Here is a 247768-nt window from a genome sequence, read left to right on the forward strand (position 1 = left end):
TACTGTGGTAAGTGAAATCATTCATCCCAACTGTCTTTCAGTTTAATAAACAAGCATTTAATTAAATGATTCTCTCATTCAGACATACACAGAGTGCTTCTGAGTAATATCAAGGGATTTTTTTGAGTGTGTGTGTGTGTTCCAGCCTCTGCCAGAACACTTCTCATACTACTGATTTTTTTTCTTGTATAAACACATTGAACTAAAGAGATTTCAGTAAATAGTTTTCATCACAAGCCAAAAAACGTAACTCTGACCATTCTCACTTCATTCAAAATTGAGATATTCATTAACAGCATAACATAACATAATTCATCATAGCTACTGCTCACTAACAGACTGTTAAACGGCACAGATTTATGTACACATCTCAAATTATCTCCAATGTTTAATTTTGCTACGGGTCTCTCACTGCAAAGGGACATTGTGTAAAACACTCTACGTTGGTTGGAACAATTAATCAAACGTCATACAGAAAATTTTTGGATACTTAAAATTCGCTCTGTACTTTTTTGATGATATATGGACTTGTGGTTCTTTTGTTCATTACACATATAAAAGTAACAAGTGGGTCTCACACACCTTCCAGAGCATTTATAACGCTGATATGTTTTCTTTGACCAGTGCTATCATCGAAGCTGATTCTAATCTTTCAAACCTCTTCAGTATGCCCTGGTGTCTTTGTGTGTGTGTGGCTTTGTGCTTTGTGCATACAAGTGTACGCATATGTGCATGTGCGTGCACGCACATTTGCATTCCTGCTTTCAGTTTGTGCACAAGTGTGTGCACATGTTCGATGAGCGTCTCTCAGAGAGCCACAGTGGAAGTATAGCTGAGGGAACAGGAAGCTGTTGGTCGGCAGAGCGGTGACAATAAAAGGTGGCAGACCAGTCAAAACAAGCCCTGTTCTTCCAGGCTGGGCCAAAGTGCTGTTGAAGAGGTTCTTTTGAGGCACCCTTAATGTGGTAAAGTGATCTCCTCCACAATTGGGACACTTCACGAGGCCATCCCTGACAACCAGAGCAAAGTAAGCTCCCTCCCCTCTCCCTCAGCCTTGTCAATTTCCATCTAACCCCCTTGGCCCAGATCCTCTGAGTAGATATCCCCCAACACGGGGAACTTATACGTCCAGAGCACAAAAAAAAAAAAAAAAAAGAAGAATTCTATCAAAATAAAATATTAGACCAGCACTCTTCTTTATCTATATCTATATCTATATCTATATCTATATCTATATCTATATCTATATCTATATCTATATCTATATCTATATCTATATCTATATCTATCTAACTCTCCCCTGTCTGTTCATGGACTCATTTGCATAAATCCCTTTCAGAATTAACTGTATTGTTTCTGAATAACACGTACTTTGATAGTATTTTGTTGAGTAACACAGTTCAGTGATTTTCTGAATGGAGCTGAATCATTTTTTGTTGATTAACAACACATTTCTGTCACTTTTATTGTTACAATTGCCCTCAATATCTTTCTAGCTATTTCACCTGTGTTATTATTGTCTGTGGCGTGGATGTGACGGTGACTTTGTGACTGAGCCAGTTTACCATGGTAAACCCCTGTCAGCCCACATGAAAAGCTTCTGACTTTGTGGAGAAGCTGTCTGAATGAAACAGAGGCCTAGGTTGAGAAAAAGCCAGGCAGTGCCCAGAACACGACAGCAGAGCCCAGTTGGCCTCCTGACAATTTGGCTGACAATACCAGCAGACTTAGCACTCACTTTTTACAAGGGCTGCCTCAAATTGCTTCTCTCTTTCTCTCTCTGCGGCACTCACAAAAGAGAGAGTGGCAAATTGAAACCGAACTTTATTGGAGGCTGTAGCCAGACATAGTCCGTAATAAGTATGGTTGCCCTGATCCAAATAAATAATCACCATCAAAGGAAACTGTCTGAAACACAGATCTGACCATTCTGGCTAACTCTCCGTAAAGCTTCCAAAGTGGAATGGAACTTTGGGCTCAACTTAAATGAAAAGGGGATTTCTTTTCTTCTTCGCACCCTATTCTAACTCTTCCTCTTTTCTCTCTTTACTTCTTCTTCTTGTCTGTTGAAACATGTGGTCAGCTGTTATGCTTCCATGTGGTCAGATGATCAAAGCTGGGGAGCAGCAGTAATTGTCCCCCGCTGAAGCCCTGCCCCGGCTGGGATCAGGATCCCAGCAGGTGGGGGGGACAGCCATGAGAACGGAGGGAGAGGGTGGAGGAACGCAAGAGGCCCTGCCTGGCAGAAATAAAGACTTCCTAAGGGCTGCTCTCTGACAACAGAGCCCCAAAGGGAGAGTGAAAAATGAAGCCTCCACACATTCGGAGGGGTTTTTCACTCAGGGAAAGGGGCCGCCATTGGGGTGAACATTAGGGAGAGAGGGCAAGATGGAAAGCATAAGAGAATAGGATTATAATATTTGCTCAGAGCGAAGAGGAACAATTGTGCACCCATTTCACAGTGTCCTTAGAACTGGGCCTGTGTCGAATCCAAGAAGGTTTTTTTTTTTTTGATGGTTCATGAAATATGGATGCTGTTTATTTCACCTGCTAACCCTGACTTCTCTGGTCAAACATTTTCTATGGGCAAACACTATCGCTGGCAAAAAAAGAAGAAAAACTACAGAAATAAACTTGGCAACCTTTCTTGTGGAACACACAAACACATGAGCCACTGACATGGATGTATAAACACAAGAAAATCCACTCTTTCCTCTCACAAGCAAGCCAACAAACACATTATTACCATACACAAACAAAAACACACACACAAACACTGAGGTGGGGAAAGGCCACGCATACCTCTGCCGGTCAGTGTTTACCTGAAGACCAGAGGGAGCTGTGAAAGCTCACAAGTCGGGCTACTTTGCATGTACGTGGGAGCCCGCAAAACACTTCTCACTGCTGTCCGTCATTTTGATTGCCCAGCACGACTCCTCCGCCCCAAACCTCCCAACACCCCCACCTCACTACACCGCCCCCCCCCCCCAACCCTGGCCAGATGGCTTTTTTTTTTTTTTTTTTTTTTTTTTTTTTTTTAACTGTCTGTGGGCTCTTGCACCTCTGCTCTACCACACTAAATCCCTGAGATGGCTGGGTGGAGTGGAGGGTTTGGGAGCTCTGCGTGGACAAATGGTTCGGAGGTAGCAGAGCAAATAAAACGGATTAAGAGGAGTCTTTTCACAGATACTTCAAAACTATTTTGGCGCTGAGCCATGGATCCCCCCCAGTACTCCCCCTTGATAGGAAGAAAAATCAGACACCCACAAAGAAATTTTCAGAGCATACAGACCTTGTCTTTGACCGATCTGTGATGGATAGGCTGTGCATGTGTTGCATTATAGTGAGTTTAAAAATATTATTTAATCAAAGTCAGACAGCAATCCACTCATTACTATATATAAGGCTATACAGAGGTCCCTGTTTACATACTTTGATGCTCTAGCCCTTCAAAAGAGACAGTTTCTAAATATTGTGGTATTAAACTAACACAGAGTCGGGGTGAAGAATCTTGCATAGTGGTTGCTGCAAGAAGTGCTCCAGAATTTAATCCAATAATATGACCATGTCACAAGGCAACAACAGAAGATCCTCAGCCTCATAACTCAGCCCAACAGTCCTCTTACATTTTGCAGTATGGGGATAATTATGATGTATACATTTCTCTGACAAGGCACATGTTTTATGCTCTGTAAGTAAAAATATATAGCCAGTCATGACATAACTAAATGCACATTTCTGTAATGCAGAATGACTCATGCATGTTCATATATAAGGACTGTCATTTTCATAACAGCACCATGTTAACGCTCGCTGACATTGATTGAAAGCTTTAAAATTTCCTCACTGGAGTTTAAACTGTTTTTCTTCTTATTACATGAAAAAAAATTCTGTTACTTTAAACACTCATAAACCATTTGAACTGTAAAGTGCAATACAGCCACAGCCAGGACGTAGTGCATCAATAGAGGGTGATATGAAGGAAATCCAAATGTCACCTCTTGGCTCTATCCAGCCAAAGGTTAGATTCTTGACTCCCTGCTGTCTCCTGTCATTAGGTTGCTTAGCAACGGGCTACAAGCTATAATTAGCTTAGCAAAATTAAGATTTCCATTTTGTTAACACAAAAACACTTATGTGAAAAGTGTCACATGTTCAGTAAAAGAGATTCCAAAGGCATGCATTGAATTATGAGTGATTTTTTTTTCTTTCTTTTTTTTTTTTTTTTTTTTGAAGGCCTGGCATGCTATGACTGTCGCTACTGAGTGAGATGTACAAGTGCAGCTGTTATAGCATACTTAATGAAAAATCATAAGATGGGGCATGATATCACCCTGCGAGCATCTGTCAAGTGTTATTCTCATATGTTCGAAGCATACTAATTTCCAAACGGTCTAACAGTCCCTCCATCCCTTCATCCTCATCATTATGCCCGCATACCTGCAGCAAGGAAAATTCCTCAAAGAACAATAAATTGTTTATTTCTCCCTACACTTCTTATATGCACCCACCCACACTTTCATAAAGCCGCAATTGGAGTAGATGGATGTTTTTATTCACTGTGCCTTAAAGCGCCTGTGATTTAAATCAATTCGAGCTCTGTCAGCCCTGCAAGGAAACAAAGCAGAAATGGTAACAGCATCAATGCTGGGCCACTGAACTGCACTTAACCTTGCTTCCTGACTATGCTATAGCCAGTACATCAAGCCTTCATCTAGCATCTATCCTTCCATCACTTCATCCATCAGTGTACCAGTGCAAACCACAACCACTGCCCATCATAGAGCTAGATGTCTAGTTATGACTTTAAGTGGAGGGCAGCAGCACCAGCTCCTGTTGACGTGTTACCAGGCAGCGACGACAGGGTCACCAGGATCACTCAATTAGCAAGGGTGACAAAAGACCCAGCAGGATCCAGCCCAGCATCCCCCCAACCCTGACAGAACATCAGCCACCACAAGAAGGGGCCCGCCTGCTGCCACCAACCAGCATTTATGTGTTGTTAGTTATCATAGATGAAACTAAAACCAGTGCTTTTCCACTGAAGCCACTAGATGTTGATGTTGTGTGCCAGTATTAAATATACATTCATGCCAGTCAATCTAAAGATGTTTCCTTTATGAACGGTCTTGTCAGCTCTCACAGGTTTTGGAACATAATGGCAGAAAAAAGACTCAATTTAAATTTTGACAAATGAAAATATCTTAGGTTTTACAGCAAGATGACTCAGTCCATTAAATGGTATAGATCCACTAACTGGAACATTTCCAAAGCTTTCTCCTCAGCTTATAGCTTTCATCACTGGATGAAAATCACTGGAGACTAGCATTCACACCCTGAACCAGTGTGTGGTTAGGTTTAGGTAACAAAAGCACTTTGGGTATGGCTAGGGCACAATTGTAGATTCAGTCACAAGTTACAAATTTGACTTTAAACCTGTCACTAGCCTTAGTTAGCGCCAGTGCATTTATGTTTACTCATTATGTTGATTAAAAAAAAAGAAAAAAAACTTAATTTAGGCAGCATTACATTTCTTTCCAAATATAAAGTGAGAACTCTCTCTTACTATTATTGATTAATCTACCAATAATTAGTCTGATTAATAGTTAGTTGGTAAAATTTCATTTTTAAAAAAAATCTCACTGACAGTCAAAAATGCAAAAACAAAACCAGAACGGTAGCAAATTCTCACTTTTGAGAAGCAAATATTTGGGATTTTTCTGCTTTTATAACTGACAAATTGATTCAGAGCAGCTGTAATTTAAAAATTCATAGAAAAAAAACATCATTGCAAACTATTCAGATCCTGACCAGGGCATCATGTCAGAACTGGATATCGGTTTAATAAAAAGCCAATAGTGATCCAACATGCAGGTCTCAATCCTCAAGTGTATACATGTGAATGTAAAATCCTGTGAGGATTCGTCACAACACACAGCTGTGCTCACACTGGTGTGCAGGTATCTGCATGCATATGCATCCTGTACGTATGTGTCTTTGTGTCTGCCTCTTCGTTAGTCTACTTTTTTCTCATCCTCTGTCTGTCAGTCTGTCAAGGCCATCTGTGTGTATTTCCCCTTCGTGGCAATCTGCCTGCCTGCATTTCTCTCCCCCTCTTACTGTCCTCTTTGCAGCAAAATGACTCCTGTCTAGCTCAGTGTTCAGTATTTTCCTCACAGCAAAGAATAACACATAACCCTGTGTGTGTTTTGCACATTCCCTGTTGAATGGATGCTTTTGAGGTGAGGATGCTGGAAGTTGAAGAGATATTGCCAGAGCTAGAGGTGTCAGCGAGAATTGCAGGATTGTTAATTAGAACATTCCCCTTGATGGGTCTCTACCTCAGCACTGATATGTAGGGCAGTAGTAACATAAAATAGATGCCTTTGATTATAGAAGAATACTCTCACACACACACACACACACAGAGCACCATACTGAAACAGCAGTGGAAATAAAAAGATTTGCAGACTTAAAAAAGAAAGCAACTCTCCTGAGTCTTTCAAAGGTTTTTTCTGTGAGTGTGTATCTGTGTGCATGCATGTGTGTGAGGAGGTTTAAATCACATGACCATTTTTGTGTGTACATGTGTAGGGTTCTAGGCAATCCAGTGGAGGGGTTTGGGAGGATGATAGGGTGCTTTAAGGTTACGGCATCCTTGAACTTACTGTGGTTTCCCTCAATGATCACTGAATCCCACTGTCACTCACTTCCATTCATCCATTCAGGTAAAAATGTTTTATTTTTTTCTGGAACATTCAAACCACAATAACAACAACAACCACAACAACTGTGTTATCACACAGGAGGGCAAAGATTAACGAGTGGCAGCTGCCTGTTGCCAGGGAAAACAGATTTTTCAAGTCCGTCATTTCACCTCTCTCCTGACAGTTTTTTCTCTCCTCCTTTTCCAAGACGGGAGAAGTAGGAGTTAAAACAGTAAACAAATGAGTTGGCTGACTGATTGACTCACTGAATAATGAGACAGGAATGTTATTACAAAGTAAAAGAGAGAAAGTGAGCTGCACGCAAGCTGGTAGAGAAGAGAGGCTTCCACAGGAAAACACGGTATGTTAGCACAAATTGCAGTGGCATTTTATCCTTAAGCATGATGCATTTGACCTTGCAAATTCTGAAGACCCAAATGCAAGAAAAACAGTAGGTTAGTGCAGTGCAACAGCTGGCACGACACTTTACACACAAAGACCTCTTCAGTTGCTCTCATCCAGCAGATAAATACAATCATCAAAATAAACACGCCTCGGGGACCAATGAACTTTATGTCTCAATTCATTGCATTTGCATGGTGCAATTTAAATTCCAAGTTTGTTTTTCTTCTGAGTTCTCCTCCTCCAAGCCCCAATCACACACCAAGCAGGTATCGCAGGTTTACACGTCACTAACGGTTCCCTTTTGGTGTCCATTAATTGCCCAATGATTATCTTTACACTCCGCAAACAGCAACACAGTCACACGTCACCTTGTGCCACAACAAACTGGGCTGGGTTGAAAGGCTGGGTTGGAAGGTAGGGGCTGGTAAGAGCAGGGGGAGGTTATTAAAAAAAAAAAAATACTTGGCTTCAGTTGGTCAATAAAATAAAAATAACCCCAAAGATTGAAAATAGATTTTTTTTCCCACTCATTTTCCAAAGGCACAATTCCTATCATATAAATTTAGATTTAAAAAAGACTAGCTCAGCATTTTGAGAAATATGTTTTTTGTGCTTTCTTGTCAAGAGTAACATGAGAAGTTCTATATCACTCTGCCAGCAAGTTATGGTTTAATGGGAAGGTACATTATGTCTTATGTTACTTCTATATGGCTAAAAAAAAAGACAAGTCATTTATCATATGAAATCCACAATCTACCACTAACATTTTACATTTTGTTCCTTAATTGGACCATGATCAAGTTGTTCAGTCATCACAGAAACAGTGAATAAAAAGAGAGATGAAGATATAGCCTCCTTGGCAGAGAGGATTCAAGTAAAAGTAGGGTAAATGTTTAAAAATTCATCATACTGGAGCAGAATGTTTAAGATAAAAGAACAACTAAAAGTAGGAGGAGGAGGAGTGGCAAGGCAAAGGCAGGGGATGGGGGATGTATGACACCTCAGTCTGTTTACTCTACACGTGTGTAGTATTTAATTAGCTGTAATCCAATTGAGGGATACAGCTTCCTGTTAAGAGAGGTGCAAAGGGTCGAAATAAACAGCTTACAAAACACTAAAGATGCAGCCTACAGCCTATAGGAAGGCAAAACCCTGACCTTACTGACACACTGAGCATCAGTCCACTCCTCAGGTGTGAGCTGACCTCCAGGAGCCCCTTCATGTCTGTGCTGCTTTAGCTTTGTCAGATCAATGAGTTTTTTTCTCGCTATTAAAGCAGAGAAAATAGGAAGCGGGAGAGGAGGAAAATTGAAAGGATGAAAGACTGAAAGAGAAAGGACATGCAGGATCAGAATAAAGATTATTTTAGTTGAAAAAACGTGTCTTATCTTATCTAATTTTTATCGTATCTTGCCCAGGGGTGTGATTAAGGTAAGTTTTTTTGGAAAATGTCGTTTTCAAGGGAGATCAAAAGCTATGGCTAGCATGTGTTTCTAACTAGAACCCCTGCACACACATAGAACATAGAGTTATTAGGTTATTATGATAGTGATCTCTTTCTTTCATCAAAGCCTTCATTTCAAAATCACCCATGAGCCAAAGGTGTCAGCTTGTAAAGACTCTCTCTCCACAGCTCATCCAATCAGGCTTAAATCATCATCCAAGCCCCCTGTCCTGCAGATGAATGAAATTCAGTATATACATGATTCAGAACAATTGGTCTGAGGGGTACAACAGTTGGTTGATGCAGAAGGCATGGGCTTTTATAGGAATAAATAAAGCTGAGTGGTCAAAAAAAAAGGACTGATTGGAACATGGCTGGAAACCATGGCAACAGACTCCTCAGTAAACAGTTTATGGAAGCCCAGTAGGAAACTCGGCGGTTTGGATAAAGACAGCCTCGTGCTAATCAGTGCATACCAACACCTCCAGCGCCCAAACCTCCTTGAATCTCAGGAACAGATGTGTCAACTGTGCCGGCCCGTACATGCTGTGCCACTGCAGTGTCTAAGCCAATCAGAACAATATTACTCAAAGAGAATGCCTGCATAAATTATAATGTGTGCGTGGATGAATGTTTGCTTAGTGGCGTGTGGTATGTTTTAATGCAGAAATCCTATCAGAAGCAAAGGTTACTCCCCTTATTTTTCAGCTGCAACAAAAGCAGGACAGCTCTTGTTTTTTGCAGGTTGTGAAGCAAGTAAACTCTGCAACGGATTCAAGACGAGTCCTTTCTTGTCTTTGTGCGGGTGCCATCTGGAGACAAAGAGGTCAAACGCGCAAAAATTCAAAGAACTGCACTGTGTGCTCTGGTGTAACTCTTGAATTCAAACTACAAAAAAATACTAAATATTACATTAGATTCCTGCAGAAAATTCCACATCAAGAAGCTTCTTCTGTGTCTGACTAGACGAGAAAACACACAGGAAAATGTGAGAGGTACTTAAAACTATAAGTTCAAAGAAAACTGTAACAAGAAAAATGTCTCTTGACCTATCTACCTATAGTGAGGAGCCATGTCGTTAAATATAATGTTGCCACTCACTGTGCTGTGATCAATAAGCCAGAAGCACAGAGAACGAAGCAATCGTACAGTGCACACTGCTAACACAATTTATCTAATCATCTTCAAAGTTTCACAGGCCAACACAAAGCCTGAGACTCCAAACCAAAGGCTATCAACTATCACTCTCTGACAAGCAGGCAGACACAACACAACACACATGAGTCCATGTACGCACACACATATGCAGATGTGCACACATAGACATGTGCTCGCACATGCACACACTCCTCCCTGAGAAACTTTCAGCCGCACTCTCCCCACAGCTTGTTCTTCTCCCAATGTAACCATAATGTATAATTCACCCCTGTCATTTATCAATATAATCATCTGCTGGAACAAACGGAGAAGGTTGGCGGTGACACATCTGAGGTCAAGGGGACTTATCTTTCATCAGGGACTGCTCTGCACTGCAGATTGTTGCCAAGCCACAGCGCTGGATGGTGTGGTGGCCGTGGCAATGGTGGACGGAAAAGGAGGGTGGGGGGGGCGTGTATGGGGGGTGGGGGGCTGCCAGTGCAGATGCCCGCAGACAGATCGCCTTGCCTGAGAGACACGAGAGCTGCTGGAGCCTCAGACAGCTCTCTCCATCACCCCCTCCAACTCTCCCTCCCCTCCTGTTGCCATCTGTGAAGCACACACACACACGCACAAACACACACATGTAAAGAAACACGGCACCCACTAACTAAGAGGCCCAGAGACACTTAGCCACGTTAGCAGCCTTACGAAAACTGCTGCGCCGGGTAACTGCTGACACGCTTTAAAAAGACTAAGAGAGAGTGAGGGTTAGTAAAGAGGGAGAGAGGGAATCAGAGCTGCTGAGCCAGATGGTTGGTCTAAGCTAAGCTAAGCGCCGAAGAAGATTGAGATACCAGCCAGGTGAATTTTCCTCCCGATTTTTTTTTTTGACAGGTGGGCAGGGAAGAGCCGTCTGGGGTTGACAGTGCTGCCATGTTTTCAATAAGCAGTGCTGCGTATGTGTGTGTGTGTCCTACTGTGCGGCATGCGCAGCCATGCCGATGGTGCAACGTTTTTTTGTGTGTGAATATGTATGTGTGTCTGTTATCCTGTTTCTGCGTGTCCATATGGGCAGTATGTGTGAGTGTATGGTCACATTTTATTTATTTTTTTAAAGCATGTGAGTGGCTCATGTATGATGAGCATCAGTGGTTTAGCCCTGTGCTTTTGTTGTGCTGCTTAATGTTATTGACTTTACTTTTATGTTTGTGCCTTTGGACTCTTTTTCTCTTTTTTTTTGTTGCGCTGTCAAGCATAAAACCAAACTTTTCCCTTAAAAGTCCCAAAATGGAATCACCTGAACTCATCAACAATAAGATGAGTCCAGGTCTGTGCGCACAGATTGTGGGGTTGGCTTTTTAATAATTTCACTTCAGATTTCACACTGATGTTGTAAAGTAAAGTGGAATTTCATTTGGTGAAGGTATGATTGTCCTACTCCGTGAAATATAGTTTAAACAAAGGAGTACATTGTGACAACTCTTTCAGTCAAAAACAACAATGAGACATGAACAACGAACACGAGTAAGGGATAGTGCTTTTCACTCATACTCATCATCATCATCATCATCATTTTCTGAGTTTGGGAAATTAAAGCCAGCATGACCAGATTAAATTTTTGGATGGATTTCAAGATTCAAGTTTAAAATCCTGCATCAGTGCACCTGTTCTCATATTACAGTACCACCATCGACAATTTGTTCACAAAGCTCAAAGGTAGATGAGCTCACAACGTCTGCAGTAAATCATGTAGTAATTGTCTACCCTCATCATAAAGAATTTTCAGTAAAGTCTCACATTTTGATTGTTTGAAAATGTATTTAAGAGCAGCCTTAACAGTCTAATGGTGGGTAGCTACTGCATCGATCTGGGATGCCAAGTCAAATCTGCCGTTAATAATTAATGATTAGTCTGGGAGAGGCAAATGCATTTCGTGATCACCTCGGTGAATGGAGACAGTGCAGATTTGTTCATAGACGATAAAAGCGCTCTTGCACAGATGAGCTGTGTAGACACACAAAGTCACACACAGACACACACACAGACATCCGTGTGCACACAGTTGCATTGGCTCTGATCTGTAATGCATCCAATATGTGGAGCTATTGGCCAGAGCTCTGGGAGGCAAAGCTACATGGCACACACAGAAACCTGCACGCTAGTCTCCATATATCTATCCAATCAGCATCTTGTTTGGCTTCCGTGCCAGTGATGCCCACTCCCCACCCCCTCCAGAAATACACACATAGGCACATACACACCAATCCAGCTGTGATTCTTGGTCATAATCCAAGTTGCCTGTCTGGTGTGTATAGTGCAAGGTGACATCTCTGTGTATAAGTGTGTGAAAGAGATGATCTTTATGATAAAAAAAAGAAAAAAAAAAGGAAAGCATCATATCAGCGACCACTGCTGCCCAAACACAAAACAAAGGAGGCGAACACTGAACGAGCACAGGTCACTCAGCAAGAGAGCGAGTGAAAGAACAACAGACATACAGGTGAGAATTAGAGAACAACAGAGAGACAGCGAGCCAAGACGAGAAAACGTGACTGTGAGCTCCAGAAAAGCAGGCAGGCATTGAATCATTCTCACACACAGCGCTTTGGCCCAGATCAGCCAGAGAGATAAAGGAACAGGATTACACTCCGGCTGAAAGACTTGGAAGTCTCCTTTGACTCCCTGCCACTTCTACAAAGTCACCCCTGACAATGGAACTAACTGTTAGCAGAGCAATGGATCAAAAACACACAAGTACATTTGGAAAGTGCGCTGTAGTGATGTGGAGGTCATTCAAATGTCCCAAATCAAAGACATTTTAAAGAAGAGACCGATTAGCAGTGCTTGGTGAGCTGGCTAAGCACAAATCCAATGGGAAATTGGGAAACTGGGGTCATTGCTCCGTGATGTTGCGCTCTGTTTACAGTGCTCTGAAAGAAATGGGACTCACCAGTGGTATGGGTGGCTGGTTTGAGGCCATCCAGGACTGCAGGTGTTAGTCAGCTTCAGCCAGACCAGGGAGGCCACTGGGAAGACAAACAATCTTGTACAAGGGAATTGCACAAGGGAATATCAGCATTAGGTTCAGCTGAAAGGAAAATTCTGTTTAGCCAGAATATTTATACCACCTTATTTGAAGGTAAAACTGAAAGGGAGAGCTCCCAAAATGGCAGTAATGATTGCTCTTTGTACAGGAAAACTATAAAGTACACAAAAATACACCTGTTTTTTTCTCTTTTTTTAAAAAAGTTTAGCTAAGCTGGGTTGTTTAAAGCCTGTCTGGTCATCTGCTTGAGCTTCTTGCCCAGTTTGACTTTTTTTTTGCCATATTCTAAGATCTCAGCAATACCCTTGGTGGGTTCAGTGTTATTTTTACTGATAGAAACAATGGAACAATGAAACACAACAAAAATAAGACTAAAGTTGTGTGAAACTTGAATTTCCCCTCAACCCCCAGTCCCCTTTAACCACATATTGCACATGGCTAACACAGCTACTTTTAATGCACTGAAGTGGCTGTTTTGTTTGGTAATTGTTTGGTAAAGCCACTGAGGCCTTTTAGCAGTATTGTTTGGTCATATTTGTTGCATGTTGCTTGCATAACTGAATTGCCTTTTCTTTTTACAGGACAAATCACAAAGATTTGAGATATTTGAACATTAAATCTTCATATTTGATTTTCTTACCTGTGCTCTAGGCCACACTTGACCACACGCTGTTACACCCAGGAAGTGCCAAACCATTGGCAGACTATTTGGACTCCTTTTATGGATGTGTTCCTGGGGGAATGCACCAAATGTGGCACAGGTGGAGGGGTGGTTGTAATGTATTTTGAGGAAAGGCTACTTTTTGAGCAGTTATTGCTGTGTTTATTTTTAGCATGTTTAGTGTGATTGGGGACCATTAACATCTTTATCAACTGAGAGACAGATACATCACTTTAGTTATGGGCTAACTGATGATTGTTGATTGGTATTTCCTGAAGTAGGCCAGTCCTAGCTTAAAGGGTCTGTCCATTTTTTTTTTTTTTTTTGTGTGAGGTGTTCAAAAATGGTTTTGATCAACCATGTACTTTTCTTTTCTTTTCTTAAAACAATTTTATTCCTCCTGTAATTCTGTATTGAGATGGGAATGACTTGCAGCTTTTCTTGAGCTGTAGTTTATCTGCTCACAGTGGTCACAATTTCACTTTACCATTCATATCATTCATACTGCTTATTAGTACTAAACACCAAGTACAGCTGAGGCTGATGGGAATGTTGACAGTTTTACAGGCATTGGGTCATCTGTTGGTCACAGGCTGTATGCAGTTTTCTGCAAACCAATCCCAGTTGCACTGTTAAAGTACACAGAGGCACTTGTCCAGTGTGTTTTTATAATGTCCTGAATTAATGAGCTGCGAGTAAATGTTTGCATCTTTTCCAAGTCACTTCTTGAGGTGACAGTGAGAGTTAGTATGCGTTTGCTTCCTGCAGCAGCTGGATGACAGTGATACTGCTTTCTGATGACCTTAAATAGCTTATTGATTTCTGTAAAAGCAGGAACGGACAGACTGCAGGGTCTTTTTTTTTACTTCCCACCTCTTTTTGTGTTATTTTTTTTCTCTTCCAAGCCATTCGAATTATCAGGGTCAGCTTTATTGTGGCTTAAAAAAATTAGTTGTTTACTCACTCTGCCGTCTGCTGAAAAGAAGAACAAGAACATACACAAGAACACACATAAGGAGCCCGTGCTATGTTATGTGTGTGTTGTGTGTCTAAGGGCAGTTGTAGAGTAACTTATCCAAAAGGGTCAAAGGCATAATGGGTTATAATCTCCTTGTGGACAACCTTCCCACCCGACAACACTTCTCTTTCTAACAAAGACCTTGGCCTCAGCCCTCAGCTGTTGCTTCCCCTCCTTGCCTTCCACTGGCAGACCTCAGATGACTGGTCCATTGTCATACTGCCTATTGACTTGTTAGATGAATTCAAATTTCACATGTCAATTAAATGAGTGTTGCCCTGGTGATTAGCAGATCCCACTAATTGTCGCTCCCTCCTCCTCTTTCCTCCATTTTTTTTTGCCCCCTTCCCCTCCTCCTCTTGCTCTCCTGCCATTTTCCACATGGAGGAGCAGGGAATGGGGCTTTGTGCCGTCGGGCCCCATGCCCCATGTCAAAGATGGCTCCTCAGCCGCTTCTCTCAGCCATGCTCCTCCTCTGAGACTCCCAGATCCCCTTTCTCAACTCTAGGGTGTAAGGAAAAGATGGACATGTGTGTGTGTATGTGTGTGTGTTCAGGAGGGCACATATAGATCACACAAGCGTGAAGAAGTATATAGGGTTGAGCAGATATGCATTTCATCCTGTTTGGGGCCACAGCACCAAGACATCGGACAGGATACTAGCAAACATCCAGCACTACAATCCCATGTGCACCTAGCAGACATAAGCACAGAAACACACTCACTCTGACACACACTCCCACACGTGCACCCTAGCAGATAATTACCCCAACAGCCTCTGGAGAGCAGAACGCCCATGTGGGCCCCATAACCGCTTTAGACAAGGGCCATGGCACACCCAAGACCCTCCTTCTTTGTCTATCTCCCAAGCCATGTGTTTGTTTTGCTTGACTCAATGAACTTGATCTGTGGATCTTCACAGCGTTTTGCTCACTGTGCATCCCAGTGGTGTTGCAATTTACTAAATACAATCATGGAACTCTGCTGAAAATGTTATGTGCAAAAGCCACGTCCCTTAAAGTTGACATGACTTTCTATACTTGTGATATGGAAAGACACCCATGTTGTCAGCTCCAGGAAAATTATCTACCTTTACTTTTTTTTTTATTCTAAAGGAGCAGAAATTCACATTTTACCAAAGTAAATATCATAACACAATAGTTAAGTACAAGTACAATACAAGCATAGATTAGTGTGTAATCCAATCCACAACATTTTTTCTTGAAAAGTACACATTATCTAGCAATATTTCCATACTGCACTGCTTGAAGACGTTTCAATCGCTCATCAAATAAACTCTTAAGATCATGTTAACATAGTTTGTTTGCTTCCAGCTTCGCTTGCTCAAATTCTTGGAGTACAAAATCCTCATGAAATTACTGCATATTCTGTGAGTCACTCCTTTCATTTCCAACATAAGTAGTTACTGCAGGTGTTGGATGAATGCATTGAAGTAAAAACTGGGATATTTCCCGCATGCACATCAATACACCCACACACATATGCCCTGCTCTGATCACTTTGACAAGTGTGTCATGTTGGCGCAATCTGAGAACTCTACAATATTGGGATTTTGAAACCCTTGAAAGCACGCAAGACAGAAGACTCCTCCAGTCTTAAGCAGAGCTCTAATCATGCCTCCTCACAATTAAACACAGTGGACAGCAGCTCCAAACACTGGGTGACATCTTAAAACTGTATGAATGGTCCCTACCCCCAGACACCCCCCCCTTAACCTAATGTTCAACACTAACCAAGCATCACACAGACCTACATTCATAGGCCGAACTACAATGGAAAACACTGCAGCAGGCCAGTGCAGCCCAGACGGTTTCGTTTGCACTTTATCAGACCATACAAAACAGCAACGCCTCATTGAGCCACAATTTGCTGCTAGTTTCCTACAAGAAGCAAAACAAAGAATGGGGCGGCCTGGTCTTCCTTTTTGTGCCAAAGCAGCGGACCAGAGAGAGCACACACACACACACACACATTCAGACCGCAAGAGTAGGGGAAGTACAGACAGAGAGAGAAAAAGTGAGAGCAGCAGAAAAACACACTCCAGAGCACGTCTGTCATATCCTCCAGAGGACACAATGCTGAGCTGTACAGCCACTAAAAGTAAAAACAATGACATTGCACATCTGCAATACAAGTAACAAAAGACTTTGCATGTAAAAATATAAAAAAAATTTCACTTTAAACTTCTGCAACTTAGGAGCCTGTGTCCACTGGTTTTGCATGGGCAGCGTCTATTTTCTATACAAATCCTGTGAAGTTCAGCGTTGACAGCACTCAGAGCCCTCAGTGCAAAAACACCCTCAGTGTTCAGCTTGTTTTTCCCGCTCACAGCACTGTCAGTTGAAAATAGTTCAACTTTTGGAATACCGCCGAGCCCTGTCAATGTCACCTCTCTCTAACCAACCAATTAAAATCAAAAAGGGGGTGGGACTTACAATGTCAACAATGGCGGGGAGAAACCAATCCTGGCTGTCACTGACAACCCACTTATTTACAATCTAACTTTGAAGGGTTACCGTGATCAATATTTGAAATCAAGAGCGTGGAGAAATGTTGCTATGTCTGTCAGAATGTCAGGTGAGAGTCTTTTGTCACAATCGTATTTCTAATCGTTCACAACAAAGTTCTGCAGAAGTGCTAGAAGATGGTTTTTGTAACCTAGCAACAATAACCACTTGAGAGAAGTGCTTTGAAAATGAGATAACAGGGGCTTCCAGGGCAAAAACAGTTGCCTCTGTCCCTAAATTTCTTGTATCGGCCTTTCTACAGCAGCTTCAGGAGAGAACAATGGCTTGTCCTCATGACTGGGTCACATATATGTCAGTGTTTAAAAACCGCTTGGGGATAAAATATTTCTGTTGGGGCACTTCCTCTCGTCTTCCCTCCCTCTGCTGTCTCCCTCATTCTTCCTCTCTAGTTTTACTACCACGATAATTCCTGAGTGAGTAAGCAAGTGTGTTTTGTGTGCGTGAGCCAGTCAAGGCTAATGTCCTGTTTGTGCATTTGTGTAGTCATGCGAAAGTGTGTGTGACTGAGCGTGTTGCTCGTGGATGAGTGCTGCAGCAGTGAGTGGGCTGAGGGAGACAGAAGTCTGTAAAGAGAGATGGGCTTGCTTACAGTCAGGCTATCAAACGCACAAGAAGCCACAGTTAGGAAGATTTGGCTGAATCTGCCCCAGCACACACAGCACAGGCAAATAAGAAGAAACCTCACAACCACTGCAATTATCTTTGGAATGAGGGTAATGCAAATGACACATAAGTGACACAATAATGTCTGAAGGATAAAGGCTCCACATAAACCCATTTAAATAAACAAAGGCAAAGAGTTGCTTTACAATGCATACATAAGACCAGATTCATTAGCATACAAACTGAGATCAAAAGGCTTTCTCAAGTTCAGTACTTCATAGCCTTCTCCTCAAAGAATCCCTTATCAGAGTACAGTCAAGTGCACCCTGCCCCACCCCCACTTTCCCTTCACCCACCACCAACATTACATTGCAATTTCAAAAGGAGGAGAACAGCCCATCTGGGGGAGTAAATTACATCGCCATGACGACGCTGAAGAAGTTCAACTCCTGACAAGAAGGTGCAGATGATGTTCTGATTGCGTCGTGTGTGAAAGTGTGTGCTGGTTGAGATGGGCCTTCCTTTTCCCACCTTACCCCACACAAACTCTGCTATACCCTGTTCTAGCTGGCAGCTGTTGGTGGTGGTACAGGATGGGTGTGTGTTGTTTTGTCTGCCTGCGTGTGGATAAATAAATGATGAGAGTGTTGGACCTTTGGGAAAGGGCTACGCTGCTAATCTGGCACACTGCAGCTTTTCTGTCCTGCCAAAAAGGTGAAAAAGGGTCCGAGATGACCACTAATTGGAAGTGGCGAGGTGATCTGATGACACTGCAGGGATACTTTGGTTTGTCACAACGTGTAAAGGCCCAAACATTTCAAGGGTGGCTGCCTTCAAGTAGGAGTTAATCAATGCACGGCTTAACACAGACTGCTCAGGACAGAGCACAGTTGCTGGTCCTGGGGTAACTGAGGTTAAAATCAGCATGACGTTTCAGAAAGGCTCTCACTTACTCCAACACAGAAGCTATCACAACACAGAAACTGTACCTTCAGCAATACATCACACAAGAAAGTGTGCCAATGTATTATGTCAACACTGTCATCTAAAGTAGACACAGCAGCAGACAAGCTCATGATTTTGGTATCTTACCTCAGCCATAACTGGATAGCAGACAGCTCCACATTCTGCAGACAGCCATGATAGAGCGCCTGTAAAAGAGAAGATAAAAATGCATAAGCTGGGAGCATCAATCATAGTCAGAAAATAGTGATTCCATACGCAATCGATTTCCATAGTATCTTCCCTCCCTATGTTGCACATATGATACTATTTTTTCCCAACTAGTTTCTTCACACTCACAAAGACATTTGATATGGGGTACAGGAAGATGGATGAGAAAAAAACACGATGGATGTGGTGTGTCTGGGTACATGCCTATGCCCAAACATTTCATAGGTTCACATCCAATTCCTTTCTAAAGTGAAGAGCATGAGACATAATAGGCCACTTATGTCTAAACCTCTCTCCCCCTCGCTTTCTTTTTTGCCTATTCTCTCTCACTCACACACATGCACATTAACAGCCACCCTTTATGGTGGGCTGTACTTGTAAAGTTGTGATTTACACTTGTGTACTAAAAACAGCTTGAGACAAACAAACACATTAAAATCACAAATGCTGAGGTCTTCCAAAGTGTGCCAGCGGTTGGGCTAATTTATTGAAGTATCCTAAATGTAATATTGAAACAAAAATTAGTTGTCAAAAGTGTGTGTATCAAACAACAGTTTTTTTCACATTATGAAATTAAACTACAAGAAAATGTACAAATCTGAGAGTTAGATAAAGGTTTCGGTACATTTTTTTTTCTCTAGAACCTCAAGCATACATAAAACATGCATGTCATGTATGATCCAAGGCCACCTTTGGTGCTTCTCTGAGTGAAATTAAGACCCTTAGAAACCAATTTACATTGTAAACACACCATGCAAATCTTGTTTGCCATGTTGGGGGTCTGCAGGCATGGTGGTTGGTTGCAGGACTGAGGATGGAGATCTAGAGGATCTCCCCAGACCACCACGCACACATAAACACACACAGTACTCAACCCTGCACCCACTAACTGCGTGCCCCCCCGGGGGAGAGCGCCCACCTCCCAACCTCATCCAACAGGGGGGTCAAAGGGAATTTAACACGAAGGTCCCACATTCCTCTAAGGTGATAATTGCTGTAGCTGCTGGCAGGGGGCCATCAGGCACAGGGTAAACAAGCAATGACTCTCTATGCACCGCCCATTCCCACCCCGCTAAATAGTATGCATGGCTGTGACCTGGGTAAATTATGCCATCAAGCCTGGTGTGACAGCGTGTCACCCATCATAGTGCAGTGGGTCTGTTTGGTGTGTGAGCACCCAGGTGTTTCACTTAACTGTAACTAAACCATCAGCCAGACACGCCACTTCACAGATACTGCTCTCTACAAGCTGGAGGCTAAAGGCTAACTGCATTAGACGGTTAGCTAAGAACTAGGGGGATCCACACAGAAAATCTACCCTGTCACAAAAAAAATGAAAAATCTGTGCAGCCTGATCACACTTCTCCTTCTTCTCTGTAGCTCTACAAACCTGGGAGCAGGTAAGGAGAGAGTGATGGATGGAGGAAGGGAAACAGTGAGGTCTACTTAGCTTCATCTTCCAATCTGGACTCCTGTTCTCTGCTGCATGGGGCCTCACTCTCATCACGGTATCCACAGACCAATATGTTACTGTCTTATCAGGAGAGGCTGACTTTTCAAACAAAAATCGCACTGCTCAGGCACAAAAATCAAAGAAATCTTAAAGGATAAGGCTAGTGAATGTTATAAAAAGGAAAAAGAAATCAACAACAAATCGATTGTCCTGACAAATATTGTCTGTGCAGCCAAATCCAGATACAATATATCTTATGTCTCCCAATTTTTCTGCTCAAAGACTATTAAAGACACATCATTGAGTCACATTGTTGCACTTGAAAATTAATATTTAACAATACAGAAAAATATTATTCATTTAAAATTCTTAAGAACACGTATATGCACTGATGTCCTATGCATTGTTAGTGGTGGTTAGTTTAGATAAGGGGAGGGACTGGCAGTGCCATTATTTCCTGGTCTCTGCCCACATGTGGTTCCCCCCCAGCGACACACTAAGGCTTGGGAAGGTTATAAAAGCTGAGGGGGTGATTAAGAAGCAGGAATAATGGCCTCCACAAAACTAGGAATGCGTTTAACTGCTACAACGGCTCCGGAATTGTTCTAAATCAGACTGCCGCCATTAATATTGGGAATTATTCAGCTGCTCTTGAGCAGGGAACGTTACAGGGTTTTTAACATGATTTTCAAAGCAATTGGTCCTGGGAAAACATGAGAAGCGTGGGCAGGATGTACTGTAGGTTATGATTTATGTCTGAGGGTGACCCGGGAGGATTTAGTGTTGGGCATATCTAGAGCTGCGCTGACCTACCTACCAGTTCTTCATTGTTGGAGTTTGGTGGATCCTTATAAATCCAGGATTAGAAAAGTCAAATATACAAACACTTTCACCTCTCCTATCTTTCTCACATACAGACACACTAAGAAGAGGGAGAGGTATGAGGAGTTACTGTTGGCTGCTGCTGCCTACTAAGCATGCCCAAACCCCAAACCCTATCACTTTCCTCATTACTGGAGCTTCATGGCTTTTTAGGGCTCTGTGCTTTATCTGGGATTTCACATTTCCCAGCCTGCCACTTGACATGGCTCACCCAGCTGCCAGCAATCAAGTAGCAGAGGGCAGCAGCGGGGCCGACTGAGTCTTCAGGCTGCACCTTGATTTGAGAATTGCACATCACAGCCGCTGGCTCCGCTAAGCTTCGGTAATTACAGGCCACACATCCCATCGTGCTTCCAACCCTATTTCTACCCCACATCATGCACTGACCTGGCATAATGGGTGGAGGGGAAGGGGGGTGCATACAGAGAGCTAGAGATGGTCACGGGTCAAGGGTGGATTCTAGGGATGTGGATCTGTGCCTCAAAAGACATTAAGTGTGTGACAGAGTTGGAGAAAGAAGAGAGAATATGCTCCACTAAGCATCCATACTGTCAATCTTAGATTGTTGCATGCATGGAAGATCCTTGTATGTATTATTATGCATGTCTGTGAGCGTGCACAAGTGTGCACAGGCATCCACAGGACACACATTGTATGTGTATGTGCCTAATTGAGAGGTAAGCAAAAAAGTTGCCTTTAAAGATGCCAATAAATATCCTGCCAGTAATGTTAAACACCTGCCCGTAAAGCCCAGAGGAATGCTAAATGAAACCAAGTTGCAGAGCCTGTCTCCTGTCTGGGGTCTCAAGTCAAGACAGCAGGATTTGTAATGGCTGTAACCAGGATTATTGAGTTCAAGCAGAACAGCCAGGAAGCAAGAAAAAAACTTGACATGGTCGGCAACACTGCTTTTCCTCCATCTAACGGCCAGTCCAACGACCAATGTGTGTCCCCTTTACAGCGGAGAATATTTCAGATTATTACTCAGTTTAATTACACAATCAATGCTACAACTCTTGGCATCAAAAACATGTCAAAACGAAAAAAGGATTTTTTTTTTTGCCAGTGCTGTTACAGCTGAGTGATCAAAGCTCCTCATGGAGTGTTGTATAATACTAGTGGACACATGGGTGTTTAAACAAAAAAGTGTTCCCAATGTTCTCTGTGCGAGTGTGAGCTAGATAAAGTAAGACAGGACATTACCACAACTCAAAACATGCCCCTCTGATCTTCTCACCCCAGTGTCACACACCAATAACCGTCTCATACGCACACTCATTCGAGCACACATGCCTGAACACGCACAAAGATAACCATGCACACATGCACTAATGCACATACATTCACAAGATACAGTGTCAGGGCAGGAAGAGGCTCACACTCTGTTTTGGAGCCTCCAGGGGTGAAAGAGAGCATCTGACCCCAGAAGCCAGAGACGCTGTCGTTTGGCCTCATCTCTGGTTTCGATTCCCTAAACTCCTGACGCCTTCCTCCTGCTGCACCTGTCGAACGCCAATAGACCCCCCTCCCCAGACCCTTTCACCACAAAGAATATATGACCCTGCTCCCTGGCTCAGTCTGGCTAATTACTCCTGGCCTCAAAATGGCCTCAAACGCCACAACGGGACAAGGCATTTAGCTGCTGTTGCCACCCTGAGGCCCAGCTCAGCAAGTCCTTCCTCTCTCTGGTGCCCCTCCATTCCTCAACAAGGGCCAGATAAGGCTGACCGAGCACAAGCATTTACTTCCAGAGTCACAGGCTGCCCCATTCAACCCAGAGATTAAGCACTGCTGTCTACACGCAACCATGAATAATGAAGCTATCACTCCAGACAGGCAGGCAACAGCAGTGTGAGTTATATACACCACACTGTAAAAAAAAAACTGTAGTTTTTACGGAAAAAAACTGGCAGCTGTGGTTGCCAAAATATTTCTGTAAAAAATACAGTGAAAATGTAAACATGTTTACAGGACAATTAGTAAATTTTACAATAAAAAGTTGTTAAATTAGACCAAATAATTAACATTTAAAATTGGTAAATATCATAGCTATTTAGAGTAAAATTTACAGAAACAAACTGTTAAATTACCATCTTAAAATCAAACCTGTACAATTAAACAGTGCTGTTTGTTCGGTATTTTTCTGTGAAATTGAATGAGATTCAATGTAAAAAATACAGAAAATGCAAGTAAATCTTACTAAAAGAACTGGTATAATAACAGCAATGGCATAGTAAATCGAAGGATATTTTTTGTAAATCACATAAATTAAAACTGTAAAAAGTATCAGATGTCCTGTAAAGTTGTTTACATATTTACTGTAGTTTTTACAGAATTATTTTGGCAACCACAGCTGCCAGTATTTTTCCGTAAAAATAACAGAATTACCAAGCTAGAAACAAAGTTGCCAAATCTAATTATTTTCTAGTAAGTATTTTCTAGTTTTCAAGTAAGACTTTAACACCAAAATAATAACATATACTTTTAAAACATTTTTGCACAAAGTAGTAAAACGCATACAAATAACTTATTACTTTCCAAAAGTTTATTAAACAATTGGCATTTAAAACTGTTTTGCCAATTCTGCCTGTAAAAACACTCTCATTAAGGCATGTGGATAAACAATACATAACTGAAACCAAAATATTCATTATCCACATTGTGTGTACAAAGAATTACCAAGCTAGAAACAAAGTAGCCAAATCTTATCATTTCCTAGAATCCAGTTCAAGTAAAACTTTAACACCAGACCACTAACATATATTTTTAAAACCTTTTTGCTCAAAGTAGTAAAGAGCGTACAAATAACTTATGCCTTTCCAAAAGTTTAAACAATTGGCATTTAAAACCGTTTTGCCAATCCTGCCTGTAAAAACACTCAATAAGGCATGTGGATACACAATATATCACTGAAACCAAAATATTCAGTATCAACACATTTTGTGTGCGTTTGTGTGTACAAAGAACTGTTCTCTAACAGTACAAAGTAACAAATGTGAGGTCAAAAAGTTATTTGTCTCTTAAAATGAAAGAACTGAAACAACAATCTGAGTGAGACAAATATTACATGTCTTAAGTCTTACTGAGTTCAGTCCATTCAGACATCCCGCCACTCATGATCCGAAAGTTCCTGGATCAGCGTAAGGACTCTTGGGTTTACATGAAGACGAGACTTGCTTTTCTTCTCCACTTTGGTGCCCTTCTCTGGGTTAATGGAGAAGAAGCACCTAAGGGAAATAAAGACAAACATGACCATTAGTATTTTCTTTTTGAAAAAATGCAAAATCAAGTCACTATACAACTATATAATATTTTTAAACCTACTGATGAAATGAAATCTGAAGTCAAATTAATAGAACACCTATTTTGATGTATTCAGTTAATAAAGTAAAAATACAAATCCCAAAAGACACACCTCTGCAGAAACTCCAGGGTTGATGCCAGCTCCAGGGGATAGTGGATGTTGAAACAATAATAACTTCCAAACATCATGCAGAGCGCAGATAAGAAGGAGGAGATGTTTTCTTGCACAATAGTTCCATCCACACTCAGCATGAACCGTTTGGAGGAGAAGCAGGATTGTCCTAAAAACAATAAACAATAAGAGCAACAATAAAAACAAAATTCATAAACTCTTATGTTGTCTTGCCTTGAAATATAGCAAATATATTGCTAAAATTCAGGATGCCAACATGCTAATATGATGATTCTGCACCTTCTAAGAGCTTTTAATATAACATTATCCACCCAGAATGTATGTCAGGCAATGGTGTTAAACACAACAGTTTACACAATACCAATATAACAGATACAGCACTGATTTGATGTCAGGCAGGACATTACAGGAAAAGAATGAATGAAACTCAATACATAAGTCCAAAAGACAAAAGAAATTAAATGTTAACTTACCACACACAACAATGGTAGGCATCAAATGAACTTCATCAATCTGTATTTCCCCTGCCAGGGATGTGTCCTCCACATAACAGAACATCTTGTCTTCCCTCTCATCAAAGTAGGAAAGTAAAAGAAGGATCATCTCTATGACATCATCAGAGCAACCACTCTGTTCTCCTCGCATCAGTTTAACCTTTGTAACATCATGTAGGAACTTCATGCTCTTTTTGACACAGTAAGTGTTCATGTAGTTCAGGAGACGCTTGCCCTTCAGGTCCAAATTCCTGGTAAAAGTTTCTTTAAGGTCAATTCCGGTGAGTTCTTTGAAATGAACTGCCATGCCACATCCATCAAATAAAAACGGCCACTCTTCCATGAGATGTTTTATATTTTCCCCCTGGTTGACTTTCTTACGCTGTGAGTAGAAAGTGGACTTCATCAGATGTTTGATTTCTTCTGGATTTGCATCAGTTTCTTTAGTCATCATTTTCATCTTTTCTTTCTTCTCGTGCTGACTTTCTGCAGTCTCACCAAGTGGTAGGAATTTAACATCCCACTTAAGGCACCCATAAGTGTCTTGCATTTCTGCTCTTTGTTCTGGAGAGATCTCATCTGAGTCAGACTCATCAGTGCGAGCTTTTCGTTTTCTTATCTTTGGTGATGTGAATCGTCTCACATTCTCTATTCTATTTTGCAGTTGCTTGACAAGAGAGTGATAACCCGTTCCAATCACATCTCCCTCGATGACGTCCTGGAGAGATTTGGGATATTTTGCTACCATTTGCTTAGCAACTTCTGTAGAGTTCCTTTTACTCACATGAGAACTTTTTTGCATCATCTCGCTAACCACAATCCGGACCATTTCTCTTCTCAATCGTGGAGTGGGTCGTTTTTCTCTTTCCAGTGATTGCATTAGCTCTTCTGGAAATTTATCCCAGGGAATAATAAAAGTATCGATCCAATCTGGAGCAGAGCTTCGACAGCTGGAGGAGGAAGAGGAGCTTTTAGGTGACACAGACTTCAAAGATGCTTGGGGTCCTGGAGAAATGTCAACACAGGAGCTGCTGGTTTCGGGGCTCTGGCCTGCAAAACACATACAGAAGATAAAGAAAATACAATGAACATGTTTCTATTTTTACAAGTAACTGTTATGTAGGGTAATTTAAGCTAATAAATTAAATGTACTGCACTGTGAGACTCACATCTCAGTTTCCAAGCAGCAAGAGCTTTTCGGGCTTGAATCGGCCTTAATGCCACCAGCAAGTCAGCTTCCTCTATAAATGTAAAGTCCTCATGTGTCTCCACACCAAGGGACTGCAAATGTTCTTCTAAAATATCTTTAGTAACTTCTGAAAGGTCAGGCAAGACATCATTGATGGCAGTGCGTAGGAATGTCTGGTCCATGTTCCTCAATTCTGGAAGACTATGAAACAAACAAGACACAACAGACAGCAACACGTGACTCGACGTTTTTATACAATCTGCAGGTGGTATGGGTGCTTATTTGGAGAGTGCACTGTGTTTCAGTGGAATGAATTGATGCCCATTTACAAAATATGACTGTAATGGGTAAAAATCTACAATGTCATTAATGTTAAGGCATTGACACTTTGTGCCCTGCTTTGTCACAGAGTATAAGTGATATTCAGAATGATAGTCAGCTTTATGAATATCCATCACAAAATAAATGGCTGCATCATTCTGGATTAGAATAAGGAGAAGTTCTCCAAACTCCATAGACTCATCATTTTTTGAAACAATGAAATGCCCTTTTTTATAGGATGTACCTTTAAACTGTATATCGGTTGAAACTGTAGTATTATGTTCTGAAAAATCAAACTCTCTCAGTGCATGTGTAATTGCATCGCTGTAAAGACTCGGATAAAAAGTACAACTGTCTTTTACATGTAGAAGAGGACTGCAGCCTGGCCCAGCTGAGAGATAAGCCTGAAACATCTGATGTCTTTCAGATAAAGTTTTGCAGATGTTTTTAAAGTTTTTCAAATGTCTGGCACATCTCTTGAAGTAGCTATGCTTACTTTCAAAACGAATTGTCCAAACTCTGATCAAGGGCCCAAATTTTAAAATTAATGCTGGGTAATGTCGCAGAAAATGGTGCTTTGGTTTTAGTGGAGTTTCAGGAAATAAACTCTTTCTTGAGTCCAAATATTCCTGTACTAAGATATCGAGATAAGCTACCTGTGACAAAGAAATCTTCTGTGCACAAATCATATCAACAATGTCTTTAAGTTGAAGAGTTAACTGCCACACATCATCGTCAGGATTTTGCACTTTATCACCAATTAATACAGGCAGCAACCTTAAAAAATTCCAGTTTTGGATGGCTTGACCTGCAAGCTTTGTCCCATCAGAACTGACAGTGCACGGTTTTGTTAGAGCATCAGAGCCTTTGTACTTGAACTGCATGATGCGCCTGTTTAAAAGTGAATACGTAAACCATTTCTTTTTTTTAATAAAATATTTCAAATACAGTGCAACATCATAGGCTAAGACACCCTCAAACATGTCATGGCCTAAGCAAGGTGGAAGACCTGGCTGGCAAACATGGTAAGATTTCAGAGAATTGAAAACAGAGTTTACCTTAATGCCTTTACTGTCTTGTCTGTCTTGTCCGTCCTCTTGTAGATCAGGGACAACAGAGTCGTAGCTTTCTGGGGTGCGCTGTGGACCACAAACATTGGGATCACTGCCTTGAAACTCTTTCAGTGTAATTTCACAGTACCTGCAAAAATACTGAGAACGGCTAAAGTTTTCAGTAAACCCGCCTATGCTGTGTGACCCCAAATTATCACCAGCAATGCAATACAGACCTGCTTTGACTGTTTCACTGCCCACAGTTATGCCATTTTGCTCCAAATCTTTTAAATCCACTAACAACTCAGAGAAAACTGTGGCACTTCCAAATCTTTTGAAGTCATTCTCTGCACATAATAAGACAAGGGACATATGGTCGGTGTTGGACCGCACATGAGCTGGTAAATTTGCCACAGAAAGGTAGACAGCTACAACCTTGTGCTTTTTCTTTGCAGAGCCAAGAGGATTCACTATCTCAAAAGCATCTTGGTACAAAATTAACTTCAGGCAGCCTGGATTCTCTGTGAAGAACTGATTAGATTTAAAGTTTTGTCCATCACATGTATCACTGAAAATATTTGAGTCTTCATTTGGCTGTTGGGACACTGCATCCTTCCATAAATCAGATTCTATTAAGTTCTTCACTGTTTCTGTAATAGGAACGTAGTAAGCAAACCGCTGTGTCATATTTTCATCATTTCCTAATGCTACTTTTTTAGGCTCTGTGTATTTGAACATCTTTTTAAATGCCTGAGCTCTTGAATATGTTGTTCGTAATGGTCCCCGATGACAGACAGAGAACAGATCAGAATCTTTTACACAATCACAAATTTTGCCAATGGCATCATCTGTCAGACACATGTGATCTCTTAAAAAAGAACATAATTTATTTACAGTGTAATCCTGTCCCAATTCATGTACATTTTGCATCTCCTCAACTATCGTCTGAATTGTTGAAGCTGGAAGCAGGAGCTGCCCTTGCAATTTCAGATAGAATAAGGATAGGTTCCTCAGAAAAGTGTCATTGAAATCATGAGGCAAATCAATGCTTTCTTTTGCCATAGCACCTGCACTCTGAGTTGCATCTTCATATGCAATGGGGGCAGAGGAATGAGAAACAGCTTTCCTGTACATATCACTAACCTTATCCACTGAACAGGCTCTGTGTTTCCTGGACATATGAGCAGTGAATGATGATTTTACACTAAATGTATTTTTACAGCCAGTTATTGGACATGCCACAGTTCGCCCCTCCACTATGTGTTCTTTTAAGTGGGCTATAAGTTCCTTCACTGTGTGGAACTGACACTCACACATTGAAATGGCACATTTAAAATCAGAAACAATGGCTGAAGCTGTAACCGAGGGGGCAGCCATGTTGTGAACCCGATAGAAATGAGCTTTAAAAGCTGCATAAGAACTAAATGACCGCTTGCAGTCAGTGCCAACACATTTGAAAAAACAATCTGGTTCGTTTCTATGAATCCTACAATGTAGCACATAGCCCCTCAATGTCACTAACGTTTTGCTACAAAATCGGCAGGTAATCATTTTGTATAATAAACGTCTCTTTTTTGCTGCTGCGACAACACTGCCAAACTCACTGCAAATACAGCTGGGTGAAAAACGAATTGGGTTAGCTTACCACGGCTCCGAATATTGTCTGTTCTTGTTTAAGATGTGGCACACTACGCAACAAAGTGGCAGCTACAAAACGCGAGTAAATATAAAATGGTGCCTTTTTTCAAATTTTAACAGCACTACTCATTAACTCCAACAACGTGCATAAAACGTGATAGCATGTAGCGATTAGCATGCAACCCGTGTCAACACGTGTTATTAATATTTAACGACTGCAAACTATAACTTTACCTTGTATAACAAACACAGACTAAACCGTGTTTTCTATATCAACATATAGTCGTGTATTTAAAAGACATAAATTCTTAGCTTACCGAAACAACAAATCATCTTTCTGCGGGCAGTTTTCTTCAGGTGTTCTTCTCTTTCCTCGTCTCTCATTCCTCTCTTCACATGCGCGGTAAACCGCGAGCAGAGTCCAATGAAAAAGCACAACCAGGGGGTACTACTCACTGGTTGGACCATCAAGTTTGAAATTCAAATACATTCGCTTGTTTTTGCGGGAATGCATTTACAAGGATTAGGCTGAAATTTAGTTACAGTACAGTAATCCCATAACATTTTATAGGCCATTGTAATTATATCATATATCATATATTATATATTAGCCTATATATACAGACTATTATATTCTTATTTGTAGGTTATCATAACTTTCAATTTTATTTCAAATAAAAATAAATTTCAATTACTACATAGTAATAATGAATTACAGTATCAGAAGGGTTCTCATTTATTATATATACATGGACTTCCACAGTCCTCCTGTGGTGCTATGGAGGAAAAATGTTCAAAAAACATGGCACATAATGCCTATGCAATGCCGTCAGCCAGGGGCTATTCAGAATAGCAATAAAATAAGAAATTCTTGACAAATATGGATGTTTTTGTTTGTTTATAAACACTATTCATACAAATATGATTTTAGAGTTAAGGTCTGTAACGGTTTTTGCCTGTAAAATATACCATATGTGCTTCTTAAAAATAGTAGCCTGTAATCTGCCTTACCAAAACAGTCATTTAAACATCATTATTTTGTATTTTTAACACGACTATATAGTTTTTTGTATTACAGTTATTATTTGTTTAAAGTACAGCCATCTGCTAATTTTACAAACGGATTTGATTATTTAAACAGAATCTTACCATACAATTAACAGTTATGTTTGGTTTTATGTTTAACAGTATATTACTGTAAATTATACATAGTTCTATTGTATTCGTATTTACAGTTTTTTTATGTTTGGATTTTACATAATTTTGATGTAAAAACTACAGACATTTTTTACAGTGCAGTAATCCCATAGGCTGCTGCGCACACGTGCCAAACATATACAGTAGCAGCACCACCGTATAGCTCATACATTATTTCACAATGCAGAAGACTCACTCACAGCCAATTAAAGATCTCCAGTGGTCCAGACTTAGCGAGAGATCCTCAACTTGGCTTTACTATTAATTTACAATAGCACAATTCATTGATGTGAAAAGCCGAGAGGCCCAGGTGCAACTTAGTGTTATGTGGCCCCACTACACACTAATTTTGCACAAGTGCCTTTGGAAACTGCTTTAAGTAACAGCATGCTGTACACTCGCAGCCTCTACACACAGATATTTAGCTGCCACTATCCATTCAGACAGGAGTCAGCAGTGATGTGCAGTCAGTGAAATACAGCAAAGTTGTAGTGTAAGAAATCAAAACAATGCATCTATAGAAACATGTATATTATATATATGAATGTGTTGACATTTCAATAAAATCCAAAATGAGCTGAGGTAACATCTGGCAGTTTGCTGTTGGCTGGAAGCAGTGTCAATATTAATTTGACAGGAACTGATTACTAGGTATAGCTGAAGCTGTGTCTGCATAATATCATAAATAATTATTACTTGTAAGGCAAACTCTGACCTCTCTATGTCATGTCAGGCTAGGTGCTGGCAGTCAGGACAGCAGGTGGTGAGGTGATGGAAGCAGTCTGCATGTTCATCATCTTCAAAAAGTGTCCATCTGTCTGTCTTTCTTTGACAGGCATCTTTTCTGTGATGGGACATCTATGCTGGAATTATTTTATCAAGACTCTAAAGTGGGTTGCGCAGTGTAGGGTAGTTCAAGTTTAGAGTTGTACATTTGTCAATAAAAAATGCTGTGTACTTGGATTTTCAGTGATGATCTTATGAGACAAATATTAAATTGTTTATTTTTTAATCCCTCATTTATATATATAGATATATTATATAACTATAAATGCATCAATAGCCTATTATTATAGGAGTCTGTAATTATTTTTTTGTTCATTCTTATTTTCGCAACTCGCAATTTTCTGTAGTATTACTACTACATATTTCTTATCTTTAATTGAGGAACAAGACCCTCCCTCATACCGCCTGCACATAGCAGTAGGCTGTACCTGACGTGAGGGTGGATAATAAGAGACACCACGTGACTGCAGCACTTTCCGTCTGGACGCACGGCAGGGTTTGTCAGAGCCTCCCTGGTGAGGACGACACACACACGCACTGGACGGATAAAAATAGACGCCATTCATGTGTTGAGAGGACGCTTACAAAGCTACAGATTGCACATCCAACTTGGTAAACTTCACCACAACCGCTTGTTTTTATTGATGGTATCATTACAAATCCGTCTCAAAACAATTTGCCCAGTTTATTGTCAGTATGCGCAAAAGCGCACTGACCAACCCCGCACGGATTTATCTCCTCCCTCCCGCACTTGCCATTCAAGCCAAACAGAGGTGAATTTTGTTCCATCGCACCGCACTCCTCGCCCCCGTCTCACAAGAGCGACACCGACACAATTCGTTGATTCACACAGTATGTCTTATCGCCTCTGCTATGCGCTGCGTCACCGGCTTCAGAGAGGGGCAAAGTATGGCACCATATCTGAACTTGCATGAATGAAAGTGACGGCATTAAAGCACTCAGTCAGCAGGCGACTCACTCAGCCTCCAGTGCGTCTGTCTGTCTCGCCTGTGTGGCGCTCTCCTGCATCCTTCAGTGAGCATCACTTTGTGGAGCCGGTGCGAGGCATCCTCCTTTACAAACACCGGTCCTGGACATCCTAGACAGCCCGTCCTGCGACATATTTTTAGTTTGGACCCGTTGATGTCACTTCCTGCCTGGGTAATAGCCTGTACAAATGAGCCCAGGGATGTGGAGGGGTGTTCGGGGAGCCGTTACAGGGAATTTTCGAGGTCACGCGGAAGCCAAGTTCACAAGGTCATGGAAGAGCGTAATTTCCAGATGCAGTCAAGGAGCACGTTAGTCTTAAAATGACAACCATCATCCCATCTGGCTCATTCTAACTGTGCCCTATACTTTTATATAACCAGTCACATCCACATCATCCTACCCCCCTGTGATGCGCCGGCGAGTTTCATTTCCTGGTACGCTGTGCGCATTTACGGCCACGATTATGCAACGATGAAGGCGGCATCATCACTTTGGCGGGTTTGACAAATACTATGCGTCTCAGCCGCCGAGAATATGACACAGCACTTAAGGGACTCTGACAGCTGTAGTTTATCACTAAGTCTTGGGACACCTGTTGTTGCCAAATGAAAATAAAATCAGAAAAGATTCATCTGGCTCAAATCAGGTGTCCTCTTCTTATTCTGTTTAAAAGTGGATTGGATTTCATTACTTGTTGTTGTGTTTAAGCTTCAAGCCCCTCATTGTTTTAAGAAGTCTGTATGTCCTTTGACACACATTCAAAATAACTCAGAGGAGTCATAATTAGGGCATGCATACTTCTGGTTGCCTGGAGGAGACTGATTGCTCTTGTTTGATGAGGAGTTGGGGTAGGCAAACTGAGGTAATCTCCGAGATGGGTGATGGAAGTCAGAAGCCAAGAGCGCTATCCTCTTTCCTCACCCATGGTCTCTCCTCTTTACCTTTGAACCCAGGCCCAGCAGCCCATCTCTGATCTACAGAGGTTCTCCTCTTACCCCCGTCCCCTCGCAGGCCCCCTGTGATAGATGACCATCAGCATGCCAATACTGCACAATATTTCAATTTCCTGCACAGGAAGAGGAATTTAAGGGGTTGAGTGAAGTTCAGAGGCACAGTGTGGTGCCTCCAGCTCACAACCAGCCCCCAGCCTTGTGCCGAAAACCCGAGGTCCAAACATTCAGCTGAGAACATTCCAGAAACCAGGTCCTCTCTGTGTCAACAAAACAACCCCTACCGCCATCATCCTGCCTGACAGACAGCAGCGCAGAGGACACTGACGGGAGACCCAACAGCCTCTGTCAGTGCAACATTTCAAAGATAAAAGACTGTTTTATTCAAAAGCGGATATTCTCTCTACAGGGTCAGGCTGAAATGTGCCCGGTTTCGGTCTGTTCTGGTTCTCACTGCTGTTATGACTGGTTTCAAAGGCTTCTATACAGATAAGAATAAAATTGAGAATAAACAGTCTTTTATTTTTTGTTTTTGTTTTTTGTGTTTTGGTTTGTTTTTAAAAATTGTGAAATTCAAGCTACAAAATATTTTAACAAAATATTTTTGCTAACACAAATTTTAGTCATTTTTTGCTTAGACCTTCAAATTTCCACCCTACTATTGAACCTTCAAAGATTTTTGCCTTATGTGACAGATGTGAGTTACTCTGTTTGATTCACAAAATAAATGTTGTCATCTGATTTATTGAAACACCAGAAAAGGATCTGTATTTCTTGAGCTTCAAGTTCACTCTTGACCTCAAAAAAATAGTTTTAAAAAAAGAAAATCTTAACTCTGGGTCCTCTTACCTCCCTTTTCTGACATTTTTTTTCAACTGAGGTTTCTCAAAAAGTCATGACAAACACCCATTTCATTATAAAATCCTCACAAACCCTTAGAAAAAAGCTAAATGTTTAATTCTTTTCCAGGTATAGTGTGCACCTTATTGATCTAATATATTTTTTTATATTTTGTCAAAATATTATGAAAGAAAATTGTACATGTGCTGAATTACAAACACAAGGATAATGAAGCTGTGTTTGACTTTATGTGGATTAGTTATATTTATATGCCACAGTGATTCAAACAAATAGGATTATGTACATTGTATTAATGCAAGTCGGGCAGATATCCAGTATGTGTAGGACAGTACGGGTGCACAAGTATACGTGCATGTGTGTGGTGTAGTATTTTTTGATAGGATGATGCTCTCATGTGGCTCTGTTAAAAAGACCTTCCATTGGTTGGATCAGTCAGAGGGTTGTGGCAGGCAGGAGGAGAGGCTGCGAGGCAGGCAGTGCGACCTAGTGGCGGAAGAAGGGTGTGTGGTGCAGAGGGGAGTGCACTACAGATCACACAGATACACTCAAAAAATACACACTGTCTGTCTTGCTCATAGACGCACACCAATGCATAAATACGCTCACACAGTCATTACAATCAAACCCACGTTTTGTTAATTCGATGTATAAAAATTTATCTCCTTGAAACACATGCTCTTAACCTCTAACCCATGTATTTGATCTAATGTCCTCAATACCCAACACAGTGTTCCAGGTTTAAAAATAACACATAATTCCCCTCAAACCACCCACATACATGACTTAACGCTCTCTAACCAGGTTTGTATGCATTTGTAATGTCAACCCACCCTCCTAGCCCTTCCACCTTAAATCCCCCACCCCAACTTCCATCCTCCTGCAGCCAAGCCCTGCTCTTGAACCAAATGGTACTGATGGCAACTTCAAAGTCAGGAGCTCTCTGACTACCCAGCCTTCAAAAAGGAACATCCCTTTGCCTCTGCTATGGAATATTAGGGCAGTATAGCTCAACCAGCTGACAGACCAGTGGTGTCCACCTTTTGCCCATCAGCCCGCTGACACTTGGTCAGGCTGTTTTTGGAGATGTTCAGCTTAGAATCACAATTTGCCCTCCAACACCCTAAAAAAAAGGCAGATTACCCCACCTCTCCAGATGTGTTTTAGCAGTGACTGAGGGGGGCAGAAGGAGGAGCTTTGATAAAGAGGGGGCTGGGTATAGTTGGGTGGGTGGAGCTGGTCACCAATTTTGGGAGAAAGAGGAGTACAGCGTAGAGAAGCGAAGTCCCGAAAGCGGGATTTAGCGGGGGCCCAGCTCCACCAGAGCCACGGCCCATTTTGCCTTGAAGGGGATTAATAATGAATTAAGGCACTCCCACCCCCCCTTCTAAAAAGATATTCATGCATGCTAATGCATCCATTATTTATAGTGTGCATAGAGGTTGGCTAGTGGTGGCCACATGCAAGTGGGAGGGATGTAAGGATGAAGTAAGGAGGTGGGGGTCTCTTCCCCCCGAGTGAAGCTTCGAGGCTCTGGAAGCAACATCCGCCCATTGTGGTCGGGCTGGAGCTGGGTGGGGATGGGATGGGGACTGGATATGGACAAGTAGGAGGAGGCGGGGGGATGAGGGGGCCTCGCTGCCAGACAGGCAGCTCGTGCATAGGGAGAGGGCCGCCAAGTGTTGTGGGGGGAGGGGTGGATTAAACAAATAAATACATGATAAGAAATAATCATGCCAGGGAGGAAGGGCGTGATGGAGACAAAGAGGCTAAGAGGGAAGAGACAAGGGGGGGTTAGTTAAGTCAGACAGGATTTACTGTCTGGACCGACCCATTCTTGACCAAAAAATAATGTGGAGGGCATGACAACTTTTTTGCAGGTTCTTTTGACTTGACTGTCCGGTTTGATGGCTGACGGTTTTCTACTTTGCCAGATCTGAAATAAACTAGACACAACTATTTTAACTCTTCTTGTAATTTCAGTGCCAGGTCTAGCACATAATTTTAGGTAGCTGTGGATGATAATTTAATAAAGCATTACCAAAGTTGATGCAATGAAGGCAAAAGATAGAATGTACAAATGTGAAGAAAGAAGATAGAAGAAAAGTGTGAAGGCGAGAGATGGAGGAACGGTGAGAAGAAGCTGTGCTCCTTTAATATGCTCAGCATGCCAGGTATGTGGTGATGCAGTGCAGAAAGGAGCAGGGCAAGTAGAGTGATAAGATAAAGAAAAAGAACAAGCCAGATGAGCTTTCTACCCTACTGATCCCCATATTAGCATAGATACAGAGTCATCAACATGGCTGGGAACTGGTGTTATGGAGATGACACCAGGGCCATGACACCCCAACTCATCTCCATAGATATCACTGGAGCCATGCAGATAAATCATACATCAGGCTTATCTAAGATGCGTCTGCAGTGCATGACATTCTGCCAACAAGCAACCACCTTAAGTTTCAGTTATCTTTGTAAGTGATTCATCTCATTATACAGCTGTGGTTGTCCCAAAATGAATAAGTTAAACATAACCTAAAAAATAATGTGCTGGCAGAGGGATTGTTTTAAAAATGGTTGCACAGTCTTCATGGTGGCTGCTTCCACAAACTGCATAACAACAATAATTCTGGAGAGGCTGCTGAGAGTTCACTGTTTATTTCTTTGCTTCTCGCGTGCATGAACATAAATCTGTTCGCGACATAGTGATATCTGGGGTAAGAGGTTATCAGTATGGATTTGCAAAACCTGTTTCAATGGGACTCCCTTCCTATTTCAAAGTGTTGGCCTTGTGTTATACCCATGACATGCTTGTGAAGCAAATCCCCTTGTATGATGGAGTTATGGATGGTTGTACCATAAATGGATCAAATATTGTTACGTGAACTGTATGATGCAGGAACAATGCAGGTAACAGCAAGACACCCATTAATGGCAGACATGCAACATGTTTCTCAACAAGAAGCACTGGAGGCAAGACCTCCCAGAAGGGACAATCTGCATTGTGCAAACATTGCAACCTTTGTTCCCCCAACAAACACAAGGTGAGGCACTTAAGTGTTTTTTAATACCAAAACCCCAACCGCACACAGGAAAATCTATAAACATTGGAATGATGTCAAAACAACATTGTGGGGTTTGACGGTTTTAATTTTCCACTGCTCAAAGTAAAAATGGCTCCTGCAACATTTCCTGCACCCCCGGTGATTTTTATGACAAATACAACAGCAGCTTAATTATACATGCGACCACCGCAATAAAAGCAGAACCATTAACTACCATCTTGTTAACACAGACAACCTGCCTTGAAAGTGCTATAGTCGCATTTTAAAATCTTTTCACTCAGCGGCTGTCTGCTGTGGCACCATTTAGAGAAAAAAATAAAAATTAACGTGGCAGCACGTGCACACCTCTTGCATGAGTCTTTGAATGAACAAGACAGTGACCACTGAAGGTGATTTTGATGACCTATTCTTGATTCACTGGCTGAAACATAATGAAAAAAAAAGTTTGTCAAATATCATCTAGACACAGACATGTCCAGAGAGAAAAAAACCTGTGACACAGATATTTTCATTGACTTTGAGTTCATCCTACAGCTGCATGGACACAAGACAAAAGGTGGCTTCTGGTGTCCCTGACCTGCCACGGTGTGTCCGAGAGAGAAAGCTTTGGAGTCTCAAAATAAGAGTGAACTTCCAACCTTTTCCTGAAGAGGCTTTGGTTAAGTTTCAAAGGCTTCCTGGTTTTACATTACTGGCCAAACACACCCCAGCTGTACACAAAGTGGTCACTCTCAATGAGACCCTATGGAGGCAGAGGGAGATCAGACACCCCGTGACGTAACCAAACATCCCAGTTAAAAGCAAAGTGAGCAGAGGCGATGTCATTGATGTTATTGCTTGCTTAAACAGGTCAGTCTTCACTCATGGCAAGTGTGATATTACAGAAAGTAACATCATACTTGTGAGTAACAGAGGCCTCTACAAAGAGAATTCAAAGTTTGTGACTATTATGAAGAGGAGCGGTCATCTGAATATTTCATACTCTGTCCTTTAATCTACCTTATCCTGAAGACCTCCATATGGACTTCACAGAATGTGTCAGTCTCTTGAGTGATATAATGTAAAACCCACAAAACACCCCCCTAAAGGCAATCCCATCAAGCAGCATTCATTCAGAGATGTATAGCCCTATGTTAAGCAAATGGGCAGAGAAATGGTGACCCACTGAATCCATTATTTCTCCTCCTATGTCCATTGTCTTAAAGCCTGCCTTATGTGCCCAAAGTGTCTTTAAAGACATGTTAAGAGAAAAGAGCTTTCTGCCTTGGAATGAGCTAACTCAATTATCATAGCAACTGGCAGTGCTCTTTAACATGTCAATGGTACTTGGCCTGCATGCATAATTTTGCAGTGTTATTGTGGTGGCCTCTGTGTTTCTCACTGACAAAAACCCAAACCACAGGCACGGGGGCCTATTGTCATGGGCGCATCCATCTGGATCAAGGCCATTAGAGGATATTTGCACTTCCTCTGTGGCTCCTGGCTCTTTTTGACATGCGGCAGAAGGAGCAGGCATCACCCACCAACGTAGGGCCAATTGAGGTGCAGATTGACCAGAGGGACAGTGAAGAAGGGCAGCCAGCAGGGCAGCGCTCCTGTCAAACCCAGTGATGGACACCCACATGGGGGCTGGTAACTGGTCTGCAGTTTCTGGGGTCCTACAGCAATTGATGGGACATGATGAGGCAGGCGCCCTGGTTTCATTCTTTTGTCCCTGGGGATGTTGGAGGGTGTATCAGAATGTCAGAGGCTCTTGGCTACAGCACACTTCTGGTGTCAACTGCCTACGATATACAACTGCCTCTTGCCTGCCCACACATACTCCAACAGGAAAAGAGATATTCAGATAGCAGTGGCATACAAGAATACTGTGCCTTAGAAAAGAAAGAAACAGGTCATTTCTCTTTTTTTGTTCAACCTCAAAACATGAATAAAACATGAATGTATAGAACCTATACGCCAGGAATACAGCTTGCATGAGGCTAAGAGCACAAACAATCCGAACATAAATGCATAAATGGTGCCCTTTGAAGCGGTGGAAACATACTGATAAGATGCACAGATAGGCCTGATGTAGTTAACACCACAGCATTTACAGAGGCCTTGAATGTTCCCTCATATGTGTATGTTCGTGCATGTGAGTGTGTACACGGGTGGTGCGATTAATAGTAAAAGCACAGATCTCTATACACATATGGAAAAACAGCTCTCAGAGACATATCAAATAGAACCAATTCAGCTCCAACACATAAACACGTTAGCTGTCAATCCATATCTCCCCACATGTAACTTATATGCTTGTCGCTGCATACACAGACTCTCTGAGCTGTGCTGGAATGCTGACAGCACACAGATATGAATCTTGATTTGATTAAGAGTCAGAGTTGAGGGTCTAAGCCAATATCTGTTCAGGCGGGTGGGCAAGGAGACTGTTGCAAAGGAGGTGAGGTGGAGGGGAAGGGGCAGAGTGTGATGGCAAGGGGGGTTACCTGTGGCCCTGGCTCCAACTGGGAGTAATTTGGAACAGACTGCTCCCAATGTGTTCATTAGGTTGTGATTGGGCTGAGCGCAGGTGGGGAGGGCCTGCCCAGCCTGACGCTGAATAGTCCTGATTGTGCCCAGCATAAAACGCCATCTGTTTCAATGAGGGAATGAGGGAGAGAGAGAGAGAGAGAGAGGCAGGAGGAAGGAGGAGGGAGCTACCGGTGAAAAGTCATGTTTTATGATGTCTGGACAATTTTGTGTACTAACAAGGGGACAAAAATTAAGAGGGAGAAAAAGTAATGCACTGTGACATTTGAGACTCTTGTTGTCTTAAATTCACAAGTAGAATAAAAAACCTTGGTCATTCCACTCTATGTAAAAAAAAATATTGATGTCCATAAAACACATTAATGACTGTGTGAAATTTATTGCAATGTCAACAAACTTTGTTTAAAAGCATAAATAGGCCAAATGTGACCTGATCTAGACAAGAGGTAAAATGGCGTCCATTTCCAGTCTAAATGGCAGGTTTCAGTCTAGCTGTGGCTTGCCACTGTCAGCAGACAGCTGAAGAGACAAGGGGATTGGAGATGGGGCAGCAGAGTTTATTTATGGGCCGCCTGCTTTAAAGCTGGGATGTTTTTGGTTAATCCTGTACTCATACCAATAGCAGACATCCAAATGTTAATCTAGGTGTTTACACGCACATTTACACTGTCTGCTTTCCTGTAGACACAACATTACCCAAAATCACATGCATAGGTCTCATGCGGGCAAAAACACAGAAGACAAAAATTTCTTTTTACTCAGTCAGCCTCTCTTTCTGTCCCTTTTTTTCTCTCTCCCTCGCTGCAAGGCCCTGGGAAGAAAAAGAAGAGAGCAGAAGAGAAGAAGGCCACTGTTTGCTGCTCGACTTTTGAAGCGTCTTTATCGGGCTTGGCAGCGTGGTCCTGCGTGTCCAAGCCTCGTCGTGCTTTTCATCCTTTGTGCTGTCCAAGGTGTGTCCAATGCACTGGGGCTTTGTGTGGGGAGGGAGACGACACATCACATTCTGTCTTCTGTCCCGAGCTGGGGGGATGGGGGGATTGTGGGGGGCTGTACAACAGAGGGGGGACAAAAAGCAAACTTATAGAAGGCCGTGGGTCTTCAAAGCCGCGATGCACAAAGGCTTATAAAGCGTTACTTCATGCAGAGTTGTGCCAGATGTAATTCCGGGGTTCCTGGAGATAGAGAATCACATGCAATGCCGGGCTCCGCCCCTGACACCATGAAAGGGCTGTGGCTAAGAAGCTTCAACTGCAAAGGGGGGTGAGCAGAAAAGTTTGCTTCACTTTGATGTACAATAAACAAATGAGTAAATAAGCTATCTTAAACATCCTGGTACAGATCCACCACTTGCTGCTGCAGAAAGGGTGATTTCATGTGCAGAGCCTGACAAAATGCAGATGGACTGGCTGTCCCCATTAGAAATCAGGAAGGGTGGAAACGGCACAGAGCGACAAGTGATTCCCCTCCTCTTTATCACTCCACTACCAGCTTCATGGCATAGGCTCTTTCAAGTCTGAACACTGCTTTCTGCAGAAAATTGTGTTTATTCATTGTTAATAAGCCCAGAGGTTGGCAGTGGGAGAACACTGCATGGCAAGTATAGGTAGGCTGCAGCTTTCCTGATCAACCTGACTAGTCCTCATCTGTTTCCTGTGGCCTCCTGCTGAGATGGGACGGGTGTTGAGTGTGCATTGTTAAATATGTTCCAGGGCACAAACGCTGCCACTGTCAGGTAAATTTGCACAGCCTGCTCCCTGTTCAGCGTGTGCAGGTGGGTATGTGCGTGTGTGTGTTTAGCTCACTGACAGTGGATGGTGGTGGTGGGTGTGGAGGAAAGGGTGGTGCCATCACTTTAGGCCCACAGATGGGGTTCCCACAGGAGGGACACGCCCCGGTGTTTTCCAAGACAGAGACGAAGGCAAACATGGCGGCAGATCCATCTTTGCATCTTAAAGGTTCAGCAGACACTTTTATAGCCAGAGAACAGTAACTTCTTCTTGTCTCTTCATGTCTCGTGTCCAAAGGCCTCCTGCTAGGGATGTACAGACTACAATGTCTGTATCCACAAGGTCAAAGCTTAGATGTCTTGCACAAAAGATTTTCTTTAGCGAGCTTCATTTTATATTTGCAACAGAGAAAACTAAATCATGTAGAGCTTCATCAAGGTGACATAGTGTGAGCACAATAATAGCATATTAAATGTACCTCAGTGGTTCTCATCTTTGCATGATGGGTTTACTCAGGGACCTGTGTTTGTTTTACAGAATTCTTTCTGGCCACTATGGATCAGAATTCAAGTTTACTTTATATCTTCACTGCAGTAAAAGGGCCAGCGTTTGTTCTATACTAGCAGAATTGCAGTGGCTGTTCACAGCAGACTGAAATCTTGCCCGTGATTAGAGTGGAAATGAAGGATCTTGTGTATATCCAAGTGATATTAAATGGCACCTGGCAGAGCAGGGGCGCTAAAGCCTCACCCAGTGCTCCTTTGCATATCAATAAGTAGGTACTTGCATGAAATGGAATAATTCAACCACGGACTACAAGAATTATATCTGATGTAGAAGCCACATTTGGCATGTAAATCCAGCAAAGAAGAAATATATAAAATAATCATCAAAAAAGAAAATTAAATGCAAATAAAAGGGAGCATCCAAACTGTTGTCTCTCCTTATATTACAAAAGATGGAATTAACGCAGATTGCAGTGGATTAAATTAAACATTACATGGAAATTCAAAGAAACATACTGTACCAGCGTGCACCATGGCCACTACAAAGTGGACGTGCATAGGTGTACAAGTGAGCAGCAGTCATTTGGTGACTCATCACTGCAACCTGTGTCCAAATGAAACTTTCGGATTAGCTGCAAGCTGGCATGTATCTCTCCACATGCACACATCATTCTCAGGTCACAGAACAAAGCACAAGGGCCAGCGAGCAGGTGTCAGGGGTCACGGTATCCCAAGGGTACCTTGAGTCTCATCCCAAAACCTCTAACATTTTTCAAAGACCTCCTGCAGCCCAGGCCCTCATCAGCTAGTGCCCCCAATGGCCCCGCGCACATATGCACTACCCTACACTCTTCTCTGGTGGGTGAAGGGAGAGCTTGAGTGCATCACCTGGAGCCCTAAGTACGTGACGAACAGGCTCAGTCTGTCCAAAACCAGCCTGAGACCCGGTAGGGGGGGCAATAATGATGCCGCGGGGGCAGAAACACATACAGGGGGCAGATTTCATTTTCTTCATATTTCACGAAGGCTTTTCGCACATTCTTGTTGAACTCAAAGGCTAGCCAGAGAGGGTTTCACCCCATGAGAGATAATTAGTCATAACCCACATGGCCCTGTTAGCTTGGGTTCATATACACATTCACTCAAATTTAAAATGTTCTATCACCTTAGGTTTACTCAAGCCGAGCCGCAATAAGACATTTCAGTTTGCATGGAGTTAGAGAGTGATCTTCCCTTACACTTCCAACTTTTGATCACAGACAGTGACACAAAATAAGGCAAACTTTAACCACCACAAGCTTAGAAAAAGTTCCTACTGGGCCCTGATGAAGCGATGTGGTTAAAACCATTGACGCCCAGTCACCCATCTCCACTAGTGCAGGCAGATACAACAGCGGCCAAGCTCCACCTTGCTTAGGGAAAGAAACTCCACAGCCCACTATGTTACATGCAAGACGCTGAGAAAAATGAAGGTGTTCAAACTCTCTGCAGATTATACTTTATCCGAGATGAAGGGCTGAAATAGAACGAGTGCAGTTCAGTCAAACTAGCTAAACGGGTGAGAATTAAGATGTTGTAGCGTGGGATGAGGCAGTTATGCATACATAACATGTTGAGGCTGGGACCCCCTACTGGGGAGAGGCACGACAAAGCCTCTCTAACAGCAATACCTCTGGGACAGCTAATGATTAATTAGCTTGTGTCATTAAATGAGGCAAATGTCACCCGAGCTTCCTGGGGAAGCTGTCACACCATGTGTAGGCTACTCACAAGTTTCCCCCTCAGGTGCTGGGGAAGGGTGGGGGGGGTAGAGAGTAGTGCACTGTTACTAGTCAAATCCTGACATCTAGTGGTCAAATATAAAACTACATCAGTGTCCAGCTGTCACAAAAGCAGAAAACTTTGGTCCAGAAAACTTTTTAAAATCATTTTTCCTAAACAATGCATTGTCAAAATAGAGAAAAATGTAAATATATAGCTTATGTCTAACATCTCTAATAACAGGACTAAAACAAAGAGGCTATCCAGACTCAGCTTTGGGATTACTCCCTGCTCCCTGATCCATGATCACTAAATTAGGTGAGGTGACCTCTGACCTTTGAATGTCATTCACCTCATTGACCACGGCACTGATGTCAAAATTAAAGATCTGATACTTCCTCAAACCCAAGTTTCGCAGGAGGCATGAGCTAGCGTACAGGCATGCTTGGCACTATTGGCATTTTTTTTTTAATTCTAAGACCTGGCATCACACAGACATTTTAAACATAGCTTGCTTGGTGTTATAGTAATTTTCTTTTTTTAAAAAGTGAACAAAATGCAGAGTAATTTCTAACATAAAAGCAGACAATTTAAAATTTCTTACCAAAGATGCGAGATGCAGGCTGGGGTTGACGGCTTTCTTAAACAGTTTGGAACTAATCCAGACCAGAGAGACCGCTGAAATGGTAGTTAGAATCAAGTTACTTACTTTAATTATGCTACTTTCTTCATCAGCTACACACTGGCTTTTCACTATGCACATGCTCACACATTTTTCCTCTCTCTCTCTCTGTCTCAGGATCAGTTAGTCTGGGTCTTGTGGAGATCAGCACTGAATCCTGGCCTGCTATAAGACCAGATCAAGAAGAAGTGAGAAGGCCTCTCTCTTCATCAGGGAGTGGCAGCACAACGTGTGGAGGCTTAACACACACACACAAACGCACGCACACAGTTCATGTCTGTGTTTGTTCACGTCCACAAGCACACACGCAGACACACACACACACAATCTGCCTCACCCTCACATAGACATACGCATACAAAAGCACACCTGTCAGGGCCTTTCCACTGTGTGAGCAAAAGCAAAGAAGTCTGGCCCCCCCTCTGTCTCTCTGTATGTGGTATCCCATGTCTGTTATATTAAAGCAAATCCATTCAGTTCCCACTTTCTCATCTGAAATAATGGCATGAGCAATTTTCACATTTAGGCAAGCAAGGACACATGCAGTCTCTCTCTCTCTGTCTCTCCCTCTCTCTCTCTGCTTAATGAATGGAATCGGATCTGGGCCCCTGTGGCTGTGGTCTAATCTGCCTTTGAAGATTTCTACAATTTCCAGATAAAAAAAATAAACCCGAGCCTCCTTACACAGTTGTATTATTTTACTAAATACACCGCTAAGTAAGACATCCACTCATATCTCTTTATACATTTACTCATATCTACAAGTGCATGTGATTTCTGTGTTATTTACCTCAGCCAAAAGGGCCTGAGGCCTTGCCAGGAGGCTCCCGATTGTGCCAGTCCACTGGTGTGTGACGTTCATTTGAAGGGGGAATCTGTCAAATAGAATGATTGAATTAAAGTGCACTTTGGTCCGGAGTGCTCTCTCTTTGCCACTTTGCACCATAACATGTCTTGTCCTAAAATAATTAGAGTGAGGCCTTGGGTGGTGGAGTGGCCACATCCTCAATGGTCAAAAGAAGGAATGGTCTGGCTTTGAATGGAAGCCTCCAATCTTAAAAAACACTTTATTTCTTTACACTTGAGGTTTGTTGTCTTTTGTGACTATTATCCCCATTCACAATTTGCTTTCATGCAGCTGTGCCCCTCTTAAAAAAGTCTTTGTGCCAGGACCATGAATACAGGGAATGTGTCCATGGCAGGTAGCCCTTATTGCAAGTTAATCTCCTGAAAGAGCCTCATACAAGTACTTTTAAATTCTCCCCAAGCCACAGAGGGCTCATCATCAATCGAGCACTTCTCCCCTTTGTGGGGCTGATGAGTGTGGTGCGCGACCGGTGACAATGGCTGCCAAGTGTGGCAAAGTAATCACCTTCTGGGGAAAACACTAGTAATTACTTCTAAACTGTTTGGGCTTCGGAGACAACTGCTATTGTGCAATAAAATGAAAGGCTCCCTTTAGAGAGAAGTGCTGTGATGGTTGCTCTCAATCTGTTTGTTATCTGTTTGTTTACAGAGATTTCTCTTTGTAGTTGCCCGCTGCAAACATGTTTTATCATATATGTGTGGATGCACACACATGTCGTTCAGTTTGTGTGTGTGCTCATGCCTGGGCAGCTCTATTCCTGTATTCCTTACAAGAGAAAGGACATAACATGTATCATGCATATAAACAGACACTTCGCTGTGTATAAGCCATGATGTTAGGAAGAGTCTCTTCATTTTAATCAGACAATTAAACCATCTAATGTCCCCTCCATTCCAAAAGAGTATGTTAATTGAGCACATTCCTGCATTCAGCCAGACGTGTATTCATCCTCCACTGGGCTCTTAATAAGAGCATCGGAAGAATTACTATTTCCTAAGTTCCACTGATGAGATAATATAGTTTTTGTTGATTCAGTATAGGTTTTTGTTTTGTTTTTAACTCATCGTGTGGGAGCGCTACCACAGAACAGAGCAAGATAGAAAATATAGACAAAAAGGGGCTATGATGAATTCATACACAGGCTCCAGAATAACACATTTCAGAAGTATTTTTGCTGTGGAATATATTTTGATCCTTTTGTCTGAATTATCAAAATACTATGTTTTGTAGAAATACCTTCAAAAGAATATAGGATACAACTTTCTGATGGTATGACTTTCACTAACACTGTCGCTAAACTCTGTTGCAAGTGTAATGACTCTAATCACCTTAATCCTTACTTTAAACAGTCACGGTTAAGAGTGTTATTGTATTGCATCATATCCAGGAAAGTTGCTAATTTTATTTCACATGAGAGAGACAGGGAAATATTTATCTTAATACGTCTGGAGCTGATAGATTAGCAAAGCGGTTTAGATAAACTTCTGGTTTTACAATATTGCCAACAGAGAAAATTGCCACAGAATTAATGAATTAAGGTGCATGTAGTTCAGGGACTTGAAGAGTTTGGTTTGCTGGAACTGCCGTATTCTATAGCCAAAAATATACACTATACATACGCTATCCATAACACAAAACAGAAGGAATTGCAAAATCTGTTTATAAATAAGTATATTTACATAATTATATATTTGTGCCTACACATAAAAATGTATTTATGTGCAGGAACTTGAGAACCTTTGCCTTTGCCATAATATTTCTGTGAGATTCTTGGGGTAAACATTGATTTTTAGTAACACTGAAATGAGTTTGAGAAACTAAGACATAATCTACATCATTATGACAACAAGATTATGATTCTGATGTCACAAGGCCATTTGTTTACTCCAACCATCACATTATATTCATGTTTTATGTGTGTAAGTTAATAAAAATTCACAGTGTGAAAACCCCTCTTTTTTTTATTTCCCTTGCGGAATGCACCTGATCAGTAGATGGAGTGCTGTTGCTTTGTACAATAAATATAGAGATTCTCAATAAATAAATAAATAAATTCTCAATTAATACATAAATTACTAAATACGGACAAGAAATTGAATTTCAAAATTCTTTGTCTCAGGAAAGTAGCTTTCATTTCACTGTGGAAGGAAGACACATCCCATCAGTTATACTTACCTCAGCTTTATCTCATTGGTTCTACTGACTGGATAGTTGTGCAGGTCTTTTCATACTGTCAGAAGAAAAAGATATAGCTGTTAAACTCACCAATAATACGGCTGATACAGATTTTTCTTGGTGGTGGAATTTGGTCACAACTCTGGAAAGTTAAATATAAAACATGGTGTGGAAAAGTGATTGGCTGCCACAGAGGATGAGCAGTGTGTTTTTGCATTCCTGAACAACACTGATAGAGGAACATATCTTCCAAAAGTGTCTGGAATTCAAAGAGTGTACTGAAATGTGAGGAGCACTTCAACAATGGCTAATACTCATGCATACTAACAGAGTCAGACAGAGTTAAGGCTCTTTTACACCTGCAATAATGCTGGGCGTTATCTGGATATGTGGTAGTGGTTTTCCTGACTGTTTATGCCAACAGCTGCATTGCTGTATGCAGCAGAACAAAGGCAGTTAGGGGTTGTGGTAGTGAATAAGAGTCTCCTCCACTCTGTTTCTTCACTCAAGCTCAACTTGTCCTCAAACCCCCTAAGCTGCTCGAATCTAATTTTGGCCAGCAGAGGGCAGAAACCATCAAAACAAGCTGACAGATAACAAATCCCCACAATAAAAGACAGGGTGTTAGTACAGAAAGGGAGTATATCTAAAAATATGGAAGTTGAATATTTTTAAAATATTTGGCTCCTTAGCAGCTGGATTGCTGTGTTTACCATGCACTAATAACACTGCTGGGCAGGTAGCTAGCATGCTGTTTGTTACCTGGTTACTTTTTTCTGCTTTGCTTTTCAGAAATCAAGTTCTTATAAAATGCATTGCTTGTTCAATCAAACAACAGACTGACAACATTAATGAAGAAAGGAAGAGTATCTAGCAGGTGAAAGACAGATATTTTTCTCTGGAGCAGGCAATAGGCAGGTTTTGGCTAATATACCAGTCATAACACTTTCATGAGGCGCTATGTCAGGCTGTGTAACTGGCATCTTCCCCTACCTAGAGGTCAGAAATTGCCCAGTGCAATAATTCAAATGGCTAACATGCTAGCAAACAATTGCCTATAGTCAACCATCACATCACATTATTTGAAGTGTTGTTTCTGGCACTCGAATTTTGACAAATTCGAGTTCAACATTTACTCATTTCTTTAGCTCTGTTTGGTTCTCCTCCACCTCCATCTGAGAAAATATCTGGCTCTTTAGCTAATGGGTTTTATTTGGACTTTATGTGGCATTTAGTGCTGGGTACTGTTCTGTCAATCCATCAGTCTCTTGAACAGAAACATCTTTCTACCTTAGAGACCCAAAACGGATTGTAAAAAATATATAACAAGGTTCTTGTTTAAATTAATAAGGGACCTTAGATCCGTAATGTTTGTCTTTTTCTCTTCATCACATTAATAACAGTGTTAATGACTGAAAGATAAACTAAACTGAAAACAGAGAGTAACAGAGATAGATGGGTACAGAGAGAGGATAGTGAGCTTGCAGAGCTAGACCTTTCTGTTCATTGTGTGTTTGTTTTTGTTGGTCCATAGGTGTCACTGAGTGACAGTGAATGAGAGACAAACTGAAAGAGAGAGAGGTGGGCACCTGAAGCCACGGTGAACATTCATTCTGTATTACCAGTCTAATAATCCCATGAGGTAGCAGGCCTGTAGGTCTTCCTTTGAACCACAGTCCATTCAACATAGGAACAGGGAAACATCTCCCCACCCCTTTGCAGTCACCAGCATTTCATTTGCAATCTAAATCTAAAACACAGGGTGCTGGAGAGTCACATCAAAGGGCTTTTTGATAGCTCGGATAGAGCAAAGACTTGAAATAAAATGGCTAATTACGAGTGTTGATTAGTAGTCCTTGTAAGCTACAGACTAATTGGATTGCGCAATGTAGTACTGCTTTTGTTTTCTGTGCATTTTAATGAAGTCTTTTTTTCTAGAAATGCTGAAATGTTGAAGCATACTTTTGTGCTTCCAGGATTAAAAATGGTGGCTAATGCAAGTGTGCATATTGTACAAACATTCATAGAAGAACCTTCGGCTCTACGGTTGTGCTTATTTGATCAAAAACGGGGCAATCCACATATTCATAAACACTAAATGTGAAAGCTCTTTTGTGTCAGTGGAACCGTCAGAAGTTCCATGTAAATAAATTTTAGCTCAGTACAATGGGGTTCTATTTATCTATTCAGCCTGTTTCCAGCTTCATCCTGTCAGAGGTTTAGTAATGAAGCCTGAAAGAGTTGTAATAATGGAACACATGCAGTTCATTTCCTTTTTTTCATCTGTAAATGAAGATTTTAAAGTTAAAAGGAATTGCTAGAATAAAGCAATATATTTTTTTTTATTTCAATAAAGTAATAAATAAAATCAAATACATTCATGCCAAGTGCTTCTAAAAATGTTGTTCTTTTATCTACAAATAAATGTGACCAGAAAAAGTGTATACCTCTTCTATGTTCTGAAGTGGCAGTGGAGTTTTAGATAAAATATGTGCAGATTTATACTAAATCTAATACAAAATCTAACCTAATCTAACACAAAATCTAAAGCTCTGCATTTTAAGCCAACGTGGACAAGAGGTCATTAAAGTGCTCCCGGGGAAAAAAATGGAAATTAGAACACAGAACTCAGTGACAGCTGGGTAAGCTTTGTCTACTGAAGATCATGTGGCATGACTGAAAGCTCCAGAACAACTACTAACTGGAGCTTGAATTGTCGACAACTGTGATGTTTCCAAAAACCTGTGAATATGTGATTTATGCTGTCGTTCAGGACTAGAGGGAATAAGAAAACCTAAAAAAAACAAAAATATCCAGTTTTAATTAGAATTTTGATATTTTGCTTTCATGGTACCACACACAAAACATATTTCACCACATTACAGATGTACCAACCGGTACATGAAAACACTTGTAATTCCAAACCTAGTGCTTGCTGCTCTGCAGAGATGCCTGCAATGGAGGTTGATTTTAGACCTATTTTGTTCTCTGCACTCAGCCACCCTATTATGTGAAAATCACATAAGCAGCCATCTGATTGAATCACTTGTTGTTACTAAGGAGATGTGTGGGCCTCACTGAGATACTATAGGCTATGGCTAAATCAGGCGTTTTGTGGTAGGGAGAAAAAGATCTTGTTAACTGATTTTCTAAATTTGATCCATATTAAAAGGAGTATGGCTAAGATTGGTGAAAAGGACAAATAGTAATGTGTAATAGTAATTTTTTTTTTGGCAATTATCCAGTAAGTAAAATGACCGATTTAACACAATGGGGGAAAATGGGGATAACGTTTGTATTTTATGATTCCACCACGTACAAAAGGTGTGAGACAGGATCGTGAAACGCACTTACACGTTCACAACAAAAGGGGAAAACGGATGGAAGGAGGGGTGGCGGTGGTGGTGGGGTGGGGGAGGCTCGGTGACAAGCTCCAGGGGAGATTTCAGTGCAGGTGTCCTTGGTTTTTCCTGACAGCCCGGAGACAGGACCCGACCGTAAGTAGCCTAAGACTGCTGAGGAGGAATCAGAGCTGATAAAATAATAAATGTTTGATCTGCCATGAAATCCGGAAAGAGCAGCGAAGGAAAGATACGCTCGTCTGGATGAGAGACCCCCGCTGGGTGAAGACACGCAGCGTATGTGTTAGCTGAGCCGTGAAAGCTGGCTGCCATTGACTGGAGCTGAGGCTGAAATGGGAGCAAAAGGATGAAAACCGAGCGCAGGGGAGTGAGCATCCTCAAGCAAATTATCACATCACCGATCATCTCAAGGTATTACGCATCGTTTTCAGATTAGTAATCCGCGATATTTTTTTTGCCACTGTCTGGACATTCACAGTCGCTGCTGACGGCTGGTACGGTGGCATTTATCGTCGCCAGACAAATTCCATTTTTCATGCTGCAGATGTGGGCTGCAAGAGGGATAAGGCCTGCTCCTGTGGGTGAAACGTTCAGGGATTAATCACCGATCACGATGAACAGCGAGTCAGTATTGATAATCTCCGGCATTGCAGGTTGCTCACGGATGAGACTGCTTTACTGTTTCCACATGTTTGGGATGATATGCCACGTTAGGTGAGATGCGGTTGAAAATAATGTGAGATGCATGTTGAAATCCACTGAATAAGGAGCAGCGCCTACAACAGCCTATTGCTGTGACACACTGAAAAGCAAACAAAATCTGAGCTGGTTTTCTCTCCTGCCATTCTGCTGATCAGGATGGGACTAACCTGACTCTTATGTCAGCACCCTGCTGGATGTGAGGCACACATGCACTCCCTGTCCCTGGTGTTGAACGAACAATGCAGAGCTCTCAGGCGCCCGGCATGGGGACAAATTTCACTGATGTTCCCTGGGAGCCTGATTTCACCGATTCCAGTCAGGACCCAGCCTGGTCCTCCACTGCCAACTGTGTGGTAAAGATGGTGCTCATATCTCTCATTGTGTGTGTGTCCTTGTTTGGGAATGTGGTGGTTCTACTGGTGTTCCAGAGGAAGCCTCAGCTACTTCATGTGGCCAACCGCTTCGTCCTCAACCTCCTCTTGGCAGACCTGCTCCAGACCATATTAGTCATGCCATTTGCCATTGCAGCCACTGTGCCAGGTGTGTGGCCCCTAGACGCCCGACTGTGCCAGGCCCTGGTGGTGCTCATGCACCTTTTTGCATTTGCCGGGGTCAACACCATTATAGTTGTCTCCGTGGATCGATACCTGGCCATCATCCACCCCTTGTCCTATCCCACCCGCATGACTCCCCACCTGGGAACCAACCTGATCATCTGCACCTGGGTGCTCAGCTTTCTGCAGAGCACACCTCCTCTGTACGGCTGGGGTGTCATTGACTTTGACCGCCATCACAATGTGTGCTCAGTGGTGTGGTCCTCTAGTCTATCCTACTCTGCTGTGGTGTCCACCTTTTCTTTCTGGCTTCCTGTGCTCATCATGCTTGGATGTTACTGGATGGTGTTCAGAGCAGCTCGGAGGCAGAATGCTCTTGTGCACCCCATACAGACACAGTCCTACTCCCAGCCTTGCCCACAGGACTTCCAGGGACCTAGTAGTCCACAGCGGCAGCCCCAGCACCAGAATGCAAGTTCACCCGGCGGCCCCTACTCAGCCAGAGGATACCCCGTTCGAGTTAGGCACAGACGCTTCCACTACCACTGCAAGGCAGCTCGTGTAGTTTTTGTGATCATGGCCTCTTACATCCTCAGCATGGGGCCTTACAGCATACTGAATACTATATCTATGAGCACCAGAGCAGCCATACCCCCCTGGTTGTCCTCCCTTGCCCTTGTGCTCTTTTTTTTACAGTGCTGCCTACACCCCTACATTTATGGTTACATGCACCGTAGTGTGAGGAAGGAATTCCTGGCTTTGCTTTGTGGCCTGTTCTGCAAACAGGGCCGTCCCAGCCAAAGCTCTGCTGTAGAGAGCTGTTTCACTACTACAGAGGGACGTTCAGGTGCCCACCCTCACCTGCCCAGCCTGACTGCTCGAGTCCTCCCTCTGCGGACTTGGGAAGAATGCACAACATCCTCCACTCCCACTTTTGAGAGGAAGTCAAGGGACAGCCGTAAAGAGACCACCTCCACCAGCATCAGCTCTGAGAGGGAGCTCACAGTCCACAGCAAACAAAGCACATAAACTGCCTTGAAGATTTATCAGATAGACCATATTTGCTGTTGTCATACTGTGTGTTCATACATAAGCTAATATGCCTTCTTTACAACAGGGTTATTCATTCTGAAGTTGCTGACATTAGGAATAATGGTATACTTGACCACCAACATAACATCCCTTTACTATTTTCCCTTTTACTATTTTTTCATTACCCTGATTAAACAGTTAACGTGAGTTCAGATATAGCTCTTAGGAAAAAAAAAATTGGTATTTTAACTAGAGAAACACGTTGTGTTTTGAGGGGTTTATATGTAAAAGCAGTTTTAAGAGTTACCACATGGTTCACATAAATCCGAGTTTGTACAGCTGTTACTATGTTTTGTTTCTACAAACCGTCATTACTACTTTAAATGTATGCAATTATTGTACTAGCTACTGTTACATAAAATGGGCATTTAAATCAGTCTCAATTTAAAAAAAAAGACTATAGACTTAAAACCACAAACAACATTTCATTTGTATTTTATGTCTTTGCCCACAAGTCTGTTATGAACGCCACTGGGTTTTTAATTAACTTAGACTTGCTGTGTAGAGATAGAAATTGTTATGTTGGATCAAAGTGAACACTTTGCTTTAATTATGGGCCATAGATGTTTCTGATAAGGTATTGATCTGCAGTGTTTGCGCAACCACTCTATCTCTTTTAAACCTTTTGTGTGTTGTACTCTCTATGATCCTGTCGGATGGCAGAGGATGTACTGTCCTTGTGTTAGTGCAAGCAAGCGTCGCCTGCGCCTAATGAACTCAGGGTATGCTTGTGGAAAAATCTGTAGTGCTCTCTAATCTCTGTTCTTGAATCTTGTCGAGCAAGTGAACATACGTGTGTTTATGTCCTTGTCGCAGTAACTCCTCTTAGTCTCAAAGCGCCTTTTGAGTAAACGAGTAGGATAGTAATTCATTGTGCCTGTTAGTTACAAAACACACGAGAGTTGCTGACTCCCTTTCCCTGATGGAATGGCCACACAAACAAGTTTGTCTTAGCCTCTGTTTCCTTTAACTCTGGTTCAGCTGAGGTGGAACGTTAGCATCTTAATTAAGAGTGCCACTGTATATTAGGACTCAGTATTTCCTGCCTTTGTAATGTCAACCTTTCTTTGGGGAAGTGCAGTATTTTTGCAGAAAAATTACAGTGCATAGAGACAGGGTATGCTAAAAAGATAACTCCAGTGGCCTATTTAACATAGGCTGCGTTATGTATAATAGACTAATAGATATCAGATTTCTTATATTCCACTGAACACATGTAGATATGTAAAGATACTTTCTGATACAGTATTTTAGTGGAAAAACCTGTCTGCTTAAAGCCACAATTAGGATGAGTACTTATGTAAGTGTTATATGCCTGCCATGACTCATCTCGTGGAAAGGCAGTTCATAGAGTTGATTGGGTAGATGATGTGATGCCAAAGGATGTCATAGGTGCATGACAGTGTTATGTGCATTATTATAAAAGTGTGTCCAGTCATTCAGTCAAGTTTTTATTACCTTTAGGGAAATAGTAAAAAAATAATTTGGCAGAATGACCCAGGGTGCGCCTGTTTTATTATCATTATAATTATTATTGATGATGATGATAAAAATATTTGACTGTGATTCTTTTTTTTTTTTTTTTTTTTAAACAATTCAAACTTATCGGACTTGACTGAACTTGTGCAGATTTGAGCCTTGGCTTATTTAGCAGGTCACTGGAGATCCATACTACAGTATTATAACTGACAATCAAACTTGTGTAATAAGTAGGTCAGAGTATTTCTTTGTAATGGGAAAGGGGTACAGTATAGTGTGTAACAATCATAAAATAAGAGAAAACTATGTTTTTAAGTGCTTTAAAACAACATATTTTTGTGATTTCTAGTGCTTTTGTATTATTTCTGGTTTGATTATTCAACATCACATATCGTCCGTTGGTTAATAAAAGTGAATTAAATGTAATATGTGTAAAAGTGTTATATTAAATTTAACAGGTAAGTTTTTCATATCAACCAAATGCTCGAGACCTAAGTTGATAACAGATGTGCATATCATTGTGTCAGGTTCTACTTTCAACCAATGCCTGACTTCAGGTATGAGCAGGATGTTTAAAAACATACTTACACAGAGTCTGTGGAGTCAGGTCTTTGCATTTGACACCAGGTAAAACAATATTCTGTACAACCCACAGACATCCCGGGCACTGTAAAGAAATTATAGAAATCAAAATGAGACTAAATAAATGCACAAATGACAACTACATCAAATGATGTTAGGACCATTTTAGTTTTCAAATTCTCAGCTGTTAAAAAAAAATGACTGCACAGCACTTTCACAGAAGGTTCTTAATTAGAGGTTTTTGTGCATTTGTGGTAAACCTCAAACTTTTTAAAAGTTAGCACAATGAAGAAGTTTGTTAAGTTCCAAGAAATTCATGAACATGTTTCTGGAAATGTTTAACACTAAATCCTAGGACCTTATGTACAGACATAGAATGTAAGGAACACGGCTAAGCATGTATAAAATGGTCATGTGTGCATTGTAGTGGCTTGAAGAAAAGAACATGGCCTTCATTTGGAATTAACTGTATTTATTTGCAAAAATGTTATCACCTTGGGTGATGACTCCACACTGCTCAAAGCAAAAGGCAGCAGTGTTTTATGTAGTTACAGTTCAGTAAACCGCTTCCTAAAATTTAAAAGGGTGCATCTCAATGGTGCATATGTACTTAAATCAGTAAATTTATGGACCGTGTTATGATTAACTAGGTGAAAATATATTCTGCAGCCAAACAAGTTAGGCATGTCACTGAGAGATTTCCTCAACATGCAGCATACTGAAGCTGTAGCATATCCTTCTATGATACAGATGTGCTTCTTAACCAAGTGTAACCTTTGCTGCTATGCAAACTTAAGTGTAGTCATCAAATACAAGAGAAGGGACATGTATCATAGCAATGTCAGTGTTTTATATAATTTCTGAACTACAATATAAGCTAATATTTTAAGGATTTATAGCCCCATCATTACCTCAACAAAAAAGAAAAGAAGGTTCCATACATAATGGTGACAATCTTCAAGTAGCATTCTCTCACTCACTCACTCTGTACAGTATATGTACATGTTTTCATCATTACAGTAAATGTAATGAATGAAAAACAAAACATTTAGACATAATATAAAAGCAAAAATACAGAAAATTTTTCTGTTTTTAGAAACTTAAAAACATCAGAGTTTTTCCTGTTAAACCCACCAAAACAAACTGCTGACTATGACAACTAGATCATTGGAACCCACACTGATTTTCAAGGCGTCACTCAAAATATTACTGGTCAACAGTGAACACAAATTTTATATATTTTAAAAATGAAAACAATAGCAACATAGGCTTAAAGCACAAAAGGACGGGCTCTGCTCTTCAGGTCTTTTCAATGATAAGTGATGGTTTCAATTCAGGTCCATCCAGACCACTTTATCACACAGCCAGCACTGAGGAGGCCAGTGCTCCGACAGCAGGGAGTCGGTCTTTCCCTCAGTCCTCTAGTCCACCTTGACCACACTGTAGATCTTATTTACAAACCAGAAGCAGGCAAAGAAGCCAATTGTACCTGAGAAGAAAAGACAAGTTAGAGGAATGATTTAATAAATGTTAATACGATGGATAAAAATAACACAGTAACACAAATGTCAAGCAACCACATGTAGGACTAGCTGCCGTTGGGAGTCTGTTTGGGACAAATATAAGTAAAGCACAAAATCAATAAAAGACTCAAATGTCATGAAATGAATGTACTTTAGGCACATGGGCACAAAATTAACCTAAGTGGCAAATTGTACAGCCAGCTTGCTGTCACAGCAAAACCATACACTAAAAGCTTGAGACAGAACTTTTGACAGGGTTAGGACTGAAATCTCCACAAGACTGCAACCGCCCCCCCCCCCCCCAGAAACAGAACCTCATTTTGGAAGGGAGAGAGCATATTTGCCTGAGCTCCGCCAGATTGGTCAAAATCCTGGATCAATTCATCTGTGTATGAAAGTCCTATCTGACTGTTCAATGGGGGCGACGCAGCCCAGTCCCGAATTAAGTTGTGATCAAAGTTGGGATGATGTTTGGGGAAAAAAAAAAAAAAAAAAAAGAGACAACAAAATAAAAACTTAAAAATGGAAAATGAGAGCGATTAGGATTATTTAGATTAAAACTAGAAGCAAGGAAGGAAACTGATAATCTTTTCCTTGAATCCTTGGATTATTTCTTGGTGATAATCTTTTGACATCTCGTCCCCTTGCTACTTACAGCTCTGTCTTAAGATAATGTCAAAACAGTGAAGCAGCGACAAGCAGGGCTACAGGCTAACTTTTATCTGCCCTAATGACAGTGTAACACCAGGAGATATGTCATCATCTGACATCATGGCGAGCCTTATATTTCTGGGCGACACAGACTAGGCGCATATTTGCTGGTTATCTACTCCTATATATTATCCTCTCTCACACATAACCCTCGTCTCGTCTGAGTGGATGTGCAGGCTGAGAGCTAGACAGGGCTAGAGAGTGCTGTTACCATGTCAACATGTGTCAATCTTTGTGTCTTTTAACGTGGAGATGAAAGCGGCAACAATGTTCTTCATCCTAGCTTTGAGGTAATGTGTGTGGTACATAGATCTGCATGACCTTAGTCACACAGCTGGATTTTAGTGAAAGCACAGGGAAAAAAAACTGTTTAAACAGTGATGGTCAGGAATCCTGAGTGCATATGGACTTATTATCATCCATGGCAACAAGTGAATGTGGTGCCTATATCTTTTGATCTACAGAACAAAAACAAAATAAATAAATAACTGGGCTCTGGCTTGTCAAATAGCAAACTATAGACAGTAGAATTGACCCAAATAAGTCTGCAAAACTAGATCTGACCAAGAGGGACTTTGAACATTCTAGTCTCATTTCCCAAACTCTCTGATTTTCATTAAACTTCAAACAAACTTAAAAATGACAGTTCAAATGCAAATAAATGCTATTTAACTTCATTTGACACAGTGCTTTTGTACTGCCGGTATATAAATAAGAAGCCCAAGGCTTGGCTCTGACTAAATGACAAGCAAACAAATGTTGCACAATAGTGTGGATTCTTCCTGGGGATTTATGTCACTGGAGCAGGATGGAGATCCTGAATCTTCACACTACAGTTGAAATGACGTTACCTGGCACTTAAGCACTGAGTAAATAATACCATTCACACCTACAAACTACACACTCCTGTCTACCTCTGACTACAATAAGCTATTGGATGTTCTTCAGTGATCATTAAAAAAATAACATTACAGTGAAACCATTTTTCAACAAATAGATATAACACACACAGATGATCATCCGTGCTTTTTATACAAACTGAGCTCACATATAAAAGCAACTAATCACAGCATGATACCCAGGTATCGCTGCTATGTGTCAATAGACGCAGGAAATCACTGATTTAAGAGCTGGCAAGTGACTTAACTCAAGGCCTCACCTGTGAAGAGGAAAAAGATAAGGACCATAATCGTAGTGTATCCAAAGTAAAGGAAGGTGCTGGCTGCTCCAATTATTTGCAGCTTTGAGAAGAAGTAATGAACAGCATAGATGAACAGGTAGACTGCTGTGAAGCCACTGGTCAGGAAGGAACGCCACCACCAGTGGTAGTCCTGGACAGAACGCAAAGATGAAGTCAGGATCCAGGTTAACACACACAGATAAGCCTCAGTGATGCTGATACAGTTTTACGCTATGTACAGATACTAGTAGCTGTATTGTATTCTGCTGTATACTGCTCTACTGTCCTGTGAATGGAAAATGAGGGTATAAGGGCATGATATTTAGGACTATGATCAAGAAGAAGTTGATTCGCTTTGTGCTTCTTTGGGTTTTATGTTGAATGTTTGTTTACAGAAATGTGATTCTATTTTAAAAAATATAGTATGTTCCATAAACAGCAAATTTATCATTCATCCATGTAATTCATTGTTATAACCTAAGTTTGTTAAAAGAGACAAAATGCTCTGAATATTCAGGTACCTCGGCACATAGATGGAAGTAGCAGAGCAGAATTGTGGCCTCAGAGCAGGTGATGAGTAGAATAATGAAAACCAGGAACAGGAACCCAAACATGTAGTACATCTGATGAGACCTAAAAACACAAAGAACCTACATTAAGCTATAGGTGGTGATATGTAACAAAAGGCAAACCCTGCTATAAAGAGTGGCAGTCACGACAGGGAACAGGGATTCCTGACAATCAGGAAAAACAGCATTCCTGTCTTCTTACCAAATGCTGTTGAGTATGAAGAATAGCTGGATGAAGATGCAGCCAAAGGGCAGGATCCCACCCATTACAATACCAGGAATAGGCTTAGTAAAGAAAGACTGCTCAGGGATTTGACGTGGGATCTGGTTTGTTCGCACTGGTTGCTCAATTGCCTGCACAGGCACAGAAGAAAAGGTGAAATTATTACATTTCAAACACACACAGTTCATCTACGATCAAAAATTCCAAGCTAGCAAAATACATAAACTAGGAGGCCTAACTCACAGGTTTCTTGAATCCAAAGTAGGCTCCAACGAAGGTGAGGGGCACAGAGATTCCAAACCACAGGGCCAAAATGGCCACCAGAGTGCCAAAGGGGATTGCTGCTGAGGAACCCTCCACCCAAAGGATCAGATTCATCAGGAAGAAGTCAGCAAACACAATACTGGGGAAGAGAGGAGAGCGAAGACAATAGCACAGAGAAAGGTAATACATGTGAGAGGAATAATAGCAGCATGCAAGGCACATGAGAGGGCACATAAATATCACTCCATCACTCATGGGCAGAAATTAAGTACAAAAATGACACAAAAGAACAAAAGCATAGCAAATGTATGAAGTGAGCATACCCTGGGCACAAGAGTGCTGTCAGCAAGACGTTTGTCTTCCACTTTTCACCCCCAAAAGCTGAGAAGAGAAAGAGAACATCATGATAAGAAAGACCACACTGACTGCAACATTGTCTGTGTCAACTGTTAAGACTGACTTTAACTTTGCTATATGGTTTTCACTGGGCTCTTACTTTTGTAAAGGCGTGCAGACACATAGCCAGCAGGTGTTCCCAGCAGGACCCAGAGGACCACAGCACATGTCATGAGAGCCCCTCTGTTGGCTGGTGACAGGAAACCCAGACAGGCCAGGACTACAGTGGACAAACAATCATCAGTGTACTCAGTCAGACATACCCAGCACAAATGAAAATTAAGACAGCTTTTAATGCTAGCCCTGTTAGCCCAGTCGCACTGCTAGGCATTACTTGACACAGTGAAATCTCATACTAAAATATATCAAACTGACTTGAAAAAGTAGATACCTTTACAGGGCTGATTATATAAGTCAGTACATTTTAAAGGCTGACACAAATGGACCTGCAACCCCATTCACATGCCTATTTCAATTTAGTTTTCACATGAACTCTATTTTAACGTTCAATATACAAAACTGACTGCTATATATTCAACATCATCATGTTGGTTAACAATGGCAAGAAAACGTGACATATTACACATTGCAGCTTGATGTAAAATAGTCCTTACAGAGTGTGATGAAGGTCATGATGAAGATCTGGGTGCCCTGTCCAAGGAACACAGACAGCAACATGCCTTTTCTGGGGGGACGGAAAACATCCCCGTGCACCTGCTTCCACCCCGACTCCTCCTGTGCATCCTCCTAAGAAGGGAGACAGACATACAACAACAGTCACTGTCAATGAATTACCTGACATTTGAAAAGTTAAAGGTTAACCAGCCACCAAGGAGCGAATGCTACCTCACAACCTGTCACCTGCTAGCAAAGAATAAATAAATAAATAATGTGAAGAATGAGAAAACTTCATTCACCAAAAACTGCAAAAATTTGGTGTAAAAAAAAAAAAAAAAACTCTTCACTTAATAAAATCTCTTAATAAAATATCCACACCACATTTTGTTCTAATGCACCTGCCTGCTGCAATCACACACCCAAACACCTGATTTAATAACCATAAAAAGTTTTGCTCAAAACGGTTTTCCATAAGCTTACGTAGGGTAGAGAGGATTTTCCCTTGGTCGATGGAAGCTTTATCAAGTCTTCCTGTGAAATGTAACAAAGTTTATATAGTTTTGGTAATTCTGGGTAGTGTGCGCCTGGTGTGCTAGGTGGCATTTCACACTACAGAATTTAAACAATTCCCATGTGACTGTGATAAAAATGGCCAGTAAACACTCAGCCTCCAATATTTATGAGTTTCACCTAAAATCAAATCATTTCATCATCCACTGTGTGCAAAAAAAAAAAAAAACATTACAAGAAGGTAATAAATCCCAATAATATGAACTCAAGGCTGCACTTCAAAGTGGAAAGTTGTTTGCTTAGACTAGAGGGTTTTCAACAAAATGACACCAGCTACTTTAAATAGTTAATTTGCATGGTGACAACACAGTGTCCTAGAGTACACAAATAAGGCAAGAGCAAATGAGATTCAATATGTAACCTGTAATTTGTTTTTTTTTTTTTCTTTAGTTCAAACAAATGCATCTTAAGGAAGCCTTCATTTACACATCTGGATCAGCAAATGAGAGAAAGTTCACAAACGCCTTTACCTGGTCCACCTGGTTGTATCTGGCAATGTCCTTGTGCAGGGTTCTCAGCATGATCATGGCAACCATACCAGACAGGAAGAGGACAATGACCAAGGAGTTCATGATGCTGGAGAAACGCATACCGTAGCATCAGCTCACAAGCATCAAGAACCACAGAGTTTTAGGGAAAGAGTGTTTTTACGGTGCACAATGTGAAAAATGTCCTCATACCTAAACCACTGAATGTTGGTGTGAGGCATGGAGACCAGGATGTAGTCCCACCTAGAGGCCCACTTGATTGAATTGTTTTCCTGTTGAGGGATGAAAATGCATCAGTAAAAACACTGAACACAAAGTGATCTTTTCCTCATAGTTCCATAGAACGTGTTATGTATTAGTTACATATAGTTTGTTATAAAATACAATTAGTGATATAGATTTAGAGGCCTACCTCAAACGTCACTGAGTAGCTGTAAATTATCGTCACATCATTATCAAACTCCCCAGGGACCTCCATCGGGCTACCTCCTGCACAGCTTGGACTATTCTCATCAGCATGTTTGATACTGTTGTGCAAAAAAACATAAAATCCTTCAGGTCAGATTATTAATGGAGCTTAGTTTTCGAATGTGAGTTGTCAGTCAGTTGTAGCATGTTGAGGCAGATTTGTGATAAATCAAAAGATAGTGGTATCATATTTACTGTATCTACTACCATCTAACATTTACCTCTTTGGCTCAAGAGTGGCAGCGACCAGCCGAGCCCCTCTCCATCCTTCTGATTCTCCACTGTGGTAAATGATCTTGATGTCCACATGATTGAAGACGTAAAATGTGTTCTTCTTGTTGAACTCAGACTGTAAAAAAAATCGTTCTCAATGCCAACTTCTGATTTCACCTCTGTAATGCCTATGTCAGTTGTACTATTCTATACATGTAAAGCTGATCAATACTGATAATATCATACTTATAATTACATTTATGACTTTACCAAAAGATCATCAAAAACTGCTTGAGACTTTAAAAGGACAGTTAATTGCAAAATAAGACTACTTCTGTTTTAGAAAAACTAACACAACACTCCTATTTGTTCTATAAATACTCACACAAATAGGTAAAATTACATAGTATTAAAGCTCGACAGAGAAATCGAGTGAAATTGCTAAATTACTCTATCTTTCTGCAACACCTTTGACAAATTTGGGGATTCCAGGTAACTAAGTAAATGAAAATGAGAACCACTTTACAACAGATGACCACTTAGATAAAACCTGACATGTTAAGTGGAGAACAAACTCAAAGACAGAAATCACAACTCACATTGATGACACAAGCATCTTTAGCTCTGCCGTCTGAAGTAACAAGGCACCCAATGGGAAATCCTGGGTTGCAGTATTTCTGACTGTCTTCCACATCATAGCACCATGTCACGGGCATGTTGTCAATAATCCTGAAATAACAGAAGAAAGAAATAATTGGTTAACCCTGATCAGCTTCTTGATCTCTGTGTTGTCTATTTGCTGCTGTCATTCATCTTTTAAACAAAACGTCCATCCCACAAATACTTTAACTCCCAGTTAGCCTAAAGATTCACAGTACAATGCAGTGTATCATTTACTAACCAGTGGTGCTGGTAATTCAGCTGCATTCCCATCTTGAGAAAATCCAGTTTGGCTGCATCCTGCTGGTCGCCTTTCTTGTAGCTTTTTTTGCACACCGCCTTGCATTTAACATCTTGCTTAAAGTTGAACTGTAAAAGGCAGATGGGAGTCATGCCGCATCAAGAAAGTACATCAAACATATACAACTGATATGGAATCTAAATTAAGAAACAACATAAACATAATGCAGGCTTAGATTTACTGTTAAGACACACACCTTGTATGGTGAAGACTCAATTCGTTCACCAAACAGCACCTGGCCAAGGTTCTCAGAAGGCCTCATTTCCTTGGCATCTTTGCAAAAGTCAAACCTTTAACAAATTGACACACAGAATGTGAAGATGATAATGAGCGCGAAAATATGTATCCATACGTCACACAAAAGGCATCAAACAGAAACGAATTCATACTTACATGTCATATTCATAAGGCAGGACTGACTCCACTGAGTCCAAACGATTAACAAACAGCTGAATCACCGTCTGGAAACAAGCAAAAACAGTTTGTCTTTCAGTCTGTATGAGTCTCATAAGCTAAATCGGTGGGGTAAAAGCAGCCAAGACCTGTGTGTGACGAGTGCTAAGAAGTTCACAGACCAAAAGATGACATTTCTTGAATGTGTATTAACGTGCTAACGGTCTCATGCTAGGTTGGTGAATAACCCGACACATATATAAATATAAATATTTCAAGTGTGTTCCCTTAGCGATGGCAGCAAGTGTGAACAAAACCACTTAAGACAGCAATGCATCAGAATCTTGTTACAGTGTTCCGGTTCCAGGTAATAGCCGGGGCCTACGGAGACCACTGGCTTGCTAGCAAGATTTAGGAAGACAACGAATTCATATCAGTCCTCCCATTTCAACTTCAGCTCAAAATCCACTACGTGAGATAAGAATTGTGAGTTTTATGAATTCACCATACCTGACAATCTTCACCACCTTTACCTTCTTCACAAAAACTCACTGGGGCTAAACCCGGAAGATAAAACGCTGAGCACGACCATAAATTCGAGAGCAGCGAATAAACCAGCACAAAATCGTAAAAGTGTATCCGCCTCTTCATTTTATCGCGGACACGGTTCTTCAAAGATTTGGTATACTTATGTAAAAGGAGAGAATTCCTTCTTCAGAGGGAAGAGACTGTTTGCTAGCTTTTCTCGGTTAGCTTGGTCTACTCGGGACGCAGCAGCTGAGGTGTCCTGCCAGCATCGGTGACGTCCAGCTCTGTTAAGATTACCACCGGAAATCATAAGTCTCGCCTTCGAAATAAATAGGCACATTTTTTTTAAGTAACCGGATTTATTGCTGGATAGCTGATGCTATGAAAGAATAAATATTTTGGAGAGGCGTTTTTTTGTAAGAACATAGTATAAATGCGATTAAAATGATTACATTTACAAACTGAACAACGCTGACATCGGCTTTAACTTTACTTACTTTAACTTTGAAAGTTAAGAAGCCGGACGTTCTGTTTTATTCTGACAAGCTTCACTCCATGGAAGTAATACTGACGTTGCTTATCGATACCTCCAGAAACATTAATTATAAAATAAACAATTCCTTTTCCTTTACGCTGCACATAAGTATGAAAAAAATAATAGCTTATATTAAAATATAAGAGATGAAGAAAACAGCATAAAGGACGGGGGTAACTACTGTCAATACTGGCTAATTTTAGAGATCATTGTAAACGGCAACAGGAACGGGGACATCTGCAGCTATATGCAAAGGCAAATTATATAATGTGTTGATTGCTGGAGTGAAAAGAAGTAAATAAAACCCCTGCTATGTTAGTACTTCCCTTATGGCAGATGTCACAAACTCTTTATAACAGCAAACTAGATACTGATTAAAGATTTTGCACATGCCACAGTTACTTTTTATATTTTAAAGTTAAAAAAATAACTCCTCGTTTTAACAGGTATTTGCTGCAAGGGTTGTATTTACGTCTTTTCACTTCCAAAATTTACAAAAGGCTGAAAAGAGATCTTGTTATGGAAATGGACAGAGTAGTACTGGTATATTCTTGAAACAAGTAGTACCGGTGTGTACTCGAAAACCTACTTGAGCACCTGCCTGGCCTGTTTGTGATTCATCTCATTACAACCCCTGTTCCTCCGAAGGGCATGGTAAGAGGAAATATTAAACGCTGGCATCTGCCCTGTGGAGGGCAGCATTTCACCTAATCTGAATAAGTTAATGAAAAAACAGGAGAAAGAACAAATGCATGTGTCCTCAGCTGTGGTTGAAAGTACAGACCAACCCATACCAGAGTTTTGTTATGTTAATAAATCGTTTAACTATGTATTGGCAGATAGCCATTTTAACATAAACATATAAATTAACAATCTTGATGCAAATTGTATTTTTGAGTCAACTACATACTGCTGAAAACAAAATATAATGCACTGTCAAGTTAAACTACCTGGCAGTGTATAAAGTAGTTAATACAAGCTCATCCTTTAACAGCTACATTAAAATTCTGTTTATAGGCTTATAAGGCTGAATGAGGGCTTGAGAAAGAAAGAATGCATGGCCTGCACCAGCCTGTGTAGGTCAGGCTGAGAGAAGCCATCGCAACTATTGAGTGTTGGTGTGCTCAATGGTGTTCGAAAAATAGTGCAGAGTCAGGAATTTTCTTCTTTTCTTTGAAAATTACTTCCATCCACTCAGAAATGTGCTTTGCCCATGGTGATTCCCCTGGGATATTTATGTGCTGAGTTTTAGTTCATAATCATCTGTTTAAGAGGAAAAAAACCTCTTGGTACTCATCTTAAATTTGACTTTAAGACGCACTGAGAAGCATGAATTTCGCAATTAGTTTGAAAGCGTGATGGGGAAACTCGAAACCTGTAGCGCACATATATTGAAGAATGGACTTTTCGGTGAAGCAGGAGACATCTTGTGTGCAGCACTTAAACTATTAAAAAGAAAGCCAGCCTACATTTGTATTTTCATAGACTCCTCGAAGGAGGCATAGACATAACTTTAAAAATCATATCAGATAATTGAACTGATTGGAAAAAAAAACCCATAACAATCATAAACAGCCCTTTAAAGCTGAGTATTTTTACATGTCTTCTGGCTGGCGGAGGATCGTTTTGAATTTGTTCACTCTATAGTCCAAAATTGCAAGGGACAAATCTTGATTGACGTTGCTGGACTGTAGGCGGCAGTGTTGCGCCGTGGGGCGTGTGGTCTGCTGGAAACAGAATGGAAGAAGAAGGAAGAGCGGGGAGCAAAAGGAACCGTTGTCTACTGTAGTGTGTAACAGAAGCTGCGGCGTAGTGCAACTAGATAGCCGCTAGCAGCTTGCTTTCACACTTCATACAATCGTCACTGTTTTATTAGTCTATGTATTTTAAGTAGCGTGTGGGTATTTGTAAGGCTGAGCTCTTTTGTTAGCAGCTGGAGTATTTGCTAGCTAGCGTTAGCCAAGTAACTAAATACAACCACTGGCACGTTTATCGCCATTTTGCGCATTCAACAGTTCAAGACTTTCGTCAGAAGCAAGGTAATAACCACAAAAATGTCTGGATACAGAGTATGTTGCACGCTTGTGTCCAGTGGTCAAAATCCAGATGACTTGATTTGACCCTTCTTTTGTTGCAAGTGGTGGGTTTTCCAGCATGGCAGAGGCAGACCGACCAGGGAAGCTCTTCATCGGTGGACTGAACACGGAGACCACCGAGAAGGCCCTGGAGCAGTACTTCAGCAAATATGGCAGGATTGTCGAAGGTGTGGATGCAGCCACTGTTTGGCCATTTTATTCTAAGGTCTTATCGTAGTTAACTCTACTGAATATTAAAAATGCAGCACTGTGTCTGGTCATCCACGCGTTTAATGTATACCAAGTATGAGTGCCCTAACTTGCCTGTAATTGTAAAGGCCTGGGTAAATTTCATTGAAGCTCATTTTCCGAATCAGATTTTGTAAATGTGTGAATTTATTTGTATTTATTTATAATATTAAATGTGCAAAAATCGGATTAAAATGTAAAATATCAAAGTGAACTAAAACTTTCGGGAAAAAAAACAGTAGCAGTTTAACAGTCTATCATTATTTTTTTAAAAGTTGATTTTACATTCTGCGTAATCACCTCATAGTTCCTTTTGCTCCGGTTCCCATTTTCTATGATCACTCAACATAAAGCTTATTCTTCTCTATTACACGGACCTCGTTTACCGTAAAATTAAATTTAGTCTGAAAGGAGGAAACAAGAAAACCTTTAAACCGTGAAGGGAGCACAGTGGTAAAAATAGAAAACAGTGAGTTGTTTAGTTTCAGTTAGTGAAATGTGGGTAGCAGCCTTTGTAGAACTTAAACTGTTGTAAAATTAGTTATAAGTTATTGTACCATTGTCAGACAATAATGTAATCCGTTTAAACTATTAGTCAAAAAGTAAACGCCCTCTTCTTACTCCTTATTTCTTTGTTTCAGTTCTTTTGATGAAGGACCGTGAAACAAACAAATCAAGAGGATTTGCTTTTGTAACTTTTGAAAGTCCAGCTGATGCAAAGGATGCGGCACGCGAAATGAATGGAAAGGTAAGTACTGTCTTTAATCAGCTATAACCTTAAAAAAATCTTGAAATTGGGATCATAATTGTAATTCTTCTCCTGCAGTCTCTTGATGGCAAGCCAATCAAAGTGGAGCAAGCTACAAAGCCTCAGTTTGAGAGTGGTGGCAGACGAGGACCTCCACCTATGCACTCCCGCAGCCGTGGTCCGCCCAGAGGTCCCCGTGGTTCCAGAGGAGGTCCTGGTGGTATGAGGGGCCCACCATCCAGAGGTATATTTTTGATAAAAATTAACTTGGTCAGTTAAGTTTGCAAAATACTATAGTGTGTGTTTTAGCAAAACAATCTCTCTTTTTTTTTTTCTCTTGAACTACTTCTTTTGAACTAATTGTTTTAATATTTGCATTTCTTGTCCGTTGAAAGACTACTATGATAATTCAGGGAATGTAGAACCCTTCTTTAAAGGGATGTCATCCAGAGGCCCCCCTCCGATGAAGAGAGGACCCCCAGTACGCAATGGAGGCCCCCCACCCAAGAGATCTGCCCCATCTGGTCCCATGAGCAGACGTAAGTTTGAGGAAATCCTGTAGGTATTTATCTCAGTTTTAATACACCCACAGTTCCCTGTATCGTTCCCCCTGGGTATCGATTGGAGATAGATGTCATAGTCTCAAATGATCACTGTGATCTAACTCGCCTGCAAGTACCTGAACAGGAACAGGTATCTCACGGTTATAGTGTTATTAAGGAGCCATTTTGTCATTTCTTTGTGTTTTCTAGCACCCATGTCAAGGGACAGGGATCCCTATGGTCCACCCCCTCCTCGCAGAGACTCCATGATGTCCAGGAGGGATGATTATCCATCACCACGAGATGACCATTACAACTCAAAAGACAGGTAGGCCAATTCATATTTGCTTACATTATACAGTGTTATGAAACTATTTGGGAAAGGTTTTTGCGTTCATTGAGCTTAAATGGAAATATTTCAAATGTTTCTGTCTGAAGTCTATACAGCATGCCCTGCTTGCAATTTATAGGTTACATTAGTATTTTTAAAAAAAAAGGACACTATGACTATAGGTCTTAGGCACAAAGAACAAAATTAGTCAACTGAATTTTGTCTGTCAGTGAAAGATCTAACATCATAGAAACAGATCTGTAGCTAATTGTGCTATTTTTCACAGCTACTCCAGTCGGGATTATAATTCCAGAGATTCAAGGGACTATGGACCTCCTCCCAGAGATTACTCATACAGAGAATACTCAAATTCCAGTTCCAGAGATGACTATGGCTCAATGTCAAGAGGATACAGGTACGTGTATGAGTTGATATAAAAGGTTAAAAAATAATTTCATATTACACCTGGCCATCAAATAACAATTGTTCCTATTATGTAGCGATCGTGATGGTTATGGTGGAGGCCGGGAACCCAGAAGCTATATTGACCGTCCAAGTGGTGGCTCCTACCGGGATTCATACGATGGTTATGGTAAGATATGACTCCATGAGTGTAATAACAAAAGATAACCACTGTGGCGCGAAAAGAAGAGCTGCACAAAAAGGAGCAAATCATAGCACTGACTACCGCAGTCTCCAGTCACAAGAAGCTGCAGTTTTTTCCATCCCCAGAGGAAATGGCATTTTAGGCAGCCTCTTTAAAATTCTTTCCTTTCCCTCTGCTGCATCCCGGACCTGCAGCCCAAGTTGCATATTTTCATTCTATTTGGAATATATTACCTACATATACCATTGGCATCTCAACTTAAAAACAAAATTAGATTCAAAAGCTGTGTCTCGATATCACAGTCCATATTACTGCTGCATTCAGTGTTTGTGGCAGTATCATGCAGAAATAACGCAGAATATCTAACCTACCCCAGAGAGTTTGCAACCATAAGGAACCTCAAAAAGTCCTTGGAAACATCTGTTGACCACTCAGTATGTGTTGCCTAGCAAAGCACTCCCTCAAGGAGTAACCTTCACAGAACCATCAAGACAACTCTGAAAACCTCGTCCTTAACCCGCAGTTCTAACTCCTGGAGCTCTAAAAGGAAAATGGCTTCTCAAATCAATGGCATGCTGAAATGGGTAACACTGCCCATTTATTCCCTGTGCTTGGATATATTACTGCCCATGTCAACTAAATATCCATGTTCAATTTAAGATTGATAACACGATGGGACATTTAAACATGTCATCCATTAAATATATTTGTCACAGAATGAATTCTATTGGCAAAAAATAGCACTTGGCGGTGCAAGAAAATGTTTAAATTAAACCTTGCCAATTACCTGACCCATTGACCCTGCAGGTAACTCTCGCAGCGCCCCACCTTCACGGGGCCCCCCACCATCCTATGGTGGGAGCAGTGGAAGCAGTCGTTACGATGACTATGGCAGCAGTTCCCGGGATGGCTATGGCAGTCGTGACAGTTACCCCAGCAGTCGGAGTGACCCATATCCACCTAGCCGTGGTGAGCGAATGGGCAGGCAGGAGAGGGGCCCAGCTCCCCCTGTCGAGCGAGGCTACCCTCCTCGTGATTCGTACAGCAGCTCAAGTCGTGGAGGGCCACGTGGTGGCCGTGGTGGCAATCGAGTTGATAGAGGAATGGCTCGCAGCAGATACTGAACTGGACTTGGAAATCACATTGAAGCAAACGTTAATCTCCGTGCACAGTAAACACGTGTTTTGGAAGAAATCTGACAAGACAAACTAGCCATGTCAAAATCTGTGGAATATGAAGCTTAGCTTTGAACTGTATCTTGACTTTTCCAGTTTTTTATGTGTAAAAGTTTTTCTTTTTTTTTTTAGTATTTCTCTTGCTCATGTAACAGTACAGTTACCAAGTGAGTGTTAGTTTTTGTACATTCAGTGCTGTTGGAATCTGCAATGCCCTATAAGTCTGGCTTTCCTACTCTAATAAAGCTTTTAGTTGTACCTTGACCACTGCTTATCGATTTACAAAACAAGATCAGAGACAGTAACATGAATGTCAAGTAACAACCTGATCTCCTTTACAGAATTCTCTGTAAAGCTTTGGTGAGTCTCTGCTCGTGCTATATAAATAGTCGAGTGACTTCATTCTTAACACAAATGTACTTCGCACTGGACGCTACTGTTTTCAAGGATTAGGCAAATGTTACTGTCAGAATGTTCCAATGTAGTTTCCTTGGAAATGGATCCATCACCCTAGAGCCATTTGATGGCATGCAACGACAAAACCAAAGGCAACAGCAACCAAATGCAACTCGACCGATAGTCAACAGCTGGTAAGCAAAGCAAACCTCTTTGTTTCTCATGAGTTTCTCATTGTCCTGTATTGCAGTCTCCACTCAGAAGGGTGATATTCAAGACAGCTTTTGCCTCAGGGGACTAAAGAAAAAAAGGAGGTCGACTGAATGAGCCTTTTCCATTGTAATCCGTTTTCATCAGCTAAAATTATCAAAAGTGCAGCAGCATCCCAAGACATTCCGTCTCTTTTCAACAATGAAATCTTTAGCCATTTTGCCAACTGAGCCCTCACAAATAACGCCCCCTTTTTTGCCTTACCAATCATCCGTCAGTAAAATGATTGGCAGCAGCGCATTTTTTAAATCATTAGCACAAATGTCTAGTTATTTGTAAGAGGATTTTCTTGGTAAAAAATAAAACCCATTTTTAAATTAAGAGCCATTTTCTCAAAATCAAAACCCTTTCCACAAGCATGCCAATTCAAACAATGGAGACCTCTGGAAGAACACCATCGTCCTAACTGCCAAACTGGAAACAATCACTGAAGCGAATTCGCAGTCGGATCAAGGACTACAATATCATTTTCAGATATTTTATGAATACACGATTAAGACAAGAGCAACATGTTAATACTATGCTCTCATTGCAGGATGAACATCTCTCCAAGACAACTGCTCTTGCAACATACCTGAACTGTGTCCTGAAGTTGTTGGACCAGTGAAGCCACAGCTCACCATTGCAGGTATGCCAGCCAGACTAATGATAATCTCTTAACCATTTGTACATTTTGAAGAACCTAAGAAGTGAATGAATGCTACCATGGAGAAACATTATTATAAGTGCAATGCAAAATAAATGTTTATTGCACACGAAATGTTAAGTGACCACCTTGGTTCTTGTGTAATGGATTTTTATTACTCCAACATTAAACTGTTGATACTGTAATCAGTTGTTTTTAATGTTTACTATATTTCAGATGCTGGCATAGGCTTCTGTTCAGAGTGCTGGTTGGATCTTCTTCAAGGGGAACGACGTGTTGAAAGTGGGAAGAACACAGGCTAAAGATTCAAAGTTTCTGGTGTTTTCAATAAAGACTTTAAAAGAGCTTTGTTCACTCAGTTTTGTGTTGTCAGGAAAGGTTTCCACAAGGTAATTTTAGATATCACCACAGTTTTTTTTAATGCAGCTGGGGTGTCTTTGGTACCTGGTTGTAACAGTTTTTATAACCACCATTGTTATTATGGAGTTTTTCTAATGGTGATAAGCATTTACAACAATCAGCTTTTACCTTACTGAATTTTTTGGTCTGTTGAGGACATCATATGATTTCCTCCTGCAAATGTTTAGTCAGCATAAATTGCTTATAGATGAATACTGCAACTGTCATATAGCTTATTTTGCTGTGTCAGAAAACAAAAGCATGACCTCTTTTTGCATTGGAATTTTAAAACATACTGCAGATGGTTTGGATTTTCATACCAGTTTCAATGTCAGCAGACTACATGTCCGTGCCCACTGATCACATACTGCAGTAGGTGGTATATTTTTCTCCAGAGATGTCTGATCTCGGTGCATATCAGATATCAGGTCTGTGGTGGTGTTCTCTGATCCTTGCTGCATTTTAACTCGTAATATAGGAGAGAAAATGCTCTCTGCCAGCATGTGCTACTTTGCAGAGCAAACTTGACTCCTGTCTATTGTTGAGGTGCCTATTTGCCAGTAGGGGTGATCATCAGTTTTGCGTGTAGAAACAGCGCCGTCCTTCCCCCCACCGCCTCTTTTTTTTTTTTTTTTAACTTGTAGCAGAAGTGCGGATGTGAGTTGCATATTGATACGGAACAGGCCGCCAGTTTTTTAACCTATGTGTGCTTAGGCAATGGTCATTTTGTGGAGCTATGAATCCAGAGGAGCAGACGGTAACGTGGTTGATATCACTAGGAGTGCTCAGCTCGCCTAAAAAGAACATAGCGGACCCGGAGGAGTTTCTGAAAGCGTCGCTGAAGGATGGGGTCGTCCTGTGCAAGCTCACGGAGCGGCTCATACCTGGCTTCACTCCCAAGGTGGGTTGTTTTAAGTTAACTTAAGTCAACAAACTGCAAATTGATCGACGGCTCTTGTTGAGAGGAAGGGAGGGGTTTGATGAAAGTGATAAGAACTTGTTCCTGCAGCAGGCCTTTCCTTTTTGTAGCTCACTGCACTCGAGTCGTCAAGTTTTCGCGTTTTCGCTTAGTACGAGGCGCTGTGCATCGAATTACAGCCGAATTCGTCTAGTTTGTGGACGAGAGATTTCAAAATGTGGTTTCCTGTGAAGCGAAGAAAATGTTCCGCATTCTTGACATGAGTGAGTCGGTGTGAACACCCACCAAAACAGGACAAATTCGGTAACAAGAGTGCATGAAACACTGATCACGGGCCACGAAGAGACGGAGTAGAGGGATTTCACTGCAGTCACAGTTTATGAACAACTTTTTTTCTTGACATGATAGACATAATCGACGTTAACCCCAAATGTTTCGGTATTGAGATGCCAAAACTTGATAATGATAAATAACAGTTGCAAAGACAGTTCGTCACTTCCTCCTAAAAGCCTCTGCTCTTCCCGGTGCGACCTCCTCTTTCAGAAAGCTAGTTGGAAACAGCTAGAATAAAACCGGAAGTAGTAACTTCTCTCTTGTATGGTTTTCTTTTCTGCCTAGCTTGTTGGTCTTTGCCTTTGGCTGTCACACACTGCCCATACGAAGAACAGTTTGGGGATTTAAATACAAACAGCGAAAAGACAAACGCGCCCTTCATATTAATTTTCGAACATTGGGACGCGGCAGTTAATAAGGATTTTATTTTGAAAGTTGAGAAAGCGAGCGGATGTTTTGCTTAAATCTGGTAACTTTGACATTTCTGTGGTGTTAATGGTTATGTGTGCATGAAGGAGACGCAGGAAGAATCCACAGTTATTTTAACTGTAGGTGACCACTTTCGGATCTTGTAGACAGTGTTACTTTATACGCTTTTATGTGTAACTGAAATGACAGTAATGTCGGCCCGGAGCATTACGTGCTTATGTCAAATCTCGTATACTAAACCAAGGCATTTGTTTATATATTTACTTCGTGTGTGTGTGTGCTCAGTATTGCCAGGACCCGAGAACTGAAGCCGACTGCATTTCCAACATCAGGGAGTTTTTAAGAGGATGCTCGTCCTTGAAAGTGGAGGTAAGTTGCCTCAGTGTGTCTGTCAAGCTTCATGCACAAACCGACGATGTTTTGACATGAGCTGATCTCTCTCTGTCATTATCGCCTTACTTAGCGCTCTTTAGCCCACTGCAGTTTACAGAGGAGACTCTTGCTTGTGTTGTGATCTGCTTATCCCGCTGACATATGTTTTCTTCACACGTCCATGTGGAGTGAGCCACATTAACAGGCATGCTGTCAGTCACTCCCACAGACCAGTTCTAAGGGGAACTGTTGGCCTATAAGAAAAGTGTCTCTGTTTTCACATGGGCACAACTTAGGTTTCAACAGTGTTTACTTCCTTGTACATTCTCTTTCTCTTTCATACTGAAGTTACTTGATTTTTGTTTGTTTGTTGTTTTTTTTTTAGCAGGTTAACAAAGTCTCCTATACATACATCTCAGTTTTGCTAAAAACATGTCCTAATATCCGAGAGAGTCAGATCATTTGCAGATGTTGGGAGTTTTCTTTGTTTTTGTACCAGCCTGTTTGTGACTGCCACACTGGACGGTAATCTTTCCTCCAGCTTTATAAATAATCTTTTCTGGTCTTGAATCACTTCAGTTGGTTTCTTCAAACAACTAATTGAGTCAGCAAGCCTGGCTCACTGCAAAGTCAAGTGGTTCAGTAGCTTTGCCCAGCTGGCTTGTTATGTCTGGGAGGTCCCCTTTGCTTTTATCCGTCAACCCTGCTTTAGCCCGTAATTAGACCTTTTGCGGCCAGCCAGTAGCTCATGGGCAGAAGTTTTTGGAAAGCCACTGTCATGTCAAATGTATCAGCCAGGGGATGTCTGTGGCACTACAGCGAGCCCTGCCCATCCTTTGGTCAGTGATGTGATCATGGTTAGAGAACTTTTTCTCTCTTTTTTATGCCATAGCAAATAGTGCCTGCTTGTCCTGTGACTGCACAAAGAGAGCAGTCATACTGCTTTCACTTCTGCCCTGAGATGCAGAAAGAGGAAGTGCCAATTACTGCTCAAGGCCTCCGAGTTTTTTTTTTTTTTTTTTTGTTTTTTTTTTTGCTGTCTTATGAACTGCATGAGATGATTTATTTGCTCTGATTTTATACACCACTACAGTGTTTCTGAGTAGCATGTATTCATAACGTGACTCATTGAAAGTACTGACCCTAACCACAGTCAAGGTCTCAGTCCTGGCAACAGTTATTTCTGATCGAGGTCAATATGGTGATGTAAGACCCATTTGCTCCTTCATTTTGTTTTATCAGTGCAAATGGATTTTTCCAGTCTTTTCTGCTTTTGATAACAGTGGTGCAAAAATCATTATGCATAAAGCAAATACTGTATGCTCTCATTTTTTTTTACATGATGAAAAGCAAGCTGAGTAAATTTTGATAATCAAGTGGACCCCAAGGCTGATCCCGTACCTAAAGATTTTATGGTCACATTTGCTTTAACTCTGAATGAGGTCATACACAACTCATGACCAAGGCTGTACTACTCAAACTCTATATTTAAGATGTTTTATTTAAAATGTGAAACCTAATCCACTGGAGGAAAGAAGATATCTTTCTGAGACAGTGCATGCAAGCAGTGTGACTGTGAGTGTGTGAGCATAATTGCAAATGAGTCTTACAAGGTCTGTTTTATTATGAACCACTAAGTCACAAAATATGGGTCATGCTCAACATGTCAGTTTTTATCTCTGTCTTGTTAAAGGCTTGTTCAAATCCCTGTGTGCGTTTCATTGTGTGTGTGTGTGTGTGTGTGTGTGTGTGTCTTTCTATTGTTTGTGCTGCAGCCTGGAATGAGTCTCCCTCTGTCTGTGTGCACTTAGCAAGCATTACTGCTCAGATCAGTGAAATCAGTAGAAAAAAAGTTCTAATTTTGACTTACTCTTCTTCCACATCTGATGGATTCCAGGTTGTATGAACAGATGGTTTAAGGATTTTTTTTTTCTTTGATCTAAAAGCATCTTCTCTGTTCCTCTTCCATCCAGGGGTTTGAACCAGAGTGGTTATACACTGGCGAGAATTTTGGCAAAGTTCTCACCACTTTGCTGGCAGTCAACTTTGCCACGCAAGGTAAGAGTTTTGCAGTCTTTCCCTGTGCTTCCAGTCCTCTTTACTGGGGACTGCTTGATTATATTTTGTCCTTTTCTGAAAGTAAAGAATCAAACAGTTGTGTAGTAGAAGTAGAAGTAGCGGTTTTCACATTACATTATCCTGATGCATTAAAGAAAATAAGGCACCCAACGTCAAACAGAAAAACATAATTCAATGAAAGTCTGTATATTAAATAAATGAATGGTTCTTAAGTGTTCTTCTGCCTCAATCCATGAAAACTACAGTTCCAATAAACAAGCTTGGGTAATGAATAAGCAGTACTTGTGGTTACATATTGACAATGGTCAGCTGATGTCTTTTTCCTTATATATCTCCTATGATAGTGGTGTTTTTCATTTTTTACTTTGTCCGTGCAACCATTTTAAATCATGATTGGGTCTGTTACCCATGGGCAGCTGGCATGGCAGTATGTGTTTGTGTCATGCTGGGTGCCATATTTACTCATGTGCATCCATGGCTTGATACACCCTGAATAATATCCTTCTTTGCTGATTGTTTTTTGTGCATTCAAATTAATCTCCAGTTTGATGCACAATGCCTGATGCGACTGAATATATGTGTGTGTATGCATTTCAGACACACACACATACACCCCCCCTTTTCAAGTGCATTTCTTCTATAAGGACGCAGCATAAAATGGTTCGCAGTGCAGCAGCCCTACAGCAGTTTAACGCTAATTGCTTTCCTCGAGAGTCCTTGTTTGGGGGCAGTGAAGAGGTAATGCCGCTCTCCCTCTAGTTTCCAGCTGCCCGTGAACCAGCAGCTTTAGAGTCAGAGTTTGTAGACCAGTCTGCCACCTCTGCATGTTTTATAATGTATGCATAATGTTCCAGGCTATTTGAAAACACGTGTTTGTGACATTCTTGTATGTAAACAGAGTAATAGGATATGTGCCCTAGATTGTGCCCGAATGACAGTGAAGATGGAGCATAATATCAGGGCTGCGGCTAGTGATTATTTTCATGGTTGGTTATTCTGCTGGTTATGTTTCTGATTCATTGATTAGTCTATAAATGTCCGAACATTGTGAAAACGGATCACTGCAGTTTTCCAGAACTGGAGGTGATGTCCTCAAATAGCTTAGTTTGTCTGACAGTACAAACCCGGATATTCAGTTTACAGTTATGTAAAACAAAGAAAAGAACAAAATCATCACAATTTAGATGCTATGCAGCAGATGTTTGATATTTTTTGCTTGATTTTACCTTAACAATTTATTAATTGTCAAAATTGTTGTAAATTCATTTTCTGTGCTTTGACCCATCAATTAATTGGCTAAACTTTTCCATACTACACAGGACTACCTGCTGCACCTTCCTTCTGTGATATATTACACTTTTCTAACTTTGTTAATGCATGATGGATATCTTAATTGTAGATAAATGGAGGGGAGGATTCATGCCACAGTGTGAGATGTAGACTGGAAGCCTCTGCTGGTGCTGGGCTCTGCTTGATATGCATATCTTTAAAAAGCTGGCTATGCCTGGCAGCTGTTCTCCCATCTTCAGAAGTGAACTTGATTTGAAGTGGATTAGTCACAAGTTAGTTGATACGATCAAACATTAGAGGCCTCTGTGTTCTTACTCACGAGCGTCTTCCAAGCCTTTGACTTTTCCCTTCCTCATGAGTTTCTGTGCTCAGCGTTTATGTTTGTTTAGGGTAAATGCTTTGAACATTGCCCGCATACAGAAATAACAGTGGTAACCACAGAGCTTAGCTGACAGAAGGGCTTGTTAGGATTCTCTGTGTGTGTGTGGGGAGTGGCATGCGGGATCCATGAGTCCCACCAGCAGTACATGTGGACTATCCCGCTGCCTTCACTGTCATTTTCATCATATCAGCTATGCCTCAGTGTGATGCACCCTGATGTCTCAGCATATGGAGAACAGTAGAGAATCTTCAGCATTTTTCCATCTAAATATCCACTACATAGATTCCAGATGATGTGCTGATAAAACAGGACCACACAAAAAGTGTTACTGTTGCACATTTTACTGCCTGTAAGTGAAAGTGCACTTAAGTGTCTGTCAGTTTTATAGCCTCCAAGGTGAACTCCTTATTGGATATGAATTAGAGGTTACTAAGGCTAATGGTGCGCACTCATTATTATTTTATTCTTCTGTAATTTGCAATAGGATTAGACAGTAGACCTGGCTGGCATCCAGTTGGCATTTGAGAGGGAGTCTTCAGTGAGTGTGTTTCTGCTTGGAAGCCTGTAAGAGGTTGCAGGGCTGCCATGTGTCACTTTTCAAGTGAACAGTGGCAGCAAAATTGCTACCTCTTTCAGTGCATCCCACGGGTTGCACTCACACTGCAGGACAGCTGGCAGCTACTGACCCTAAATCACTGTTCCTCTGCTGCAGTGGCTCAGTGATGACACTGTAGAGGGCTTGGGTGTCTGTAACATAAATTTGACTTTGATTTTTTTTTTTTTTTTCCACGTCACCCGCCAGACTGCACTTCAAATAAGAGACAGGGTTAGAGGCAATTATGCTAAAGATGTGTCGGTCCGAATCAGCGTATTTGCTCGATCTACACATTGACTGTTTCATTTATCATCGAGACATATTTATAATATAATCTATAGACTGCATGCTGCCTTCCTTTTTATAGCTGCTTGATCTTTTTTCAGAGCTTTTTGCCAGTTTAGGTTAAATCAGATGATTCTGTCTGGCCTGTAAATATGTAGCCTGTGTGTGCGCATGTTCGCTGTCCTGGGGCTGTGCAGAGCAATGGACCATACTCACATTAATTATCATCAACTTGTCATCCCCCCAAAGTGCGTGCACCTGCGTCAGCTGTGATGATGATGATGTGTGCGTGTATGAGTGTTTTCAGGGAGAAGTTCAAACACCAATGCAACCGAAATAACAGAGGCTCCATATTTCCTCTGTGTGTGTGTGTCCATAGACTGTGCTGCTGTCTCTGGTGCCCCAGCTCCTAGTCAGTCGACATCTTCGCACACACTCTCCTCTGCCAAATCCAAAGGCTCTCTGCGGAGACAATCCAAATCAGTGGTATGGTCTCTTCAGTACACATCTACATTTTCTGTCGTTCTGTCGTCTGCTTACTACACATTGAAACTGGTTCACCCAAATTTGGTTTTCCCCGTTTTGCACATTTTTTTTACATTGAATTTGTCAGATCATTTGGTATTTGGTTTTATCCTACATGATTGCACATTTCATTCCACAATGAAGAAATAATTATATCACAAGGATGAGAAGTCCAAGATGTGGGGAATATTTTGCATTGCATATATATGTACATACACAGATGTTTCTGGGGATACACTCTGTGACATTTGTGTTTGTTTTGTTCACTGTCTCTGACAACTGCTCTAACAGGAGATGTCTGAGAACGGTGGAATTGGGCAGCTGATGGTGAAGGCTCGCTTCAACTTCAAACAGAACAACGAGGATGAGCTGTCATTCAGTAAAGGCGAAATGATCCTTGTGACGCGGCAAGAGGAGGGAGGGTGGTGGGAGGGCACACTCAATGGCAAGACGGGCTGGTTCCCCAGTAACTACGTCCGGGAGATCAAACCCTGCGGTGAGTTGGGCCACACAATCAGGACCATGAATTCCTGAGTTTGTCGCTCATAAATTTAGCTAAATATGATATAGTAATTTGCATTTTACAACTTACTTTGGAAGAGTAATGATGGTGCTGTAGTATTATGGTCCGGTGGCATTGTTCTGTTTTGTGATGAAGATGAGTAATCGTACTGATGCAAAATACGATGATATCTTTTTACGTTATCTGTTTTCCAACACTGACAATAAACACTAATTAAGTGCGAATAAGATCATGTGCAGGAAGGAATATTAGACAGAAATACTGAGCTGTCATGATATAAAGATTTTTATCTGTTGTGCACTAGAAATTGTGTAGGTCATTAAAGAAGTCCTCTGAAACTCCCTTCCCTGGAAGAAAGAAATAATATATTCAGTTGGATATGTTAAAATGTCGAACTGATCGATAAGATGGTTGTTATTGCCTGGATATACAGTATAAATGTTTTTTTAAATCATTTTACTAATTATTATTAATTCTTTCTGAGGGACTCTCTGATCCTTACTTATCTTTACCTATTTGATCTACAGAGAAACCAATGTCTCCCAAAGGAACTCAGCTGACCAAGAACTACTATAGTGTGGTGAGTGAAAGTTCTGTCTAATTATTTCTAATGTGCGTTATTCTCCGTGACAGTTAGCTTACATAAACAAGATATATTTTTCCATTTAGATCTAACTAAAGCTGAAATTCATTTTTCGACTTATTTTGTCTTTATATACAGTATGTGTGGTTTTCAGAACGCTTGTTTGCTTGTTATTGAAAAAAGTGAGTGGTTCGTCGTGGTTGGATGTAGCCCTAAGCACCTCTTACATTTACATTAACCCTCTGATCAGTTTGTTTGGTTACAGTTTTATGGACTTGTCTTATTTTTTTACTCAACAAATATGCAAATTTTCCATTTCAAATCACACTGTATTACCCCTGCCTCACTTTGTTTTCTCACTGCTTAAGTGAATTAAAAATAATCGAAGTCCTGATGAAGCACTGTGGACTAATGAAGAAAAAAATCATCCAGATTTTCCTTATTATTAGCCAGTTTTACGTGAAAATTTGACATTTTGGAAATAAACCAGCTACATTAACATGAAGTATTCTCCTGATTGTGCTGCTTTTGCAGGTGGTACAAGATATCGTGGAACATGAGCGGGAGTTTGTCAAAGAATTACAAACTCTGCTGAGTTGTTACCTGCGACCCTTGCAAGCCAGCGACAAGTAAGAGCAATAACACATGAAATGTGACAAATCCGTTAATGGGCAAAAGACGTCACCTAAGTCAGAGGACATTGTGGATTACCAGAAACATCTCTTTGGTCAATTGGATGATCCAAAATTATTGAACTGCATTGTCTTAATTGCTACTACACTACATATGAAATTAAGGTTTTCAGAAATATGCCAGTATTCTTAATAATTTACTGAAATGGTAAGGTCCTCTTTACTTTGATGTTTAACTTTCTTGCGTCGTGCATGTTGTTGCACATTATGATAAACATATGTATATTCAGGCTGAACAGTGCAGACAGTGCCACCCTGTGCGGAAACCTGGAGGAGATCCTCACCTTCCAGCAGGGACTGTGTGTGGCTTTGGAGGACTGTATCAAGTAAGTGATGCTGGACATTAACCTTCATGAAAACCTTCCTGTGCTTGTTCTGTAAGACATAATGAATTTGTTAGCTCATACTATACATCACAGCTAAGTGTTCTGCAAAACATACCATACTTCTTATTCATTTCTTTATGGTACAAATATTGTCTTGCTATACCTTAAATATTGTTTCAAATAGGCAATCTGTCATAGTGAGCATGAAACCCTGTGTATTTTTATCAGTTACTATTTTTCCTCACATTGATTTTTAAAAACTCTCCATGTCTTGTGGTGCTTTCATGCACTGCTGGGGAAACTTTGACATCCAGAACTACTGGAAACAAATGTCTGCCTTAGGGTGAGGAAAATATGTTCATACATCTAAGAAGGTATGGTATGCTTTGGAAAATGGCCTATAGGAATTTTAAGTGTGTACAGTCTAAAAGAAGCCCATAAATTCTTAAGATAAGTACTTAAACTATATAATTTTGAGCTTGATGTCTTAAATTTGCCTCAGGTTCAGTCTAGGGAATCTTAAGATACTATTGTATTTGTGGTTTGCTGTTAATCTGATGAGAAATCAGAATAAGACCTTTATTCTGCCCGGTTTCAAAAATGCAAGAATTTATAATCTACATTCTGCAAGTAAAAATGTCTTTGACAGGATAAATCTTACAAAAACTGTCAATACTAGCTGCTTTTCGGCTATTGGGAAATGATTCAGTAAATCATCACAACAAACTTTTCCCTTAGTCTCTTTAGCCTCTTTCTGTATTTTTCTCTTTTGTTTTCCAACCCTTTTTTACTCTCTTCAATCTTTCAACGTCCCTGACCTTCTCTGTCTCTCCGACTTTGCAGAATCCCAGAGGCCCAGCAGCGAGTGGCGGGCTGCTATTTAAACCTGATGTGTCAGATCAAGACTCTGTACCTGGCCTACTGTTCCAGCCACCCTTCAGCTGTCTGCATCCTCACTGACCACAGGTCAGCCCCTGCACACAGAACAACATAGAGAGCCAGTACAGTACCATGCTAGAGAGAAGTCATGCTTTTGAAATTCACAATGGTTGCAAGGGGAAACTGGGATAAGTAGTGCAGATTTGTAACCCTTCTGTGTTAAACCAGATTTTAGTTGGTTTGGTTGGTTTAGTTGGTTTTGGTTAACTTAACTTTCAGGGCTGACAGTCCAGTTTTTTATGGCTTTTTATTCACTTAAATGTCCCTCGTGGTGTGAGATTCACTCTGCTAATGAAGGTTACAACTAACCTAACAACTAACCTAACCTCTAGCTAACAAAGTTTCGCCAAAACAGAAACCGCATCCTTCAAACTATAATATAGCCCAGTGCTTCCCAAACAGCGGTTTTGGATCACCACAAGGGGTCACAAGATGAGCTCAATGTGTCATGAAATGATTTCCTGTAAATGAGAAAATACAACATTGTGCCAAAATTATCCCTATTTCTTGAACCTTTCTCTTAACTTAGCTTTTTTCTTATGAAATACGTTGTAGTTTTACATCTCCAGGTTCTTAAAGATTATTTAAATTAAACATAGAAGAGAAAATCACTTTTTGGTTGACCTTCTCACAACTCAGTCATGCACGCTGAAATGTTTAAAGGAGTCAAAGGGAAAAACATTTTGAACCATTAACATAACAACCCAGATGCCCTCAAGCTTTGCTTACTTTCCTATTTTTTTCATCTAAATATATTTTATGCATCTGAGTAAAGCTGACATGGATCATTGGTGTATGATTTCTATGTCTGCTGTATGCCGTTTTCTGCTGATGAGCTGTAGCTTTGCTTTTAGCCACAAGGTGTCAGACTTTCCATCTGTAAATGACCAAGAAGCTAAACTGAGTTGCTACACCAAGCCCACGTGTTCTCAAAGTTTCCTTCAGTCCATTTACTGTTAAAGTGCATCACTCTTATTGGATGGAATTTGCTGTTGTTGTTGTAGCTGTTGTTATAAATCTGTATCTCATAAATCACAGTCACTGTGAGATAGCAGAATGGCCACAGTGTTTTACATGGTACAGTCTCGAGTAATGTAGAAGTAGTTTGTCAGGCTTGACACTGGGAGGTGCAGGTTAAGTTGAGTTACGCAGGAAGAAGCCGACTGTTGACAGGATGTAAAGAGTTGTGGTTACGGTGACAAGCAAGCAAGGCACATTTTCACAGTAAGCACATTTGGGTTTCAGTTGAAGGAGCCTGTCTTTGTCACATTCACATTCACCAAAGGTTAGAACGCAGCCAGGTAGTGCTGCTACAGGATATACTGTATGATTGAAGTGCTGGTTCTTTCAGAGAGTGTTGGCAGATTTGCAGTGAAATGAATAGTTCATGGTAAAATTGCAAAAACCAAATTGATGACTTAATTTGTGCTGAACTGAATTACAGTTGCTAGTGGGATTTTTTTTCTTCCACATTTACCACAGGTATGATATACTGTCAAAGTGTTTCTTGCAGTAATGACACATAAACTGAGACCCTGAAATAGTGGTTAGACCCACTTTCCCCACTTCATCAGCAAGTGGTTTATTTTTCTGAAATGAATACCAATATGAAATTTATCATCAAAAATATGAAGTGAGTGCCATACCATGTACGTTAATCCAGTATATAGCAACATTCTGCAACACCAGGAAGCAATTATTACTAGCTATGTATTTTAGCTTTTACTGCTTCTAACGTTCTTACTAAGTTTTAATTATATGAAGTTTTAGAAGTCTGTTTGGGGCAGTCTCCTTTTTTTTCATCTGTTCAGAGTGACTCCTGCTATCTGCTGTTAAAAGCCAAACTGCAAATCTGTCCATAGTTAAAAAGCAGAAAGTGTAGTCTAGTCATCTTATTTAATTTCCATCCTTTTACTGTCCTTAAATCTGTGTATTACAGGTGGGACATACAGTATAATCAATATACAGTGTGTCATGATAAGGGCTCCTGCAATGTGTTAAACATTGTAAAGAAATATAATATATACATATATTATACATATACATCTAATATATATGTGCCCTTTTACATGATTATTTTTCAGTTTTTTTCCACTTAACCTGCACATATAATGGTGTTTAATAAATGGCTTTCTTGCAGTATATAGCACTGACTCCCGTCCCAGGCGCACTGTATGTGTACCATCTGGATCCACAGACATATTAAGTGAAACTGATAAACTTTATATTGAAATCGACCGTCGCTTTACTCAAACCAGAAAAGCAATGAAATGAAATTATCAGAATGTTTTTTGTGGTAGCATTAAGCAGTGTGTGTTTGTGTGTTTTACAGTGATGAACTAGACAAGTTCATGGAGAGCCAGGGAGCAAGTGCTCCAGGCATCCTGACCTTGACCTCCAGTCTCAGTAAGCCCTTCATGAGGCTTGACAAGTACCCGACCCTGCTGCAAGAGCTGGAGAGACATGTGGAGGTACAGGAGGAAATGTCTAAATACATACTGAAATAACATATTATGAAGTATTTTTCTTTTTTAAATTAAGAATTGAAAATAATATTGAAACGTATAAATGTATTCATATATGTAATGTACAGTATATTTGTCATTACAGTGCACACAGCTTTTAACTGTTAAAATTTTGTTGACTTGATGAGTCTTTTTATTCCAGTCTCTGGCTTCCTTTCTGTATCAGCATGCACACTTTTCTTGCTTCAAGATTCGGGAGCACAGTGGCTTCATTTAAGCTGCTGTGTTTTATTTGATGTCTTGTTTATTTCCACCACAGGAAGCCCACCCAGACTACACTGACATTGTAAAGGCAACAGCAGCATTTAGGAGCCTAGTGGTAAGTCTGGAAATCCAGAGGGCTCTTCATGCTTAAACTACCCTTATACTCCCGCATATCATCTTTGTTCATCTCCACCAGGAATTAGGCTTTGTCTTTTTATCAGTGCAGAGCAAGCCCCATTTAAAGAACCTGTGAGCCTCCAGTGTCAGTTTTCAATTACTGGGATCTGCATCTGCTGGGTTTCGTATTTTTGTTCATTTATTTATTTATTTTCAATCAAAATTCACGACACTGTTTTGTGTTAAAGGTTAATATGTGGCCAAAATAAATCTGCTTTTCAAATGCATTCTATTCACTTGGATGTTTTGTCTTATCTCCTATCCCTAATGATAACTAACCAGTTAACGCATTCAATTTAGTCCTGTGGGTTATTTTTAACGGACAATTTGTTTAGAGTTTTTATGATGTCACCTTCATTGTCAGAGCAACCATACACGAATGGTAGTGTAAGAACTTCACAGTTCAACTTCACAGCTCTTGCAAGAGTTTAATGAAAGTGCCAGAGCTGCATGTTGGGTGAAAACGTTGTTCCTACAGTGGGTGTGAACTGAAATGCCATCTTAGAAGAGTTGGATTAGAAACGAGCAACCGCACTGTGATGGAGTGAACATTATTCTGAGACACAATTTCCCCAGGTTAGCTGCGAGTTTTTGTAAGAAGAGATGCAGTGACTCACACGTTTCTTAAATAGGGCTGCACAGGAAAGTGGGGGGGAAAAAAATCACACAATACTGAAAATTGTAATTTGCAAGTCTCATGTTTGTGTGTGTGTGTGTGTGTTTTGAATGTGTGGTTGGGTGGGTAGACGCTAAGAAATGCTAGTTATCTCTCTGCAGTGCTCTGTCTACAAAACCTCTTTTTTGTATAATGCACAGTGGAACATGGCAGATGTTGCATTGTCATTTTTCCTGCCTGAAGAGGGAGAACCCCTGCCTAACACCTGAAAATATACTCCTTTATGTTACAGGTTACCCCTTATACCTCTGACAAGGAATTAAAAAAAAAAAAAGATCAAAGACATTAAATATCTAAAGTAAACGGCTGAATTTTCTAAAGCCATGTCCATAATGGGGGAAAAAAAAGTCCCCTGCTGCTCATTACTCAGTATTTCTAAAAGGCAAGACAGTACGTTGTTGTAAAATATCATAATTACTTTTACTAATAAACAAGCACCAGTTTTATGAGAGCAGGTGTGACATTTTTGATCTTATGGGGTTTGAACTGAAACTCTTCAAATTTCAGAAATCAGCAAATGGATATGAATAGCAAAGCTATTTGTCCAAAGCAGTGTGTGTCTAATTGTTAATGTGAATTATGATATACTTTGTCAAACTCATAAACTTTTCATAGACTTTTCTCATATATATATATTTCTTTCTTTCTTTCTTTCTTTCTTTCTTTCTTTCTTTCTTTCTTTCTTTCTTTCTCTTTCTTTCTCTTTCTTTCTTTCTTTCTTTCTTTCTTTCTTTGCATGTGTATTCAGACACAGTGCCAGGAACTACGGAAGCGCAAGAACTTGGAGCTCCAGATTTTGTCCGAACCAGTGCGGGGCTGGGAGGGAGACAGCATGAAGAGCCTGGGTCACGTAGCTTACATGTCCCAGGTCCATGTGAAAAATGGGTCCAGTGAGGTGAGAGACATGTCAGGTTTTTAGCAGTTGGCTGCCTTAATGAAAGGTGTACCCATGGGTTCCATTCATTCAAAGAGGATAGATAGGCATCTTAGAAGGAAAACAGGATTACACAGGATTAATTGCATTACTAAGCAGTAAAAGTTTTCTTAGTATTCACAGAGGAAAGGGTAAGAAGGAATTCTGTTTCTTTTCTTCAAAACTAACTCAAAGTATTTTGGTATGGTTTAACTGTAGTCACTCCTTTTAATATTAAAATTATCATATCCATTTCTCACTTGAGCCTGCTGGACACCTGTCCTGTGGTATAATAAATACTATAACAAATACTAGCAGTTAGACACGCAGTTGTCGTAACTGCACAGTCCGAAATACTTTGTCTGCAGTCTTAACAACTGCAGTGACCTTCATTAGTTCCAGAAAAATGCAATGAATTTTACGTTTTTCCCCTTCATGAGTCCAAATTGAGATAAGTGACTTAGTCATCCATCAGCTAATCTCTGCACAACCAGCGTGTGTTATATTGACTCATTATATTTTGCATTTTGTGCTAGATTCAGAATGCACGTAGTGTTTGCAGGTAAACAGAAAAAGGAAGTGTGCACAACCTCTTCGGTGGTGTGCTCTGACTTTGTTTGAATAATAAGCCTTACAATTGCGAGGTAACCCGGCATTGTCATTACTCAAAATAAATGTGAGGCATTTATTGTTGTCTAAATGTGTTACAGGGTTCTCAGTGTTCACAAACCGTTTGTGCTAGAATCCATCCTCCTTTGTTGCTATTTTAAAATCCCCCTCGGGTGTCAGAACAGAAACCTGAGTAGGCCAGATGCAGACTGAAAAGCCAAGTCTTCTTTTTGTGTGGTTTCTGTGTATGGGGGTCAACTTCGAGTTAGTGGTTGGAAGAAAGCCCGGCATATACATTTGGATTCACTCTCTTTTGATTTCTACCAACCATTTTCCAACCACCATACCAGTTACCATATTTGTTTCGCAACTCAACCTTCTTGTTATCTCATCTTACTTTCCATTCATATAAAAAGCGACAGCTTTTTCTATGAATGGAACTAGTTAGCAACCGGTATCTAGTTGCTAACTTGAGCTAAAAAATATGCTAGTGTCAGCTTTAATGATGGCTTTTCAGCTGCAGTCACTTTCCTTTCTGTGACTGTAGTGGCTGCCAAAGAAAACCATTGTTTAACCAACTAACTTGTTGCATCACCTGTGTGAATAAACTTAAAGGTCACATTGCAATCAGATCTTTTTTTGTCTCTCTCTTGCAGGAAAAAGAGGAGCGCTATTTAATGCTTTTCCCTAATGTGCTGGTAATGCTTTCAGCCAGTCCCCGGATGAGTGGCTTTATTTATCAGGTGAGCTAACCCAAATTACCAAAAAAAAAAAAAATTCTCAGTTTCTTTTAGTGGAATCTAACCATGCACTGCGGTTTGTCCTATATTTCTTTTGCTGCCTCCGTGAGATGGTGGCGAATGGAATGTAATTTGCAGTACTCACAGAACTGAAACAGATTTAATAGCAACATATATTATTTCAACTAAATCTAAAAATGTCTGCATGGATAGTTTACCACCAAAGCTTTAAGTGAGAATATCAGTTTTCACTTTTATGAGAACATAATTCCAGCTCATCTCATTTTAAGGTGGTTTGCATGATAACAACATGTCATAGCTGCATATATTTTACCTGTAGCACAGTGGCTTATTTCCTTTCCCTTTGTTTGTCCCATCTAGGGAAGACTGCCACTGACTGGCACCACAGTAACAAGACATGTGGAGGATGCAGACAGTGCCCACTATGCCTTTGACATCACAGGTTTGCATCTGAACCTCTATAAATAAATATGACTCATCTTTTTACTTTAGTTGAGGCTACAGCAGTATTACAATATACTGAGTTGAAACTTGGATCAAATATTAGCTGATCTCGACCAGCTGTGGGACTGTGTATTAAAAACTCGTTCTTACAGTCATTGCTCCTATCTCAGCAAACAAATTCAATTAACAGTGCTCAGAAAATTCTGGTTTCAACTGGCTGACGAGGCAGCCCTTCACTTTTCATTGTAAAATATTCATCAATCTGGTACACACATGAATTCAGATAAAGCATTTAATTCAGAAAATCAAGTAAATGTGAAACCTTAAATTATTAATCCCTTGACATCCACAGTAAGAAATAGAAGCCTACACCACAGCAGACCGTAGAATCTCCAAAAATGACATTTGTGTTTAAGTTTGTGTATGACAGTACTACCGCAGCACAACATGAAACTGGGGAACATTTTTCGAAGTAGACCTAAACATTATCATTATCGTAACATCTGCATTGACTGATCTAATTGTGGTTTTGGGCTGTGTTGACTCTTGTCGGCTGTGTGTAACTTTCACTGAAATAAGTGTGTATGTGTGTGTGTGTTTTTGTTTGTACATGTACATGTGTTGCAGGAAGCATGATTGATCGTATTACAGTGTTCTGCAGTAGTCCCCAGGAGTTTCAGGAGTGGCTGGAGCACCTTCAGCCCTTCACCAAAGGAGGCAGCCCTGCAGGCACCATCTCCAAGGTAAGGGCACATACAAACACACACACATACTCCCTCACAAACACATACACACACATACTGAATGTGTCATAAGTCAAAACAGTACTAAAAGCGCTGAAGTGTGAAAAACCCTTGAAAAAAATCTCACCCTGAGGTGACAAACATTATCCTCCTCTCTGGGCTGTGCACACAGTATAATTGTCACACATTTGCTTGTCGTCTTTGTTTTGACTGTCCTGTTTAGACTGTAGAGGGAAAGCCACTGAGCATGGTCGGTACCCCTACTCACCTGTCCCACCTAGGCAGCCTCAGCGCCGTCAACCGTGGCCCCCTGGAACCACCAAAGATCAGCAAGCCCTGGTCTCTTAGCTGCCTTCGCCCTGCACCTCCCCTCAAACCCTCCGCTGCACTGGGCTACAAAGAGGTAGGAGGATGTAGAGCTGCACAAACAATCCCACACAGGCTTGATATGCCTCTCCAGTAAGCAGTTATGTAGTAAATTGTTACTCAGAAAGCACAAGAAGTCCCCCTCCTCTACAAGTCCTCTTCTGTCCCTTTTTCTGTCTCACCTATTGTCAGACCTCCAGTGGTCTGTTTTACGCAAAGTTTTCCATCAAACACACACACACACCTTTAATCCATTAATTGGAACAGTATTTACATATAATATAAATAGATATAAGCATTCCACTTAGATAAGAATACATTTAGTGTTCCAATCTGTGTACCAGGAACTATTATCATTATTAGTCAATATCCAGCTTTTTGAGTACTTTTCATCAAGGCAACAAAACCTTTATTATCCACTCCCTAGTGACATTTGACATGTTTACAGACTTAAACTCCATGTGGTCACAGGCTCTCAAACACTTCTACTGTACTGTGATAACAGGAAAACCCTTCTCGCATGCAGATCAGTACTTTGAATAATGTGTGGGCAAACTAGATAAAATACACAGTGACTGCGAAAGGCAGCAGAAAAAAATATTAGGTCACCAATGATTATTCAGTAGATAGATTTGCTGCGGCAGGCCATGCTTTTGTTCTGAGGAAGTTGATTGCAGCAACAGCGCAGTGGTCACCAAGTCTGAGTCTGGCACCGGAGAACACTGAGTAAACCAATGGTTACAAGGTATTGTGTTTGATAAGTGTGATGATGCTCAGCCTGCGGTCCGCGTGGGAGGCAGAAGCTTTCACATATCTATCAGTCAGCACTTTAAAACACTTGGTTATCATGATCTCCCACAGTCAAGTGATGTGTTGAATATACAGAACACTAAATATCCATATATGTCCACTGTCAGAATGAATCAGGCTTGCAGCTAGCTGGGTCTTTTTCTCTGCCCTGCAGAAGTTGCATGCATAGTCCTTTGAATGCATAACCTTCTTGCTACCAATTTCCCCGTTTCTCCGTATATCTTTATTTAAAGTTTTTTTTTTCACATGAAGTAATCACCCTATGCTACATAAGAACAGGTGAATGGCAGAGGGGGTGTAAAAATGTTCACCATTAACTCTTTATCACATCCTTCTCTCGTCGTATTTTTCATGCACATTTCCCCTTTTTCTCTCTTTCTCCATCTTGCCTTCTGTAGAGGATGTCTTATATCATGAAGGTAAGGTTAGATTACACTCTGTTTCTATCTGTGTGTGTGTGTGGGTAAGGATGTGGGTTGGGGAGAATGGGGGGTGGGATGGGGTTGCCTGCGTTTGTGTGTGTGTGTGTGTGTGTGTGTGTGTGTGTGTGTGTGTGTGTGTGTGTGTGTGTGTGTGTGTGTGTGTGTGTGTGTGTGTGTGTGTGTGTGTGTTTGCCCCAGTGTTGAGCTAGCATGCCATTGCTCTGTTTGCTTCACTCCTCCCTCATTGTCATCTGTTGGTTTCCTGTTTTCTGTGGCTCTGCGAGTCTGCATTTTTTTCTCTTTCTCATACCTTGTAGTGAGTCAGAGTGCCACTTACCAAAAAATCTTTTTGATGCGAAAAAAAAAACATAGTGATTTCTACTAGTGGTGCTATTTTTGGAAATCTAGGCACGGAATGCAAAGTGCAGCTTGAGTCTGTTTGCACATGTGTCACACTTGAATAATAAGCAACCCAGATAAGCTGTCATATGTTAGACAGCATCTCGTTTCTTTTTTTAAAGTTGGTTTCGTATTTCTGGAAAACCTGGCAGCATGTTTTCCGTGCATAATGGTGTACAGATTTATCAGACATCACAATCATAAACATCCCTCAATCGCCAGGTGGCTTTAAACGAAACTCCAAACTCATTGTGTCTGTAAGCATTTTGTGAATTTCGACTGCTTCCAAGTTGCCATAAAAATCAGTAATTCAGCCTTAAAGTGACAGAATTATCACAACATGTGTGACACTGTGCATATTCCACTGCTGGTGTAGTCCACGCAGGTGGATGGTGTGAAATACAGTCAGTCTTGACACCAAAATTGCATCATGCCAATGAATTGCCATTCGCACACCACGTTATTCCAGCATTTCCTCACACTGTGTCACACATTGAGTCCCCAGAACACCAACCCAGTGAGGAAAGAACCTCTGCGCTGTGCGGCTGCATTAACGTGAATCCCTGAGCCTCTTCAAAGGTTCTAAGAGACATGATACAGTCAGTTATTCCTCCTGACTCTTATGTGTGAGTCTGTGGTACAGTTTCAGGATGCCCCGTGAATTGGTTTACTACCTCTTTTCCCATTGCGTGTTTGCCGAAAGGTCTCCGTTCCAGCCAAGGCCATGGTACAAATGACATTATGTGAAGTATTATGAAAATACGTCATGCAGAAGTCACTAGTCAGCACCACTCATTCAAAGTGGTATAAGCAAAGCAGCGGTTATTTTTAGTGAGTAAATTATTCATCACACCTCAGCTTCTAATGTTCTCAGGAGAGGAAACAGTCATTGCACCTGTTCCTAGACCCTAAAATCAACCCAGCAGAATAAAAGAAAATCTCGTAATCATAAAACCACAGCATTGTGGTTGAATAGACTCAAAGAATAATGCATTACAATGTGATTCCCTTTGCTGGCTTTTTACACACTGTATTGTATTTGAATATATTCAATATATATAAACATTTGAAGTGGTTTTTCTCCTGCCCTGACTGAAGTGAGTCGTGGGTAAAATGTTTCTGTGGAAATCATTTTTTATTAAATCTTTGGTTTTCTCTGTGTTTTGTATAACTCCGTTTGCAGAATTCATGTTAGCACGGATGGATTATATGGGTGGTTTGGTCACAGTCATCACCACATGCTTGCTGCCTTGTTTGTTGATGGTATTTTGTTCTTTGATGCTGTTTGTTCATAAGGGATGCGCGTCCCTGTGAGCTTGCATTGTGTTTGGTTTGGAGTCCTGGCTTTACACAGGTGTGTGTTTGTGTGCGTAAGTGCGCGCATGTGTGTGTACATGTGCGCGCGCTGGAGAGGCGGACTAAATTTAATAATGTTGCACTCCTCCAGGACTCCAGCAAGAGCCCGCGGCCCATGAAGAAGTTCCTGCCAGGCAACAGGAAGAAAGAGCGGAAGCCTTCGGATGATGAGGTTCAAATCAGGAAAAGTAGGAGTTTTATTTGTCTTATCATGATACGAACGTTTATGGGAATCATGAGAAATGGCCTAATACAGGCTTAAATAAATACATTTTCCAGTGTTTTTTTTTTTTACTTTTTACTTCCACAGCTATTTTGATATTGAACGTAAAACTGAAATGTGGAATTTGAGCTAGAGTAAGTCAGGTAAACAGCTAAGATATTGTCGGAATTAGCTCGATCAACAAAATCTCTGGTTTTGTCAGGCACAGTCGCCCTAGAGGAGGACGCTCAGATACTGAGGGTGATTGAGGCGTACTGCACAGGAGCCAGCCTGCACCAGACCACCACAGGTGTGTCAGTGTTTTTCTTTTTTTCCTTTTTTTTTTTTTAAAGAAACATAGATTGTTTAATGCCCTCTGGGATTGCATCTCTTCAACAACTGATACAGCCATGAATCAAGATTTCCCATTAATTTGTGTGTGTATATGCAGCGGTGCGGAAAGAGTGCATCCCTCAGGTGCTACTGCCAGAGGAAGAGAAGATCATTGTGGAGGAGATGAAGAGCAATGGGCAGACAGTCATTGAGGAAAAGTAAGCATATTATTACTTTGAAAAATTGACTTTCATATACTAGGATTTGTCATTTGAAACCTGATTTTCTCACTAATTAGATTTTAAAATATGGTATTTATCCTGTTATGGCTGTTGAGGCATGAATCTTCACACAGAATGACCTTGGCATGGGAGCCAGTATAACCTTCATATACAAATGTGTTACCAAATTATGTTTTTACCTGTTTATTTAATTAGGCGGTGAAAATACATATTGATGTTGTCTTGCAAGCCTTATAGTGTTTTCTGTTCATTTCTGTCAGGAGCCTTGTTGATGCTGTGTATGCTTTAAAGGATGAGGTTCATGAACTGAAAAAGGTGTGAGTTTTGTTCGACCAATGCAATGAATGAAAACTACACAGCACATTTCAAGTGTTTATTAATGCACAGCATTTTTGCTGCTTTTAAATGCTGAATATATTTATATTTGAGTCTCTTGCAAGAAGGAAGAGTCACACAGTCTGTTAAATACTGTCACTGTCCAAATGTTTTACAGGAGAATAAGCGGATGAAGCAGTTTCTGGAGGAGGAGCAGAAGTCTCGCAAAGAGCTGGAGAGAGTGGTCCGAAAACTGGCCAAGCAGAAGAATGACTGTGCTTGGGATGACACCACCCACTGATCACATCCTTACAATCATCCTCATCCTAGTGTGGCTGTGCATGTGTGGGTACGTTTATGTGAGCATGCTTGCAGGGGGACAGGAAGGGTCAGGTGTGCGTGTGTATTTGTGTGTCTGTGTTGCGTCTCCACATTTCAATCACACATAGCAGAGTTGGACTCCCTGTATGACGACGATACTTGGAGTTTCTTCGCTTCAAGTCGCTGGAGCTTGATTTGACATTATGACGAAATCTTATCTGTCTTCCTGATCCAGCCTCACTAGAGGCACTCGAGACTACAAAGCTTCGGCCTGAAGCAGCTCAGCTAAACCAAGACTGATAAAAATGGGATGTTTCAAACATACTGCCTCTCGGCTACTAGCACTGTGAACACTCCCCAGCAAATAGAACAATCTTGGACAAGGACAAAACAAGTTCTCCGCTGCTTCTTTTGCGTCAGTTGGAAATAGAAAAGGAGTACAAAGCCATCAAGTCCAGTAGGTGTTCTCTTGCATGCACTTCTTTTACCAAGGGGACAGATTTTCCTCACTTCGCATCATGACGTTTTTGTCATTGTCTTGTCATATTTTATTTGTCACAAGGACCCACAGTGGGGAAATGGATTTATTGAGCTTTCATGAGCATGTTGGCATTTTTGTAACATTCTAGACATTCACATTACATGTTTCTGGGCTGTTTTGTAGATGTTTAAGCAAGTCAAATAGGTTAGCTCACTGTCTTACATTCAGTTGTTTCCAAATGCCTCCCTTGACTGTTTATTTAAAAACTGCATGAATGTACAGTGTTTCTACAGTCCGAATTCTGCATCAGAAATGTGATAATCAAGATATTTAGATACATAGTCCAAAGCTATCAGGGATGCAGCTGCATAATAAAATAGAAAATGCTTAATGTGTATCAGTTATTATACAAGAGTACGCAAATAATGACAGAGATGTCACCCCTACTCTTCTTACTAAAATATATTCAACTATCATTTTACCATATTAATTTCATAGTCTGGCTTTATTTTGAATTTTTAAAAAAATATTCTTTATTTATTGTTCACCCAAGCATTTAAATGTTGTGTTAGCCTTACAGATATAGTTTTGCTGCCTTTACATCTGCCTGGAATTTTATTAAACTACACTGATGTGTAGAGGCAGAACAAGATCCTTGTTTTGGCCCAGGGAAAGAGACATTTTTCATCATAAAAGAGGAAAAGTTACTTTAATAATGAGTCTGACCTGCAGAGCTGATGGAGACAGACTGAAGAAATATATGGAGAGAGATTTATTTGTTGGCATACAGTAGAGGTCAGCTGTTTTAAGTGCCTCCCAAAGGGTCGATAAGCTTGAGAGTTCAAGACCAGACTGGGACTAAACGCATGATTTATATTGAAAGTGTCAGAGTGCATTGTTGTAATATTTTAATGAGAATGGCTTGAGCGTAATGCATATATAGTGGGTCTGAAAGACAAATAGGACTCTGCGTGCTATTTAAGATGCAGCCTCTTTGCAAGGACCCACAGCGGTACATTTCCTCATGAGGTTGAGTGTGTGCACTGTCAACACTGTTACCCACTCTTGCTGCACTGCAGAGCCGCAGTGGATGCTATTGAAATGCAATAAGTGACTGCTTTACTGACTGACCTCTGGGTTAGTCCCAGCACGGTGGGCCAGACTTGGAAAAATTGCAATAATGAATGAACTAACCCAGTTTATTAACCAAAAAGGGCCAGGGCGTGTGGTTCATCCACCATGCAGTTAGGCTATTCATTATGTTCCATTTGCCTTTATTTAATCAAGTCTCTTGGTATTGATGGTCACTGACCAGGTCCCAATTTTCATTACAAATGATGCAAAATGTAATAATATTGTAGTACTGCAATCCCTGTCGGGAAGTGCTGTTTTTGAGTGCACCTCTTCACAGGGAGGTCAGAGCACTGTATAGGGTACAAGGCAGGACTGGTACATCTGCAACAGAGTCAATGTCTGGCTCAAGGGCACTAAAGCAAGGTAAATTCTTGCACAGGTGCAGGGACATGATCTCAGAATGGCCGTTTCTATTGAGACGTACGGTTAGCAAGCAGTTTCTCTTCAGTGTTACAGGGACTCTGCCGCCTGTACAGATGTGTGACTCTGTCTGATCACGTCTTTGCTGTTGAGATTAATGTCATTGCTGTTCGTGTATTTTAAATTGTTTTTATTAACTATAACATACTGTAGTTTTCAATTCCCAATAACCTCTGTGAGCACTTACAGGTAGGAGGGCGCTGAACTCCGGTTTCATCTTGTTTATTTGAAATTACATCTCCAGACCACTGTGTGTATTGTTTTTTGAAAGGTTGTTCTATGCAATTATTGTTGTTGCAAGTATTGTAATGCTTTTTTTCTAGACACTCTGTACTTTATGTTTGGTATGGTCATTCTTTTATTAAAAATTTAATATAACAAGTGGCGTTTAGCTTTTGACATGAATTTCACAAAGTGAGAAATGGAAAGCTCCAAAGATTTCAAATGTGTTTTGACCACACAGCTTAAACTTTGTGTTCCTTCATTCATACTGGAAAATCCACCAAGTTAAGCTTTTCCATGCAGCATTCAGCACATGTGCCGTTCAGGAATTTGTAGGTTGTTCAGATTCAGAAGCAAGAAACCCTTTACAGGATGGAAGGAGTGACTAGAATAGATGACATCCTGTGAGTGTGCATCGCCTCTGCATCTTTACACACCTCCATAGATATTCACATTTTCCATGCTGTTGTACTCGTGAAACACTGCTAGGTTTTGTAATGTCTGAGGTGCTAACTTTAAACTTCTATACTGCTCTTTACTTTTGATCGGTTGTGGAAGGGGCAGGAGGGGTAGACCTGTTTTATATTAGTCACCCAGCATTTTTAAAACCTTATATTAGTCAGAAAGCAGGTTAAAGTTACCTCTAACTCATACCTGTAGATTAAGGTGTATCCTGTGATTAAATAAAAAACCAGGTCAACGTCTTAACTGTTTCATGTTTTACCCCTTTCATTTTCTATGAATCCAGAATGCTTACCATTATTGAGAACTAAATTTCGAACCATGCCACTGTTTCCGATTTCTGAAGAATTTGCCCTGCCTTTTAAGCAGCCATTGGTCTAAAATTAATTTTATATAATATAGAAATCAAATGGCTTGAGTCATGTCACAGAGAATCTTAAGTCTATTTGTGTCAAAGTTCTCTTATCATTGTGAGGTACAGCCATTATTTCAAATAAAACTGTACTAGCACATGACAATAAAGAACAGAAATGAAAACTTCGTTGTGATGGGTTACACAACTCAAATAAGTTTCAGGAGTTTGATAAATAATGATTCAAATACCATATGGAAACCAATGGCTGCCCGGAAAGAAGGAAAAACATATCACTAAAGTGGAAAGTCTGAATAATTATTAGCAGTAATCAAACATGAATGTGATTTGCAATTGGGAAAGTCAGGGTTATAAAAACACTGGCATGGTCCTTAAAATAATCTGACTTTGACACTGAAATTGTTTCCCCTCTAATGTACCACTGAAAACAACAGTTTGATGAACATATACACTTTCAAAAGGATCATCATTACTGTGGCTAGTTGTCTTTCTCAAGTGGTAAGCTACATTTTGAGTGGTCCTTTTTCTTGTGGCTTAGCATCATGAGAAACTACATCTTTGCTGTGTGGTTTCTCGTGTCCTAGAAATTTCAAAAGTGGAACAGGCGGAACTATAATGCAGAATGCCCTTGTCATAAGTTTGATAAGTTTGATAGCTGAATAGACAATGGAGGACCATTTTGGGTATGTCGCATGAGTGTTGGTGGTTTTCAACAGACTTTGCTCTATTAACAATGATGATGTGGTTATTTTTAACTGTCCTGAACTCCTGTTAGTAATTCTGACTCACTAAACATCTCAACAATGATTCATTTTTTTAGAACTAAAACTTTTTTGGTTTACAGAAAATGGCGGCACACCTCTACGTTACACCCTTAAATATTCTGCATGTTTCATGCAGATGTGCTCCATACATGGACATGCACACAGTAAAGCTGTGTAATCCAACACTGAGAACATCTAATACGTGGTGCTTTAGTCTGGATGTTTTCTTCTATTATCTGTATCTCCTTTACGTGTAAGACAAGACAAACTGATGAGAAGAGAAGAAATATTTTAGATTAAATATAGAAAATTCATTTCACAGCCATATACCTTCATATACATCAATAAATACAGAACAACCATTCACAATACTATCACAGAAACACAAAATAACATGCAATTATATGTAATTTAATAAATTATAGTTTAGGAATGTGGTCTTTGTCTCTGAAATCCACGGAAAAGATGAACAATCCAGAGTATTTAACAGTGTTCTCAGTAGATTAAATCCAAGTCCATCCACTTAACGAGTTTCCACTCAGCTTAGGTCCATGCACATGCCCGTACAGAAGTCCTACAGTTTGTACATCCCAAAGGTTGTGGCTCCTTCTGTGTAGTCCACCAGTGAAAGGTTTTGTACCCAGACACTGAGCTGGTTCCCTTTCTCCAGAGGGATAACCTCCCCCTGTGTGGCAGTGCACAGCTGAGGGATAGATTTTCTTTCAGTGTTGCTGTCCAGGCTGCAGTAGGCCCGCATCACAACCTTCTCCTCAGCATTCTCATTCTTCCTCAGCAGGACTCTGCTCGCCAGTGGTTTCGCTGAGTCACCCTTGGAGAAGGTCACTCTGGAGTACACATAGTAATCACCAGACTCCGGGATAGTCAGCCAAACCTCTTTGTAGTAGTTGATCTTCTTAAGAAGTGAGTGTTTTATGTCCCACTTGAGAAAACCAGCTGCAGAAACAGAGGGAGGAATTTAAGCAATGTTAGTTAGAATGTTTTTATTCTTAACTTTAAAATAGATTTTGGCTACTTATCATTGTATTTTTTAAATTATTATTATTATTATTTAAAATATGTCATTTTTAGAGCTTCTTACATGTAGGATCCCTTGGTGTCAGCTGGTCAACTACCATGCCTGCTAAGGGTTTGTAGAGAGTTTCCTGTTTGTCTGATGAGAGTAAAGCAGCTGGAGAAGAGAACAAACATTTGGTCAAAGGCATTATTGAGCATTTTTGTATGCAACTTAATTTATGCATTTACTTTCAGTAAGAAATAAATGAGGTAAATGTACCTTTTCCTTCAGCTGAGGGATGTTTGTCCTGTAGGAATGAATAAAGTAGATCAGGAACAAGTAGCACAATATGCAGAATATGAATTTTCCTATGATACTTGTTATATATGTATAATATTCATAACTTTCTTTGTTCATAAAATGCTCATCTTGCAGCAAGACACACTGCACTGTTGATATCACACCTCACCTGCTTGTTCAAGAGCATTTCCTTTGCTTCAAATGTGTGAATTCAAACATATCTATTTTGGTAGCGTGAGAAATTGCATGGGCAATGCTGTATATAGATGCTTCATGTTTTAGAATAAAACTGAATTTGTTTAATAGTTAATATATAGTTAATATTTATTTATTTAATGTTTTTAATTTAAAATTGAAATTTAATTAATTTTAATAGTAGTTAAAGATTTTTTTTTTAATAATAAAATGGCTTTATTTCTTGAAGCTATCACCTTTATATTGTAAAAAGTAAAATATTCAAACTTATGATGGCATAATTACTTAAAAAATACATGCAGTGGTGCTACCAACATCTTAACTGTACTTTGCTAAAATCCTCAACAAGAGTACAAGAGAAAACTTTTACCATTTTGTCGATGTGGTACAGATAGATGAATCCTCCGACAGACAGCAGTAAATGAAGCACCACCACACCAACCAAGAATCGGATGAGAGGCTTGCTGTGGCCTGGTGATGGAAGTTGAGCTGGGATGAGGACTGGATGGGACCTGTTGAGGCGCGGAGGCACCGGTGGTGGAGCCAGGCTGGTCTGGTAAGTGTTGATCATGGTAGAGAGGAGTGGTGAAATCTAGAGCTGTCTGGCCTCCGTGACATCCCATGCACTTCTGAACCACTTTGCTCTTAAGCAACTGACTTTTACTCTCACTACTTCCTGGAACTCAACGTGCAAATCTGTAAGAGATGTGACCTTTGGTGAGTACATGTGTGTTTGTGTGCAACGTTGCATTTTTTTTCCCCTTTCCTTCCTTTATGTCAGATATGTGCCCTTAAATTCCTCACAATGTCATGTTATGTGTCAGGTGCCTTGTATTACTCAGTATTTCTGTGTTAGTGTGGCAACACTTCAGTTTTTGACAAAATGAAAAACAATTTCTAATGAAACATAGTTTAATGTGGAATGACATGTAACCCCGGTCTGGGCTCTTATGTGCAGAGTTTGCATGTTCTCCCTGTCCCTGCGTGGGTTTTCTCCGGGTACTCCGGCTCCAGCTCCCCCGCGACCCTGATGCATCAAGCGGTATAGAAAATGGATGAATGGACCTAATGGACACAAATTACCACAGTGGCTTCAAATAGTCATACTACAAACATGAAATTGCACATTTACTAAACACATCAGTTCGATGGCTCAGTGACACTAAATCTGACTTAATAACCACATAGTCTAAAAATAACCAAGGAGTCATTTCTCATACTTGCACAGTATTCGTTTGATTATTTGGTTATTTACTTCACAAGGAATTCAGAGAGGACATCTTTTTTTTTTAAAAAGTATGCAAAGGTCAAATCCCAGATCAGTACAGTCTGCCAGCCATCAGTTCAACTTGGAAGGAGTTTATTCAAACAAGTGACAAGATCGTCAATTTGTGATGGCAGCCACAGAATATGTAAACTCTTACTTGGTTGTGGTGGCACCTGGAAATGTGGCCCCTTATGCTTTTCATTGTATCCACAACCCAATTAGTCACACGGTGCTCTAAATACAACAGCATATTTATCAAATGGTGGTTTATCTTCTGTGCCGTTGCAGAATTAGCAGTTATTAGTCATTTCTGACCAGTAGGAGGTCAGTGCAGCTTTTCATCTCCATGACAACCTTTTCACATGTAAACTTCAGAGCCTTAAAACCCAGATATACTTCTAAGTGACAGCTAGCTGGGCAGCTAAACAGACAGACTTTTAAAATCCATGTTGCTGATGAAATCACTGCAATACTGATTTACCTTTACCCAGTGAGTTGAAAACCACCCAAGACAACAGGTTGTTTGACACAGTGTTAATGTTATCTTTGTTGTTACTTTTGGATTATTATGTTGAAGTAATATGTTGAAGAATATGTTTGTCCCCTTTGTCCCTAACATTTTGTACATTTGTGATACTTTAGGGTAAAACATGAGCTTCTTGTGTGTAATGCTGGGTCAAAAATAGTTTGATTTGGTAAATAACCCAAGAGTGATTAAAAAAAATAAACCAAAAACACTAAGACTTGGTAACAATACATTGGTATTGGTTAAAGTTAACTCAATACTGGTGCTGCTTTTAAATCACTTTGGTTTGAGCTTTAAACCTCCTAAATGTAAAATATGTCGTACACTACATATGTTGTACAGTGCCCATTGTATTGGATTGACTATAATTTTTTTCCTGTCTAAAATTTGATATTGCAAAATATTTGAAATACGTGCAGTCCGGCAAAACAACGTAAATTATTTTTATTTATTCATGTACACTATGTGTGAAGTTGTTGCATCGCCAGGGAGAAGACTGCAGGTGAGTAGTATGTTTCATGCAGACATCTTTTGCAACATCTCACAGCTCCCCCTAGTGGTGCAAAATATTCTGTACATATTACTAAATACATATATATTGTATTACTATATTGTATTACATCTTTTCTTTTTGTTTTAAACTACCCCTTTTTCTCTCCATTACTTGGCACATTACACATTTTACGTTGTAATAACTGGTTCATGTGGTTGCTGTTTATAGTGGAAAAAGAAAAAAAAAAGATCAAGAAATAAGAAATGATACTTCAAGGAGACATTTACATATCTAACCGATAAAGGGGATGGATTTTTGTTTTTATGGAAACCATGAAAGACATTCATTGATTTGTAATTTTTAAATGCATTTGCATGTACAGTATATGCTCAGAGTCTCTCAGAGAACCGAGGGCTGCCATAACTTGGTCAAACCTGCAGCAAACAGCAAACATAATGTATTTCCAGTACATTCATTAAAAACATATAATGTGCATTTGCATACATGGAAGGTCAGCACATGACCAAGTCAAATATGCATTTAAGTAGAGGCTGAACTCTGTGGCACTGAGTTTACAATCAGATGGTAGATGACAGTTACATTCATCTTCATATGTAAAATAAGTGGCAGAGTGAAGGCAGGTCTGTGTTTTTTAGTTGCACTTTGGATTCTGGACATTAATTCAGAAACACATTTGATTTAACTTTCACAGTCTGTCAGATTAAAACTTTACGGAGTGTAGTGGACAAGAAGTGTGGGATGTTCATTGTGTCGGCTGCAGAGGGCAGTGTTTCTAGAGCTGCTGTGGATTTGAGGCTTCGCAGAGCTGAGAGAGGCTTGTCTGTGTACAGGGAAGAAACCTGAATGCAGAGTCCTTGGGGTTGGGTGCTCCTCTCCTTCAACAGACGGGGGTTCCCCACTGCACTTCATCAAGGCCACTAAGCATCTATAAAACTGTGTAAAAGCACGAAATAGAAGATTATCATTCACAGTAAGCACTAATTTCACATTCTGGGTAATTTGCAGGTCAAAAAACATCTTAAGTTAAAAACAGGATTAATGTGGTTGTGTATTTTTACTTCTAAGATTAATCACTATTTCAACAGTGTTTATATAACAAATAGTAATGTCAAGTAGGACCTGACTAAAATACAGTCACAGAAATGCTGCTAGTTCTCATACGTGTTCGGCATGTAGCACCTAATGGGTGTGCGATAAAGAGACACTGAGAGTAAAATGACTGGGCTGTTTTCTTTGACATCACAGAGAAGTTTGAATTCTCCTCTGGGGAAATCTCAGTCTTTACAGATAGACAGCTGAACAGTCATGTGTACTTCAACCAACAGATCTTGCATAATACACTTCAATCCAGTGGAAAATGCAGTGGAGACAGGGAATCTGGGTCAACGTTTGTCATCACCCTTTCCAGGTCTCTCACCTGGTTGTTGAAGAACATGTAGATGACGGGGTTGATGACAGTGCTGAACTTGGCCAGGACTGAGGGCACCACACTAGCCATGGGAGTGACCAGTCCCAGTCTACCAAAGGTAGCTATCAGGGCCATGATGCCATAGGGCATCCAGCACAGCATGTAGCAGGACACCATGGACAAAACCATCACTAAAATGTGCTGCTCCCTACGCTGAGCTGCCAGCAGATTGATCTTACCCACCTAGAGATGTGAAAAAGGAGAAGATGGGTTGATACAGAGGTTAAACCTTTCTTGAAAATAATTTACCCCCAGTGCATTGTGGGTAATTCATTATGAGCTGTGTGTATTATAAAGCAAGACCACGACAGAAGGGACGGGCGGCGGGCTTTGTGGGTAATTCACTCCCACCTCTGTGTATTATAAAGCAAGACCGTGACAGAAGGGACGGGCGGCGGGCTTTGTGGGTAATACTCTGTGTATCATAAAGCAAGACCAGGCCAAGCGCCAACTGGGACAGAAAACATATGACAAAGTGTCTACAATTATATGCCATGATGCCAACACTTTTAAAAGATTTTACCAACGTTATTTAAACACGTACTCTAATGGAATTAGTGGGCTAAAGTCACCCCGACTTTCTTCCAAATAACGCACATTTCATTCATATTATAAATACAGGCCTATAATTCCTGCACAGTTTTGTTTTTCTGATAATCCTGCTCCCAGTATTACACTTACTCTGGCAGTCACTGTGTTTTGCCACTTTTATGTATATAGAGTATATTAATTTAATTTCTGATAACTTTCATTTCTAAATTGTTTTGGCAATGTTGGAGTTGGTGATTGTTATAATATAAATATTGTTAAAACATGGCTGTTTGTGTGTCACACTGTGACACACTGTGACACTCTGCTGTGTGTCACAGTGTGAGGTATAAATAAAGTGTGGGGTCTCAGAAGAGACTCAGAATCAAGGAAACAGAAGCTGATCTTCTGTAATATTTTGTCCAATGTTTGGGTCAAGCTCCAAAAACACTAGATCATACATTTCCCATAATGCAACACAATGGCATCCTTCCCTATCTGTCACTGCGTTTTAAAGATGTGTGGAATCTTTCACAGAAAACTCCTTGTGACAAGTAAACTGAAGGTAATGTGTAAAATCAGTACCCCTTTAATATCTACGTGGGCTTCTCTGTCTTTGAGACTGAATTGTTTTGTGTAGCAACAAAAATAGAACTTGTGTGACTTGTGAACGGCTGATGGATTTTGTAGATCAATAGAACAGCTACTACAGATCGAACCTGTAAGATGGTAAAATGGTCATGTCACAGTAACCATGGAAACACTCATTAAAAAAAATACTACATGGTTGAAGTTTGGTTGGCAGCGCTTTGGCTACCGCACATGCTCTGGCGTGTTTCATCACATATGTCCTGCTGGTTTCTCCTGATGTAATGGAGCTGTGGGTTAAAATTAGATCAGGTATACCATAGAGCAAGTGGTTAAAGCGGTGCCTCATCTGCTGTGACTGCCACTTCCTCAGTATCGATTCCATGCCCCTGTGGTCACTGCCTTGTGTAATTACCACAGTGATGCTCATCACAGTGCTTCATGAATGAATGAGGATGTCTGTCAAATTGCTCCACATCTTTCGTACACTCAATTACACCTCACCTTGTATGGTATCAGGTCACAACCTCTGCCGCTCCATATCCTCGGGCCCCTATCATGTAATAAATATTCTGACAATCAGCAGTGATTTCTGCATGGCTGAACTTTTGTTCTGTTAGAGAAACTATGAAAAGCATCTCAGTTAACTCACATTAGAAACTGATTTTGATAGCAAAACCTGACATGTACTTCTGTATTATTTCAACAGTGAGACTAAAATATGACAGATAAACTCAGTAGTGCTGCAGTGTTGTGCTCCGGTAGATAAAAGGAAATATATTTAATATTTTGGAATAAAATTGTATATTTTTATCAGGAAATATGTCCACTGCCAATTCAACAAGACACAATTATGTTAAGAATAAATCACAAAATGTGTGTGAATTTGTGTGATGCTGTCAGACAGAGAAACAAAAAATCCAACCTTGATCCACACTGATGCCATTGATATAAATGTCATCTCTCTGACACATCAGTTTCAGTCACCTTTGAGACGCCACCAGAAGACTCCACACACTGATTGCTCAGTTTCCAAGAAAAGCCTAAGGCGGGGCTCTCAGTTGGAGGGTGACTTGTGAGCAGCTGAGCCTGAGCCCCCATTCAATGGTACAGTAATCAAGTCTGCAAAGCCCTTCTATGCTCTGACTCCCTCGGGTGCACAGATAAAAAAAAAGGAAAAAAAAAGAAAAATGAGGTGCTTATATAATAGCAGGTATCCATTAGTAACAGGTTGCTTCCACAATCTAAAAATACCTGCTAGGTGATTCATTAATTGGAGTAGTAGCGGCAAAGTGCATGGAGGGACCCAACACCAAATTGGGAGCCCTTTATTATCACTTATTTGTGTGATTGGCAGGTTTATGTAAGCCCCACTGAGGTGGGGATGAGTCACTGGAAACTGGGAGGAGGCATTGCCCTCAAGAATAGATCCAGGCTCTGAAACCCCACTCGCTCCCCGAAGACGTTGCCCCTCATTTGTTCTCCTGCTGGATAAATTGATTTTAAGATTGTAAACACAGAGCTGAGGCTTCTAGGATTATCTGGCTTGATGCTCCTTGAAATTACCTTGAAAACACATGACCAAATGTTAGTGGGAGTTTGACAGCCATCACTCAACCTCTGAGCTACGGTCTTATGTACCAGTAGCTCAAGAGTCACAATGGAGCCCACTTTAGCAGAGCTATTAAGGTTTCATTGCTGAGCAGATGACACTGAGAAAGGCAGCACTTTGAGCACATTGTTCTGAGAAAATTACAGCTTTGTGACTGCAGCCTGTGCCGTATGTGTTTTAATACTGAACCTTTGAACCATTCCCACTTGCACATGAATGAGAAATAGTGTATTTATAAAAGAATGCAGAAATACAAAAACAAAAGAAAGCAATGGGCCTTGATCTAAACTTTGCATTATGTTTTTTCCGTTTTCAGTAGATGACATGTTAATAAAAATCTGGTTAGTTTGTTGCTAGTCCTATCTGAGACACAGTAGACCACCTGATGTGCTGGAAATGACACACTACTCACCCTCCTGATTGCAACCAGGATTCGGCCATAAGAGTAGACCATGAGTAGAAGGGGGAGCAGCAGACAGAAGATAAAGAGACACAGCACATATGACACGCTGGTAGGAGAGCGGAGGTGCCACTGGACGGAGCATGTGGTACCGGGTCCCTCTGGCCCGTAACTGCTCCATCCCAGGAGGGGAGGCAGTGTCCAGAGGAGAGAGTAGAGCCAGGAACCTCCAACACAGAACCAGGCTTTCCTGTAGTCTGACATGTCAACCTGGGAGGACCGCAGGACGGTGGTGTAGCGCTCGTAGGAGAGAACAGACAGGGACACCAGGGACACAATCCCTTATGAAGCAAGAGAAGAGAAAATGGATAGATCAGGTTAGATATAACAATCTGAGGCCAATTTTTTGGTCCCTCCGCCCCCAACACTTCTAAACTGGTTCCACAGACATGAGGAGCATGCCCAAAACTTTTTCAAAAATGTGAAACTAATTCCAACAAAATTTCTGAATTTCTGGAACGAAAACAACAGTGAATTTATAGAGCCTTTATTTTCATTAACATGAAATATAAATTAATTAAACCTACATGAACGGTAGGCTCCCATCTGACTCAGATCTGTGTCACTCAAACTGAGGCAAGCATGTTTGTTTATAGTTTATTTACCCGCTGGAAGAAAGCAACTAAATAAAGTACATTTACTGTATTTAAGTTTTTGACATACTTGTAATAGTATTTTCATTTTATGCTACTTTATACTTCTTCTCCTCTACATGTCAGAGAGAGATTTTTACAGGACAGTATTGCTACAGTACTTTTATCAGAGGATCTAAATTATTTTTTAACCATTGCCTTTAACAGAATCACCACTAACTCTATGTTTGACCATAAACTGTCTGGATTCCTCATAAAACTTTGTACTTTCAGGAGTAAACAGACAAAAAAGTTCTACATTTGCTCTCATTGCGCATATGTCACTTACCAAAGAGGGAATTGGCGAACCCGTACCACTTGCAGCCGTGCTCTCCAATGAGCCACCTCCCGTGGAGACTCGCAGCAAAACTGAAGGGTGTCCCGAAAACGCAAACGAGGATGTCGCTCAGACTGATGTTCAACAGGATGAGATTGATGGGCGTCCAGAGAGAGCGAAACTTTGCGAAAACGAGCAGAGCGAGCAGGTTGTTGAGGATTCCCGCCACTAAAATGAAGCCGAGGCATACTGCCACCACCGTGTGGCCGGTCCGGCTCAGCCCGCCGGGGCTCTGGGACCCCGGGGTGTCCCGCAGAGTGGCGTCTGTGCCGAGGCTGGAGCTGGAGAGGGAGCTGTCTGTGGTGCTGAAATTACAACCGCGTACGTGGACGACCATAGCTGAACACCAACAGCGAGAAGCACAAAGTCCTGCACAGCCCCTGTGCAGCAGTTCTGCACGCTGAGAGGGCCGATATAACACAGTTATTAGAGTGTCAAGAGAGATGAATGTGCCCTGTGCTCTTCTTACCTCTTCTTATAACGAATGCAAATACCCCCCCCCCCCCCCCCCCCCCCCCGGTCTCCCTGCCACACGCAAACACGCGCTTCTTTATTTCTCAGAATCCTTCCAGTTATTATAATGAGTCCTTTTGATCACAATGGCCTGTGTAAATAGAATAAATCCACCAATTTATTGCCTTCCAGCTGCATATTCAATGCCTTTTAGAGGCGTTGTGCTGAGCTCATTTTCTAACGTGAATCAAATTCGCATGGTTACACCAACTTCCACTGGGTTTTCGGATTTTTCACGGCAGATAAAGGCCAGATCAAGTGATTGTCCAAAATGAAGTTCTAATTTGACAGTCACACTGGAGAGAATTGCTCCCGGCGTTCCACTTCAGAAATACAAACTTTGGTTGCATGATTTTGCTAAGCTGTGCATTTCATATTCATCGCTGCTTTCTGTGCCAGAGTGCTCCTGCGTGCAGCTGGATGGTTCAGTTGAGCACAAAGTAAGTCACCAACAAAGAAAGTTTCACACCAGTTCAGCATTTTCTTTTCTGCACATACTCCCATACAATAAACTAACTAGTGTTTTTTGTGTCTGTAATCCTATTTAAATTACACCAACCATTTTCCAGATTGCCCTTACACTCAGCCACTAGTTCCCATTCATTTCTGCATTGTACGAACTAATAGAGACTTGAAACCTATTTAAGATGAGTGATCCGTGCAGAAAATCTAAGTCTAAGCTGGCAATGCTGAGTTACTGTTGCGTGCTAATGCAGTGAAGACGTCTGCACTCTGAGCTGCATTGCCATGAAACGATAACATCACTGACAACGACAAACGTAGACTCCATATTCACAACAGTGGTTTACCTGACTCGTGAGCTTCAAATCAGAGGGAACAAATGGAAACCAATGGATGCCTCTGAGAACAGAAATACATATTCTGAAAAATGTGAAACACTGTGCCATGACTTGGACATCTAATGTTATAGTATGGTACAGAGTATGTAAGTTGTAGAAAATGTTCTTAAATGTGCAAAAACACCAGCATTTTTCATTAGACAGGGATGAAAGAAAGAAAACAAACACTGGATTAAAAACCATTCTTAGTATTATAAATTATTTTTCTATTCATGTTATTTTGTAGCTGACACACTAAACATACAGCCTTTTCTACACGAGATCACAGTGCACAGTGCCCCCAGCCCCCCCACCCCCCCAGACACACACACACACACACTCACACTCACACTCACACACTCATACAGTATGTGAGCTGCATGAGTATGAGCCTCAGATCAGGCTGATTATGCTTGACACAAGGGAGGAAGAGGGATTATGGTTTCAAGCCTGAATGGCTGCTGAATCCATGTCTCTACCTTCTGGAGAAACACTGATTTCTCTGCTGTTCCCCCTCCACACCTGCTGCCAATCTTCTTTCCACATATGGTATTTAAAAAAAATATACACATACCAGGAAGATTTGTCAATTGTTAATGAGAAATTCCTCCAATCCATAGCAGCTGCAGCTTCTTTCACACCTGATTCTGGTTCTGTCACACCACTGACTCCATGTGAGCCCTATAAACCAAAGAGGAATAAAGTGTTCTCCTAACAGGCACCTGCCTTTATTCTGATCTTGAGTTGGAACATTGAAGGGTTTTGTTTCAGATTTACTGTCTGCGCTGTATTTTCACTCTATCTTATTCATTTTCATTCATTCATCTGTATTAGTGCTGCAACAAAAGGGAAACCTGTTTAAAAAAAGAATAAAACAATGGTTATGTACCTGTGTCTGTGTTTTTTTGTTTGCTTAGTTAGTCGTGTGCTTTTCTTATTCTTGTGTAAAACGATCCTTTATGAAGCACTTTGCATTTGAAATACTACACTGTAAAAAGTCAATAGTGCTGTCTATAGGAATTTATTTTAAAAAGTATATTTCCTCCAATAAATTAATTCCCTTTTCTTTTTTAATTAATTTAAGTTACACATAAGTAAAAAGTGTGAATGTTTTGGTAACTTATTATTATCTATCATAAAATTGATTTTACTAAACTTCACAATAAATTGTTTGTACAAAACTTCATTGATGGGTTTACGTCCAAAGTAAAACGTCACGTCCGGGTCACGACCAGGTCACGACCCGCCCACGTGCAGCAGCAGAAGAACGAGACCTTTTCTCGTTGTCACCTGTACCAGACCAGTGCCATTTTTTCGGATTTGTGTCGAGTCTTTGAGGGCTACATACAGCGCGCAACGCATGTAAGCAACTATTTACATCGCTTAAAGTTAGGTTTTAGCTGAATGAGCATGTATTGCACTATAAAATGCATAAGCGTCGCCCGGTGTCATACAGTAACGTTAAGTTTGCCAATGATGCAGGCGCCACGAGGCCTCACGGAGGGTCTAACATTAACGTTAAATTCTATCGCTAACATTAACGTAGGATAGGTATATGTGAGATATATTGGCAAATACTGTTTCTACTAGTTTACGGACTTTTTTTTTTTTTTTAAACAACAAACATCGTTCTTTTGTTCGTTTAACGAGTCCAGCGTTTTGATTAATCGTCCCTTCTTACTGTGGCAGCAATACCTGGATTTTAGAAGGTAGAGTAGTGTCAAAGTAGGCCTAACTGAGAACATTTACACTGACAATGAAAGTAGAGATGTAGAGATGAAGATCAGCTTGATTTTCTTAATTTTACATTCTTATTGGCTTTGAATAAGGTCTTAAATAGTCTTAAGCATGCGATTATTAATATTTTTACATGTGCAGTAAGGTCTTAGATTTTTTTTTTTTTTTTTTTTTTTTTTTTTTTTTAAAGAGTACTTTCTCACTTACTCAGTGTCATCAAAAAAACAAGGCCTAATTAAAAATATTTTTTTAAAGGCTATTGGTTTAAATGTGACAGCTACACAAAAACGTATGACCATTACATACTACTATAGTACATGATTAAATTAAATATTCTCAGTAATTGTTGGTTGCAAATGAATTGCATTGGGTTAGGGTAATCTGTAGATACGTTTGTCTGAGATTTACTGAAATATTTTGAAACCATTTGTTCAAGTAAAAAGTTTTCTTTTGCACTGCAGTGACATCAGTTATCCTGATATTTTCATACATGAACTCTTCTTTCATTTGTGTTGCTTCTTCAGAAGACCATCAGATCCACTGGGAGGAGCAGTTCCTGGAGTAGCTAAGCTCTTGGTGGAACTGAGGTAAATGTTTCAGAGGTTTGCTGTTATCTGTTATGTGTCACTTAGATGAATAAAGGTATCCAAACAGAGTTGGTGGGGTGGGGATGGGGGGTTACTATTGATATTGATAATTAGCTGTTGACCACTAATAAGAATTTTGACCCACTGATACTGTAAGTTAAACAACAACAATAATAAATTAAGTCCAATAATTTATTTGATGGCAGAAAATATGTCCATGAGCATGGTATGTAGAGAGGGTGTTCAGGAGCTACTGGCCTCCGAAGAACAACTGAGAGCTGCTGCTGCTGCAGCATCAGATTTGTTGAGCGAGTTAACGCAGGCCAGCAACAGAAGTCAGTTCTTTCATGTCAAATGCTGTGGTCAGGTGTCCCTGTGCTTTAATTTAATGTTTTAAGAGCATACAGTGTAGATTGTACTTTGAAGGTGTTCTACGCTGCACTTAAAGGTGTGGTCAGAAGTTTCTGTAATTTTTAATGTTAAAATGTTTACAACATTAATGTTTACAAATTAACATTTGCGGCGGTCGTGGCATAGCAAGTTAAGAGTGCGGCTTTTGGACTTTGGACTGCCCGGAGGGTCGCTGGTTCTGTTCCTTCCAAGCACAATGGATACGCACAACGGATATGGGTGGTGGTGACGGAGATGCACCCCCCCCCCCCCCCCTCCAACCTCTGCAACCTCTGCAACCCCTGCAACCCCAGCTCCCTGGGCTACACACTAGGGAAGCCCCCTGCCCCAGTGTCTCGAGTGCATGTGCATGCTTGTGTGTGTTTCGTTCACTTGGTGTGGGTAAAATGCAGAGAGTAATTTACCCAGCTTTATTTTTTAATAAAGGAAAAACTTAACTTATTAAAATTGATTACAGAAACCTAGTTGTTTGTATATGGCAGCTGTTATACAGTAATAAACGTTGGAAACAAATAACTCTCTTTCCTTATTTATTAAAGTTATGGCAATGCTAACTAATTATTTGAAGTGGATTGCAGAAATAATTTGATTGACTAAATTGATGAGAAGAAATTAATTCAAATCAAAAATTTATTTTTATTTTTTTTTATTTTAAATGTTACTCATTTTAATTAAGTGTGATGTGGTCAATATCCTGCTATTTATCACAACAATTTAAGCTCTTTTTGTGCAAAGGTCATGTGAAATATTTTCGGTGGGGCTGGACATGCTGAGCAAATCAATAGGAAGATACTGGCTGAAACTGAAGGAAATGTTAGAGAGATCAATTAATATGTGAGAATTAAACATTTTCAGCCAAATACCAACAGAATGCCTAAAAAGACACAGCAATGGTAAAGCGTCTGAGGGAGATTATATCACTGAAATGTTTATATTGTCTGAGTTGGGTCTCAATGACGTTTATGCGATGGAATTCAGCCGGAAAGCAAATCCTGCTTCATGTTAATTATGTCCGTTAATTGCAGTGTCTCAATGACCACATTGAGTTAAATACCATCTTCAAATGACAAATTACCATATGAATAGTGACATTAAGTAACCCTGGGGCAGTTTGTACTATCATGTGTATTTATGTGGCAGATAGTTTCTGAATAATAAAGATATTTAAAGGCTGTAAAACATTTTAGTGAATAGTTTTATTATCGCAAGAAATGTAACTTAAATCTGGCTGAGTTACCTCAAACTGACACTATGCATTGCATTCACAAAAGAAAACAAAACTGGAGCCTGTATCTCATAATTATGATCTCATAATTACAAGATTTCATAATTGTGAGAAAAGGTTATGGTGGTTATCAGGCATCCCTGTTTGAAAGGACAGGCATTATGGCGCTATATAATTAAAGTCACTTCTATTCCCTCCTGAGACAGTGGGAAATATTAATGTCACTGAGTATCATGCACATATGCTTTTGTGCATAATTCTTGCAAACAAATGTGTTTTGGGTATTTTCGATCTCAGTCGATGAAGATCTATGTCCAATATCTGGCATTATCCCAATTTTTTAGCCTGATTATGAGGTGTTTGGCCCCTGGGTACAGACACATGAAAGGTCTCCTGTTCCACCAATGCCTGCACCTGGCCTGGGGTCCATGATCCCTCAGGAATGCTACCCAGCAGGGCCATTTGGTAACCCATATGTGGTTTATGCAGTACCAGATGGGAAGAAACTAATATTAGCACAGCACCATCGATAATCCACCCCCATCATGTGGAGACAGAGACTCCTCCATCTGTAGCCATGAACAGTGTCTGTGGTTAGATGTGGATATTCTCATCATGTACCCTGATTGACAATTAAAAAGAACCAGTTGGTGGGCTGACGCTAAACATATCAAACTCATTGACTTACACTGTGTTACACTTGGATAATCCTAGTGTCATTGGAATCAGAAATGAGACTGGGATCATCAGCAGGGATCCAGGGTGAAAACAAAGCATTTTATTGACCCTTGTTTTTAATTTTTAGTCAGTGTGGCGAACTCACTCTAGGAAGCATTTAAATCTCTTTTCAAGTACATGAATTTGCACTGATGGACCTAGTTTACTGCTTATCAATGCATTTTAGCACGCTAACATGCTAAACTAAGCGAACATTATACCTGCTAAACATCAGCATGCTAACATTGTCACTGTGAGCATGTTAGTGTGCTAATTATAGCATTTAGCTCAAAGCACTGCTCTGCCTAACCACAGCATCACAAAGCTGTAACTGTAGCATGGCTGTAGACCATTAGTCTAACCAAACTAACTATGTTTACGAGATATAATTATGTAAAAATGACCAGCATTCTACTAAACTACAGTTTGCTGGATCATGACCTGTTTTCATTACTACCTTCCTCTTGTCTGAAGTCAGAATAAACTTCAACTATCTTGTCTACTTCCAATTATTAACACCTTTCAAAAAGTGTCATCCAGGTGTAGAACTTTAATAAACTTCCCCAAAAAGCCTCAGGTAAAACTTTTATTGACAGAACCAAACGCAAGGTGTGAACATGTCCCAATAATGACAGCATGACTCATGAGCAAACAGGTGAATGGAGCTGGGAACATTTGTGATGGTGTTGATGATGTACAGCGCGTGTCCTCAAAAAACAGCTTCTATAAGGACTCATTTGAAACTCATCTCACCCTGACACTTTCTGCTGATTCACTATTTGAACTGCACTCAACTGTAGTAGCAAGTTCACTCCTCAGAGTCCACACAGCAGCAGATGTCTATTTAAATACCAAAGAAGAACACATTTACACCTGTACCTGGGTTGGGAGTGTGAGAAACGTGACTGCCAATTAAAGAGATTCAGAGTGCTCAATACTGAATAGATCTATTAGACATGAAATAAGTGTACCAAGGAAGAAACATAAAAACACATTTATATAGTGTGAGATGGACATTATGAAAGGTCCTTTTCCCAAGACTTTTCATTTGCCAATGCCATTTTTTTTAGCAAGTTTTTGTCTGTCAATCAAGACAAACAGAGCAGAGTCTGTTAAAGTATGTGTTTGGCTGTCTGCAGACCAAAGCATCTGGTAAGTGTTGTGAGTGGAGTATATGTATTTATTCATGAGACATGAGATTGATTTCATAACATATCATTTATGTATTTATTCAGTATTGAACACCTTGGATTTCCACAGTATCAACATGTAAAGGTAAAGTTAAATCATATGCAGTGGTAGAAGAAGTGTTCAAATCATTTTACTTAAGTCAAAGTTGCAATAAAACATTAAAAAAAATTGTAAAAGTCCTGAGTTCACAATTTTACAACTCTGAATGTATGATTGTACTATAAACAAAATGTATGTAAAGTTACGTAAAGTTGTGTAAAATTACTTATCACACAGAATAGCCCCTGTTATTATATTATTATTATATGTTTATTGCTACATCAACATGTAAATGCTACTTCAATGTTGTAGTTGGACGAAGTGAAGTTATTTTGATTGCTTACTAGTAATGCATATTAATGCAACTGATGACATGTTTTAGAAGCAAAATCCTAATCCTAAATCTAAAACATAACTAGTAAACATAGCATAGTCAAATAAATGTAGTCAAGTAAAATGTGCGATATTTCCCTCTGAAATATAAGATAAGATGAACTTTATTAATCCCACTTGGGGAAATTTGCAAGTGAAATTTGCAATGTCAAAACAATACTCAGCACTTACGTAAATGTACTTTCCATTTCTGATCACGTCTTTTATTATCACTGAGATTGTGGTCTCAATCTTGCCATCAGGTGTCACTATTGTTCACTTTGATATCATATTGTGTTGTTTGCTGTCTGAAACTGAAGACTTTACAACGCCACTGAGAACATGGTTTTTGCAAGGCATTTCACATCTTAAAATTGTGACTTATTTGCTCAGATATTTATTTAAGTTTGTATATGGTTTCATTTTTGTACAGTACACAACACTTTTCAAAGATTACCTTAAACTGGAGCTTACAGAAAATAATACATTAACATTACATCACTATTCTTTCCTTTTTTTTTCTGTTTTTGGTGATATGTAAAAATATTGCCATAAAAACTAGAACTCATTCAGGTGAACTTTAGAAAGCAACAATATTTGTACACTCAAGAGGCTCACAATGTAATATTGTAATACTGGTCCATTTACTGGTGAAGGCCCACTGAGAGAAGTGCCTGGTAAAGGCACAAGAAAATGCCCTTCGTCCAACTCCACTACAAACTGAGCAAAAACATTTACAGTGCTCGGAGATCTACAAGAGGAATGTCAGAGTTGAAGAACAGGTTTGTCAGAGACTGTTCCCTTTCAGAAGGTTGTTCCAGTTAGTACATGCTGAGGTGCTGAGGTCATTTTGCTGAGAAATGAGGCAGAGAATGGAAGCGCTGCTTTTTCTTCTCTTCCAGTTCTAAGATGACACTCAGAGGCAGCTACCCGCATAAACAGTGGGCCAGCTGCTATAACTTATGTTGTGTAGCTGAAGCCGTTCTCTGTTTCTGCTGCCCCAGTAACTCTCTTCAATACCAGTACAAGTCCTTCTTGTCCAGACGCCGATCTGACAGAGAGGAGACAAAACGTCAGTGATTTCTAAGCAGCTCTATTGGTCGTACATGAACAAACTTGTAAGCAAGCATACTGAGCAAAATTAAGCTGTAATGAAAACACCATCTTTTTCAGACAGTAGCATTTCTCAGAACAAGATGCACAAATTCCTGAGTGGTTACCAAGAAATAAGAATAGAAGTCAGACACTTACTGGCAGTTAACAAATTCCTGACAAGTAATTCCTAAAGAACTCAAGGTATGATAGGCCATCTATCGTTAATCAATTAGCTCCTGTGTATCTTTAAACTGATCACTGTCTACTTCAACAACTGATTAACTCAGAATCAGAACAAACTACTCAGGATTCTGTGGACCTTATTCTAAAGTGTTATCAGTTTTGCTGTCTGAGGGTCAGATATTTTAATTTCATTGGTTGGAATTTTTTTAATCTTTTCTTAAAGATGCTGCACTCTTGCTGCAGGCTTACCAGGTTCAAACCCTACAGCAGGGTCCACAGACTCTCTAAACCCTTGAGGCACCGTCCAGCTTGGAAGCAGTTCTGCCTTGGAGCTGGAGGCAACACTTGGTCCCATCTCACCCCTGTCACTGTGCAGCAGATTGAGCAGAGATGTGGCGTATTGCCGTCCAGTGAGGCTCAACCCTTCTGGGGACAAGGAGTATGCAATGGATGGTAAACCCGGGCCCTCGCCTGCGCTGCCAGTGAGCGAGTGCCAAGAGCCTGGTGTGTCGTCTGCAGGACTGTAGGTCAGGAGACGTCCCGCTACAGGAGGGGCCTGTGACTCTGTGTAAGAGTTAACAGCGCTGCCCTGACAAGGGCTGGTGTCTTCTGCAAGGGGAGAAAGAAAGAAGCCATGCAGTGAGGATGAATGGGATTGATTGTCTTGTTCGTGGTCAGGTAGGTTGTACACTTTCGATTCTATGCACTTACCCAATTTAACAGGCTTACGGATTTTCTTTGTCTTTGCTGCTGGAGCCTTGGCCTTGCAGACTTTACCAAGAGCTCGGGTGAAGTGAGCATCCACCATGCTGTTGATGTCCCCCTGGAAGTAAGTCAGGATGACACACTGAGAATGCTGCTCCACCTTCACAGCTCTGGGATTTTCTGTGCTGTCCTCCATGGGTCAGTTGTGACTGAAAGGGGAGACAAACAAGATCATTTCAGACACACTAAACTCTTCTTGGCTGGGGCAGATTGCCTCCTTATCCGTTTATCAAAAGTGTTTTAAAATTAACTTGCCCTGGATGATTCTTGTCATGCACTGCTGACTGTCTTTGAACAGACTGATCAGTTTCCCATAAAGTGTCAAAACATTTTACAGAAACAGTAAGAGTTTCACTTTGGTAAATTTTATGGCTCAGAAATTGTCTTATCCTATACTATGTACGAGAACCTCCACAGTGACAAGTGAGTTAGAGTTAGAGACGTCAACATTTGCATGAATGTTCTTTGTAATCTGTGAAAAATCTAGTTAGATGTTTAAACATCCAAAAATAAATATTATGTCTATTAGGGTTTGCACAGTGCATTTGAATGAGGGGCTGATTTGCATTTTGAATGTTTTTTTTTTTTTTTTGGAGGGAAAACCATTACCTCAACCTCTGTAATTGAAATCTGTTTATGAAGGAGTGAACATATAGTCATAGAGTACTAATAGCAAAAAAAACCCCATTGTACATAATGAAAGTGAAATCCTAACCTGACTTACGAACAAAGAATTATTGCATCATTTTTTCATACATAGTTGTACTTTAAATAACTTAAGTAACCCTTACCTGACCTGATGATTGACCAAAGATGACCAGGGAGTGTGTCCTTGCATTGACTGATTGATCAAATTAAAGATGAGCAGCTGCCAGAATTGCTGGAAAATATGTCACCTGGTTTCAGCTTTAACATCAGAGTAATCGCTTAGATTCGAGAGAAGCAACATCAGTTGTGTTTCCTCTCTTCCTCTGCGCTACAGACAAAACATTTTGCTCTTAGATCCTGCAAACTTACTTGATGTGTTACACTGGGAGGGCGTGTGGTGCTTTATGGACGCAGACAACTATGAACAGAATGCCATCCAGCAAGTTCCTCTAGAACCTGAATGACATCCTATTAAAACATTCCTCTGTCACACTGTCAAACACTTTAACAGCAGCTCTGAAGGGAGCAAGTGTCAGTGTTCATATTGGATTAAAAAAACGTTAAAAGTAAAACATCTCTAGCTGTTATACAATATAACATGAACATGTTACATAGTGCAGATTTTTACTAATTACACTTGCCCCAGTCACAGACATAAAAAACAACATAAATGAAGAACAAATGATCTCTTCAGCTGTTCCTGGTTTCCATGGTTGACTTGTGGACTGTTTCTAAGTTCCTTGACTTGCTTACTGTAGTGATAACACAACCAGGTGGCTTTTTATCATTGAAAATAAACAAACATTCAGTCTAATCACAGAGAACAGAAGAAATCCTAAGGTCTTAAAAAAAAATAAAGAAAATTGAGAATCACTGTACAGAAAGATGGTTTAATGTCCTAAAAATTACAAAAATACCATCGCTTTCAGATGCTTCCCTTTCCATCCAATTTAAACAGAAAGCTCTTTTAACTTCCACTGTAACATCACATTTACTAATTACTTTACTATTTATACTTACACAAAAATACATTTATGTATATATATTTTTCCCAAGTATTAGCCATTCAGTTATACAATAAGAGCAGTCCATAACAGAGATGGAGCAGTTCATCCTCCAACCTCACTGCACAATGGACCTTGAAAATGAGAGCTGCATCGAATGGCACATGCAGAGGCTGCTCATGCCCCCTGGTGGTGGTATTCGGTTCTCATCTTGTAGAGGAGCCTGAGACCTTCCTGATGGTGGAAGTGCTGTCAGAAGCGACTGAGTCAGAGTTAACAAGATTGTTCTTTTTGCAGCGGCCACCCGCTGTTACAGAGCGGCTCCAGTCTGAACACAGGAGGCAAGGAAAGGAGAAAACAATGGATAATACACTGTTGAAATACGTTCCACCGCCGTCTGACCATTATACTGCAGCACTGTATGTCCACAAACATTTCTTTGCTTTACAATAGGTACCTGAGTAATCACTGAGTCTGAAACGTCCACAGCACAAGTGGATTCTCCACTCTTTCCTCACATTTTCTTTCATCAAGCAGTGGAACAAAAACACAAAGAACCCTGGGACACAAGAGCAACGTTAGTACACACAGTCCTCTTTTTTTTTTAATACTACATCATGATATAGGCATAGTACCAACAGGTCATATTTACCCTGCAAAGTGTTGAAGATGGAAAACAGGTACATCAGGACCACTCTGCCTGGCCCAAAGGAAAAAAAGCCCATCGACCATGTCAGGCCTAATAGGACGGTGAGACTGGCCACTGCCCTCAAGTCATGCATAGTGCCGCCACTGTTTGCTGAGGGCTTATTGGCCCTCATGCGTTTGATCTGGATCAGAACCACGATGAACACGGAAATGTTGCACAACAGGATCATAAGAATAAATGCCACCACCGTCACGTAGAAGAAGACGTCATTCTGCAGCCAGCAGCTGGAGAGAGGAAGACAGCTGGTCATGTAATTTACACTGGGATTTATAAAGAATGCCGTCATGGATTTATTGTCTGTTTGTTGCTGTTTTGTGAAATTTTCCTTTTTTATTCTGCACATTTTATCTGGTGCCCGTAAGATCTCATTTCACAGTGTTTATCACAGAATTTAGATGTGACGTCCCCAAAATAGATATGCTCATTGATTTCATCTATAGCCCAGTGATGTACTTACAATGAGTCTGTGGATTGAAGCATGACGGCAGCCTCTTCAGCCACAGCGTTGCCATAGGCATCTTTATCTATAGCTAGCACCAGGCTGACTATGACCAGAGGAATGCCTGTGAAAACACACACCAAAACCCTGACTCACAGGTAAGCATACAATATGAAGAGTAAAAGTTTGCAATGATAAATGAGGATACTTATTGTTGTATTATTGGAAATTAGTCTGCTTGACTCCAACCAATAAAAATCCAGTCCTGAACCTAATCAGCCAATCAAAGCAAATGGACCCCTGGGCATTTGCTTCTTCAGCAAGGAGTACTTCAGTTCAGTCTTACCCCATCCTACAGCGCAGAACTTGAGGATGTAAGCAGGAACATATATGTTGAAGACCTTGACCAGTGCGAGGTACATGTGCACGGCCTCCAGGCCCATCCAGGTGAAAGAAGCCAACAGGAAGTAGTGCAGCGTTGCAGCAGTGGCGATGCACAGACCGTAGTTGGAGAAGGATGAGAGCCAGGAGTCAAGAAGGAAGAGCATGCTCAGCCCCAGCAGGGCGATAGACAGGTTGATGAGGATCTTGGATGGGTAGTCCCGACGCAGCTTCCTAAAGTGTATGCAAGAAAAATGTGGAGAAAGACTCGCAGACAGGAAGATAAATGAAAATAACACAAGCTTCCACGAAAGAGAATTACAGCTAATGTAAAATTTCTACATGTTTCGTTTTTTTCCTCCAGCCTCTTTTATGATGTGTTTGATGATGTGTTGATGTGATAAGTCACTAAATTTAATTTCAGTACACATGACTTACTCAAAAGCGAGGTAGGTGAGTAGGGTGATCCCCAGAAAGATGGAGGATATACCACAGCCAAGATAAGAAATCACTGTCAGAATCTGACTGTCAGTCTCACTGATGGGGGTTCTGGACACATCCTGACACACAATATACAAAGAGGGAAAAACGTATATTTAAAGCCAGTACCTGTCAAATTTCTAATGTTAGCGCCCCCTGGTGATAGAATCATAATAGACACTATGGCAAGCAGCTGTATAGCTGTGAAAACACAGACCATCATTTGAAAAATAGTTATAAAATTACATGAAAAAAATTCCACATTGTAGCTTTAACATAAGCATTTTGCATAATAGGGAGAAAGAAAAGCAGAATCAGCCACTGAGAAGAATGCACACATTATGTTGCTGCTTGAGGGAGTTGTTTGTTCCCTGGTTTCATTTATAAACAGCAAACCAGTGACTCACCAGGAGCACAGCGAAATGTGTGAGGTGATTGCAGAGACAGCTGGTCTGATAAGAAGAAATACTCCAGGTTTCACAATCTCTGCTGTTCCAACCACCCTGACCACCTGACACGTAAACACACACAAACATGCACAGTATTTGATTAAAGGCCCAGGTGTGTAGAGACCTTTAGTGACTGATCTCACTGATTCCTAAAAGTTCTACAAGGCTGATTTACAGTAAATTATCTAAATCGAACTTTGAACATATAGAATATATTTAATAAATGATCAACCCACCGTTCCTCTGGAAATCCCAAAACACACATTGTACATTGTCTTCCGGCTGTAGAAAAACAAAACAAACAAACAAAAAAAACCCAAAGAATTGATGATGATGATGCTTTTAGAGTCAAATGCAAAAATTTGTCTTCTTACTGATGAACTGAAAAGCATAATAGTCTTTTCACACCTGTTTGGGTGTTTGATGTCTGAAGGTCACCACCACTCGATCCATCAGGTTGCTGACATGACTGTTATTGATACTGGCAGATACTACGTAGGAGTTCAATCTCCAGCTGTTCTGTGTTGCATTGGTCGTGTATGGGTCCTGGTAAAAATCAAATAGTGGTCACATTAACTGTGGCAGGACCAGAAATCACAGTAAGTAAGTAGTGGTACCAGTGTTTTTCTATGGTCAATAAAATATGCTGCAGAGAAAGAGCAGATTTGTTTTAATTTATTCTTTGTTTGATCTGTAAATAGTAGGGAAGGTTCAGGTTTTAACAGAAAATACAAACATTTTAATACTACATTTGTTTTGTTGTTGTTTCTTCTAGGAACAGTTGACATTTTGAGAAAATGCTGATTCACTTTTTAGCTTTCTTTAAAAGTTAAATGGAAAGACTAACACCACACTCATATCTTTGTAGTTAAAATGAAGAGAACAGCCAGCAACTGGTTAGCTTAGCTTAACAGATATTAGAGTGGTATCAATCTTTTCATCCAGCTCCAGGAAAGAATGCAAATTAGTGTATTTCACCAACTGTTGAACTATCCCTTCAAAATATTATTAAAAAGAGAAAAGAACAAAATAACAAATGGCAACAGAGAAGGGTTAACTGAGAGTACCTGAAAAAGGTCATGTGTTCCATAGAACTGAAACTGAACACGAGTTGCATTCATTGTGAAAAAGTTGTGGAGTTCAGAGGGCAGAGATATGGCTGCATCTGTGTCTGGGAGTGGTTCACTCACAAAGCTCTGGGTTACAAAAGTCTGGAAAACAAATACAAATAATAATACTGAAAATATTTGTGAGCCACAATGCTAATTGGTATTTACTATTTAAATATATAGCATTTGTTCCCTCTGTCAATCTAAATATTTTCAAATCTGTTTCAAAGCTAAATCTGCAAATTTATGCTGCTTTTTGTTGACTAGCATGTTTTTCTTTCTCATTGAAGCTTAACGTGCCATGACTGCTTGAGGCCACAATGTCTGTTTATTAACACAGTTTCCTGCATTTCCCTAACGTTCAAGGACATTAATGTAACACAAATTGTCCTTAAGCAGTCAGATGGAACCAGTCTTGGAGTTAGGAAAACATCAAAAGGACATTTCTTTTTACCTGTGGACATCTCACCTTTGCAGTTCACAAAAACAGCTCATTAGTAAAATTTGCCGGCCTCATTATGGCATATCATCACATTCATAATGTCTTACCATTGGATTCAGGAGAGGTGAAACCAAGGACACACCAAAGGTGAGGCCACTGAATCCATTTGCATCTGCGTTGATCATGGAAAGCGCCAGCGAGGGAGCTGTTAAACTTACAGATTCACCTTGGAAATCCATATTGTTCCCCAGTTTATCTGTCAGGTTGAGGACACTTTTGCCATGGACAAATGACAGATGGATTAAAAAGAAAATAAGACTTAACAAGAAAAAATCTTGCATACCAGTGCTTGAAAGTTTTTGTACATATTTACTGAGATTCATCAGACTCCCACTTCTCTCTCTACTTACATGTTAGCCACTGGTGTGACATCAGTTTTGGAAAGCAGGATATCAGCAACAATAGTGACGATGTCAGCACCAACCGCAGGCTTGATGACACTGATATCAACCACTTCATTGAGTTTATCCACCACTGAATTCAGTTCAGAGGAAGCGAGCTCAGAGCTGTTACCTAACTGAACATCCACAAGGTTCTGAATTATGTCCACAACCTCAGCTGCGTTACCTAGAAATAAATAATGTCATTAATGCTTTGTGTTACAATTGAAATTGCAATAATTTCATTTTATACAGTATTATAAGCAATGGCAATTAACCAGAATGTATATTACTGATCCTCTTACCAGTGGTGACTGTGATATTGTCGAGGTCTGACATGGTCACAAGTTGGTTGCAGTTTGTCATGTCAGGCTCAGCCCAGCTGGTCATGTCAGTTTCAATGTTTAACTTACTGAAAATAGAAGAGAAATCAGAGGGAACTGAAACAAAAAGAGGCAGAAGACAATAAACATTCTCTCTGGTCTGGTTCTAGCTGGTTGGGTTCGAGACAAATCATTATATCTCTAGCTTGTTTCCTCAGGTAGTAAGCTCATTGCAAGTTTCCAGGTAAGGGTGGTAAAAAATAAAAACCACCTGTCAACTGTGGATGATTGTCTTAATAAGCATCAATCCAGTGTTTCACTAAGAGACCATAAAACTGATTACTCATATTACTCATTTATTGCCCCTTCAGTGATAGCTGCATCAAATTCGACAGAGATGATGTGAGGAAGATTGAAGCCCTTCATTACACTAATAATTCGCTTATAGGAAATTGATTTTTGCCTGGGCTGTAGGCTGGCACGGATGCATGAGCATATGTGTGTGAGGGTCAGAGCTTGTGTGCAGAGTGGGAGGACTGGTTGGAACAGGACATTGTAATTGAGGGAATTTTCTTTCCTTGCCGAGCTGTCTCTATGGAAACAGATTGTTCTGATAAAGACGAACAGGATCTGTCCAAGTAAATAGAGCGACATACAAAAAAAAGGCTGATATGAATAAACCCCTGAATATTATCACACTTTGTCTTAATTATAAACCAATATATTCTTCATTATTTTATGAAAGACACTCTCTTTATAATGTCATGTTGTGTACAGCATGATAAGCTATGCTAATAAAAACTGCTTTTTGAAACATTTAGGTCATAATTTTGAAATGTGGCAATTAAATTTTCATTATCTCTAGTCAAATACTAAATCCACTGGGTAAAAGGAAATTGGTAATGTCTTACCAAAGCCTGTAAGCTCTCTCTGAGATTGGTTTTTTGCATCCCATTTCTTGGTTGACTTGTGGAAATGCTTCGGGCCAAATATATTGTCCATAGATTGTTGAAGTAGTTTCTTCTAAACAGTTTTCTGGCACTGAAAAAGAAAAAAAAAATGTTGCGACTTCTTATTTCATTTCTAGTCATAGCTTTTCTTTTGGTTAGAAATCCATCTTACCTATGTGCTTGATCACCACATCCATAGCTTGAATAATAATGGAGCCATTTTCGTACTTTGATGTCAGTGCAGCTTTAATGAAAGTTGTAATTTCTGCAACACTGTTAATGTTGTATTCCTGAATATGGAAGGTACAGTAGTATCTGTCGACGAAACACACAGTTTGAGGTAAAACCAACATTGGTTTGAACCATAATGCTTCAATTAATCAATTCTAAATGAAATACAAATGAAGCTGTACAGCGTTTGACAATACAGACAATACAGGTAGCTTTTAGAATAATTTTTCTTTTATATTTTTAGTCACCTACTGTTTTTGTTGGTTATAGGAAGTCTAAAAGAAAAGAAGCCAGAGAGACGATGAATTGTGAATATCAACTGTTGCAGTAGGGTGAGATATTATTACTAGAATTATTCAAAACTGTACAATGAATGATACTTATTTTTATTCACTGATCTTGCTACTAGACTGAAGGGCATACTCACTGTTAATCCATTGTTTTGCTCCATGCGCCTATGAAATATTATAGATGAATATGAACCAAACAGAGCTTTCATATGACAAATTTTAAAAACAAGATACTTGTTGTAACAGTAAATCAACCTCAGGCCACTCACCTACCACCATTCTCCTTAATGATGAGATTCAGTACACGCATGGTCTTATTCACCTCCAGTGCTTCTTTCACCTTATGGCAGAGGAAAACAATTCATTGTAAAAAACTTTTTTAGTAAAGACAGTTCTCAAGGGCAATAGTGCGACTCTCTTACCCATTTCTCAATAATATCCTTTGGGTTTGGTGGGCTGCCAGTCATACTTAAGGTCACATTAACTCTAAAGAATGTATCTGGTCCAACTGCAGGGATGAAAATACACATGGCCTGTGTAGTTTGTCACTGAACTGATACAATTCAAAGTTCAACTCTGAATCAGATTAAAAACATTTTATAGAACAAAAAAAGTGTGTTCTGTCTAAGCAGCATTTGTCCTCCACGTGGTTGTGTCCTGCTCCCACTACTGTTTATTCTCCACACCAACAACTGCACGAGTCATTACGGGGACAGTCACATTTAAAATCTTTAAATGAACAGAAATGGAAATGTGCCTGTGGTCAGTGATTTTGTACGATGGTGCGACGATTACTTTCTGAGACTGAACATTTGTAAAACCGGAGATATGGTCATGGTTATTAAGGTTACATCATTGTATGATGTACGAATGTCCTTTTGTGAGGAAGTGAGGACTTGAACTGAACTGAACTGGAGCAGAAACAGGAGTGAGCAAGCTACATGAACAGAATGACTCTGAATCTGAGAATCTGAGTTGTTTGGTGAACTGACCAGCAGTTTCGTTGAGGTCTAAAGGCTCTCCTGTTGTTGACATGTTAGCAGGGCGAGCTGGCAGACTCTGAGTTGGACCGGTTTCTATGAATCAAATGGCATTATTTACAAGAAAACACCCCAAAAATAACAGCACAAACAGATTGTCTTCCAGACCGTTAAGAAAATAGAATCATTACTATCGTTATAGATACGTCTAATTGTCAAAGTCTTCCTGACTCCACAGGGCTGTAAAGCACCCCCATACATGTACAAGTTTTATTCTTTCTTGCATGCTCACCTGATATAGTTACACCAGTACTCACGGTTGTTGGTGGTTCTGTCACCACAGGGAATATCTCTGAAAGAAACCAATGAAATTACTAATTATAAAACTTTCTTAAGATTCTTAATAAAGAACAACACAATGTCTCATGGACATCAAATTATTTAAATTTTCTTTTAATGCATAGCCACTGATTGCTTGTCGTGAATTAGGTATGTTTAGAAACACAGAAGTGCACTCTCTGGCTTTAATGTACTCCCTGTTTTCCTTTGCAAATCTCTGCAACATTTAATTCACCCGCTTAATAATCGCAGTGAAAGTGCTTGGTAAATTTAATCACGTTAATGGATTTGTGGATGTTCATGCCTCAAGTGAACATTTCCAGTCAAACCCAGAGTCTGCTTTGTATCTATAAACCTGAACAAATATTATAAAATTGTGCATGGAAATGCACTTTGGAATTGAACATACATCTTTTTCTAAGACAGAAAAAAAAGTATGTTCTGTTAACCTTTGACTGCCACAGTAATCCAATAAACACAACAGTGAGTGCATTTTGCACATGTATGCGAGAGGACTGACGTGTGCTGTACAGACTATACATACCCACAGGAAGTATGCTGATGCTATTGGGGTCAGCTGTCAGGTTGAGGAAGTTGTAAGAGAAGGTCAGACTCAGCAGTGCAGTAATAGTTGCCTGAACGGCTTCCACATTAACAGCAGGATCCACATTCACATAGACTTCACAGCTGAAACTGGGGGTAAACCACAAGGACATCAAAGTCTCATACCACGCAGCCCTCATGTGCACTGCAATTATTATGATCCTTTTCAAGAGTCATATAGTTTTTGTAGGAATTCATCTTACCACTTGTCACAGGATGAGTTTGATGACGCTCTTGATCCCTGATAACACAGATATCTTTATTAAAAGGTTGTATAATTTTCCTTACTCAACTGCAACTGGTTGCTCTTAATATAATTCACAGCCACCTTGCCTTTGATTTGACCTCAGTGCTTTCAAACATCACTCATTTCCTCGGAAAATAATATTGTCTCAATCTAAAAGAAGAGTCTTTCATCTGTTCTCCAATCAGCTGGTATATGAGGATATTGCTGCTTCTTTCCATGGAAAATCAAACTGAGGACTCTTAATAGGGCTGTACCTGAGGCTGTTCAACATGTAGAGCAGCAGAATTATTAACCGAATGGCAGGAATGGCTGTGTGGGAACACAGATAACAGAAATTACAGACAGGAGTGTTATCCAGGATTGCAGTCATAGCACATTTAGCTTCATACTGCACCAACCACCTATGACATTCACTGTTAATACACATACATAATTATGTACATTTACTCAAGTACTGCGTTTCACATTACTTGTACTGTAATAATAAAATAATTAGTATATAATGGCAAAATACTTTTTTTTTGCACTGAGTACTTTTACTTTTGATACTTTAAGTACATTTTGTCAAAAAGACATGTACTTTTAAATTTAAAAAAAAAATCTGAATTTGTGCTCTACCACTGTCAGCTGAGAGGAGTGTTTTGCAAACAAAAGTTAAATTACCTTGGAGATGACACGGAGATGTCATGGACAGAAATGTTTTGAGGGAAAATGTTTTCCAGCTGATGAGAGATGACAACAAAGTTAGAATGTTTTTGAAGGGCAAATCTGACTCTTTGTTCAAAGACAATGGTTACCAAATGCCAGTGACACATTCAGCTAATTCTTCATACCCAGTTTCTTGTGACTTCCTCCAGTGAGACTAAACAATTGTCAGGATCCGTTGAGTGAGCTATGAATGTCCACATTTTGATTTTGTAGAGTGACCATGCTAAAAAAAAAAAAGCAAATGCAGGCTTTTCAGCAGGTTTTTGGACCTGTTGCTACTGAACTCAGTGACAACTTTGACCTTAAACTGTAGTTACTGAACAGCAAAGTGTATTATCAGCACACTCATTCAACTCTCACCCACAGTAGATTGCCTTGTTGTATGAACAGGTGAGGAAACTGTGGGAGTAATTCATTTTTCAAATCTTGAAAACTCAAACCGGATGACCATGAAATGCAACAGATAGACGTCACACTGTATTTACCACAGTGTAGGCTGTTGTCAGGCTTAGGAAGGCAGTTGTATTTCCACTGCTGCATGTCCCAGCTCACCACGTCTCCATCTGCACAGCTCTGCCTCCCCAGCTCCTCAGCGCTCCATTCCCTGGCCCACATCCTGAACAGGCCAACCTCGCCAAGCAGGTTGTTCCCACTCTCTGAGATCACTTCACCATTTGCGTCTACGTAATGAGAAACCCCCAAAGTGAGCGTGCCATTTTGGGCCAGCTGTTGGGGTAGGATGGGATTCGAAGGGGCCTCACTCACAATGATTCCATTAATGTAGGTCCTCAGTCTCTGAGCTTTGCCCGACCAGGTGAGACAGACAGAGAACCATTCATTCAGTTTCAGTTCCTTTTCAAATCTCTGTTCCTCTCCAAACAGCCACACTGTCAGCAGTTTACTTGTGCCCCCAAGTCCCAACTCTATGTTTCTACCTCCTGGTGCTTTGTAGACAAAGCCTGTCCACTGTGATCCAATGTTGAGGCGCAAGAGTGTGCATACACTCAGCTCCTTAAGGGGTGGTACCACAACATCTGGCCGTAGCTGCCAGATGCATGGACGGCCATTGAAATGCACTTTCTTACCCCACAGGCTGGTACCAGCAGAGGCAGCTGAAATGACAGACAGACAGATGAAAACTTAAACTACATGTTTTTAACCATAAAGATAAAAGCAATATGAGATCACACTCAAAAAAGCCCTTCAGTAAGCACTTTCTCGGTTTCATTCAGTCCAATTCAGAGCTTCCTTATCCCACAAGTGGCAATAAAATAACATAAACACAATAAAAAGACAGTAAGGCTACTGAAGACACTTAAAGTGTACACACTTTGTAATCACAGCCATTACTCTATATGATATTTTTTTACTACTACATTGTCAAGAGCTTTAAAATTATTTAATTGGTCTGAAATCTTACTTGAACCCAGAAGACACACTGACAGCTGTATACACAGACAGACGGTTAGACGAGACCGGAGGTTCATGGCAAACAAATAAGCAAGGCTTTCGATGTCAGTCAAGTGGTCATCTGCTGAAAGGTGACAACAATTAAAAAGATGTATTCATTTGCGTTCACTATGAAGAAGTGACACAGTGATCAGTTTATATCTGAGAGGCCAAATAAACACCTGAGACTCACCATGCTCTTCTCCTTGCGATGGGCAAATTAAAATTTTAAGCTATTTTAGAAATTAAGCATTCGGTGTCAGTTCATGAGAATCTGGTGGAGCCATGAGTCTGCTGGCTAGTGTCACTTTATTTCTCTATAAGAAGACCTCCACGCCCTCTCCCTCTACTTCCTTGAGTTACTCATTAATCACTGGCAATAAACAACTAACAGGCACGATAACGTTAAAACCGCCTCTGCAAAGGTGAATCTCAAAATTCTCCCATTAACACATTTGTGTTCTTTGTGAACTCACCTGGTTTTAGTGTTAGAGTTTTGGTGGCTTAGTGAGAGTTTTAATGTGAATAATTATCCTAACAAGGCTCAAAGTTTAAAGACAGACTGAGGTACGTTGACAAATAGTCTGACTTGACACACACCTTTGTTTGCGTAGATGCTGATGACACATGTATCGCTACAAAACAAGCTTTTTAGGATTGTTATGTAAGCCTCCTTTTTTTTAATTCCCTCTACATGGGGATGGATGGTTCTGAGAAATTATTCTAATGAACACTGATGGTCTACAGCAGCTAAAAGCAGAAGATGACATGATTTGTCATACAAACATAAAACAACATCTACATATTGTAATTGCATCTACAAATGTTGCTTATGTCAAAAACGTTTTTTTTTTTTTTTGTTGTTAAACGTGTTCATGGTTTGGCTCAGACTACAGGTTTGTGTGAGTGTGTGTGAGCATGTGTGTGTTCTATATGTCAGGTTGTCGCTGTCATAAATTCTCTGCAAACATTCGCAGTAATATTCTTGGACTACTCTTATGCTTTACAATTATCCCCCGGTGATAAGAGCTCAAACAAATCTAATTTGCTTCTCTGTGTGACGTACACTATGTAGACCTGAAAGTAAGTAAGTCCATAGTACAGGCTTCCTTTAAGCCTAAACAATTTAAACAGCCAATGTACGTCAATATCTCCACCTTTTTTTATACCCACAATATCCTGTCAGGTCGGTGAAATAGTTTGAAGGAAGAAAGACATCAGTTGTCAGTTTTATGGCTCCATGCTACCACAATGTGGTCAAACAGTATATTGCAACTGTGTAATTACTGTATGTCAAACTGGGAACTGTTGAATGATTCAAAACATGGGTCTCACCTTCAGCTTGTTTCTCCTCAGTGGAGTCAGTAAGAGGGGCAGAACAATTGTTGTAATAGTGTTAAAGATTTTATTTCTGTCTGTAAAAACACTCACATACACACAAAATATCTTTGTACAGGAAGCAGGTTTGTTAACAAGGGTCTCATTCATGCTTTTTAATTCCCCTCCCTCCTCCTCCTCCTTCCCTCCCTGTCTGAGAAGCTGGAGCAGGAACAAGAGGGTTCCCCAGAGGGAATGTGAGAAGACCAGGCGTGACGTGATGTGCCCAGGTGGGGGAACCTGAAAGTGTTGTATTCACAGGTCCATTGGTCAAATCGGGTTGGGAACCTCTCTTGCGTCACACATGATGTAGAATGAGGGGGATTCCCAAAGATGTTTCCCACCACGGTCTACCTCTGCTGAATTGGCAGCAGCTTGAAGGGACACAAACCACGCTACCGCTGGTGGAAGGTGCAAATTTAAGATTACTTTATGAGCAATACACTGCTTATATAAAACTTGCTGAGGAAGGATACTCCTTAGAGAAGGACAATGGACATTTTGCCAAAGGGGACTTGTCTCTATGCTGCCTTGCTTATGGTAAGTCTGTCCTTCGAGCAGTTTTCTGTTACAGATTTCTAAAGCGTTGACTGTGTGATGCTGTATTATTTCCAGATAATCATTACTTTCAGCAGTGGAATCACCATCAATAGTACAATGCTCAGGTACTTATACTTTAGCCTTACAGTATTTTATTTTAAAAAAATCTGCCATTGCTGTTAGAATATTCCAATCTGTTTTCAATGTAAACGAATTGTATGAAATGTATTTTTGACATTTCTTAAACAAGCTGACTAGACATGGACTTTTATTATATTTTAGCGCTGAAGTTTTTCTACTTTTCCTTTAGTGAAGAGTCTGAATACTTCTTCCACAACAGATTATTTGTGTATCTCCTCAGGTTCAGTGTTTGCAGGTGCAGTCTGAGCAGAGCTGTGATCAGAGACAATTCTTACATCCTAATGGCACCTGTGTTGCATGCCCTGTATGTGGGCCTGGAGAACAACTCTCAGAGGTAACACATAGAACACATTTCCGTGGCAGCACCATTTTTTCCATTTCACATTCCTTTCTTTGCCGGTCTTGCTACTTGGTTCCAAGTCCATCCATTTTACATTGGTCTCAGGACTGTGGCTTTGGAGATGGTGGTGAAGGAGTCTGTATGCCGTGTGAAGAAGGGAAGTTCAGCTCTGAAACAGGTGTGGCTCTCTGCAGAAGATGCACCCAGTGCAGTCTGCTGAACCGCCTGGAGAAGACAGCGTGCTCATCCACCAGTGATGCCCTGTGTGGGCAATGCCTCGCAGGGTGAGATACACCCACAGTGCCAGCCTAAAATCCACCACCTGATAAGTGCTAACATTTGTGTTTGTTTTGAGTGTACAAATGTGGTTGTGTGTACAGGTATTATGAACTCAGGAGCATGACTGGGGAGGTGGAACTGCTCTGTGTGCCTTGTTACAGCCATGACACAGTCCGTAAAGAGTGTTTGCTTTTGAAAGCTAGAGGCTCTAAAGTAGGTAAGACAAGCCATGGAGTGATTAACAGTAGTGTTAATAAGCTGGTTTTATTGACTGGTGATTTTCTGGAGATGTTGTCAAGGAAAAGTTATAAATGTTGTTCTCTGACAGAGAATGCCGTCACTGTTCCCAGGGGAAGTTTCAAAGAACCTGAAGAGAAGAGTGAGTAACCCCGTGGATTTTCATGAGAAATGTTTTTGTTTCTTGTATTCAATTTGACTTGACAGCTTTTTTTTTTTTTTTTTGTTTAATCAAGGAATAAAAGAAGAAACATTGTCAGTTGTCCTGATTGGTTCAGCAACAGCTTCCTCAATTTTCCTGGTTGCTCTGCTGCTTTGGATTTTCCTACTGGCTGCTGAGAGATTCAGTGAGTTACACTCAGAATGCTTGATATTTCTGCTACTTCTTGCCATCTGTCTTTTGTTCAGTTGGCTAAATGTGGGTCGTATATACTTGTTGCAATATTCAGAGCAGGTTCCAGAGTATGGTCCTGGACCTGAGGGACGATTGTCTGCAGCAGATCTTCAGCACACACCTTTGTCCAGCCTCACGGACAGAACAGCGAAACAATCGGAAGCCCCTGCTCCAGCTGAAGAGTCCTCAAGGCACTTTTCAAACACCAAATACTGAATGATTACTCTTTTAATTTACCTCTATCAGACCCTAAGTAATCATGTACATTAACTGCATCTCTTCCCAGAGGCCTAAACTCACTGAGCCATGAGAATGAGGTGAATCCTACTTCTATTGTGATTAATGTCACCACCAACATCAAGCCCTCCAGTCAGAAGACAGAGGACACCACACAGGAGGACCAGCCAAGCAGCGGCTATGCCACAGAAGAGGTGGAATGATCTAATACATCTTATTGTTAGGGTCAGGATGTACACAGTCCTTTCAGTGTACTTCTCCTTTAAATTAAAGATACTGCGGTTAGTAAACAGGGTCATGTGGTCTGTGTGTTCAGCACACACATCACAAATCATAAAAAAAAAAAATCCTGATTACCCATTGTGGTATCTAACCATCTAACCATGTTGATAGTTTTGGCTTTATTTGTTGAGGTTTTGAGATGTCCACTGCTGAGACTTCTGCCATTACCCCACTACAAATGGAATTAACTGAATTTTGTTTGTGGTAACCAAAGCACAGAAAAATTACTTTTGAAAAACTCTTTTACAGACGCAATGTGCCAACAAAACAATCCAATCCACAGACCTCACTGTCAATAGTTCTCCTTAGTTTTTACCTCTAAGATTAACATTATTAATATATACATTTAGAAATTGCTGCATAACCTTACTTTCTTATCTTGCTTCTTTTCTGTGCCAATATCAGATGGAACAAAAACTGCAGACAATATGGGAGATGGCTCAAGGTAGGTTTGTTTTCCTCAAACCACAGCACCTGTGCAAAACACACATACACAATAACTGAAAGTAGTTACTTCATGAATTCAAATCAGATTAATCCTCCTTTGAATGAGTTTGGGACTCATTTCTAAAGTTTGTACTAGTGATTGCACTACTCTGACTCTGTCCAGGTCACAGTATTGAGATACTCAACTATGACACAGTCCAGGACTTGTCCCTGCTGCTTGACTCTACTGACAACAAGAACATGTTGAGGAGACTGGGACGGTCTTTGGGTGTCCCACCTCAGGTCATCACTCATCTCCAAGGCTTCCAGGAACTCTTTCAGTATCTGCGCACCTCCACCTACACACTGCTGCCCCAGCTGGCCCAGGCTGCTGCACTCTTGCCTAATCCTGAAGTTGTTGCTAGGATACACAGAGCTGTGGTGAACAAGTGACCACTTAGACCTTGAGGATGTGTTACCATGACTCCAACTGCTATACAGTATTTCTGACCCACTTCGCATGATGACATTATTACCAGCCAGATCACCCGGTATGTTTGTCACTTATTGTTGGGACCCAAGAAATTCTTTGTACTGAAATTAATTGATTTTGAGTGAAATGTGATGTTACCTTATATAGAAAAATGGACATGACAATAATTCTGAACACTTTTTGTTCATTTTGTTTGCTTTATGAGTTCCATCTGAATAAATCAATAATTTTAATAAATGTCATGTGACTGATAAAGCTGCACAACGAGAAGAAGTCATTTTTTGTACTTTGCACGTTAAATAACACAATATCCAGGTCACTGCAACTGAACCCTACGTGCTGTGTTACTTCCTGTTTACCGTGTAAGATAGATGAGAGGCCCTCTGGCTAAAGCATGTGAGACAGACCAGGACAGAGGATGCAGTGTTCACGGCAAGAGAAAACTCATAGAACCCTGAGAAAATCTGTTCTTCTTTCACTGGGAGAAGTTTGCCAACTGACTATTTGCCCTGATCTCCAGCTCTGCAGATTATTCAGCGCATTAAATCTGGTAAGTTTTTTTTTTTTGTTCCATCACTACTTTTCAGCCAAAGCCTTACAAAGGCAAACCATGAACACATTTTCAGTGAAGCTGACTGTCTTATTTAAGATCTATTTTCCATCTACTCTGAAAACTCTCTGAATCTCAGAAGCCTGATGAAAAATATTTTATCATGACAGTACTCTGTTTGTTTTACTGAACATTCTGGTTTCACGAAAGTATCATGTCTGTTGTTGTCAGCACCTCTTGTGAATAAACTCACTTAACTGACGTGCAATAACTGCTTCGTGAACGCTAGGGGGCGCTCTTGGCTGTCAGAGCAAACTTGTGGTCTAGCACCCGTCTTAGATCGTGTATGAAACAGATTAACCACTACTCACTAATGTTTGGCACATTCGCATTAAATCGGTGGTGTAAAGTAACTAAGTACTTCTACTCAAGTATTGTACTGCTACAGTTTTGATGTACTTTACTTACTTTACTTACTTTCATTTTCTGCTACCTTTTACTTCTATTTCACAATAATTCAGAGGCAGATATTGTGCTCTTTACTCCACTTTACTTATTTGATAACCTAGTTACTAGTTACTTTGCAGTTTCGCCTACCATTTAACAGTTGCAAAATTAAAGTGATGCACACAAATCATTAGTAATTATAATCCAGTAACCACCTACCGACTACATCTCAAAACTTTCCATTAACGCAGCAGCATTTTTGAACGTCTTGCTCCGCCGCGCTTTTAGACGCGAAAAACGGGTCAGAGTGAGACCTCTTAGATAGCCAACGCTCTTTGATGTCCACGTCCCCGTGGTGTCCGAGTCCTACCGGCTGCGATGTGTTACGCGCCCCTGCTTTAGAAAAAAACAGAGAAGCAAAACTTCATAGAAATGGCGGAGGGTGCAACGACTCTCAAAGGCTTGCGAGCCCAAATGGGTAAGAAAAATCTTGGCAGTCGTGGTTATTTTTTTTAACTCAGTCGTGTCTTACAGGGTGGTAATCACTTTGTAATGTTTGCTGGCAGCTGCCGCCGCTAACCGGGTTATTTGAACGCGTTGTAACGCGGCCAGCCTTTTCTGGCTAGTAACGTTAGCTCGCCGCCTGTACGGTTATCTGCTGACAATGGACGCGGAAAAACCTGCATTTCTTCCCGCATTAAACGTTATAAATCTGATTGAACTGACCAAACCCAAGTAGCCGATAGTTATACGTGTCGGCAAAGCCCAAACGAACTGGTTTAACTACGTGGAAGTAAAGTTGCTGCTAGTAGTTAGCTAAAGTTGCAACGTTATAATTTGGAGCCCGGGAGCCGGTTGACATATCACGACTTAATTTGTCCGGCGCCTAGCTCACCTAGCTCTGCTTTAGTTTTCTTTTAAAACATTTTGGTCACTCTGTCTGATGTGTGCTGATGTGTGGATATTTAGGTACAGGCAGACAAACTTTCTTTGCTTTGTAAACGAAGCTAACTGCTTTGCAACTGACGAACGGCAGTAGCTTAGACAACGTTGCGCATCCCTTGGGGATTATTGTCAGAAGTGATCTGTTATCCCAATCAGGAAGGGTTCAGGAGGCGTATTCCTCTTCTAGTCACGTCTCTTGTAAAATTGACAGCGATCTGAGTTCATGCCCGCAGTAGCAATCAGCAGCTTGTTTTCTCTAACCACAGATCAGCAGGTTCGTGATATTCCATTTTCAGTTTTATAATCTCCTGCTCAAAACTCATCTTACATAAAGTGCTCTTTTCTCTTCTGTATCCACTGGCCGCCAGTTACGCATATTTATTGACATATGGCATAACCCCCTCCACTCTCCAGGGAGGGTAACTATTAACAATGTCTGACCTGAATTTAAGATAAAGCTGGATTGCCAGACACAGGCGTCTGATAGGAGCAAATGTCTGCATGGTTGCTTTTCTTTAAACATCTTGATGGAGTGATAACACTGAGTTTTGGTTGGACCAGCAGCCTTGTGTTACAAACAGTTGTGTAAAGCAGAAGCCACATTGCATTTATGTGAATACTACTATGTAGGGCAACTGTAGCAACAAAGTCTCTATCACTGCTCCTCATCCATGCCTCAGCTGACCTCCTCCATGCTTAGACATGGATGTTTACTGTGCCTACATCTATGGGCATGAATGCACAGTTTGTTGTGACTGGAGCTGTAGTTGGGCTGACAGTTTTTTAGTGTTTTGGGGCGAGAGGGAGTTTTCTGCATACCCAGTGTGGGTGTAGGCATGTTTTACTCCTGGCAACAACTGGACCATATTTAGCGCTGCTCTTGTTCCTGTTTCCCTTCACTTTTCCATTCAGTTTTTTCGATCTGGAATTTACATCCACCCAGTTCTGTGGTTTTATGAAAATATCCACCGAGTTTAAAGTGATGTGAAATGTTGGAATCCTGGCTTTGTGAGGAATAAAAGGATGTTCTGAGCAAAAGTTTGTTCAGCCTTCAGTCAGAGCAGAGGACTGACAATAATAAAAATAATGCCAGGAATCTGGTTTGTGCATGGTCATTTCCACAAGAATGTGAGGAGAAAATGTACCCTGCTATTATGAAGGGAGATCACACTACTGCAAGTCACACCGCAAGGTTATCCTGATCCTGGCTCAGCAATTGCTGCAGCAGAATTAAAAGCATGAGAAATATTTCTGAACTGGTTGGATTTAACCAGAAGAGGAAATGGACCAGCCTCAATTTCGGTGTGTGTAGTGTCTTGGATCTGTCCAGTTAGCTGTGCTCTTCTAGCACTAGCGTCCCACCCCTTTTTTGTTTTAACCTTTTAAATTGACTGATAGGATGTGTTACAGTGTAAGTGTGTGCACACATGTACACACACTAAAGATTTGAATAGCAAAACAGGTTAATTTGTATAGGCTATGGTCAGTGTGTCATCAGAACAGTCTTGTTCATAAGACATTATTTGATGTTTATATATCACAATTATTTCTAGTTTCCTCTTGGCTTGATTGATTTTATACTCTGGTTATGAATTATCTTTTAGAACCAGTTAAAAATTGTTCAGTTCTTCAGAGTTGGTTTCTCTTGTTGATGCTGGCACATTATTGACAACTACATAATACTGGCAAGCACGTTTTCTATGAGGACCAGTGTCAAAGTTGGATTTAATGTGGTACTTGAGCTACAAAAAACAACAATATCAGATGTATGAATGAGGTGCATAATACTGGAACAGGATGTTTGGTTTGGTAGATTTGTTTTGTTTCAGTAAGGTCTATAGTCCAAATAGTTATAGGTTTAATGTAGTCTAATGAAGTCTAATTATTTTAATATAGACAGGTGACCTACAGAGATTAAGCGATAAAACTAACTGAACACTATAAAGCATGCACTGCAAGTACTCTGTTTTAGCCCCTAACAATAACATAAAGAAACGGATAACAGAGTCAAGAAGAACTGTATTGAAAATTACAATTGATAATGGGTTTGGAAATGATTAAATCCTTTTAATGTCCATCTCTGCAAGAGAATGCAGTCCACCTGGAAAAGGAGACTCCCTACAAAACTGGGATGTGTCATCATTATCCTGCTAGTACTGCAAATAGCCCAGGCTTACCTTTGCATGGACAGGACTTGAGTAATCCCATAGATCTTGTGTGTTTGTGTGTGTATGTGTGTTCATGTGTGTGAGCGTGTATCAGCGGTGTTATCTGAGGACCTGAAATCTTGAGCCAGCAATGGGTAACTGTGTGCCATGGAAAGCCAAGATTGTTAAGGTTTTTTCTTTAACAACCAACAACATGTGGATTTACAAAAAAGCAGAAAAAAGGAACTATAAGAGTTGTATAGTTACAGTTGTAGTTGTTGTGAAAAGTCCCTGCATACCATTACTTCTCAATTCCTAATGGTTGTCCACCCATGCATTAAGCAGTGCAGACACTTCCTGTGCAACAAGCTACTTAATTATATCATGCTGCAGGGCACAGTAAAGGCTGCAGTAGGAAGGAGAGACAGAAAAAAAGATCTGACCCACTGATCTAACTCTTGTGTCTCTGTTAGACCATGTGTAGCAGTAGTGTGTGTGTGTGTGTGTGTGTGTGTGTGTAAGACAGAGACTCCCAAAACATAAAGATCTTGCTTATTATTTAGGGATCGTGAGCATTAGCATTCGACTAGAAGTAATGCAGGCTGGCCTGTTTCCTGTCTAGTGTGTTTGCCTGGGCAGCAGAGCCAGGTCATCACCAGACCCCTTGGTGGTCTTTACTGCTGCTGTAATAACCCTGCAGCCCTCAATATGTATATGTGCACCACTCAGCATATGTGTTTCTGTTTTTTTTTTTTACCATCTCCTACCATAAAATGCTGCAAGATGCTCTCATTGGTATCACAATAGGTGTACAAACTTATTCAGGCTGGGTCTTTAAATCTTTGCCCAACATTACCACCTACACTTGAGCAATTGATTATCTAGCTTAAATAATGCCATCAATTAGTCTGGTGTACAGTTAGTTGCCAGTTTAAATACTAGTGGTTTTGCCTCCTCTAACCTGTTGTAGCAGAGTCTGTCGATGCAGCAGCGATGATGTATGTTAATGTGTGCAAATCTCCATAGTGATGGAGTGATGAGAGACAGCTCCTCTGATTGGCTCTTTTTATTTCTGTGAGCACACCTGGCTCTCTTGAGGTCTGTTGGGAAAACAGGAGCTCTTCCCCCCCATCTCATTAAAGCACTTTAATCAACACATGAATGTGTGTCAGTGGAGAATGTGTTCATTTTATTCCAATGTGCAGCAAAATCTTTATAGCATCCACACATGAGTGTTTGTGACTGAAGGGTTTATTGAAACTCATTACAGCTCATGATTTTCCCCTAAGAAAGAGGCTGCATGGTTTTAGCTTAACAGCTGTCCCCTACGCAGCCCGTTTGCTTTCCTGTCTGCTTTTACTTCCCTCTAAAGATCACATAATACAATTTGCACATGTCAGTTGACTTGTAGTCTAAAGCCTGTCATGTCATGGAAGAAGGTCATACTGTTTTAGACATTTTGGTTCTCAACTAAATTGGTCCTTCATAGATTGCACCCTGAATCCACTGAGTAAGGGTTGCAGTATCAGCATCGTTTCTTTCACACAGTGATACTGTTGATAAAGATACTGTATGTGACACAGACCAAATGTGAAGCAGCTGTTGCTTGTAAGGTGACACCTGTCTGATGAATCATCCTTCAAAGCTTTACCATTCTGTTCTCTTTATTTCACTGTGAATCATCTCATTTCATAGTCCATGTCTTCTTACAGGCCTGAGCGTGGTAGAGAAGCACTTCATCCATCCCCAGCTGCTCTGTGAACCACTTAGCAACAGTTACCCTGTTAACCAGGGTGCCTGGCATTTATTTATTTTTTATTTTTTAAACCTATTTGCCTTTATAATTGCACCATCAAGATTCAACAGCTTAGCATCCTTTTCACATATTTTTTTTTCTTCCAGAGAGATAAATGTGTTTTAATTTTGGTGATTCATTCATGCCCAAGAAATAGATTGCTTTTTCCTGACTACTGATCAGCTCCTTTAGTCCACAGAGCCTCATTTCTTTTTCTGATGTATTCTCTTGCGTCCAAAAACCTATCTGCTGACTTATACTGTCTGCTAAACATACACTGTGCTACACTGTGTGTTTATATGCACTATTGTATGCTGCTTGCATGCTTTTGATTTCAGTGTATTCTTTGTGGCATTGTAGGACTTCCACCACATGTACAATTTCATGGCACAGAACTGGTGATTGATAGTTCATGAAATGAAATAGTACTGAAAAGCTGTTTAAAGTGCAGTCAAATCGCAGGCATCTTATCTTCCTTCACCAAGAATCTGGCCTACTCTCCAGTGGGGTTGATAGAAGAAGACCTCTGGGAAGCAGCTGCAGACTTTGACCTTTCATAATCTTCTATGACTGGAGAGCACTAACGCTGCTGCAGAATACAAATAATCAGTACATTGACTACTGCCTACCCTGTTAGCTCTCTTTTCCCTGTTCGGCTCCAGGTCTCTCTGATATATGGCTTGTTACAGCTATTTCAGGAGGTTTGTTTTGTCAAAATGTGTGTGAGAGTTACATAATTGGTCTTGAAATGTCTATCCAGATTCCCACGATTGTTTCTTGTATTTTCTTGTCTGCACTCACAAATCTTCATTTGGGCCAAGAAGCATATTTGACAGCTGTGCGAACAAAGCTTACCACTCAATTTGTTGGTGTCACTTCATCCAAGCCGGGCCCCTTGTCATCTCTGATTTACTGAGAGTGGGATAATAGAGTGTGGTACTTGTCAGTGATTGCGGTGGGTACAGCATGAATGTTTTTCATATGCTAAGATACAGTTAAAGATTTTGCTTACTTTGATGACATCCATAAGTGCTTGCATGTAATCATTCAGATTCACTATGGCTGCTTCCTTTGAAGTGGAAGAAAATCTCTGGTTTGCATTTGGGGTGTCTTAATGACTTAATGACTGTTAGTCTGAATGTTGTTGTACCATGATACATTTCAGTATTGCCAGAAAAAGTGACATAGACCCACCCCTGTTTCAGAGAATAAGAATAGGAATGTAGGAGAGTGGAACAAAGCTACAGGAATACAGGAAATACAGGAGCTTCTGAAGCTCCTGAAGGAAGCTTCAGAAGCTTCCTTCAGGAGCTTCTGAAGGAATAACAATTGACCATTAGTTGCATGCATAGCAGATAGAGATGGTCACGCTTTGGTCTTGCTCCCAAGCAGGACCAAAGTGCGGTTATCCCCTGCTTGGAGGTGCATATGATCATGACTCATCACACCATGCCACAAGCATGCTATACCAAGCAAATAGAAATGTGGTATTTCTTATCTTGTCTCCGCTCTCTGAAAGATGAGGGAGAATCAGGGCTGTTGTGCTTTGAGTACATTTGGTCAACAATGGTTTGGTTTTTCTGTGACCCTATATGAGACAGTTCACTGGGTTTTATTTTTTTCTGTTTGTTCTTTTTTCCCTCATGTTGGCAAACAAATATGATCATTATATTTATTTTTCTATGTTGTCAGTGTCCAGTGTTTGCTGTTCTTCATCCAATTATCCAATTGTCCAAAAGTGGATAAAGGAATACACTATTGTTTTTGCCTATTTTAGTGCAGTTACTACAAATTGCATATATTACAGCAAATAATCCCCAAAACCATGCCATAAATTTTAAGATGGGTAATTGTGTTCTTCCTGCCTTCCAGGCAGTCCTTTCTGTCATTGGTTTAGGTAAACTACAGCATGAATAAAGCATGTGAATGCATGGATTTTAAGCAGCTTGCTGTCAAATCTCAGATGTGAGAGCTTTCTTAACACTCCATACATTTTAACTTTATTACCACAAAACATTAATTGGTGGTTATATTAACTTCATGTGATTTGTACTACCTTCAATGTGGTAAAACTTGTAAAAGCAATATAGTTCTATTAAAGAGACAGGATGACAAAAGTATAGACACAATGATTGAAAGTTTAATTATCATTGCTATTACTTCAGTGTTTATAGCATCAGTAGGATTTTATGTTGGGCATGGAGAAAGCAAGAGACTTTCAGAACACAGTTCCAAGTGTTCATTGATAACACGAATATCACATGACTGACCATCATTTTGTCTCTTTGTCAGCAGTACTGTAATGCTGAATACACACCAACACAGAAGGAAAGAGACCAGAGAAAAGGCTGATAATAGGGCACATAAAGCTTGATCATGTCCTCACTGTTTCCTTCCTTTCTTCCTGCCCCTGTATTTCCTAACCATGATTTGTCTGTGAATAGTTTTGGCTGAAGAAAGAGCTGTTGACCCCGTGGTTGTCCGGATGGGAGAGTTGATGTATTTGCTACCTTAAAAGCTAATTTCTAGCCCCTGCTTTGATATAAAATTGCTTGATAGTCTATGCCTCTCAGAACAAAATGATTTGCATCCACACTCATATTTTCTCACTGTGATGCTTGAAATCAGTTTGCTGTAAGGATGACATATGCATTGCCACAGGAAGACTGATATTCTGGTTTATCAAGATGGATCAGCCAGTGCAGCGGTGATTGTGTGTGTGCGTGTGTGTGTGTGGAAATTTGTCCTATATTGATTTTATTTAATTTATTTTATTTAAAATGTTTTATGGAGAACTCGGGTTTGAAATGTTGTTGCACCCCTGGGCATATTAGCTGTGTACCAGGAAGCTCACAAGGGTTTGATTCCAGACATGTTTAGCACAGCAGCCCATCCCTCCCAGCTTGTCACAGAAGGCAGTGTATGGCTGGCTACAGGGTTAACCATGAGCGGGGGGTTATGTCTGATGGCTGAATAGCTGGATTGTTCTGTAGCTTCAAATCTGCTGGATCTCTCTAGAACTAGCATTCCTATGGAGCAAACAAAGCACAGAGAAAAACAGCTGATTTTAACTCAATTGGCTTAGAGTATCCAAAGCAGTTCTGTTTCCTTGATATTATGTGATATACCTGCTTTGTTAGATGTGACATTATGTGACTCTAGTTTTCTTTGTAAACTATGGGTGTCTGTATGTTTTCCTGTATACAGCTGCAGCTGCACAGGCACAAGCCGAGGAGCGGCGCAGCCTTGCAGGGAATAGTCCAGGACCTACAAGCAACACACCAGCTAAACCTCAGGGGTGTAAGCCAGGTAAATGACACTATACCGTGACACAGAAATAGATTGGTTCTCACAGATACTGCCCTGTCACCACACTATTGTCTTCCATAATCTGAACCATTAGATGCAACACAATCCATTTCCACCACCCTCTCAGTGTGGCTTACTGCAGGTAAACCTTAATCGTCATCTTATTACTGTAACAGATGACAAAGCTCATTAATGACAGTCACATGCATCTGCCTGCCTGATTCAAAGCCTTTGTAACACCATGCTGCTTCGTAATCCATCCTTGTAACTTCTGTATACACATTGCTACACGTTTTACCTTTTAATCACATGCTGTATACACATGTATGTGTTTGCAGTCATTGACGGTGCCACACTTAGAATAGACGACCGACTGCGAGTGGCAAAAGAGAGGCGAGAGGAGGCAGAGAGACAACAGGGTAAGAAGGCGATCCCAGCTTCTGTGTGAAATTATATTAGGCAAAGCCAACTCGGCCTTCTTTAACTGCATGTTCAGTTTTCTTGTTAAAGTATTTTCTCATTATCACCAATTTCACAAAGGTAATTGGTAATAAATATGTGGATATGAACCTAGGCCTTATATAGATATTTCAAAAAGTTCTTGCTGTTGTGTGTGGGCTAATAAAGGGATTCTTACTGTAAGGCAGTTTACACATAATACAATATACTAATAAGCAACTTTTTTCCACTCTGTGCATGCACGTACTGTGTGTGGTCAGCTTTGCGAGAGTCTCAGATCATGGAGCGGGAGCGCAAGGCCAAGCTGCAAGTGGAGCGTCAAATGGAAGAGCGTCAGAAAAAGGTTGAGGAACAGCGAAGGAAAGAGGAGCAGAAACGACTGGCTGTGGAGGAGAAGAGGAAGCAGAAACAGGAAGAGGAAAAGGTAGCTGCAGCACGGGTGGAGGCAGTCTTGAGAGCCTTAGATACAGGGGAATGAAACTGCATTGCTTCAGTGCTATTTTGTGTGCAATAACATCAGACAGTAGAAAAAACTATGAAAACAGTGCAAGCAGAAAATTACAAGTAGTATTTATTTTAGTATAATGCAGTGAAAATACTTCTGTTTTGGAGATGAATGTCGTTCTGCTCTAAATGACTTGCATTTTTGTCTTCCTCCGCCCCTGCTGTGCTGCAGGAGCACTATGAAGCAGTGATGCGGCGAACATTGGAGCGTAGTCAGCGAGTGGAGCAGAGGCAGAAAAGGTGGTCTTGGGGAGGACTGTCTACAGACTCAGATGGACGAACAGGTAGAGGTCCTTTCTTCACCTTAGAAGTTCCTCACCTCTTCAGAAAAAAAGAAGTTAAAGGTCATGGTGTGGTTGTGTTCCACTGCAGTTCGGGTGCAATTCAGGGACAATGTACATGAAGAGCAATCTAAAGCAAATTTTTTTGCCACCAATGCCAGATGATGCGATTTAGGGTCTAGGTTTCTCAGTCAGACATTCTTCAGCAGAGAAAGGGACTCTTCTTTTTGTTATACGCAACAATACAATACAGAGAGGTGACTGTGACTTTTTTTTTTTTTTTTACTTATTTTCACCAAAAGAAATCTAGAAATGTAAGAAGAGTAAGATTGGGTGCTGAACTGCAAATACTCAGGCCAGTGTATTATTGATTTAATCTCTAGGTGTCAAATAAAAGCAGATGGCTGACAGTCACATTTCACCTTCATCTCTCTTTCCTTGTATGCGGGATGTGCCTCCTCTTCTTGTATAGTATCGCTCCTCCCTGAGAGCTGTCTTTTCCCACAGGAAACTCTGATGCCAGTGCCTCATCTCCAGTAGCTATAGTTATCTCCCCTGCCTCGCCAGAAAAGCCACCAAGGAGTCGACAAGGTTTTGTTTGTTGATAATTTGCTCACAAATGTAGTAACACAGCATGGACTGGCACTGGTTCTCTAGATAGCATGAGTACCTACTTCTCCTTCCCACCAACACCCCCCACCCCACCAACCCCCACCTGCAGTCTAACTGGCAGTTTTCCACTAACTCTGTATGGGGCCTGTGTTCTGAATGTGCCTTGGTCTGGTTGAATAGCTGGTGTAGTGTAGCTTTAGGTTTTTCACTCATTCACACTGTTGAGCACTTCCAGGCCACATGGGTGACTTTGCATGGGAGCCCAACCAAATGTGCCAAAAACAAAAAATAATGGGACTGATATCACCTCTGGATTCTCTGGCTCAGATCATATAATGCTGTTGATGCTCGCTTCTTTGGAGTGGTCAAACATAAGCATTTACCTGTTTACTAACCACAGTGCCTGGCTCTGAAACCAAAACAACTATGTAATGGTTTGTTAAAAATGTAGATTGTCATGTTAAACATGATATTTACCATCAAACACACGGCACACATTTAGGGATGCACATTTAGCATATATAGCTAAATGTGCGTCCCTAAATGCGTGCTGCATTAGTAGTACATTAGATCAGAGGGTGAATGGGGATACTATATCTGTGAATTTAGTTTTTATGTAATTTTATTTTGGGTGTGTTAATGAAGGCACGTATCATCCTTTGCATATTAGGGGTATTTGGATGTTGCACAACCTTGCACCGCCTTATGTGCCCTCAAACACCCTCCCACATTGGCTAGCCTCCAGTGTAAACCCCGCCTCCCTTGTCTGTCTTTCCTCCTCCCTCTTAGTGGACAAGCGCTCCACATCCACCATGAACCTGAAACAGCCGTCTGAGGCTGGCATCAGCAAACGCCTATCCTCTTCCTCTGCCACCCTCATCAAATCTCCTGACAAAAGTAAGTCTCCTCTCCCCCTCCCCTCCTCATTTGCTCCCTCTCCCACTCCTCTACTCCCCTCCCTCCCTTCCTCCTTACTCTCCCTGCATTCCAGTGCTGTGTCTTAACCTATGTCGTAAACTGTAGACAGTCTATCATCAGCCAGGTAAATGTTTTCTGTGATTATTCATGTGCCTAAATCTACCAAGTGATAAAACTGTAGATAATCCGGAACAAACCCATTTTCTCTGCCAGCTCTTAAGCTTTGAGTGAACTCTGACCTCTGTCCTCTTCATGTCCAGGATTTTGCACACAGGCTCACTGGAGCACAGACAGACTGGTAAAATGCTTTAGCTCTCTGTCTCTGGTTCCAGCTAATGATAAATTAGCACCATCTCCCAATTCTGCTGCATCCGTTCACTATACACCTCTGCAAAGTGCACTGAATCAAAATTTCATAATCATAAGGGGTCCCAAGTACCAAAGGGTGATTTGTTAATAAATGTACTCTTATAGTGGTTTAGAAGCCTCTCAGTATTCCTAGGCCTAACTTGATTCATAAGAAATGTAGTTGATTCCTGCTGAAAAAAATAATCAACACAATCAGCTGATTCATATCTCTCCACAGATTCTAAGGGCTGCCAGTGTCATTTTTTTTTCATTCTGACTTTTCTAATTTCACATTACTTCTCAACTTGTTTAATAATTATGCCACCATTCTTCCTTTTCCAGGCCTGTGAATTCATTTTATAAAGTCTGAGAGACTTTAGTGCCATTCGCAAGAGACTGTTTTGTAAATTCACCACTGGGTGTTTCATCATTGTCCCTCAGGAGTTAAGCCGAGAAGTTCATCTTGTAACCGGTTGCCTAGCAATGGCAATGCTGCTCAGGCCAGTAAGGAAGACGGCAAAAAACTTCAGGTGGAGCAGACAGGTGCAAAAGATCCCCTCTCCATCCCACACTATGCTTTCACGACTAAAATGATGTACAGTATACATGTTTCCAAACCACGACAGGTCAGAGGAAATACTTCCATTATAAATGCAGCTGTGGTTATCAGCCACGATAACCACATAGCAAGCTGACTTTGTATGTGCTAATGGTTTGAACACTCACAGCTACAGGTCCCCTGTTGTACTGTTAATGTTGCGGTAATCTGATTTAGGGAGTTTCAGGTAGTGTGATCAGATGAGGCGGTTGCAGCTCTTGCCTATGTATTTAGCCATCATCAAACTAGGGCATCAGCTGCTGTCAGTCCTAGCCTGGTGACTCACATAAAACCAAATGAAGTGCACATGATGCGTAAACTGTCTTTGGGGATTCTTTGTTGACTCCCTCCCTGTGCCTGCTTGGCTATAACTCCAGTTTCATGTCCATAGGCCATTCCGTGAAGAAGAGAAGTTCCTCCCTCACTCGAGTAAGTGTGGGCAGAGCACAGACCCCTGCCAAGCCTGATAAGGGGACAACGGATGATCAAGGTGGCTAGCATGAACAATCAGCAGTAATTTTATTTCATGCCCCTCTGCATCGCTAAGGCCTCCCTCTTTGAATAACAAGCATGTGGCTCTGATGTTAACGGCTTGCTCATTATGAATCTCGTTTTTTTAAAGCCCTTAACAATACTCTCTGCAACTAAGAGGGTTTCAGAATAGCGTTCTCATTTAGCTCAATTCAGTGTCATGGAGCAATATGGGTCTTTTAACTGGCCAGTTCTTCTGCTATGCATTCCCTTTGTCCATGTATGTTGCCGTTCACCCAAAAGTCTTTCTCACTGCAGAATGACCGTGTGATCAGCTACTAAGCTTCTGTACACTGTTGTTTGTGTGTGATTTACTGGGAACACTCTGCTCACTTCATGTGTGCCTTAACCTTTTTGTTCTTATAACTTACAAGATCCTGTACTGTGCTATGTTGCTCACTAACAGCTGATTTTCTTTTAACCTTTTTTTTTTCGTTTTCTTTTCAAGTGTCAACCCAGGAATGGCTTGTTGTGTGGCATGTCTGGACTAACAGTGTATTGTTTTGTTATCACAAAGTGTTGATTGTTTTCTCCCTCCCAGATGACGTCATAGCTGGATTTAAGTCACTGGGCTTGTGCTTCAGTGTGGTGTGTGTCAGTGCCATCCCACCATAGCACCCCCAGGATACAGAAATGACCACTGTACCTCACTGCAGTCTGTGTTGCCATTAACCACCCATGCTTTTGTTGTCCTATAGCCATGTCAGCCTCTTTGTGCCTATGAGTTGTAAAAATGTTCCTGTTCTGTACAGATGTATGTTCTGTGTGGATAACCTGAGCACTAATACAACACAACGACCATCATTCATGCTGACTTAGCACCTCTAATCTGCAATCAGGATGTTAGTTTAAGGTTATTGAAGCCCCAAATGTACTACACACCACTCTCTACATACCTATAACATTATCACAGACTAATAACCCAGAAGCTTCATCCATGGGTGCAGAGCAGTAAGCCATGCTGCCGTGCTCCAGGGGCTAACACTCATCAGCTAACAAAAAACAAGTCTGTCAACAACAGCTGTCCTCTCAGGAAAGGGCTCCAAAAGGAAGTGTGACTGTAATCTCCTTTTGAAGAGGTAGTGTTTAGGGACTCGTGGCAAAATCAACCCGTCAACACTTTAGACTGTTTTTCTTGTATGATTTCTACTTTGTAGCGTAGGTAGCAACGGCGTCAATGGGAATTGTTAATTATTTTATTTCATGAAACAAGAGCTCTTTGTTTCTGCTGTGCAATTAAGGTACACCATAGTGCTTTTCTAACACACTGACTTGCTCTGTGCTGGCCATTGTACCATTAGAAAGGCTGTAGTCAGCCTCCTTATCTTAACTTGATCATTAAAATTTGGCATTTTTTTTTTAATCTCATATAGAAAAAAAAATAGAACTTTTTGGACAGTAGAAGCTAAAGAGCTCTTGTGTGGTCACACTTGTCTCTGTCACTTTTGTCTTTGTTCTGTTTCACTTCTTCTCTTCCTACCCTATAGTATTCCTCTGCTGGCTTTGAAGTTCACTAATGATTTGTTTTTTCCCCCATCAGCACACCTTCCTCTACCTCAAGGGACCATTGATTTGACCTCATTGTCTGCTTTAACTATTGTTTTAACTGATCTTCAGTTACCAGACAATTGGTCTTTGGTCTGTCTCTGTATTCTTCCATGGTGTCCTTTCCTTACTGTCTTTTGCTTACGATCCTCAGTTTATTAACAGGATAAAGACAGTTGATAAGGAGCCAATGTAAGATTATTGAGATATACAGTAACCTTCGGTTCTCTATGTTGATTCTGTCCTGTTGGTTAAATCACATGGTGACCTTTCTAAACTTCACTGACCCCCCCTCCCCTCCCTCTGTTTTGCCTTGTCATCCCCATTCTGGCCCACTCTTTCCTTCTTGGCCTTTTTATTCTCTACTGTTTTCGGGTGATTTTTCGGCCGTGTAGCGCGCAGGCCACCGGCCAGCGCTGTGGACGGAGGGGTCCTTAGTCGCCTGCTCACCCCCACCCAGGCCTCACTAGCTAGGAGCAAGAGCGCCGCCGCCCTATCCGCTGAAGGAAGAGATGATCCAGGTAACCTCCACACAGGAGACCCTGACAGAGAGGAAGGATGGCTAGACACAGATCCTCCCTGCTTACCCTTATTGTAACAGTAAAAAGTCAACCCAGTCACTACTAGTACCACTTCACTAGACCTGAGCTCATCCTGGTGCCCCACTGCAGATCCTCATGCTTTTGGAATAGTCCTTTCTGAGCAAATGGTGGCCTCTTGGTGGTGGTGGAATTAAAGATGTCTCTGCAGCTCCCTGTGTTTAAAAGCCGCTATTGTAATGATCAGCTGTTTACGTTAAGTATGTACAGTAATTACTTGCAGCAAAGTACACTCATGTGAGAGTGCAGAGTTGCTCAGTAAATATTGTCACACACACACGGATCCAGCACACAGGCACTCTCAGATCTGACACAATTGGCTGTTGTGTTGGCTGAGCTGAGCTGAGCAGGGCAGACTTGGCCGGGAGCATTTCTCTGCATCTGAGGAGCCTCAGAGTCCATGCTGGGAGATTTGCTCTAAGCTGCTTACCTGTTGGTTCTTGTTACGTCAGAATGAGACTGTTGTGCTATTGCATATGTTCTCGTGGTGAGACCAGTGTGCTGAAGTCCCCAATACACAGCGCTGAAATAGTAAGTACTGGCATTTCCATAGATTATAAGGTCTTGAAGTCACACTAATTAAAATCAGTACATCTCCATCCTGCCACTAGATGTTGGACTGGCATTTTTTTATTTTGTAAAATATGCTCTGAAGCCATCTAGGTGGGGGTTTATGTCTCACTGGATGACTTGCATGCCTTCAATTTTAAATTTCTTTGTGTAATGCTGATGTGGGAATGATCTGCAGTATATAGACTGTTGTTGAAGATATACACATTTTTAGACTCAGCTTATTCAACTCATAATGAATCTGCTGAAGAACTGTGAGGAATACTGTTTTTTTTTTCTTGTTGATTACGTGTTTAAGGCTGTAAAGAGCTATACTGTAAAGTACTGACTCACTTCAAAGATGTAACTGTATTCCTAGTGTTGGTTTTAGGTTGTGGTGTTTATTGACCGGCCATTACAAACCCATTAGCAGCTATAGATCTTCAGCTAAGTATAGCCCCAGTGGAAACATGACACATCCGCATTAGCAGCAGCAGCGGCAGCCCATGGCAGTATAAATTTCAGTCACTGTAGCTGCTCAGTATGCAGTCAGAATGAATTACAGGACACAATTGTGACCAGGCTGGTGCAGGGAGAGTTCTCCAGGTCTCAGGATTATCATGGCTAATCCCTCAATCTGACACAGAAAGCTCGTAACAGTGGACAGGAGTATTTTCTTCAACAAAAGGACTCTGAGACTGCAGACTGCTCATCTTTTGGTCACTGTATCTGAACACAGCAAATGACACTATCCACATTCATTGTGTGTTCATTGTACTAATCTGTGTGGTGTGTGTGTAGTGTCCTTGTTGGTGGTAGGTTTTGTGTAGTGTGTGCTGTGCTGTGGTGCTTGGGGTTCAGGTTTGTTCATGTTGTGTCCAGAAGCTTTGGCACCTGTGGAGTGCCTGGGGCTTTTGTGCGATTGTTGCTCTCTGCTCCTCACGTCTCCAGTAATCTCCAGCCCAATCAAACCTTTAGAAATCAAGCTGTTGCCTGCCTAAAGTGCTATACCTAACAAATCGCTTTTTTTTTTTGTGCTCTTGTCCCCTTACAAAAACACTCTTCTGCATTTCTTTCAACCATCATCTGCCCTCCCTACCTCTCTCCCTTCCTTTCCCACTTTCCCTCTTCCTTTCCCTCCATCCTCTTTATTCTTCTCTCCTTTTGCTCTTCGCTGCTTTGCTGCCCAACTCGGCCGCTTATCACACCTCCCATTGGTTGTGCTCCCCTGGCCCTGCGATGACTGTGTCCTTTACCAGAGTGTCACCTGTGTCCTCGCTCAGCCTCTGCCAGTCCCCTGCACCCACCGCGTGGACCTGTGCGCAGCCGTAGTATTGACCGACAGAAGAGCGGCATGACCACCTCTGTTTCAGCTGACGGTGCCCTCGACCCTTCACTGGTGAGAACACATTTTGACGTTACAGTTACTAACACCACAGGCCCACAAAGAACACTGAGTCACACATTTACAAAAATAAATCTATAATGTTAAAGATCCGCTGAAGTGAAAGTTTCACTGCAGACAGTTGTGATTGCCTGTCCTTTCTATTCCCTTCTCATTACGCTGCATTTTTGCATCCCCATTGATGAAAGTATAGAAACTTAGCATATATCTGTGTAAAAAGTCAATGCAAAAGGTAGCCGAGAGGCTGATATAGTTTCCAGAGGAGGACTGTTTGCTTATATAGTACTGGAAGGAAGGGAAAGTTGCTGACAAGGATTTGATAACGTTGCATTTAGTGGGCCCAGTCACATGTACTTTTGTAAAATTCGCCTGAGCTGGATGCCCAGCTTTCAGTGTTGTAATGGAAAAAAACCTTGTTGTAACATGACATGTATTTGGTAGACTCTGACAACAGTGATATTCCAGTTTGAGAATGTTACTCATTTACAAGACAACTAGAAGGATAATGTTGAATTGTTTTAGAACCCTGTGTCAGTGAGTTTGCTTTTACTGGTGGAGTAACCTGAATGCAGGGCTTTAGATGGTATCTTTAGTCTGATCCATACAGAGTGATAATAGATACATCTTGAGATACATCTGATGAGAGGTCTGTTTGTAGAAATAAGTTAGATATATTATCAAAAAAGGTTTTTTAAAAGTGTTGGATAGAGAGAATATTTTTTATATATACTCAAAATATAAAATATAAAAACATAAAAATTCAAAATAAAAACATTTTAGTAGTAATGAGAACAAATACATGCATTCCTGCAATAAAATGACATTGCTCAGAGAAATATGTGGGTGGCACCATAGACTCTGATTTATATGTGTATATCCGGCTGCATTTGCCTGTCAAAGTACCTCTGCAGGATGCTAACCATAGGGAAATTTTTTTCTCTCTGCAGTTCTTTGACCTTTGCTGGTCAGTCATAATTTGAACGTGCTCATACACTGGCAGAATTTTATCCTATATACTGCTACTCATAAGCGATATCTCTGATGTTGTCACTTAGTGGCCTGCCAGGCTCTCTCTCATAACCTGCCTGTCCTTCTCCTCCTCCGCTGTGGCTGTGAAGGGCCTCATTGTCGTTGCATGAGACAAAAGGATTCACAGTGGCCTGATTATGGACAGATCATCCCATGCAAAGCAACCCCACCCTGACCCTGGGGCCTAATGTCAAAAGCCTCTCCTCTACATGTGCCGATTGGTGTGAAGATAATTGAAATGCAGTCTCATGCTTATCACTCAGGCATTGCATGACACTTGGGTTCAATTGTGCCTTCCAAGGCTGCCTGCCTACAGTGGGGATATTTCTTTAAACAAATGATCAAAAGGTGAATAAGAAAAACGCAAACCTATGCAGGTTTTCTACAAAATGCCTTCTATCTGTTCTTGCTACAGTCCTTTATAGACATGAATAGCAAATGAATATTGTGAAACTATGCAATCAAGTGTTTTCATGCTCTCTTAAGAGGGTTCAACTTTGTGTTTATATTTTCATAAGTGTTCTTTTTTAAGTGTTTGTTATTTATTTTATTATGTGTGCCTTAAAGCTGGGAGTCTCTGCAAAATTTCGTTATGTTTGCATTATTACAATAAAGACTCTTGAATCTTGAATCTCGAATGATGATCAGGCTGTGTGGCCACAGCTAAAAAGTTTCTCGTATATACAGAAAATCCATTCCGTCTAATTTTTGCTAACTTTGCGTTTAGTGCAGACTGTTTGGGGTAAGACAGCGCCAGTGACCTTGCTGTGCCCTGTTGTCATTATGTTCACAGTGCCAAACTCAGCACATGGGCATTAAAAATAGATGAATTAAAACCTGACCCTTGGCTTCCTTTAAATCAGCATTGTGCCACTGTTTGATATGCTGGTGACACCCAAAGAGGGAGAGGCAAAATTAGCAATGAGTTGAGCAAATGGTTAATTTTTGTTTTAGTTACAGTTACTTTCTTATAAAAGACATCTGTGTTTTTGTGTATTTCCTACAGGTTTTCAGTTTTTTTTTTTAACACAAACTCCTAAATTTAAGGACGATTCGGTTGCATAGACAAATAGTTGCCTGTTTTTTCCATAGTACTGGATACTGTCACATCTTTGTGGCCTCTAAAATAATTTAAATGATATGATCTGAGAAGGAAAAATCCCACCACAAATGTCCACATAAAGGTCTCATTTGTCGTCAGTTTGGTTACGACAAGGTAACCCTTGCTGTTGTGGATCAGTCCCTTTTTAGTGTCAATGCAGCTTAGTCACACAACTGTTTTGTTTATGACACAGTGATATTTAAAGTGTTTGTGGGGTTTAGTTTCAAGCCCTTGAAATAATCCTACTTCAGAGATTGTCATACATTCCTTTTTTGTTTCTGGCCCTTTTTATGTGGAACTACAGAAGGAGAAGCAGTTAACATCACCTGGGGGGCAACGTCCCGCCTCCCCATCCACTGCCCTAGGACGTAACCGCTCACCGTCCCCAGCCCCTAATCCAACTCCAAAGAGGACCCCCTCCCCAGCAGCAACCAAGTAAGACTGCAAGTCTTCTTCAGTAAAGCTTTAGTGATGTTTTACTTAAAGTTTTTGAGGGATTTAATTAATTTTGATTTGGTTACAAAACACAACACTAATTCTTACAGGCAAAGTTCCAAGACACGCCCATCTTCACCTGGTGCAATGAAACAACGTCCCCCATCCCCCCAGCCTACATCAACCAAACCCCCACCCATCCAGAAACCAGCTCTCACTCCAACAGGGCCCCCTACTTTGCGAAAGAGAGACTCCAAGTCCAAGGATTTGTGTCCTGTCCCAGCTGTAGCGCCACAGTCCTCTGATGCCAGCAAGTCCAAAGAGAAAGATGGTGAGCAATTCTCTAAGTCTCATAAGAAAGCACCCTGCAGTATGAATGTGTTGTTGTACTGCATAAAAATATGTAAATTCAAAAGTCTTGCTAGTCATTGTTCCTGTATTCACTGTCCTCACACCTATTCCATTTATACTTAACATCATGTATACTGATGGGAGCGCAAAAGGAAGTTAAAGCAGGAAATAAAACGGCAAGAGCTTTTGGATCCAAAGGAAATTGCAGAGGGAGGATTTGTGTGTTAATAAATTATTGAATTTGCAGAAAACAAATATGAGTTTCTCTGGTAAACCAAACTGTTCAAGGTGTTCAAGATATCAGAATATTGTTCTAATTAGGGCCCGAGCACCGAGTGGTGCGAAGGCCCTATTGTTTTTGTAATGTTTATTATTATTATTATTATTATTAGGGCCCGAGCACCGAGTGGTGCGAAGGCCCTATTGTTTTTGTAATGTTTATTATTATTATTATTATTATTAGGGCCCGAGCACCGAGTGGTGCGAAGGCCCTATTGTTTTTGTAATGTTTATTATTATTATTATTATTATTATTATTCCTCCCAAACAACTGCATTTTTCAACCCCTTCCCATGCTCTAAAACGCCTGAAATTTTGCACAGTCATCAGGTCTGGTGAAAAATTTGATATTTTGTGGTCGTTGTAAATGGGGGGGGCAAAATGGCTCCGCAGCGCCCCCTTGAAATTTTCAAAACCCCCCTCCCATTGGGCTTAGTTTGTCATAGGTGCATGAAAATTGGTACACATGTTGATCATACCGAGACACACCAAAAAGTCTCTTGACACCATGACCTCAACCCAACAGGAAGTCCGCCATTGTGGTCGGAAGTTGGCGATTTTGGCGAATTACACCATTGGTATGCGGACGAACTCGTGCTAGGGATTTCACCCGATCCACTTCATATTTGGTGGACCTCACCTCAAGACCATGATGATCAAAAGTTATCACAGAGTTTTCTCTAAGTTAAAGGGCGTGGCCTCTGTGGCCCGCCAAAGTTTGGTGGCGTTTGGTGAATTTGCCATGACATTTTGAATGGCTCTCACGTCCACATACTTTATCCAAACATCTTCAAACTTTATGAGCATGATCAGGGCTCTGCCCTGAACGCCTCCATATGTCAAACTCCCGCCTTACTCGTGGCGTCCCCTGCTGGTAACAGGAAATGACCTATTTTTACTCTGAAGTGTACTGCTCCTTAATAGTTGACACCATCGGCTTGGTTTCTGCTCTACAACCTTCCCAACTACTTGGTGAAGCTACATTATAAAGGCCGTGAAGCTGGGTGCAATGGCATCTGTGTGGCGGCGCGGCAACTGACGATCCCTCGCCGTGAAATTACGTTTGGATTTGTAATGACCTTAACCACCTCCTATGATCATAAAAATTCATACACACGTTCTTGGGGGCTGGTCCTAGACTCTGATGGAGTTTTTATAATTGGGCGGGGCAAAATGGCTCAACGGCGCCCCCTTGAAAATTTAAAATACCCCTCTCCATATGGGTTTTTTTGGAGTACGAAGATGAAAATCGGTACACATAAAGAACACTTCCAGACGCACAAAAAAGTCTCTTGACACCATGACCTCAACCCAGCAGGAAGTCGGCCATTTTGTTTTTGGCGGCCAAATTTGAGTGCTTTCCACCATTGGTATGTGGATGAACTCGTGCTAGGGATTTCACCCGATCAACTTCATATCTGGTGGACCTCACCTCAAGACCATGATGATCAAAAGTTATTAAAGGGTTTTCTCTAAGTTAAAGGGCGTGGCCTCTGTGGCCCGCCAAAGTTTGGTGGCGTTTGGTGAATTTGCCATGACATTTTGAATGGCTCTCACGTCCACATACTTTATCCAAACATCTTCAAACTTCATGAGCATGATCAGGGCTCTGCCCTGAACGCCTCCATATGTCAAACTCCCGCCTTACTCGTGGCGTCCCCTGCTGGTAACAGGAAATGACCTATTTTTACTCTGAAGTGTACTGCTCCTTAATAGTTGACACCATCGGCTTGGTTTCTGCTCTACAACCTTCCCAACTACTTGGTGAAGCTACATTATAAAGGCCGTGAAGCTGGGTGCAATGGCATCTGTGTGGCGGCGCGGCAACTGACGATCCCTCGCCATGAAATTACGTTTGGATTTGTAATGACCTTAACCACCTCCTATGATCATAAAAATTCATACACACGTTCTTGGGGGCTGGTCCTAGACTCTGATGGGGTTTTTGTAATTGGGCGGGGCAAAGTGGCTCAACTGCGCCCCCTTGAAAATTTAAAATACCCCTCTCCATATGGGTTTTTCATACTTTATCCAAACATCTTCAAACTTCATGAGCATGATGAGGGCTCTGCCCTGAACGGCTCCATATGTCAAACCCCCGCCTTACTCGTGGCGCCCCCTGCTGGTAACAGGAAATAACCTGTTTGTACTATGACGTGTACTGGGTAGAAGAGGAGAGGACATAGGATGACTCTGGTACTCTTGGCTGCGCCGGCTGCGACTCCCGCGGGTCGCAAGGGGTGCGAGGGCCCGTCATCGCTGCTTGCAGCTTTAATTATTATTATTATTATTATTATTCCTCCCAAACAACTGCATTTTTCAACCCCTTCCCATGCTCTAAAACGCCTGAAATTTTGCACACTCATCAGGTCTGGTGAAAAATTTGATATTTTGTGGTCGTTGTAAATGGGGGGGGCAAAATGGCTCTGCAGCGCCCCCTTGAAATTTTCAAAACCCCCCTCCCATTGGGCTTAGTTTGTCATAGGTGCATGAAAATTGGTACACATGTTGATCATACCGAGACACACCAAAAAGTCTCTTGACACCATGACCTCAACCCAACAGGAAGTCCGCCATTGTGGTCGGAAGTTGGCCATTTTGGCGAATTACACCATTGGTATGCGGACGAACTCGTGCTAGGGATTTCACCCGATCCACTTCATATTTGGTGGACCTCACCTCAAGACCATGATGATCAAAAGTTATCACAGAGTTTTCTCTAAGTTAAAGGGCGTGGCCTCTGTGGCCCGCCAAAGTTTGGTGGCGTTTGGTGAATTTGCCATGACATTTTGACTGGCTCTCACGTCCACATACTTTATCCAAACATCTTCAAACTTTATGAGCATGATCAGGGCTCTGCCCTGAACGCCTCCATATGTCAAACTCCCGCCTTACTCGTGGCGTCCCCTGCTGGTAACAGGAAATGACCTATTTTTACTCTGAAGTGTACTGCTCCTTAATAGTTGACACCATCGGCTTGGTTTCTGCTCTACAACCTTCCCAACTACTTGGTGAAGCTACATTATAAAGGCCGTGAAGCTGGGTGCAATGGCATCTGTATGGCGGCGCGGCAACTGACGATCCCTCGCCGTGAAATTACGTTTGGATTTGTAATGACCTTAACCACCTCCTATGATCCTAAAAATTCATACACACGTTCTTGGGGGCTGGTCCTAGACTCTGATGGGGTTTTTGTAATTGGGCAGGGCAAAATGGCTCAACGGCGCCCCCTTGAACATTTAAAATACCCCTCTCCATATGGATTTTTTTGGAATACAAAGATGAAAATCGGTACACATAAAGAACACTTCGGAACGCACAAAAAAGTCTCTTGACACCATGACCTCAACCCAGCAGGAAGTCAGCCATTTTGTTTTTGGCGGCCAAATTTGAGTGCTTTCCACCATTGGTATGCGGATGAACTCGTGCTAGGGATTTCACCCGATCAACTTCATATCTGGTGGACCTCACCTCAAGACCATGATGATCAAAAGTTATAAGAGACTTTTCTCTAAGTTAAAGGGCGTGGCCTCTGTGGCTCGCCAAAGTTCGGTGGCGTTTGGTGAATTTGCCATGACATTTTGAATGGCTCTCACGTCCACATACTTTATCCAAACATCTTCAAACCTTATGAGCATGATGAGGGCTCTGCCCTGAACGGCTCCATATGTCAAACTCCCGCCTTACTCGTGGCGCCCCCTGCTGGTAACAGGAAATAACCTGTTTGTACTATGACGTGTACTGGGGAGAAGAGGAGAGGACATAGGATGACTCTGGTACTTGGCTGCGCTGGCTGCGACTCCCGCGGGTCGCAAGGGGTGCGAGGGCCCGTCATCGCTGCTTGCAGCTTTAATTATTATTATTATTAGGGCCCGAGCACCGAGTGGTGCGAAGGCCCTATTGTTTTTCTAATGTTTATTATTAGGGCCCGAGCACCGAGTGGTGCGAAGGCCCTATTGTTTTTCTAATGTTTATTATTATTATTATTATTATTATTATTCCTCCCAAACAACTGCATTTTTCAACCCCTTCCCATGCTCTAAAACGCCTGAAATTTTGCACACTCATCAGGTCTGGTGAAAAATTTGATATTTTGTGGTCGTTGTAAATGGGGGGGGCCAAATGGCTCCGCAGCGCCCCCTTGAAATTTTCAAAACCCCCCTCCCATTGGGCTTAGTTTGTCATAGGTGCATGAAAATTGGTACACATGTTGATCATACCGAGACACACCAAAAAGTCTCTTGACACCATGACCTCAACCCAACAGGAAGTCCGCCATTGTGGTCGGAAGTTGGCGATTTTGGCGAAATACACCATTGGTATGCGGACGAACTCGTGCTAGGGATTTCACCTGATCCACTTCATACTTGGTGGACCTCATCTCAAGACCATGATGATCAAAAGTTATCAAAGGCTTTTCTCTAAGTTAAAGGGCGTGGCCTCTGTGGCCCGCCAAAGTTTGGTGGCGTTTGGTGAATTTGCCATGACATTTTGAATGGCTCTCACGTCCACATACTTTATCCAAACATCTTCAAACTTCATGAGCTTGATCAGGGCTCTGCCCTGAACGCCTCCATATGTCAAACTCCCGCCTTACTCGTGGCGTCCCCTGCTGGTAACAGGAAATGACCTATTTTTACTCTGAAGTGTACTGCTCCTTAATAGTTGACACCATCGGCTTGTTTTCTGCTCTACAACCTTCCCAACTACTTGGTGAAGCTACATTATAAAGGCCGTGAAGCTGGGTGCAATGGCATCTGTGTGGCGGCGCGGCAACTGACGATCCCTCGCCGTGAAATTACGTTTGGATTTGTAATGACCTTAACCACCTCCTATGATCCTAAAAATTCATACACACGTTCTTGGGGGCTGGTCCTAGACTCTGATGGGGTTTTTGTAATTGGGCGGGGCAAAATGGCTCAACGGCGCCCCCTTGAAGATTTAAAATACCCCTCTCCATATGGGTTTTTTTGGAGTACGAAGATGAAAATCGGTACACATAAAGAACACTTCCTGACGCACAAAAAAGTCTCTTGACACCATGACCTCAACCTAGCAGGAAGTCGGCCATTTTGTTTTTGGCGGCAAAATTTCAGTGCTTTCCACCATTGGTATGCGGACGAACTCGTGCTAGGGATTTCACCCGATCAACTTCATATCTGGTGGACCTCACCTCAAGACCATGATGATCAAAAGTTATCAAAGGCTTTTCTCTAAGTTAAAGGGCGTGGCCTCTGTGGCTCGCCAAAGTTCGGTGGCGTTTGGTGAATTTGCCATGACATTTTGAATGGCTCTCACGTCCACATACTTTATCCAAACATCTTCAAACTTCATGAGCATGATGAGGGCTCTGCCCTGAACGGCTCCATATGTCAAACTCCCGCCTTACTCGTGGCGCCCCCTGCTGGTAACAGGAAATAACGTGTTTGTACTATGACGTGTACTGGGGAGAAGAGGAGAGGACATAGGGGGACTCTGGTACTCTTGGCTGCGCCGGCTGCGACTCCCGCGGGTCGCAAGGGGTGCGAGGGCCCGTCATCGCTGCTTGCAGCTTTAATTATTATTATTATTATTATTATTATTTGTCCTCCCAAACAACTGCATTTTTCAACCCCTTCCCATGCTCTAAAACGCCTGAAATTTTGCACACTCATCAGGTCTGCTGAAAAATTTGATATTTTGTGGTCGTTGTAAATGGGGGGGGCAAAATGGCTCTGCAGCGCCCCCTTGAAATTTTCAAAACCCCCCTCCCATTGGGCTTAGTTTGTCATAGGTGCATGAAAATTGGTACACATGTTGATCATACCGAGACACACCAAAAAGTCTCTTGACACCATGACCTCAACCCAACAGGAAGTCCGCCATTGTGGTCGGAAGTTGGCGATTTTGGCGAATTACACCATTGGTATGCGGACGAACTCGTGCTAGGGATTTCACCCGATCCACTTCATATTTGGTGGACCTCACCTCAAGACCATGATGATCAAAAGTTATCACAGAGTTTTCTCTAAGTTAAAGGGCGTGGCCTCTGTGGCCCGCCAAAGTTTGGTGGCGTTTGGTGAATTTGCTATGACATTTTGAATGGCTCTCACGTCCACATACTTTATCCAAACATCTTCAAACTTTATGAGCATGATCAGGGCTCTGCCCTGAACGCCTCCATATGTCAAACTCCCGCCTTACTCGTGGCGTCCCCTGCTGGTAACAGGAAATGACCTATTTTTACTCTGAAGTGTACTGCTCCTTAATACTTGACACCATCGGCTTCGTTTCTGCTCTACAACCTTCCCAACTACTTGGTGAAGCAACATTATAAAGGCAGTGAAGCTGGGTGCAATGGCATCTGTGTGGCGGCGCGGCAACTGACGATCCCTCGCCGTGAAATTACGTTTGGATTTGTAATGACCTTAACCACCTCCTATGATCATAAAAATTCATACACACGTTCTTGGGGGCTGGTCCTAGACTCTGATGGGGTTTTTGTAATTGGGCGGGGCAAAATGGCTCAACGGCGCCCCCTTGAACATTTAAAATACCCCTCTCCATATGGGTTTTTTTGGAATACAAAGATGAAAATCAGTACACATAAACAACACTTCGGGACGCACAAAAAAGTCTCTTGACACCATGACCTCAACCCAGCAGGAAGTCAGCCATTTTATTTTTGGCGGCCAAATTTGAGTGCTTTCCAGCATTGGTATGCGGATGAACTCGTGCTAGGGATTTCACCCGATCAACTTCATATCTGGTGGACCTCACCTCAAGACCATGATGATCAAAAGTTATAACAGACTTTTCTCTAAGTTAAAGGGCGTGGCCTCTGTGGCTCGCCAAAGTTCGGTGGCGTTTGGTGAATTTGCCATGACATTTTGAATGGCTCTCACATCCACATACTTTATCCAAACATCTTCAAACTTCATGAGCATGATGAGGGCTCTGCCCTGAACGCCTCCATATGTCAAACTCCCGCCTTACTCGTGGCGCCCCCTGCTGGTAACAGGAAATAACCTGTTTGTACTATGAAGTGTACTTGGGAGAAGAGGAGAGGACATAGGAGGACTCTGGTAGTCATGGCTGTGCCGGCTGCGACTCCCGCGGGTCGCAAGGGGTGCGAGGGCCCGTCATCGCTGCTTGCAGCTTTAATTATTATTATTATTATTATTATTATTCCTCCCAAACAACTGCATTTTTCAACCCCTTCCCATGCTCTAAAACGCCTGAAATTTTGCACACTCATCAGGTCTGGTGAAAAATTTGATATTTTGTGGTCGTTGTAAATGGGGGGGGGCCAAATGGCTCCGCAGCGCCCCCTTGAAATTTTCAAAACCCCCCTCCCATTGGGCTTAGTTTGTCATAGGTGCATGAAAATTGGTACACATGTTGATCATACCGAGACACACCAAAAAGTCTCTTGACACCATGACCTCAACCCAACAGGAAGTCCGCCATTGTGGTCGGAAGTTGGCGATTTTGGCGAATTACACCATTGGTATGCGGACGAACTCGTGCTAGGGATTTCACCTGATCCACTTCATATTTGGTGGACCTCACCTCAAGACCATGATGATCAAAAGTTATTCAAGGCTTTTCTCTAAGTTAAAGGGCGTGGCCTCTGTGGCCCGCCAAAGTTTGATGGCGTTTGGTGAATTTTCCATGACATTTTGAATGGCTCTCACGTCCACATACTTTATCCAAACATCTTCAAACTTCATGAGCTTGATCAGGGCTCTGCCCTGAACGCCTCCATATGTCAAACTCCCGCCTTACTCGTGGCGTCCCCTGCTGGTAACAGGAAATGACCTATTCTTACTCTGAAGTGTACTGCTCCTTAATAGTTGACACCATCGGCTTGGTTTCTGCTCTACAACCTTCCCAACTACTTGGTGAAGCTACATTATAAAGGCCGTGAAGCTGGGTGCAATGGCATCTGTGTGGCGGCGCGGCAACTGACGATCCCTCGCCGTGAAATTACGTTTGGATTTGTAATGACCTTAACCACCTCCTATGATCCTAAAAATTCATACACACGTTCTTGGGGGCTGGTCCTAGACTCTGATGGGGTTTTTGTAATTGGGCGGGGCAAAATGGCTCAACGGCGCCCCCTTGAAGATTTAAAATACCCCTCTCCATATGGGTTTTTTTGGAGTATGAAGATGAAAATCGGTACACATAAAGAACACTTCCAGACGCAAAAAAAAGTCTCTTGACACCATGACCTCAACCCAGCAGGAAGTCGACCATTTTGTTTTTGGCGGCCAAATTTCACTGCTTTCCACCACTGGTATGCGGATGAACTCGTGCTAGGGATTTCACCCGATCAACTTCATATCTGGTGGACCTCACCTCAAGACCATGATGATCAAAAGTTATAAGAGACTTTTCTCTAAGTTAAAGGGCGTGGCCTCTGTGGCTCGCCAAAGTTCGATGGCGTTTGGTGAATTTGCCATGACATTTTGAATGGCTCTCACATCCACATACTTTATCCAAACATCGTCAAACTTCATGAGCATGATGAGGGCTCTGCCCTGAACGCCTCCATATGTCAAACTCCCGCCTTACTCGTGGCGCCCCCTGCTGGTAACAGGAAATAACCTGTTTGTACTATGACGTGTACTGGGGAGAAGAGGAGAGGACATAGGACGCCTCTGGTACTCTTGGCTGCGCCGGCTGCGACTCCGGCGGGTCGCAAGGGGTGCGAGGGCCCGTCATCGCTGCTTGCAGCTTTAATTATTATTATTATTATTATTATTCCTCCCAAACAACTGCATTTTTCAACCCCTTCCCATGCTCTAAAACGCCTGAAATTTTGCACACTCATCAGGTCTGGTGAAAAATTTGATATTTTGTGGTCGTTGTAAATGGGGGGGGGCAAAATGGCTCTGCAGCGCCCCCTTGAAATTTTCAAAACCCCCCTCCCATTGGGCTTAGTTTGTCATAGGTGCATGAAAATTGGTACACATGTTGATCATACCGAGACACACCAAAAAGTCTCTTGACACCATGACCTCAACCCAACAGGAAGTCCGCCATTGTGGTCGGAAGTTGGCGATTTTGGCGAATTACACCATTGGTATGCGGACGAACTCGTGCTAGGGATTTCACCCGATCCACTTCATATTTGGTGGACCTCACCTCAAGACCATGATGATCAAAAGTTATCACAGAGTTTTCTCTAAGTTAAAGGGCGTGGCCTCTGTGGCCCGCCAAAGTTTGGTGGCGTTTGGTGAATTTGCCATGACATTTTGAATGGCTCTCACGTCCACATACTTTATCCAAACATCTTCAAACTTTATGAGCATGATCAGGGCTCTGCCCTGAACGCCTCCATATGTCAAACTCCCGCCTTACTCGTGGCGTCCCCTGCTGGTAACAGGAAATGACCTATTTTTACTCTGAAGTGTACTGCTCCTTAATAGTTGACACCATCAGCTTGGTTTCTGCTCTACAACCTTCCCAACTACTTGGTGAAGCTACATTATAAAGGCCGTGAAGCTGGGTGCAATGGCATCTGTGTGGCGGCGCGGCAACTGACGATCCCTCGCCGTGAAATTACGTTTGGATTTGTAATGACCTTAACCACCTCCTATGATCCTAAAAATTCATACACACGTTCTTGGGGGCTGGTCCTAGACTCTGATGGGGTTTTTGTAATTGGGCGGGGCAAAATGGCTCAACGGCGCCCCCTTGAAGATTTAAAATACCCCTCTCCATATGGGTTTTTTTGGAATACGAAGATGAAAATCAGTACACATAAAGAACACTTCCAGACGCACAAAAAAGTCTCTTGACACCATGACCTCAACCCAGCAGGAAGTCGGCCATTTTGTTTTTGGCGGCCAAATTTCAGTGCTTTCCACCATTGGTATGCGGATGAACTCGTGCTAGGGATTTCACCCGATCAACTTCATATCTGGTGGACCTCACCTCAAGACCATGATGATCAAAAGTTATAACAGACTTTTCTCTAAGTTAAAGGGCGTGGCCTCTGTGGCTCGCCAAAGTTCGATGGCGTTTGGTGAATTTGCCATGACATTTTGAATGGCTCTCACATCCACATACTTTATCCAAACATCTTCAAACTTCATGAGCATGATGAGGGCTCTGCCCTGAACGCCTCCATATGTCAAACTCCCGCCTTACTCGTGGCGCCCCCTGCTGGTAACAGGAAATAACCTGTTTGTACTATGAAGTGTACTGGGGAGAAGAGGAGAGGACATAGGAGGACTCTGGTACTCATGGCTGTGCCGGCTGTGACTCCCGCGGGTCGCAAGGGGTGCGAGGGCCCGTCATCGCTGCTTGCAGCTTTAATTTTATTTACAACATTAGTTTTTGTTTTTCAGAATGTTAGCTAACCACTTGTGTGGGAACCAGAATAATGAAATGTTCCTTGTTCCCTTTTGAACTCTTGCTCTTTCTGTATGTTACCAGCGATGCTTACAGCTACACCTTCGCTCTGAGCAAATAAAAAATGCATCCTCTGTAATCGAGGTTTAATACTGCTTCAAGGAACAGTCTGTTTGGTTTGAGAGCTTTCTCATGTGTTTTAATACACATACACAGACCATAAACAGAAATGTGTCTGTGTGTGTATGTTTGTGTGCTGCAAACTGACGTGGCAGAGGCTTAGTTTGCTGTAAATCTCAGTGGAGCAGGAGACCTATTAAGTCCCAGCTGGAGTCACATCCTGTTACAGATCTGGGGTTGCTGCTGCTGCCACCTCATGGAGACAATCATGCTCTGCAATATAAAAATGCTTAGTAATGTTTTGATGCTACGTGCCACTGGGCAAAGACTGTCAATCATTATACATTGCAGTTGTGCAAAAACAAAAGAGTTGTAGAATGATAAGTTCATTTTCAACCCTGTTTTATTAGTATGTACTTCATATATGTGCATTACCCTGTTCATTTGCCCCACATACATTTTAACATCCTGGTGTTGGGGTGGATGATATTGATAAAGTCCTCTATCCTGGAATATGTAATTTGATGTAATCAGAGCAATATATATTGGGGTATAGTAAAATTTCTTTAAAATCAATTGAGAAACTGTGTTTAGTTAAACCACCAAATTAAATACCTCATAAATTTAAGTAATAATCATAATAAAGTAGTAATCACATTAATGCAAAAGTTGTATAAAAATTCAATATTGCTATAAACCTGTCCTGTTCACTGATTTGCAATACTGCCTTTCATAACCTGATAAACTTAGATATATTAAATGGATAAAAACTGTGATAGCAGTGGTATAGAAGAGTCTCTGACGATAGACAAATGAATATAAATCATCATATTGCATAACCCGGATGTGTCTTTCCACATACCATGACTGGAGGCAGTTCTCAAAGAGCACAAAGATTATCATGTGAAAGTTACACAATTCAGTATCAGGCCACTTATTTCTTTTTTCTGCAGCTGCCTCGATGGAGAACATCACAGTTAGCCTCCTCCACCAGTCTAACTTTCTCTCTTCTTGCAGTCATCACCCATCCTCCAGTCATTGCATCCAGATGCTTTGGCCTCAGGCCAGCGCTATGATGAGAAGTGGGTGACAGAGTGACTTAAAATGTTAAACGTATCTTCTATATTTTTCTTTCCACCTGTCAGACTCTAAGGCCTCAACAGGCACCAACTCGGCTGCTGAGGCAGCCAAGATCCTGGCGGAGAATCGCAGACTGATGCGAGAGCAGAAGGAGAGAGAGGAGCAGCTCAGGATACAGAGGGAGGAGGAGGAGAGGTGAGGATTTTGAAATTGTCAAGTGAATCCCGTTATCTCCCACAATGGATGACCTTTTGGGATGAGTTTGACGTCATTTGGGTTATGACAAGGATGCATGAGTACCATCAACAACACAGATGCAGTTGCTCTGAAAACTTTCTAAAGAGAATTTTAGATGTGAAGTGAAACTAAGCTCTGTGATATGTTTGAAAATGTTTTTTCAACGAACTATTCATAAAGAACACATTCACGAAAAAACAGAAAAGATTACCAACTTGACAACACTGCTGGTGACATTTTAGGGGCATTAAAAGTAGGGATGGGGCCGATCCGATCCAGCATCAGTATCTGGTTCTGTTACCAACATATTTCACAGATCGGAAATTTCCGATCCAACCTGCGGAGATTTCCGATCCATGAACCATTTCTGTGCTTTAATGTCCTCTGCTGAAATGACTCCACAAGTGATTCCCTGCCGGCTGCTCTGCTGGCTGGCTGCAAAATGTGGAATGGATTTCCTGAACAGAGGCGTGTCTCAATGTGACGCGGAGTAATGAGACGTTCAGGAAATCCATTCCACAGTTTGCAGCCAGCTAGCAGGCGAGCATTGAGCAGCACCGTGGCTAACCAAGGGGGGAGTTGTAGGTTTCAGCAGTGAAGATCACTTCTGCGTTCAAAAAGCTGCAGTTCCTCGGCTGCCGCTGGGGGGCTGGCTCCAGAAGTGAGCAATTCTCCATTGACCCCCATGTTAAAATAGCCAACTTTACAGCCTAAAAAAACATTTTTACAGCCTGGTACATTTTTTTGTTTTTGGTCTCTATTGATAGTTTCCACCTCCGTGAACACTGTGGGGTGGGTGAATTTTTTTTGTACCACAACCGTTTTAGTGTTATTTAGGCTTAAAATTCTTACATAAATTAGGGCGTGGCTACGTTGACAGCCCCATAGACAGGCACTGGCAGTTAGCTCTTTGCTAAAGCATCAGCTGGGCTAGGCGGCTACATCCAGAGGCCTCCGGCTACCTCCAGCGGTTGACAGGGGCTGCTGTGTCCGTGTTTGTTTGCCAATGTTCGGATAGGTTTTTGTGACAATATGGCTTGTTGTAGTGTAGACTGTACTAACCGACCGACGAAGGAGTCCGTGTTGTAGTTTTATCGGTAAGTAAATTTCTCACTATTTTACCTGGATGTCTGTACTAATTAGCATGTATTAGCATATTTTGCCGCTGGCTTATGACTTAATTGCCAATTTATGGTCGCTGCTGATACAGATAGAGGACCGGAGCAGCTAATGTTAGGAACGCTGTTGCGGTGTGTTCCGTGCTCTCAGAGTCCGTTTATTGCGGGTATATTAGGCTACAATTTTATTTCGTCTCATTTGTCTGTTTAAAAAGTCCAATATTGCATGGACAGAGCAGCTCCGTCAGTAAGTTGTATGCTTTGTGTCGCGGCCGTACGGGGTCGAGCTAGTCGGGTCGGACTCGGGGACTGTGGTGTGGTGTGGTGGATGTAGCTGCGTGTAGCTGCCACTTAGCTTGTTAGCCTTAGGCTAGCTCGGTTGCTCCTAGCTAAGTGAGCGGGTTCTCGGCCGGCTGACACCGGCTAGTTAGAATAACCGCCTCTTCGCAAAATATGGAAAGTACACTCCCAGTAAAATAAAATAAAAACAATGGGTGACGTCACGGGTGCTACGTCCATGTTTTATACAGTCTTTGTGGCTAACCAACTTTTCAGCACCTGTGCACATGTCCGCGGTGTGGAAATATTTTGCACTAGCAACACCCCAAAACAAGACAGCAACATGCAATGTTTGCCGTTGTACCGAGGGGCGGAAGCTCCGTCGCGACCTACAAGTGGTAATAAGTATCGATTAGCTCGATGCTAACATAACATGGCGAATCCCATTGACGGGCTAGCGCATTAGCATCGGTTGCGCTATTAACTTTTACACACAAACGATAAACCAAAGCGGGACACCATAACAGGAAGGTCATACAGGCAATCCACACACCAACAATATATTACTCAAAGACTTATGTCCCTTCTAGATACAGCAGGAAGAAAGTATCGTTATCGTTATCAGCAGATATCCAAATTCAGGTATCGGAATCGGATCGGAAGTGAAAAAATGTGGATCGGTGCATCCTTAATTAAAAGTGCAATTAGCATGTTTCTTTAGCTCATGAGATGAAAAGCACCCCTTAAACACCCACTTTCAGAAATCACCTGTCCTTATTTCTGAGTATGTTGTCAAGTATCTGCTGGTATTTCTTTTCTATCTCAGGCTGAGAAAGGAAGAAGAAAAACGTTTAGCGGAGGAGGCTCGACTGAAACGCCTGGAGGAGGAGAAGAAGCTTGCAGAGGAGAGAAAACTCAAAGAAGAAGAGGAGGCTCGCCTGGCAGAGGAGGAGCGTGTGAGACTGGCCGAAGAGGAGGCACTCAAACAGGCAGAGCTCCAGAAGGAACGAGAGGAGGCTGAGGCCAAGGCTCAGGAGGAGGCAGAGAGAGTCCGTCAGGAGAGAGACCGCATCATGCAGCAGAACCAGCAAGAACGAATGGAGAGGAAGAAGGTGAGATGCATGGATGGAGGAGAGAGTCTTCTCTTTAGTTGGGTCTTGCTTTATCATTTGGAGCTAAGTCAAATAGTGTTTATAAGGAACTTGAGATGTTGTTTAGACCAGTAGTACTACATCAGGAGTCAGTTACAGAAAACTAAAGTGGTGTATTGTTCAACATAAATTATCTGCCTGCACTGTTTTTATCACTTCCAACCAAATTTTTCTGTTTAGATCACAATTCTTCTTCCCAGTAACTCTGACCATAATGGTGTCATAATTATTTTAAATGGTTGATTTAGTGTATGATGTAAACAGCAAATGCTTCATAATATTACAGCGTTATGTAGAAGAAATAATTCATAAAAGTGTTCTATATTCTTTGCATTTCAGAGAATTGAAGAAATAATGAAGAGAACTAGAAAAGGGGAAACAAATGACTTGAAGGTGAGCTCAGCCTGCATGTCTTTAAGTGTCTGTGGAGAAAATCCTCTATACTGAATGTGTAGAGGATGTTGACCAAGTCTGCCTGTTGTGCCTGTGCAGAGAGACGATGAGAAATGCTCACAGGAGAACGGAGAAGAGGGAGGGGACCAGCTAAACTATGAAACCAAGAGTAAGTGTTCTCATCCTTTAGCTTTCACCTTGATGACAGGTTCAGGAAATCAGAGCACTTTGTCACTGAGCGCAAAGGTGTGTCTTCCCGTCTTTGTGTTTGTTTACATATACTTTACATAAATTGCCTGTTTGTATGCAACATATGACTTGTATCCTCCCCATCCATTTCCTCAGTTGACGACATAGCCCAGACAGGTGACATTGCCATGGAGGCTGACAAAGATGAGAGTGGTCTGTCCTCTGGCGAGTCTAAACAACAAGACGAGCCCCTGCACAGTGTCAATGGAAAACCAGAGACTGACGACAAGGAGAATAACAATGGCATGAGCACAGATGAGACTCAGGCAGTAAGGTATGACTGCAGAAGGGAGCATGTCTATGAAACACAAAACTATAAAGTCACTTATGGTCCAAAAATAACTGAGGAAACTGGAGACTGGAGAATGAAATATATAGCACCAGCATGATTTGTTTAGATCAGATTTTTTGATGCACGTCAAAACACCCACAAGCGTTGGTTTGTATGTAGAAGCAAACACACTAGCAGCTGCATGTGACTTCTTTCTGTCAGCATGCACTTACTTCTCCATCTCTCAGTCTGGTGCAGAGTTGGGTTGTGCTGTGAGAACTTTTTTTTTTCACCTCCCAAATCATTGTCTTAACCTCCTCCCACCACCTTATTCCCCCTTCCCCTCTCCAGTCCAGTACCTAAAGGTCGCCTCGTCGAGGGCTCTGAGTTCCTGAATGAGCAGGACTCTGCCAAAGTGGGGTTGGTCTCAGGTCTGAATGGTAAATCTAACCAGTGGAGCTTTGAGGAACTCATTGACCTCAATGTCCACTCCAAGACTCGGCCCCTCATGGAAGCGGAGGACTGTAACCAGGTCTTGATCAACTGTGACGGGAGCTCAGATGGGACCAGGGTGGCCTTCGAGGACAAGGGAACCCCCGTCAGCACCCTGCATCCCTCTAATCAACCCATAGAAGCCCTTTCAGGTGAGGATACGGTTACTTATTCACTGATCGGGAATTCTTACCTTCAAGATAAACCATAACTCTTTTCTCCTGTGTCTCTGTAGAGATTTGATGCTGCAGCTGTCGCTGAGAAGCCTCTCACTGTTGCACTCCTAAAGTTCCTGTCCAGCTGATCTCCTTTAAAAAAAAAAAAAAAAAAAAAAAAAAAAGTCCTCTCTACCAGTTCCAAACAGCTTCCTCTTCTTTGTCCTCCTCTTCTTCCAGAGGGAGGAGCACAAGGTGAAGTGGAAAGACCACCCTAAGTGCTACATTTGCACCCTACATGATGAGGAAAAAAATGTGTTAAAATTATATATTAAAAAATGTTATTCTTCAGGGAAATTCCATATATTCCTTCAGTGTGCTTGCTTCAGGTCTCTTCCCTCTTCCTCTTGTGTTTAGTTCTCCGGATGTTTTTTTTTTCTATGTTGTGTCCAATTTTGATGATGTTTTTTAAGAGCTTTGTCTTTGTCAGGGGTGCATTGTTGTAATTTATTAATTTTGGCTTCTTTGTTATTATAATTATTGTTATATGTTTAGTTTTTTTTTCTCTTCTATGAGAATATTCCAGGACACATGCACATGAGGCTGTGTGAACTGAATATGAGGTAAATATCGTGAGTTAAAGCAAGGGACGTGAATACATTCTGTTGGGGGTTGGGGGGAGTAGCATCCCAGGATTTGCATGTGATTCATCTAAATTTACTTGACCGGCTGTTTCTTTTTTGCAGCATCCAGCAATATGGCCTTACCATTTTTTCCCCAGCTTCTAATTTTTAAGTATGAATATGCTAAGTTGTTTGTGCTGAAGCTCATACACGCACAGGGTTAGCGGTCTCCCAACGTGCGCTTGCAGTTGGGAATTGATTCTGTATTCATGATACACTTCACAGATCTCTGTCCTTTTCCTTTTTTCCACAACTAACATACACCTGTCCTCCAGCTGCTCACTTCCTGTGTTTCCTTCTTTGGCCACTAGAGGGAATCAGGAGATAAATTTGAACCTGAAGAGTTTCTCATAATGTTTAAGAGATTAAATATAACACTGTAGTGAATTCACTTGTTCAGTGAAGTTTCAGCAGTTTGTTGATTTAGGGCTCATGGTCCATTTAGGTTTTATTTTTTACACATGTACATAGAAAGTATGTTTACTAACATCATTGTAATTTACATCAGAATCTGAGTTGCATCCAGTTTTAGTCTCTTCTGAAGTGAAGACTCCACCACTCCACAGCTGTTTGAATAACCACAGCTGTGACAGACTAACTTAACACTTGTGAAGTCCATTAGTTTCATTCATAGCTGCTTCTGACCTTCTTTAGGTGACGCGTTTATTACTGAACTGAACTTGAATTTTTGGCTGTTCTGTCATTGATGTCCAGAGTTCACCTTTACTGAAACTAGAAATCAAGTTTTCAAGTACCTGGTTTTAATCCAAGCTTCACTAACACATCCCCACACACCTCTCCATCCATTCTTCTGCCCGTGTGGCTTTATCATTAATTCGACTTCTTTCCCACTAACATCCGTCTGAAACTCCCATCACACCAGCTGTCACATCTGACAAAATGCATTTCAGCTATTTTTTATAATATAAAATGTGGCTGTTTGTTTATATATGAAAATACATTTCTACATATATTTAAGTGTTATTGTATTGTGTATATAATCAGTATTAGGCAAATTAAGCCATGTTTTGGAGGAAGTGGTGGAATTGGACATGGATAACTGAAGTTCCTGTGTATGTGTGCTGTAAGTCTAAGGTTTCTGTTTTTGACACATGCCCTGTGACAGGGTAGTCGGGTTAGGTTTGGGCAGCCCGGAAAGCCAACATTTACATAAAGCCCTCTTCCATGAGAGCTCTGCAAAACAAGGGGCCGAGAGGGGACCCACTATATGTTTCTCAAAATGTGGTGCGTGTAACTCTGTTTGTATATTCAAGAGCTTTCAGTTCTACATCCCCATGCCCTAGTTTTCTGATATTGCCTCACGAAGACTAAACAAGTAGACATCTTGAGGCCGAGCAGAGCTCTTACAGGCCTCAGCAACATGTCTGATCCACGAAAGTGGTCATGGCTGTTCCTCACAATGCTTTTAATGTCATCAGAATATGTATTATATAATATCCAAGGATGGCTCTGTTTGCAGTTCTCCTTTGTAGCATGAGGCAAGGCACATCCACTAAACAAAACATGGCATGGGGCACGCTTGTTTTCCCGTACTGTTTTCTGTCTGTTCTGGATTTTTATTTTAAATGAACTGTATAGAAATCTTGAAATTCCCTATGCTTGAATAGTCCAAGCACAAGGTTTTGGGGACCTTGATTTTTGCCTTCTCTGCTGGCTAACTGAATTCTCTTTGTACATAAAGTCTTTTAGATCTTAGCTTTGATTAATAAGCTCAAAGAATGTAACAGACTCCATAAACCGTCCTTGATTATTTACCATGTCTCCCAAAGCTGTCCACTCTTAGCTTTCATACATTATTCATCTAGACACAAGACTCTGCACTGTCACAATTTTCCCGCTATGTTTAAAGAATGGTTACTGAGGAGTAGCTTTGCTGCACAGACTCATAGGAGAGTTTTGTGATATTCTGGAAGAAAAGAAAGACGTGTCTTGTGTTTGTTCGCACTCATGTTTTAAAAGTCTCATTCCTCACCTAAAATTTGCATATATCCAAACTCCGCCCAAACCTTTCCTACTCCTCTTTCCTCTCATGAGTAGCACCTGTTGGGGGGCAGTTGTAGCTGCTGCTTGAATACATACTGTATCTATTCCAGGTCCTGCTGCATCTTTGAGGACTTGAGTACAGAGCTGACTGCTCTTAGTCCTAAACGTTGTCTATAACAATAGGATAGAATGGTGCCTTAGATTGAGATTTAGTATTTTTATTGTATCACATTTAACTAAGAAAGCTTGTCTTTACCTCAGCCATGACAATCAGTCTACCCAACCAGGGCAACTGTGTGAATATGAATATTTCTCTGAAAGATTTACAAACTTAACAATGCCCTTTCCACAAATAAAATTTGTACTGTAAATATATCTAAAGTGTACTGAGATGATACAAACTGTTAAAATAATAAAGTCTTGCAAAAATATTTCTTTGCCATTTTTAAAAAAAAAATTCTTGCTGTAAAGAAAGAAAAAACAGGCTTCACATCGCTTCCTCTTTTATTCTTGTTTTACACTGAACTTCACTAAAAGTCTTGAATACATGAGCAGTTTATATTTCAGCATCAATCTCAAAAAAACTGGTATTTTAAATTCACTCTCTAAACATTTTTTGAAAATCCTCAAAATCCATTCAAGCATTCAAAGATGTAACAGATAGTTAATCAAAGCTGGTACGTATGAGCAGCAGTATGCAGGTAAAAAGCATTTTATGCTTTCTGAAAGATTCCAGTAAGGCACTAAAAAGGCTTTTCGTGACTAATACTTCGTCTCATCCCACAGAAAATATTCTGTTGCCATGTTAGTATCCAACCCCTGACGTTAAAACAAGTTGCAGTAATGTATATGTAGATAAATGTTTCAAGCTAGTGCATATTTAAAGTCCCCTAATCTGTCAACTCCACAGAGAAGTTTCACCAAAATTGACTGTTTTGACATTTTTATGCAAATTCAGAAACGTTTCTGTCATTTTGAGGCCTCAAATTCAAACTCCCAAAACTTTAGGAGAAATTTGCTCTTTTGCAGAGTGACTGTCTAAAAGTCATTTTTGGTGTAGTTCCACTTTAAACAGTGATATTCTGCAGTGCTGACGGTGCAGTTCACAGCTTCTTGGCGCAGTCAGGGCAGTAGATATGATCTCCGCTGATGACGAAGCGCTTGTTGGCCAGCGAGAGGCAACACTTCTTGCAGTTGAAGCAATACTCATGCCAGGAGTAGCCCTCGTAGTTCACCACATTGGTGCCGTGGCCGAACCCTGCAGAGACAGAGACAGGAGGACACCTGTCAGTCGGCACAAGGAGAGTTATGATTCTTTAAGAATAAAATTTCTGTCAATAGATTATAATCTTTTAGAAGTCATTATAATTGTATAGGAAAAACCCAGAAGAAGAAAGGAAACCTCAAAATTGTTGTTACCACTGTTTTCAGTTCATCTTTCCTGACCTGTGATGGGGTTCTTGCAGCCGTGGCACTTCTTGGCCACATCAGTTTTGTAGCAGTCTACACAGTAAACACTGTTCTCGTGGGAAGTGAAGCGAGTTCCCGCCAGGGGTTTATGGCAGGTCTGGCACACGAAACACTCGCTGTGCCAGGGCTGGTCCTGGTAGCTGATCCCTCCAGAGGTGATGGGCTTAGAGGGAGACGGATAGAGATTCTTTGATTATGATCGCAAACACAACAGGGCTGGAAGGTCATTCAGTCATTCTGCTGAAATGTTGTAAAGTGAACCGTCTGCACAATAGTTTTATTTTGTATATATATGACCCTACACTGTAGGTGATGCACGAGCTCTTCCAGACCAGCAAACAGTAGCAAACTGTTGAATATTTTTACAGTCACAAAACAAATGCAATGATAGAATCTGTGCTTGTACCTGCTTGCAGTGGAAGCATTTCTTGGCAAACTTCTTGTCATGGCAGGGAGCACAGTAGATGTCATCACCCTTGGTCAGGAAGCTCTGTGTGCGGATTGGCTGCTTGCATTCAAAGCAGGTGAAGCATTCCTCGTGCCACACCTTGTTCTTGTACTCCACATTCTGGGATCCTGAAACACAAGCACAAAATAAAGCCAACCCTTTGACCTGAAAGTTACTGGAATTTTAACTCCTTCACATACAGCACAGTTTTCCCCTTTCAGTTATGGTTTTTAGAATTATTTTAGTTTGTTCGACCTCTTCACTGAATCTTTATGATGCTGAGACTGAGTGAAGTATTCAAACCATAGACTGCGTTTTTCTGATCGCACCTTTACATCAAATGCACATTTCTCCAAATTTAAGCCTGACGTATCTCTACTAGAATTTAAAATAAAGATTTATGGGTATTAGTTTGTAATGAGTGACTCGGCAGCAGTGCAGAGTTTTAATGGAAACATGAGGAAGTCTCAAATGAGGAAGCTGGCTATTCTAGGAGCTCTAGGGTAACTGGTAATCTTTGTTTATGTAGCACTCAATTCAATTATGGAGCAAAACAATACCAGAGAGAGGTCAGAACAGAAGTTAGGTGCAGCAAAATAATGTTACAAAAAAGAAAACAAAAAAAAAAACAAAAAACAGATTGCATCAGAAGTAATAAAAGATTATACAGCTCATCCTCATAGCTAAAGCCCCGATGTGACCGAAAAAAGACAGCAAACCCACCTGGCATAACCACCTTGTAGCAGCCCTGGCACCGGTTGCCATCCTCCCGGGAGCTACACTTGCCACACATTATCTTGCCATCATCCCGTGCGCTGAACGGCTCACTGGCCAGTGGCTTGTAGCACTTGGCGCAGCGGAAACAGTCCTCATGCCAGTAGCGGTTCTTATGGTGCAGCTCCTGAGCACAGAGAGGAGGTGAAGGGTGAGCAGCAGTGCCCTTGCTCAGTCCTAACGCAGACCCTCATTAAAGTGAAATATGTTTACTCATCATGTGGACTGAGGCTCAAGGCCAGACTACAGAACAAGCCCATGTGGCAGGCATTAAAGTGGAGATGAGGTGAACTGGGATGTGGTGAGCCATGAAGAACTTAGGGGACTGAGATGTTGGAAATGCAATATAAAGTATTTAAGCCTCAGTAGTAATGACACATCGTTTTCACACATTTATCTGACTGTGACTGAGTGGTGAGAGCAGTGTCGAGAGCTGGATGACAGACAAGTTGTATAACAGCTAAAGACTTGAAGCTCACTTTATTTCCTCCACTTGTCATCTTAACATCCATGTTAGCATTTCTGTTTTTTTTCTCTTTTTTGTTCAAGGGAAACATTTCGAGAAGAATCACAGGTGTAAATAATAAAATTGATGAATGGCTGAATTTCACTTGGCAGCTTCAGTTTCATTAAGGTTCAAGAAAATTCTCCTAAATGTTTTCAGAAATTAATGTATATTTAATGTATGTTCAAAAATACATACTTTATATGTACTGTTTTTTGTTTTTTATCATATTTTACAGAGCACTTCATCTGTAATCTGGACGAAGAGTGACTTCTCTGGTAATTTTTGTTAATACTTGTATGCTTTGACCACATCCTCCCTCACTCATTCATCCTTTTCCATCACCCACTCACACACTTTTCACCTTGGAATCAGCACCAATGGGGCGCTTGCACTCTGCGCAGGTGTTGGCACAGAGCTTATCGAAGCACTTGGTGCACACGTGCTTGTCATCCTTCTTCACATACTTCTTCCCGTGCAGGTTGTCACGGCAGTAGTAGCAGTCGAAGCGATCGGTCATGGTGGAGGTAAGATAACTCCTGGGACCTGTGGAAACACGAGAGACTGTGGGTTTAAACAGCTTCTGTCTTCCCTTCATGACTGGTGATTTTCCATTAGACGCCAGATGGGGACAGTGTTGCTTTTCTAAACGCACCCAAGACTCACCGAACAATGCAAGTCAGTGCTAAAGCTTCCATTCAGCAATGACAAATATGTTTTATTTATACAGTAGAGCACTTAAAACGCCATATAGCTGATTCAAAGTGCTTTAAAGTGCAGAAAAGAAATAAAAGAAATGTGGAACAAGAAACTAAATAAAATCTGAAGTTCAAGATGAGCAACAACAAATCCCACACTTTTATGACTGGAGTTTGGTGAACAGAAAAATGATGCCCAAGGCAGCCACTGTACTGTCTATCTGACCTCTGTTCCTTCGAATGCAAAACAAATGTAAGCAGAAATTGGGCAAAATCTGCAATGGAGGATGCGCATTTTGTGTTTTTCTGTGTTTTCCCATGATGAGGCACTGAGATGCAGCTCTAACAGCAGCATACCAAACTGATGAGGGAAGTGTGAGTGATGTTAGAAAAAAACGGCCGCTCACAGATGCCTGCTTGTTGTCTGTGGGTTTTAAGGCCTGCAGACGTTTTTTTTTTTTATCAAGCCCACCCTGGAAAGCTTAGCTCATATTTTTAGATCGTCTGGCTGATTCCTTTCACCCCCTACCTCCAAGACCTCACCCCCCCATCGAGTCCAGCCCACACTTTTTCTTTTGTCTACATTTTGGCCAGGTCATTTTATTGGCTCTTAGTGTAAACACTCTAAACTGAGTTGCTTTTGCTTCTTCATTCATCAACATTCCTGCATTCCCATCACAGGCAGCGTCCACTGGGAGAAGACTGAATAGTTTCCTGGAACAACTGTGCATGGAGAGGAGTGTGTGGACATATTAAGCTTTATCTACATCACTGTAATGCCTCTCTCTCTCTGTGTGTCTCACAGGATGTCAGGGAGAGCAGCTGAACAGAGTGTGAACTGTAGCAAAAGTGATTCACTCAGTGAGACAGATATCATTTTAATCCGGTGAGTACAACAGGAGCGATGGAGAAAACAATGGGTGGAATGGCATTTTGTCCTAGTAACCATAGGAACAAGGAAAATATTTATGAAAGGGGGGCTGCAGCTATTTAAGTGGCATGTGCTACACAGCCATGTGAAAGATATGAGCTTCCCAGAGTGCGGTATGCTCCCCTGGTGTGTGTGGATGGATAGATGGGAGAGGGTTTTGGAGGAAGAGAGCTATCTGTGCAGCAGGGATAAAGGCTGGACTGAGCCCTGACACACCCCACTCCGCCTACCCGCCTCCATTTAATGGCACTGAAACTGGCAAAACCCACCAAGTCCAACACAGCCAATCTCCCAAATCACCCACACAACACTTAGGTCTCACTACTTAGCCCAACCAGGGCAGAGATCTATTTTAGACTTGGCCTCTCTATTTAAAGTATATTGACCTTCCAGAGGAGACAAATGGAGAAGGATGCAGAGTGATGACTACTGGGACTATGCAGCTATTGTAGCTCCAGTTGAGATGTGTCCAATACTTTAATCTTTTGTTAAAAACAGTGTGACAGCTGCTCCCTGTCAAACAGGCGTGGTATGCACCAGTGTTCGGCTGTGGAGGGGGAGGAGTATACCACTGTTGTCCCCTTGGGGACGAGTCCTCTTTAGAATGAAAGGTCAGAGTGAGACCAGTTTGAGAGGTGAGTCAGAGACTGGATTGAGTGGATCAAAGACAGAATGACCCAGGGAGTAAATCAACCAAATCAACAGCTACATTTTTGAAACTTCCAGTTCTCTGCCACTTTGAATAATAGCAGCGTGTTCTCTTAAAAGCAGGCCTCCAACAAAATCAGGTCATTTTTTACGTAATCACATCTCGTTATCGTGGTGCTATGCAGAAAAAGTAAATATATGGAAAATAAATAAATAAATAAAAAGTACAATGCAAAATGCTGGAACAGGATGTTCTTCTGCCTTCCAGCGCGCGTCAAGGAAGAGAAATGGCAGAGAGCTTGAATTCTAAGACCACAGATTTGTACTACAAGATGAAACTTTTAAATCATGTAACTACAAATCATTTGGTCATTTGCCTTTCATCTGACTTCTATAAAAGCATAAACAAAAAGGCTTTAATAAACTTTAAATGAACTTGTGGGTTAAATACTCCCTCAAATAACATAATGTGGGTTAGTTTTTGTCTAAATGAAAAAGTATAAATCTCAAGCAGTGCATCGATTTAGCACAGTATTATGCAAAACAATACAATGCTCAAATAGTTCTCCCAAATGAGAAGACGGGACAGTTTTCAATTTTATACCTGGGCATTCAAGCATTGCTGCTTCATTTCTTTGGGAAAGGTTGTTACAGGTCAATAAAACATCAACAAATGCTCCAAAAACCTAAGTGGACCTTTGAGCTTAGATTATAGTGTTAATTAACTTCAGTTGTGTACATGAGTTCATTATGAAGAAACAGCTACGCTGAAGGGACACTTTTTCCTTTATGGGTAGAGAAAAGGCTCATACCTCTCAATCCAAATCTATTGAACTATCTGAAAATGCACTGCCAAAAAAACTGTTTTTCTTAGCTCATAAAGAGTTAACATTTTGGAGATACATAGTTTTCACAAGACAGCAACAATATGTTAAAACAACCTTGTACAAAATCACTTTAAATCTTGGATAATTCCTTCTGACATGCCAGTTGTACAAGGGTTTTACATTTTGCACCTGATTACAAAACACAATACATTAAATAACTTATTAAGTATCCGGTGCTCTCACCATCTTTTCATATTTTTACCTGAGTGTTTGTAGAAAGTCATGTTTGCTTCCAGTCAAGAGGAGAAGAAGAGGGAGGGAAAAAAAGACAACACAAGGATGGTAGGAGACAGTAGCATCCACAGAAGGTCAGACCCTGAGACCATACGTCTGGTTACGTTATGGGGGGCTGTATATACCCCTCTATGACCCACACACACCCCCGACCCCACATCCAAATCCAAACCCTCGGCCCCTCCAGTCCTTTTTAGGGTATGCATTGGAGAATAGAGCGGATGAGAGAGAGAGGATGATGCTGAGGGGATGGATTAGGTGATAGAGATTGGATTCCACTGCTGCACCATCAGAAGGTGAAAAAAATAAAACACAGTCTGTAGTATTTGAAAGACGGCCATGTGGGATAACAGATACTCCCACTGCCCTTACATAAAAAGTTTTGTTAGAGTGATCCGAACATGTACAGATGACATGTTGGATCACTTAACATCATAACTCAAAGCAATGACTCACAGGAGGAGCAGCGTGAGATTACTGACTGAGCTGAGGAGAGACTAAGTGTAGTGGGGTGTTATGTAAGTATTGTGTCTCTTCTTATACATCTTCATAACTTTGTGCGCAGACATATATACAATTACATGTCACATGGTCCAGGCGATGGTGTGGTATGCTGAAAACTAAACTGTTAAGTGAGCCAGAGTAGAATTTTATACAACGGGAGAAAAAAAAAAGTTACTGTTGATAAATTCTTCTCTCTGTTAACTCTGTGATTCTTATTCCAAGAGAGAATATTTCCTTTTAAAGCCCCAGGAAACACCCCGTGCATTCCTGATAGAAAAACAAAAAGACAGAAAGAGTGCTCTAACAGTGAAGACATTGTGTCATCTAAGGACAATGCTCTACTCAGATACAACAACGGAAATTTTAAGTTTGGAGTTGTGTTTCTGGCCACTTTGCAAATACAAAGGCAATATTCACTTTCTTTTAGCTCTGTCTTTGGTCTCTACCAACTCCTGGGGGAAATATCAGGCTCTTTAGCTGCTAAATTCCTTTCCATTGGCCAAAAATGATAATACAAGAGTGGTGCAAAACCATCATAATGATCATAATTAGCATTATTTGTCCTTCAGTGCAGCAAATGTGGCACTACAGATGGGACTTTACTCTGATCGGTTTTTGCCTTTACAGTCAGACAAGCTTAAACACAGGAATATAGGATCATTATGGGAATTAAAGGAGAGTGAGAGTCTAAAGAGACTGGCTAAGACAGGAACTAAATCAGCTGGCAAGACTCATGATAAACTCACTGACCTCAGTTAAATCCATTTACTTTTCAAAAGAAAGACTCATCTCTTAACTGCAGCAACCTTCTTCCTTAGACACCAAACAAATCAATACAGTGAGCTAATGTGTGTGTGTGTGTGTGTGTGTCTGTGGTTGTGTGTGTTTGTGCTCAGTTGTTTAAAGGGCATCTGGTTGTAATTACAGATTTGATTTGGTCCATTACTATGGAACACAACATTGCATCTGGCCCTTTTTTATAATCTGTCACCTAATTGCTCCAAACCCACAAAGACTAATTAATGTGCAGGAAGGCGCCATCACTCCCCTATACATGGACAGCTCTGTGTTACATCAGGAAATTTCCTCCTCTTCTATTATGTCCTCACATTCTCCTTTAAATTGGAATTGTTCTAGTTTCAAATGTTTTAATCTCTAACCAGCCAGTCTCTGTCTTCATCTCTTTATCTCCACGATTCTTTTCTCTCTGGTTCCAGATCAGTTGCAGTGTTGAATTTAAAACTGATTATTTTTCTCAGTATAGTGAGGAAAAAAACCCACCAGAATTTTCCCTTGAGAATATTTATTATATTTTTGCCAGACTACCTATTGTAACAAACACTTGTTTAAAACAAAATTTGTTAAATTAGGAGGACATGTTTGCTTATCCACTGTCTTTCTCTTTTGATTTTCTGATAGCATTAATATAAAATACATCTGACTGACTGTGCTACATTTTAAGTGTCTCACCTGGTGATCGTGTTAACTCTACCCAGTCACGGCCATCCTGATAGACAATAAAGCTGGAATGTAGGGCCCACCTCCCCACCTGCCATCTCCAAAGCCCTTGCTTTTAAGAGAACAAAAATAACTCCTGATTATCTCGGAACAATAAACAAAACTATAAATACATATATTTTTTCCAAATAAGAGAATCTGGGTTAATTATGTAGTTGGTGATGTGACTAATGTGCTATTTTTGTAACGTGAGAAAAAAAAAAGAGAATATAGGCTTTAAAACTGACCTGGCCAGTCATGGAAACAGACAGTAGTATACTCTCACATACAGTATACAGCTTTTGAAACTCATGTCATTAATTGCTTGGTAGGTGTTGCTTCTTGGCTTGAAGCCTATCATGTATCACCTCTCTAAGAGGTTTAGCGGAACACAGAAACAGGAAATCTGGCCTGGACTCCCTGAACAGACTAGACTGACTGGAACACACAGCCACCCTCTTTGCACTGTTACTGTTAGCGTATTTGCCTGAGAGCTTGTTTCTCAAAGTGACCTCTCGCCCTGGACATCCATGTGTCTCAGTCACCCTCCAAATCTGGTTAGTGGGCAGACAGACCAGTGACAGAGTGAGCCACACTGTCCCTGTCAGGGGAACAGTGACTCACCATGCACACACAGAAAAACACAGCAACAAGACACACGCGGTCATCTGTTCACACACAGAGCTGTATTACAACACTGACATAAGGTCAGTAAGCAGCCTGAGAAACCAGGGTGTGGCTACAAGACCCAGACACATTGAGGTCAAATACATGTGGACAAAAGGCCATAATGGCAGCTCTGTCAACACACTAACACTCTTTTCCAAAGGAAAAGGGTTTAGATAGGAGTGTTGCTCACACAGACACACACAAGTACTTTCAGATAAAGCCCTCGCTGTTGGCCAGCAGCACTTCGGCTTCAGCTGGTCTCACATGACTCAAGCTTCTCACTGCTGAAAAAGTCAGACCCTTCTGTTAATGTGTGGAGCAATATGTTACAGAGAAGCCGAAATACAACCATGAGCTCGACTGTGTGTTCAGTATGAGAGAGCATGGGTTCATTAATTCTTCATGGGCAGTGCATGTCCGTTTCATGAGGTTGGTGACACATGACTTGCATCACTCATCCCTCAGGGAGTCAGTGTGATACCTAGTTACTCTTTCTGTTTGTACAAAAAAATAATAATTTTTTTTAAATCTCGCTGCCTTTAACCTTCCACAGGGGGCCAGCAGGTGGCATCTAACAATGAAGCCTCAGTTACAAAACTTTGCGTACATATGATTTGTCATAGGCCTTCTTCTAAAAGTATATAAAGTAGTTCAAATTAGCTCAACCTTGACCAGCTACAAAAATAGAATGTCTCATGGGACCATTTTTATAATGTGTACTTTTACTTTTTATGTTTATATTATGTGTTTATTCATCAGTGAACACACTGGGCATGTTTTATCTAATATAACAGAACTTCATTTATAAAACAGCCACAGAAAATTTTGAAAGACTACAAAAACAAGTTTGGATAAATGTATTATAGCTTATACCTCTTACGTTTTTGCTGCTGTATTTGTGTGTATAAAAAATGAAACTACATTTCAACACTGAACTGTTCTATAGTAATATTTGGAGTGATTATCACTAAAGATGTGTGAATTTGTGTAGACAGTAGAGGTCAGCAGAACAGGACAAGCAGTTCAGCATCTACAAGAGAGGATAATGCCTTCGTTTAGCTCGCTCAGCCCCCACAGACAAACAAGCAGCATTGCCTATTTAGGAGTCTTGTGCTGAGCTGGTGAGTGTGGTGTTTCATGTGTTTCGTCAACTCAGTCGTCTACACACAGACACACCTCTCTCTCTCTCTCTCTCTCTCTCTCTCTCTCTCTCTCTCTCTCTCTCTCTCTCTCTCTCTGTTTCTCCTTCTCTCTGCTCAATTTGCAAGAATATAAGAACTGATGAAATTGTCTTCTCAACAAAAGTATGACTCTGTCTGAATAAACTGCAGGCACCAGAGCTCCCAGTTGCCCCAGTGTGGCAAATATCCCACTGCTGGCCTGATGGAGAGGAGACCTCACAGGCACTGACATACAACAGATTCAGTGAAGACTGATATAAATTATACACCACATACCAGGCTTTATGAATTAATAATCTTTAACTGTGCTGTTGGATTTGTTCAGTGCCTCTGTGCGGATTTTACATCATAATTTATGATAAAAATAAAAGACTTCTAAGATACGTAGTGTAGTCTTAAAAGTGATTTATAAATTGCTGCATGAAAAAAAGAAAAATCAAGCACTAAAAAAAGCAGTCTTTTCAAGTTGAAAGCGGGTTAATTTATTACTCAGTAAAGTACAAAGTTTTTATGGGTTTTGAAGGATGGTGAAGTCATTCTGGAGCCACAAGGAGGTCCAGTGTGCCAGAGAAAGGACAGTAATCTCCAGGTCTCCTTAATGACATCATGCATTTTGGTTTGGCAGCTGCCCAAACCCGAAGGGAGGAGCCGGAGAGCTGATGTATGTTTTAAGAGTTTCACATGGTACCTTTGGGCTCTGCTGCTCATTATTCAGGCACCAGCATCACTGCAAAACAATAATATTTCTAAACACCGTTTGATCTACAAGATGAATAGACATAGATATGTTGCAGAAGTCCAGCAACTATTACTGCCTTGCTGTGTTGGATTGCATTACATTGTATGGTTTATATTTAGACATCATGAGGGAGGGCTTTTCAAAATATTAGATACAGTCCACAGTGTAGCACATTATAATCTTCATTAGTATGTATTTATTAAAGATTATTGCATTGGGTTACCTTATATACTCTAGTATGGTACAGTGCTTTCTTCCTGCAGTCATATACACAGATAATTTACCTTGACACTGATGGTTTTTCCTTTCTTTCATTTTTGTTCTTGTGCACTTGAATAACAATCATTGAGTCATTGGTTATGAGTGGTGGAAGACATATAGCTTTTTTACTTGAGTAAAAGTAGCAGTACCACATATTCCTACATTGAAAATGTATTATATTTTATATTATTATTTTTTGATACACTAAGTACTGAGCACTGCTTTCATGCTGCAGTTGGTTGAGACGCTAAGTTTAGCTCCTTCATATACGGCATCCTATTTCACGAAGTGGACATTTGTTTTGTAAGAATACCCTTTAAAAAACATGAACATATATGATGGGAATATAGAGATGTAGACAGACAGCCCAAACGTTCGTGCCACCGCAGTGCCAAACAAAGCGCATCACCTGTTGCGCAGCGCCACACCACCGAGCCCAAAATCGTCAGGTGCACTTCAAGAAAATTATCGGCCTCTTTTCAGTTGTTTTTAGAAGGGAATCTCTGTGTAACGGAGAAAGTAACTGAGTCAAAATATGTCGGAAGAGTCTCTCCGATTAGAAAACGGCTGCAATTACGCATCAGACATAACGGTTCTTAAGTGGACCAAATAACATCCTTCTGTTTTACCTTTTCTTTCGCGCTCCCTGTTTAATGTTACACACAGCGACCTGCCTGATAATGTGAATTAAACAGCTGTGGTTTGGACTCACCTCTGCTAAGTGTACAGATGAAGCGCCTTTTCATTCGACACCAGCTCTGTGTCCGGTGGGTTTGGCCGAGAGGTAAAATCTGGGGAGGCAACGCAGCTTTAAAGGACAGAGAGAGCAGAGGAAAAAAAAAAGTACAGGACATGAGCCAAACCTCTGTAAGCTCTCATAAACAATGACCTCAACTAGGAATTTACAAGCTCTCTTAAGAAAAGTTCTCATTGGCCCTGCACTCGAAGAAAATGAGGTCCAAACTTTTTTTTTCTTTTTGAATCAACGAACAATGAGACTTAAAATTACCTTTTTGCGTGGGAGGCGGGTCTGCAGCGCGTTATGTTGTCTTGTTATTAATTATCTTGGCATCATTTCTGTGTTTCTGCTGTTTACAAAATATGAGCTGCATGCCTGGTTAAGTTGACACACTTTTGTCCTACGTCTGTATTGGCCTCACTCGTCTCCTTCTTTGGTAATGAATAGAGGAATTACATCAAGATGACTCATTCTTAACCCAAGGTAAATACTCGCAGCCTGTAAATTTAACCCTCACAGTTAATTCACTGCAATTACAAATCCGTGATTAAAATGCCCAAAAGGTGGTCCTGTTCGATAACACAGATGTCAGCTTTTATATCGGCTGTGTCATTGAGACTAAACATCTGTTTGCATCGTTTGAACCACATCCAAACAATGATGTATCCGCAGAGATAAATATCTCACTCTGAGACCAAGAAAAAGGTGAGAGTGAGGATGCATTGATAGAACAGTCAGGAAGAGGGCATGAAGGGGGGATTTCATGGGGAAAAGGTTGCGTTTGTTGTGTTTAAGGTGTCAGGGTTACTCAAACAACAGGACAAAATATGACTGCTTATGAATTACGGCTGTTTTCCTGCAGCAACATGCTGTTACAATAAATATGTCTTAACCAGGTATATCTGCGCATGTATCTACTTACAAATGAGCTCTCAGCTGGTAACCCATTACATAACTGTAAACACAGGACTCCTCTGTTAGTATAATTCACAAACATCTTCAAGACTGTTGTTACATGAGATCAGTGTTGATGAGAGCCACAAGTTTGGTCTGTGCATTTGCTCCTTGTCATGACTAGCCCCTAAGGGGGCTGTTTTCTGAGCCCTTGTTTTGTTTGGAACTCTTTTGTGGACTTTTGAATTCCTCAGACTCTTGTTTAGTTTCTTAACTTCTGTTTATAGTTCCTGTTTTATTTTGAAATCATTGCCCTTGTGTATCTTGTCTTGTTTTACTTCCTGTCTTTGTCTTGTTTCCCGCCTTTGTGATTGTCTGCTCCGCCCTAATTGGTTTCACCTGTTGCCCATTGCCTTGTGTATTTAAGTCTCGTCGTATCCCTGTGTTCTTGTTAGTTCGTTTTTGTCTCTTGTCTTGTCTCTAGTCCAGTGATCTAGTGCATTTTCCCAAGTCATCGTGTCTGAAGTTTGGTTGCGTATTATTTACTTTGTTTCTTGTTTGTTTTTGGTTTCTCAGGTTGTCCAGTCTTTTTCCTCACGAGTGATTTTGTGTTCCCGTTTTGTATTTTTGTTTCACTGCCTTTTCCCCCGTTTGGATGGTTATTATTTGATACTTTGTTAGAATAAAAACTATTATTTTTGATTACATCTGTGGGTCGTGCGTTTGGGCCCAAGTCCTTGCCCTAGCCGTGACACTTCTGTCCTGCACATCAGGCTGGAGGTGTTTTACTGGGCACATTTGCAAGAGTAAGGGCAGGTTTTCATTTTAGGAAAAACCAAACAAGAAGCCAGTGTTTGTTGGATTAGTTCAAATCATAAAATGCCTCTAATATAACTGGATATTGTTGAAGAGTCTATTTTTTTTTTTAACTTGATGTAAATTGCGCTTTCAAAACCTGACTTTTGAAAACAGCAGTTCTCAGCACTCGGTGGAATAATCGTTGAGCCTTTTGTCATAATGAACAGCTACAGTGAGTCAGTGGGAATCAGGTTTAAAGACAGTTTGGTTGAGAGAGAGAAAGAGATGGAGCTCTACTCAAGCCTGAGCTAAGTGGCCCTTTAAAACTATTTCCTCTCTGGACAGTTACTCCACTTTACAGACATTCTTGAGCAGACTGGAGGGAGTTGTTGCCATATTAGGAACACGTTACCTGATATCTGGCAGCGGTCTTGGTTGTGCAGGGTGCAGCTTTTCACATTAACACCGCTCTGGCCTTTTATCTTGGATAAATAAGTGAAATTTGTCAGATTAACATTCTTTGAGAGGTGAGAATATTATTGTTTGCTGTTTTTAGTTCATCAAATCACTGACAGCAAAAATAGTTAAGTGAGAAAAAGAAGTGATTGTTAGATGGTTAGATGTTTATTAGAATCTCATGGTGAAAATGGTGTGAACTTTTCTTCCTTCCCAAATTACCAAACAGAAGGGCATGACTTTTCTGCTGTGTGTGATAACCTTGAACAAATTGAAAGTTTTAGACTTTTAGGCTTGGGCTACCTGCCATATTCTATATGAAGATTATAAACCTGTTCTTAGAATAATAAGAAAATCCCTTATTTTATGCAACTCAAATAAAATCATCTCTGGCACTAATCTTATTTCATATTTCTTGTGGATGGGATGATCTCTGAAGCTCAGTGGCTACTTTCTTACACAACCCAGACATCTGATTAGAAAGGAAGCATGATAAATGAGGAGGCCATTACAGTGAGGGCTTTAATCAAAAGCACAGGCTTCTATTTATTGACCATTGCACGCACATGAACAGGTGAGAGTATATTTACACAGATGTAAACAGTCAGTACCTGCAACACAGAGGAAAAGAGAGAACACAATGTCTCCCTCTCTCTCTCTCTCTCCCTCTCTCTCTCTCTCACACACACACACACACACACACACAGTACAGTATACATGTCCATTTACACGTGCAGGCATTAACACAGACACGCACTCACACGGAGAGACTTTGCAGTATAAAGATAAAGTGGACTGTCTGAAAACACAGAGCACAGCAGGCCTCTTTGGTCAGCTACCTCAGACAAGATGTCCAACGGTCAAAGCCTATCACAAGCCACCATTCAGAGAACAGACAGAGAAAAACATACTGGCAGAGCAGTAGGCAAATACCAAAACCTACAGGAGCTTTTGCAGATTTCACATTTTTAATGTCAGTTGAAGTGGCAAACAATTCTGTTTGTATGTTTTTCTTTTTTTTTTTTCAGAGTCCACCATTAGTGGAGGATGAATGATTCATGCTCTGTAGAAGACATGGCAACAGCATTTAAACAGCAATTTGTTGCAAATATACATAGTCAGTACTTTTTAAGTGTTAAGATGGAATAACAGTATGAAAGGTCTGCCACTGCAATGTGGAAATAATTCTTTACAAATAACATCAATGAACCAACTTAAGGTTTGCCAAATATTACTTCATTCATTCAAAGACATGACATTGCTGATTTTTTCACAACCTTTCAAACATTAATAACAAAAAAAGCAGCTGTTAGATAAAACAAACATCATAGCAATAAAAAAGAAAAACATTCTCAAAGGATGAGTGCAAATTATTCAGCTTTCTTCCACTTCCTTTTTTCCCTACTACAAAATAAAATTCAACAATAACACAAACGAAAAGTATAAAATGGTGGAAAGAAGAAATCGTTTCCTGGATAATGTTTTGCAAAGAGACATGCCTGATTAAAAAAAAAACATTTTCAACAAGACGTTCCTGCACAGCAGAAGATAACTGTGGAAGGGAAAGCAATATCTAAAGGCCTGCTCTTCCTTCCACCTCTGTATCATCCCCAACAAACGAACACACACACAAACATAGGCCTAACTAAATTTCTTTATCCATTTCTTTTTTTTAATCATCTATTTCTCTCACTCTTTTCTTTAACCCCATCCTCTGGCATCCATTTTGCGTACAACAATTTTTTTTTTCTTCGGCTCACTAAGTGGGTAAACCACAAAATCGTTTCTGTTTAACTAAGTCACCAAGTGTTTCCTGGCTTCTGTCCACATCAACACAGTGTTGCTACGGTGACGTCCTATCAACACTTCCTGTTACACCCCCATTAATAGCTGCTATACTCTGCACCCGAAGGAGATTAAAAAAACCTTCCATTCTTCTTGTTTACCCACCAAAATAGCCTCCACAGTGTAGGATAGACTGAAATAAGACTGTAAGTTAAATACAACACATCCATTCATGAGTACCCTTTTAACAGTATATATTTTTGTGACTTAATGCGTCTTAATGACATTAAAAAGTCTGTTTAACCAACAACCCCAAAGAACAGCAGAGGAAAAACATCCAGCATATAAATAACCATTGTTGTTCTATTCTGACAATCCTCCTAATATTGAACTGCCACAGTACCAACATAAGTATCACAAGAATTCAATGCACCCAGGTTCTCCAATGTAAATATTTGTTATTTTTTTGATTGCAAAATGAATATCTTTGGGTTTTCAACTACTGATCTGAAAAAAAAAAAAAAACAAGATATCTGAATATATCGGCTTAAGCTGAGAAACTGTGATGGACATTTAAAGTCCAAATGATTAATCAAATTCATTCATCAATAATAATCACTGGTTTCAGCTGTAATAAAATCAGACACAGAGACAACTGATTCTCTGATTTGCCAAACTTATACTCACAAAAAGATCTGTGTGCTTACCAATAACATGGTACCAAGTTCCTTTAGTGTCAAATTCATGTCATCTATCTGTGTTTTTCAGGTTCATTTAAAGAGAAAATTGGATTCAAAGTCTCAACAACAATGTAACAGTTGTAATAGAAAATGTGTGCACAAAACTGAATGAGTATGAAAAATGTGATTCAGCTTAAAGTACTTAAGCTCTGTTGCAAAAAGAATATAAAACACTTAAAGGTCATCTGCATTCGGTTTTCACAAAATGTCAAAATGCAGGACAGAAATGGCACTAAGCTTTCTTCATTTGGATCTCGTTTACAGAACAACAGCCCTTCGTTCTGCCGGGAGCGACATCAGCTTCTAAAATAAGGTGTAAAGTCTCTCTCTATGTCACAGTCAAAGGTCATTGGGAGAGATCCACAACTTTCACTGCCAGGTTACACCGCATCAGTGGCATTACATTGTTACACACTATTTATTTACAGGCGAATAGCACAAACTGACAGCCCCAACACTGAGTATATTGCTACCTTATGGACAGAGGTGTCTGTTTTGTTTTTGGGTTTGTTTGTTTTTTGTGGGGTTTTTTTACAAAGGAAAACTAAAACTGCATGACTGCCCATTCTCAACCAGCTCTGCTTCCCAGAGCTGGTCCAGTATGGGTCGCCAGGCTTAAAACTACAATTCCCAGGCACTTGATTGTAACCAAATGTACAGTAAAGTTGTCCACTGGGTCAGCATGTCTCTGATGCACAGAGAGAAGGCAGCAACATTCAAGGTCAGACCCAAAACACAAAAGCCCTCAACCTCCCATACAAAGAAAACAACAAGCATCCTCAGCATGCATATCAAAGTTATAGTACTCTTGTGATATACTGTACACCGACAAATTAGCTAGTGGTTGGTACTTGCATTTACACACTAACACATGCTGCTAGACCTCTGTGCAATGCTACAGTAAAGTGACTGGCACACAAATTTAAGCCAAACAAAGAGAAACTGACTTTCAAATGAATGCTAAAAAAAAACCCTGCAAATAAATAAGACTATATTACAGTTTTGGCAGATGCCAGAAAGGTGTGGAAACAAGCAGAGTGAGAATGAGGTAGAGACAGTGATTTGCCACTAGAGGAAGTAGGAAAATGAGGCTGTGAAGAAATATGTGGAGGAAAAATAAGCAAGAGGGATGAGGAAAGGTGCGGGAGCAAAAGAGAGAAAAGTGGAAGAATGAAAGGAGGAGAGACAGGTACTGGTGTTTTGCTCGACGGCTCGGGTCATTGTGAGTTGGACGGTTGTCTGGGTCTGCATTGAAAGACTATCTTCAAATCCGCATGCGGTGGTGAGGGTCTGTGAAGGGCGGCTCTGAGTCATCCATGGGCAGCACCAGGCGCGTGCCCCTCATCACTAGCTCATGATCTCCATATGTTAACTCTCTGTCCAAGTCATCAGAGGAGGCACCAGCAAAGGCTGGACCACCGCTGGTGTGGGCACCTGAGGCATCTGTACTGACAGTAATGTCACCATAGGTCAGGCTCATATCTCTGTCTGTCAGGATGAGGTCAGAGTCGTCATCCTTCAACTGGCCTTCATTCTGGGGGAAGCGGAAAGAAGTCAGATACTCCATAAACTTCACAAAAAACAAAATGAAGGAGAGATTGTGACTTTATTCCTCTATACCCAAAGAAAGCTTTCAATCCTGGCTTGTGCCTATTATCTTCTCCTCATCTGCCTACAAGAGCAAAACTTTTCAAGCTGAGCCTCTGAGCTTTATGATTCATCAAAATAACTTTTTTCTATCTGTTAATACAGGATAAAAACTGAACTAATACAGTTTGGTCAAAAATAGCTCCTGTATGAACCAGAGTCTGACCTCATAGGCCTGAGGGCTGGTGAGGAAGCGGGCGAGGGGGCCACAGCAGGGAGGCAGCGTGGCTGTGAGAGGGGGGCCACTGTGAGTCAGGATGGGCTTCAGGTAGCTGGAGAGGGGGCTGGAGTCAAGGGCAGTTTTACATAGATGACATGTACTGAGAGTGTTTGGATACAATAAGCAGAAACAGAGAGCCTTGTATTGTATAGCCTGGTGTGATTGATGAATCCTGAGTAGATTAAAAAAGTCTGTCATTCTTGTTTAATTTCAAAGGACTAAATGAACAAATATGAAGTAATTCAGTTTAGTCATTTATATAAAAATGCACTTAACATAATGACTTTAATATTACATACCCAATAAAAGAGACAATTTGTCTTCAAGTCTGTACATGGCACTCCCTCTGCTGTTTGACACTGTGAACTACAGTAGCTATCACAAATGCAATCACAAATTTATCAGCTTATTTTTCAAAGTGCTGACAGGAAAACATGCCGTAATGGTTGTGTGAGAGTTTTCATAGATGTCTCTATACTGATTTAAGGTTTTGTAGTATTTGAACTGTATTAGCGGTTTTTAATACTAAGTGACTTTTGTGACTGTATGTTAATATCTGCTGTTTGTTATATTTTATTGTGTACTTTTATTTATTTTACATTTTTTTAATTCAGTGTCAGAGGTGTGGCATTATTTAGAGGATGGCCTTCTGTGTGTCTAGCCCTCATAAAAATGGCAAAAGTGACAACACCTCATTAAAAACACCCAGTTTTGAGCATAGAAAAACTAAAAATGTGTAGTTTTTCTTATTTTCTTTCATGACATTAATTAAAAGCCAGTCATTTGTCAACAAAGGATACTTGTGGTCAAAGTTATACCAAATTCTGAAAAGCCAGGCACTTTCTTGTTTGGTGCTTCTTCTCTCTGATCCTTCAGCGATGCTCATCTAGAAAAAAAAAAGCAAATATGTTTTTTTAGGTATTTTCTTGTGGTCACATTATGCATCAGTCACAGTATAGTAGTCAGTCTTTCACAGAGGAAACACTCACAGAATTGTCTTGATCAGAGTCCACTCCCACTCTGTAAAAAAAAAAAAAAACAGGAAACACATTTAAATTGGTTTCAGCAGTGCTGTGCAGCGTGTTTCCCCAGTTTAACAAGTTCCTGAGCAACAAGGTTCCATGAAAAGGTGGGCATACTGCATATAAAAAAGCCTCAAACATTAACCTGAGCTGGGCCAAAGATTATACTGAATAATGCTTGGAGGTTTAACCTGATAGGAGATGAGTTAAATAGGGGAGCCATAGAGTCTGGACAATCAGAGACAAGCAAAAAAAAAAAAGTCAATCTTCCTCACTTATCTGTACTGTCCTGAAGTGACCCTCCAGTGTTAAAACAAATGCTAACTACAAATCGAGGGATGGATTTCACTGGGTGGAAGAGAAGCACACCTTATGCGCTGGCAAGACAGCATCTGGGTGGTGCCACCTCCACAAATCCACACAGTGAAGAAGACCACAAGCAGAGTGGTGGAAAACATCATCTGACGGGCGTATGTCGCCGTGTCCCTGATGGACAGGGCGAAGGTCATCGCACCTCGCAGTCCTAAGGAGAACAGCACAGACAATGTTGTAAACAAGCACATTTCTATATCAGACAAATCAGGTGATCCCTGTTTACGAGCCCGTGTTGGTTATTTTTTAATCTACTCAAAGGCGGCTGCAAGAAAATAGAAAGTCATTCAGTGCATCCAAAGGGAGCACAGGCCTAAATTCAGTCTTATTCTTGGCTCAGATTTTTTCGGAGGTTACAATGTACATGATAAGCATCTTCTTGTATCTGTATTCCACTAACCCGCAAACATCATCATGTGCTGAAAGTTGGATCTGATCTTGTTACGTCGTCCCAGATTAAGGAGGAATGAGAGAGGGTAGATGTTAGCGGCTCTTCCCAGGAATACTGCCAGCTGGGCGGGAAAGAGGTTAAGGAGAGGACAACAAAACAAAACAGACAGCTACTGAACCCTGCTCACTCTGTGCCAAGCTTATTTACTGCCCCTTTAAATCATTTACCATTTGCATCTCGATGGTTAGTTGTAATATTGTGGGAACCTTTTGCTTTGGAATCTGAAAACTGCAGAAACTAAAATGTGAGTGAAACCAGCCAATTGCTGTGACCAAGCAGAGGGTTATCAGGCTTTGCGAGCACAGAGTGGTTTCATATGCAAAAGATACAAAGGCGCCAACAATGAACATCGGATTAAAGACGTGGTTCTGGAAGGTGAACAGCGTGAGACCCATGTAGGAGAAAATGAAGTTCTCTGCCAGGAAATTCAGCAGTTCAAACAGCTGGAACACACAGAAATAACATCAACTGCTTTATATGACAGCGGCTCTAGACGATGTACTGCTAAACGAAAAAAGATGATAATTACAGTTACCAGGAAACACAGTTAAACACATTCAACAGCTAAATGCACTTGGCTTGCATGGCTAATAACTACTGATGTACTCTGCTTTGCCAACACACCAATAACAATCATATCATATTATAGCTGGTAAACTGACACACACAATGTTTGCCAGTTTCCAAGCGTTTTACTACTTTCAGAATAACGGCACAAACACAACTCAATACTTGATGCATATTGAAAAAGGACAGAGTGAGCTGTGGTGTTGTTATAGCTCAGGTCTGACCTGTTTGGTCCTGTCCTGGGACTCAGGAGACAGGTTGTTGTAGGTGTAGTGGGCCTGGGTGATCCCACAGAACAGCACTGCCACCACACCTGCAACACATCAGGAAGGACAGGGATACAGAGAGAGGAAAGTTAGAGGATCAGTAAACACTGATTACTAACAACGTGAAGCATTAACTTTACAGTTATGCTTTCTTTATAGGAACTTTGTTTTTGGTCTCCCATGAACAAATCAGTGTGTGTGTGTGTGTGTTTGTTACCTGTGAAGCCACAAGCCTCAGCCAACAGGAATGTGCTCCACGACATGAGGAAGAACAGAGCTGTCTCCAACAGCTGGAAATCTCTCAGCTTGGTGAACTTAGTCACGTACAGATGACAGTCAAGGAGTTTAACAATATACTCATAGACTACTAAGTGAATTCAAATTAAACTTTACACGCGATTTAGTCTTAACATCTGAGAAAAGATTTCTTTTCTTAAAATAAGAGGATTAAAAATTAAGCAAATTCTGTGAGATGATTTAATTTGTTTCCAGTGAAAAATTCAGTTTCAAGGACAGTCTTAAATGAGCTGAAGAAGAATATAATAGAAAAATTTATTGTGAACATTATCTACTTATTTTTTCTCCAGCATTTTGCACACAATGTCACACTCAGTATCAATTAAACTCTTCAAAGTACTTTTTGTGGTGTGGCATTTTACACAAACCCATTTATCAAACAGCAAAAATGGGATGTTACTTACAACTGACTAAATAATTTAACATTTAACTGTGATCTTGCTTTTTAAACTGCTGCATGCTACACTGGATGGATGGATGGATGGATGGATGGCTTTAAGAAAATGCTTAAAATTTGTTTTTCTTATATAAAGAAAAAAATAAAACAGAAGAAAAGATATGAGAGCCGTGACAACTCCGGTGGCCACTCCTAGAGCAAAAGAGCCGCTGAAGACTCCGAGGAAAATCCCAAAAGATTTCAGCATCGCCATGACCTCAAAGGTGTGACTGTTGTCCCCTTCTGGCTGATATGCTACGATAGACCTGAGATAACACAAGATACAACCATTTATAGGCAACTATTTATGCAAAGTGTACAGATTGTAAAGCTAAATGACTATGACTGAAGGTTTATAAACTTATTTTACAACATATTAAGCTGAAGTTGAAGCCTGTAAACAGAAAATGTAGTGGGCACTCGCATGATATGATGTAACCACCTAATATGCACTGTAAACAGCCGTCTTATCAGGCAAATATTCTGTAATCTACCATTATGCTAGGGCTCTTTGTGTAGGATACATTTCAGGTGTGCCTCTGTTGCTAAAGAGGTCTCACAGAAAAAACTCTTGAGATAAAGAGAAAAGCAGAGTGATGTAGAGGTCAGAGGGCTGGAACAAAAGACTCTACTTCAATAGTTCAGTGTTAAAGCTCAACTTATAGTGGAGTGGCTTGCTTAAACGTCTACTGAAAAGATAATGGTGTGTGAAAAGAAATACAGATATGTAATGTGTCCTCTGTGCTGTATATACGCAGGTAAGTTTCCACTGAGGACACGTGTTCCCACAAAAACCTTGAGCAGTGGTAGAACAATAGGTAACTAAAAATGCTAAATGCTATGGTGTGGTTTTGGTTTACTTTACTGCCGCTCATAATGACCAACAATGAAAAGAGAAAGCTTGTTTTCACCAAACAGTGGATATCAATACATGCCGTTAGAAGAAGGGGAAAACCATGTTCTGCCAGTATGGCAAGAAAAACAGACTACTTCCTCTAAGAGAATTTAGTCCAAATAAAGAGTCTTCATTGAAAATGTGGACAGAAAAATTCCAGTAACAGAACAAACTCATTGTCATTTGTGTCACTTGGTAGTTGAGTATGAACACTGAACTATCCATATAAAGTTATACAGGAGCAGGAACATTCTTCTCATCAAACTTGGGTCAAATAGCTTTGGAAAATAGTTTAATTTCTTGGTTTTAAACTGGAGTCTGGGATGAAAGGGATGTTATTGCAGCAGAATTAATTACTTATTAAGGTAATTTTGTGATAAAATGTAATTTAAGGGGTAAAGTTTTTCCAAATAGTTCCAGTAGTTTCAAATTCTACATGAACCAAGTGTGAGAGCAGATTTATTCACCCTTTCCATTAACAGACCCCACACTCACAAAACAAATCACCAGGCATTTTGTCTAGGAGAATTCCTGGCTTCATGCCCTCCACTTGACTTTTGTATATTCAGTATCTCCAAATATAATGGGAATGTTACTCACAACATCAAAAACGGTTAACCATAAAAGGCAGAAATAAATGAATAAATAATGTAATGTTCTGCGCTTCTGGCTGAATAAGCCAGAACGTAAAAACAAATGGCTCGTGATTTGTCATGTTGGTCCCAAGGCACCGCAAAGTCACACAATGCCATGCTCTACTTAGTACACCCGTTCAGTGGGCTGGTCAGAGTCTCTCCGCAGGGATTGGCCCCTCCATCGTGCCTGCTATAATAATTTACAATTCTGTGGAAATAATAACAGTTCCATGTAGATGCAGGAGAAAAACTAAGGGTTAGCTTAGGGACCACCTCAGGTTTAGCAGGACGTTAATGAGAAGCTGATATTAGGTTAGTCAAAGGTCACTGGCCAATCGATAAAAAACACATGACTCACACCTCCACCACTTGTCTCAGAAAACTAGTAACTTAGCAGCCCTGTGCACATTCAAGACAGGTTGGGATAGATGCAGACTCAAGGTTTGTGTGCAATGTCAAAAAGAAAAACAGATGACTTACGAGGACAGAACCACGGCCACGGCGTCATTGAGCACACTCTCTCCAAACAGCAAAGCATACAGATCCACATCTACCTGCAGTTCATTGAAGATCGCCAGGACTGTCACTGTGAAACAAAGATAAACACACTCAATTCTTCTCCATATTTAAACGGACCCAAATTTTAACATACACATCACACATGAGATGGCAGTGGGAGTCAAGACCTGTGTTTGAAATTTATACTCTTTTTAAAAACATTTTAACTGCTGTTTAAATTGTCTTTCTGTTCTTTTTTAACACTTGCAGCTGTGTTTAGTGTAAGAAAAGTTTTATATAAATAATGTTTTATTATTATGATTATTATTTTTGTCATTATACTACATACTAATGATGAAAAGAAGATATTTATTAATTTATTTTTGTATTTTCAGAGCTTGTTACAGTTGCATTTTTTTTTCTTTTGTATCAGTTTGTATCAGGTGTGGACAGATTGACTTCACATATTATCCGAAACATTCACAAATCTTTAGTTTTTTTATGATGTATTTTTCCCTGCAACCTGTTCGTGAGAATGTGTCCAACAGGCATTGAGCAATTCAAGAGTTAAAAGTGGATCCATGTCATAATTAGCATAACCTGTAAGCAGGAAAAACTTTTACCAGGGTCTGTGGCGGAGACAATGGCTCCGAAGAACAGACAATCAGTGAAGAAGAAGTCTCCACCCAGCTGTCCCACCTGCTTCATTAGCATCACACAGCCGTACATCAGCAACCTGATGGAGCAACAGCATATGGTTTCGCACATCACCATAAACAACACTGACTTTAATGGCATTATGGGCACTTTAACAACACAGTAATTGACATATATAAATTCTGCTCTGGCATAAAAAAGTCTTTTGTGCATATTGTAGCAGCAATATAGAGTAATGTGAAATCAGGAGGATGTTCATCTTAGTGTTTTCTTATTGGCAAATTAATATTCTTACCCAATAACAAAACAGGAAATGACTGTCCCCAGAAAGGCATACGCCAGGATGGATCCCATGTTACGGAAAAAGTGTCTCTGAAAGACAAAACAATTCAGCACATCAACACTCATCTACATACTGACTTTAACCTAAATCATTCATCTTCGCTTACTTTGTCAACTACATGGGTCTTTAAAGACGTGTAAGCAACATGTGTAACAAAAAAAAAAGTATTCACTTTGTAATTAGTGAGCATTTATTTTTTGTATGAAGCATTAGAAAGAGCGACTGAAATACTACTGTACCCTTTTCAAGCTGTAGCCAGCATGGAAGATGATGGGTGGTAGAAGAATATTGAAGAACACCTCAGGGTCAAAGGTCACCTGAGTCACACACAAAAAACAACCATCATATCCTATTATTATATAATAATATCATGCTACAACTATGAATCACTAGGATAAGGAATGAAAGAAATACATTCAAGACCAAGTTGTTTTAATGGATACCTCAAGGCTGTTGTATTATCGGATAACTTTAATTAATTAATTAATTAATCATAAATGACACATCTGGGACAGTATTAAAGTAGCTTCCAGGACAGTCAACAAAAAGTTGTTGTAATAGTAAAATAACAAGATGGGAAAAGGGGACAGCTTTTAGACACAGGCAGAGCCAAAAATATTACAGCTAATACTATTTTTAGATCTGAAACTAGAACAGTGCTGTAATAAAATCTCTGTGTGGGGTTTTGATCCATGACAAGTTAGCTTTGATTCATTTCACATTTGGTGGTGAGCAAACCTCAGTCACCAGTCAACTTGTTGCTATTTAGTTATGATCTCCTAAAGAAATAACAGGGCATTTCAGTGCTCCTTTGTAGGCAACTAGACAGTCCCAGAGGTCAGAAATTACCATGATCCATGTATAAAACCATTATGGCACCAAAAAGTTCAAGCGACCCTCAGGTAAAGGGCATCTGTCCACTGTCTTTCGTCAATATCTTTCTTTAATGTCTTTATAAATGTCTCAGAGAGCCCGCCCCTGCCTCTTATTTTACCAGAGGTAATAAGTCTGTCTCAGCATTTCTGAGAAAGGCTGACATAGAAATGCTGAGCTGATTATCAATAACTGCTGTTTAATTTCATGTTGACTCTTTCTGTTCTAGATTTTAAAGCAGCAACACAAAAAGAAATAACCTGAAATCCACAGAAACAACTTCACAATATAGTGACAAGACACAATCAGCTTCTTGTGATTTGTGACTTCTGCCTGACGATAACATCATTGTTTGTACCTTTCGCAGCATCTCATTGTCTTGCACGTCGTTCACCTCATTGGCACTGATCTCCCCTTTCAGAGTGTACTCGTAGAATTTGCCGCTGACATTGACCAGCAGAGTGGCAGGGCTGGCATTAACGTGGCAGCTCAACGTGACGTTGCTAATGTCCCGAGGAACATGGATGCCGTAGCGTAAGACTACGCCAACAAGTAAGCCTGAGAAAAGTGTTACAAAAGAGACAAAACATAAAAAAAACACTGAGGGGAGAGTCCAAAATCAATGAAGAGATGCCACTAGAGGAGGGAAGGTGGGGTGGCCACGATTCTGCGGCAGCCAAAAAGCACAGAGGGCAATCAGATGCTTTAGTCTGATTATTTTGTGGAAAAGAAACACAGAAGAATAAAATGATTTGTCTAACAATGTTTGCTATGAAAATAAAGACTGCAAAACCATTGAGAATTAATTCCCCTGTCAGATTTGTACCAGACAAATTAGAAATACTGTAAGTTTAGACGATGACTCACAAATACTCTATAACTCGGTTTAAGGCCCTGCACATTCACAGGTGTTTTCAACAACTCTGGCTGAATAGTCAGGAGGAAGTTGAGTAGAGCTATGCACAAAATACTTATTAAAGTGATAACATGTAAGTTCACATCCTCACAGGTGTAGCAAAACTAACCAGGACAGTTTCCTGTAGGAGGTCTACGTTTTTTGTTTTTTTTTTTATATCAGACGTTCTGACTTACAAAAAGTTGGCATAAAGAGCCAATACTGCTAATGCTCTGTTCCATTTAAGAACTTGACAGATGTTGGTGAGAGACCATGAACAATACATGGACACTGGAACTGAAACATGTACACTGAATGCAGCCATTGTTAGTGTCGTGTACTATAGCTGTGCTCTTCCTACTACAACAGTTCTAAACGCCTGCTGTGAAAAAGTCCCAGACTGCAGAAGTGAAACCACCTTTGTGGGTAGACCATGAGTGTGATAAGACTTTAGCAATTATTGAAACTAGCCATTGTAGGAACAAAATATAACATGGTGGGCTTTGCCAGACCAGAATATAAAGAAGTGACATTTTAGGTTGGCTTTTTCATACTACAGCTGTTCTCTCCGGGGGCCCACGAATGCTTAGCTGCTTAGATTAAATTTTCAAGACCAATCAGAGTGCAGAGGAGGCGTTTATGTCGCGGTAACAAAGCTCTGCAGCATCTCTCTGGTACAGCCTGGTGCGTAAATGCACTCAAATGCGCTACAGCTTAGTCATAACATGCAATCATTTCAAATCTAATCATCAGTACAAAATAAGAGTCTCTCTCTCTCTCTCTCTCTCTCTATTTCTCTCACCATAAATCATCGCCAACCCAGTTTCATGCAGAAACCTGAACCGCCGGTGTTTGAACAACCAGATGGTCAGGATGGTGAGGGTGAGGAGCAGGATGAAGATTAGCAGGTCTGCGCTGTCCTGCCTGTGGCTTTCCTCAGCCCTTTTCTCTGTAACGATGTTCTCCATGGCACTGTCCTCCTCCTGAGGTGATGATGCTCGGCACACACAGATGCACACAGACAGGCTCACTAGCAAAAGCAGCCACAGCGTCCTCGTCGCCCTCCAGGCACCGTTGACAGTCACTTTATACAGCATTTCGACTGGTCGGCGGTCAAATGCTGTTATGTCGTCGTGAACAAAAGCAAACTTTGTGCAAATATTATTCACGAACTGGTGAGGGGGGAGTAGACAGCAGAAAGACGACAGCAACAGAGATATCGATTCCGGCCCGGAAGTGAAAACATTTTTCCAGAAAGTATACAGTGTTTATTTTGATGTAAAAGCACCGTCACGTGATGTTGTTTGTTTAAATCAACCCTACTGGATGAATCTTGACGTAACGTATAGTGTGAAATTGATACGACTTGTGAATGAACAAATACATAGATTTGGTCGTTTTTCACGGAGTATTTCCACAGCCGATTATACTAGTTCTAACTATTGGCTCTTATTTTGAAATTCCAGACTTTTGTCATCCGGACCAGGAAGTGAGACAAATAGCTAAATAATGACTAATATTTATTATATATTGACCAACGTGGATCGTGTGTGAGATTACAATTTAATAATGAATAAACATATTTTCTAGAAAATGTAAAGATTCAGATTTTGCCCAGAGCATTTTGTTTTACTTCAACTTAACATTTTTTTTTCTAATTTAGTATATAATGTAGCAACAGTATAACTATGCAAAAACAGCTAGCTACAATGTTGATATTTTACTAAATAGATGACATTATTATTACCGTTTTCCCCAAATCTCGTTAACATAAGAAGTCTCGCGATAGAGGACAAAGAAACAATGTGACATTCTAGGTTATCGGAAATTTTGACCTTCTGGGTAGATTTCACATCGAGTAATGTCAATACTTAATCGTTGAGACTAACTTAAAAAAATACAACCCCGTACTTATGTTTTGTAAATTTTGTAGTTATTTTATGTGACCTACGTATGGATTTTAAATTTATTGGCATGCGATGAAGCGCATGTCCGCAGCTCAGTATAGTTTTTCCGAGGAGGACCTGAATGTAGCAGGAGCCAACACAGTGAGCTCTCTTGGCTGTTATTTTCCGATAGCATAGCTGTGTCGAATTTAAGTCACAATCGTGATATTTAGTCTTGGGTTCCGTGTTTTTTTAACCATTTAAACATATCTATGCAGCGGCACCGTCCAAACTGAAAAGCTCGAGGATGACATCTAAACTGAAAGGTACGTTAATATCCTGTGCCGTTAATTTAGCCTAACTGCTAAGCTAGCGATAGCAGGTTAGCCATCTCTTTTGTAAACATACTGCCACCGTTAATGCAGTTGGGTTGAAATAAATAAATAATAAAAATTGAACAATTTGGCTGGTGAAAGATTGGAAACACGTCCCACAGTTCATAGTTTGTAGCCGTTTTTCCAGGGCTGTCTGTAGTACTATCCTCAGTTCATGCTAAAGCAGCTTTAACGTTACATGAGCGGTACACAAACTGATAGATAACCTTATAGCTCAGATCTATAAGTAATTTATTAGTTTAGTTTTAATTTATCCATCTTGCTTTTCCTATCACACAGAGTTAATGTAATAACTGTAATAACTTCTATAGGAAAAACACATTCAACTTTATGTACACCTGGAAGGTGTAATGTATAACTAGTGTATAACAAGAAGGATCAATATGCAGCAAAGTAGAATAGATATATTAGAATACAGGTAGCAAACATGTAATATAAATCAAAATGTGAAAGAAGGTTATTTAAAAGCCACTGTGTTGATATATGACAAGCATTAAAAGTTGCTAAAGAGGATTATGAGAAGATGTATTGCTATTATTGTTATTATTTGTTGCAGCTCTATACACCAAGCACACTGTGCACTTTGGTTTTAGTGTTGTCCTGTAGATGGTTAGAAGCAATTGCAGATGTCTTAAAAAGTTGCGACCTAAAATTTCCAAAATGTGAAATGTAATTGGTCCAAAGACCAGGCCATCAAAGCTGTTACATACTGCATTACTTCTGTTATTCAGCACAGACAAGTAGAGTATTGTCTTTTAATACAAGGAAGAATCTAGATAGAGTGAACTATATGGCTGCGAGCTATATTTCACTGTGGATTATAGACGTTGTAGTTCATAAATACATATCAAGCAACAAGTAAACGATTTTAGCTCTTTGTTCATCGTGATGTGTTTTGATTCTAGTTGGGAAGGTCGGCTCCAAGAGTAAGGAGGATGCTCCTTATGAGCTGGAGAGCCAGTTTGTCCTGAGGCTGCCTTCGGTGAGACTTGTACATGCTGAAACTGATTATTTCTATGAAGTCATTTGTCATGTGTGATGGCTGAAAATGCTGTGATTTCATCTGTTTTTTTTTCTCATACAGGAGTATGCCTCAACAGTAAGAAGGATTGCCCAGTCTAGCAGTATGAATATGAAAGACAGACTCACCATTGAGTTGCACCGTAAGCTGGTTTATCAATAGTTATTGTAGTGGTGTTTTGTGTGACCTGTGTGATATCACTGTTCAAACACCAATTTCATTTAATCTGGTTATCAGATAAGTATTTTATTTAACCTGTGAAATGTAAATATTTATATAGTAAACCTATATTTTTTAGTCTTTTCAGTTTGTAATTAGGGATGGAATTGGCATTTTTTTTATTTGTATTTTTTTGTTTTGTTGAGATTGATTACTAAGTATAACTGTCAGTTTCCCAGCAAAATTTAAATGCCATGAAGTGTCCTATTTACTCCCAAATAGTTTTACACAGCTTACCTAATGTGTGTCAGAAAAACATGTTTTTCACTTGCATTTGTACCTTCTTTGTTTTTCTTCAACTTAACAGTGAGCTCTATCTGAGTGGCATCTCATTATAATCAATCACGTAATTTCTCTTATTTGTAGCTGATGGTCGTCATGGCATAGTGAGAGTAGACCGTGTCCCTTTGGCCTGCAAACTGGTGGATCTGCCCTGTATGATTGAGTCTTTGAAAACTGTGGACAAGAAGACGTTTTACAAAACAGCTGATGTGTGCCAGGTAAACCACTGCAGTGTCATTAAATTGAATGTCTGGGTCTCCATTGAAGGATGTCTTCTTCATGGGATACATTTGTTGGTGTCCAAGTTTAAGAGGAATCATGAAAACATGTATTGTGCCAGACAGAGCAGCGCCATGGCATTAAGTTTACTATGTGATAGTCATAGAAACAATGGAGACATGTTTCTTGTCAGGTTTAGGATACTAATTGCAAATAAAAATACTTACTATACTGCATTTTTTTAACAATGAAATTAAAATTGAAAATGGGATTTTCTTAGTTATAATATAAGAGTACATCAACAGAATGCAAAGTACAGTAAATCATTTATCATTCGTTTTTGCATCCATGGTTTAGATGCTAGTATGTACACTAGATGGAGACCTTTACCCTCCTTTAGAGGAGCCAACTGGCACCGACCCTAAGAGCAAGAAGAAGGACAAAGACAAGGACAAGAAATTCATTTGGAACCACGGCAGTAAGTAGACAAACATCTACATGCAACAGCTTTTGAGCTGTTTGTGCTTTAAACTTGGCACATCAGTAATTCAAGCAGCATAGTTTGCCCTCCACAGCTGATTGAGCCATTTTGACTTCACTAATCCTGTTATTTTGGTCTCCAGTCACCTACCCTCTGAAGAACACACGCAAGAGAAGATTTCGAAAGACTGCGAAAAAGAAGGTTTTGGCATTTCAATTTCCCCTTCAGCACTCCCCTCCCCTTTCCCATCCGTCTTTTAGCATCTCATCTGATGATCCATCTCTTTCCTAGGCTCTCTTCCAACAAGACATTTACATTTCATAAAACAGGAACTGTAGTGAAAGTGAAAACTAAGATTTACATATAAATAAAGCCTTTCCATCTTAGTTTGCCCCAAAGGCATGCAAAAAAGCAATTTCACTATTGCTTTGATCAAAGTGAAAGCGAGTGAGCTTGAGCACTACACTTCTACTTTGTCTTTTGAATAAATCTTCCTGAAGGTGCAGAGCCGAGCCATATTGATTTGGCCCCTTCTGTTTTTAATCGCTAATGTGCGTCCTGGCATCCGGCCAGCTGCTACCTTAATGTGTGCGTGTGTGTGTGTGAGTGAGTGAGTGAGAGAGAGACAGAGAGATAGAGAGAGAGAGATGCCACTAACTACATGTAACCCAATCTTTCTCTCTCTCTTCCGCAGTACATTGAATCTCCTGATGTGGAAAAGGAGGTGAAGAGATTGCTGAGCACGGACGCCGAGGCTGTCAGTGTCCGTATCCTTTTAGACACCTACAAATATTCTGCATGTTCATCTTGCAAGGCCTATAAAGCAGTAAGAGTGTCTGTAGCCAAGCAAAACAATGGTGTAAAATGTATGTATCAGGAAAAATACTACTGCTTCAGAGAAGGAATGTCTGTTGTGTAATGGGAATCAGCTGGAAATGATTGGTGAATCTAACCCCTAGCTATGACTTTTGACTATTAAGAAACATCAGATAGTTCCTACTGTTTTGTATCTTTTGGACAAACATAACCTCACACCTATCTAACATCCAAAATAGGTCAATCTAAGGCCCAGGCGGGGTGTCCTGACTCCATCCTGGCTCACCTGACTTGACTCTATCTGATGCCTTTGTGAGAAAGATGTACTTTGCAAGGAGGCTATTAGTGCTCTAATGAAACTCTAAACTTGCCTGACAGAATAAGAGCACAGCAGGGCTTCTTTGAGTGGCTGCTTGCTGTGTGTTAATTGAGATGGACTGTTCATTATCATTGCTTAGTTGGTCACAGTGAAGCTAGATTCTAATTATAGTTTCTGAGTTTGCATGCGGTATCAAACATACACATGACACCCCAGTGAATGTTAAAGTTAAGCCATTTCCTGTGGAGTATCATCTGGTTTTTACCCTTCAAGTCTACTTCAAAGAAGAGTTTGTGAAAAGCAAGAGTTCTGAAAGACCATGAGTCTTTTACTGTAGGAATCTGAAGGCTGAGAAGAAGCATTTTGCATTGACCTTAACCCATGATGTTCAGGGTGGGAAGTAATAGCAGAAGATGAGTCCAAAGAAGCGGACCAACACGGCTCTCTGGCCAACCTGGACTCCTCACCTGGCACCTCAGGACACAAGATGGGTCATGGGTCTTCTGGTAAGTGAAAGATGTTTTTATTAATAAATCATGGTGAATAAGATGTGATGGGCTTCATTAGCATGCGAGTTCCCTCACTCAGTTAAAGCAGTAAAAGGGATGTGTATTAATTCTTCAACAACATGACTGGAAAAAAGCAAATAAAGCAATAAAACCAGATTGAAACTCAATGCCAGTATTGCTATTAAAAAATACATAATCGCCGTCACATGAACATACAAAACATTTTTTATAAGGATCTCTTAAACTCATCATGATAAAGATGTGGACTAAGTGGGACAATTTACCTTAGAAAATAACCTTGCCAGTGCTCTGTATTGGACAAGCAATGTAATTGGTATTTTTGCAATTTTTTTTCCCAAAACAATTTGAATGGGCTTTTGTTATGGTGCAAAAATGTGCAGCTACTTTGAAGTAGCACAGATAACTCTTGTTATTACTCTGACTGTTCAGTACTCACCAACAAAAGTGTCTTTCTTCATTTTGAGCTTACACACCACCATTGTCACTCTTGATAGCCTTTGCACTGGTGGTATGAAATGGAAATAGAGCACACCCACGCATTAGTTACTCTTTGGCCTTAGATTATTTTTGCCTCTGGATTTGCTAGAGGACCTTCCTAGTGCCTGGGTGCACGCTAAATGCTGGCAATGATATCTACATCAGTGAGGGCATGCATGAGTGGCATGACTGATATTTCACTTTGCAGCTGAAAACTTCTTACACGTTTTTGCTTCTTACTTTGTGAATGTATCATGAAACAGTCTGTAGTTGGTTTATGCCTCTGACTTTTACTGTGCCGCCAAGTAGTAGCACAGTTTTCCTTTGCTATGTAACAGAGGCTGTTCACAGAACCATGATAATGCTGGGTGTTTGGAATCCACTGTAACAGTACCTGGTTTATGTCATGTGACACCATATCCCTAACATCTTCTGTTTTTCATTAGACTGTTACCTCTGTGATTTAGATCAAGCCCAAGCAAGTGTAGATTCTCACTGTTTCCATCTGTCCATGTTAATAACAATGTCACATGACCAGCCCAGCGTGACGAACTGAGGGAGATCTTCAATGACATCAGCAGCTCCAGTGAGGATGAGGAGGACGAAGGAGACCGGCACGAGGATGAGGACCTGAATATCATGGACACGGAGGATGATCTGGTCCGACAGCTCCAAGACAAACTCAACGAGTCTGATTCGACGCAGCATGAAAGTGACAGAAACAACCAGATAGGTGAGAGCATATCATGACTTCTTTACGGATCCTGAAAACTATATAAAATCCCTTTTTTTATTGGTGATTGTATGAAGAGCTTATTGAAGTATGAATATAATGTATCTTTATTTAAATATAGATTTTTAATCAATCGTTTAAGTGCTTTATCAAAGGAAAATGCAAATGTTCTCTCTTGTATTTCATTTTAAGTTGAATCTCTTGGGCTGTAGTCAGTGCTTTTCACCATTTTCTGTCATTTTGAAGAGCAAACAATCGGTCAAATAATAAAAAAAAATATTTACAGATTAATTGGTAATGAAAATGATTGTTAGCTGTATCCCAGCTGACATAGTGTAATATTTGTTGTTGTAAAAGACAGTCTACATCCCTTACCAAATTGATTCTAGTCCAAAATTACAGGTCCAAAAATGGTGGTGAGTTTTGTAAATGAATTACATATAGAAACTAACTACCTTTAGAAGTATGTCCACATGGTGGGAGGTGCATATTTATGTACATCTGTTCTGAAAGTGAGCATATGCACTTGTTTAACGCTGGAAAATGTGTGTGTGTGTGTGTGTGTGTGTGTGTGTGTGTGTGTGTGTGTGTGTGTGTGTGTGTGTGTGTGTGTGTGTGTGTGTGTGTGTGTGTGTGTGTACCTAGGCGGATGAAGTAAGTGCAGCATTAGAATTATGCAGTTGTTCATGCTGTGCTTGCATCCTGCTTTTATACCTTAGAGTGAGCGCTGATTCTTTCAGCCAACTTATTCTGCATACAACAGCCTTTCATTTTTTTAGTCATAGCCAAGAACTTGGCATGCTGATTTCAGAACCGACTTCAAGACCAGAAACAGTCCAATGTGAAATTATCAAATCTTGGTCATACTTGTCAAAGCAGAGGTTAAAAATAACCTTATCCAGGTGTCTGGACTTCTAATCAGAGCTGAGTTTTCTAGGTCAGGTATCTCACACACACACACACACAATGAGTATCCTGACATACACTTAATACACGTGCTGCACCCCTGCCCACAGAGATGCACACACTGACAGCTCTCAGCCCTCCTTCTCAACTAGCCAGTCTGACAGGTGTTTTGGCTCAGCGTGCGGCTCAGACAGCTGTCCAGTCTGACAACTCAATGCCTCCTTATCTACATACATGGAGCTGTCAGTCAGCAGCATCAGTGGTCAGCTCCACTGTATTAGTCCAGCAGAGCCTTTCCTGCTGGCTGTCTGGCTGTATATGTATCTGGCAACAGTGCAACACTGTAATAAATGCGTCTGCAGGGACTCCTCCCTGCTTGATTTTGCATATTAGATGGACTGTATCACCGGATTGAAAGCTAGCTGGGGGGGACCAGAGGATGGATACAATTAGTATGGAAGATAGTTGATGGTGATGGAGCCACAGGTTGCTGTGAGACGCTATCACTTTAGCTGGATGTAATGAGAACCCTCTGTGAAGCCCAGAGCAGACTGATTTAGTTGTGTCTTTTAGTGCTTCGGCCTGCTGGCTCACGTCCTTTTAAATGGATTTGTTGTTCCCATTAACCGCAATTTGTCAAACTGAAATGGAGGCATCCTTGTGGTTCAGAAAGCAGTGTCACTTTGAAATTATGTCACATCTTCATCTCTCACCAGCTTTTTTTCTGTCTTGCCTTCACTGCACAAGAAAGCAGAAGCATAAATGCCTTGTTTTTATGACAGTCGTAACGTGAACCTCCTGCTGTTCCCTGCAGTTATGGAGTATCAGGTGCAGATCAACAGCATCAAGGCCAAGCTTCAGGATACGCGCGCCCGTAAGAAACAGCAGGACGAGCTCATCATGAAAGTGGAAAACCAGGCCCTCAAAGTAAGCAGTGAACACACTTTTTTTTTTTTTTTTTTTTTTAACAATCATTCAGAAACTAGGTCTGCATGTACAGAAACATAAACAAGAACATGCAGATGAGCTTGGAGGCAGAAGTCTTCATGCAGCATAAGTTCTCTCAACAGTGATTTGAAAACATGAAAAACAGCTGATTATGCACAGTCTTGGAGGCCATTATTTTGTTTTTCTGTCATTTTAAAGCCCTGAAATGCCATGAAAATTTGCTGTTCGGCCAAGCACTCTTTATTGGAGACTTTACAATGAGTGAAACATGAGCAGACATAGCCCTTTTTACGTTGCCATTTAGAGCTCTCATTGCCCGGTGTTTTGGGACCGTCAAAGCCCCATCTCCAGTCATTATTATCACAGTCACAGGGAAAAGGTCAGCTGTCTCTGACTGGCATTCCAAGTGGCCTTTCTGTCAGAGAGGAGATAGTGACATGAGCAGCCCAGGCAGACACACATTTAAAGCCATCACAATTTAATGAGGCTCAGCATGTCGGCTCGAACAAATCTTGTTTGTCTCTCTACCTCACAGAACCGTTTCCAGGCCTTGCTGGATGAGATTATTCAGCAGGAGGAGCGGGAGATGGAGCAGGTAAGAACCTTTTCGTGAAAGCTGAGGATCAGTGCTCCTTGTGAGCTTTCTACAGCGTTCAGCACTTTGCACGAATTTACCTTGTATGAATTACAAATACCATGTTAGCAGATGGCATTGCGCTTGCTGTCCTCTTAAACCCAACAGTTTTCGTAATAGCAAAATTCAAATTCAATCACATGAAATTTAATTTGTTAGCATCTACCAGCAGTGTCTTTTTTCCAGCTATGGCATAGTGGCCACCCACTGACTCGGGTCGTTGTTTGTGTTGACAAATGAAGGCAGCAAATTAATGTGAAAAGACATGTTAATCATCATCCACTTACTTTCCAATTACACCCCGGGGCTGTCGGGCATCAATCACGCCTTCTATTTTCTGCTCCAACAGCTGGCCTCCCTGCAGGAGCAGCTGGACTCACTGATCGAGAAGTGACCACCAGGGGGCAGCCTCATGTCATCTTCAGCCACACACACGCGCACACACATTCACACTCACACACACACACCATGAAGAGGAGAAGAGCCTTCATCTAGGGAGGAGGGAGTCTTTCTTAGCTAACTTGCTGTGTCATTCCTTTTAGTTTGACTTTTTCATACTTTACACATACAGCATATGGATTTTTGTATTAAAAGTCAGTAGGATTTATTAGGTTGCCAGAATTTGTTGTTCCTCACTATATGATAAAAGTATTGGTTTGGCTTCAAGGGGAAGAATGTTACGTCTGTTTGGCTTGTCATCCTGAAGCTAAATGACTTTTACTTACACTGAACATCTTTGTATTTCATTACCTGTATGAAGAATAAATTACAGTGATACACAAAAAAAAACTGTCAGCTTTGTTGCATGTGGGCAGTTTGATGCTGGATTTAACATCCATTTTCTGTAGGTGGATGAACCTTCCCCGGAGTTTTTAAATTGGATTTGTATCCTGACCAAATGATTAATCAAGAAGATAACTGGCAGCTTAGTCAATAATGAAACTAGAATGGCACTCAGTAGAGTGCATACCTCTCCCAAGGCAAAATGCCTCATCCCTCCACCAAATTTGAAAAACGTATGTACAGGCCTCTCACCATGACCGGACAGCTGCATCATCACACCATCATCATGTCATCAGATTACTCTCCCTCCAGAATGATCTTTAGTTGTTCGAGAGTGACCTGGGCCTTTCTCGTCCACATGATTCTGGGCCCGGTGGTCATCCCCGCCTCTCCCAATCCCTCCTGTAGGGATTGCAGCACCAATCACAGGGGTAGGCAAGGGATTAGCTCCTCAGATTAAAGTGGCCATCTCCAAACCCTGTCTAATCCTGCCATCTGTCAGAGAGCAGCTAACCAGCCAAGACACTCTCCACAGGCTAATTAGAAAGCCAGAAGAACACAGACCTAGAGCTGAAAAAAAAGAAATCTCCAGAACACACACATTTTTCTGTCTGGTATCGCTCAAGGCAGAGTGATAATGGAGGAAACGTACCTTCTCAACCATCCAGGAGTGAGGAAGAAGATTCTGGCTGGGGGCACAGGACCGCTGCCACACTTTCCACCTGGGACAAAGGTAGTCAAAGTCATAGTAAACCTGCTGAACTAAATAATACTAGATTAAAATACAATATGTTGAAGGGAATGATTACTTGCATAATTACTATTGTGATGTCACAGAAAAATGCCTACTTTTAGCTGTGCGTTGCATTGCCCACTTCAATTAGATTCTGTTGAATTATTCATGAAATGAGGAAATTTATTCTGTATCTGGCTCTTTCACACAGAGCAAACATTTGGTCAACCAAATTGCAACATGTTTTTTGGCACAGTGTCTGTGTTTCTGTTCATCCACTGATCTGCTGGTCGCCAACTTTTTTCCCTTCTAGTCACATCCAGCCATATGGCACCGAGCCTGGACACTGTGACAAACATTTTCCATGACAATGCCAGCATGAATTTCCATTTACCTGTGTGTCTATATTACTGTGTGTGTGTGTGTGTGTGTGTTTGTGTGTGTGTGTTTGTTTCCCAGTTGCTGGGTGAGGTGATTCCCAGTTGCTACCACAGTTATCAGACCATTATACACAATCTGTCAAGCTATAAATAGAAGGTTACATGGAGCCAACATTATTTTACTGTCAGGGTGATGCTAAGACTTTGTAAGTCTTTCACACATAAGGCAGATGGAACACATAATGAAAAACAGCATGTCTGTGTTGTGTAAGAAGTGTCTGAAATATAGCTTTCTGATCAGGAGTCCATATTGTATTTAACCATAAATAAAGGTTAGAGTGAATAATGACAAAATAAAAGGGAAAAACAAGAAATACACGTATCAAGCTTTAAAAACAATCATAGAATTGTCAGTGGCTGCATGTTCATGGCCTTCCTGAAAATATTTTTGAATTAGATTTTTTATGTATTTTTAACAAAATCATTAATCATTAATCTCCACTCTCTAAATCTTCCTGTCCCTCCTTTCCCTCCTCCCATCCAAGCTGGTGTTTCACTTCCAGACGCTGTTAGACGACTTCGAGCGGACGGTCATCGATGACAGTCGACTGGCTGGCAGGCCGGCTGAGATCTTTGTCGGAAAGATGTTCAAGATGGAAGTCTGGGAAACGCTGCTGACATCCATGAGGATTGGAGAGGTGGCTGAATTCTGGTGTGATGCCATTGTGAGTTGAACCAGAGACTTGACACTTGAGTTAAACTACACACACACACATGGATATTAGGACCCTAACAGAGGTCCTAATGAGAGTTCCTGAGTGAGGTAGTGAAGCTTTTGCTCTTCATTATGATGCACATGAATCAACCTTCTGTAGCCTCCTACATGCTCAGTATTATAAACACAAGCAGCAATCCTTTTGTGCAAATTTCAGTGTTTTTTCCTTCTGGAGGAAAATGTAATTTGCAAGTAAAATTGTGGGTACTTCTTGTGTTTTTCATGTAGGACTGATTGGCACAGGCTAGCAGCACCAGGAGGTTAGCATGACTAAGTGCTTCTATGTCTTGTTGCAGACCCTTTATTTATGTTCTTATTTATGCGTTCATTTTGCAGCACACAGGGTTGTACCCGATTGTGTCCAAGGGAATGAGGCTGATCGCTCAAGGGAAAGACCCCCTGGAGGGCCAGAGACACATGTGCGGCATGGGAAACCTGTTCCACTATCACTCCACTGGCTTCCCAGAGCTGGATGAGCTAATGAGAACTCCACAGCCACTTATATTTATCATGGAGCTGTTGCAGGTAAGCACCAGTGGCAAAACACTGTAAACAGCTTTTCTCAGATTTCAGCATCTGTAAACACAGGCTAACAGAAAAAAAAGGCTCCTGTCCAACCTTCCTCCGGATTTGAGACATTTCTATACACTGTTTTCTAAAATCCACTGATTGAAATGACAAAACCCAAGCCCCCACTTCAGTGTTGGAAGAAGCTTTCAAAATTCTGAGTAAAAGTACATAAGCATAACCAGAAAAATGAACATAAAGCATCCAAAGTAAAAATACTTCTTATGTATAACTGTGCTCTCAGAGTGTTAAACTCTGGAGCTCCTAAGGTCCTGAATCATGATTTTTATTAAAAACCTTACGTGTGCAAGATGATATTTTTTTCTTTTGCAACATAAAAACATATTTTTCCCAAGACTTTGTGAACTCCTCTATTAGTTTTGTTCCTGAACAAGTTCAAACTTTATCATTGTTATTGGTGACCTCACATAAATCCCACCTGAGCAGGTCTAATCAGCCACACAAGTGAAAAAAGTTGTGTGGGTATGTATGTACCTATTTAGCATTCACTTGTGCTTCCATCAGTAGAGTTTTTCTCCTGCTGATGTTTTTTTGTTCTGTTGTGCTTTCCCCCTGCCCCTGCTGCTTCCAGGTTGGAGACCCCATGTCCTACCACAGAGAGTCGTGGATGATGGAAAAGGATGAGAAGCTGCAGACAGTGCCAGTTCTCCACATGCAGGGCAATGCGCTGGTCAAGCAAAGACAATTCAGAGAGGCTGCCAGCAAGTACAAAGAGGCCATCCTGCTGCTGAAAACTGTCCAGTCCAGAGTGAGCAAAGGATGGGTGAAGAAAGATCATATGGAGGGAGGAATTGAGTGATGTGCAGGCTTGTGAATCTGGACATTTTCTCAGGATTTTAGGTTTTTGGGACATGCAACTCCTGCTCTTTTCCAGTGGGAGATTCCTGTTTTCCTGTTTTGCTCTGCTTCACTGTGTCCCTGATTACAAAGCAATAGAGTGGGAGGGCTGGCAAAGGAAAGAGGAGAGAGATAGCTGCGGAGGACTGTCTAGGATGAGAGGGGGATGTAAGGATGGAGCAATACTGGAGGGAGAACAAGTTGTGTATGAGATGTTTTGATAAGAGAGCATTCTTTTGTAGGTGAGGACTGATTTTTGGCAGCTTTAGACATATTCGCAAGTTCGATGTTGGAGGCTTACAGATAGTTGGCCTGTGTGCAAACAGCTAGTAAAGCTCTGTTGCTCTCTTGTGAAAATATTTAAACCTACTGGATCCACATAAATTATGAAAATATGTGTAGGAAATGTCAAATAACACAGCAGCACTGATCATGTTCCTGTTCTTCCATCTGTGCACATGTGTGTTTAGGAAATGCCGGGTGATATAGACTACATTAACTTGGGTCGAATGATTATCCCGCTGGAACTGAACTACTGCCAGTGTATGTTGGAGCTGGAGGAATATTATGAGGTTATAGAGCACACCACCGAACTGCTGGAGAAACACAAAGGTAAAGGCATGCTGGGATAGAATAATATGGATGTTTTTTGATTACTAATTAATCATAATTTTTGCCTCTGAAACAGATATTTAATTTACCTTTTCCAGGGAGAGTTGACTGAGTACCCATTTACTTTCCCAGTGTCACCTAGATTCACATTCACCCACTCGCAACACTTCATGAAACTCGTGAGCTGAACACTTTCACAGGAGCAACCAGGGTTAATTCTGTGCACATAGTCACAGAGTTATGGATGTTATTCGTTCACTTTTCTCCAAGGGATTTCAACCAGCAAACATAATATATGTTCACATATTCTAATCTCAAGGCGACTGCTGTGCCCAAATTCTCAGAGGAAAAAAAAGCACCATCTTGCTATCAACATTTGCTGGCCATGCTAGTGTAATTTATAAATCAGTGTCATTACAATTTGAAATGTTTGCTGGTCCTTGAAACCAGACATTTTCACTCATTGCTTGTAAGCTGTAAAAGTTTAAGAAATCTTAATTTTGAGAGAAATGTTTTCATTAGGCTTGCAATTTAAATAAACTCCCAACCTGCAGAAATGGCAACAGAGATGCATCGTAATGTACAGTGCCTATAAGATTTGCATTTGATATTAGGCTAACTGTCCCAGACTGTAGGCTGATATGAGATCAGACCAGATATGAAGCTACAGCCAGGAGCTTGTTAGCTAAGCATAGCATAAAGATGGGTATCGGAGGGGGGGGGTAGGCTGAGCTTTAGGGGTGCTAGGTAGGCTTTTCTTTTTCCTTTTTCTTTCTTTCTTTCTTTTTTTTTTTTTTTTTACTTTCAGCAAGGACAGGCTGGCTGTTTCCCCCAGCTTCAAGCCCTTACACTAAACTAAACTTACCATATCCTGGCTTTTTGTCATATTTGACAGACAGACATGAGAGTGGTAATAATTTTAATATCTAACTCTTGTCAACGGAGCAAATAAGATTATATCTGAAGATGTCAAGCTATTATTTATGAACAAGTACATGAAAAGCTGCTCAGCGGTGAGTAAAATAAGGGCGTAGAGTTACTTCCACCCCTGGATATAAACACTGTGACCGACAATAATTTCAAAATGTTGTAAAAAGCTGACATGTCAGGGTCTGATGTCTGTGCTGGGTTTATTGCAGTGGCTGTTGCATGTTGTAGCTGTGTATTCAGTGAGAGTGTGTAGGAGGACTGAAGTTGACATTACTGCAGGTTTTACAGTCGGAGCAGCCCTGGGAATTGTACTGTCATACCCATGGCTACTCATATAATCCTAGAGGAGATCACATGCTGGCACAGTCTCCACTTCAGAGCCTCATGAATTATGTCCCTCACCCAGAGACAGGATCCACTGAGGCAGTCTTCATTTTACTCCCTGTCCCTGAGCCTGTAGCCTATTCCCAGTTTTATATTTGTCTTTGTGTATGTGTGGCAGGAGGAGGCAGTGTGTACAGTTGTGAATGTGTGTGCCTATATGATGCGTGTGCTCGAGCTCATGTGGCTGGAGGAGGAAGGGCGTAAAGTTGCTGATGAGTGGGCATGAGAGTGAAACAGTGTTATGGAAATGGTGGGCAGGAGTTTCTTAGCTCCACTGGCCCAGTTCAAGCTGTCGTCACAAAGCTGCAGCCCCTCTTCATGAGGCTTATGTGAGTGATCTCACCCCAGCATTGCTCCGCCTTTCCCTCTCCTCCTTTTTCTACCTTTAGTTATTTTACTACTCCAACTGTACATTTAGTTTGATTCCCCCTCTTTTCACACATTTGCCTCCTTTTTCTCCTTTTTAATTTTATTCTTCTCCCTATTGTTTTTTTCTCTTGTCATTAATATCATATTGTCTGTATCAATTTAAGTCACCCACTCTCCTGCTGTTCCATCCCTTCAACCCAGTTGTTCTTTAGAAAAGCGCCCAGTGGTGGCTCACTGCAGTGTCTCTGCTTTTGCCAGAGGCAACAAAGGAATCTGTTTAAATGTTAGCTGAATGAAGATTTAGTGTAGAGGGAAATTAAATGCAGAGGAACAGAAAAATGGAACCATCAGTGGGTATCTAAACCAAGCACATGAGCCTATTTCTGCTGAAACAGAAGTATTGCAGTGTATGTGTGAGCATATTTGAGTCCGTTTGGCCACGTGAGTTTCAAACGAAATAAGACGATATAACATGTTAATTAGTGACTTTGAAAGTACTGTGCAGATGTTGGAAATATTGTAAACAGAGCCAGGCAAGCTGTTTCCCCCTGTTTCCAGTTGTGCGAGGCTAAGCTACCTAACTGAAGAGTATATCCCAAAATGATGTTGATCTTTTGCTTTATGATATAAGGCTTGAGTAGGGACTAAGATACAGCAAGAGTACATTTTTGTTTTATTTTCTTTTGGCAAACTCAGCAATGATGAGGAATACTGACAGTACACACCTGCACGCTGTTCTAAATGCAGACAAATCGCCACCTCAGCCTCAGAAGACAGAGCCGGTTTATTATTGAATATCTCTAGGTTAAGACATCAATAACTCTGTTCATGCTTTTTTCTTGTGCTTGTGTTGTTGTTTTTTTTATATATATATATTTTTCTGTGCCTCAGACTGTGTGAAGGGCTACTACAAGAGAGCCAAGGCCCACGCTGCTGTGTGGAATGAAAAGGAAGCCCGGAGAGACTTCAACATGGTGGCCCACCTCGACATCACTCTGGCGTCTCTTGTCAACAGAGAGCTGAAGGCCCTGTCAGAGCGCATGAAGGAGAAGTACTGGGAGGAGAAGGAGAAGTACTGGAACATGCTGGAGCAAAAGGAGAACAGCAAAAAAGAAGATGAGGAAGAGGAACATGATGAGGAGGAGAAGGAGGAAAAGAAGGAAGACAAAGGAAGACAAGAAGGTAGTGAAAGTGCCACCACAGAGAGTATAGCTGAAGTGGAGGAAGAAAAAGAAGAATCTCCATCCAATGATGAATTTGGTGGAAGTAAAAAAGGCACAGTAAAGGTCACACTGGCTGAGGGAGCAGGTAACAAAGAGGAAGCAAGCTCTTCTGAAATCAATCCAAATGCTTCCCATAAAACAGAGGAGAAGGACTGGCAACAGATGCTACGACTGGTCATGTTGCTGCAGAACGAGGGAAACTTCCTCATCAAAGAAAACAACTTTCAAGAGGCTTCTGTAAAGTTCAAAGAAGCCATAGAATATGTTGACTTCCTTCAAGATAAGGTAAGTTTTGTGAAAGCACACACACACAAGCAATAATGTAGTATTTTCTGAAAAATTAAATGTAAAATAAAACCTTTTGTTGTGATAATGACTGTCCAGATGGATTCCAGGATTGATTCTCACCATATTCAAAGCCACCAGTTCCATCCATTCAGCATGATGAATGGTTGGACGTGCCAGAAAATAGTGTTACAAAAGCATTTGTAGCTCATAAACTATAATCAACTGGCATTGTTGCTTTTTTTTTTTTTTACTGAAAAGCAGCTGTGGCATTGTAGGTATACTGGCGACGTGAAGAGCAGAGAAAGAGCGCTAAAAATAACAGCCATCCACAGAGATATCACTATGACAGCGCTCGCTGTGCTTTTCTTTTTCTTAAACTCCCTCTCTTCTGCCACACCTCACTGTCTAACCCTCTCACACCTTTCACACACAATAAACTCCCTCCTCTCGTCAACACCGCCCTCTTCCATCTTCAATCCTCCTCCTCCTGTTCTTACATTCCTCTACCCTTACTCCCGCTCTCTGTCAACATCCAATCTTCTTCAACATTCCTCCCAACCATTTATATTGTCATCTCTCTTCCTGTTGTCACACTTTTTCATTCTCGTTTCATCTTTTCAACATTTCTTCCGCCATCCATCACCACCACCACTGCCTCCACCCTCACCATCCCACCTCCCACCCATCTTGTCCTCTCTGTGTACTCAGCAGGTGGATAAACACAGCGAGGACTGGGAGTCACTGGAGAAAGTGCGTCTTCCTCTGATTCTCAACCTCAGCCAGTGCATGCTGGAGCTGAAACAGTACCAGCAAGTGGTGGAGCTCAACGACAAGCTGCTGAAGAAGCATAAAGGTAATATACAGTATGTTAGTGTCAAGTTGGGGTTTGAGGCTGAGGAGGAAATAAAGATATATTTTGATATAGAAATAGGTACATGAGTACATCTGCTTGGGTTAATTTTTTTCCCTTATAAACCTTCATTTTTTGAGCTTAAAAATATAAAATATAAGATCTGTTGCCGCTACAAATGCCTGGCCCTCAGCAAACGCCTCCCTTCACTATGCAACAATCCTTGATCTCTCTGTTTACCATGGAAAGAAGAAACCAAACATTCCCAACCACATTGCTGAGTCTCTCTTTCATTCCCCTGGCACCCACCCATTGACATCACAGTCAAAAATGAATTCATTGTTTTCTTTTTGTTTCTGCTATGGCTGAATTATTTATAGTTGAGGCTGATGTGAAATGGTTGTTCTTATGCTTTCCTTTTCCCTTCATTTACTTCTCTTTCCCAACTTTCCCTTATACTTTGTTGGCTTCCTGTCTCACCAAAGTTTACTCTGACCTCTCTACATGTCAATATTTCTGTCATTTACACCCCTCCACTGTCTTTTATGTACTCCCTAGGTAACTTTAAGGCGGTGTACCAGCGGGCGCGAGCACATGCCGCTTTATGCAATGAGGATGAAGCTCGGAGGGACTTGGAAATGGTGGAGAAGTTGGACCCAAAGTTCAAACCCTTCGTTCGACAGGAACTGAAAAAGCTGGGTGAGCGCATGCGCACCATGCACACCCTCCAGAATAAAACTTACTGGGATACGACGCAAGAGAGGTGGGGGCCTGGGGGAAGCAAGACCAAGAGAGCAGCAAGAAAGAAGAACATCAAATTTGCACAGAAAGCCATAGTAGAAAAAGCTGAAACAGATGAGAAGAGAGAAGAGAGTAAGACTGAGGGGAAGGAAAGCTCAGAGAAAACCGCCCCTGCTGAGACAGAGGGAGTGGATGACGCAGAAACGGAGAAAAGTCCAGATGTGAAAGCAGAGCGGAGTAATAAAGAGCTAGAGAATGGGAGAGCAAGTGAAGAGGGGTTAGATAATGAAAATGTACAGAGTGTGGTAGTTCATGAGTACAGGCAGGGTGCACCAGATAATCGAGCAACAGATAAAGATACCAATCCTTCGCCCACCAGCACAAGCAAAGATAATATAGTGAGCAAGAGATCAGCATGCGATAAGGGCAGAAAGAAGGTCAAATGCCAATCAAGTGCTGCACCGGACCCGAGCAGTACAAGGCAAGGGAACAAAGCCACCAGTGATAAGACAGGAAATGGTGACACTCAATCAGAATAGACCAATGGGTTGAAATTGTCTTGTGACGAGCCAGAGACCGCAGGGGAGGCGTGAGGGTGGAGAGATGAATAGACCTAAAACTGAGCAAAAAAAAAAAAACAATAATATGGATGCATAAGGTGAAACAGGAGGAAAGAGAAGGGATAAACAGGCAAGTCTATACTCTCAACAGGATATACTGATTCCTCCACAAACAAATCCAAATATAAACACAAGAAGAATTAAAGCTGCAAGCAGCGATGGCCGGGCCCTCGCACCCCTTGCAAGCTGCGGGAGTCGCAGCCAGCGCAGCCACGCACAAGAGTCCTTCTATGTCCTCTCCTCTCTCCTGTTCTTCTCCCCAGAGAAGCATAGCAGTATACAGCAACAGAAAAGACATAGCCCCCTCCCAGCAGGGGGCGCTATGAGTGTATCAACATATGAGGAGGAGTTGAGAGTGTGAAGGTCATCCTGATTATCTGTGCAGAGCAAACATGTAATTTGGTTTAATGGACAGTGTGTTATTTGTAAATTACTTTAGTGTTGTTTAGAGTTTGTGTAGACATTTCAATGGTGTTATTTTCAGCCACATATTTTAAGAATACCAGGATGTCCTTGGTTAAATATATCCTGGTATTTGTGGATATATATATATGAAAAAGTTAACCTTTAAGGACATTTGTACTTTGAGTGAGTTGTGTTTATGTAGCTACATGTGTAATGTGGTTACAAGAAAGTTGCACATGTTAAGAAAAAGTATCATGAAGTTTGTCAGAGGATAACTCACGCAGTCATTGTTCAGTTTGAGAGATGTTGATGAAGCAGGTTAATGGAGCCTATTGATAAAAGTTAGACATTGTTTTTCCAAGCATTGTATAATTTGTATTTTAACCATACACATTTCATGATTAAATGTAGGGAGGTGGGACTTTAGTTGAGTGGGACTCGTTGTTTGGTTCAGTGGTGTCTTATGATTGATGAATGATGTCTGTGGCCACACCCCCTTTTGTTTTGGGAATTCTGCCAACGTGTGAATAAAACAACAAGATGAGTTTAGGTAGACAATTTTGCCATGTGGATGATTTGGTAATAGTTAAAGCTTTGTATAATTTGTATAGTGTGTTGGTTTTTGTTTAGATGGGGTTTATTTTGGCAGTACAAATGTTGATCTGCATTGTAAGATAAATTATCTGTGCAGATAAAACATGTAATTTGTTTTGATGGACAGTGTGTTATTTGTAAATCAACTTAGTGTTGTTTTGAGTTTGTGGATGGAGGTTGAGAATGTTTTAGTGATTAAAAGCAATTTTACAATGGTTGTGGCTTGTTGATGTACACAGGTGTTATTAAAAAAGATTTTAACAGTTCTAGCTTTGCTATAGTTGAGATATGATGCAGAACAGAGATTTGTTACAATCTTTTTTACTGAACTTATATTTTTATATGTACTGTGTTTTTATTGCTGGAGCACAACAGAGCTCTGGTGCATTTTATACATTTCTTCTGTGTTTGCTCTTTACATGTCCAAATCCTTTGATTTCTCTTCTTTCTCAACAATTAAGAACTATTTCAAATCATATACAATCATGTACATCACCACTTACCCACAGACGTAATGCAAAAATACATAACACATTATAGATTATATGTCATAAATTCATGGTTTGATTCTATAGCAGTAATACCTACATATATGTCATATACATTATTCAAAGTAAGGTTTTCTTTCCTACAATTCAACAGCATTTCCACAAATGCCATATCTCATTCTAACTATATATGTTTATAACACAATATTTAAGAAATGCTGTTGAAATATAGGTTTTGCTTTACCTTTACATCGCTTCAAAAAGCAAAAGGCACTGGTTGCGGTACACCTAGTACACTAGGGTGGGGTTCAATGCCCTGCTAATAGATTGATGATGTAGGATCCACCCAAAATATTAAATCTACACAGCTTGTCATGACAACTCCATGTTAACACATCTATGTAGAATGTATGTCACTGTGTTCTCTTTTGTATGCTGATCAGTTTCTCCCTCTTAATCTGGCCTGCTTTCCAGTGAACCACATGAAAAATACACAAAACTACATGAAAAATACACATATTTCCTATTCCCAGTAGTTGGCGCTATTTGTGTATGATAATATCAGTACATCAATCCGTTCTGAATCACATGATCAACATGACTGTAAAGTTTGATCCAGATTGGATGAAGTATGTGGGAGACGTAGGCACAAATACATCCCTTTCCTGTGTGTTGGCGAAGGGTCAATTTCGTGGTGGCACCACAGCCAGACCGTGTAACCCAGACCAAAGCTTTTCACAACTTTTAGTCATGAAGGCCTTTAGAGCAAACAGAGCAATTTTCAGCATGATCGGACCATTCTCCTAGGACGAGTTTGTTAAAGTACAAGCTGTGTGAAACGCAGAATGGATGCATTTTTCCAAAATGGCGGACTTCCTGTACATCGTAGAACTTTCCTCCAAGAGACTTTTTTTCTCATATGAACATGATGCATCTGTGTACTGAATTTCAAGTTCAAATATAGTAAGCCTTCAAAATCAGCCAAGCAGCCAGCACTTTAGTATTGTAGTGTCAAATTTTGTGCAATGTGTGTCTTCCTTCTGTATTCCTGTGCAATGTGTGTGTGTGTCTGTGCAATATGTGTGTGGCCATTTGTTTTCCTCTTATCGTGCGCTTGTGGCAGCCTTGGGATCCAGTCTACCTGCTACTGTTGTATAACGAATGAGTTATCTCTCATGCTCGGCATAAGCTATGGTACTTTTATGACTATAATGATGGGATATATAGAGGGATGGTGTCAGGATATGTAACATTTAATAAAAAGCATAGTCTGGAAAAGTTTTCAGGAAAAATTAGTCAATAGAAACCTAGATACTATTAGATAAGCAAGTGTGGCTGATAAGAGATAAGAAGGCTTCTGTAGAGCTTAGGCCTGAAAGATTTGGGAGAAAAGAGATAAGTTTGACTTCACACCAAGAAACTGGAGAGGGACATGCGCTGTCCATGAACCTGGTCAACCATCTGCCACTGGCAAAGTGGGAAGGACCAAATTTTGGACATGAATAAGATCATCCCATAAACAAATAAGAGAAAAGGGGCATGGTCAGACGTGCCCCTTGGTCTGTATAACACCTACAATTCTCAATATAAAATGATTTACAGATGATATTTTGTCACTTGTTTTCTGCAGGACGGCTCAGGATTTTGACTTCTGTATTGAAGAATAAAGCTCTATGGATTCAAATTATCTGGTCTCCAGTAATTAAGATATGCTTCTTTGTGATTTCTTTTAAAAAGAAGATTTGAACACTTGAAAGTTTTTGGGAAGAAAAAGTCAGAGAATGAAGACTAAAAGAGTATGGTGTGGAGACTCAGCCGGACTTCGACTTACCTGAAATTACACATCAGGATGGCCTCAAAATAATAAGGCTTCAAAATATGCCAAAAAAGTCATATTTTAGTAAGACCTCAAAATGTCATAAAAAATGTCATATGGCCGTGAGATATCAAAAAATGCAAAAACAAGTCATATTTTAGTAAGACCTCAAAATGTCATAAAAAACATCATACTATAGTAAGGTATCAAAATATGCCAAAAAAAGTCATATTTTAGTAAGACCTCAAAATCGGACAAAAAAAGTCAAAAAATTTTTTGACCTCAAAATGTCATAAAAAACGTCATAGTATAGTAAGGCGTCAAAATCGGACAAAAAAAGTCAACATTTTTTTTTACCTCAAAATGTCATAAAAAACGTCATAGTATAGTAAGGCGTCAAAATCGGACAAAAAAAGTCAAAAATTTTTTTGACCTCAAAATGTCATAAAAAACGTCATAGTATAGTAAGGCGTCAAAATCGGACAAAAGAAGTCCAAAATTTTTTTGACCTCAAAATGTCATAAAAAACGTCATAGTATAGTAAGGCGTTTTTTTCGGACAAAAAAAGTCAACATTTTTTTTGGCCTCAAAATGTCATAAAAAACGTCATAGTATAGTAAGGCGTTTTTTTCGGACAAAAAAAGTCAAAAAATTTTTTGACCTCAAAATGTCATAAAAAACGTCATAGTATAGTAAGGCGTTTTTTTCGGACAAAAAAAGTCAAAATTTTTTTTGACCTCAAAAAGTCATAAAAAACGTCATAGTATAGTAAGGCGTTTTTTTCGGACAAAAAAAGTCAAATTTTTTTTTGACCTCAAAATGTCATAAAAAACGTCATAGTATAGTAAGGCGTTTTTTTCGGACAAAAAAAGTCAAAAATTTTTTTGACCTCAAAATGTCATAAAAAACGTCATAGTATAGTAAGGCGTTTTTTTCGGACAAAAAAAGTCAAAAAATTTTTTTGACCTCAAAATGTCATAAAAAACGTCATAGTATAGTAAGGCGTTTTTTTCGGACAAAAAAAGTCAAAATTTTTTTTGACCTCAAAATGTCATAAAAAACGTCATAGTATAGTAAGGCGTCAAAATCGGACAAAAAAAGTCAAAAAATTTTTTGACCTCAAAATGTCATAAAAAACGTCATAGTATAGTAAGGCGTCAAAATCGGACAAAAAAAGTCAACATTTTTTTTGGCCTCAAAATGTCATAAAAAACGTCATAGTATAGTAAGGCGTTTTTTTCGGACAAAAAAAGTCAAAAAATTTTTTGACCTCAAAATGTCATAAAAAACGTCATAGTATAGTAAGGCGTCAAAATCGGACAAAAAAAGTCAACATTTTTTTTTACCTCAAAATGTCATAAAAAACGTCATAGTATAGTAAGGCGTCAAAATCGGACAAAAAAAGTCAAAAATTTTTTTGACCTCAAAATGTCATAAAAAACGTCATAGTATAGTAAGGCGTCAAAATCGGACAAAAGAAGTCCAAAATTTTTTTGACCTCAAAATGTCATAAAAAACGTCATAGTATAGTAAGGCGTTTTTTTCGGACAAAAAAAGTCAACATTTTTTTTGGCCTCAAAATGTCATAAAAAACGTCATAGTATAGTAAGGCGTTTTTTTCGGACAAAAAAAGTCAAAAAATTTTTTGACCTCAAAATGTCATAAAAAACGTCATAGTATAGTAAGGCGTTTTTTTCGGACAAAAAAAGTCAAAATTTTTTTTGACCTCAAAAAGTCATAAAAAACGTCATAGTATAGTAAGGCGTTTTTTTCGGACAAAAAAAGTCAAATTTTTTTTTGACCTCAAAATGTCATAAAAAACGTCATAGTATAGTAAGGCGTTTTTTTCGGACAAAAAAAGTCAAAAATTTTTTTGACCTCAAAATGTCATAAAAAACGTCATAGTATAGTAAGGCGTTTTTTTCGGACAAAAAAAGTCAAAAAATTTTTTTGACCTCAAAATGTCATAAAAAACGTCATAGTATAGTAAGGCGTCAAAATCGGACAAAAAAAGTCAACATTTTTTTTGACCTCAAAATGTCATAAAAAACGTCATAGTATAGTAAGGCGTCAAAATCGGACAAAAAAAGTCAAAAAATTTTTTGACCTCAAAATGTCATAAAAAACGTCATAGTATAGTAAGGCGTTTTTTTCGGACAAAAAAAGTCAAAAATTTTTTTGACCTCAAAATGTCATAAAAAACGTCATAGTATAGTAAGGCGTCAAAATCGGACAAAAAAAGTCAAAATTTTTTTTGACCTCAAAATGTCATAAAAAACGTCATAGTATAGTAAGGCGTCAAAATCGGACAAAAAAAGTCAAAATTTTTTTTGACCTCAAAATGTCATAAAAAACGTCATAGTATAGTAAGGCGTCAAAATCGGACAAAAAAAGTCAAAATTTTTTTTGACCTCAAAATGTCATAAAAAACGTCATAGTATAGTAAGGCGTCAAAATCGGACAAAAAAGTCAACATTTTTTTTGGCCTCAAAATGTCATAAAAAACGTCATAGTATAGTAAGGCGTTTTTTTTCGGACAAAAAAAGTCAAAAAATTTTTTGACCTCAAAATGTCATAAAAAACGTCATAGTATAGTAAGGCGTTTTTTTCGGACAAAAAAAGTCAAAAATTTTTTTGACCTCAAAATGTCATAAAAAACGTCATAGTATAGTAAGGCGTCAAAATCGGACAAAAAAAGTCAAAAAATTTTTTGACCTCAAAATGTCATAAAAAACGTCATAGTATAGTAAGGCGTTTTTTTCGGACAAAAAAAGTCAAAATTTTTTTGACCTCAAAATGTCATAAAAAACGTCATAGTATAGTAAGGCGTCAAAATCGGACAAAAAAAGTCAAAATTTTTTTTGACCTCAAAATGTCATAAAAAACGTCATAGTATAGTAAGGCGTCAAAATCGGACAAAAAAAGTCAAAATTTGTTTTGACCTCAAAATGTCATAAAAAACGTCATAGTATAGTGAGGCGTCAAAATCGGACAAAAAAAGTCAACATTTTTTTTGGCCTCAAAATGTCATAAAAAACGTCATAGTATAGTAAGGCGTTTTTTTCGGACAAAAAAAGTCAAAAATTTTTTTGACCTCAAAATGTCATAAAAAATGTCATAGTATAGTAAGGCGTCAAAATCGGACAAAAAAAGTCAAAATTTTTTTTGACCTCAAAATGTCATAAAAAACGTCATAGTATAGTAAGGCGTCAAAATCGGACAAAAAAAGTCAAAATTTTTTTGGACCTCAAAATTTCATAAAAAACGTCATAGTATAGTAAGGCGTCAAAATCGGACAAAAAAAGTCAAAATTTTTTTTGACCTCAAAATGTCATAAAAAACGTCATAGTATAGTAAGGCGTTTTTTTCGGACAAAAAAAGTCAACATTTTTTTTGACCTCAAAATGTCATAAAAAACGTCATAGTATAGTAAGGCGTCAAAATCGGACAAAAAAAGTCAACATTTTTTTTGGCCTCAAAATGTCATAAAAAACGTCATAGTATAGTAAGGCGTTTTTTTCGGACAAAAAAAGTCAACATTTTTTTTGACCTCAAAATGTCATAAAAAACGTCATAGTATAGTAAGGCGTTTTTTTCGGACAAAAAAAGTCAAAATTTTTTTTGACCTCAAAATGTCATAAAAAACGTCATAGTATAGTAAGGCGTTTTTTTCGGACAAAAAAAGTCAAAAATTTTTTTGACCTCAAAATGTCATAAAAAATGTCATAGTATAGTAAGGCGTCAAAATCGGACAAAAAAAAGTCAAAATTTTTTTTGACCTCAAAATGTCATAAAAAACGTCATAGTATAGTAAGGCGTCAAAATCGGACAAAAAAAGTCAAAATTTTTTTGGACCTCAAAATTTCATAAAAAACGTCATAGTATAGTAAGGCGTCAAAATCGGACAAAAAAAGTCAAAATTTTTTTTGACCTCAAAATGTCATAAAAAACGTCATAGCATAGTAAGGCGTTTTTTTCGGACAAAAAAAGTCAACATTTTTTTTGACCTCAAAATGTCATAAAAAACGTCATAGTATAGTAAGGCGTCAAAATCAGACAAAAAAAGTCAAAATTTTTTTTGACCTCAAAATGTCATAAAAAACGTCATAGTATAGTAAGGCGTCAAAATCGGACAAAAAAAGTCAAAAAATTTTTTGACCTCAAAATGTCATAAAAAACGTCATAGTATAGTAAGGCGTCAAAATCGGACAAAAAAAGTCAACATTTTTTTTGGCCTCAAAATGTCATAAAAAACGTCATAGTATAGTAAGGCGTTTTTTTCGGACAAAAAAAGTCAAAAATTTTTTTGACCTCAAAATGTCATAAAAAACGTCATAGTATAGTAAGGCGTCAAAATCGGACAAAAAAAGTCAACATTTTTTTTGACCTCAAAATGTCATAAAAAACGTCATAGTATAGTAAGGCGTCAAAATCGGACAAAAAAAGTCAACATTTTTTTTGGCCTCAAAATGTCATAAAAAACGTCATAGTATAGTAAGGCGTTTTTTTCGGACAAAAAAAGTCAACATTTTTTTTGACCTCAAAATGTCATAAAAAACGTCATAGTATAGTAAGGCGTTTTTTTCGGACAAAAAAAGTCAAAAATTTTTTTGACCTCAAAATGTCATAAAAAACGTCATAGTATAGTAAGGCGTCAAAATCGGACAAAAAAAGTCAAAAAATTTTTTGACCTCAAAATGTCATAAAAAACGTCATAGTATAGTAAGGCGTCAAAATCGGACAAAAAAAGTCAACATTTTTTTTGGCCTCAAAATGTCATAAAAAACGTCATAGTATAGTAAGGCGTCAAAATCGGACAAAAAAAGTCAACATTTTTTTTGGCCTCAAAATGTCATAAAAAACGTCATAGTATAGTAAGGCGTTTTTTTCGGACAAAAAAAGTCAACATTTTTTTTGACCTCAAAATGTCATAAAAAACGTCATAGTATAGTAAGGCGTTTTTTTCGGACAAAAAAAGTCAAAATTTTTTTTGACCTCAAAATGTCATAAAAAACGTCATAGTATAGTAAGGCGTCAAAATCGGACAAAAAAAGTCAAAAAATTTTTTGACCTCAAAATGTCATAAAAAACGTCATAGTATAGTAAGGCGTCAAAATCGGACAAAAAAAGTCAACATTTTTTTTGGCCTCAAAATGTCATAAAAAACGTCATAGTATAGTAAGGCGTTTTTTTCGTACAAAAAAAGTCAAAAATTTTTTTGACCTCAAAATGTCATAAAAAACGTCATAGTATAGTAAGGCGTCAAAATCGGACAAAAAAAGTCAACATTTTTTTGGACCTCAAAATGTCATAAAAAACATCATAGTATAGTAAGGCGTCAAAATCGGACAAAAAAAGTCAATTTTTTTTTTTACCTCAAAATGTCATAAAAAACGTCATAGTATAGTAAGGCGTCAAAATCGGACAAAAAAAGTCAACATTTTTTTTGGCCTCAAAATGTCATAAAAAACGTCATAGTATAGTAAGGCGTTTTTTTCGGACAAAAAAAGTCAAAAATTTTTTTGACCTCAAAATGTCATAAAAAATGTCATAGTATAGTAAGGCGTCAAAATCGGACAAAAAAAGTCAAAATTTTTTTTGACCTCAAAATGTCATAAAAAACGTCATAGTATAGTAAGGCGTCAAAATCGGACAAAAAAAGTCAAATTTTTTTTTGACCTCAAAATGTCATAAAAAACGTCATAGTATAGTAAGGCGTTTTTTTCGGACAAAAAAAGTCAAAAATTTTTTTGACCTCAAAATGTCATAAAAAACGTCATAGTATAGTAAGGCGTTTTTTTCGGACAAAAAAAGTCAAATTTTTTTTTGACCTCAAAATGTCATAAAAAACGTCATAGTATAGTAAGGCGTTTTTTTCGGACAAAAAAAGTCAACATTTTTTTTGACCTCAAAATGTCATAAAAAACGTCATAGTATAGTAAGGCGTCAAAATCAGACAAAAAAAGTCAAAATTTTTTTTGACCTCAAAATGTCATAAAAAACGTCATAGTATAGTAAGGCGTCAAAATCGGACAAAAAAAGTCAAAAAATTTTTTGACCTCAAAATGTCATAAAAAACGTCATAGTATAGTAAGGCGTCAAAATCGGACAAAAAAAGTCAACATTTTTTTTGGCCTCAAAATGTCATAAAAAACGTCATAGTATAGTAAGGCGTTTTTTTCGGACAAAAAAAGTCAAAAATTTTTTTGACCTCAAAATGTCATAAAAAACGTCATAGTATAGTAAGGCGTCAAAATCGGACAAAAAAAGTCAACATTTTTTTTGACCTCAAAATGTCATAAAAAACGTCATAGTATAGTAAGGCGTCAAAATCGGACAAAAAAAGTCAACATTTTTTTTGGCCTCAAAATGTCATAAAAAACGTCATAGTATAGTAAGGCGTTTTTTTCGGACAAAAAAAGTCAACATTTTTTTTGACCTCAAAATGTCATAAAAAACGTCATAGTATAGTAAGGCGTTTTTTTCGGACAAAAAAAGTCAAAATTTTTTTTGACCTCAAAATGTCATAAAAAACGTCATAGTATAGTAAGGCGTTTTTTTCGGACAAAAAAAGTCAAAAATTTTTTTGACCTCAAAATGTCATAAAAAATGTCATAGTATAGTAAGGCGTCAAAATCGGACAAAAAAAAGTCAAAATTTTTTTTGACCTCAAAATGTCATAAAAAACGTCATAGTATAGTAAGGCGTCAAAATCGGACAAAAAAAGTCAAAATTTTTTTGGACCTCAAAATTTCATAAAAAACGTCATAGTATAGTAAGGCGTCAAAATCGGACAAAAAAAGTCAAAATTTTTTTTGACCTCAAAATGTCATAAAAAACGTCATAGCATAGTAAGGCGTTTTTTTCGGACAAAAAAAGTCAACATTTTTTTTGACCTCAAAATGTCATAAAAAACGTCATAGTATAGTAAGGCGTCAAAATCAGACAAAAAAAGTCAAAATTTTTTTTGACCTCAAAATGTCATAAAAAACGTCATAGTATAGTAAGGCGTCAAAATCGGACAAAAAAAGTCAAAAAATTTTTTGACCTCAAAATGTCATAAAAAACGTCATAGTATAGTAAGGCGTCAAAATCGGACAAAAAAAGTCAACATTTTTTTTGGCCTCAAAATGTCATAAAAAACGTCATAGTATAGTAAGGCGTTTTTTTCGGACAAAAAAAGTCAAAAATTTTTTTGACCTCAAAATGTCATAAAAAACGTCATAGTATAGTAAGGCGTCAAAATCGGACAAAAAAAGTCAACATTTTTTTTGACCTCAAAATGTCATAAAAAACGTCATAGTATAGTAAGGCGTCAAAATCGGACAAAAAAAGTCAACATTTTTTTTGGCCTCAAAATGTCATAAAAAACGTCATAGTATAGTAAGGCGTTTTTTTCGGACAAAAAAAGTCAACATTTTTTTTGACCTCAAAATGTCATAAAAAACGTCATAGTATAGTAAGGCGTTTTTTTCGGACAAAAAAAGTCAAAAATTTTTTTGACCTCAAAATGTCATAAAAAACGTCATAGTATAGTAAGGCGTCAAAATCGGACAAAAAAAGTCAAAAAATTTTTTGACCTCAAAATGTCATAAAAAACGTCATAGTATAGTAAGGCGTCAAAATCGGACAAAAAAAGTCAACATTTTTTTTGGCCTCAAAATGTCATAAAAAACGTCATAGTATAGTAAGGCGTCAAAATCGGACAAAAAAAGTCAACATTTTTTTTGGCCTCAAAATGTCATAAAAAACGTCATAGTATAGTAAGGCGTTTTTTTCGGACAAAAAAAGTCAACATTTTTTTTGACCTCAAAATGTCATAAAAAACGTCATAGTATAGTAAGGCGTTTTTTTCGGACAAAAAAAGTCAAAATTTTTTTTGACCTCAAAATGTCATAAAAAACGTCATAGTATAGTAAGGCGTCAAAATCGGACAAAAAAAGTCAAAAAATTTTTTGACCTCAAAATGTCATAAAAAACGTCATAGTATAGTAAGGCGTCAAAATCGGACAAAAAAAGTCAACATTTTTTTTGGCCTCAAAATGTCATAAAAAACGTCATAGTATAGTAAGGCGTTTTTTTCGTACAAAAAAAGTCAAAAATTTTTTTGACCTCAAAATGTCATAAAAAACGTCATAGTATAGTAAGGCGTCAAAATCGGACAAAAAAAGTCAACATTTTTTTGGACCTCAAAATGTCATAAAAAACATCATAGTATAGTAAGGCGTCAAAATCGGACAAAAAAAGTCAATTTTTTTTTTTACCTCAAAATGTCATAAAAAACGTCATAGTATAGTAAGGCGTCAAAATCGGACAAAAAAAGTCAACATTTTTTTTGGCCTCAAAATGTCATAAAAAACGTCATAGTATAGTAAGGCGTTTTTTTCGGACAAAAAAAGTCAAAAATTTTTTTGACCTCAAAATGTCATAAAAAATGTCATAGTATAGTAAGGCGTCAAAATCGGACAAAAAAAGTCAAAATTTTTTTTGACCTCAAAATGTCATAAAAAACGTCATAGTATAGTAAGGCGTCAAAATCGGACAAAAAAAGTCAAAATTTTTTTGGACCTCAAAATTTCATAAAAAACGTCATAGTATAGTAAGGCGTCAAAATCGGACAAAAAAAGTCAAAATTTTTTTTGACCTCAAAATGTCATAAAAAACGTCATAGTATAGTAAGGCGTTTTTTTCGGACAAAAAAAGTCAACATTTTTTTTGACCTCAAAATGTCATAAAAAACGTCATAGTATAGTAAGGCGTCAAAATCAGACAAAAAAAGTCAAAATTTTTTTTGACCTCAAAATGTCATAAAAAACATCATAGTATAGTAAGGCGTCAAAATCGGACAAAAAAAGTCAAAAAATTTTTTGACCTCAAAATGTCATAAAAAACGTCATAGTATAGTAAGGCGTCAAAATCGGACAAAAAAAGTCAACATTTTTTTTGGCCTCAAAATGTCATAAAAAACGTCATAGTATAGTAAGGCGTTTTTTTCGGACAAAAAAAGTCAAAAATTTTTTTGACCTCAAAATGTCATAAAAAACGTCATAGTATAGTAAGGCGTCAAAATCGGACAAAAAAAGTCAACATTTTTTTTGACCTCAAAATGTCATAAAAAACGTCATAGTATAGTAAGGCGTCAAAATCGGACAAAAAAAGTCAACATTTTTTTTGGCCTCAAAATGTCATAAAAAACGTCATAGTATAGTAAGGCGTTTTTTTCGGACAAAAAAAGTCAACATTTTTTTTGACCTCAAAATGTCATAAAAAACGTCATAGTATAGTAAGGCGTTTTTTTCGGACAAAAAAAGTCAAAATTTTTTTTGACCTCAAAATGTCATAAAAAACGTCATAGTATAGTAAGGCGTTTTTTTCGGACAAAAAAAGTCAAAAATTTTTTTGACCTCAAAATGTCATAAAAAATGTCATAGTATAGTAAGGCGTCAAAATCGGACAAAAAAAAGTCAAAATTTTTTTTGACCTCAAAATGTCATAAAAAACGTCATAGTATAGTAAGGCGTCAAAATCGGACAAAAAAAGTCAAAATTTTTTTGGACCTCAAAATTTCATAAAAAACGTCATAGTATAGTAAGGCGTCAAAATCGGACAAAAAAAGTCAAAATTTTTTTTGACCTCAAAATGTCATAAAAAACGTCATAGCATAGTAAGGCGTTTTTTTCGGACAAAAAAAGTCAACATTTTTTTTGACCTCAAAATGTCATAAAAAACGTCATAGTATAGTAAGGCGTCAAAATCAGACAAAAAAAGTCAAAATTTTTTTTGACCTCAAAATGTCATAAAAAACGTCATAGTATAGTAAGGCGTCAAAATCGGACAAAAAAAGTCAAAAAATTTTTTGACCTCAAAATGTCATAAAAAACGTCATAGTATAGTAAGGCGTCAAAATCGGACAAAAAAAGTCAACATTTTTTTTGGCCTCAAAATGTCATAAAAAACGTCATAGTATAGTAAGGCGTTTTTTTCGGACAAAAAAAGTCAAAAATTTTTTTGACCTCAAAATGTCATAAAAAACGTCATAGTATAGTAAGGCGTCAAAATCGGACAAAAAAAGTCAACATTTTTTTTGACCTCAAAATGTCATAAAAAACGTCATAGTATAGTAAGGCGTCAAAATCGGACAAAAAAAGTCAACATTTTTTTTGGCCTCAAAATGTCATAAAAAACGTCATAGTATAGTAAGGCGTTTTTTTCGGACAAAAAAAGTCAACATTTTTTTTGACCTCAAAATGTCATAAAAAACGTCATAGTATAGTAAGGCGTTTTTTTCGGACAAAAAAAGTCAAAAATTTTTTTGACCTCAAAATGTCATAAAAAACGTCATAGTATAGTAAGGCGTCAAAATCGGACAAAAAAAGTCAAAAAATTTTTTGACCTCAAAATGTCATAAAAAACGTCATAGTATAGTAAGGCGTCAAAATCGGACAAAAAAAGTCAACATTTTTTTTGGCCTCAAAATGTCATAAAAAACGTCATAGTATAGTAAGGCGTCAAAATCGGACAAAAAAAGTCAACATTTTTTTTGGCCTCAAAATGTCATAAAAAACGTCATAGTATAGTAAGGCGTTTTTTTCGGACAAAAAAAGTCAACATTTTTTTTGACCTCAAAATGTCATAAAAAACGTCATAGTATAGTAAGGCGTTTTTTTCGGACAAAAAAAGTCAAAATTTTTTTTGACCTCAAAATGTCATAAAAAACGTCATAGTATAGTAAGGCGTCAAAATCGGACAAAAAAAGTCAAAAAATTTTTTGACCTCAAAATGTCATAAAAAACGTCATAGTATAGTAAGGCGTCAAAATCGGACAAAAAAAGTCAACATTTTTTTTGGCCTCAAAATGTCATAAAAAACGTCATAGTATAGTAAGGCGTTTTTTTCGTACAAAAAAAGTCAAAAATTTTTTTGACCTCAAAATGTCATAAAAAACATCATAGTATAGTAAGGCGTCAAAATCGGACAAAAAAAGTCAATTTTTTTTTTTACCTCAAAATGTCATAAAAAACGTCATAGTATAGTAAGGCGTTTTTTTCGGACAAAAAAAGTCAAAAAATTTTTTGACCTCAAAATGTCATAAAAAACGTCAAAGTATAGTAAAGCGTTTTTTTCGGACAAAAAAAGTCAAAATTTTTTTTGACCTCAAAAAGTCATAAAAAACGTCATAGTATACTAAGGAGTCAAAATCGGACAAAAAAAGTCAACATTTTTTTTGACCTCAAAAAGTCATAAAAAACGTCATAGTATAGTAAGGCGTTTTTTTTCGGACAAAAAAAGTCAAAATTTTTTTTGACCTCAAAATGTCATAAAAAACGTCATAGTATAGTAAGGCGTCAAAATCGGACAAAAAAAGTCAAAATTTTTTTTGGCCTCAAAATGTCATAAAAAACGTCATAGTATAGTAAGGCGTTTTTTTCGGCCAAAAAAAGTCAAAATTTTTTTTGACCTCAAAATGTCATAAAAAACGTCATAGTATAGTAAGGCGTTTTTTTCGGAAAAAAAAAAGTCAAAAAATTTTTTGACCTCAAAATGTCATAAAAAACGTCATAGTATAGTAAGGCGTCAAAATCGGACAAAAAAAGTCAAAAATTTTTTTGACCTCAAGATGTCATAAAAAACGTCATAGTATAGTAAGGCGTCAAAATCGGACAAAAAAAGTCAAAATTTTTTTTGACCTCAAAATGTCATAAAAAACGTCATAGTATAGTAAGGCGTTTTTTTCGGAAAAAAAAAGGTCAAAAAATTTTTTGACCTCAAAATGTCATAAAAAACGTCATAGTATAGTAAGGCGTCAAAATCGGACAAAAAAAGTCAAAAATTTTTTTGACCTCAAGATGTCATAAAAAACGTCATAGTATAGTAAGGCGTCAAAATCGGACAAAAAAAGTCAAAATTTTTTTTGACCTCAAAATGTCATAAAAAACGTCATAGTATAGTAAGGCGTCAAAATCGGACAAAAAAAGTCAACATTTTTTTTGGCCTCAAAATGTCATAAAAAACGTCATAGTATAGTAAGGCGTTTTTTTCGGACAAAAAAAGTCAAAAAATTTTTTGACCTCAAAATGTCATAAAAAACGTCATAGTATAGTAAGGCGTTTTTTTCGGACAAAAAAAGTCAAAAATTTTTTTGACCTCAAAATGTCATAAAAAACGTCATAGTATAGTAAGGCGTCAAAATCGGACAAAAAAAGTCAAAATTTTTTTTGACCTCAAAATGTCATAAAAAACGTCATAGTATAGTACGGCGTTTTTTTTCGGACAAAAAAAGTCCAAATTTTTTTGACCTCAAAATGTCATAAAAAACGTCATAGTATAGTAAGGCGTCAAAATCGGACAAAAAAAGTCAAAATTTTTTTTGACCTCAAAATGTCATAAAAAACGTCATAGTATAGTACGGCGTTTTTTTTCGGACAAAAAAAGTCCAAATTTTTTTGACCTCAAAATGTCATAAAAAACGTCATAGTATATATAGTAAGGCGTCAAAATCGGACAAAAAAAGTCAAAAAATTTTTTGACCTCAAAATGTCATAAAAAACGTCATAGTATAGTAAGGCGTCAAAATCGGACAAAAAAAGTCAAAATTTTTTTGGACCTCAAAATGTCATAAAAAACATCATAGTATAGTAAGGCGTCAAAATCAGACAAAAAAAGTCAATTTTTTTTTTAACCTCAAAATGTCATAAAAAACGTCATAGTATAGTAAGGCGTTTTTTTCGGCCAAAAAAAGTCAAAATTTTTTTTGACCTCAAAATGTCATAAAAAACGTCATAGTATAGTAAGGCGTTTTTTCGGACAAAAAAAGTCAAAATTTTTTTTGACCTCAAAATGTCATAAAAAACGTCATAGTATAGTAAGGCGTTTTTTTCGGACAAAAAAAGTCAAAATTTTTTTTGACCTCAAAATGTCATAAAAAACGTCATAGTATAGTAAGGCGTCAAAATCGGACAAAAAAAGTCAACATTTTTTTGGACCTCAAAATGTCATAAAAAACATCATAGTATAGTAAGGCGTCAAAATCGGACAAAAAAAGTCAATTTTTTTTTTTACCTCAAAATGTCATAAAAAACGTCATAGTATAGTAAGGCGTTTTTTTCGGCCAAAAAAAGTCAAAATTTTTTTTGACCTCAAAATGTCATAAAAAACGTCATAGTATAGTAAGGCGTCAAAATCGGACAAAAAAAGTCAACATTTTTTTTGGCCTCAAAATGTCATAAAAAACGTCATAGTATAGTAAGGCGTTTTTTTCGGACAAAAAAAGTCAAAAAATTTTTTGACCTCAAAATGTCATAAAAAACGTCATAGTATAGTAAGGCGTCAAAATCGGACAAAAAAAGTCAACATTTTTTTTGGCCTCAAAATGTCATAAAAAACGTCATAGTATAGTAAGGCGTTTTTTTCGGACAAAAAAAGTCAAAAATGTTTTTGACCTCAAAATGTCATAAAAAACGTCATAGTATAGTAAGGCGTCAAAATCGGACAAAAAAAGTCAACATTTTTTTTGACCTCAAAATGTCATAAAAAACGTCATAGTATAGTAAGGCGTCAAAATCGGACAAAAAAAGTCAACATTTTTTTTGGCCTCAAAATGTCATAAAAAACGTCATAGTATAGTAAGGCGTTTTTTTCGGACAAAAAAAGTCAACATTTTTTTTGACCTCAAAATGTCATAAAAAACGTCATAGTATAGTAAGGCGTTTTTTTCGGACAAAAAAAGTCAAAATTTTTTTTGACCTCAAAATGTCATAAAAAACGTCATAGTATAGTAAGGCGTCAAAATCGGACAAAAAAAGTCAAAAAATTTTTTGACCTCAAAATGTCATAAAAAACGTCATAGTATAGTAAGGCGTCAAAATCGGACAAAAAAAGTCAACATTTTTTTTGGCCTCAAAATGTCATAAAAAACGTCATAGTATAGTAAGGCGTTTTTTTCGGACAAAAAAAGTCAAAAATTTTTTTGACCTCAAAATGTCATAAAAAACGTCATAGTATAGTAAGGCGTCAAAATCGGACAAAAAAAGTCAACATTTTTTTGGACCTCAAAATGTCATAAAAAACATCATAGTATAGTAAGGCGTCAAAATCGGACAAAAAAAGTCAATTTTTTTTTTTACCTCAAAATGTCATAAAAAACGTCATAGTATAGTAAGGCGTTTTTTTCGGCCAAAAAAAGTCAAAATTTTTTTTGACCTCAAAATGTCATAAAAAACGTCATAGTATAGTAAGGCGTTTTTTTCGGACAAAAAAAGTCAAAAAAATTTTTGACCTCAAAATGTCATAAAAAACGTCATAGTATAGTAAGGCGTCAAAATCGGACAAAAAAAGTCAAAAATTTTTTTGACCTCAAAATGTCATAAAAAACGTCATAGTATAGTAAGGCGTCAAAATCGGACAAAAAAAGTCAACATTTTTTTTGACCTCAAAATGTCATAAAAAACGTCATAGTATAGTAAGGCGTCAAAATCGGACAAAAAAAGTCAAAATTTTTTTTGACCTCAAAATGTCATAAAAAACGTCATAGTATAGTAAGGCGTTTTTTTCGGACAAAAAAAGTCAACATTTTTTTTGGCCTCAAAATGTCATAAAAAACGTCATAGTATAGTAAGGCGTCAAAATCGGACAAAAAAAGTCAAAATTTTTTTTGACCTCAAAATGTCATAAAAAACGTCATAGTATAGTAAGGCGTCAAAATCGGACAAAAAAAGTCAACATTTTTTTTGGCCTCAAAATGTCATAAAAAACGTCATAGTATAGTAAGGCGTTTTTTTTCGGACAAAAAAAGTCAAAAAATTTTTTGACCTCAAAATGTCATAAAAAACGTCATAGTATAGTAAGGCGTTTTTTTCGGACAAAAAAAGTCAAAAATTTTTTTGACCTCAAAATGTCATAAAAAACGTCATAGTATAGTAAGGCGTCAAAATCGGACAAAAAAAGTCAATTTTTTTTTTGGCCTCAAAATGTCATAAAAAACGTCATAGTATAGTAAGGCGTCAAAATCGGACAAAAAAAGTCAAAATTTTTTTTGACCTCAAAATGTCATAAAAAACGTCATAGTATAGTAAGGCGTTTTTTTCGGAAAAAAAAAAGTCAAAAAATTTTTTGACCTCAAAATGTCATAAAAAACGTCATAGTATAGTAAGGCGTCAAAATCGGACAAAAAAAGTCAAAAATTTTTTTGACCTCAAGATGTCATAAAAAACGTCATAGTATAGTAAGGCGTCAAAATCGGACAAAAAAAGTCAAAATTTTTTTTGACCTCAAAATGTCATAAAAAACGTCATAGTATAGTAAGGCGTCAAAATCGGACAAAAAAAGTCAACATTTTTTTTGGCCTCAAAATGTCATAAAAAACGTCATAGTATAGTAAGGCGTTTTTTTCGGACAAAAAAAGTCAAAAAATTTTTTGACCTCAAAATGTCATAAAAAACGTCATAGTATAGTAAGGCGTTTTTTTCGGACAAAAAAAGTCAAAAATTTTTTTGACCTCAAAATGTCATAAAAAACGTCATAGTATAGTAAGGCGTCAAAATCGGACAAAAAAAGTCAAAATTTTTTTTGACCTCAAAATGTCATAAAAAACGTCATAGTATAGTACGGCGTTTTTTTTCGGACAAAAAAAGTCCAAATTTTTTTGACCTCAAAATGTCATAAAAAACGTCATAGTATATATAGTAAGGCGTCAAAATCGGACAAAAAAAGTCAAAAATTTTTTTGACCTCAAAATGTCATAAAAAACGTCATAGTATAGTAAGGCGTCAAAATCGGACAAAAAAAGCCAAAATTTTTTTGGACCTCAAAATGTCATAAAAAACATCATAGTATAGTAAGGCGTCAAAATCAGACAAAAAAAGTCAATTTTTTTTTTTACCTCAAAATGTCATAAAAAACGTCATAGTATAGTAAGGCGTTTTTTTCGGCCAAAAAAAGTCAAAATTTTTTTTGACCTCAAAATGTCATAAAAAACGTCATAGTATAGTAAGGCGTTTTTTTCGGACAAAAAAAGTCAAAATTTTTTTTGACCTCAAAATGTCATAAAAAACGTCATAGTATAGTAAGGCGTCAAAATCGGACAAAAAAAGTCAACATTTTTTTGGACCTCAAAATGTCATAAAAAACATCATAGTATAGTAAGGCGTCAAAATCGGACAAAAAAAGTCAATTTTTTTTTTTACCTCAAAATGTCATAAAAAACGTCATAGTATAGTAAGGCGTTTTTTTTCGGACAAAAAAAGTCAAAATTTTTTTTGACCTCAAAATGTCATAAAAAACGTCATAGTATAGTAAGGCGTTTTTTTCGGACAAAAAAAGTCAAAAAAATTTTTGACCTCAAAATGTCATAAAAAACGTCATAGTATAGTAAGGCGTCAAAATCGGACAAAAAAAGTCAAAAATTTTTTTGACCTCAAAATGTCATAAAAAACGTCATAGTATAGTAAGGCGTCAAAATCGGACAAAAAAAGTCAACTTTTTTTTTACCTCAAAATGTCATAAAAAACGTCATAGTATAGTAAGGCGTCAAAATCGGCCAAAAAAAGTCAAAAAAATTTTTGACCTCAAAATGTCATAAAAAACGTCATAGTATAGTAAGGCGTCAAAATCGGACAAAAAAAGTCAAAAAATTTTTTGACCTCAAAATGTCATAAAAAACGTCATAGTATAGTAAGGCGTTTTTTTCGGACAAAAAAAGTCAACATTTTTTTTGGCCTCAAAATGTCATAAAAAACGTCATAGTATAGTAAGGCGTCAAAATCGGACAAAAAAAGTCAACATTTTTTTTGGCCTCAAAATGTCATAAAAAACGTCATAGTATAGTAAGGCGTCAAAATCGGACAAAAAAAGTCAAAAAATTTTTTGACCTCAAAATGTCATAAAAAACGTCATAGTATAGTAAGGCGTCAAAATCGGACAAAAAAAGTCAAAATTTTTTTTGACCTCAAAATGTCATAAAAAACGTCATAGTATAGTAAGGCGTCAAAATCGGACAAAAAAAGTCAACATTTTTTTTGGCCTCAAAATGTCATAAAAAACGTCATAGTATAGTAAGGCGTCAAAATCGGACAAAAAAAGTCAAAATTTTTTTTGACCTCAAAATGTCATAAAAAACGTCATAGTATAGTAAGGCGTCAAAATCGGACAAAAAAAGTCAACATTTTTTTTGACCTCAAAATGTCATAAAAAACGTCATAGTATAGTAAGGCGTCAAAATCGGACAAAAAAAGTCAAAAATTTTTTTGACCTCAAAATGTCATAAAAAACGTCATAGTATAGTAAGGCGTTTTTTTCGGACAAAAAAAGTCAACATTTTTTTTGACCTCAAAATGTCATAAAAAACGTCATAGTATAGTAAGGCGTCAAAATCAGACAAAAAAAGTCAAAAATTTTTTTGACCTCAAAATGTCATAAAAAACGTCATAGTATAGTAAGGCGTCAAAATCGGACAAAAAAAGTCAACATTTTTTTTGACCTCAAAATGTCATAAAAAACGTCATAGTATAGTAAGGCGTCAAAATCGGACAAAAAAAGTCAAAAAATTTTTTGACCTCAAAATGTCATAAAAAACGTCATAGTATAGTAAGGCGTCAAAATCGGACAAAAAAAGTCAACATTTTTTTTGGCCTCAAAATGTCATAAAAAACGTCATAGTATAGTAAGGCGTTTTTTTCGGACAAAAAAAGTCAAAAAATTTTTTGACCTCAAAATGTCATAAAAAACGTCATAGTATAGTAAGGCGTCAAAATCGGACAAAAAAAGTCAACATTTTTTTTGACCTCAAAATGTCATAAAAAACGTCATAGTATAGTAAGGCGTCAAAATCGGACAAAAAAAGTCAACATTTTTTTTGGCCTCAAAATGTCATAAAAAACGTCATAGTATAGTAAGGCGTTTTTTTCGGACAAAAAAAGTCAACATTTTTTTTGACCTCAAAATGTCATAAAAAACGTCATAGTATAGTAAGGCGTTTTTTTCGGACAAAAAAAGTCAAAATTTTTTTTGACCTCAAAATGTCATAAAAAACGTCATAGTATAGTAAGGCGTCAAAATCGGACAAAAAAAGTCAAAAAATTTTTTGACCTCAAAATGTCATAAAAAACGTCATAGTATAGTAAGGCGTCAAAATCGGACAAAAAAAGTCAACATTTTTTTTGGCCTCAAAATGTCATAAAAAACGTCATAGTATAGTAAGGCGTTTTTTTCGGACAAAAAAAGTCAAAAATTTTTTTGACCTCAAAATGTCATAAAAAACGTCATAGTATAGTAAGGCGTCAAAATCGGACAAAAAAAGTCAACATTTTTTTGGACCTCAAAATGTCATAAAAAACATCATAGTATAGTAAGGCGTCAAAATCGGACAAAAAAAGTCAATTTTTTTTTTTACCTCAAAATGTCATAAAAAACGTCATAGTATAGTAAGGCGTTTTTTTCGGCCAAAAAAAGTCAAAATTTTTTTTGACCTCAAAATGTCATAAAAAACGTCATAGTATAGTAAGGCGTCAAAATCGGACAAAAAAAGTCAAAAAATTTTTTGACCTCAAAATGTCATAAAAAACGTCATAGTATAGTAAGGCGTCAAAATCGGACAAAAAAAGTCAACATTTTTTTTGGCCTCAAAATGTCATAAAAAACGTCATAGTATAGTAAGGCGTTTTTTTCGGACAAAAAAAGTCAAAAATTTTTTTGACCTCAAAATGTCATAAAAAACGTCATAGTATAGTAAGGCGTCAAAATCGGACAAAAAAAGTCAACATTTTTTTTGACCTCAAAATGTCATAAAAAACGTCATAGTATAGTAAGGCGTCAAAATCGGACAAAAAAAGTCAACATTTTTTTTGGCCTCAAAATGTCATAAAAAACGTCATAGTATAGTAAGGCGTTTTTTTCGGACAAAAAAAGTCAACATTTTTTTTGACCTCAAAATGTCATAAAAAACGTCATAGTATAGTAAGGCGTTTTTTTCGGACAAAAAAAGTCAAAATTTTTTTTGACCTCAAAATGTCATAAAAAACGTCATAGTATAGTAAGGCGTCAAAATCGGACAAAAAAAGTCAACATTTTTTTGGACCTCAAAATGTCATAAAAAACATCATAGTATAGTAAGGCGTCAAAATCGGACAAAAAAAGTCAATTTTTTTTTTTACCTCAAAATGTCATAAAAAACGTCATAGTATAGTAAGGCGTCAAAATCGGACAAAAAAAGTCAACATTTTTTTTGGCCTCAAAATGTCATAAAAAACGTCATAGTATAGTAAGGCGTTTTTTTCGGACAAAAAAAGTCAAAAATTTTTTTGACCTCAAAATGTCATAAAAAATGTCATAGTATAGTAAGGCGTCAAAATCGGACAAAAAAAGTCAAAATTTTTTTTGACCTCAAAATGTCATAAAAAACGTCATAGTATAGTAAGGCGTCAAAATCGGACAAAAAAAGTCAAAATTTTTTTGGACCTCAAAATTTCATAAAAAACGTCATAGTATAGTAAGGCGTCAAAATCGGACAAAAAAAGTCAAAATTTTTTTTGACCTCAAAATGTCATAAAAAACGTCATAGTATAGTAAGGCGTTTTTTTCGGACAAAAAAAGTCAACATTTTTTTTGACCTCAAAATGTCATAAAAAACGTCATAGTATAGTAAGGCGTCAAAATCAGACAAAAAAAGTCAAAATTTTTTTTGACCTCAAAATGTCATAAAAAACATCATAGTATAGTAAGGCGTCAAAATCGGACAAAAAAAGTCAAAAAATTTTTTGACCTCAAAATGTCATAAAAAACGTCATAGTATAGTAAGGCGTCAAAATCGGACAAAAAAAGTCAACATTTTTTTTGGCCTCAAAATGTCATAAAAAACGTCATAGTATAGTAAGGCGTTTTTTTCGGACAAAAAAAGTCAAAAAAATTTTTGACCTCAAAATGTCATAAAAAACGTCATAGTATAGTAAGGCGTCAAAATCGGACAAAAAAAGTCAAAAATTTTTTTGACCTCAAAATGTCATAAAAAACGTCATAGTATAGTAAGGCGTCAAAATCGGACAAAAAAAGTCAACTTTTTTTTTACCTCAAAATGTCATAAAAAACGTCATAGTATAGTAAGGCGTCAAAATCGGCCAAAAAAAGTCAAAAAAATTTTTGACCTCAAAATGTCATAAAAAACGTCATAGTATAGTAAGGCGTCAAAATCGGACAAAAAAAGTCAAAAAATTTTTTGACCTCAAAATGTCATAAAAAACGTCATAGTATAGTAAGGCGTTTTTTTCGGACAAAAAAAGTCAACATTTTTTTTGGCCTCAAAATGTCATAAAAAACGTCATAGTATAGTAAGGCGTCAAAATCGGACAAAAAAAGTCAACATTTTTTTTGGCCTCAAAATGTCATAAAAAACGTCATAGTATAGTAAGGCGTCAAAATCGGACAAAAAAAGTCAAAAAATTTTTTGACCTCAAAATGTCATAAAAAACGTCATAGTATAGTAAGGCGTCAAAATCGGACAAAAAAAGTCAAAATTTTTTTTGACCTCAAAATGTCATAAAAAACGTCATAGTATAGTAAGGCGTCAAAATCGGACAAAAAAAGTCAACATTTTTTTTGGCCTCAAAATGTCATAAAAAACGTCATAGTATAGTAAGGCGTCAAAATCGGACAAAAAAAGTCAAAATTTTTTTTGACCTCAAAATGTCATAAAAAACGTCATAGTATAGTAAGGCGTCAAAATCGGACAAAAAAAGTCAACATTTTTTTTGACCTCAAAATGTCATAAAAAACGTCATAGTATAGTAAGGCGTCAAAATCGGACAAAAAAAGTCAAAAATTTTTTTGACCTCAAAATGTCATAAAAAACGTCATAGTATAGTAAGGCGTTTTTTTCGGACAAAAAAAGTCAACATTTTTTTTGACCTCAAAATGTCATAAAAAACGTCATAGTATAGTAAGGCGTCAAAATCAGACAAAAAAAGTCAAAAATTTTTTTGACCTCAAAATGTCATAAAAAACGTCATAGTATAGTAAGGCGTCAAAATCGGACAAAAAAAGTCAACATTTTTTTTGACCTCAAAATGTCATAAAAAACGTCATAGTATAGTAAGGCGTCAAAATCGGACAAAAAAAGTCAAAAAATTTTTTGACCTCAAAATGTCATAAAAAACGTCATAGTATAGTAAGGCGTCAAAATCGGACAAAAAAAGTCAACATTTTTTTTGGCCTCAAAATGTCATAAAAAACGTCATAGTATAGTAAGGCGTTTTTTTCGGACAAAAAAAGTCAAAAAATTTTTTGACCTCAAAATGTCATAAAAAACGTCATAGTATAGTAAGGCGTCAAAATCGGACAAAAAAAGTCAACATTTTTTTTGACCTCAAAATGTCATAAAAAACGTCATAGTATAGTAAGGCGTCAAAATCGGACAAAAAAAGTCAACATTTTTTTTGGCCTCAAAATGTCATAAAAAACGTCATAGTATAGTAAGGCGTTTTTTTCGGACAAAAAAAGTCAACATTTTTTTTGACCTCAAAATGTCATAAAAAACGTCATAGTATAGTAAGGCGTTTTTTTCGGACAAAAAAAGTCAAAATTTTTTTTGACCTCAAAATGTCATAAAAAACGTCATAGTATAGTAAGGCGTCAAAATCGGACAAAAAAAGTCAAAAAATTTTTTGACCTCAAAATGTCATAAAAAACGTCATAGTATAGTAAGGCGTCAAAATCGGACAAAAAAAGTCAACATTTTTTTTGGCCTCAAAATGTCATAAAAAACGTCATAGTATAGTAAGGCGTTTTTTTCGGACAAAAAAAGTCAAAAATTTTTTTGACCTCAAAATGTCATAAAAAACGTCATAGTATAGTAAGGCGTCAAAATCGGACAAAAAAAGTCAACATTTTTTTGGACCTCAAAATGTCATAAAAAACGTCATAGTATAGTAAGGCGTTTTTTTCGGACAAAAAAAGTCAAAAATTTTTTTGACCTCAAAATGTCATAAAAAACGTCATAGTATAGTAAGGCGTCAAAATCGGACAAAAAAAGTCAACATTTTTTTGGACCTCAAAATGTCATAAAAAACATCATAGTATAGTAAGGCGTCAAAATCGGACAAAAAAAGTCAATTTTTTTTTTTACCTCAAAATGTCATAAAAAACGTCATAGTATAGTAAGGCGTTTTTTTCGGCCAAAAAAAGTCAAAATTTTTTTTGACCTCAAAATGTCATAAAAAACGTCATAGTATAGTAAGGCGTCAAAATCGGACAAAAAAAGTCAAAAAATTTTTTGACCTCAAAATGTCATAAAAAACGTCATAGTATAGTAAGGCGTCAAAATCGGACAAAAAAAGTCAACATTTTTTTTGGCCTCAAAATGTCATAAAAAACGTCATAGTATAGTAAGGCGTTTTTTTCGGACAAAAAAAGTCAAAAATTTTTTTGACCTCAAAATGTCATAAAAAACGTCATAGTATAGTAAGGCGTCAAAATCGGACAAAAAAAGTCAACATTTTTTTTGACCTCAAAATGTCATAAAAAACGTCATAGTATAGTAAGGCGTCAAAATCGGACAAAAAAAGTCAACATTTTTTTTGGCCTCAAAATGTCATAAAAAACGTCATAGTATAGTAAGGCGTTTTTTTCGGACAAAAAAAGTCAACATTTTTTTTGACCTCAAAATGTCATAAAAAACGTCATAGTATAGTAAGGCGTTTTTTTCGGACAAAAAAAGTCAAAATTTTTTTTGACCTCAAAATGTCATAAAAAACGTCATAGTATAGTAAGGCGTCAAAATCGGACAAAAAAAGTCAACATTTTTTTGGACCTCAAAATGTCATAAAAAACATCATAGTATAGTAAGGCGTCAAAATCGGACAAAAAAAGTCAATTTTTTTTTTTACCTCAAAATGTCATAAAAAACGTCATAGTATAGTAAGGCATTTTTTTCGGCCAAAAAAAGTCAAAATTTTTTTTGACCTCAAAATGTCATAAAAAACGTCATAGTATAGTAAGGCGTTTTTTTCGGACAAAAAAAGTCAAAAAATTTTTTGACCTCAAAATGTCATAAAAAACGTCATAGTATAGTAAGGCGTTTTTTTCGGACAAAAAAAGTCAAAAATTTTTTTGACCTCAAAATGTCATAAAAAACGTCATAGTATAGTAAGGCGTCAAAATCGGACAAAAAAAGTCAACATTTTTTTGGAGCTCAAAATGTCATAAAAAACATCATAGTATAGTAAGGCGTCAAAATCGGACAAAAAAAGTCAATTTTTTTTTTTACCTCAAAATGTCATAAAAAACGTCATAGTATAGTAAGGCGTTTTTTTCGGCCAAAAAAAGTCAAAATTTTTTTTGACCTCAAAATGTCATAAAAAACGTCATAGTATAGTAAGGCGTTTTTTTCGGACAAAAAAAGTCAAAAAATTTTTTGACCTCAAAATGTCATAAAAAACGTCATAGTATAGTAAGGCGTCAAAATCGGACAAAAAAAGTCAAAAATTTTTTTGACCTCAAAATGTCATAAAAAACGTCATAGTATAGTAAGGCGTCAAAATCGGCCAAAAAAAGTCAACTTTTTTTTTACCTCAAAATGTCATAAAAAACGTCATAGTATAGTAAGGCGTCAAAATCGGCCAAAAAAAGTCAAAAAATTTTTTGACCTCAAAATGTCATAAAAAACGTCATAGTATAGTAAGGCGTCAGAATCGGACAAAAAAAGTCAAAAATTTTTTTGACCTCAAAATGTCATAAAAAACGTCATAGTATAGTAAGGCGTCAAAATCGGACAAAAAAAGTCAACATTTTTTTTGGCCTCAAAATGTCATAAAAAACGTCATAGTATAGTAAGGCGTCAAAATCGGACAAAAAAAGTCAACATTTTTTTTGGCCTCAAAATGTCATAAAAAACGTCATAGTATAGTAAGGCGTTTTTTTCGGACAAAAAAAGTCAAAAATTTTTTTGACCTCAAAATGTCATAAAAAACGTCATAGTATAGTAAGGCGTCAAAATCGGACAAAAAAAGTCAACATTTTTTTTGGCCTCAAAATGTCATAAAAAACGTCATAGTATAGTAAGGCGTCAAAATCGGA

General features: G+C 39.8%; 15 protein-coding genes and 1 long non-coding RNA gene across 20 annotated transcripts; 8 read left to right on the top strand and 8 right to left on the bottom strand.

Moving 5' to 3' along the window:
• Positions 1 to 23644: 23644 nt before the first annotated feature.
• LOC121188527 lies at positions 23645 to 29593 on the bottom strand. Its single transcript, XM_041048332.1, has 6 exons — positions 29529 to 29593; positions 27580 to 27660; positions 26181 to 26401; positions 24991 to 26061; positions 24497 to 24665; positions 23645 to 24308 (listed from the first exon to the last, which is right to left on the bottom strand). Exons 3-6 carry the CDS (start codon positions 26380 to 26382, stop codon positions 24179 to 24181), a joined length of 1572 nt encoding a protein of 523 aa, XP_040904266.1. The 5' UTR covers positions 26383 to 26401; positions 27580 to 27660; positions 29529 to 29593; the 3' UTR covers positions 23645 to 24178.
• Positions 29594 to 51608: 22015 nt separating this feature from the next.
• On the top strand, positions 51609 to 52952 carry gpr101 (G protein-coupled receptor 101). The gene has a single exon (XM_041048642.1). The coding sequence runs from the start codon at positions 51609 to 51611 to the stop codon at positions 52950 to 52952; it is 1344 nt and encodes a 447-aa protein (XP_040904576.1).
• Positions 52953 to 55225: 2273 nt separating this feature from the next.
• LOC121188449 (transmembrane 9 superfamily member 2) lies at positions 55226 to 64455 on the bottom strand. 2 transcript variants are annotated; one of them, XM_041048222.1, is made up of 18 exons: positions 64164 to 64455; positions 63654 to 63721; positions 63457 to 63550; positions 63201 to 63328; positions 62899 to 63028; positions 62308 to 62435; positions 62031 to 62145; positions 61811 to 61890; positions 61601 to 61706; positions 61041 to 61091; positions 60557 to 60689; positions 60043 to 60162; positions 59870 to 59927; positions 59526 to 59685; positions 59262 to 59413; positions 59012 to 59123; positions 58470 to 58641; positions 55226 to 56565 (listed from the first exon to the last, which is right to left on the bottom strand). In XM_041048222.1, the coding sequence occupies exons 1-18, from the start codon at positions 64302 to 64304 to the stop codon at positions 56498 to 56500; spliced, it is 2016 nt and encodes a 671-aa protein (XP_040904156.1). In that variant the 5' UTR covers positions 64305 to 64455; the 3' UTR covers positions 55226 to 56497. The 2 variants fall into 2 exon arrangements, with proteins under 2 accessions (XP_040904156.1, XP_040904157.1); XM_041048223.1 differs by lacking the exon at positions 61041 to 61091.
• A 2000-nt stretch (positions 64456 to 66455) lies between these two features.
• Positions 66456 to 72099, top strand: rbmx (RNA binding motif protein X-linked). Of its 2 annotated transcripts, XR_005894717.1 has the most exons (10): positions 66456 to 66755; positions 66855 to 66979; positions 67682 to 67788; positions 67867 to 68032; positions 68184 to 68327; positions 68541 to 68658; positions 68948 to 69076; positions 69162 to 69253; positions 71645 to 71737; positions 71972 to 72099. XR_005894717.1 is itself a non-coding variant. In XM_041048420.1 (9 exons), exons 2-9 carry the CDS (start codon positions 66871 to 66873, stop codon positions 70390 to 70392), a joined length of 1182 nt encoding a protein of 393 aa, XP_040904354.1. In that variant the 5' UTR covers positions 66456 to 66755; positions 66855 to 66870; the 3' UTR covers positions 70393 to 70707. The 2 variants fall into 2 exon arrangements, 1 of the variants encoding a protein (XP_040904354.1); XM_041048420.1 differs by lacking the exons at positions 71645 to 71737; positions 71972 to 72099 and adding an exon at positions 70076 to 70707.
• Positions 72100 to 72801: 702 nt separating this feature from the next.
• On the top strand, positions 72802 to 97250 carry arhgef6 (Rac/Cdc42 guanine nucleotide exchange factor (GEF) 6). 2 transcript variants are annotated; one of them, XM_041047552.1, is made up of 22 exons: positions 72802 to 73055; positions 74121 to 74204; positions 76181 to 76265; positions 79218 to 79324; positions 79655 to 79859; positions 80414 to 80466; positions 81004 to 81098; positions 81392 to 81487; positions 82331 to 82453; positions 84759 to 84897; positions 85211 to 85270; positions 86757 to 86903; positions 88187 to 88273; positions 88652 to 88733; positions 89363 to 89478; positions 89702 to 89881; positions 91053 to 91073; positions 92923 to 93019; positions 93257 to 93343; positions 93485 to 93584; positions 93869 to 93923; positions 94102 to 97250. In XM_041047552.1, exons 1-22 carry the CDS (start codon positions 72891 to 72893, stop codon positions 94222 to 94224), a joined length of 2307 nt encoding a protein of 768 aa, XP_040903486.1. In that variant the 5' UTR covers positions 72802 to 72890; the 3' UTR covers positions 94225 to 97250. The 2 variants fall into 2 exon arrangements, with proteins under 2 accessions (XP_040903486.1, XP_040903487.1); XM_041047553.1 differs by lacking the exon at positions 91053 to 91073.
• A 1122-nt stretch (positions 97251 to 98372) lies between these two features.
• On the bottom strand, positions 98373 to 100239 carry cd40lg (CD40 ligand). Its single transcript, XM_041047556.1, has 4 exons — positions 99981 to 100239; positions 99395 to 99422; positions 99200 to 99289; positions 98373 to 99054 (listed from the first exon to the last, which is right to left on the bottom strand). Exons 1-4 carry the CDS (start codon positions 100179 to 100181, stop codon positions 98675 to 98677), a joined length of 699 nt encoding a protein of 232 aa, XP_040903490.1. The 5' UTR covers positions 100182 to 100239; the 3' UTR covers positions 98373 to 98674.
• A 2386-nt stretch (positions 100240 to 102625) lies between these two features.
• On the bottom strand, positions 102626 to 107879 carry tmtops3a (teleost multiple tissue opsin 3a). Its single transcript, XM_041047554.1, has 4 exons — positions 107495 to 107879; positions 106526 to 106854; positions 103335 to 103568; positions 102626 to 102850 (listed from the first exon to the last, which is right to left on the bottom strand). Exons 1-4 carry the CDS (start codon positions 107877 to 107879, stop codon positions 102626 to 102628), a joined length of 1173 nt encoding a protein of 390 aa, XP_040903488.1.
• A 2280-nt stretch (positions 107880 to 110159) lies between these two features.
• LOC121188689 lies at positions 110160 to 112139 on the top strand. Its single transcript, XR_005894729.1, has 3 exons — positions 110160 to 110256; positions 111156 to 111218; positions 111756 to 112139. It is a non-coding gene; the product is annotated as an uncharacterized LOC121188689 (long non-coding RNA).
• A 3415-nt stretch (positions 112140 to 115554) lies between these two features.
• vgll1 (vestigial like family member 1) lies at positions 115555 to 118248 on the bottom strand. Its single transcript, XM_041047384.1, has 4 exons — positions 118008 to 118248; positions 117163 to 117365; positions 116701 to 117060; positions 115555 to 116224 (listed from the first exon to the last, which is right to left on the bottom strand). Exons 2-4 carry the CDS (start codon positions 117350 to 117352, stop codon positions 116187 to 116189), a joined length of 588 nt encoding a protein of 195 aa, XP_040903318.1. The 5' UTR covers positions 117353 to 117365; positions 118008 to 118248; the 3' UTR covers positions 115555 to 116186.
• A 482-nt stretch (positions 118249 to 118730) lies between these two features.
• Positions 118731 to 128531, bottom strand: adgrg4a (adhesion G protein-coupled receptor G4a). Its single transcript, XM_041048335.1, has 27 exons — positions 128474 to 128531; positions 128114 to 128211; positions 127944 to 128002; positions 127535 to 127589; positions 127237 to 127274; positions 126975 to 127123; positions 126384 to 126443; positions 126104 to 126187; positions 125534 to 125619; positions 125381 to 125451; positions 125249 to 125276; positions 125074 to 125096; positions 124763 to 124905; positions 124552 to 124681; positions 123623 to 123729; positions 123288 to 123504; positions 122985 to 123150; positions 122394 to 122537; positions 121735 to 121872; positions 121563 to 121608; positions 121285 to 121388; positions 120836 to 120957; positions 120363 to 120631; positions 120035 to 120140; positions 119521 to 119801; positions 119326 to 119427; positions 118731 to 119196 (listed from the first exon to the last, which is right to left on the bottom strand). Exons 1-27 carry the CDS (start codon positions 128526 to 128528, stop codon positions 119075 to 119077), a joined length of 3003 nt encoding a protein of 1000 aa, XP_040904269.1. The 5' UTR covers positions 128529 to 128531; the 3' UTR covers positions 118731 to 119074.
• Positions 128532 to 131306: 2775 nt separating this feature from the next.
• On the top strand, positions 131307 to 134143 carry LOC121188125 (tumor necrosis factor receptor superfamily member EDAR-like). The gene is made up of 10 exons (XM_041047699.1): positions 131307 to 131354; positions 131716 to 131829; positions 131941 to 132119; positions 132216 to 132331; positions 132443 to 132493; positions 132588 to 132698; positions 132801 to 132936; positions 133032 to 133176; positions 133670 to 133709; positions 133875 to 134143. Exons 1-10 carry the CDS (start codon positions 131307 to 131309, stop codon positions 134141 to 134143), a joined length of 1209 nt encoding a protein of 402 aa, XP_040903633.1.
• Positions 134144 to 135518: 1375 nt separating this feature from the next.
• On the top strand, positions 135519 to 171059 carry map7d3 (MAP7 domain containing 3). The gene is given in 21 exon segments (XM_041047640.1): positions 135519 to 135589; positions 135591 to 135658; positions 143275 to 143376; positions 143715 to 143795; positions 144096 to 144259; positions 144512 to 144623; positions 145128 to 145211; positions 146022 to 146129; positions 146940 to 147041; positions 147488 to 147586; positions 149568 to 149693; positions 151580 to 151719; positions 154161 to 154291; positions 154402 to 154622; positions 166531 to 166660; positions 168926 to 169211; positions 169590 to 169643; positions 169743 to 169812; positions 169989 to 170166; positions 170515 to 170807; positions 170891 to 171059. Coding segments are annotated over 21 exon segments (2628 nt in total). The 3' UTR covers positions 170899 to 171059.
• A 3066-nt stretch (positions 171060 to 174125) lies between these two features.
• On the bottom strand, positions 174126 to 185748 carry fhl1a (four and a half LIM domains 1a). Of its 2 annotated transcripts, none has more exons than XM_041047641.1 (6): positions 185656 to 185748; positions 177059 to 177240; positions 176139 to 176316; positions 175374 to 175543; positions 174944 to 175130; positions 174126 to 174755 (listed from the first exon to the last, which is right to left on the bottom strand). In XM_041047641.1, the coding sequence occupies exons 1-6, from the start codon at positions 185687 to 185689 to the stop codon at positions 174601 to 174603; spliced, it is 906 nt and encodes a 301-aa protein (XP_040903575.1). In that variant the 5' UTR covers positions 185690 to 185748; the 3' UTR covers positions 174126 to 174600. The 2 variants fall into 2 exon arrangements, with proteins under 2 accessions (XP_040903575.1, XP_040903576.1); XM_041047642.1 differs by lacking the exon at positions 185656 to 185748 and adding an exon at positions 180061 to 180216.
• Positions 185749 to 188357: 2609 nt separating this feature from the next.
• Positions 188358 to 201652, bottom strand: slc9a6a (solute carrier family 9 member A6a). Its single transcript, XM_041048364.1, has 16 exons — positions 201232 to 201652; positions 199893 to 200092; positions 198901 to 198978; positions 198614 to 198690; positions 198285 to 198397; positions 197644 to 197749; positions 195758 to 195899; positions 195118 to 195223; positions 194859 to 194947; positions 194397 to 194510; positions 194017 to 194128; positions 193614 to 193767; positions 193212 to 193242; positions 193023 to 193108; positions 192169 to 192274; positions 188358 to 191889 (listed from the first exon to the last, which is right to left on the bottom strand). Exons 1-16 carry the CDS (start codon positions 201524 to 201526, stop codon positions 191620 to 191622), a joined length of 2079 nt encoding a protein of 692 aa, XP_040904298.1. The 5' UTR covers positions 201527 to 201652; the 3' UTR covers positions 188358 to 191619.
• Positions 201653 to 202443: 791 nt separating this feature from the next.
• On the top strand, positions 202444 to 211084 carry taf7 (TAF7 RNA polymerase II, TATA box binding protein (TBP)-associated factor). Its single transcript, XM_041049005.1, has 12 exons — positions 202444 to 202641; positions 203616 to 203692; positions 203795 to 203873; positions 204317 to 204450; positions 204809 to 204929; positions 205075 to 205133; positions 205627 to 205699; positions 206460 to 206573; positions 207613 to 207807; positions 209528 to 209640; positions 210197 to 210256; positions 210645 to 211084. Exons 1-12 carry the CDS (start codon positions 202623 to 202625, stop codon positions 210687 to 210689), a joined length of 1089 nt encoding a protein of 362 aa, XP_040904939.1. The 5' UTR covers positions 202444 to 202622; the 3' UTR covers positions 210690 to 211084.
• Positions 211085 to 211715: 631 nt separating this feature from the next.
• Positions 211716 to 220327, top strand: LOC121188126 (myb-like protein X). The gene is made up of 9 exons (XM_041047700.1): positions 211716 to 211811; positions 212737 to 212916; positions 213303 to 213491; positions 214126 to 214302; positions 214862 to 215003; positions 217578 to 217868; positions 217923 to 218194; positions 218909 to 219050; positions 219606 to 220327. The coding sequence occupies exons 1-9, from the start codon at positions 211716 to 211718 to the stop codon at positions 220325 to 220327; spliced, it is 2211 nt and encodes a 736-aa protein (XP_040903634.1).
• Positions 220328 to 247768: the final 27441 nt, after the last annotated feature.

The sequence above is a fragment of the Toxotes jaculatrix genome, chromosome 10 (assembly GCF_017976425.1).
Source record: "Toxotes jaculatrix isolate fToxJac2 chromosome 10, fToxJac2.pri, whole genome shotgun sequence".
Lineage (NCBI taxonomy): Eukaryota > Metazoa > Chordata > Actinopteri > Toxotidae > Toxotes > Toxotes jaculatrix.

What these genes read in the sequence shown, in the direction of transcription:
- cd40lg (XM_041047556.1), bottom strand. Translation starts at nt 100,181, where the DNA reads ATGATCAACACTTACCAGACCAGCCTGGCTCCACCACCGGTGCCTCCG. An exon ending in TGTACCACATCGACAAAATG is followed by an intron (nt 99,423 to 99,980) that starts GTAAAAGTTTTC and finishes TCATTCCTACAG; the next exon opens with GACAAACATCCCTCAGCTGA. An exon ending in TCCCTCAGCTGAAGGAAAAG is followed by an intron (nt 99,290 to 99,394) that starts GTACATTTACCT and finishes TCTCTTCTCCAG; the next exon opens with CTGCTTTACTCTCATCAGAC.
- slc9a6a (XM_041048364.1), bottom strand. Translation starts at nt 201,526, where the DNA reads ATGCTGTATAAAGTGACTGTCAACGGTGCCTGGAGGGCGACGAGGACG. An exon ending in ACAATGAGATGCTGCGAAAG is followed by an intron (nt 198,979 to 199,892) that starts GTACAAACAATG and finishes TGTGTGACTCAG; the next exon opens with GTGACCTTTGACCCTGAGGT. An exon ending in ACTCTGATCAAGACAATTCT is followed by an intron (nt 193,109 to 193,211) that starts GTGAGTGTTTCC and finishes TTTTTTTTCTAG; the next exon opens with ATGAGCATCGCTGAAGGATC.
- LOC121188527 (XM_041048332.1), bottom strand. Translation starts at nt 26,382, where the DNA reads ATGGACCAGACATTCCTACGCACTGCCATCAATGATGTCTTGCCTGAC. An exon ending in GCCTACCATTGTTGTGTGTG is followed by an intron (nt 24,666 to 24,990) that starts GTAAGTTAACAT and finishes TATTGTTTTTAG; the next exon opens with GACAATCCTGCTTCTCCTCC. An exon ending in ACCCTGGAGTTTCTGCAGAG is followed by an intron (nt 24,309 to 24,496) that starts GTGTGTCTTTTG and finishes TATTTCCCTTAG; the next exon opens with GTGCTTCTTCTCCATTAACC.
- LOC121188449 (XM_041048222.1), bottom strand. Translation starts at nt 64,304, where the DNA reads ATGAAGAGGCGGATACACTTTTACGATTTTGTGCTGGTTTATTCGCTG. An exon ending in AAGGTGGTGAAGATTGTCAG is followed by an intron (nt 63,722 to 64,163) that starts GTATGGTGAATT and finishes GCTTGTTTCCAG; the next exon opens with ACGGTGATTCAGCTGTTTGT. An exon ending in TATCTTTTTCCTCTTCACAG is followed by an intron (nt 56,566 to 58,469) that starts GTGAGGCCTTGA and finishes TTTTCTTCTCAG; the next exon opens with GTACAATTGGCTTCTTTGCC.
- rbmx (XM_041048420.1), top strand. Translation starts at nt 66,871, where the DNA reads ATGGCAGAGGCAGACCGACCAGGGAAGCTCTTCATCGGTGGACTGAAC. An exon ending in ATCTGGTCCCATGAGCAGAC is followed by an intron (nt 68,328 to 68,540) that starts GTAAGTTTGAGG and finishes TGTGTTTTCTAG; the next exon opens with CACCCATGTCAAGGGACAGG. An exon ending in TCAATGTCAAGAGGATACAG is followed by an intron (nt 69,077 to 69,161) that starts GTACGTGTATGA and finishes CCTATTATGTAG; the next exon opens with CGATCGTGATGGTTATGGTG.
- taf7 (XM_041049005.1), top strand. An exon ending in ACTCACCATTGAGTTGCACC is followed by an intron (nt 203,874 to 204,316) that starts GTAAGCTGGTTT and finishes TCTTATTTGTAG; the next exon opens with CTGATGGTCGTCATGGCATA. An exon ending in AAACAGCTGATGTGTGCCAG is followed by an intron (nt 204,451 to 204,808) that starts GTAAACCACTGC and finishes TCCATGGTTTAG; the next exon opens with ATGCTAGTATGTACACTAGA.
- gpr101 (XM_041048642.1), top strand. Translation starts at nt 51,609, where the DNA reads ATGCAGAGCTCTCAGGCGCCCGGCATGGGGACAAATTTCACTGATGTT.
- tmtops3a (XM_041047554.1), bottom strand. Translation starts at nt 107,879, where the DNA reads ATGGTCGTCCACGTACGCGGTTGTAATTTCAGCACCACAGACAGCTCC. An exon ending in GTTCGCCAATTCCCTCTTTG is followed by an intron (nt 106,855 to 107,494) that starts GTAAGTGACATA and finishes TTGCTTCATAAG; the next exon opens with GGATTGTGTCCCTGGTGTCC. An exon ending in ACATGTTCTTCAACAACCAG is followed by an intron (nt 102,851 to 103,334) that starts GTGAGAGACCTG and finishes GCTTTTACACAG; the next exon opens with TTTTATAGATGCTTAGTGGC.
- LOC121188125 (XM_041047699.1), top strand. Translation starts at nt 131,307, where the DNA reads ATGGACATTTTGCCAAAGGGGACTTGTCTCTATGCTGCCTTGCTTATG. An exon ending in CAAAGAACCTGAAGAGAAGA is followed by an intron (nt 132,494 to 132,587) that starts GTGAGTAACCCC and finishes TGTTTAATCAAG; the next exon opens with GAATAAAAGAAGAAACATTG. An exon ending in ACTGGCTGCTGAGAGATTCA is followed by an intron (nt 132,699 to 132,800) that starts GTGAGTTACACT and finishes TGCAATATTCAG; the next exon opens with AGCAGGTTCCAGAGTATGGT.
- vgll1 (XM_041047384.1), bottom strand. Translation starts at nt 117,352, where the DNA reads ATGGAGGACAGCACAGAAAATCCCAGAGCTGTGAAGGTGGAGCAGCAT. An exon ending in CCGTAAGCCTGTTAAATTGG is followed by an intron (nt 117,061 to 117,162) that starts GTAAGTGCATAG and finishes CTCCCCTTGCAG; the next exon opens with AAGACACCAGCCCTTGTCAG. An exon ending in TGCTGTAGGGTTTGAACCTG is followed by an intron (nt 116,225 to 116,700) that starts GTAAGCCTGCAG and finishes CCTCTCTGTCAG; the next exon opens with ATCGGCGTCTGGACAAGAAG.
- adgrg4a (XM_041048335.1), bottom strand. Translation starts at nt 128,528, where the DNA reads ATGCAGCAGTGGAAATACAACTGCCTTCCTAAGCCTGACAACAGCCTA. An exon ending in AGGATATTATTGAGAAATGG is followed by an intron (nt 125,452 to 125,533) that starts GTAAGAGAGTCG and finishes CTCTGCCATAAG; the next exon opens with GTGAAAGAAGCACTGGAGGT. An exon ending in TCCTATAACCAACAAAAACA is followed by an intron (nt 124,906 to 125,073) that starts GTAGGTGACTAA and finishes TTTCGTCGACAG; the next exon opens with ATACTACTGTACCTTCCATA.
- LOC121188126 (XM_041047700.1), top strand. Translation starts at nt 211,716, where the DNA reads ATGGAGGAAACGTACCTTCTCAACCATCCAGGAGTGAGGAAGAAGATT. An exon ending in TGAAAACTGTCCAGTCCAGA is followed by an intron (nt 214,303 to 214,861) that starts GTGAGCAAAGGA and finishes ATGTGTGTTTAG; the next exon opens with GAAATGCCGGGTGATATAGA. An exon ending in ACTGCTGGAGAAACACAAAG is followed by an intron (nt 215,004 to 217,577) that starts GTAAAGGCATGC and finishes TCTGTGCCTCAG; the next exon opens with ACTGTGTGAAGGGCTACTAC.
- fhl1a (XM_041047641.1), bottom strand. Translation starts at nt 185,689, where the DNA reads ATGAAAAGGCGCTTCATCTGTACACTTAGCAGAG. An exon ending in AATGCTTCCACTGCAAGCAG is followed by an intron (nt 175,131 to 175,373) that starts GTACAAGCACAG and finishes TCTCCCTCTAAG; the next exon opens with CCCATCACCTCTGGAGGGAT. An exon ending in CTGCAAGAACCCCATCACAG is followed by an intron (nt 174,756 to 174,943) that starts GTCAGGAAAGAT and finishes CTGTCTCTGCAG; the next exon opens with GGTTCGGCCACGGCACCAAT.
- arhgef6 (XM_041047552.1), top strand. Translation starts at nt 72,891, where the DNA reads ATGAATCCAGAGGAGCAGACGGTAACGTGGTTGATATCACTAGGAGTG. An exon ending in TACCTGGCTTCACTCCCAAG is followed by an intron (nt 73,056 to 74,120) that starts GTGGGTTGTTTT and finishes GTGTGTGCTCAG; the next exon opens with TATTGCCAGGACCCGAGAAC. An exon ending in CAGACAGTCATTGAGGAAAA is followed by an intron (nt 93,585 to 93,868) that starts GTAAGCATATTA and finishes CATTTCTGTCAG; the next exon opens with GAGCCTTGTTGATGCTGTGT.